The sequence below is a fragment of the Gymnogyps californianus genome, chromosome 1, assembly GCF_018139145.2.
Source record: "Gymnogyps californianus isolate 813 chromosome 1, ASM1813914v2, whole genome shotgun sequence".
NCBI lineage: Eukaryota > Metazoa > Chordata > Aves > Accipitriformes > Cathartidae > Gymnogyps > Gymnogyps californianus.
In genome coordinates, this window is record NC_059471.1 from 8,092,223 (window position 1) to 8,380,580 (window position 288,358).

Below are 288,358 nucleotides of genomic sequence, written 5' to 3' on the forward strand. Positions count from 1 at the left end.
TGCTGGCTCTCGTTGAATTCCGTGAGGTTCTTGTCTCCTTCTTTCAGCATGTCTGTCTGAACGGCCACCCTTCCTTGAATGTATCAACTCTTCCCTCCAACTGGGTGTCATCTGCAAGACTAAGAAATGCCAAAGAACTTGAAACCTGAGAACAACATAGTTTATTTCTTACTTCTGTTGTAGAAGAGATGCTTGGACTAGTCTCGAAAGCACTTGTTCTCTAAAGTATTTGCAGCATTGAAAGGATGACATCTTTCCTGACTACTTTCTTGCCATCTGCGTCCCTACATCAATTCTGCCATGGATTCTGCAGCTGAGATCTGACCAGCTGCCAGGACAAGGCAGGAAAGCCCCACGCCACTCTGACCTCAGAGCCCTGACGTACATCAGGGCTTTTAGATGTGCCTTGCTGCAATGCCTGATGTCATACGAATGATTCAGTCACCACAGCCTCCATGCTGCAATGAAAACAGAACCCAGTCACTTCTGCAAGGGACTGCGGAACAGGTTTAACAGTTAAGCACTGTCCAAACAACTGGGATGAGGAAGAAGAGTGGCCTGGGCTACCTCCTTCCAAACAGCAAGGAATTTCTTTTGGAGGGTGGTTCATATGGTCAAATGAGTCTGAGAGAACTATGCATTGGATCGCCATTGTTTTATCACAGGTATTATATCACCATTTCATAAGTGAGGAATTCGGACCAGAATAAGACCAGAGAGGTCTTGACTGTTTTTCTTCAGGATGAATTATAAACCTTTTAATGGGATATCACTGCCCAAATCTTGAGCGGTGCTCCAGGGCTGCTCGGCACTCCCAGGGAAGTTATCCAGTACATTTGGGTAGATGCTGGGGAGGTTTCAGGAGCGATGGCAGGCACGGTCCAGTGGGTCACTATGTCCAACACTGGGCTTCCCCGAGCACCCAGAGCTCTGCTTCCACACCTGCACGTGCATCAGTTTGATAGGAAGCAACCCAGCTTCTTGCTGTGTCTAACGCCTGTTGGTGTTCCTCCAAGCATCAACAGATCCACTGGCTGCCCTTAGCTTCTTGGCTGAGGCAGGCTCTGGCGATGTGGAGCCCCATTCCTTTGGTCCAAGGGGAGAACGGTGGGCCCCCCTCCATGAAATGTGTATATATCTGTGAGCGTGCATGGGGAAAAAATAGTGTTCCTCCTCCAGAAAGAAAGGGATTACCTTCTTCTCCCCCCTTGCAGCCTGCTGATGTGTCCAACCTGGCAAACTGGGCTCTCTGGCTGCCCCTTAACATTTCACCGTGTGCCAAAGAGGACAGGAGAGGAAGCGAAGGATGTTATTTCCTTGCAAAGACCAGTCCCCATTCTCAAATCACCACGAACGGGGCCAGGCCAGGCCCTGCCAGGTCACGCTGGAGGAGAGCGGAGGCTCCCACCTTTCCTTCCAACAGATGAAGTCAGTATTTGCTATGCAAACTAGACTAATAAATGTTGGGGCAGCGGGAGGTGAGTGCAATCAAGTGCGAGAGCCTGAGTTATAGCGGTAACCTGCTGAATTCCTGGGTCACAAAGTAATTTACAGAACAACCCTAATGTCATTCAATAATTATTCAGACAGCCTGGACCCCGGGGGGCACAGCCTCCCGCTGGGTGTATTATTAATACCATCAACAAGCAGCAGGATGTTGGTGTGAAGAAAAGAACCACAACACAAGCGTGTGAACCTAAGGAACAAATGGAAAATGGTATTAATAGGGTATTGTACCGGTCTCTAACGAGTGAAAAAATCTATCTGTCTATCTTGTCCTAGCAAGTCGTTCAGCGAAATATGAATGTGTCCCCTTCGACAGTGAAAATCACTCACGGCAATTTGCAGCAGAAGGGGAGGAAGATCGGTGTGTCAGTGGCTGCTCATTTATATCTCCCAGCCTCTGCGATAGTCCCCATGGAGACTGAAGGGGGGAGGTCGTTTCCAAGCGCCCCAGAATAATTTAAATTAATATCCAGTGAACAATGTAAACCTTCTCTTTGACGTGGCGTGGGAATAGGCAGTCACAGCGCTCGAACTGGGTCAGCTGAAAAGGAAGGTAATGCTACAGCCCGGGATTTGATCAGCGGAGTAAGCCAGGGGCTCGACCTCTGCTATCTCAGTCCCTCCCTTCTCCTCCCACCCCCCACCCTCCAATTCATATAGAAATGGCAGCAGAAACTTCTTTTTGCGAATGGAGACTTCCTGGATGAAGAGGACGTATATAAAACCTGAGAGCAGGTGTAGAGGGCAATGTCTTCTGCAATGTGTACGGACACACATGGGTGCCAGGAGATGCAAGTGTTGACAGGGTAGCGTTGCCACAGCTGCAATTTTAAACCATTTTACACTACCGCTTGGGGTTTTGTGACCCTTCCTCACCCAACTGAAGCTCTGTGACGCCTAAAGGTTGCTGCAAAGGTGCAATAAGGACTTACGTGGGCAAAGCCTGAAGTGAATCAAGCCTGAAGTAACCTGTGAGTTGTTTCGCAGCTGGGAAATAACAGCAGAGGGCTACTTACTACCTTGCTTTGATCTGGTACACACCGCTAACAAGCAGACAAGCAAAAGCTCCCTGGTTTTGACCCTTCCTCATGCAGAGGAGCACATAGTTTATTTAAACATGGGGGTAAATGTTTCTCAAGGGCATTTAAAGGATCAGAGAAGGCTTCCTGGCCATTATCTTGGGGATAAATAGCAGATGTTGGTTTATAGCAGAAAAGATTTTGCCTCAGAGCTGTTCTCGTAACACAGTAATAGAGCTGGGCTGTTGCCTCAGGCACTACCTGAGGTGGCAGACCCACGTCCTCATTTGATCCACCACATGTGTGGGAGATAGGTCACCACCAGTGACCGGGAAGGGACTGTTGTGCCTGGGGTGCCCTGCTCTGCATGGAGCCCTCCTGGAGCATCACTCTGGCCACAGGCTGAGGTTGTTAAAGGAGTAGTAGCATCAACACTTTGACTTGGGATATCAGATGGACTCAGTGGTTCTCCTTGGTCCTTAAAAGTGCAAAATGAGTAAAACTCCACAAAACTGTAGAGCAAAAAGAGGCTGGCCATGTGGAGCTGCCCAGTGGTAGCAATACCCTGGACCGGTGCACTGGTGGACCAGTTCATCCTCCACTGGGAGTGCCTGGCATGTCAGGAGTGAACATGGGTCTATCCGCAGAGCTGTCTGGGTCCACGATCCAGCAAAGCACTTACGGCTGTAATGAGACTCGCTGGCTCCATTGCTGAACAAATTATAACTGTGTTACTGGATCAGGGGCTGCCAGAGCACAGTCTGGAAGGCTGGCACCTCCCCAGTGGAGGCAGAGCGGAGCAGTGCCTGGGACTACTCTTCACGTTTCCTATCAGAAAATAAAGCACATAAGGTGGCTCCCCTTTTCCATCTGTCACAGCTTTGGCCAATTCACTGCTTTTTCATAGCTTAGGTAGAATTCAGATGGCTGTTTAACTAAATCAGAACTCAGCAGAGGTCCAGCAGCTGATAGATGTCCATCTGCCCAGAATTGCCCCTGAACCTGCAAAGCCACCAGACTGGAGTGCCCCAGAAGTCCGGCAGGAAGGCATTTAATGTATTTGGGCAATGCAGGGATAGACAGTCCTATAACTGGATGGATGCCCCATCATTGGAAGTGTTCAAGGTCAGGTTGGATGGGGCTTTGAGCAAACCGATCTAGAAAAAGATGCCCCTGTCCATGGCAGGGGGGTTGGACTCGATGATCTTTAAAGGTCCCTTCCAACCCAAACCATTCTATCTATGGAAACGCATGCAGACAGGATCTCTGGCTGATAACCGGGGGGATCCAGGATTGATGAGTGTGTCCTACACCCACGGTGAGCAGCCACAGCCTAAGGTTTGAGAAGAAGCTCAGCTGTACGACTTGTTTCACTGGCCACAAATGACTCCTCTTTCTGTGGCCTTTTTCAATGTTTGGCCAGTGCTCTTTTTCAATTTTCGGTTTTGCTTTGCTTTTACACTGCCCGTGCCCAGCAGGCAGACCGGAGGGCCACAGAACACCACGGGCATCGATGACAGGAGGTACGGACGGCTCTGATGTTAGTTTTAGACTCCGGGCCCTTCCTTTTGTTCACAGTTTAGCAATAAATTGCTAGTGATGTCCACCCCCCATCTAACTTCCCTCCTTCACTTCTCCCACACGCGCCGCTGCCAGAAGTGACTGTAATTTTGTGCCTGTGCTGGTTTTCTTGATGAGACCCAGGGAAAAGGGGTGAGAGATGCATTATTCTAATGTTATCACTGTTGCTGCCTAAGAACAGGATCACCAAAATACTTCTGTTTTCCCTTTTGTGCTTATGCGTGGATGTTGCTGCTGATATTCCCTGAATTCCCCTGAAAAATAAAGAGCGTTTTATCCGTATTCCCCAAGTGCCCAATACAAATGCAAATCAGCTCCAGGCGGTAAACGTTGGTTTGGGGTTTTTTTTCCTGGCTGCCCAGCATCGCTTGGCGGGACTTTTCTCACTTGTTTCTTTTCCTCCCTTTCCTTCAGCTGGTGTGTCCGAAGCGAGGTCCCCAGGAGGGTCAGAGACCTGCTCCATTCCCACACCTCTGCCCTCCTCTTCCTCCTCCTCCTCCTCCTGCTGCCCAACTTGTTTAAAGCCTGTTTGTTTATTAACCCCTTGAGCAGAAAGAGCTGAAGGGCTAAAAATAAACCAGGACTTGCTCAAATTCCCTAAAATAATGGCCCGGTGGGCCACACCAGTCCCAGATGAGAACATTTGGGCACTTTATGTTCCTCCTTTGCTGCCTCTCCGCAGGGTTCCTCTCTTGGACAAAATCGAGTAGGACATCACAGCTGCAGGGAGTCAAGATCAGAGGGAGGAAGGTGACTCTGAACTCTCCCATCACTTTAAATAGGTCAGTGCTTTTTAGGTAATAAAATACCTAAATGAGGGACTCCTAAATCCCCCATGAGTGAGATTTGAACAAGTGGGATTTTAACCAGTGAGGCTGATGAGAGTAACTGATGCTCTAAACCCTTAGGCCAAAGAAGTGTCTACTCACTTAGAAAATTCATGCACTATTTTTTAAAAAGGACAAATAGTCAGTAGACTAAGCTGCCGGGTTAAAGCCATGCCTGCCATTTCTTCTCCTGGAGTTGGCACATTTTCTGACGTGCCTGAATTTCAGACTGATGCAGACTCTCTGTGCCTTCAGGGTCTCTTGACTTTTTAAAAAGAAATTATTTTAAATTGTATTTAAAGCTACAGCTGAACAGATCTGCAAGTTATGTCAAATGCACACAGGATTACTGCAAGGAGAAGTTGAAAATGAGACATCAACATCAAAATTCAGCTCCAGCAATCCAGCAAAAGGCAGCCTGCAGGTCCTGCGAGCCAGAGCCGAGCATTGCTGCCAGGGGCAGCCGCTGGCTTGGTCAGGATCCATCTCTTCCTCCCATGGGTTTCAGATCAACCAAGCACTTAAATATACACCTCACTTCAAGTGCATGAGCAGCTCCCATTTACCAAAATGTTCTTGCAATGGGCTTTCAGGATGTCCTTAACATTTAGGACAATTTAAGGACATTTAGGATGTCCTTAAACCCAAGCTAAGGGCTGGTGAAGCCCACGTGGGGCTGAGGGATGCCGCTTCCTTCCCCGCTTGGGTCCACCAAGGGGCTCGAGGTCCCACGAATCTGCTGAGCCCGTGGGCCTGGCTGCGTGTCGCGGTGTTTGGGCCCACAAGGTGGTCAGAGCTGACTGCTGGGAGTGACCGAATTTGGATGGGAAACACATGGGGCCCAACCCGTCACCCGCACCGCTTCGTTGCCATCTCCCATCTGCCCGGCGCTGATACTGAGCAGCTTGTTCTGCCCTGAATGCTGCAGCTGAGCTGGTTCCTAAAAAAAGACCTCAGAGTTAAAAAATTCATTTGTGTGGGTTTCCTTCCCCCCCCCCCCCCCCTTTTCATCTTCTTTCCTGCTGCTATTCATTTAGCATGAAATAACCTTCCAAATCAATCCGGAAGAGATCATTTGAAACTGTTGCTGTTTTCCCATTGCTAATTGCTGGTTTGAAATCCCATTCGAATCGCCCTGAATACACAGTCTGATGTTCCTAAGCTAAGTGCCTACCAGGTATTTTCCCTGATGGGTTTTTATTTTCCTGCAAAAACCCCTCAGTCCTGGCTCGCTGGTTAGCTTTTAATAGGACAATAGCGTCTCCATAGTACGTCTTTTTTCTGAAGCAGAGCCGTGTTTTGGCAGGAACCGACTGCTGCTGAGTTTCACAGGGCTGGCGGCCCGGTTTGGTACTCGCGGACCCAGAAATGAAGCAGTTAATTGCCCTACTGGGAAGGAGGAAATTTCTTGTAAAAATCCAGAATCTGGTTGAACAATGTGGCCTTTTATTTTTCAGCCTTGGAATCAAGCCTGGCTGCCCTTGTAAACAAAGAAAGGAAAGAATCACTGAACCAACCCAACACATAAAAACTGACCATGTCTGTCTTTGAAGTTCCCTTTATGTTGTTTGGAAAACTTGGGATTATAGAGGTTTTTCTTCTTTTTTCTTTTTTTTTTAAGAAAAAGAGGGATGGGAGTTAAGGGAAACTTTTTCTTAAACAGAGCAGAAGTCATTAATTAAGTATCCCATTCATCCCCGAGGCACCGGCTCATCAATCAGATTTCTTATTAGCATTCTGATGACCCGCCTGACCCCCCGTCTCTGTACTGTCTGCATGACGACACGGAAAACCAGACCACACACCGAACGGAGGAGGATTATTTGACGCTTTTCCTTACTCTGGGGGGGACCAAGCCGGGAAGAGGAATGATGACTGACGTTGTTGTTTTGGGTTGAGGCAAGTCAATAAACGGCTCCTGGAGAAACAGCCCTGAGAGCTTGGGAGGGTGACATAAGTGATGTCCTGGTGGGTTTGCTGATGCATGCATGGGGCTGCTCCGGGGCTGGGACCTATGGCTTGATGCCATCGCAGGGTCTCTCTGCTCCCGGCGTGGTCACGGTAGGCTCAAATCCAGAGCGAAGAACAGGATTTGAGCGCAGTGACCACCGTGCTCTTACCCTTGGGTAACCCCAGTCGGGAAACGATTGGCTCCTGAAAATGTGCTGGCAGCTTCGGGCCCCCTAAGTAGGCTGTGTCCTTAAGGTGGGTAAGGATCCCACATTACCAGTCCTCCAGCCTTTCTCCTTCCAGGTTATTCCAGTTACAAGTAATTAGCTGATTCCATCTTTACACTACTGCTTTTGGGCAAGTTTTTGCATTGGAAAAAAAGAGGACAGTGACAGCAGCAAGTTACGAGGTGTGCACATCTTTTCTTGAGAGAAAGTCAAACTACAGCAGCCCCTTGCTTAGCATGGGAATTTGCACATGCACACACATGCACACGCATGTGCACATGCACACGCATGCACAGAGGACGCAGCCAAGGATGACCCTGACCGACGCCAGGGAAAGCGGTGGCCAGCGGAGGGAGGCAGCAGTGGGAGATCACAAGCTGCTCTCCGTCACGTTTGCAGCGATGTTATGTGGAGCCGCGTGTCAGGGAGGAAGAAAGGCAGCGTGAATGATGTGCCCGTGCGACTGCCGTGGTGATGGATGCAGGAATATGGCGCTGCTCTTAGGGCAGCTTGTTACCAAGAGCTGGCTGAGATTTCTAAATGAGATTGTTTTTACCAAGTATTCTCAAAATAAAACATTTTGACTTTTTTTTTAAGCTGGGGAGGCTGTTTTCCTGACAAGATAGAAAATTATTTGTTTTACTATTTCCTACTTCTTCTTCTTCATTATTCTCTCTTTTTCTCTCTCTTTTTCAAAATCAAAAGTATAGTAATGTGTGTGGTGGATGGAAAAAGGAAAACTGGAAAATGTGGATAAAATTGGAAAGTTTCTAAAATATTTGGGGACATGAATTTTTTTTTAATTTATTTCTTGTTGGTTTGCTTTAGTTGGAAGGGGTTGTACCTGACCAAGTGTGACATATTCTCCTTTAAGTCTCGCAGCCCTGGATAGTTACCATCGCAGCTCATCTCTGAATTTAGGCAATATTCGCTGAGTCGCACTAGAAAGTGGTAGGGATTAGGCACCTTTAGGGGTGTGAGCCTCAAGGTTTAGCCCAACAAGAAACGTCCCTCTGGGCAGGGAATTATATCTGATCTCCAGCTAAAACCCCAATGGATAAAACATCCTTGTCTTTGGGGCTCATCCTCAAGGCAGAGGGTTGCTGTCACAACTGAAGGGGACATCAGGGAACGTCCTGGGGACGCAAGGACATCCATCAGTCATTGCTGACAGAGGAGGAGATGGGGAGGATGGAAGTGAGATGGGGCAGCAGTTTGGTCTTTCATGTTAAATACCAAAGCAGCGCCGGGAGCCAATACCTGAACCCAGGGCTTCGCATCCCGTGCAGGTGCCTTTGGCACGAAGCTGCAGGAACACTTCTGCTCTCTGTCCCAATGGATCCTGAATTATTGGACATCAGTGTGAGGGGTGCAAGCAAACTTCTTCTGCACTTGTTCTTAAATTAGCATTTTATTTTCCTTCTGCTGTAGAGTGAATCTTGGGGCACTTCATAGCATCATCTGAGATCTTACTCCATGAATTCCCTGCTATTGTAGAAACCCAGACACCAACATTGCAGGTCTCCCCTCCTCTCTTCCTGAGGCACATTACAGTTCCTGATTTGGTCTTTTGCTGGCATTTATTTCCTATGGCCCAGGGTGCATAGTGGCAAGTGGAACGGATGCTCTATAGATCCTTCTGAACTATATGTCTGCTACAGCAGCTTCATGTCCTCTCCCTGACAGAGGCTGGAGGAGACCCTTGGGAAGAGCTATAAGAATGGGATGAGCACAGAGCAACACTCCCCCCAAACTGTCCCTCTCCTCCTCCAGTTTGTGGCTTGGGGACCTCTAACTGCATAGCTGTCTGGGCTTCATGACTCAGATGGTGTCTTCTGGTCCTGTATAAGCCTAAACACATACCACCCAGGCAGCCCCTGCGGCCCCAAGTGCCCAACTTTGACTAATGTCGTAAGGGCATAACCAACCCCTCTTGGCCAGTAACTATGGGCCGGAGCCAGCAGGATCTACTGGGGCAAGGATTAAGGCAACCCAGAATCAGACTATTAGTCAAAGTGGCTGGAAACCAGCTCCCTGGGCTACCAGCACAGATACATCCTCCATATGCTCAGCAAGGGATCTATGTATTCCAGGCACTTTAAAGAAGGTCATATTTTTGCTTGGTGATGGGAAGAGCTGGTGTGCTTAGACGGGCAGCCCTCAATGTCATGCTGATGGTGCCTGGCCCAGGGCATCCTCACAAAGTCACCTCTGGTCTCGGCTCCCTTCTACGCATAATCCAGAGGAGTCCTAAGGAAGCGTTACTCTGTTGGGTTATTGCTGGACCTGTCTACATAGCCCTTCATGTCACGGTGCAAATCATGGACTGTGGGCATCAGGCTGTGAGGCTCATCTCCACGCCTCCATCACAGCAGATTACTGGTGTGTATTTTGCAGCTGGGAAACATAGAAAGGAATGAGACCTATTGCGTACTGAAACGATAAAGGTGTGGTTTAGATATTGACAAGTCTAGTTTTCATGGTCCTTGCTAACCAAAGTAGTGCTTGATCTAGATCCTCCCTGAGGTATCTGCTATGGCCTGTGACTGTCAGTGGTCTTTGTGTGCTGTGCCATGCTATTCAATACTCAGTGTACTTCAGATTTAGATCAGCTGAAATGTCAGATGTTTCTCTGATGATGTCATTTTTTCCAACAGAGTAGCCTGGGAAGCAGCAAGTAAAAAAAAAACAGGGAGGGAAGAATGTGTATTGGGTAGGTCCTGTCACAAAAGAGATCAGATGGGGAGACTTGCTATGTGGAAGACCTAAAAAATGCACAAAGAGTTGTGAGACAGAAGGCTCAAACCCCTTCCATCTCTCTCCAGTGCAGCAAATGAGGAGGTGAGTTCAACTGGGTACAAGTTTGGCGACTGCTGATCTGGTGCTGGACCATCTGACACAGTGATCAGATGTTGTTTGCAAAGCCTGCATAAATTAAATTCCATGTACACAGAAAAAATTTAAACAGGATCTCTGGTGCCAGGAGCTCCTCTTATCACTTTGTAGCCTGTTCGCGTTTCCTGGCAGATAATCACCATGACTAACATTTATCTGACACAGCCAATTTTGCTACCAAAATCTGTTTTCCAGCCTTAACTGACTATTCACAGAAATGACAGCTCCCCCTCCAGTAGTATAAATGCTAACAAAGCTCTCCTGGGAAATAGATGAGTTTTGTGGACACTTTATAAAGTCAAGATAAGATGCAATGAGTTCTCCAGAGAGCTGGATGGAGGGGCTAAGTGCCTTTTATTTCTCCGTCTTAGTATTTGTGGTAGTTTCCTTCATCTGATTTATTTCTTTTGCTGTTGTGGTTGCATTTTCAAATATAGAAAGACTTTGTGCAGTTGGATGGCCACGCTGGAGAAAGAGCTGCCTGCCACACTCTTCATGCCGGCTTGACTTCCGCTCTTTCTTTCTCTGCTACTTTCTAATCTGTATTTTCAAGAGGTCTGTAAGGTAGGAAAAGCCAGTACAAGTGTTTGGCGATGCAGTGAAGGGCACTGGGGAACTGATCAGGGTTCTGATGAACCTGGCAAGATCGAAAATGGAGAGGTTTAACTTTGAGCAGCTCCTCACCATGGGGCTGCACATGATGCTGGCTCCAGACGGTGGTGGGAGCTGGGGCTGAGACTGGGGAAGAAGGAAGGACCAGGGCAGATGCATGCAGGTCTGCCTGTGGCTCGTTAGCAGATTTCTAATCTAACAGGGCTCTGCTGCCCAGACCAATTCCCTTTACTGACCCGTGTTTCCATAGATCTCCACTCAAGTCATGTGCACTATAAATCCCCAGTTTATCCTCTTGGGACACAGACTGGGCAGGAGGGCAAGGAGCACTTGCTGGCTAGATATAGGAACCTTTTATCTAGAATGAGTTTTTAAGCACTTGAGAGTTAACTTATCTTTCTCAAGAACTGAATTCTTCAAGTGGATCTGCCCATTCCTTCCAAAAGTCGATTGTATGTATTTTGAGTCCTTCTGCCCTCTTTCTCCTTCTGATTCTTCCTCCGTGAAGCCCATATTGTCCCATGAACCCATACCATGCTTCTAAGGAAAATTCACCTTTAAATAGTGCATCTAGGCCACGTGTTCACTCTGCAGTGGTCCTCACCTGAAGATCAGAGCTGAAGGCCGCAGACAGCGGAGGGATGGCTTAAAGATGGTCCCTTGCCAAAAAATCACCAGATTTCCTCTAAGCAGGACTAAATAAACTGCCTCTGGGCAAAATTGAGTGCACAATGTTTGTATTTCCATATCTTGCATGTCTGGCTGTTTGTGAGGGGTGCCAGGCTCAGAACTGGCAAAGTTCCAGTTGGCCAGAGTCACTGGCAAAAGTGCCCATCTGGCCTGTGCCTGAGGATGTAGTCTGAATCCTCTCATCCCTCAGGGTTTCCCAGTGGTTTCTTCCTCCTTATGCTGCCACCACAAGACTGAATTTTGCCTGTATTGGTGACTCTCCCCACCCAAGTTGAATGAGTTCTCCATATTCCTATTCAGATCCTTCTTAAAAGTCCCTTCAGTAGGCCCAAAAGAAATAATTCAAAGCCCTGCCCCAGAGAAGATATTGCCCTTCCTCACCTTCATTTTCCTAGAGCATCCAGCCATATGGACAAGGCTTACCACATCTGGCAACTATTTGTTGTAGCGTCTGTACATTCTTGACATGAGGCTAATTACAGATATTTTGAGATCTTATCAAGCTTGTTAAGCTTAAAAATGGGAGTAGAAGGGATTAGATGACTTGGATAATTTGGAGAGAGAGATGCTCTGCGTTTTTTCTCTTTCCAACTTTGTTCCCAGTCCAGTTTAAACCTGCAATGAACAGAAACAGTTACTGGCTGGGAGTTTCCCCCCTCAACAAGGAGCGTGGTGACCTCTGAGAGGCTAAAAAGCATTTTCAGGACATTCTGGGCAACTGTCCTGCACTGGTTTGACACCTGTAGCTCCAAAGGACGTTGGGCTGAGTTGGCAGGTGCCCTGAGTTTTTAAGATCTGGGTGGGATTAGTTTGATTAGCTTGATTATGGGGGCTCCCTTCAAGGTCAGTAGGCAAACAGGCAATCGCAAGGCAGGACCACTAAAATAGGGCAGAAAAGTTACTCTGGAGCTGCCCGTTTCTCTCCGCTAACAAGAATCATAGAATCATTTAGGTTGGAAAAGATGCTTAAGATCATCGAGCCCAACCGTTAACCTGACACTATCAAGTCCACCACTAAACTATGTCCCTAAGCGCCACATCCACAGAAGAGGAGCTGTGGGTGAGATGCTCATGTGGGGTCCTCTTCGACCGCCACAATCAGTGGCTTTTGGTTCTTTTTTAATTGTTTGTCAGTGTCTGTATTTGGCAATCTGGTGGGCAGCATCTTGTGGTCGTTATTGAGGTCCTTACTGAGGTGAATTATGGCTGTGGGGATGGCAGTGCCCGGGCGCAGGCTGCAATAGCCGGGCTCCTCCTGCAGCTCCCCACGGAGGGAGCACCGAGACCCTCGCACGGGTCACCCGAGGGAGGGTGTGCAGCGTACAAACCTCCGTCCTCCAGCTGGGAACCCCCTGGGAGCACCAAAAGGAAGACGAGAGCATTAGCACACAAAAAGGGCAAAGCTTGAATGTCTTGATCAAAATCCAAGCCCCTGAGAAGGGCGCTGCCAAAATCCACCTCGCGCGAACTCAGCAGCCCCTAACACGCGTGGCGGTTCGGACATGCTAAGCAGGAGCGGCCACGTTCCCACCGCCGGGCGCGCAGCGATATGACGGCGTGCCAAAGGATCTTGAGGGGCTGGGGGGGTGGAAATCCTGGCATAGAATTTAAAATGTGCTCTAACCTTTTCTGCAAACTGAAAGCAAGAAAAATGCTCATAAAACTACTCTTTGTGCACAGAAAGAAGTCCGTTTTTATACTGTTGCTAAGTTCCTTATTGTTTTCTGGCTGTTTTTTGTGTTTCTGTGGCAGCCTTTTCTGTGGGCCTCTTTCAGTGACTTAGCTATATTGGCCTGCAGATAATTAGATCAGTGCTATCATTTTCACTGTCCTTTTCCCTCTGGGGCTATTTGCATGATAATGGCAGTTTGTGCGACTCTCTCCCTCCGTCTCCCTCTCTCTTTTAACAAGGCACCATTTCTAAACATGAAATAATTCAGGGAACAATCTGCGAGTGGCTCTGTTAAGAAAAGACTGAAAACGTCTGGTTAAGAAAACATTTCTGGTAACCAAAAATCCAACATTTTTGTTAGCTATAGCTTGCAAAAAAATCCCATCTTTTTTTTTTTTTACAGTATTTTTAGTCTATATGTATTTGCTGTATGCAAAGCTCCTAACCACAGTATACTCCCACTCTGGGTATATATGTGTATATAATGATTTATTATGTGTTTATCTAGATAATTTATAGACAAGTAAGATATTAGGATTTAAACTCTAAATGAATCCTATGAACATTTAAAAGGTAGCTGTGCCCCACAGACTGGTTTTGACCCCCTCTTGCTGTGAACGAAGTCTTCCATTCAGCAAGATATGCCCAAACCTAAGCATGAGAGTAAACCCATTGAAATCCAGAGGCTGACTTGGGTGGCTGACGCTTGTGTTGTGCTGATTTAGGGTCTGTGGCTTTCCATGTGAGAACGTACCACGGCCAAGGGTGGGCCAAAGAAGCGCTTTGTGCAGGAGCAGGGACTCCTGCCGTCCCCGAGTCCTGCAGACTGGTGGCCATCTCAGCCTGCAGACTGTGCTGCACCACCGAGAAGGTTATTGCTGCTGTAAGAAAGGGGTCTTGGGACCAATTCCTGCTCCTGATGGGATTAAACTCTCTGCAGATATACCTCAGCAGGGGAGAAAATAAATGGTGAAAAAAATAAAAGGAGTTAGTAAAATTGGTGCTGGTATCAGGAGACCACGGAATTAATTTGAGATTTGGATTTCCCCATGGCAGCTCAGCAAGGGGCATCAGTTGTCCTACACCCAATGTTTTTTGACATGGATCTGTCAGATCTTCATGTCACCCTGGCAAAAACATATTCCTGGTCCAGCTCCAGGTCTCGGAGGCCTCCTCAGAGCAGCCCAGCGCTGCAGTGGATGGGTGGTGAGGCTGGGAATAGAAAATCATATTTGCCTGTTTAGTTAAGCTTATTAAAAACTGCTTGAACCTTTCTAATGGGCAATTTTCACTAGGCAAAACTCGTCACAGTTTTGATAGCATTTTCAATTAAAAATAAAGCAACTAAAAATTCCACAATTGTCCTTTTTTATGAAAAAAAAAAAAAATTCTTGGAAAGAAACAGGGTTTAACCATTTAAATACTGGGACATGGTGCTGACCAACATTTTTAAAGATGACCCCAGGCTGCAAATATCTCCTAACAATTGTAACACACCAGAAAAAAAAAAAAAATTCCTTTAGGTAAATACCTGTGAGGATTGGGCTCTGTTGTTGTCTGCCATGGGGTCACACAGCTCCCACCATTTCAGCACCTGAGCCCCAGCTGTCTCCCTGGCGTGGACACAGATGAGATGGTGCCAGAGCAGCTTCCACAGGCAGAGGCCACCTTGTTTCCAGTGTCATCACGTTACAGATCCATCAGCTGAGCTGTGCCAGGTTTGTTTAAGAGACATAAAGGAATAAGAAGAGTTATGATAGCATTGCTGTGGTCACAGGTACCTGAAGTCACCTCCAAGTCAGAGACTCTTCAGCATGGTTGAAGCACCATTTGAGAGCTACCCAGAGTGGGAGAGCGGGCTGAGCCCAGGCCATGGGAGAGCTGGAAGGACAAGCAGACTTCAGCTCATAGCTGCACAGAGGGAAGATGCCACATGTCGTATGAAGATTTTGGCACGGGGTTTCCTGGCTCAAGAAAATTGGTTATTCCCAAATGGAGGGCAAAGAGACAGGGACTGGCTCACCAGAGTCATGGGAGTCAACTCAGCAATTCTGAAAATCAGGTCCATTAATTGGGGTTATTCATCACTCAATGAAAGTCAGTGGAAATGGCTTCACTGGGAGTTGGACCAGGTCCTTACTTCAGAGCATAAATCATGAATGAGAAGACTTCTTTCTGAAACACTGGTGCCAAGCTGTGTATGACCACAGACCACACACCAAACAGCACCCAGCCCTCCTATGCTCTCCCATGTTGTGGATGGCGCATGGCCAGACCTCTGAGAAACACCTCAGTGCCTTTGGTTTCAGTGACCATTTTGAGATACATGAAGACTATTTTGCAGCATTTGCTAAATCCTCCCTGTTTGCATCAGGTAAGATTTGAGGAGCTCCTGTCCTCCCCAAAGCCACGCAGCACCTCCTGGCAAAGTCTGTTAGGAACCATGAGATCAAATAAACTGGTTCCTGCCAAGCAAACAGAGATTAGTGGAAGGATAGTGTGCAGCAAACAAGACAGTGCTTGACATTAGTTGCTATTTGTTTGCATTTCACATTTTATTTCCACCCAGCAAAGCTCTTCCAAGCAGCACCCTGCACGACTAGCGAAAATAAAGGAATGAGTTTCATCTCAAACCCCTAACATTTACCTGCAGAAATGTCTCTGAGTGAAGATAAAACCCTGCAAATTTCAAGGAATACACAAGGACTGAGGAAAAAAAAATATGAAAAAATATTTCTCAATAATATGAAAAGTAATTTCCTTTCTTATTCAAGTATCTGTAAATGTTTCCTCAATGCATATTTCTACCAGTAGCTAAGTGCCAGACTCTGAGCAGGACTTAATGAAATGAAATTACAATTTCAACCCCCAAAACTCTTTCCTGAAGAGGCAAGTGGTGGTTTTTGCACAGCTCTTGTAGTGGTGACCGAGAGCCACCAGCAATACACCCAAGTGCTGTGTTCAAGAAAGCAGCCCACAAAACTTACCAAATGCACTATTTTTGTGGCAAAGTTCATGTTTTCACAGCTTCTGTGGGATTTTCATCTATACCAGGTCATTTTTAATCAAGTCATAAATAATTGTGCAAAATTTAGGTGGAAGACTGATATATTACAGCTAATACTCTTCCTGAATGCTCATGTTTTCAGAGAGTATGAAAAAATATTTAACCCACTGAAGGCAACTTCAGTGAAGAGCTGAAAGCCTGCTGCCATCACCTTTAAAATTATATAGAAGATTTGAACAAAATTCACAATAGTATGATGAAGATGAGTGTTTCTCCAACCGGGAAGTTTATATAATGAAAAACCAGCTACAATCTGAAACAGTGAAAGCAACACAATTTTTTTTAAGCTGGTCCCGAGGTTTGTTTTCAGATGAGCTGCCCCAGGAATCAGATTTGGACATGGTCCCTTCCCCATTGCGTCCTTCTGATCTTGTTGTCCTTAAGCTTCCAGTCTACCTTCCTATGGATAAGATTTCCTTCACAATATATCATCTATAAAGTGCATAACACAGCTGTGGAACAGTATTTACAACTGTTCAGATGAAGGAGAATGAGATGGCTATGATGGAAGAGCTGATTCACCGCTAAGCAAGCCCAGTTTTATGCTGGAGTAACCTCACTGAAATAAGGAATTCCACTCTTCCAAAACCAAGAGTTGGGTCAGGCTCAGCTGAACGATGGACTTTTCTATTCATCCAGAAGATTAAATATAGTCCTCCCATGTGTGGTCCATGTTTCAGCTGAGTCCTGCACTCCTCACGGGGCGAAACAACCGTTGCCTTATGAGCAACATGATCCCAGAACAGGACACTGCAGGACTGGGCTGCGTAAATCCCCAAGATTCCAGAAAATACTGGCAAATGGGAAATAAAGTCTCTCCCTGATGAATTTATGAACTCTGTTCCAGTAGAAACTTTGGATATACGAAGTTGATTGGATGAGGGCTTGAAGTGACCCACTATGTCTTTTCCAGTTCTAAACCATCTATGGTTTTTTTCCTTGCTTGCTTAAAATAAGCATATAAAAAATCTCAAGTTAAATGTTTAATGTCCACCTCAGACACTTGTGTCTAGCTCAGCAATACTTTGCTGAAACCCAGAAGTTTCCAGTGGCATCTCAGAGCTCAGCCCAGCCTGGGCGAGGACCAGGAGAGCCTTTACGGGATCTCCTGATGGAGTGATGATCCCCTAAACACAGACAACACAGCTTTGTGCTTTATCCTTGTACAGCTCTTTCCAATGTGATGCAGTGCTTATAAACACGTCACCCACTCACCGGTGCCAGCAGAACTACCAAAACCTGCTTTGCCCTTTCTTCTGGAGGGAATGTATCCCAAGAGAACATGAAACACACACCAAGATTGAAAGAGGGGAAGGGAAACTGAGACAACAGCATCCAGAAGCTGCAAGAGGAAAACAGGGCTTCATTTGCAGGGTGCCAAGTCTGCAGTCCTGTGTCCACTAATAACTTCATCCGAATAAAATAGCATCTCTAAGAAGCCAAGACTGTAAAGGAAGGAACCGTGTATATGCACACGTATGAACGTGCATCATTTGAAGGGGTCTATAGTGATTTAAGGCGGGTGAGGACTGGATCTACATAAGCTACACAATCTTATATCTACACACATACACTAAATTTAGGTTAAGTGGCTTAGATTTGGCTTAAGCGGAATATGCCTTTCACCCCTCCTTCTCATTTTACTGAATATTTTATTGTCTTTTTTTTTTTTCTTTATTAGTGGGGAAGCAAACCAGTTTGTTTTAAAATTTCTCCCACTGTTGCGAGTATAAACTTCCTGAAGATTTTAGCCTGTTTGCAAGAGATTCAGTAAAATGAAGACTTTTTTTAGGTCAACATTTTCTTCTGGCAGACTGAGCCTGAAGTGCACTTTATTTCCCTTTAATTTAACAGCTCCAGCAGCTTTTCCAGTTAAATCGACTGTTCATTATTGAGCCCATTTATGAAGGGCTGTGCAGTGCAGTTTAATGAATCCCTGGCACAAAGCTCCCTTTCAGCGTAGGGAAAGAATAGCAGCCTATTTAGGTCCTGTAGGGCTGTATGTCAAAGGCTGCCTATAATACTTGTCAGGGAAGGGCAGAAATTCCCACTGATATAAGAATGTGCAAGAAATCAACTTTCACAACCAACTCGCCGATTAAGACACGATCAGGAAATGAGACTGTAGGTTGCGAGTGGCGACACTTGTTTGGGCAGCCAGATTTTCCCATAACTCGATAACCATACGGGCCATGCAACCAGGCAGGGAAAAAAAAGTCCTCCCTCCCCTGTCATAGAGATTTTCTTACTTTCACGCTGCCTTCCCGATGCTGTGGTGAAAGGAAAATGGGTGTTGTGAATTGTGAGGGCTGGGCTCAGTGCTGGATTTAGTTTTGCCTTCCCCAAGGGAAGGTTTTGCTAGTCATCATAGAATCGTGGAATGGTTTGGGTTGGAAGGGACCTTCAAAGGTCATTTAGTCCAACCCCCCTGCAATGAGCAGGGACATCTTCAACTAGATCAGGTTGCTCAGAGCCCCGTCCAACCTGACCTTGAATGTTTCCAGGGATGGGGCATCTACCACCGCTCTGGGCAACCTGTGCCAGTGCTTCACCACCCTCACTGTAAAAAATTTCTTCCTTGTATCAGCCTGAATCCACCCTCTTTTAGTGATGGGGCACAGCATGAGATGTTTCCTTCAGGCTGGATCCTAGCGGGATCCTGTCCCTGCGTTGCAGAGGATTTACCCCGGCGTTGGACACTGCAACGGGCGGTCCCACGAGCATCAGGAGGGCAAATTCAGCTTCTGCAACCGCCTCTGGTGAGGAGCTGCTCCACAAAAGTGCTGGCACCGTAACAGGGTCCTCGGCTGTGCAAGGCTTTCTTGTTTGTGTAAGCCACTCTCTCCTTTCTGGCCCGCTCGGTCCGTAAGGATAACAAATTGTTCTTCTTGCGAAGGGCTTGATCGTGTGGCTATGAGCTCAATTTGTGGCCTGTGCAAAGCATTAGTGAGCACGGCGTGTCCCTGCTCCCTTTGATTCACAGGGTGACCATGCTGCAGTTCCTTCCAAAAAAGCCAAGCTTGATGCCAAGGGCATTGTTCTGGAAAGCCTTGGTTTAATCCCCAGAGCCGGTTGAGATGCTGCTACCTAGAATGAGCAAGACAATAAACAAAACCAGATAAATTTACTAAACAAAAGTGAGCAAGAAAATAGCAGTAGAGCCCCTGGAGCCCCTTAGTGAGCACTGAAAGCTATCCTGTGGGATGGAGGTTTGGGGTGGGGGAAGCGCTTCAGCAGCCACTTCACTGACCTCAGTCTGATGGGGGGAGAGTCGAGGGACCAGGACATCTGGTCCAAACATTTGCCTGGGGTTGGGGTTATTTTATGGGTCTAATCCCAGCACTTCTCGGACATTAGAGCTTGCCAGCGAGCCGAGGTGGATCGCTGGTGGGGCGTGAGAGCCACCCTGCACAGGCTAAGCATCATCATCCTGAAAGAGCACAGGCAGAAGACAAGCATTGGCTCGTACAGCTGCTGGGAAAAGAGAGATGTTTTGCAGGAATAACCAAACCGCTATTTCCTTGGAAAAATTAAGTTTCTTTGCAAGTTGTTGACATCATGTGGCTTAGCAAATTTCCCCCTAGGCATTGCCCAACTTGGGGTAATCAGCTCTGCTTGAGAGAACACGGAGAATAAGCATGTTTAATGCAATTATGAAGGCTTTCTAAATCTCCAGATCTGGTTGAGAATATGTAAATTCGGCTGCTTAGCACAACTGAATGCAAACTTTCCTTTGCATGCCTGACAATTGTTTTAATACTCTCCAATTTTTAGGAGGTAATAAAGTCTCCCACTAAACCGTAGCTGAGCTCTCAAAGCTGTTTAATTGAATGAATTCAGCCTTACAGAAGAGAAGCCAGGGCTTTCAGCTTTTTTTTCTCTAAGCCACCGGATATTTAGCCACTCTGCATATAATACCACCCAGACTCATTAACAACCCCCTTCAGACAGGCTATGAAATATTGCCGCTATAAGCTGAAGGAGATACTAACTTGAGGACAACTTAGTTGCTGCTCTGTTAGAGTCGTTTCACATTGCTCAGATAAGAAATGGTCCCAAACTGGCTGCACATCCAGTGACAGACAGTGATCCCCATTTTCTAGACCCATGTGCAGTTTGAAGTGGCCTCAAAGTGGATGCAAAACTATCTAATGGAGCACACAGGGGATATATATGCTGTTCTTTACATCTCCCCATCAATAAAGGAGCTTGGAGCAGGCTGCAAAGCTTGACAGGGCTTGACAGGACCTGAGGGTAAAAGCTCGGGTAGCTAATCCGTGTCAGTTGTATTCGAGCTAAGTAGTTTAAATCCACCTTCTATGTAGACATACTCATTCTGATATGGAGAGATATATAGATTTCCCATAGCCCTCTGCCTACCAGGGTTTTTTGCTTCAATTACACAGTTGCACTCAGAGCAACTCCCCAAATAAGAGAGTCTGGGTGGCTCCAGCTGAGCAGGTTTTGCAAGGAGAGCCAGTCCAGATGTGCCGGCACCAGAGCCAAGGCTGTGCCTGGGACCGTGAGGCTTTGCTTGCCGCTGGGACCCCGCTGAGACCTGCTGAGATGCAGGTGAGAGACCTGCAAAAATCAGCATTTTTGTTTTGTAGAAGATTTTGAGCCTTTTTTCCCCTCTTATGAAGTATGTGCTTTCTCCTCTTTTCTCCTTGCAATATTTGCTTTGCATTCAACAAGTGTTTGAAATCACAGTGAGGTGAATTTGGCTGATTTTTCCGTTTGACCACTAAGCACAGTCATAGGGGCCTGTTTCCCTTTTCTTCTGCAGAGTTTTGCTTTCTGTTTTTTTCTTCCAACACAAAACTGCTGCATTTCTAGCGAATTGATGCAGACCAAGGAAACTCACTTTATTTCAGTCAAAATCAGATATGCGTCTTTATTCATATTGGGATGTATAAAATCACTGAAAATAAATCTGGAGCTCAAAGGGTTGAGGTTGTTCTGCATCGATGTAAAAGTTTTCTAAAGGAAAATCCATCAAATACCTTTCCCCCCCGAGAAAAGACAAGATAGTTCCTTCAGGAGCTGTTATCAGTACTTTCAGTAGCAACTTCACTAATTTTTCTACCTTCCATATGGAAGATTTATATTGCTGCCTCACTACCCGTGCAAGTAAAAATCTTCAGTTTTAACTGAATGCAGCCCAGCCATTTAAAATCTCTACTGGATCACAGTGTCGGATTTTCTCAGGACTTGACCTGACTAGGAAAATACAATATGCCGCGTAACGTGCATAGCAATGAGCTTGGAAAAAACCAACCCTTTGCAAATTAATTTAGGCTCGCGCATCCTGGCGGGTGTCAGAGCAAGAGCATGCCTGCGTGCCCTCGCACCTAGAGCTGTGCAGGTGATCCAGCACCTCCGGGTCTGACCTCGGGCAGAGGAATACATTTCGTGCCAGCCGAGCAGCTGCAGGAGCGGGGGGGGGACAGCGCTGGGGGTGGCTGCACGCTAGTGATGGGGATCACGCTGATCGGATCCGGGGGATGCTGTGTACCTGGGCCAGGGCGGCTGCGTGTATCCAGCCCCGGGGGATGTCTGTGCATCTGGCCCCGAGGGGGGGGCTGCGTACCCGTCCCGGGGGTGATGCTCGTCCCGCCCCTCCGCCACTGCCGCTGTCCCCGGCCGGGGGGGGGGGGTGGGTGCAGCCGGCTCGGCCCGGCCCCCGGGCGCCCGGCGGGGAGGCGGGGAGGGCCGGGGCCAGCCCCGCTCCTGAGCCCTCCTCCTCCCCCGCCCGCCGCCTTTTCCCCGCCGCCGCCGCCGCCCGCCCGCCCCGCGCAGCCCTGCGGAGCTCGGGGCGGCGGCGCCCCGCCGCCGGCCATGGCCGTGCCAGCCGCGCTGCTCAGCCCCCACCACCTCCTCTCCTTCTGCTTCCCCGCCGCCGGCGGCCTCCTGGGCTATGCCGACCTGGAGAAGGGCTACGAGGGCGGCGGGGGCGAGGCGGGGGACTATAAGGAAGCCACCAGGGACCTGCTGAGCTTCATCGACTCGGCCTCCAGCAACATCAAGCTGGCGCTGGACAAGCCGGTGAAGTCCAAGCGGAAGGTGAACCACAGGAAGTACCTGCAGAAGCAGATCAAGCGCTGCACCGGCATCATCGCCGCCGCCCCGCCGCCGCCGCCCGCTCCGCCGCCGCCCGCCGCCGCCGCCTCCTCCTCCCCGCCCGCCGCCTGCCCCGCCAAGCCCCCGCCGCGCCGGGAGGCCTCGCAGGCGGCCAGCAGCCTCCAGAGCAAGAGCCTAGCGGCCCTCTTCGGCTCCCTGCAGCAGGGCCGGGGGGCGGCGGGCGGCGGCGGAGAGGCGGCGGGCGGCGGGGCGACGGGCGGCGGTGGCGGGGCGGCGGGCGGCCCGCGGAAAGTGCCGCTGCGGGACCGCAACCTGCCGCCCTCCTTCTTCACGGAGCCGGCGCTGCCCGCCGCCGCCCGCGGGCCGCCGCCGGGCGCCAAGGAGCTGGAGAAGGGCGGCGCGGAGGCGACCGAGTTCTTCGAGCTGCTGGGCCCCGAGTACGGCGCGCTGCTGCCCGAGCACGCCGCTCCGCCGGACGCCTTCCCCGGCGGCGGCACCGCCGCCCGCCTGCCCGCCGAGCTGGGCCTGGAGCACGGCCTCTACGAAGCGCCGCTGCCGCTGCCCGCCGCCCACCACCCGCTGCTGGGCGGGCTGCTCTACCCGGAGCCGCCCTGGAGCCCCGCCGGGCCCTGCAGCCCCCACAAGAAGGCGCCGGCCGAGGCGCTGCGCCCGCTCTACCCCGGCGGCGGGGAGCCGGCCCCGGCGGCGGCGGCGGCAGCGAGGAGCCCGGCGGGCACATGTCGGCGGGGTTCGCCCCCTTCTTCCCCGAGTGCCCGCTGCCCCCGCCGCAGGTGCCCTACGACTACAGCGCCGGCTACCACCGCGCCGCTTACCCCGGCCTGTAGGGCAGCGCCGGAGGGCTCGGCCCCTCGCCCCGCTCCGCCTGGGACGACCACATGGCGGGGGGGGAAGAGGGGAGCGGGCGAGCCCACCCGCGGGGACCTGACGGACGCTCGGGGGAGAGCGGGGGCCTCCCGCTGCTCACGCGTGGGGCTGGGGGCTCCGCTCGCCCCGCCGCGGGTGTGTACCCCCCCCCCCCGCCGAAACCACGGCCACGGCTCCCGCAGGATTCACCCCTGTGCTCTGCGAGTCGCCTCCTCCTGCGGTTTGGGAGACGCTGAAAATAAAATGTGAAATGTTGGGTTCCTTCAGGTGTTTTTCTAGCGGCTGGTGACTACCTTTCCTTAGCCTTCCTTAGGGGTCAGGTTTTGTCTTACTGTAGGCAGACGCGGCTTGGTGTACCTGTCTTACGCGACGTTGCAACGGGGGCTGCTCTTCTTGAAGGCAGCCGTGACCACTTGTGAATGATTTCAGTCTAAAAGTAAAACTCAGTCGACTCTAGCGGTGCATTTAAAATATTTCCCTGGCTGGCGTGCATCGCAAGTGCTGGCGGATGTTCAGCTGAGGACACAAAGGCAAGAAAAAAATTTCAAGTGAAGCAAAATTAAAAATGCTGCTACCAAAAGTTAGTGTCCTGAAATTTAACAATGTCTTGCAGGATCTTGCAAACAGCAATTTACAGTGATGTGTAAGTTAATTGATGGCGTAAGTTCGGGACAAAAATGTACTGTAGCCACTGCGGCAATGTGATTCCTACAGACTGTTGGATTTCTTCCAGGAATGTGTCAAAGCTCGGAAAGCAATGTGGCTCGGTCTCATTGTGTACAGGAGATTATTTGATAATCATTTAAGTTATGTAAAAGAGTCTATGATAGGTCCTATAAAAATAAAGCTACACAATAGATCTAAGATCTGTGGTTGTTACTGCCGTTGAAATGCGGTGTTCAAGGGGCTTTCACCGCGCCTCCATCCTCTGTAATGGTTTCTTGGCAGGAGTTAAGACGGGCAGTGGTTTTTGTCTTTCCTAAATCTTTTGAAATGCCGTATTTTATCCACAGCGACCCGTGCTTGTTTTGCCTTCATTTGTACCGGCTGTTTCTTTAACTTAGTAGAAAGAGGGGAATGATAATACGCTACAAAGCCAAGGGATGAAAATTGTTACAGTTATGAAAACAGATCAAAATACTCGGAGATTTCCTATTGAGATGCGAGTCTTAAAAGGCAATCCTGCAGTCTGGCTCCCCGCCAGTCCCAAGTGGATTGTTTGTTTTTGAAACGGGATCCACATACGGATCAGCCTGAGGTTTTACCCTCAGTGGTGACAAATCCTTGTGCCTTCTGTCTTTTAAAAGATAATGTGAAAGGTAAAAAAGTTTTCTTCATTCATCAACCCAGATTTAACTTTTCAGAGACTTAGGGTCAAGATGTCGGGATGCATGGAGAGGTGAAGCAAGATCTTTTGGAAATAAACCATGGGATAATTTGTTTTGGAAATTGGCTTAATTTTACTTTTAAACAGCAAGAGCTGTAACTTAATGCTGCCTCTTTCCTCCCCAAAAGCTGCCCAAGGTCTCCACAAGCTGTATGGCAAGGAACCAGCATGGATGAATGTCCACAACACTCCAGTGTCTAATAGCTGAACGCTGTTAAGGAAATGCACTTTTCAAGTACAATTTTGCGGTAGTTTATTTAAGTAAGCTTCACGAGAGCGTGTATGAGGAACAATGGGCGGCTGGTCCAACCAAGGTAGCTACAAATTAGGTTAATCTTGCCCCGCTGCTGGTTTTGATGACGAGACAATGTCCTACTCTGTGAACTCAGTCCTGCCTTCTTCACGTTGGCAAACCTCCCAGTGAAGAGAGCGCGAGTTTGCATTCGCAAGCAGTGCTCTGCCACGTCCAAGCAGAGCTTGCGTGTAACTGTTTTAGATTATCTAGACAAGACCAACTGGGGGGTTATTTCAGTTGGAGAGGTGGGTTTTTTTTTTGTTTAGCAGCTGCTTCAAGCACGTGGATTTGTAGCACATGCTGGCAGCTGCTTGGAGTATTTTAGCTCGATGGTGCTGTGCTAATATATCTTATTGCCCAGGTGTCTCACCTGAGCCATGCGCCTGAGATCTGCGCTTTCAGCAGGCCAAGCAAATGAAGGGGAAGCTGATAATGCAGTGGTCTCTGCTAAGGAAAGAAAACACCTTTTTTCACTTAGGATTTCACTGAGCAATTTATTTACAAGCTCAATATGCAAATGTGTATTAACCAGGGATCTAATCCTGAAGACCTTACAGCCTATCTGTCAGCTGTCTCCCAGACTTCAGTGAGATTTTGCTCAAAAAAAGTCTAAAAGAGGTCTTCAGGAATAGATTCTGGGATACGCTATGTAGACATTGCAAACCTGAATGGTTTGGTTGCCCACAGGCCTCACCTTTTATTTCAAGTAGCCGTGAAGTGCCACAAACCCGACCTGCCGGTGGTTTTCACTCGTTTGGTGCTCCGCTGCCTTGTAGATGGTGACCTGTGGTGCTCAGATGAGCATCATCAGCCTTCTTGGGTGAGATCTTGTCTCAAACCAGTGGGAGAAGCGGCTCTGTGGGTGTCAGCAGAGCTGGGCTGGTATAAAACTGGTGTGGCAGCCCGCTCCAGATGCTCCCAGGTTGGGAGGGTTCTTCGTGGGCTTGCAAGAAGTTGGGGTAGGCTCCAGGAGTCAGCCTGACTAAGCACCAGCTGCAGATGTTGCTTCAGCTTAGCTTCTATTCTGCAGTAGTTCCTTAAAGGGGGATTTTCAGTTTATAGGAGGTTACACTGAAAAAACCCCCAAAATTTAGTATCAGTATTCTTCGAAGTATCGCTGCATTTCTGCCAGAGGATGTATGTGAGGAGTACCTGGTATGGGAAGTCTGATACGGCTGGAAAGGAGCTGACAATGGCTGGGTCGATCCCGGCAGCTTTCCCCACAGCAGAGGCCAGACAAAGGACTTCTGTGCAACTCCTGAGGAGCGCTGGAGCTCCTCTCCGTGCTGTGGAGGAGGCGAGGGCACCGCGACCAGACCAAGGGTTGCCATCTAGCGGAGCTGCATCTTTTATCTTCTTTGTGCATGTGTGGGCTCTTTTTGTTGCGGTTGTTTCCCCCAGCTTGAATAGTGCAGGCACTGAAAGTGTCACATAAGAGTCTCACTCAGAAACACCCTTGGGAAATTGTTTTCTCCACTGCAACACCGAAGAGCATCATCTTAAGCATCTGTAAGAATAAAACCTTTTGTAATCGAGCAAGATATTTTGGTTTATCTGGTGCACTTTTACAAGGAGTCTGTCCCTAAGAACTAAAGCTGATCCTTTTTAGCTTTTCTGCCTTAAAAGAAGTGTGTCCCTTTGAATGGATGCGGGTTCTGTTTGGTTGGATCAAGGTCAGACTATCAAACTATTTCATTTTACAAAGCCTGCACCGAGTTCCTCAGATATACTGAATTCCATTTTGTCGCTGGTGTATTTTACACATATTATCTGATTTTACTGGAGATTTTGGTGGAAAAGCACACACATCTTAATAATTTTTCATATGCAGTCAAAGATGATAAAGAGAATAACAAGAACCCTCTGTTCTCTTTTTAAATGAGGGACTCTTACCTTTCCTTAATGGTGATTTACTGATGAATAACAAAGGGTTCACCAGGAATAGTTATCACTGCGTCTCAGTATTTTGTGACTTAAACGATCTGGGTCTTTTCCAAAGCTGCTTCAAGAAAGCAGAAAGATTCCTTTATTTTCTTGGATGGGCTTTTGAAACAGGCTCACTAACTATTTAATGACCTGAGCTTGGGATTGCTCTAATACAGCCTGACCATCGATGATGAGTCATCTTTGATGAGCTTGCATAGTTGTTCAAACAATGTTAGTAAAAAAGATACAGAAGTTTATTGTAAACTCTTTTTGTTTTCTGACTTTTTGAATAAACTGCTTTTGGCAACAGTGCAAAAACTGAAGGTCATTCTGCAGTTATTGGCAACAGGAGGAAAAAGGTGGTGGAGCAATTCTGTAGTGATGCGCAAGCAATTAAGATGGAAATGTGAGAGTTCAAGCCTACAAACCTGACTATATGAAATGAGAGTTGGGAATGCTTTTAGGATAGCTTTAGGTCAACCGAAGAGACTGCAGCCTGCCTTCTCTGCAAGAAACTCATCTCTCATTTTTAAGATGGGTAAACAGTTGTTTAAAATCCAATGGTTTTTGTAACACATCTACATAAAAGAGTAAAAATAGAGTGTGTTATAGTGACCCCCTCTCCCAAAATCTGTGTGAGTAAAGATTGGCAGAGGATTGCTGAAAGGTGATGTTATGAAAGGGGAGGGGAGACTTCTGTTTTCTGTGTTTTATAATATTTTTCAATATCTCACTGTAACCTTGATTATCCTTGGTGACTCCCCTCCCTCACTGGCAGAGAACTACTTCACTAGACTGGAGGTTTTTAGCCTTTTACGCTTTTTGGACCCCCTCCATATCACATGTAAATGTACTGTTAAAGCCTTATTTTTTGTGGTTATTTTGGTTGTAGTCCACAGACCCACAGTTGTCCAGAGATCACAGACTCAACATCACTGCATTGCTGTCCATGGAAAACATTTTTAATTGCTTGAATTGGTCAGTGTAGGATTTGAGGAATATGCAGCATTTCTCAAATGATCCTTCATCTCTCCTTCTCTGAGATGGGGGAAATCACATCTTATTTATGAAATCCTTGTGACCCTCCCAGAGGCAGCTAAAACTGCACGCTTTACGCTGTGCTCCCTCCAGGTATTCCTCGACAATGTTGGGCATATAAGAAAATGTGGATTAGTCCGTAATAAGGGAGGATTCAAGCTTGTAGTAATGGGTTCTGGTGCTCCTGTTAGTGCATGTTTTGTGTGTTAGGATGTCTCCTGGTGGGCATTTTAGACTGCCTCAATCTTAGCAGCCAATTGTTATTCAGTCTGCGGGCTCTGCTGAACAAATTCTGGCAAATCCTGCTGTGCCAGATGGAGAGGTGACTGTCCCCATTTGCTGCCCTGCCTCTTTGCCATAGGTGCCATCCCTTATCTGTGTATACTGAAGGGAACTGTACCTGTGCCTCCGTTACTCCAGCCTGTGATCAGTGCCCGAGTCCACCTTCAAGGATGGTTTGAAGTGAACTGGGGGTCGTACCAGTTAGCCCAGGAATGGCTGGAGTTCAGCTCAGCCATTTCAGCCACAGCTCAGCTAAGCAAATCTGCTTGCAGACTGGGAGTGAGTTAAACCTGGATACTGGGTGACAACAATATTACTTTACTAGTAGCTGTAGACAGGGAATACAGACTGCTTTCTGTTTCTTGAGTAGAAGCTGGGCATAATTGTTACTGATTTTTTTTGTTCAGCCTTATAAAAGATACAGGCTCACTGCTTAAACCTCTGTGTGCCTCCACAGTGGTGAAAACTGAGTGAATGATTTTTAATTTGATGTTGCCAAGACACTCTTCAAATGTAAAGAATCCTGCCTGAGACAGGCTGCTGGACCAGGGATGGTGGCACAGGAGAGCCAGTGGCCCAGATTTTGTCTCTTCTCATTTTCTTAATTGCAGACTGTGATACAGGCTCGTCTATGCTACAAGGTAAAGAACGAGTTTATAGGGACTGATCCCCATGGCCCGTTTAAATGACATGTAGCAGACATGGCCCTTTCTGCAGGTAGTCATCCAAACCTCACAGTGAAGAAGCTCGAGCCTGTGCCAAGTATACTCAGGTCTCTACTGTGGGTTCAGGCTGAGCCAATGCTCCAGGGTGGCCTTGAGAGCTGTCCTGGACACTCCCTTAGTATGGCATACATAATATTTCCTTCTCCTCCCATGTCTCTTTGATGTGTTCAGCTCCTAAGCTAGCTGGAGTGCTTCTTTTGGTATTGAGGCCGGGCACCCTGAAAGGTGCTTTTCTTCCAACAGTTAAAAATGAGGTTCATAGTGAATTTGTGAGATCTCTGGACATCTCAGCGATTTTCCGAACCAATCTGCAGGAATTACAGATTAAAATACCATTTATTGTTCTGACTGCTGACTATACAAATACAGCCTGGGTGACTGTGAGTTGAGCTGGACTCTGACAGATCTCTTGTTTGAATAATATCAGCCAGTGTTACAATTCTGTGATCAAATCCCCTCCCAGTTCCAGCAGTCTCTTCCCTGTCAGTGGTTTGTCAGCTAGATTCGTTAGGTCTGGAATAAACAGCCCTGTTGTTCTCAATATACAGAAAGCAGAGATCAGATAAGTAAAATTGGGTGTGAATTCTAAATAACAGGGAAATTCCATCCTTCTACCACCATTTTTCATCAGCAGGTAATTAATAAGGAATCATTTTTTGCATAGTAACGCTTTACAGTAGAACTGAGCTTTAAAGAATAGCTATAATTGCTTCTGTGCACTCAAATAATTAAGTATAAATCAATTACCACCATTTTAGGTATTTGAACAGTCAAGCTCGCTCTATGAAAAAAAAACCTTTCTTTCCTGTTTAATAGCCAGACCTTTAGCTTCTTTGTTTATCCTCACATCTGGGACAAATGATTCAAACTCAGTCATTAATTAGTGATTTTATCAAGATTTTCCTTTCAGGACTGAAAGGTCAGCACACCCTTGAAGTGCTAGCGAAACAAATGTCTCCTATTTGCGCATGAAGTCAAGGCTTGTGAGGAAGAAGCTGCAGAAAATTACTTAAAGGGTAGAGATTTAATTCAGGGTGGCTGCTTGTGAGAACACGCCTAGTGTGCTAAGCACAAATGTGATGACCAGATAGCCTGAATTTTATCCAAAAGTCTGTGATTAATATTTTTTATGGATTAGATGACCCTTCAGGCCTAAAGCCAGCTGACAGAAACACCAGGCACAAGGGCTGAAGTAAAAATCAGGCAAGAGAAGCATGGCCCTGACTTCAATATAATTTATTTTTATTGTATTGTTCAGAGACCCTTCGGTTGTGAGAGCCACACGCTGGCTCCTGGATGCTGGGGATGAGCCAGTGCTGCAGCGTCTGGCAGAGTGCTCCGAGCAATGCGCCGGCTTGGCTGATGGGCCCTGCCAGGGAAGGAAGAACACGTGGGACAACACTATGGGACAAACGCTACCTGACTAATCCAGACCAGCTGGGATTATAAATAAGATGCAATTTTGTTAAGTAAGAGGAGAGACATGAGTGACTAGGCAAAGAGAAGTGAAGGGTTTTTCCTGGCAGAGGTAATTCAGGTATCAGTCAATTGCTAGGCTTAGCATCATGCTAGGATGCCATAGTGATCCTTTCTGGGCTTGAAATAGGTATTAATATTGCCACATTATTACCTGTATTGTTATCTTTTTCTCGTATTTATGCTATTTTTATCACTGGTTTCAAATCGCCTCATTTTTCAAAGGAAGAGAAAAGAACAACTTAGGAATAGAGGACTTGTTCTGCTGCTGAGAAAAACAGTGGGAGCAAATAGAGAAATCCAAACTGATCTGCTATAAATATCCTTGCTTTAAATTAGAAAACAAAACACAAACAGACAGCAGCTAAAAGTCCCAAAATATTCAACTTGTGTTTTTCCTACACTGATTTAATCTCTTTTATTAGTTAATGTGTCTTGTAGGGCAGCCACACAGCAATTTCTGATTTCAGTAAGGAGTCCCTCTACAGGAGATTTTTCTTGTACAAGACTGGACAAGGAAAAAATATTCATTGCCACTGCGTAAGTCCCTGGTAAAATGTGATGTACCACTGACAGGACCTTCTCAGCTAGGCAAAAGCTACGGATAGAAGTCCTCTACAGCCCTCCAGTGGTTCACATTGAATCCTACACGTTGGGAAAACATCGAGTGCACCCTCAGTAAGTTTGCAGGCGAATCCAAGTTGGGCAGGAGTGTTGATCTGCTTGAGGGTAGGAAGGCTCTACAGAGGGATTTGGACAGGCTGGATCGATGGGCCAAGGCCAATTGTATGAGGTTCAACAAGGCTCAGTGCTGGGTCCTGCACTTGGGTCACAACAACCCCATGCAACGCTGCAGGCTTGGGGAAGAGTGGCTGGAAAGCTGCCTGGCGGAAAAGGACCTGGGGGTGTTGGTCGACAGCCGGCTGAATATGAGCCGGCGGTGTGCCCAGGTGGCCAAGAAGGCCAACAGCATCCTGGCTTGTATCAGAAATAGTGTGGCCAGCAGGACGAGGGAAGTGATCGTCCCCCTGTACTCGGCACTGGTGAGGCCGCACTTCGAATACTGTGTTCCGTTTTGGGCCCCTCACTACAAGAAAGACATTGAGGTGCTGGAGTGTGTCCAAAGAAGGGCAACGAAGCTGGTGAAGGGTCAAGAGCACAAGTCTTATGAGGAGCAGCTGAGGGAACTGGGGTTGTTTAGCCTGGAGAAAAGGAGGCTCAGGGGAGACCTTATCGCTCTCTACAACTACCTGAAAGGATGCTGTAGCAAGGTGGGTGTTGGTCTCTTTTCCCAAGTAACAAGTGATAGGACAAGAGGAAACGGCCTCTTGTTGCACCAGGGGAGGTTTAGCTTGGATATTAGGAAAAATTTCTTTACCAAAAGGGTTATCAAGCACTGGAACAGGCTGCCCAGGGAAGTGGTTGAGTCACCATCCCTGGAGGTATTTAAAAGACATGTAGAGGTGGCTTGTAGGGACATGGTTTAGTGGTGGACTTGGCAGTGTTGGAAGTGCTGCTGAACTCAGGAAACACGTTTTTTCCTGTGAGAGTCTCCAAGCCCAAGGGCAGAGCAGTGGGTATGGTCTACCGAGACTTCAGCAAGGCCTTCGATACTGTCTCCCCTAAGATCCTCCTAGAGGAGCTGAGGAAGTATTGGCTGGATGAGCAGACAGACTGAAAACTGGGTGAACAGCTGGACCCAGAGGGTGGTGATCAGCCACACAAAGTCATGTTGGAGGCCAGTAACTAGCAGCGTACCCCAGGGCTCCAGCCCTGTTCAGCATCTTCATTAATGATCTGGATGATGATGCAGAGTGTACCCTCCGCAAGTTTGCTGATGACACAAATTTGGGAGGAGTGGCTGATAAACCAGAGAGCCAGGCTGCTATCCAGAGGGGCTCGACAGGCTGAAGAAATGCGTTGAGAGGAACCTCATGAAGTTCAACCAGGGCAAGTGCTGTTGAACCGAGGAAACACGTTTTTTCCTGTGAGGGTCACTGAGCACTGGAACAGGTTGCCCAGGGAGGTTGTGGAGTCTCCATCCTTGGAGATACTCAAAAGCTGCATGGACGTGGTCCTGGGCAGCCAGCTCTAGGTGACCCAGCTTGAGCAGGGGCAGTTGGACCAGATGACATTCGTGTCAGAGTGGTGGCCCCGAATGGGAGGCCAAGTGACTCCTTGGACTCCTCTCCAGTTGAGGCCCACTCCCTGGAATGCTGCAGGAGCTCCACCAACACGTGTGGTACGACGGCTCTCCTCCCAAAGCTGTGACAGCCAGAGCGAGCCCGCTCTACAGCAGCGCTCATCCAGACCCCAGGGTCTCTGGGGAGGTTCGGTCAGTCGAACCACGCCAACCCCAGCACAAGGGTGCACACCTTCACCAAGCGGAGGGAAGGGGCGGGCAGCCCGGCAGGCCCTGAGCGGCAGAGCGGAGGTGCAGCCCTGGGGGCAGCTGGGGATGGGGGGGGTGCTGGCCCCCTGCCCACCAACATGAACCCAGGCACACAGGAGGGAGCCCCGGCCACAACCTGTGGTCACCGGGGGACCCAAAATCGCCTCAGAAATGCTGAGGGGACCCCCCCCCCCCAGCCCTCAGTCAGTCCTTCATTCATTTAGCAACACTCAGTTTCATCAAATAAGGGTCCGTAGCCTGCAGAATCTGCAAGAATAGCCAATTGCAAGTGAAAGAAACTTACAGCAAGGATGACTGACTAAAGGTAGAAGTCTCTGAGAGCGTTAGGAAAAGAGAAAGCAAGCAAGCGTGTGAGAGAGGGTGAAATAGGCACAATAATGACACAGGTCCACAGAAAGTGCCTTTCCGGCTCTCTCATGTCCCTCTCAGACAAGGGTTCTGCGTCAGGGCTCTGGCTCGCGAAGCCGCTCGTGCTGCCCTTCTCTGTCCCAGAAGAAATCCTGAGCGCGCAGTGCAGACGGGCCCGGTGCTGTCTCCCGGTGGCAGGAGGATCTCAATCTCCTTTGGCCCTGCCAGGCCCCATTCTTGCATCCTTCCAGGAGCCCCTGTGTGGTTCCGGCATGGCTGAGCCATTCCTCGCTGGCCTCCAGGAACAGCCCAGGGTGCTGAACAAGCTCAGACAAATGCTGCGTGATCCCAAGAGCATGCGGACCTCTCCCCATCTCGTGAATTCGGCCCTCAACGCTGTTACCCTCCCACAAGACAGGCAGGCTCAATTAAATCACAAGAGAGGGAGGCAATGACCCTGACTTCTGCACTAATCCTTGACATGGAGTTACCAGGGGATGCTCCTCTGAACCCTTGGGCTGACTGCCCGTGACGCTCCCTGGTTACCTGTGGCTTGGATCACTCTCTGAACGCTTTTGCAGCCCTCACACGAGCCATAGCCAGCAAACACACCAACTGTCCTGTTTTCCAAGCTGCTCTCAGGGGACACGGGGGTGGTGGGAAGCCCAGCGTACCCAAGCTAGTGGCCAGGACCCTCCTGAGCCCAGCCATGGACGCCACACGCACACGCTGCATGCCACCCCTGTGTTTCCTGCTGGGCACTGCCAGGGGCTCTCTCTGGTGGTGTGCCCATGTCACAGAGCCCTGGGGAGGCCTCCCCTAGCCCCGAGCAATTGTCCCTGCCCCCCCAAAGAAGGCGCCAGCGGGATACCAGTGTCCTTGGCCAGGATGGGGAGAGTGAGCTGGACAGGGGCAAAAGCTCCACGACCTCTCTGGCCTTGGCCAAGAGGACAAACCGTGGGAGCAATGCCAAGCTACAGAGGTGGGTCAGTGAGCAGCTTCGGGAGAAGAGAGCCTGGTGAGCGCGGACAAAGAGCTGCTTGGGGCAGGACTGAGGGTCCACCTGGGCTTCCTTGCAACAAGGAGAGGCCGTTCAGGCAACCATTTATGCCGGGATACTTCGCACATTGGCTTCATCCTATACAACAGCCTGTGGGATGGCGTGGGGGATTGCTAACCCGTCTTCCTTTCCCAGTTCCTGCAAATAAATCCAGTGCAAAACCCTCCAGTTGGAAACAACTCTATTGTTCACTAAGCAGTGGGATTTCGTGCTGGCAAGTGCTCTCCCCTGCTTTGCTCACAGCTCGACAGCTGCAAGAGGGCAGCGCTGACTCCCCAGCCTCTCCTCCCAGCTGCGCGACCTGGAGCCCTGGGACCCTTCAGGCCGGTCCTGCCGGTCGATCTTCTCAGAGGCGCTGGGGAGGGAAAAAGAAAAGGTTCAAGGTCCAGGTCCAGCGAGGGAGGCCGAGAAACACTGCCTGCCCCCTTCAGCCCCGACACTCTTGGGCGTGTGCCTGGCCTGCGGGAGTCCTGATGGTCTCTGTGGCTCTGTGGAGGCCCCTCGTGTCCCAGCCAGTGGCGGGGAACCGACACAGCACCAGGCTGAAGCGCTGTGCCAGGCCGGGGCAGAGACCTTTGGCCGAGCAGCTGCAGAGGCGCAGGGCAAGGCGTCTGGCTGCAGATGCCGGGTGGGGGGAAGCAGGGGCTACGGGTTTTGAGGAGCTGGAGCCCAGCACCTGGTCCCCCTGGAGAATCCCTGAGTGTGGAGCCACCCGTGGGTGTTGGGTGCCAGCCGGAGCTCTCGCCTGGAGCACCCACCCACTTGCCCCAGAGCGGGAGAGATGTCTGGCTGAAGGCCGCAACCTCCAAAGCCTGCTGCTGCCCCTCGAGCGGGGAGAGCCCAGGGCCCTGCTTGCCCAAGGGGCTGCTGGTAGGGGGAAGGCGGCCGTTGCAGGAGAGGCTTAGCAGAGCCAGAGCTCCTCTGCAGTCTCCCTCGGCATTTCCACAGCTCTGCTCTTGCGCCTCTCTTCCTACAGGGCTTCCCTTCTCTTCTCCAGCAGCCTCCTCACCCGGACGCCCCGCACGGGAAGGCAGCTGCAGCCGCAGAGAACAACACTCTCGCTTGGGCTGTCAACCTGCCCGCCTCTGCCTGCCCCCAGCCCCAGGGGCAGGGAGCACAGCCCCCCTCCACTTGGTATCTGTGACCAGCAGCTCCGCGGGAGTTTTAGCCCACGGCCTTTGGGCTGCAGGGGGACAGCTGGAGTCAGGGCCTCTTCCCCGTCATTCCCTACCAGAAGCAGCCAGGGGATGGAGAACCAAGGACCCCAGTTAGACAGCCTGCATCCTTGATCCCTCAGATGGCCTGCTGCCGCTTCACTCATGCAGGCCTTTGGGGGAGCTGGCACACGTTTGTCACAAGTCAGTGACTTGTCCAGACCCTCTGCCTCTGTCTTCTTCTCCGGGGGTGTGGGATGAGAAGATGCTGCTGCTCCAACTCCACTGGTGCCACCTGAGCTCCAGGCCCACCACCCCGTACGGACAGCCGTCCTGCGGGCATGGTGTAGCTGCAGGTCCTGAGCACAGCCGTGTGCTCGGCAAAGCCGTCAGTGCCACCTCAGAGCGGGGCCAGGGTTCGGCCCACTCTCCCCTTGGCCCCTGCACCTCGCGCTCAGCTCCCGGCGGGCAGCACAAGGCAGGGAGGGGACCGTGCTGGGCACAGCAGGAGCTCCAAGTGCAAACACTATGCTGGTGTTGGGCAGGCCACATCAAAAGGTCCTGACCACCCAGCCTGCCCGTAGCTCGTAACCCACCATCCCTGCCCACTGCCCTGCTTGCTGCCCCTCCACGAGCAGGCCCCCCAGGAGCGTGTGTTTCACGCCATTTCACACCACAGCTCCCAGAGAGCAGGACAGCCCATTCCTGCCGCTCCGCTGCCTGTTCATGGCCTTTGGGAAAACAACGCCCCAGCCTTGGCAAGGAAGCTCCCAGGGCGGGCACTGTCTTCCCTCCCAGAAAAGGCGCCTACCGAACTTGCTGTGCCCTCGCCAGCCTTCCCCTTCCTTTCCAGCTCCGCAAGCCGCAGGGAGGATGCGCCGTCTTCCAGCAGCTTCAGCTTGTCAGCCTGCGTTTTCAGCTACGGGGCAAGTGAAAGCACAGAACTCTTTTTAGATGGAGGTGCGAAACCAGGAGCTGTCACTCGACAGCGTGGCAGGCCTCCCAGCGGGGTTTGCCCAAGCTCAGGACACTTTCCCCTGCAGCCTTCTGTCTCCAAGAAAGTCAGCAGGAAAGGCTTCAGCCCTCAGCCTCTGAAGCCAAGGGGAAGAAGGCTTTCCCTGCACTGGGCTTGGAAGGAGTCCTCGTCCTCAAGGGAGGAAGAAGAGGATACGAAAGTGCTCGTCTTTCTCCTGGAGGGAAGCTTACAGGTGAAGCTCAGAGAGGGGAAAAGTGTCTGCAAAGGCCCCCCGTGGGCAGAGAAAGGTGAAGTTTTGGGAGTGCTTGAAACTGCTTGGCATACCCAGGCCCTCTCTGCCTCATTCCTCTCCCTGCGAGCCTGGTACTCTGCCCACACGCGCTCTTCCTCCCTTTCTTTCTGGAGCCGCTCCTCAGCCAGCGATGCCCGGAGATTTCGTTCATCCCGCTGCATACACAGGTAGCATACTTCCTGCCAGGTATAAAGCAGGCAATGGCGAGAGAGACGCCAATTAAGGAATTATCCGGAATCAGCATCCATCTAACGACGCAGGCACGCTGTCCGCAGGGGGTACCTGTCCTGCTCTCCGGTGACCCTCACACACTGCGGGGAGAGTTTGGGGCCGGGCCGTAGCAGACCGCTTGCAGTTCCCTTCTTCTCCCTTCCTTGAAGAGCTCTCCTCGCGCACTGCCGGCAGTCTGCAAGCACACAAGAGGGGGAGTTTCTCGCACACTACGGCTTGTGCTACGGAGCATGAGAAGGCAACCGCGGCCGCCTGCTGTGAGCTTCTGCAGGCAGTTCCCAACAGGGCTGTACGCTGGCAGCAGGGGCAGGAGGAGAGCAACCCCTGCAAAAAGCTGCTTTCTGCTCACCGCCCGGCAAGGAGAGGGCCGTTTGCCAGGACACGTGTCACGATGGTTTTGGAGTTCACCAAGAGCCTCTGTCCAAAGACAGGCTCTCGCTGCCTCAAGGACCAGAGCCCTGGGGTTGCCACCTCCAGCTCCCCACCAGCCTCACCTGAGAGAAGGCTCTTTTGCCCTGGCAGCCTCGCCCAGCTCTCCTCCCACCGTCAGCCGAGGTAGTCTGGCCGGAGAGGGACGTTCGCGTGAGAGCAGCCGGCGCTGGTCAGTGAGAGGCCCTGTAAGGTGGCGACAGAAAGGCTCTTCAGAGCAGCCCCTGGGTGACCATGCGACCAGGCAGGGACCAAGCCTCCCTGCAGGCCGGTGGGGAAAGGGGCTAGCAGAGAGGGACAGGGACACTCTTGCACAGCAATCTGAGCTCGGGGCTTTCTCCCTCTGAACCTTGCCCAGATTTGCATTTCTGTGGCCTGACAGCGCTCCCACTGGTCTTCCTTTCTCCCTGCATTTCACAGGCGGGGAAGTGAGCCTTGGGTCTCTCTGCTGCCATCGTGGCCCCAGAGCGTCCTTTGGGGCCCATCCAGCCCAGAGAGGAGTTGTCAGTAGACAGGAGCTACGGGAGCCCAGTGCGGAAGGGGCCTAAGCAGTATCGAACGCAAGTGGAAGCGCTGGGCTGCCCTGCCGCTTGGGTCCCTCCCAAGGCCCTGCAGAGCTACCGTCACGGGGAATCAGAGTCACAGGAGGGGCCTCATCCTGTCCAAAGCACAGCCTTTCAGCCGTGGCTCTGAACCCCTTGCCCTTAGGAGAAGGTGCCAAAGGGAAGGGGAGAGAGGTCTCGCCGGAGCCATCACTCCCAGGAGCCAGCCCTCACCGTACCTGTTCTGCTAGGCTCTTCCTCCCTCCTCGCTTCTCCCTTCTTCTCCTCCTCCACCTGCCCCTTGGGAGTCTGAAGAGGCCCTTCCCCAGCAGCTCTTCCAGGTGCCACGTAGAGCCCGATCCTGGCAACAAGAAGACCACAGGATGCAGGCCTTGGCACTGTCTCCCTCCAGCTCCTTTCCAAGCAGTGGGCAAGCCCTGGCACTACCGGCTGACCCGAGAGAAGCTGAGAAGCTGCTGACGTGGTCAGCGGCCAAGGGCTGCAGAAGCAAACGTACTCACTTGGGAAACACGACAACATCGCCAGAAGCCGTCTGGGAAAGGGCGTTCGTTCTGCCTGATACGGCCGAACCCGTCGTCCCTGGCCTCTGCAGGAGAGACAGCCTCGGGTGAGACCCTTGCCGGGAAAGGATCCTCTTGCCAACCAAGGCGGCCAGCCTTTGGGCTGCTAAGGCAGAAAGCTGCCCTCTGGCAGAGCCCCTGTCCTCAGCGTTAACCCCTCCTTCTTAGAAGCAGGAGCTGCACAGCGAGCGCCTGCACCTGGGTAATACCACTGCCTGGCTTTGTGCAAGGGCAAGAGGCAGCCGTCTCAAGCAGGAGACGAGGCAGAGCCCCAAGGAGAAGTCCCTGCCAGGGGCCTTTCAGGGCATTTCCCAAGAGCCCATGGCAGTGCTGGCCGAGTGAGACACTCACGCTGCGGAGAGATTTCAGCAGGCGGCCGGTGCTATCCAGGGTGCAAAGAAAGTCTGCGGAAAACCGCATTTTGACTTTGTTCTCCCGGAAGCGCAGGCAGCCAATGTCCTTGAAGGTGAAGTCTACGTCCGGCTTCTTTGCCAGGGTGTAAGACAGAAAAAGCAGGGTCTCTTGAACGCAGCGCTGCACCGTGTCCCGAGGAATGCGGGTGTCCAAGGATACCGAGGCATAATTCAAGAGAACAATTGGAGGAGCACCTGGGGAAAACCACGAGAGGAGCAAAGTAACTTTGATGTTGCTGAAGCGGAGGACAGTCAAGTACGGGCAGCCGCGAAGCTGTGCTAGAGAGCCGTCTTGCAGACTCCTCTGGTGCAGCCCCAAAATGAGGTCTGCGTAGCCCCTTCCTGCCCCCAGCTCAAAGCACTCTCCAGGCTGAGAGGCAACACTGGAGAGAAGAGAACCCCTGAAAATGCAGAGCTCCAAGGCCATGGTCTCCCACACCGGCGGTGCATCGCTCGCGCCACACCACATCCTCCCTGCAGCTGTGCCAGCTGCCATGAGCAGAAATGACGGCCAGTGCGGCCATCAGGGCGCAAACAGTGCAGAGAGGGAGCTTTTCAGGAGCTGCGGCTTTGTGGGTGGCGGCAGGTGGGGGGCTGTCTTTGCTCGTGAGGCGCTCAGGCTGTTCTCAGCACCTTCTGAAGGAGCTCCAGGCTCCTCTCAGTCCCCTGGCAGCAGCAGCTGCGCGTGCACCCCACGGCCCCATAAGAGGAAGCCATCCTGTTCGTCTGCCTTCTTACCAGGAAGAGTTTCTTTCTCATATTGGAGCCCGTGAACCCATGCAAAGTCCTCCGACAGCTGGAAGACGGGCTTCAGCGTGTGGAGGAGATCAGAGCCCCCCATGGACAAATAGTGTTTAATAAGGCTGAAGGTGCCCAACCCAGGTATTCTGACACCCTGAAAAGACAGCAAAGGAGGAACAGGCCTCAGTATTTCTGAGGTGGCACATCGCTTCTGCGAGCAAGGCGATGGGCCGTTGTGCCTCGGCTCACGGGGCAGGGGCTGGACGGCGGCAGTCTGGAGAGCTCTGGAGGTGGCCTCGCCCTCTGGGCCTTTTCCACCTCCCTTTGGTTTGCTCTCTCAAGAACAGCTGCGGTAGGAAGAGCAGAGAAACACCCCCAGCTAGGGAGGACCCACCAAGGGCTTTCCAACAAGTGGGGAAAGCCCGGAGAAATGGCTCAGGCTGGATGCTGGGCTGCCCACGCTGGCAGTGGGCAATGAGCAAGCTGCAGGCAGCATGGATCAGTTCCTTCTGCTGCAGCTCGGCTCTTCTTTTTGTCCTGCGTGTGAGAGCAGCGGGGCCGGTGGCACGCCTGTAACCAGCAGGGTACCTCCGGGAGGTTTCTTCTGCTTTAGCAGGTGCTTTACAAGTTGAGGACTCGTGGAACGAGCAGGGTAGGAGGGGATGAGGAGACAGCAAAGGCCACCTTGTTCAGCGCAAGCTGCCGGAGGATGTACTGGGATACGCCATCCCAAATTCTCACGATCTCTGGAAAGCAAGAGAAAGGGAGGTCGTGCTCCATGTCAGCCCTAGGCACGGAGGTGGCAGGTGCCAGTGTCCTGGGATACAGCCTCCCCAGGACGAACGCTGGCACAACAGGTGAGCCCGCCCTACAGCAGCGCTCATCAGACACCTCCCGATGGCCTCACCATCATCCCGGAGGTTCATGAGGGTTGGAACCATGAGGCGGCCGCAACGCAGGATGGGAGCGCTCCTGGCCTCCCTCTGGCTCCGGCCCTCCTCCATCCTTCACCAAGCAGCCGTCCCACGCCGGTTCGCTGCCTCCGGTTGCCTTCTGCTCCTCACTGCAAGGCGTCTCCTCAAGAGCAAAGCGGCAGCCAGAGCAGCAGCCACCACCTCGCTCCTGAAGGCCTCGCAGCCAAGTGTGGGCTGGCGCAGGCAGCAGGCCTGGTCAATGGAAGGTGTCGCTAGGTCACAACTGGCCCCATTGTCAGCCCACCGCGCGTGTCACAAGTCGGGGGGCGCATCATGCACCGGCAGCTCGGCCCCTCCAGGGCACCTGGGTTCAAGTGACTGATTATCTCTCCCCTGGGGTCAACCCACCCCCAGGGCAGCCCCTGATTTCCAGGCTGCCAGAGTCCAAGAGAGGGAGGATCAAGCCAGGCCCTTGCCACAGAGGGGCCTCTTTTTAGCCTCTGGGTTTGTCTGAGATCTGTCATGCCCTGTAGGGACGAGGCCAGCCAGAGAGACAGCAGCCCCTGCCTGGCTCTCTGAGGACAACAATACCCCTGGCACCTGGGTACCTTCAGCCCCCAGCTGCCCTGGAGGAGGCAACGGCTGTTTTGGGAGATGTCCAAAAGTGCCTCCCATGCCTGGGCCCTCTCCCTCTAAAACTGTTCCGTGCGAGCCTGGAAATCAGCCCAGAGACACTTCTCTTCTGCTCTCTCCTGCTGCTCCTCACTGTTCCTGAAATATGAACCCTCATGACACAGACACGTAGCAGGGGCCTTTCTAGCTCCCTTATGTGCGTCAGACAAAGATCTCCATCTGGGCTCCGACTCTTGCTGTCCTTCATCTGGCGTCCCGCAGGAGCTGCCCTCCCATGCTGGCAGCAGTCTGCGCACACGCAACAGGAAGAGTCTCCTGCTCAGCTTGTGCTCACCACAAGGTTACCCCCGTGTGCAGCAGAAGGCATGGCTGCTGGAGAACGGTGCGTGGCACAGAGCGGTAGCCCCGAGCTGTGCTGCTCAGCTGTGGCCTCCTGCCCAGGGTGCTCAGATGCAGGCCTTCCCCTCGGGACAGAGACACCAATACTGACACTGCACAGGACAGGCGCCCGGGGGTGGCCACCCCTCCTCTCCTGCCACTTCCATGAGACACCTCTGGGTGGTCCAGAATGCTGGCGTAGGTTCCTAAGGGGGATTCTTGTCGGGAGAGAGGGCAAGAGAGAAAGCGATCTAGTGTGGGCAGCGGTCCTGCCATTGGTGCTTCTCTTGTGCCTGCCACAAAGGTGGCTTTTCCTCGGAAAAAAGAGCCTTCTCTTTCCCTGAAGCCCCAAGACCTCTCTGGCCTTGGCCAAGAGGACAAACGGGGGGAGCAATGCCAGGCCACAGGGAGCGGTCAATGAGTATTTTAGGAAGAAGAGTGCCTGGCGAGCCTGGACAGAAAGGTTCTTGGCGCAGGACAGAGTGGGGAAGGGGTAGAAACCTCCAAGCTCACTCTGTTGGGTTTCTGTGGCAAGGTTTTGGTAACAGTGGGGCTGCGGGGGTGGCTTCTATGAGAAGACGCCAGAAGCTGCCCCCATGTCAGACGGAGTCACTTCCAGCCGGCTCCGAGATGGACCTGCCAGTGGCCAAAACTGAGCCCATCAGCAACACTGGTAGCTCCTCTGTGATAACGTGTTTAAGAAGGAGTGAAAACTGCTGTGCAACAGCAGCTGGGAGAGAGGAGTGAGAATATGTGAGAGAAACAACTCTGCAGACACCAAGGTCAGGGAAGAAGGAGGGGGAGGAGGTGCTCCAGGCGCCAGAGCAGGGATTCCCCTGCAGCCCGTGCAGAAGACCGTGAAGTCCGCCTGCAGCCCATGGAGGGCCACGGTGGAGCAGATATCCACCCGCAGCCCATGGAGGACCCCACTCCGGAGCAGGCAGATGTGCCCTGAAGGAGGCTGTGACCCTGTGGAGAGCCCGCGCTGGAGCAGGCTCCTGGCAGGACCTGTGGACCCGTGGAGAGGAGCCCATGCGAGAGCACATTTTCTGTCAGGACCTGCAGCCCCCCAGGGGACCCACGCTGGAGCAGTCCGTTTCTGAAGGACGGCACCTGTGGAAAGGACCCATGCTGGAGCAGTTCTTGAAGAACTGCGGCCCGTGGGAAGGACCCACACTGGAGAAGTTTGTGCAGGACCGTCTCCCATCCAGCTTTAGATTTGTTCTTATCTCTCATTATCTTGCTCTCTTATTAATGAGTCTTAAGGCTCAGCAGTCTTGTGGAGTTAAGTTACCCTTTAATGCACTTGTCTCATTAGAATACTTAGAATCACACCCACAAACCTAGAAGCCCCTTCCTCGCAGAAGCCCCTTCCTCTCTGAGCACACGTGGTAGAAAAAGGCAACTCTGTACTTTTAAATGAAACCGGCGACTACCGGGACCAGTAAGAATCTTGAAAGGCTATAGGCCAACAGTATTGTCCTGATAACGAATGGTCAAATAGCATAAAACGTCCACCACCGTGTGTTAGCCGGCTGTGCTAGCTGTGTGGAATTACCACCTAGTGCCCCTCATTGCGCAAACATGAAAGAAGAATCTCGGCTCCGTGTGTGAGAGTGGATTATTGCACACCGGGTAGAAGAACCCCGATTCCGGGACAACACCGGCTCCCGGCGCCGCCTCCAGCCCGCTCCCTTCGGGCGGTGCGGGCACACGTGGCTCCTCGGCCTGGCGCTATTTATAACCCAGGCCCCGCCTCCGGTCTCCCTTCCTATGCTCCTTATCGCGCAGGCGCGGTCTGTTGTTCTGGTACCTTCTAGAAAGGGGGTTGGGGGGGGTGCCTGGTGATTGCGACCCCCCCTCCCCGCTGTCAGAAACGCCTGTGTAAAGCTGTCTCAAATTTCCTCTTCAGATAGCCAGCCGAGGAGATGCGAAAATGGGCGCAAGAGAAGTGCCACCCTGCCTCCGCAAGATTCCCTTTTCTAACCGCTCCTTATCTCCTTAATGGCTCGGCATTCCTTTTCGCCGAGTGTTTGAGACATTAACCCTTTCATTCCAGTCTCTCGCGGGGCGGGGAGGGGGGAGTGAGGGAGCGGCTGCGCGGTGCTTGGCTGCCGACTGGGGATAAACCACGGCAGGGACAGACTCCAGGCGCCCCATGCAGACCTTCACAGGATTGGTGCCGGTGCAGGCGTATATGAGGAATTGCCTCGTGATGCATCTTTCCAGACTCCTTGTAGAAATGCTTATGACAGTAGGACTCCGCCCAATGCGTTGTCCATGCTTTTTTTATTATTATTCTTTAAGCAAAAACGTGTGTTTAATTCATTACAAAGGGAGGAGAAAAAGACCCAGAGGGCGAGGCCATCTGCAAAGCTCTCCAGACTGCTGCCATCCAGCCCTTTCCCCATGAGCAGTGGCAAGGGTACAACGGCCCATCGCCTTGCTCACAGAAGCCATGTCCCATCACAGAAAGACTGAGCCCTGTTCCTCCTTTGCTGCCTTTTCAGGGTGTCACAATACCTGGGCTGGGCACCTTCAGCCTTCTTAAATGCTGTTTGTCCATGGGGGGGCCCTGATCTCCTCCACACACAGAAGCACATCTAACAACGGCAGATGAACAAGATGGCTTCCTCTTGCGAGACCTTTGGGGTACATGCTCAGCTGCTGAGCGGCAGAGCCGAGGTGCAGCCCTGGGGGCAGCCGGGGATGGGGGGACTGCTGGCCCCCTGCCCACCAACATGAACCCAGGCACACAGGAGGGAGCCCCGGCCACAACCTGTGGTCACCGGGGGACCCAAAATCGCCTCAGAAATGCTGAGGGGACCCCCCCCCCCAGCCCTCAGTCAGTCCTTCATTCATTTAGCAACACTCAGTTTCATCAAATAAGGGTCCGTAGCCTGCAGAATCTGCAAGAATAGCCAATTGCAAGTGAAAGAAACTTACAGCAAGGATGACTGACTAAAGGTAGAAGTCTCTGAGAGCGTTAGGAAAAGAGAAAGCAAGCAAGTGTGTGAGAGAGGGTGAAATAGGCACAATAATGACACAGGTCCACAGAAGGTGCCCTTCCGGCTCTCTCATGTCCCTCTCAGACAAGGGTTCTGCGTCGGGGCTCTGGCTCGGGAAGCCGCTTGTACTGCCCTTCTCTGTCCCAGAAGAAATCCCAAGCACGCAGTGCAGACAGGCCCGGTGCTGTCTCCCGGTGGCAGGAGGATCTCAATCTCCTTTGGCCCTGCCAGGCCCCATTCTTGCATCCTTCCAGGAGCCCCTGTGTGGTTCCGGCGTGGCTGAGCCATTCCTCGCTGGCCTCCAGGAACAGCCCAGGGTGTTGAACAAGCTCAGACAAATGCTGCGTGATCCCAAGAGCATGCAGACCTCTCCCCATCTTGTGAACTCGGCCCTCAACGCTGTTACCCTCCCACAAGACGGGCAGGCTCAATTAAATCACAAGAGAGGGAGGCAATGACCCTGACTTCTGCACTAATCCTTGACATGGAGTTACCAGGGGATGCTCCTCTGAACCCTTGGGCTGACTGCCCGTGACACTCCCTGGTTACCCGTGGCTTGGATCACTCTCTGAACGCTTTTGCAGCCCTCACACAAGCCATAGCCAGCAAACACACCAACTATCGTGTTTTCCAAGCTGCTCTCAGGGGACACGGGGGTGGTGGGAAGCCCAGCGTACCCAAGCTAGTGGCCAGGACCCTCCTGAGCCCAGCTATGGATGCCGCACGCACACGCTGCATGCCACCCCTGCGTTTCCTGCTGGGCACTGCCAGGGGCTCTCTCTGGTGGTGTGCCCATGTCACAGAGCCCTGGGGAGGCCTCCCCTAGCCCCGAGCAATTGTCCCTGCCCCCCCAAAGAAGGCACCAGCGGGATACCAGTGTCCTTGGCCGGGATGGGGAGAGTGAGCTGGACAGGGGCAAAAGCTCCGTGACCTCTGGCCTTGGCCAAGAGGACAAACCGTGGGAGCAATGCCAAGCTACAGAGGTGGGTCAGTGAGCAGCTTCGGGAGAAGAGAGCCTGGTGAGCGCGGACAAAGAGCTGCTTGGGGCAGGACTGAGGGACCACCTGGGCTTCCTTGCAACAAGGAGAGGCCATTCAGGCAACCATTTATGCCGGGATACTTCGCACATTGGCTTCACCCTATACAACAGCCTGTGGGATGGCGTGGGGGATTGCTAACCCATCTTCCTTTCCCAGTTCCTGCAAATAAATCCAGTGCAAAACCCTCCAGTTGGAAGCAACTCTCTTTATTGTTCACTAAGCAGTGGGATTTCACGCTGGCAAGTGCTCTCCCCTGCTTTGCTCACAGCTTGACAGCTGCAAGAGGGCAGCGCTGACTCCCCAGCCTCTCCTCCCAGCAAAGGCCCCCCGTGGGCAGAGAAAGGTGCAGTTTTGGAGTGCTTGAAACTGCTTGGCATACCCAGGCCCTCTCTGCCTCATTCCTCTCCCTGCGAGCCTGGTACTCTGCCCACACGCGCTCTTCCTCCCTTTCTTTCTGTCCCAAGGAGAAGCTGTAGCCCAAGCTGTGGCACCAGCCTCCTGAAGCAGAGTTCAGGTGCCCACGTGCAGACCCCATCCAGAGGAACCCTCTCCCTTGCCAGTCTATGGAGGTGGTTGCGTTGTGTATGGTGAGACAACGTTCTCCATCGGTGAGATTTAACATTCCACATACCCCTTGCTCTTTTAACATATGTAGAGCTAATCTGTTTTGCAAAGTGATTTTGGACACTTGCTGAATCTGTAAATTTGTTTCCCCGAAGGCATAACGGGTCCGATTGCTTAGGATGTGTACTTGCCCGGTCAGATTTTCTAAAATGAATCGGTGCCTTTTAAGGGTCACATATTGGGTAAATATCTTCTCCAACATCAGAGATGTTGTCATGCCCCAGGTATAATCATCAGGCACTTGAACTCCACGCACTGCCCACTCAGGTCGCGCCTGGGGTCCATCACTTTCCTGGTGCCTTCTGTGTTGATGGGGCACTGAGAAGTTGAACACTCTAGAAAGACACATTGTTGGAACGCCGATGGTACGGCGTAAACCTGCCATTTCATGTACATGCAGGTGTGAGTACATTTTCCCATTTGAACATGCCCAAAAGGTGCCCTGAGGGGATGGATATCTAGTAGTGGAGCACGTTAATGGGTCATAGGATTTAGTTATTCCAATTCCTCCTTTCCACACAAGGTTCCACTTGGTTTCGGGGGTAAGTGTGACTCCACATTTTAACAGTTTTCCGACTGGTAATGGGCCCTTTACACCTGGGGTGTCCAGGTTTAAATCCTGGTACCGGAAAACCCCAACAAGTACACATATCCTGAATGAAGGATTGCAATTCTGAAATATAACATGTTTCTGTAGAGTACCATATTAACAATTCACAACCAATGGTCCACGAACAGGTCATTAAGAGGGTGTTCTCATAGAGTAGGGTATCTATTTCCTGCGCATCAATTACATTGTCTGGATCAAGTAAAGCATGTTTAAGGGACCAAGCATATTCATAATGAGAATGATTCTGGTGGGCATAGCCACCCCATCTGTGAGGAATTTGAATACACCAGCCCGGGGGTAATGGAACAACATATTCGTGTTGTAGGGGTTCACCATGAGGGGGAGGGTCCCACCAACATACCAGATTACAAGGGATCTCCTCCTCTCAGGGACACCACTTTGAATTCAGTACAGACATGCAAGGGAGTTGCACTTCCTGGGAACATGCTGTCCAACCCTCTAGGGCTGCAAGGGCAGCACTCGTAGTTCCCATACAGAGCTGTTGCTTCCAGCATGTAGCCTTCCACATATCCCTCCAGGTCATGTTAACTGGAAATCTATAGGCTACTGGAGAGTATATGTAGTCAGCTTCCCACGCCAGAAGAGGTGTGTAGTCAATTCCCCACAAACATTGTCCCTCCCAGAGAATATTCCGAATACACTTTTGGTTTAACATTTCTGATTTTGAATTCAACACTCATGAGAGATTTAACCAAATAATGGCGAATTTGAGACCCACTAATGCGGACGTAGGGAGGTGCACACAAAACCCTTGGTCTATTCGATTCCAGATTTGGACAAAGCCGGTAATCAATTCCCATGCCAGGCTGGGTTGGTTATTCAAATTCCCTGTTGATTGAGACAAGATTATAGCTTCACAAAGTAAGAATATAAACTTACTCCACACCATCTTTTCCTAATAAAGAACAAGAACGGGCCTAACAGGATCAGACAATGCAAAGAATGACCCGCTCAACAACTGAAACCCCAAGTCCCATGATGGGCTTCTGTCAATACATACACACCAAAAAACGCAAGGATTAGAAAGATGGGATTATCCATCGAGTGTGAATGCAATGGTCTTTCCCGTGGGCATCAGTAGCTGCCCATGCATAAAGATTCAGTGGGGTTTTTAGAGTGAGGGGTACTTCCCCTATAGTTGGCAGATCAACTAAAACTGGCTGTCCCGGATAATGAAGGGTTTTTTCTGGGTCCTTATCTTCCCTTTTTCCCGGCAGCAAAGTGGGGGGTTTTGGACAGAAAGCAGCGAGTTTAGGACATCCGTTCTTTCCCCACCTGTTGTTAACCTTTGCTATGGCGTCCGGGAGCCGTGCGGGCCACCCAGCGCTGTGCAGCTTGAGGGCATGTTTTAATAGCCCATTTGTTCTTTCTACTATCCCATTAGCCTGGGGGTAGTAGGGGGTATGAAATGTCCATTGAATTCCTTCATCCTTTGCCCGTTCTTGGACCACCCCAGCAGTAAAGTGGCTACTATTGTCAGATCGGATAGATTTAGGTTTGGGTAAGTAACTGAACCATTGTTTTAACACTTTTACCATATTTCCTCCGGTAGCTCGTGCCACTGCTTTGGCTTGATCAAGACCTGAGACAACTTCTACCCCGACCAGAATATACTGTTTTCCCTCTGATTTTTTGAAAGGACCTATGTAATCTACTCGCCAAGTTTCCCAAAGGCCCTTTCCGTCCCGTAAGTGGAGAGGGGCTTCTTGCAAGGGATGCCTCTCTAATCGGGTATGGCACTGACTGCAAGCAGAAATGATAGTGCTATACAGTTCCCGAGTTACAGGCCAGCTTCTGCTACCAACTTCCCTGAAAAGGTCTTTAACTCCTGAATGACCGCGTCTCACGTGTAACCACTCTAGCAGGCGCTCCCACTCTTCTTCTTCAGCTTCCACTGCCATTGTAGCTAAATGGGTCAGTGAATCTACCTGATTATTCCAAATGTGGGCTGGGTGATCCCCCTTTTGGTGTGCAGCTACCCATCCCACCAAGAAAGTCCCCTGTTTAGCAACCTTTAGGATTTCCTCCCATTTTTCCCTCTGCCACATGGGTATGCAGTTAACCTCCCATTGATTTTGTTCCCAGAAGGGGAACCACTCAGTACATCCTTTGAATACAGCATATGAATCCATATAAATAAAGGTCGGTTCTTTGTTCTCAGCTTCTCTTTTTATCACACTCCAAACTGCCACCAACTCTCCCACCTGAGCACTTCCCTCCCCTTCCGTTATAATCTGCTCCCCCGAATCAACATGTAAGGCTACTGCCCGGTATCTCCATACCTTTCCCTCCCTTTTTGAGGATGCATCGGTAAACCACACATTTTTCAAATGAGGTTTGAATTGAGGAGCTGGTTTTATAAGGGAAGGAGGGGTATCCTGGTTGGATTGGTTATCATTGGGTGACTTGTAGTTGAAGTACCTTAGGTGCCCCTTCTACCCTTCGTGCATGACAATAGTGATCTAACTGTGCATACCATTTCCTGACTGTTTCTTGCTGTGCCACCCCTGCGGGGGGGTGGGGTCCCAGCCAATACTGGTTTCAGGACCTTAAAGGGCCCTCTCAAAATAGTTGGTTGGTGCTTTATGATTTTTCCGGCTTCCCATAGGGCTAGATTAACTACAAAAAGGCCCTTCTCCCAAATCGAATATCGTTTCTCGGCATCTTTGAAGCTTCGCGAGTAGAACCCGATGGGGCAAGTCGGGCCTTCAGGTCCGTGTTGCCACATGTGTATTGATAGCCCGTGAATGGTAAAGCCCCATTCGATATGGAGCGGATCAGTCGGGTGTATCGGCCCTAAAGCCTGATATACCCCAGCATCAAAGATCAACAGTTTTAAGGCTTCCTCATGGACAGGGGTCCACTCCCAAGAGGTCCTTTTTCTCGTCAGATCGTATAAAGGTCAAGCTATAATAGAAAAGTCCAGAATATGTTTTCTCCAGAATACCAGTAGGCCTAAGGTGTGTTGGAGCTCCCTTTTGTTACCAGGCACTTTCACTTGCTGGAGGGTAGTTAAGGTCTCTGAGGGCATGCACACTGTTCCTCCCCTCCACCAGATGCCTAGAAATTTCTCTTCAGGGGATGGGAGTTGTATTTTCCCTGTTGGAATCTGGAGTCCTAAATTTTCCAAATGGGTAATTATATCTCCTTGAGTCCGTCCTACCACGGAGACATCAGGACCACCGATTAGCACGTCATCAATATACTGATATATTTTGACTCCTTCCCCAGGGGTAATTTGGGCAAGTTCCTGTGCTAAGGCATAGTGGGCAATAGTCGGTGAATGACGATAGCCCTGGGGAAGGTGAGTGAATGTGTATTGTATACCTTCCCACGTGAAAGCAAAACGCTCTCCATCCAAGTCCCGCAGGGGAACCATAAAGAACGTATCTTTTACATCAATGGTTGCCAAAATCGGGTGCGCTTGTTCCTGGATGGTTGCGATCAGTTCTGCTATGTTCAGCACCACGGCGGTTAAGGGGCCTGTATTGGCGTTTAAGCGCCGATAATCAACTGTTAGCTGCCATCTGCCGTCTGGCTTGTGGACAGGCCAAACGGGAGAATTATAGGGGGAATGTGCAGGGATAATTATTCCCTCTTCTTTCAGGTCTGAAATCATAGGAGTAATCCCTTCTCTAGCTCCTAGAGGGAGAGGATAGGGTTTAACATTCACAACCTTAGAGGGGGGTAATTCCGGCGCGGATTGTAGCAGTCGCACCGTGACTGTCAGTAAACCAAACACCCATTCTTTTCCCTTCGAGTCCACCCAAGCACGCCCTCGGAGCAAATCAAGTCCCAAGATGTTCGTCGGCAACCTCCCCAATATCATCAAAACCTCTATTGGGGATTCGTCCCCAGGCAACGAACATTTTACTCAAGCAGTCAGTTGGGGTCTGGAATTTCCAAATGCATCAGTAACCCAAATTTGCTTTTTATCCGTGACTATTCCATAGCAGTTAGCCACATCCTCCCGGAGAGCTGACATCTGGGTTCCGGTATCTACTAGAAAGGTGACTGGAGTTCTAAAGGGGCCCAGGGGAAAGGTAATTAACAAATCCCCTTTGTCGTTTTCGGTGAGCCTTCTTAAATAGATCCACTGGCCATCCCCCAGCTCACTGATTGGGGACGGCGGAGGGGGTTTCCCGACTCGGGGACACTCAGATCGATCAACACAGTCTCCTGGGGGCGGACGGGATTATTGTTTCAGGTTCCCAGGATGGAAGGACGAAATCCTTGGGGTTCAAGGGAGATGGGGTTTCCTTTATTTTGTCCCAGCCTTTCACCAGACTCTCCAGGTTGGGGGTGGGTAACCCGTCCGTCACCTCCCTGGGAATCCCCTTTGAGATGCCTTCTGCCCATAACACATATCTTTTACTATCAGGGGGCTGCATTGGCCTCGCCGAAAGGGAGGGTCGACGGTTGCACAGGGGCACAGCTTTTATTCCCCCATTTCCTTCCACCCTCCTAAGGTCCGCCTTGGATTTTGTCTCTCCCTGGCCGGTAAATCCCATGCATCTCCCGTAATTAATCAATTCTTGTGCTAGTTCTCCCCATGTCATCTCTGGGGGACCTCCCCTCCTCCGGGGTCAGGGTGCCCTCAACCGATCTTGTCATATAACCGTCATATAATTTCAAAGCATCAGGTAATCCTCTTACAAGATGATGCAAGCTCTCAGGGTCTGCCACATATTGCATGGCAGAGGGCTGTTGCGGAACCAATAACCAGTCATGCATCAACTGGAGACATGCAGTTTTCTGTATGCTCTCTAAAATGTGCCCCACCGTAGGCGTTTTAATCAAGAAGGGGTCTCCCCTTTCCATGGGATCCAATCCACCCACCATGTATGCCACTCTTTGGGTCAGGGACCAGGGTTCTCTGTTGTCATTTGTAGTCAGAAAAAAACCCAGGTCCCCAATATCCTCTTGCCTCGTCCTCACTCAGCAAGATACGGTCACCGCTGGTAAGAGACACTCTCCACACATACTCAGTTTCAGTTTCTCAGGGGCCCGGGAATATTACTCCTGAATTTTAGCCAAATCAGTGGGACACTAGGGAATGATACGAGTGGTAACTTGTTGGGCCCCTCCTTGACCATCATCCACAGTCTCGGTTTTAATCAAAGGTCACATTACAGCTCCCTCCCCCTCAAAGGAAAATATTTCTCTTATGTAGTCCAAGTCTTTGTGGGGGTACAACAATTCTGGATTTTTCCCCTCGTCAGATTCTGCATCCGAATAGTCTACACCAATTGGGGAGCGGATTTCATCTAACTGTTCCCACAATATTTGCTCCCGCTCCAAAGCCTCTGTCAAAGCGATGTGTAGCTGTTGGTGAGTCACCCACTCGGCAGCCAGCTGATTGGAGAAATGTCTTGTCTCATTTTCTAATTGCTCCTGCAGAGCCTTCACGAGATCTTGAAGGGATTTTATTGCCTTCCTTTCTACGTGTTGGGCCATGTGTTTATCCTGTTGTGCTGCCACCAGAGCTGCTCCTAAAACCGCACAAACTACTGCCTTCCCCTTTCCTTGCTTCAGTTTTTGTTCATTAGCCAAAGTGGAAATTCGGTCGGCTACTGCTTGCGGATCATGCCAATTATTGTGGGCCCAAGTCATACCAGAGAGAGAAGGTCAGGCGTTATAGCCCTCTAACCTCTTCAGGAGAGGGGTGCAATCTACAATCGGTCCTCCCAGGGAGGCCATTATGAGTAAATAATTATAGGGATCAGATCTCATATTAGTCCTCAGAGGACTGTCTCCCCTGGTGTATGACTCCTCTCAGAGAGGGGCTTTGGTAAAAGCCTGGTCCCAATGATAGCTTTAGCACCAATGAGGGGATCCTGCCAACTTTGTCACGACCCAGACCGGACAGGCCAGATGGTCACAGAGGTTCTGGGATCCCCCCGGGCTGAATTAAGGTGAAACGACACCAAACGATCGCTTTGAATGCTTTATTTGAACAATCCAAACTCTGGAAGGCATAACGGTGGGCAGCATGGGTTCTAGCAAAACATTCACGAGAAGAGAGGAAAGAGAGACTAAAGAGGGGAAAAAGAAGAGAGTCACCACCCTTGGATCCCGCGGCGTCAACAGCGAGCGTGGCAATCCTCTGGAGATGGGTGTGCAATCTGGCTCTTTGCAATTGTGTCTTTTATAGTCTAATCTCCACCCTCAGTCACACCTCTTGAAGACTTATACGGGTTCATTCTAGACAGTTCTCAACATATATGGTGGTATTCCAGATGGTTCTTTACCTACTGAGCATGTGCGGCTTATTAGGGTGGTGGTCTTAGGGACTTCCCAAGGAGCTGCAAGCCCCTTCCTCAAATAAACTTTGTGTGAGCCCTGGCCCTGTTACCATGCAGGGTCTGCCAGAACACCGGACTGCGCACCCTCCGGCATGCCCCCTGTAACCATGCCAACCGAGTGAAGTCCCCAGTTGCTATGCAGACCGCACCTTGGTTTGCTACAATGTTTGAGATATTGACAGGCGTTAGCTCTTTTAGTCCCTCACAGCCCCAGCGCATCCTTTGGGGCCCATCCAGCCCAGAGAGGAGCTGTCAGTAGACAGGAGCTACGGGAGCCCAGTGCGGAAGGGGCCTAAGCAGTATCGAACGCAAGTGGAAGCGCTGGGCTGCCCTGCCGCTTGGGTCCCTCCCAAGGCCCTGCAGAGCTACCGTCACGGGGAATCAGAGTCACAGGAGGGGCCTCATCCTGTCCAAAGCACAGCCTTTCAGCCGTGGCTCTGAACCCCTTGCCCTTAGGAGAAGGTGCCAAAGGGAAGGGGAGAGAGGTCTCGCCGGAGCCATCACTCCCAGGAGCCAGCCCTCACCGTACCTGTTCTGCTAGGCTCTTCCTCCCTCCTCGCTTCTCCCTTCTTCTCCTCCTCCACCTGCCCCTTGGGAGTCTGAAGAGGCCCTTCCCCAGCAGCTCTTCCAGGTGCCACGTAGAGCCCGATCCTGGCAACAAGAAGACCACAGGATGCAGGCCTTGGCACTGTCTCCCTCCAGCTCCTTTCCAAGCAGTGGGCAAGCCCTGGCACTACCGGCTGACCCGAGAGAAGCTGAGAAGCTGCTGACGTGGTCAGCGGCCAAGGGCTGCAGAAGCAAACGTACTCACTTGGGAAACACGACAACATCGCCAGAAGCCGTCTGGGAAAGGGCGTTCGTTCTGCCTGATACGGCCGAACCCGTCGTCCCTGGCCTCTGCAGGAGAGACAGCCTCGGGTGAGACCCTTGCCGCGAAAGGATCCTCTTGCCAACCAAGGCGGCCAGCCTTTGGGCTGCTAAGGCAGAAAGCTGCCCTCTGGCAGAGCCCCCTGTCCTCAGCGTTAACCCCTCCTTCTTAGAAGCAGGAGCTGCACAGCGAGCGCCTGCGCCTGGGTAATACCACTGCCTGGCTTTGTGCAAGGGCAAGAGGCAGCCGTCTCAAGCAGGAGACGAGGCAGAGCCCCAAGGAGAAGTCCCTGCCGGGGGCCTTTCAGGGCATTTCGCAAGAGCCCATGGCAGTGCTGGCCGAGTGAGACACTCACGCTGCGGAGAGATTTCAGCAGGCGGCCGGTGCTATCCAGGGTGCAAAGAAAGTCTGCGGAAAACCGCATTTTGACTTTGTTCTCCCGGAAGCGCAGGCAGCCAATGTCCTTGAAGGTGAAGTCTACGTCCGGCTTCTTTGCCAGGGTGTAAGACAGAAAAAGCAGGGTCTCTTGAACGCAGCGCTGCACCGTGTCCCGAGGAATGCGGGTGTCCAAGGATACCGAGGCATAATTCAAGAGAACAATTGGAGGAGCACCTGGGGAAAACCACGAGAGGAGCAAAGTAACTTTGATGTTGCTGAAGCGGAGGACAGTCAAGTACGGGCAGCCGCGAAGCTGTGCTAGAGAGCCGTCTTGCAGACTCCTCTGGTGCAGCCCCAAAATGAGGTCTGCGTAGCCCCTTCCTGCCCCCAGCTCAAAGCACTCTCCGGGCTGAGAGGCAACACTGGAGAGAAGAGAACCCCTGAAAACCCAGAGCTCCAAGGCCATGGTCTCCCACACCGGCGGTGCATCGCTCGCGCCACACCACATCCTCCCTGCAGCTGTGCCAGCTGCCATGAGCAGAAATGACGGCCAGTGCGGCCATCAGGGCGCAAACAGTGCAGAGAGGGAGCTTTTCAGGAGCTGCGGCTTTGTGGGTGGCGGCAGGTGGGGGGCTGTCTTTGCTCGTGAGGCGCTCAGGCTGTTCTCAGCACCTTCTGAAGGAGCTCCAGGCTCCTCTCAGTCCCCTGGCAGCAGCAGCTGCGCGTGCACCCCAAAGGCCCCACAAGAGGAAGCCATCCTGTTCGTCTGCCTTCTTACCAGGAAGAGTTTCTTTCTCATATTGGAGCCCGTGAACCCATGCAAAGTTCTCCAACAGCTGGAAGACGGGCTTCAGCGTGTGGAGGAGATCAGAGCCCCCCATGGACAAATAGTGTTTAATAAGGCTGAAGGTGCCCAACCCAGGTATTGGCTTTGGCTTAAGCCAAAGTCCTTGGCTTAAGATAAGCACTACTTAGCAACAACTAAAACATCAGTGTGTTATCAACATTATTCTCACAGTAAATCCAAACCACAGCACTGTACCAGCTACTAAGGAGAGAGTTAACTCTGTCCCAGCTGAAACCAGGACAATCCCCCACCCCAGCTCTTCTGCTCAAAAGTGGCCTCTGAGCAGTGGCATTCCAGGATTGCTTCAAGACAATGCTATGGCTCTTTGCCTCTTTTGTATCTTATCACCAAGGGAAACTTCACTCCCTTATAGGGAGTCCTTCTGTCTCTGGCATTCCTGCTCCCAGCCAATTTCAGAGAATCATAGAATCATTTAGGTTGGAAAAGACTGTTGAGATCATCAAGTCCAACCATAAACCTAACACTGCCAAGTCCACCACTAAACCATGTTCCTACAAGCCACCTCTAAATATCTTTTAAATACCTCCAGGGATGGTGACTCAACCGCTTCCCTGGGCAGCCTGTTCCAATGCTTGATAACCCTTTTGGTGAAGAAATTTTTCCTAATATCCAATCTAAACCTCCCCTGGTGCACCAAGAGGCTGTTTCCTCTTGTCCTATTGCTTGTTTCTTGGGAAAAGAGACCGACGCCCACCTCGCTGCAACCTCCTTTCAGGTAGCTGTAGAGAGCGATAAGGTCTCCCCTCAGCCTCCTTTTCTCCAGGCTAAACAATCCAAGTTCCCCCAGCTGCTCCTCATAAGACTTGTGCTCTAGACCCTTCACCAGCTTCGTTGCCCTTCTTTGGACACACTCCAGCACCTCAATGTCTTTCTTGTAGTGAGGGGCCCAAAATGGAACACAGTATTCGAGGTGCGGCCTCACCAGTGCCGAGTACAGGGGGACGATCACTTCCCTCGTCCTGCTGGCCACACTACTTCTGATACAAGCCAGGATGCTGTTGGCCTTCTTGGCCACCTGGGCACACCGCCGGCTCATATTCAGCCGGCTGTCGACCAACACCCCCAGGTCCTTTTCCGCTGGGCAGCTTTCCAGCCACTCTTCCCCAAGCCTGCAGCATTGCATGGGGTTGTTGTGACCCAAGTGCAGGACCCGGCACTTAGCCTTGTTGAACCTCATACAGTTGGCCTCGGCCCATTGATCCAGGCTGTCCAAGATCCCTCTGTAGAGCCTTCCTTCCCTCAAGCAGATCAACACTCCCGCCCAACTTGGTGTCGTCTGCAAACTTACTGAGGGTGCACTCGATCCCCTCGTCCAGATCGTTGATAAAGATATTAAACAGAACTGGCCCCAATACTGAGCCCTGGGGATCACCACTTGTGACCGGCCACCAACTGGATTTAACTCCACTCACCACCACTCTTTGGGCCCAGCCATCCAGCCAGTTTTTACCCAGCGAAGAGTACGCCCATCCAAGCCATAAGCAGCCAGTTTCTCCAGGAGAATGCTGTGGGAAATGGTGTCAAAGGCTTTTCTAAAGTTCGGGTAAACAACATCCACAGCCTTTCTCTCATCCACTAAGTGGGTCAGCTTGGCATAGAAGGAGATCAGGTTAGTCAAGTAGTACCTGCCTTTCATAAATGCCTTCTGCAGTTGGGCCTTCTCGCCCTCCATGCCACATCATTCCTCGGTCACAGATTACCACTGCTGAGCAGTTACAATTTGTATTTCCCCTTCACTGAGCACGAGACCCCCTTTCCATGGCTTCTGGAAAAAAATGCCTGTGACAGTCACAAAAAAATCACTGAATGGTTGAGTTTGGAAGGGACCTCTGCAGGTCATCTGGTCCAATCTTCTGCTCAAGCAGGGCCACCTAGAGCTGGCTCCAATCTCTTTGCTGCAAAAGCTTGCCTACAAATGACACAGTGAATAAATTTCATGGGCCGTGCTATCTCTGTACCCTTACCCCTCAACCTGTCGGTTTTTTTTAATTCTATTCCAAGCAGCCTCTCCATCAGTGGTTACACATGCACAGTTTCTCCATGAAACATTCTTATTAAAGAAGTCATTTACTGTTGAGAATATAGCTTCTCTGGTACATCTTTCCTTTAGTATCTCACAAAAAAGTAGTGCTTTGTGTATTTCATTATTGAAACAGCGTCGAACAAATACCATAAGCTGAGACATGTCAGAAAGACCTGGACTTTCATCCAGCTGCACAGCAACCCTCCCACACTGCGTAAATTTGTCTAATACTTGTGTCTTCGTATCTTCAGCAGTGTGTTTGCTGCATCTTCCAACAGTATTTGCTGACAAGGGAATGCATAGTAGTTTGTTGCCATACTGTTTCCATGTATTATTTCGGCCATTTTTACCAGGGCAAGAAGAACAAATATTTCACCCAACGGTATGTGGCTTTTTGTTTTTTGCTGTTAAGTAAGAAACCTCAGAGGAGACTTCTCTACATTTATCATAAAGCTTAGTGAAATTTTGTAACTGGATTGAGTATCGCCTGAGTTTAAACCTCACTGAAAAAGTTGTAGAGGTTTGTCTTCATGCTCTGGATGCTTAATTATTAACTGTCATGCTAATGGTGATGGCTTCATCCTACCACTAGCTAATATCTCAAGTCACAATGTACGCTTAGGGCGAGGTTCATGGTTAACTGTAATGGATGTAAATGCTCATTTGAAAGAGGCAAATTGAGTGAGTGAACGAGGGAGGGCCTGCCGGGCTGCCCGCCCCTTCCCTCCGCTTGGTGAAGGTGTGCACCCTTGTGCCGGGGTTGGCGTGGTTCGACTGACCGAACCTCCCCAGAGACCCTGGGGTCTGGATGAGCGCTGCTGTAGAGCGGGCTCGCTCTGGCTGTCACAGCTTTGGGAGGAGAGCCGTCGTACCACACGTGTTGGTGGAGCTCCTGCAGCATTCCAGGGAGTGGGCCTCAACTGGAGAGGAGTCCAAGGAGTCACTTGGCCTCCCATTCGGGGCCACCACTCTGACACGAATGTCATCTGGTCCAACTGCCCCTGCTCAAGCTGGGTCACCTAGAGCTGGCTGCCCAGGACCACGTCCATGCAGCTTTTGAGTATCTCCAAGGATGGAGACTCCACAACCTCCCTGGGCAACCTGTTCCAGTGCTCAGTGACCCTCACAGGAAAAAACGTGTTTCCTCGGTTCAACAGCACTTGCCCTGGTTGAACTTCATGAGGTTCCTCTCAACGCATTTCTTCAGCCTGTCGAGCCCCTCTGGATAGCAGCCTGGCTCTCTGGTTTATCAGCCACTCCTCCCCAATTTGTGTCATCAGCAAACTTGCGGAGGGTACACTCTGCATCATCATCCAGATCATTAATGAAGATGCTGAACAGGGCTGGAGCCCTGGGGTACACTGCTAGTTACTGGCCTCCAACATGACTTTGTGTGGCTGATCACCACCCTCTGGGCCCAGCTGTTCACCCAGTTTTCAGCCTGTCTGCTCATCCAGCCAATACTTCCTCAACTTCTCTAGGAGGATCTTAGGGGAGACAGTGTCAAAGGCCTTGCTGAAGTCTCAGTAGACAATACCCACTGCTCTGCCCTTGGGCTTGGAGCCAGTGATCCTGGAATATTAACCAGCTTTCCTGGGCCCCTCTTCCCTCCAGGGCCTTATCCCATGCTACTCTTCCAAGCAGACCTTTGAAGCGGCCACGGTATGCTGTCCTGCAGTCCAGGGTTGTGAGCTTGCTCTTTGCAGTCCCCCACGCCATCCCACAGGTACTTGTATGGAATGAAGCCCATCATGGGAAACACCATGGTGTAAATATTTACCTGAATGGCCTCTCCTCATCTAAAGGAAGCCCAGGCGTAACAAGGTCTGGGGCTTCTTTTTGTGCGCAAGGACGGCACTGGGGGGGTCATTCCCACCCTGCCCCCGCCCAACACTCCTCTCGGCCAAGCTACACTGACAGGATCGATGGAAAAGCGGAGTGTGGTGCGTTAACCTTGGCTAGCTGCCAGGTGCCCACCGAGCCGCTCTATCAGTCCCCCTCCTCAACAGGACAGCGGGGAGCAAAATACGACGAAAGGCTTGTGAGTTAAGGACAGGGAGATCACTCGGCAATTACCATCATGGGCAAAAGAGACTCGACTTGGGGAAATTAATTTCATTTATTGACAATTAATAAGAGAGTAGGATCATGAGATACAAGAACAAATCTAAAACTGGATGGGAGGCAGTCCTGCACAAACTTCTCCAGTGTGGGTCCTTCCCACGGGCCGCAGTTCTTCAAGAACTGCTCCAGCATGGGTCCTTTCCACAGGTGCCGTCCTTCAGAAACGGACTGCTCCAGCGTGGGTCCCCTGGGGGGCTGCAGGTCCTGACAGAAAATGTGCTCTCGCATGGGCTCCTCTCCACGGGTCCACAGGTCCTGCCAGGAGCCTGCTCCAGCGCGGGCTCTCCACAGGGTCACAGCCTCCTTCAGGGCACATCTGCCTGCTCCGGAGTGGGGTCCTCCATGGGCTGCGGGTGGATATCTGCTCCACCGTGGACCTCCATGGGCTGCAGGGGGACAGCCTGCCTCACCATGGTCTTCCCCACGGGCTGCAGGGGAATCCCTGCTCTGGCGCCTGGAGCACCTCCTCCCCCTCCTTCTTCCCTGACCTTGGTGTCTGCAGAGTTGTTTCTCTCACATATTCTCACTCCTCTCTCCCAGCTGCTGTTGCACAGCAGTTTTCACTCCTTCTTAAACACGTTATCACAGAGGAGCTACCAGTGTTGCTGATGGGCTCAGTTTTGGCCACTGGCAGGTCCATCTTGGAGCCGGCTGGAAGTGACTCCATCTGACATGGGGGCAGCTTCTGGCAGCTTCTCATAGAAGCCACCCCCGCAGCCCCACTGTTACCAAAACCTTGCCACAGAAAGCCAACAGAGTGAGCTTGGAGGTTTCCACCTCTTCCCCACTCTGTCCAGAGCAGCACAGCTCGGGGCTACTGCTCTGTGCCACGCACCGTTCTCCAGCAGCCATGCCTTCTGCTGCACACGGGGGTAACCTTGTGGCGAGCACAAGCTGAGCAGGAGACTCTTCCTGTTGCGTGTGCGCAGACTGCTGCCAGCATGGGAGGGCAGCTCCTGCGGGACGCCAGAAGAAGGACAGCAAGAGTCGGAGCCCAGATGGAGACCTTTGTCTGACGCACATAAGGGAGCTAGAAAGGCCCCTGCTACGTGTCTGTGTCATTAGGGTTCATATTTCAGGAACAGTGAGGAGCAGCAGCAGAGAGCAGAAGAGAAGTGTCTCTGGGCTGATTTCCAGGCTCGCACGGAACAGTTTTAGAGGGAGAGGGCCCAGGCATGGGAGGCACTTTTGGACATCTCCCAAAACAGCCGTTGCCTCCTCCAGGGCAGCTGGGGGCTGAAGGTACCCAGGTGCCAGGGGTATTGTTGTCCTCAGAGAGCCAGGCAGGGGCTGCTGTCTCTCTGGCTGGCCTCGTCCCTACAGGGCATGACAGATCTCAGACAAACCCAGAGGCTAAAAAGAGGCCCCTCTGTGGCAAGGGCCTGGCTTGATCCTCCCTCTCTTGGACTCTGGCAGCCTGGAAATCAGGGGCTGCCCTGGGGTGGGTTGACCCCAGGGGAGAGATAATCAGTCACTTGAACCCAGGTGCCCTGGAGGGGCCGAGCTGCCGGTGCATGATGCGCCCCCCGACTTGTGACACGCGCGGTGGGCTGACAATGGGGCCAGTTGTGACCTAGCGACACCTTCCATTGACCAGGCCTGCTGCCCGCGCCAGCCCACACTTGGCTGCGAGGCCTTCAGGAGCGAGGTGGTGGCTGCTGCTCTGGCTGCCGCTTTGCTCTTGAGGAGACGCCTTGCAGTGAGGAGCAGAAGGCAACTGGAGGCAGCGAACCGGCGTGGGACGGCTGCTTGGTGAAGGATGGAGGAGGGCCGGAGCCAGAGGGAGGCCAGGAGCGCTCCCATCCTGCGTTGCGGCCGCCTCATGATTCCAACCCTCATGAACCTCTCGGATGATGGTGAGGCCATCGGGAGGTGTCTGATGAGTGCTGCTGTAGGGCGGGCTCACCTGTTGTGCCAGCGTTCGTCCTGGGGAGGCTGTATCCCAGGACACTGGCACCTGCCACCTCCGTGCCTAGGGCTGACATGGAGCACGACCTCCCTTTCTCTTGCTTTCCAGAGATCGTGAGAATTTGGGATGGCGTATCCCAGTACATCCTCCGGCAGCTTGCGCTGAACAAGGTGGCCTTTGCTGTCTCCTCATCCCCTCCTACCCTGCTCGTTCCACGAGTCCTCAACTTGTAAAGCGCCTGCTACAGCAGAAGAAACCTCCCGGAGGTACCCTGCTGGTTACAGGCATGCCACTGGCCCCGCTGCTCTCACACGCAGGACAAAAAGAAGAGCCGAGCTGCAGCAGAAGGAACTGATCCATGCTGCCTGCAGCTTGCTCATTGCCCACTGCCAGCGTGGGCAGCCCAGCACCCAGCCTGAGCCATTTCTCCGGGCTTTCCCCACTTGTTGGAAAGCCCTTGGTGGGTCCTCCCTAGCTGGGGGTGTTTCTCTGCTCTTCCTACGGCAGCTGTTCTTGAGAGAGCAAACCAAAGGGAGGTGGAAAAGGCCCAGAGGGCGAGGCCGTCTCCAGAGCTCTCCAGACTGCCGCCGTCCAGCCCCTGCCCCGTGAGCCGAGGCACAACGGCCCATCGCCTTGCTCGCAGAAGCGATGTGCCACCTCAGAAATACTGAGGCCTGTTCCTCCTTTGCTGTCTTTTCAGGGTGTCAGAATACCTGGGTTGGGCACCTTCAGCCTTATTAAACACTATTTGTCCATGGGGGCTCTGATCTCCTCCACACGCTGAAGCCCGTCTTCCAGCTGTCGGAGAACTTTGCATGGGTTCACGGGCTCCAATATGAGAAAGAAACTCTTCCTGGTAAGAAGGCAGACGAACAGGATGGCTTCCTCTTGTGGGGCCTTTGGGGTGCACGCGCAGCTGCTGCTGCCAGGGGACTGAGAGGAGCCTGGAGCTCCTTCAGAAGGTGCTGAGAACAGCCTGAGCGCCTCACGAGCAAAGACAGCCCCCCACCTGCCGCCACCCACAAAGCCGCAGCTCCTGAAAAGCTCCCTCTCTGCACTGTTTGCGCCCTGATGGCCGCACTGGCCGTCATTTCTGCTCATGGCAGCTGGCACAGCTGCAGGGAGGATGTGGTGTGGCGCGAGCGATGCACCGCCGGTGTGGGAGACCATGGCCTTGGAGCTCTGGGTTTTCAGGGGTTCTCTTCTCTCCAGTGTTGCCTCTCAGCCCGGAGAGTGCTTTGAGCTGGGGGCAGGAAGGGCTACGCAGACCTCATTTTGGGGCTGCACCAGAGGAGTCTGCAAGACGGCTCTCTAGCACAGCTTCGCGGCTGCCCGTACTTGACTGTCCTCTGCTTCAGCCACATCAAAGTTACTTTGCTCCTCTCGTGGTTTTCCCCAGGTGCTCCTCCAATTGTTCTCTTGAATTATGCCTCGGTATCCTTGGACACCCGCATTCCTCGGGACACGGTGCAGCGCTGCGTTCAAGAGACCCTGCTTTTTCTGTCTTACACCCTGGCAAAGAAGCCGGACGTAGACTTCACCTTCAAGGACATTGGCTGCCTGCGCTTCCGGGAGAACAAAGTCAAAATGCGGTTTTCCGCAGACTTTCTTTGCACCCTGGATAGCACCGGCCGCCTGCTGAAATCTCTCCGCAGCGTGAGTGTCTCACTCGGCCAGCACTGCCATGGGCTCTTGCGAAATGCCCTGAAAGGCCCCCGGCAGGGACTTCTCCTTGGGGCTCTGCCTCGTCTCCTGCTTGAGACGGCTGCCTCTTGCCCTTGCACAAAGCCAGGCCGTGGTATTACCCAGGCGCAGGCGCTCGCTGTGCAGCTCCTGCTTCTAAGAAGGAGGGGTTAACGCTGAGGACAGGGGGCTCTGCCAGAGGGCAGCTTTCTGCCTTAGCAGCCCAAAGGCTGGCCGCCTTGGTTGGCAAGAGGATCCTTTCCCGGCAAGGGTCTCACCCGAGGCTGTCTCTCCTGCAGAGGCCAGGGACGACGGGTTCGGCCGTATCAGGCAGAACGAACGCCCTTTCCCAGACGGCTTCTGGCGATGTTGTCGTGTTTCCCAAGTGAGTACGTTTGCTTCTGCAGCCCTTGGCCGCTGACCACGTCAGCAGCTTCTCAGCTTCTCTCGGGTCAGCCGGTAGTGCCAGGGCTTGCCCACTGCTTGGAAAGGAGCTGGAGGGAGACAGTGCCAAGGCCTGCATCCTGTGGTCTTCTTGTTGCCAGGATCGGGCTCTACGTGGCACCTGGAAGAGCTGCTGGGGAAGGGCCTCTTCAGACTCCCAAGGGCAGGTGGAGGAGGAGAAGAAGGGAGAAGCGAGGAGGGAGGAAGAGCCTAGCAGAACAGGTACGGTGAGGGCTGGCTCCTGGGAGTGATGGCTCCGGCGAGACCTCTCTCCCCTTCCCTTTGGCACCTTCTCCTAAGGGCAAGGGGTTCAGAGCCACGGCTGAAAGGCTGTGCTTTGGACAGGATGAGGCCCTCCTGTGACTCTGATTCCCCGTGACGGTAGCTCTGCAGGGCCTTGGGAGGGACCCAAGCGGCAGGGCAGCCCAGCGCTTCCACTTGCGTTCGATACTGCTTAGGCCCCTTCCGCACTGGGCTCCCGTAGCTCCTGTCTACTGACAACTCCTCTCTGGGCTGGATGGGCCCCAAAGGACGCTCTGGGGCCACGATGGCAGCAGAGAGACCCAAGGCTCACTTCCCCGCCTGTGAAATGCAGGGAGAAAGGAAGACCAGTGGGAGCGCTGTCAGGCCACAGAAATGCAAATCTGGGCAAGGTTCAGAGGGAGAAAGCCCCGAGCTCAGATTGCTGTGCAAGAGTGTCCCTGTCCCTCTCTGCTAGCCCCTTTCCCCACCGGCCTGCAGGGAGGCTTGGTCCCTGCCTGGTCGCATGGTCACCCAGGGGCTGCTCTGAAGAGCCTTTCTGTCGCCACCTTACAGGGCCTCTCACTGACCAGCGCCGGCTGCTCTCACGCGAACGTCCCTCTCCGGCCAGACTACCTCGGCTGACGGTGGGAGGAGAGCTGGGCGAGGCTGCCAGGGCAAAAGAGCCTTCTCTCAGGTGAGGCTGGTGGGGAGCTGGAGGTGGCAACCCCAGGGCTCTGGTCCTTGAGGCAGCGAGAGCCTGTCTTTGGACAGAGGCTCTTGGTGAACTCCAAAACCATCGTGACACGTGTCCTGGCAAACGGCCCTCTCCTTGCCGGGCGGTGAGCAGAAAGCAGCTTTTTGCAGGGGTTGCTCTCCTCCTGCCCCTGCTGCCAGCGTACAGCCCTGTTGGGAACTGCCTGCAGAAGCTCACAGCAGGCGGCCGCGGTTGCCTTCTCATGCTCCGTAGCCGCAAGGGAGCCTCCTCTTTTGGTCAGAGGAGGGCAGGGCTCAGGGATTGGCAAGGGAGAGGGTTCCTCTGGATGGGGTCTGCACGTGGGCACCTGACCTCTGCTTCGGGAGGCTGGTGCCACAGCTTGGGCTACAGCTTCTCCTTGGGACAGAGCACAGAGAAGAGACGAGGGACGGTTCGTGCAGAGAGCTGCCGTGTGCTGCCAAAGCAGCACCGGGCTGGTGGGCACAAGCCGTAGTGTGCGAGAAACTCCCCCTCTTGTGTGCTTGCAGACTGCCAGCAGTGCGCGAGGAGAGCTCTTCAAGGAAGGGAGAAGAAGGGAACTGCAAGCGGTCTGCTACGGCCCGGCCCCAAACTCTCCCCGCAGTGTGTGAGGGTCACCGGAGAGCAGGACAGGTACCCCCTGCGGACAGCGTGCCTGCGTCGTTAGATGGATGCTGATTCCGGATAATTCCTTAATTGGCGCCTCTCTCGCCATTGCCTGCTTTATACCCGGCAGGAAGTATGCTACCTGTGTATGCAGCGGGATGAACGAAATCTCCGGGCATCGCTGGCTGAGGAGCGGCTCCAGAAAGAAAGGGAGGAAGAGCGCGTGTGGGCAGAGTACCAGGCTCGCAGGGAGAGGAATGAGGCAGAGAGGGCCTGGGTATGCCAAGCAGTTTCAAGCACTCCCAAAACTTCACCTTTCTCTGCCCACGGGGGGCCTTTGCAGACACTTTTCCCCTCTCTGAGCTTCACCTGTAAGCTTCCCTCCAGGAGAAAGACGAGCACTTTCGTATCCTCTTCTTCCTCCCTTGAGGACGAGGACTCCTTCCAAGCCCAGTGCAGGGAAAGCCTTCTTCCCCTTGGCTTCAGAGGCTGAGGGCTGAAGCCTTTCCTGCTGACTTTCTTGGAGACAGAAGGCTGCAGGGGAAAGTGTCCTGAGCTTGGGCAAACCCCGCTGGGAGGCCTGCCACGCTGTCGAGTGACAGCTCCTGGTTTCGCACCTCCATCTAAAAAGAGTTCTGTGCTTTCACTTGCCCCGTAGCTGAAAACGCAGGCTGACAAGCTGAAGCTGCTGGAAGACGGCGCATCCTCCCTGCGGCTTGCGGAGCTGGAAAGGAAGGGGAAGGCTGGCGAGGGCACAGCAAGTTCGGTAGGCGCCTTTTCTGGGAGGGAAGACAGTGCCCGCCCTGGGAGCTTCCTTGCCAAGGCTGGGGCGTTGTTTTCCCAAAGGCCATGGACAGGCAGCGGAGCGGCAGGAACGGGCTGTCCTGCTCTCTGGGAGCTGTGGTGTGAAATGGCGTGAAACACACGCTCCTGGGGGGCCTGCTCGTGGAGGGGCAGCAAGCAGGGCAGTGGGCAGGGATGGTGGGTTACGAGCTACGGGCAGGCTGGGTGGTCAGGACCTTTTGATGTGGCCTGCCCAACACCAGCATAGCGTTTGCACTTGGAGCTCCTGCTGTGCCCAGCACGGTCCCCTCCCTGCCTTGTGCTGCCCGCCGGGAGCTGAGCGCGAGGTGCAGGGGCCAAGGGGAGAGTGGGCCGAACCCTGGCCCCGCTCTGAGGTGGCACTGACGGCTGTGCCGAGCACACAGCTGTGCTCAGGACCTGCAGGACCTACACCATGCCCGCAGGACGGCTGTCCGTACGGGGTGGTGGGCCTGGAGCTCAGGTGGCACCAGTGGAGTTGGAGCAGCAGCACCTTCTCATCCCACACCCCCCGGAGAAGAAGACAGAGGCAGAGGGTCTGGACAAGTCACTGACTTGTGACAAGCATGTGCCAGCTCCCCCAAAGGCCTGCATGAGTGAAGCGGCAGCAGGCCATCTGAGGGATCAAGGATGGTTCTCCATCCCCTGGCTGCTTCTGGTAGGGAATGACGGGGAAGAGGCCCTGATTCCAGCTGTCTCCCTGCAGCCCGAAGGCCATGGGCTAAAACTCCCGCGGAGCTGCTGGTCACAGATACCAAGTGGAGGGGGGCTGTGTTCCCTGCCCCTGGGGCTGGGGGCAGGCAGAGGCGGGCAGGTTGACAGCCCAAGCGAGAGTGTCGTTCTCTGCGGCTGCAGCTGCCTTCCCGTGCGGGGCGTCCGGGTGAGGAGGCTGCTGGAGAAGAGAAGGGAAGCCCTGTCGGAAGAGAGGCGCAAGAGCAGAGCTGTGGAAATGCCGAGGGAGACTGCAGAGGAGCTCTGGCTCTGCTAAGCCTCTCCTGCAACGGCCGCCTTCCCCCTACCAGCAGCCCCTTGGGCAAGCAGGGCCCTGGGCTCTCCCCGCTCGAGGGGCAGCAGCAGGCTTTGGAGGTTGCGGCCTTCAGCCAGACATCTCTCCCGCTCTGGGGCAAGTGGGTGGGTGCTCCAGGCGAGAGCTCCGGCTGGCACCCAACACCCACGGGTGGCTCCACACTCAGGGATTCTCCAGGGGGACCAGGTGCTGGGCTCCGGCTCCTCAAAACCCGTAGCCCCTGCTTCCCCCCACCCGGCATCTGCAGCCAGACGCCTTGCCCTGCGCCTCTGCAGCTGCTCGGCCAAAGGTCTCTGCCCCGGCCTGGCACAGCGCTTCAGCCTGGCACTGTGTCGGTTCCCCGCCACTGGCTGGGACACGAGGGGCCTCCACAGAGCCACAGAGACCATCAGGACTCCCGCAGGCCAGGCACATGCCCAAGAGTGTCGGGGCTGAAGGGGGCAGGCAGTGTTTCTCGGCCTCCCTCGCTGGACCTGGACCTTGAACCTTTTCTTTTTCCCTCCCCAGCGCCTCTGAGAAGATCGACCGGCAGGACCGGCCTGAAGGGTCCCAGGGCTCCAGGTCGCGCAGCTGGGAGGAGAGGCTGGGGAGTCAGCGCTGCCCTCTTGCAGCTGTCGAGCTGTGAGCAAAGCAGGGGAGAGCACTTGCCAGCACGAAATCCCACTGCTTAGTGAACAATAGAGTTGTTTCCAACTGGAGGGTTTTGCACTGGATTTATTTGCAGGAACTGGGAAAGGAAGATGGGTTAGCAATCCCCCACGCCATCCCACAGGCTGTTGTATAGGATGAAGCCAATGTGTGAAGTATCCCGGCATAAATGGTTGCCTGAACGGCCTCTCCTTGTTGCAAGGAAGCCCAGGTGGACCCTCAGTCCTGCCCCAAGCAGCTCTTTGTCCGCGCTCACCAGGCTCTCTTCTCCCGAAGCTGCTCACTGACCCACCTCTGTAGCTTGGCATTGCTCCCACGGTTTGTCCTCTTGGCCAAGGCCAGAGAGGTCGCGGAGCTTTTGCCCCTGTCCAGCTCACTCTCCCCATCCCGGCCAAGGACACTGGTATCCCGCTGGTGCCTTCTTTGGAGGGGCAGGGACAATTGCTCGGGGCTAGGGGAGGCCTCCCCAGGGCTCTGTGACATGGGCACACCACCAGAGAGAGCCCCTGGCAGTGCCCAGCAGGAAACACAGGGGTGGCATGCAGCGTGTGCGTGTGGCGTCCGTAGCTGGGCTCAGGAGGGTCCTGGCCACTAGCTTGGGTACGCTGGGCTTCCCACCGCCCCCGTGTCCCCTGAGAGCAGCTTGCAAAACACGATAGTTGGTGTGTTTGCTGGCTATGGCTCGTGTGAGGGCTGCAAAAGCGTTCAGAGAGTGATCCAAGCCACAGGTAACCAGGGAGCGTCACGGGCAGTCAGCCCAAGGGTTCAGAGGAGCATCCCCTGGTAACTCCATGTCAAGGATTAGTGCAGAAGTCGGGGTCATTGCCTCCCTCTCTTGTGATTTAATTGAGCCTGCCCGTCTTGTGGGAGGGTAACAGCGTTGAGGGCCGAGTTCACGAGATGGGGAGAGGTCCGCATGCTCTTGGGATCACGCAGCATTTGTCTGAGCTTGTTCAACACCCTGGGCTGTTCCTGGAGGCCAGCGAGGAATGGCTCAGCCACGCCGGAACCACACAGGGGCTCCTGGAAGGATGCAAGAATGGGGCCTGGCAGGGCCAAAGGAGATTGAGGTCCTCCTGCCACCGGGAGACAGCACCGGGCCCGTCTGCACTGCGTGCTTGGGATTTCTTCTGGGACAGAGAAGGGCAGTACAAGCGGCTTCCCGAGCCAGAGCCCCGACGCAGAACCCTTGTCTGAGAGGGACATGAGAGAGCCGGAAGGGCACCTTCTGTGGACCTGTGTCATTATTGTGCCTATTTCACCCTCTCTCACACACTTGCTTGCTTTCTCTTTTCCTAACGCTCTCAGAGACTTCTACCTTTAGTCAGTCATCCTTGCTGTAATTTTCTTTCACTTGCAATTGGCTATTCTTGCAGATTCTGCAGGCTACGGACCCTTATTTGATGAAACTGAGTGTTGCTAAATGAATGAAGGACTGACTGAGGGCTGGGGGGGGGTGTCCCCTCAGCATTTCTGAGGTGATTTTGGGTCCCCCGGTGACCACAGGTTGTGGCCGGGGCTCCCTCCTGTGTGCCTGGGTTCATGTTGGTGGGCAGGGGGCCAGCAGCCCCCCCCATCCCCGGCTGCCCCCAGGGCAGCACCTCGGCTCTGCCGCTCAGGGCCTGCCGGGCTGCCCGCCCCTTCCCTCCGCTTGGTGAAGGTGTGCACCTTTGTGCCGGGGTTGGCGTGGTTCGACTGACCCAGAGACCCTGGGGTCTGGATGAGCGCTGCTGTAGAGCGGGCTCGCTCTGGCTGTCACAGCCTTGGGAGGAGAGCCGTCGTACCACACGTGTTGGTGGAGCTCCTGCAGCATTCCAGGGAGTGGGCCTGGCCTCAGCTGGAGGGGTTTCCAGGGAGTCACTTTGCCTCCCGTTTGGACCACAACTCTGACCCGTGAGGCAGAGTGAGCCTCACAGGAGTTTAAGAGGCAGCTGAGCAGCCCTGTTGTGCCGGTTTACATCCTGGAGAGATGTAGGCACTAGGCACTGTTTTAAGGATGCCACATCATCTCCTAATGCAGAAGAAACACCCTGGAGATACCCTGCGGTCTACAGATGTGCCACGGGCCCTGTTGCTCTGACACTCGCAACAAAAAGAAGAGCCCGGCTGCAGCAGAAGGAACTGATCCATGCTGCCTGCAGCTTGTGCGTTGCCCATGGCCAGAGTGTGCAGCATTCAGCCTGAGCCATTTCTCCAGGTTTTCCCCACTTACTGGAAAGTCCTTGGGGGGTCTCCCTAGCTGACGGCGTTTGCTCTGCTCTGGAGCATCTCTGGAGGGAGGTGAAAAGGGTTGAGAGGGCATGTCCATCTCCAAAGCTCACCGGACTGCTGCCATCTGGCCCCTTCCCAATGAGCAGCGGCTGTGGCGCAGCAGCCTTGCTCGGAGAAGCTATGACACATTTCAGAAAGACTGAGGCCTGTTCCTCCTTTTCTCTCTCTTTTCAGGGTGTCAGAATACCTGTGCTGGGAACCTTCTGCCTTATTAAACACTATTTGTCCATGGGGGGCCATGAGTTCCTCCATGCGCGGAAGCCTGTCTTCCAGCTGTCGGAGAACTTTGCATATGGGTTCACGAGAAAGAAACTCTTCCTGGTAAGGCGGCAGATGAACAGGATGGCTGCCGCCTGTGGGGGCCCTGGGGTGCATGCTGAACGGCTGCTGCCAGGGGACTGAGAGGAATCTAGAGCTCCTTCAGAAGGTGCTGAGAACAGCCTGAGCGCCTCACGAGCAAAGACAGCCCCCCACCTGCCGCCACCCACAAAGCCGCAGCTCCTGAAAAGCTCCCTCTCTGCACTGTTTGCGCCCTGATGGCCGCACTGGCCGTCATTTCTGCTCATGGCAGCGGGGAGGATGTGCTGAGGCTCCAGCAATGCACCATGGGTGTGGGGCATCAGGCCCTCAGAGCCTGTTTTCAGGGACTGTCTTCTTTCCACTGTCGATCCTCTTTGCTCTAGCAGTCAAGGATATTGCCCCCAGGGGCCGGACTCGGGCCCCGAAAGCCATGACACTTGGGGACAACTTCCCTGGGAAAGGGAATGGCTGCGTGTGGTGGGAAGGCAGAAGATTCCTCGTGGGGGCAACCCAGGCCTGGTGTTATGAAGAAATCCTTGCTGTCCCCTGGGCACCTCAGCCTGGAGAGTGCTTTGAGCTGAGGGCAGGAAGGGGCTACACAGTCCTCATTTCTGAGCTGCACCAGAGGAGTCTGCAAGATGGCTCTCTAGCAGAGCTTTGCCTGTGGGCTCAGCAGCTGCCCAAACTTGACTGTCCTCCACTTCACACTGTCTAACTTAATTTGCTCCCTGCTTGTTCTTCCCCAGGTGGTTCTATGATTGTTCTCTTGAATTATGCCTCGGTATCTATGGTCACCCGCGTTCCTCGGGACACGGTGCAGCGCTGCATGTTCCTGTGTTCCTTAGAACAATGTACTGCACTGTGCTCAAAAGACCCTGCTTTTTCTCTTTTACACCCTGGCAAAGAAGCGGACGTAGACTTCACCTTCAAGGACATTGGCTGCCTGCGCTTCCGGGAGAACAAAGTCAAAATGCGGTTTTCTGCAGACTTTCTTTGCACCCTGGATAGCACCGGCCGCCTGCTGAAATCTCTCCGCAGCGTGAGTGTCTCACTCGGCCAGCACTGCCATGGGCTCTTGGGAAATGCCCTGAAAGGCCCCGGCAGGGACTTCTCCTTGGGGCTCTGCCTCGTCTCCTGCTTGAGACGGCTGCCTCTTGCCCTTGCACAAAGCCAGGCCGTGGTATTACCCAGGCGCAGGCGCTCGCTGTGCAGCTCCTGCTTCTAAGAAGGAGGGTTTAACGCTGAGGACAGGGGGCTCTGCCAGAGGGCAGCTTTCTGCCTTAGCAGCCCAAAGGCTGGCCGCCTTGGTTGGCAAGAGGATCCTTTCCCGGCAAGGGTCTCACCCGAGGCTGTCTCTCCTGCAGAGGCCAGGGACGACGGGTTCGGCCGTATCAGGCAGAACGAACGCCCTTTCCCAGACGGCTTCTGGCGATGTCGTCGTGTTTCCCAAGTGAGTACGTTTGCTTCTGCAGCCCTTGGCCGCTGACCACGTCAGCAGCTTCTCAGCTTCTCTCGGGTCAGCCGGTAGTGCCAGGGCTTGCCCACTGCTTGGAAAGGAGCTGGAGGGAGACAGTGCCAAGGCCTGCATCCTGTGGTCTTCTTGTTGCCAGGATTGGGCTCTACGTGGCACCTGGAAGAGCTGCTGGGGAAGGGCCTCTTCAGACTCCCAAGGGGCAGGTGGAGGAGAAGGGAGAAGCGAGGAGGGAGGAAGAGCCTAGCAGAACAAGCAGTGTGGGAGCTGGGTCCTGTGAGTGCCTGTGTGTGCAGGTGTTGCTTTACCTATCAGTCTGTCTTTTATCGCAGCCTGGAGGTATTCTTACTTTTACCCTTCTGATTCTCTTCCCCATACCACTGCCAGGGAGTGAGCAAGCTGTTTTACGGTACTGAGCTGCCTACAGTCGTTAACCAACAACAGATGGCAACAGTGATCAGGGCTGAGTTCATGATATGGAGAGAGGGCCACATGCTCTTGGGATCACTCCATTTGTGTCTGAGCTTGTTCCTGGAGTCCGATGAGAAATGGCTCAGACACTTAGAGGGAGAAGGGTCCAGGTATGGAAGGCATTTTCAGACTTCCCCCAAAACAACCGTTGCCTCCTCCAGGGGAGCTGAGGGTTGAAGGTACCCATGTCCCAGGGGTATCATTGCCTCCAAAAAGCCAGGCAGGGGCTGCTGTCTCTCTGGCTGGCCTTGTCCCTACAAGGCATGACAGATAACAGACAAATCCAGAGGATAAAAAGAGGCCCCTGCTGTGGCAAGGGCATGGCTTGATCCTCTCTTCTTGGACTTGCTATTTGCCTGGCCAAGACAAGCTGGACCAGAACCAGTATTCTGAAGAATAAACCGTGCTTCTGGAAGTCTCATTTTCAGAATAGTGAAGAATTAAGGCTTTCAAGCTGTCTGTCAAAAAGTGTCTTGTCTTCGGCTTCATTGGCGGAGGCATGAAGCCTTTCTTCCTGGCAGTGCTTGAAGGGGAAGACTGTCAGGTGACTGTCATGAGACTGGCTGAGCACTCCTTTATGCTCCCAGGCTGTTCAGGAAAATTTCCTCTCTTCGTGGCTCCACCTATAAGGCATTCTCTCTCCTTTTTTTTCTTTTTTTTTTTTTTCATTCTTGCCTAATATTTGAGAAGTCAGGCGCAGAAGCTGAACACACAGAAAGGGCAAGACTTTAATTCAGCAGTGGGGAGGTGCACGGGGAGAAGAAGAGGGAAGAAACTAAGAGAAGCTGTGTAGGCATCTTTCTGAAGCAAAAAGGTAATTGCCACCCTGCTACCTCCCTTCTCAAAAGCAGAGTGTTTTCCAGAAGCCATGAAAAAGGCAAGGAAGCCTCAGTTTCAAGGTCTCTTCTCAGGAAATGTGAGTATTTCTCAGTGTCTCTCCCTGAACCTGAAACTTGACAGCTTTCTCTTTCCTTCCTTAGCCTAGGTGAGAAGACCTACCTATGCAAGAAGCATGAAAGGTGCTGGCATTACAAGCACACGGACACTGGAGAGACCATGGCTCATCAGCAAAGGGACGAGATGCTTTTCCTGGTGCTAAAAGCCACTTAAAGATACTCAATAATGACTGTGGTAACCAGCCGCAGCCTTGCTGTGTGTGAGCAGTGAGAACCAGGAAGGGAAGAGCTGCCAGCCAGTGAGCCCCTCTGTTCTTTCCCAGTTACGGTCAGGAACACCGTCATCCCATTGGGATAGTATTTGGCAGGGTGTGACAATTTTGCAGGGCTAGGGGAGGCCTCCCTGGGACTCTGTGACACGGAGAGGTCTGGCTGGTGGCAGTGCTTCCTTAGCAGTGCCCAGCAGAAGATGCAGTGGGGCGGCCGTGTGTGGGTTTGGGGGTGGCCCTGGTCTCCAGCTCGGCTCCCCCCTGTGTATCCCTTGGCTCCTGTTCCCTTGGAGAGCAGCCTGGACTGCAGAGGGGAGGGAGTCAGGTTTTGGGGTTTGTTCCCAAGGGGGTGGGGGACAGGACAGTGCCAGGCTGTGTGGCCCATGCACCAGCTTGGGTTGGATGAGACTCCCCAACCACTGGGGACTTTCAAAGCAGGAAAGGGTAGCGCTGCCCAAGCGTGCACCTCTCCCAGAGCAATGCACACACTTCCCATCACATCCAGAGAGCCACGGGCAAAGCGTGGCTGTCGTGTGCGAGGGATGATCACGCATACAGCTGCCACCATGGAAGTGCGGCTCTGAGCTTCCTGCGGGCGCTTCCACTAGGAATGGGACTCTTTGCTTCTGAGGTGGCCCAGGTAGCTTCTCCCGAGGCAGCTGAGCTGACAGCCAGGCAGTATGTTAAACAGGCAGCAATATGCAGTGCTGATGGACTGGGATGGGCTGCAGCCATAGGCTGTCTCTCTCCTTGGAGTACTGACTGCCCAGCTTGGACTCTGTTTTATTCCCTACTGATACACTCCCACAGAGAAAAAACAGCAGCAAGTAAAAAACTATTTGGATTAATTTACTTTTATCATTCTGCAAGCCTGGGGGTGCGTTTATGTCGGCAATGATACGAACCACGGGAACTGATGGTAAAAATGAGAAAACAGTTCTCACAAAAACTTATACATCTTGTGTTTGCATGGCTGCGGGGGGCCACCTGTAATCATCAATAACAAACGAATCGTAATCAGGACTGTAAACGAGCCGTTTCACAAAGGCTTCCTTATCTGCTGGCTCAGGGTACCAAGAAGCAAGACCATGCTTGTAGGCCCAGTCAACAATCTGCAAAAAGATAAGCAAAATGAGCTGATGAAACAATGTTGGTACGTTATGAAGTTGAAATCAACTGCTGTTTGGCCCTGGCTGTATTTTCCCTCTTTCCTCCCCTCAAAATTGTGTCCTTTTTTGCTTTTTTCTCTTTGTGCAATTCCCTGAGTCAGCTGCACTTCAGGCCTTGGGTGAGGGAATGCAAGCCACCTGCAATTACTGGCTGCTTAGAAATATATGCCCTGGCAAAATGGTTGGAGTGTGCAATTAAAGAAGGAGAGCAGCTCTTTAACCACCTCCGCTCACACCCTTAAGCTCCTCAGCTACATCGTGCATCCATCAGTAACTCCTAGCAGACCAATGTGATTCTCAGTGGGTGTCCCCTGAACGGGAATTACAAATTTGATGTATACAGGGCACCAATCCCACAATTAGACAACAAGCCCAGATCTGGAATAGTATTTAGGTACTCAGGCCCCTATCAAATACAGGAGGAGAGGTTCCAAAATAGCAATTTGGAACCTAAAATCTTGTGGCAACTTGTGTCATGTTTGAATTTGACCCTAAACCTGATTTTTTGAACTGCTGAGCACTCACAGCTCCAAGCAATAAAGCAGAGCTTTGTGAGCTGTCAGGCACCCAGAATCAGAAGGTATATTTCACATTTGGGCTTTAATGATGGGAGAAATCAAAGCAGCAATTCTGGCTGGAAGGATTCCTGAGAATCATTGCTTTAGGCTGCAGAATAAGTTGAATTAAAAAAACACCAAAGCAAAAATGATGCCAGGGCAACTCCTGCCCTCCCTACCACAGACAGTGGAAAAAAAAGTGGAAATACTCACTTTCACAGCGATTTTGAGAGACACCTCTCTGATGCTGTCCAAGGGAGGATAGAGTCTTCCTTCTGCAAGATTCTGCTCTGTCACCTCGGCAGCTATAGACTAGAAAGAAGAGAGAGGTAGTTTACAGAGGTGGTCTCAAGCACGTACCACATTCACTAGCATTACACGATATGTGGCTGAAACCTCACCAGCGGCAGAGCTGGGACTAGTTCTCAATGGGAACTGCTGAACTATTCAAAATACATGTGTGTATACATTTCATTACAGACTTAAAACTGGAGCCAGAATGGTGGAAGTGCTGTGCCAGGGCAGCAGTTGTGGAGAATGAGGAGAACCCTGTCATGGCTACTGCACCTCTGTAGGTGCAATGGAAGTGTGAGCTGTCCCTGAGACTGGGAAAGGCTGCAGCTTTTTGCTGAGGCTGTGCCATTTCCACTCAACGCATTGCCCCAGGCCAGGTTCTTGAAAACACCTGAAGTAGGTGCATGTGCCTCTTATCATCTTTTTAAAAATATTAGTTGGAAACCTCTGCTGTGATGAGGAAGATATCGTCAGAGATGTGCCGGACGCCGCAGGCAATGACTCCCAGTGCCACTCCTGGGAAGACGTAGGCGTTGTTTCCTTGGCCAGGGAAGAAGGTCTGTCCGTTGGGCAGGGTTACCTTTGAGAATGGACTCCCACTTGCAAATATTCCCCGGCCCTGATCAAAGACGGAGAAAGAGGCATCCAAATTCAGGAGAGAAGTCTTACATTTCTGCTGCTCGCCATGATCTGTGCTCAGGGGACCCTGGTGACCAAGTGGACAAATCTCCAGCCAGTCAGCGAGAAGCATCTCCACTAGAGCCATCTCCAGTTGACACTTCTGGAGGGCCTAGTCCCCAGAGCCATGAACAGATCCATGGACAGGGCCACTGAGCACTGAGTGGGTGTTTGCACTGCCCAACTGCAAGTGCTCTGAACTTGGTGAGAAGGAGTCTCTCCTCCTTTCTATCAACCACCTATGGAGTGTGAAGAGAGACTTGTGGGATAAAGATCTGTGGGCTGTGTGATTGCTCTAGCCAGCAGCAGGTGGTGGGGAGGGCAAAGGGGCGAGTGAGACAAGGCCTCCTCTCTCACGCCAAGTCAATCCACATGACAATGATTCTTCAGAGACATTGGGTCCAAGTCGGGTGATGAAACCATTACATAAACAACTAGGTTGGCAAAACACAGGGGACAGTAACCTGGGAGGATGGGACATCTCAGACAGCTATGGGTGAGGGAGGCAAACGCTTTCTTTAGAGGATCACAAAGTAATTCAGGCTGGTAGGGACCCAAACTCCTGCCCACAGCAAGGTCAGCTATGAAATCAGACCAGGTTGCTCAGGGCTTTATCCAGCCTGGTCTTGAAAACTTGCAAGGACAGAGACTGCACGAGCAATCTGGGCCCCTGTTCCACCTCCTGACTCGCCTCACAGTGTGAAAGTTTTTCTTTATGACCAGCTTGAACCTCTCTTATTTCAACTTATACCCGCTGTCACTCGTCCGCCCATCATGCACCACTGTGGTTTCCTTGGTACAGTCATGGCCTCAGCGTACCCAGAGCACCCAGCTTCCCTACGCTGAGCTCCAGTACCTCGGTGAGGCTGTAGCACTGCTCCGCTGTGCACTCCGCTTTACTTGTGGGGTTGCTCAGGGCAAACACGATGGGCCTCTCATTGAAGGCTGCCATGTCCTTCAAAACCTTCTCAGTGAAAGCTCCTGCAACAGCTGCGACACCTAAAACAACAACAGCAGAGTGAGTCAGTGCTTTCCGACTGTCTGACTTCAGTGCATTGGGCTGATCCCTCTTTAATGCCTCTATTGGTAAATGAACTGTGGGAGGGAACAGGCTCCATCTCTGGAGATGCAGGTGGGAATGTTTCTTTCTCATATTATGGCAAGATTAAAAGCCTGTCTCAAAATAAAGCCCTCCGCTCCTCTGGGCAGAGCGGGGATCAGTGTTTAGGCCAGTCTGGCTGCAGCACTTTGCCTCCCAAAGACCTGCCCGAGCTGCCTGTTGTCATCCTCGTCCTGCCCAGCCTGCCAGGGCCATTTTTGCTGCCCAGAGCCCCAGATCCTGCCTCCCCCAGCACCTCCCTCTACAGCCCTGTCTGGGAGGGCTCCTGCAGCTCCAAAAGAGAGGAAGCCTGTGCCCCACAGGCGAAGGGGAAAGGATGTGGAGAACTCAACTGACAAAACGGGGGTAAAAAAAGCTCATTTCGTTTTGACTGGGAGAACAAAAAGAGACCCTGGAAGAAAGACAGAAACTCTCCTAAGAACTGAATTGACGTGAAAAGGTCGTGCTAAGGGAACTCCACCTATAATTGCTGTAGGCTTCACTTTCTGCACAACCTCTTCCAGCGTGTTCACACTGGGGTGGTCCTGGGCAAACATTTCTTTCTCATGGTTCAGGTGGCTCCTGCCCTGTGAGGAAAAAGGAGTCGTCAAACTTTGGTCTGTTGGCAAAAGGTGGAAACATAACCTAGTAACAGTTCATTTCATCTCTTGGCCCTCTACCTAAACCAGATGCCACAGAGCAGGACCTCAGCATCAGCCAGTCAGGCACTGAGCTGTTGGTGTAATGTCACATGGGGCTGGACTCTGCTCCTCTCACCCTCCAAAATACATGGATTGTGTGGAGGAAGGATCTGGCTGCGAGGGCAGAGAAGTTGTACACGTAGCACAAGTCTCCTCAAGTTTGAGGGGGGACAAGGGCAGAGGCCCTGAGGACCCAGGGAGCGCAGAGTAGAGCTGGGCCAGGCTGGATCACTAAGCAGGGCACAATGTTGCTGTTGTGATACCCGATATGACATGCAAGACTTCCAGCACTGCTTGAGACCATGGCCAGCAGTGTATCCTACCACTTTAGAGCCCCAGCCCAAAGCGTTGCCTTCAGGGCAGCCAGTGCTGCTGGTACACTGTTGTCACCATGAGACCTAGGCCTCTGAAAGCAGGAACAGCTCTGCTGACACCAATAAAACTGCAGCCCTTACTCCAGGGCTGAGCAGGGGTCCAAGGTATCTGCCCGCTCTGGCCTCTCTCTAGCTTGCAGAAGGTGGCAGAGGAGCGGAGCTCAGCTCTGGAGACAAATTTACCTTCACAATCAGTCCCTTGGAGTCCACCATCCAAATTTTTTTGATGGCATCCTCTCGTGAAATTCCTTCCTTTTCCATGGCCATGAGGATGAGATGAGCTATGCCCATTGCAGCCTGGAACACAGTATATAAACACTTCATTGGGGTATCATCATCTTTTGCGGGGGAAGATTTTAAATGAGAGGTGTGTTGGGTCATCCCCCAGCACCGCACAAAGCAGGGAGGCTTTCTGCTCCATGGTTGTACAGTGCCGTGGCATGGGGCTGATTTTAGCATTGTAGTGCTGCCATAAATAAGAAAAACCCCAATCATCCAGCAGAGCAGGCTGCCTGTGAGGCTGGAGCAGCGGAGGTGGTACCTTGACAGGTAGAGGCTGTCTCCATCATTTAAACCAGCTGCTGCAGGGGAGGAAAAGGGGCAGACACTGAACAAACATTGGTGACACCAGTACAGAAGAACTCAAAGCAAAGTGGGATTGCTGCATCTGAAGTACTGCCAAGAGGAAAGTCCTCTTCTCCAATTCCTGCCTGAGGAAGCAGCCCTGGACATGCTGTGTGTGTTAGTGGTCCTACAGCTATGCCTGGCCCCCCTGCCCAGATGGAGACTAACAAGGCAGGAGGGTCTCTGTGCCACTGAGACGGTGACCAGCACAGACATGTCTGCCAGGAGGGGTGGAGAAAGAGACCAAACAATCTGTGTTTCACAGAGGGATAGACAAACAGTGAGTAACAGACCTTCCCAAAGTCCCACAGGTGGGCGAGAGCTGAGCCAGGACCTGGACCAACGCCTTTAGTCCACAGTCCAGGCTTTAGAGACTTTTTTCTCCCCCTCTCTCTTTGAGCAAGGCGCCATACAGACTACCTGACTTCTGCCATGGGGGCAATACGACTGACTCCAAAAAGTGAGCTTATGTTCTTACAGTTCTTTGAGTCTGAGTCCTTTTGACTCTATTGCTAAAGAGGCTCTGGTTTACCCTAAATACCAACCCTGAGGACTCAAACCAGCCTCCTTAATGTCCCTGCAGCACCATGCCTCCTAAGGGACTTCCCTCAAGGTACTTAAAGCCCCACTGACACATGGGCAGCCTCGTAGCATCCAGGAAGTCTGCCCAGGTCTCACGGGCCAAGAGGTCGCTGAAAGATTGTTGGCAAGTTCTGCGCAGCAGCCAGATCCACCTGTGGGGCCCGCTCCTGCCCAGTGACAAGGAACCTACTTCTGTGCTTTGTTTTCATGAAGCCAAGCCTTGCAGGAAGTTTCATGGTTGACTTTTCTCTCTCTAAATTTGAATTTGGATCATATTTAGGAACAAACTCAAGAACATTCCTACCTCTCCAGCTCCCTGGAAAACAAACTTATGGTCAGAGAGCTTGTTCTTTGTGATCCTTAAGGCTGCAAAGATGCCAGCAACTGCAACAGACGCAGTGCCTGAAAAGAGAGAAACACCATGAGATGGACATCCTGGCAAATGGATTGTCTACCCTACTGATATGCTGTTAGAAACCTCGTGGTAGGAACCATTCTCTTAGATCCTGTCACTACAGGATCAGAGTGCCTTCCCTGCTCTGAAATATTAATCCTCAGAAGACCCCTGCAAGGCAGGAGAACACCAATTTCCCCTCTATATAGAGTCAAAGGGACACTGAATCCTAGAATGCCAGAAGTTACTACTTAACTCCCAAGGGTTTAAGATGCGTGTGACTTGTCTAAGGTCACATAAGACATCTGTAGCAGAGTGGTGGTCTGAACTTGGGCACCCTTGTCACAAAATCCTCTGTGATCATGGAATTACCATCCTCTTCTCATTTACCTTCACAGCCCCGCACCACCTTCTCTTTACTTCCCTGATACTCTGATATGCTGACTCAGAGCCATCATGCCTTACTGCCAAGCATTAAGGAGTCATTGAGAACATGAGCTGGTCCCAGATTAGTGAGCAAGAATCCAGTATATGGAGAGCAGAGTCCTGCTGTTACAGCCATTGCGATATGTACAGCTTTCCATCCATCAAGGGACGCAGACATCTAGACTGAATAAACCTGCCTTCACCCCACATCAATCATATATAGTATTCATCTAATGTCCTATCCCAGGTGAAGGAACATGGTGGGAAGAAATCAAGTAAGGCATAGACTAATGAGGATTCAGGCACTGGTGGTATCTCAGGTCACCTGGGCAAGCTGGATACAAGTGTTAAAGGTGAGCTAGGAATGAAGGAGGCAGTTTTATCACAGAATATCTCAAATTGGAAGGGACCCATAAGGGTCATCGAGTCCATTAGTTTTATTCCTCCGCATTTTAAAGGATACCGGTTTGGATGTGCCCCGGCTCTGATGCTGTCCCCAGCTCTAATGCTGGTCTCCCCATTCTTATCTTCAGAAGCTTTGTGAGAAATCAGGGAGTCTACAAGTAACAAGTCTTGTGTGGGTGGTCATGGGTGGGGCGGACAATGAACCCTTTTAGGCTAATAAACCCAATTTCACCAGATTTTCAGAATTTCCTATTTTCCTGCCCATTTAATCAGCCAGTGCATCAGGGTTTCAATCAGCCAGTGCTTCATGAGACCCTGTGCAGGGTCCTTAGGGCCTGGGGTGCTGCCAAGCATCAGTGAACAGCCCGGTTGGGAAACTGAGCAGCTCATGAGCAAAGCATGACCAGGAGCAGTGAAACCAGCAGATGGTGCTGCCTCATCTGTCAAGGACCGAGAAAATAAATTCAGCTTTACGTGCTCCTTTTCTTTAGTGCAAAAGCCACAGCTAAACTAGAAATCTACTGGTATATCATGGCATTAGAGAATGATTTACTCTCTCATTATTTCCATGCAAGCAGAAAGCCTAGTGGGAGCACAGTTACTCTGGCAGAGAAGTAACTTTTATTGACATGGCTTATTTTGCTTTGGGAACCTATATAAGCTACTCTGACAAAGAAAATCTTTATTGGCCAGACCAGAAGTGTTTATCAGTATCATTAGCTCACCAACATTTTGCGTTTATAACTCAGATGAGTTTAGTTCTCCAAAAATTAATAATTAGTGCCACTTAAGAGTGATTCCGGTTTAGCAGAGGTGGCAGCGGCCACATTCCTGCAGCAAATGTTAGCACCGTGGTGTCCATGCACAGGCACACTGGTACAGACTGGCAGCAGCATCATTTCTTACTCATGAGGGCATTGCAAGCATCCATGTCTTAAACACAAAATGGACTAGACCAATAGTTGGTGGCTTCGTAAGCTTCTTTCTTGCAATGAATCACTTCCCACTTGCTTCAGCACCAAGGATGAATTCCCTTCGTTAGCTCAGAAAACAGTTTGTATCATTTTATTTCCAGACCCAGACCATCTGAGTTCAGTCAGTTTAAAAGGGAGTTGATGGGGAGGGAACCAGCCACTGAGTGCTCTGCTGCTTCAGTATTAACATGTCAACTCAGACAACTGAAGGATGTATATGAAGGATTTCCTCTTGCTTCTCCTGCACCAAATCTCTGCCTTTTTAAGCTGTATTTAGAATAATGTATTTACCTGGCAAAATGCCATGCCATCGGACTAGAAAAATTACAGAGGAAGATAATGAAATCTACGGAATCTAAAGGAACACCAGATAATTGCCTAGTTTTTAGATTTTGCTTTTTATGGGTGTCACATAGCTAGCCCATGCTCACTCTCTGTATTTCGGTAAGTCTATAATCAGCAGGACTGTTTGGCTTGCTGCCATGCCAGATGCTAAGGATGGGACTCCTCTAAACAATCCTGCTTATGCTAAAGCAGACACCTGAACTGGGTCAAATGAAATGCACCCTAAAAGTGTCACCACCACCACAGTTTTTTAAGAAGAGAGACAAGATAACTGGGATACATGTAGACACTTCTATTGCAGACATCTAAACTGTGGAGGAAGGGATCCCACCCTGGCAGTTTGAACTGCAAAGAAGTAGGGAGGGACCAAGGTCCCACAGTTGTCAGCGATGCCAAGCTTGTGACATGCAGAAGAATATGAACACCTACGCATACGCTCACACATGCTCACACGCTATCATCTCCCAGGCTTACTGTGCACAGAAATCCCCAGGCTTACTTTGCACAGAAATCCCCAAATCCCCGTGTGGGTGGGAGTGGGGAATGGATCAGAGGAAAAAGTCCAAAAGTGGAACAATTACAGTGCGATAGTGTAAGTGTCAGGTCACAGCATAGATGCCTGGAAAGTATTTAAAAGAAAGAAATGTAACTGGAGAAATATCTTGTTTCTCTTGGTCCTGACCCAGGCAAAATGGCTTTATACCCTATGATTGTCAAGAAGACTGATGGGACAAATGCTGCTATCTGCAAACCCATTTAAATGGAAAATGCTCGTGGGACATGCAGCAGAGGGACTCGAGGTCTTTTTAAAGATGTTACTAGCAGGAATTTGAGAAGTGGGGTGTACGGAAAGAAAGGGTGCACGGCTTCAGTCTGCAGAGCAGCGTGCATTTTGCAGAGTGGAGACCTGTGGGACTGGGTGTGCCGTTACTCATTGCCCTGCACTTGCACTGCAGCTCTGACTAACAGCAGGACTCTTCAGCTCTGCCATTCCTAATCCTCCTCCTCTCTCTTCAATGTGTTTCTAATCCCTCCATGTCTCCCAAACTGCATCTCCCCCCATTACTCAAGTAACAAAGTTACTGTACCTTGGCCTCAGCTCAATATTTTTCTTTGATAATTACAATTTCTGAGCATGGAACAACAGAGCATCTCTGTGGAGGAGAGTTCACAGCTGGTTCATGTAAGGAACTGGCTAATCATTGTGCTTCAATTCTGAAAAGACCACAAAATGAGATGGGGAGGGGAGAACCCCTCACCATGAGTTGTGGCAAGAAAAAAACCAAACTACCCTTCAACATGTTGGTCTATCTGTTTTCCAGAGAGATTGAATGCTGCTATTGCAGATAACTACTTCCTTAAGTAATTAGCAAGAGCCAGCTTGGCTGGTCTGTATCTGAGGTGAGATATGGAGGGGCACAGAGAGAAGAAAGGAAAATGCTCGCAAATCATCCCGTCTGTCCAAGACTCAAAGTAAACGCTCAACATAATATCACAAAATAGCAAGCAGACCTCAGGAGTCTCTCTGGGGAGTCCAGAGCAACAAGACCAGCAAAGAAAAGAGGCATTTAAAAGTAAGGTACACTCAGGAAAATGGCCATCCTTGTAGGAATTAATCTCTGACACTCAGGCACATTCAGAATATTGTAAAACATTAAGGAAAACCCCTCTGAGGTTGATGTTCCACTTGCACTAGTGTAAGTAAGAACAAGCCCCAGTAGATGTCAGTGGAGCTACACTGGAGCAAGACCCGGGGGAAAGGATCTGCTCCACAGCCTCAAGATGCTGCACAGATGGAAAAGGCTGCAGCCGAGAGGCACCCATGCCTGGAGACCTTATCCGTCCTTCAGAGTGGGGAGAGCGGACAGAGGGGCGAGCAGCTTCGCACATGGAGTTACGGGCAGCGCTGGCAGGAGTACAACAGGGAAGGTGCTGCCTAGTGCCAATGTCAAGGCTGTACCGCGTGTGGCAGCACCCAGTGGCTAAGCAGAGGACATGGGGGGAAGCGGGGACCCTGTGGATGCTTTCGGGCAGGAGTCCACCCATGCTGAGGGCTGGCACTGCCCTGTCACCTGGCCCGGGCGCTGGCTGAGCGGAGCAGAGCATCACCACCATGCCGAATCCTTCTGATAGCAGCAGCGATGGGAGCACGCAGCCACACCACTGCCTGTTTTTTCATACAACACCTGTGTGGGTGATTCCCCCTTCTCCACAGCACACTGGTGGAAGAGATGGCCAAATTCAGCCTGATCTTTTATTTTTTACCCTTGCCCCGCCTGCTTACACTTCACCCCGTCAAAACCATGCCGAGATGAGGGCCCAGGGAACAGCAAACACCAGTTTAACAGCTCCAGCAAAGGGCAGCCAAGAAAATATATCTAAATTTGTGGATGCAGAGGAAGCATAGGGCTTTTCCAAATCCTGGTTCGTATTAACTCGCTGCAGCAGTTCCGCCTGTTACTGGAAAGCAGAGTGGAGCCTGTCCAGATCCACTCCAAATACACAATCAAAAGTCAAACACAACAAAGCTGAAGCAAAAAGCTGCCGAAGTGTTTGCAGCTCAAGGTCTTCACCTCCATGGCTGCGGGCTAGTGTCAGTCTTCCCCCAAAGGGCCTCTGTAAGACATTAAGAAAATAAACCTAGAAATGGTGTGGAGCAAGTCAATGAGAACAGCAGTAAAACGCAAAGCATTGATGCTCAGGGAAGGAACTTGCTTTCTCCACTAGCAGATTTAGGGATACTGGTGGCCCAGAAGAGGCGGTGGTATGGTGAAGAGCTGTCTGACAATGGAGATGCAGAGCTCATCTTAAAGTAGATGCCTAATATAGGTCATCTCTAGGTGCCTGTTTTTAATCCTTCCACTCTAAAGTGCTTGGACTATACAGTGCAGCACCTTAAAAATACGTCGCAGCACTGCCCTCACTCCCGCCTGCACAGAGTGCCAGCCAGCACGCAGGCTGTGCCAACGGGCAGACCGAACCCCCTCGTCCACGAAGGCAGAGGCTACCAGGCAGCTGCCAGCACTCTGCAAGAAAGCATCCCCGTCCCCATTGCAGCAGTGGAAACCCTGTGGATGCTGTTTTATACCAACAAGCTAAACCAGGTCAGAGCACAGCCCTGTTCTTCTGTTCATTTTGCCTCCTTAGCCTGGACTTAAAGATCACAGACAGCTTAACACAGAGGTGACGTATACTGTTCTTTACTGCAAAGGAGGAGTTTGCAATGGCATCCAGTGAACAAGAAAAACAGCGAACAAGAAAAGCAGGAGAGGAAAGGGGACCAAACGTTGCAATCCCCAAAATGACAGAAGACACAGGCCCGATCTTTAGGGCCCTGCACCACTAAGTCCAAGACACTGAGGCCCATTTACACCCAGGAGTTCATACTGTTCTGATCTGGCTTGTTTAGCAGTCAATGTGTGATTTAGACACAAGTCTAGGAGCTGGCCCTTAAATAGTTAATGTAGTAGCATCAAGGGAAAATGCAGGAGCCTCTTCTGCTGCAGGGCACAGCAGGTCTGAGAGGGCCTGGTAATGGTGAGCCCCTACGGGACTGAGAACATCTCCACATCTATCTTCAGGCCGGGTAAATCCCCACAGGGAAAGCGTGCTGCTCAGGAGCTGCCTGGCAGGACACAGCCTGCTTTGTTCTGCAGCAGGGTATTGTCCCGCACTCCCTTCCTATTGTGCTTCCCCCCCTCCTTAGTTTCCTGTGATAATTACTGATGCATTTTCCACGCCAGCTGAAACAACAAAGTAAGATACTGTACCATTTTAATCTGCTGAAATTAGTTAACGCCGAGCCAAAAACTAGCTTCGCTTGCTTCTCACAGCACATGGAAACGTGCCTGCAAAATAGGCCATGTTTGCACGTGACTGATTTCTAACTTGCCCAAATGTTTGAAGCCGCTCAGATTTGCAGCACTGGAGTCAGCCTGTTCCCAACCTCAGCTGAGGTCTGGGAGCAGTGTTCCTCCAGGCTGAGACACTGTTTCCTGAAGTGTCCTGGAAAGGTTATGGAAAGGTTATCTGCTAGGATAATGAGAAAAGGTGGTTGGTGGGTCAAGAGATATTTTGAGGCTCATCAGCACTCACACATCCAACAACAAAGGGGAATCATTGCTCTAAGGACTGGGAAAAGACTCGGAGAGGTTCTGCGAAAGTAATGACCCCGTGCATTGCCTGTAGACTACTTTAGTTGTGGAGGGACTATGGAAATACAAAAGGCTGAGTGTTTTTAATGTGGCTAGTGATTTGGGGTTTCCCATCTTGAAGTGCCTTGAAGAAGTCTCATTTGCACGGTGTAGGTGTTCAGCCTATTTTAGAAATCCTGTCCGTTTACAGCGTCTCAAACTGGATACGGATATATCTGTAACACTCAGACTGGTGGTTCTTTGAGAAGCTATCAATGTTATATCAGGTCTAGTTTTAAAAGACTGCTAAAGATGCCCAGAGCCAGGAGATAGTAGGCTTTATGCTTCTGTGCACTATTGTCTCTGCCCTGCCCATATGTGCGAAAGGCTTCTGAATGACATGATCATACAATTAATTAAATAACGTGTTAGAGATTTCTTCATTTTTCTGCAACTCTGACTAAACTTGCAGAACAACTTCTGCTGTTCAGTACGGAGTAAGCAATCTACACCTGAAGAATTCATGTTTGATATGTGAATATGGAGGGTAACACACTGATCAACCAGCAGAATGAACTTTTCATAGAAAAAATAAGGTTGGAAGAGATGCCTGGAGGTCATCTAGTCCAGTATCTGCTTAAAGCAGGGCTAGCTTCAAAATTAGATTGCTTAGGGCCTTCTCAAAGGATAAAAGTCCCAAAGCTTTTCTGCACAACTTGTCCTGGTGTTCAACCACTCTCATAGTGAATAACATTTTTGTTATGTCTGATCAGATAACTGAACCATGATACTAAAGGATCTCTGTTGCAGCATAAAGATTTCAGCTCAGCAAGCCGAGTCAACCAATTCCAGTCACAGGCTCATGCATCTGATGCCACTTCTGCTTAGCCCAGGGACAAACTCCTCCTGATTCTTTGGTTACTCAGTGGATATCTTTGAAGGTTGCGTTGGAATTAGACACACTCTTTACCACAAGACAGTGACGCATGTGCACACAGAGCCCTAGTCCCATGCTGAGAACCTTAGGGGTGCAAATTTACAGGACTCCTGCCTATTTAGCAGGGATTATTCAACAGATGAAGTCCATGAGACCTGATGAGATACAGCTAAGGATGCTGAGGTACGTGGCCAATGGCATTACAGAGTCATTCTCTGAAAGGTTTTGGTAATTGGGGAGATTCTTAATTCCTGAAAAAGGACAAATGTCACACCCATCCTCAAGAAGGGCCAGAAGAAGGATCCAGGGAATTTTAGCTCAGTCAGCCTAACCTCAGTACCTGGGGATTACAAAGCAAATCTTCTGGAAGGTACGTCTAGGAAGATGAAGGTGACTGAGAACAGTATGGATCTCCCAAGGCAAGTCATGCCTGACCAACTCAGCTGCCTTCTACGAGACAACTGGCTATGTGGACAAGGAGAGGGCAGCAGGTGTTGCTTTCCTTGACCTGCATGAGGCCTTTGAAATAATCTCCCAAAGCATCCTTGTAGCCAAACTGGAGAGATACAGACTGAAGAAGTGGACTATCAAGTGGGTGAAAAAGTGGCTGGGCTGCTAGGCTCAAAGTCTTGTGGTCAGTGGTACAAAGAGGCCAATACTATTTAAGTTCTATTAACAGTCTGGATGATAAGACAGAGTGCACCCCCAGCAAATTCATGGATGATTACTGTCCTGGTTTCAGCTGGGATAGAGTTAATTTTCTTCCTAGTAGCTGGTATAGTGCTGTGTTTTGGATTTAGTAGGAGAATAATGTTGATACCACACTGATGTTTTCAGTTGTTGCTAAGTAGTGTTTATACTACGTCAAGGATTTTTCAGCTTCTCATGCCCAGCCAGCAAGAAGGCTGGAGGGGCACAAGAAGTTGGGAGAGGACACAGCCAGGACAGCTGACCCAAACTGGCCGAAGGAATATTCCATACCATATGACGTCATGCCCAGTATATAAACTGGGGGGAGTTGGCTGCGGGGGGCAGATTGCTGCTCGGGAACTAACTGGGCATCGGTCAACAAGTGGTGAGCAATTGCATTGTGCATCACTTGCTTTGTATAGTCTAATTCTTTTAGTATCATTATTGTCATATTATTATTATTATTATCATCATTGTTTTTCATTCCTTTCTGTCCTATTAAACTGTCTTTATCTCAACCCACGAGGTTTTTTTTTTCGATTCTCTCCCCCATCCCACTGGGTGGGGGGAGTGAGCGAGCAGCTGCGTGGTGCTTAGTTGCCGGCTGGGGTTAAACCACGACAATTACAAATTGGGGATAGTGACCGATAAACTGGTGGGCATGACTGTCATTCACAGGGGTCTCAGCAGGCTGGAAAAATGGGCTCAGGGAAACCTCATGAAGGTCAGCAAAGGCAAATGCAAAGTCCTGCAGCTTTGCAGAAGAACACTTGGGGGTAATGGTGGACAACAAGTTGAAGATGAGCCAGCAATGCGCCCTGGTGGCACAGAAGGCCAACAGCCTGCTAGACTGCATCAACAGAAGTCTAGGCAGCAGGTCAAGGAAAGTGATCATTTCTTTCTATTTCAGCACTTTTGAGGTCATCTCTAGACTAGCATCTCCAGTTCGGGGCTCTCAGCACAAGGAATATATTGACAAACTGGAGCAAGTCCAGAGGAGGGCTGTAAATATGACCAGGGTGTACAGAGGACTGAGGGACCTGGGTTTCAATAGGCTGGAGGAGACTAAAAGGGCATCTAATTTCTCTCTACAACTACTTACTGAGTGTTTGTAAAGAAGCCAGATTTTTCTCAGAGGGTCACAGCAATGAACACAATGTTGCATCTAGGGAAATTCCAATTAGATATTAGGGAAAAAAAATGCACAAGGAAGATGAAAACTTTGGAACAGGTAGCACAAAGAGATTGCGAATATCCATCCTTGTACCTATTGAAAATTACTTGGCTGGACAAGGCTCTGAGGAACCTGATCTAATGCCAAAGTTGGATCTAAGTTTGAAATCACCTTTTATTTGAGTGAGGGTTGGGTGATGTCCAGAGGTCCCTTCCAAACTAACCTCTTCAGTGATTTCATATATTTGCTTGTATGAAGCAGGAAGCCAGAGATGCCTGTCTCAGGGATTCACAAGACTTGACACCTTTGTAAGACTTTTCAGTTGTCTACTTTCGGTTTCTCAGTGTGCACAATGAAGTGGAGCAAAGTTACAGTAGGAAGAGAAAGAGCAGGATCTAAAGCATTCTCATGTCCCTCCAATTTCATATGTGCTTCACTGCCTGCCCTGGTACTTTACTGGGAAAAAGGAAGAAGTGACAATCAATTTTCTCCCGTAGAGCTGAAATTGAAGCTGTTGCCCCTTGCATGAACCCAGACAGAGCTGGGAAAGGACTGATGTCATCACCCCCACAGAGGAAGGAGAAGCACTCCCTTAATGGGGAGCTCCCATGCGTGGGCACTGCGAGCCAGCTCCTGCTAGCTCCCAGGCTAATGGCTTTCAGAATAAGAGCAATCACCTCGTCCCGGTTTGTGGTACCTGGCAGGCGTCCCACTCAGCATCAGCAGGCTGGCTCCAACTGGAAGGGGTCTGAGTCACTTCAATTCTCTGGGGTTAGGATGGATTTGGCAATACAGTAATTTGTGTGACAAAAAAAAAAGTAGGCGTTAATATTTTAAACTGCCTTCTGCTCGTGTAGGCCCTGGGGCAGCAAGAGGGAGGCCTAAGGGAGATTAAGTGGAGCAATTTATACTTTCTTCCCACATCTTGTCAGTGTGTGTGTGTAGGCACATTGCATTCAGAGTCCCACTAATCAATGGGCAATAGGTTTAAATTAGTATAGCTCAGGCCTGATCTAACTTGCACTGTTTGTGCCTAAGATGTGTTTTTAAATCAATATACTTAAAACAATGCCAGCTCAGAAGCTGGGATAATTCAGGCTTCAGGAGGTCTGTTCCTGCCTGACTTGAGTAAAATGAATTAGGCCTGCTTAAAGAAGGCTTCGTATAATTCTCATTAATCATTTAAAACACAATTTGCATTGAACTCTCCCACTTTTCTAAGTAAGCAAGTCATGAAACACAGCATGTTAGAAAAGAGAGAGCCTGAGGCAAAACCAAAGAACAGGAGGGTGTAAGTGAGAAAATGGCACTTCCTACCTTCCTCATATCATCTAGGGATACAGAGTGGTATATTAGGGTGGGTAAATCAGACTACTCATCCCAGGTTCAACTCCGTTAATCTCTGACATGACTCCAAGACAGAGTTAACTGAGCAGATCCAAGTTACTTCAGCTTCCCAAAGGTCCTCAAAATGCATTCCTGACTACAACCCTGGCTTGGAATCCCATTTTCTTTCTGACAGCTACATAAAAAAGCCTGAAACAGTGGCTTGCTTCCCTTGACTCATCGCTTGTCTGTGCAAAAGATCAGCAGGATTTCTTTCCTTATCTACTACTGTGAAACCAGTGCCAGCCAGATGCTTTATTTGAGAATATGAGGGAGTTTTACTAGTAAGAGGTAAAATCCTCTTATATGAATATATGAATATGAGGGAGGTTTTAACAGGTGGGACTCCAGAGAATTTTCAGGGGACTTGACATCTCCCATGCACCATGACAGACATCTAACTGGGGAGAAGCAGACAAGGTCCATTTTATGGCAATGCTGTTTTACAGCATCCTCCTGGATGTGGTTTGCCTCTCCGGGGGAGTAATTTCCAGGAACTGTCTGAGACATTCAGCTATGACCTATGGCCAAAAAGAAACTAAAAAATACAGTCTCCTGCTTCCCACTCAGAATCTTCTGTTTTGCTTTAATATGCTCTTTTTCTTCTCTCTGTCAATCGAAGAAACCATTCCAATTCACCAAGAAACCTTTCCCATTCACTCTAGTTCCCCCAAGAAAACCTACGTCCAGGCCCACAGATCTGCCACGTTGCCTGGCCTCTTTTCCTTTTGACTGCCGAGTCCCCTTCCACTTGTAGAGAGAGCAACTAATCCAAAATAAATCTTTACATCATTGGCTTCTTATTATGGGCTTCATCTGTCCATCTCCAGAAAAGTTTGAGTTCTTGGTTCCTCCATTCAAGACTTCAATTAAAAAATGTATCTATCTATCTCCTGTGTTCTCTTTTTCTGTGCTCCTCTCTCCACTGAAAGCTTTTGTAGGTGGCAAGAACACCTAATGAGTCTTCTTGTACAGGAGTATCTATCTCACCTTCTCTGAAATGCCTCTTCTGCCTCTAAACCCTCTTCATGAAAGTGTCTTTGAGCAGGACCATGCATCTCATTACACCAACCATATTCCCACAAGCCAGGGTCTTACTCCTTCTTGTGTCATGACAGATATGAACAACCTGCTACACACACTGCCAAATATTGCTAGATGGGCAGCAGATGCAGAAATAGTGCTGGAAAGTCTGCTCACAAAAGAACCAGCATTGTGTGAAAAATGACACTGGCATTTCTTTCAGTCTCTTTCAAGTACAAGTGAGGATAAGCCCAACCGACTGCAAATAATTAAATCAACAAACCTTGGAAATTTCTGCATGTTGCAAGCAGGACTAGACAAAAGAAGAAAAGATGAAGGGACTCACAGGAGAAGAACTGGTTATTTGTAATCACTTGGGAAGATCCTGTCCCTGTTGGGTGGGCAAACAGCCCTTCCAATGGTTTAAAGCAAGGTCAGCACCGGGCCAGGATGCCACCAATATGCAGCTTGCATCCCTCTGCGCATTTGAGCAATTCTGCTGACTGCTGAGCCTCACAGGGCCTGGGAAACATGCTGGTTATAGCCCCAGCTTTGCTGCTGTCATTTCTGTTTGGTGCTGGAAGAGTTATGTTAACCACTCTAGGGGAGAACATATCATTTCTCAGATTACCGTGGAGTTAGCATCCATGGAGAGGAAAGAAGCTGGTTTACCTTTTCATTTGCGCATGTAATAAGGAGGATAACAATAGAGGGACAATGCCAGGATCAGCTAATGTCCACCTGGCTCATGGAAACTGAAAGCCCTGGGTAACTGTTAAAACGCCATCATTGTTTTAGCTAAATTATAGAAAATTAATGGAAGTCTCTAAATTACCTTAATAATCTAAAGCACATGATCCATTTTCTCCTTTGAACAACATTTCTGCAGTGAACAGCTAAATTCCTAAAAACAATGGAGACTCACTTTTCAACTTAGACTTCTGTGCTTTTGTTTATATTTTTAAATGCTTATGTATAAACTCTAAAATTTATCACACATCTGAGTATTGTATAATAAACAGTCTTGCGATCTTAATCACCTTTCCTCATGACAAGGTGAAGGTTAAATTTGCATTTTCCTAACAGTACTTACCCTGAATATCATCATTGAATGTACAGTATCTGTTGCGGTATTTATTGAGGAGACGAAAAGCGTTAGCATTGGCAAAATCTTCAAACTGGATCAGACAATTCATGCCGTACCTGCAAGTTAAAGGGTAATTAAAAATAGATAAAAGTATTTCCACAACATAGGACGATATATACATCTTTTACCAGGACAATGTAGCTAGAGACTCAAGTGCAGAGATAAAAGTATCATAAGAGAAATGTATCACAGTAACAGCAAACAGGATTACACCCTTCCCAAGGTCCATACACTCAGAAATGTGCAGTCACCAAGAATAAATTGTATTCATAATTCAAAGGTCTTCTTAATATGTATACCTATATACCTACCTACCTACATATATATATATATATATATATATATGCATCTTTGGACTACTGGTATGACAAATTTTCAGTGGTGTATTTACTGAGGAGCTTCTCAAAGTGAAGGAGATGCTCTTTTGCAATGGTTATTGCAACTGCCATGTTGCACTACAGCAAATCTGACTGCAAAGGGAACCTCAATGGGACACCACCAAGTGCCCTCTTCAACTGTAGGTGACCAAGAGATGAGAAAAAACCTGCTTGTAGGATCCCATGGACTCAGTGATTTCATAGGCACATTTTTGTGCTTTGGAAATGTTTCTCTCCACTGAGTTGCTTTGCAGGAAACCAGCACGCAATGACAGCTAGTGACCTGTAAAGTCAAAAGGCAGGAAATAATTGCAAACTTTCCATAATTGTCCAGTAATATCAGGGCAAGTGTGCAGTTTCTAAAAGTTGGCTAATATTCAGTCTGCTCCACATCTATACACTTTCAGCACTTTGTATGACTCTGGGCTGCATTAAAGCTTTGCGAATAAAATCTAAAAGGGCCATAACTACTCTTTTCTCTCACATAAATGTGATAGGGCAGTGGGAGAAGCTCAGGGAATGAGTAATGCAACTATTAGCAACCTCTGGGCTGCGGGCAGGTGAAAGGGCTCTAAATAGCTGCACTGTGTTAGAAACCTGAGCCTCTCTGGGACTGTAAGCACTGCAGAGGCAGCGTCACCTTACATACCTCCCATTCAGACTTTCCTCCTTTGCCACTGAAATCTGAGGTAGGGGACACCCCTGCTTTAAACTAGAAATTGATACTGGATAAAACATGCTCCATTTGAGAACCGTGGCTTCCGTCATATAAAGCTCTTTTCATGGCACTCGCAGTGCGGGCCGTCAGGCTGTCCTGGGAGGGCCTTGAATTTTTTATTATTATTATTTTCCGTTTCAAGTATGTCTGTCAGCAAGGAGACAATGATAAGCACATGCATTGTGCTCCTTTATTTGTCCGTCGTGAGAAACTCTCACTTCATAAACCCTCTGGTCTCAAAAAGGGAAAAGGGTTGGCTCTTACACTTGCTTCGCATTCTCTGTGCTTGCCTTTAGAAAAGGACCACAATGGGGACAGACTTTTTGGTAGGGCCTATAGCAACAGGACAAGGGGTAATGGTTTTAAACTAAAAGAGGGGAGATTCAGACTAGATATAAGGAAGAAATTTTTTACGATGAGTGCGGTGAAACACTAGAACAGGTTGCCCAGAGAGGTGGTAGATGCCCCGTCCCTGGAAACATTCAAGGTCAGGCTGAATGGGGCTCTGAGCAACCTGATCTAGTTGAAGATGTTCTTCCTCATTGCAGGGGGGTTGGACTAGATGACCTTCAAAGGTCCGTTCCAACCCGAACTATTCCATGATTCTATGATTCTATGAATGGTTTTAGAGCTGTGTACGACTCTTTTAGATACAAAGAGCTCAGATTCAACTCAATGCCTCCCTCCAGTTAAGTCTCTGTGCTGGTTTTGGCTGGAATAGAGTTAATTTTCTTCACAGTAGCTAGTATGGGGCTACGTTGTCGATTTGTGCTGAAAACAGCATGGATAATACAGAGATGTTTTCGTTACTGCTGAGCAGTGCTTACACTGCGTCAAGGCCTTTTCTGCTTCTCACCCCACCCCACCAGCGAGGAGGCTGGGGGTGCACAAGAAGTTGGGAGGGGACACAGCCGGGACAGCTGACCCCAACTGACCAAAGGGATGTTCTATACCATATGATGTCATGCTCAGCATATAAAGCTGGGGGAAGAAGGAAGGGGGGGATGTTTGGAGTGATGGCATCTGTCTTCCCAAGTAACTGTTACGTGTGATGGAGCCCTGCTTTCCTGGAGATGGCTGAACACCTGCCTGTGGAGGGGAAGTAGCAAATGAATTCCTTGTTTTGTTGGGGTTAAACCACGACAGTCTCCCAATATCCTACTAAGCTTAATATTTGCAAAATAATATTAATATTTGCAAAAATTTCAATGAAGAATGAGGTGCTTGGAGTCTTTGTTGAATCAGGGACACAGAAGCTGTGAAAACTTTTCTATGGGGTTTGCAATGCAGTGTCATCCCCAGAGGGAAGTGTCGCTGCTCCTGTCCCCAAAGAGCAGCAGAACGGTGCACGTTCACCTTAGAGAGCCATGTATGCAGAGACCCCTGACTGCGTACAGCACAGCTCCGTGCCAGAACATGGTGCTGTTTCCTTTCTCCTGGGCACCTTTCGGCTCTCTTCAGCTTCTCCTTTGGTGACGCTGGGAATGGATGTGGCACACCTACAAGGGAGGACATGCCGCAGCGGGTGGTTTTCTTCCTGGCTAATGTGGAATCCAGCGACTGAGGGCATCTTCAATTTATCTCATGTGCAGTCTGGGTACCTTCCTACTACCTGGGTACCATACAAGATGGACTACCATGCCCAGTCCCCACCGTATATGGCCCCCCCATCTCTCCTGAAAGAGAATACAGTGCCAAGGGGTTAAAAATTGCTTTCAACATTAGTCTATATTTATTGTGTGCCATCCGATAGATCCTACTTTATGAAGTATACTTACTCCCCACTCTGCAATGTCAGAGTCCAGTGAGCCCTTTCTAGGTAGGCAGAGGCAAGCATGACTAGTCATACTGGCCAGAAATGCAGCAACTTCTTGTCTTGTTTACTGTGCTGAAAGGAGCAACAAAAGAGCCCTGTGCAATATCCCTGTTGTAGCTGCACCACAACTCTCACCCTGGGTATGGAGGTTTAGGCATGGATTTTCCAGGGGACCAAAACACTTTGAAATTCAGCAGGATCTAGATGCTCAGGTGGGGAAATTCCAGCTTGCCATACTTCGAGGGGAAAAAAGCCCCAGAAAAGGGACTGGACGACTGCTCCCATTGGTTTTGTGACTTTGAACAGGACAAATTCTTTCCTGTACGACAGGCCACGTTACACAGCCTAACAGCAACTGGAGTCTATTGAAATTTTGCATTTCTTTTTGTAAGATGCTCTTAAATTGTCCTCAGTGTCCTGCTAACTACAAGTTACACTGAGCATTTGAGGGCCAGACTGCCTATGCGCTTTAAGCCTCCCCACTGCACATTCTGGCAGCTATCACGGAGACATCCAGTATCAAAATTTCTTCTGAAATGCTGAGCAATACTCTGAAAAGCAATAGATGAAGATTCCCAAGTCTCTTTCTCTCTGTAAGGTCTTGGAAGTCAAAATGAACACTGTGGATATCCAAGGAATTTGTGCAAATAAACAATACAAAAAGTGCCTGTGAAAATCAGTTTCCAATGGACAATCCTCTTACCCATTGTTTGAATGTGTAAGGAAAATAGGCTAAGAGGGAGATGACACACCATCCAGAACATCTGCTAACATCTCACAGCAAAGAATTAGCAAATCTTTAAGCAACTTCAGTTGCTATAGAAACTATTTCTCTAACACCAGTCTTATTATTTATTTGTATCACTGAGGAAGTAACATTACTGACTTGCTTAATAAAATCAATGATCTCAGCCAGCATTAATGTATGTGTGACCAGCTCTCCAAAGAGCGTAAGGGTAGGTGGGTGGGTTTCCCTGACTACAGACTCAAATTTGCAAGAGTATTAACCTGAACATTTTTTTTTTTTTTCTCTTTTGAGCACAGAATTCTTTCCTCACTTCACATTCGTGGTCTGCAGCATGAGACAGTGTGCAGTTACTTCAATCTATTTTTGTCTTTGATCATTTTTTATTAAGCAGAGCACAAGGAAAGTACAGTGGCCCATAAATACTTCATTTCTCTTCCTGCCCCTCAGTATGACGGGACAGTGCTGGAATGCAAACTCTTTTCACTGAGCTATTTTTTTGAAGATTGTTTTCTTTTTCTCTGCAATATGTCCACTGAGCTTTTCAAAGTATAAACCACATTTTTGAGCCTACGTGAGCCTTTGCATAATGTGAGAACTAAAGTTTTCATTAATAAAGACCACAAATTGGTCACGGCAAGACCCTAAGACTGGATACTTTAAATGAAAGAACCAAATATTTCAGACCCACAGTTAAAGATGGCAATCTCGGGATGATGATCCTAGTCCTCAAGGACTACCCACCTTACTGGGGTTTTGCGAGGACTTTAAAGAACTTGTGCTGCTTGAAGTCACTGAAATTAAACATTAATTAGGCACCTGACTTACTGAGCCATCTTAGAAATCCACCAGTTAATGCTTACTGCTCTTTCCTAACGGTACTTTGGTGGCTGTGTGCAATACTCCATCTTAGGACGACCTGAGCAGCCTAAGGATAAACTTAGCAAGGAGTATGAACAGAACAGCTGCTGGGGCCATTTGCAATAACGTTCTTGTGAGTATCAACATGATGAGTCAGTTCTACTGTCCTTCCTCCACAGCACAGTAACTCAAGATTTGTGTAACCTGTTTCATCCCAAAGGAATTCAGAGCGCTTTACAAAGAGTATTTGGGTAGCATCCAAAAGTAAAACGTAACCAACTTGGGACTGGAGCACAGAAGTGCTTTAATATGCAACAAGGCTAAAAAAAAATCCAGCTCAGGAGAGAAGGTGGAGAATACTTGTTACTGCAAAGGGAAAGGGTGGCCAGAGAGCTGCTACTTGTACTGGAATTCAGCCAACAAAATGCAGCGCAGACTGGGATTTCTTCCACTACCTTTACATATCTAAAAGTTGGCTGTATAATGCCCAGCTAGACAACTCTGGCTGCCTTCTCAGATGATGGAGAGAAAGAGGCATGTCCAATAGCAATTTCTTTGAACTAGTCTAAGTGGAAAATGGAAGTAGATTACATCTCTGGAGATGCCTCTTTCTCCACTGTGAAGACAGACTAAGATGATCAACTTAAATTTAGATGTCTAACTTTAGACACCTAAATTAGGAGAGATAATTTAATGTTATCTAATTATCACAGCTGGTTAGGAAGATCTTAAATATATGTCATGCGCCCTAGGTCACTGGCTTATCACCCTTTCAACTTCAATGCTTTGCTGTCCTTCAAAGCCTGTGATTTCTTTGTTGATCTTCTCTATAGAAATTGCCCGGCTTCATCTCTTGTGTATGGTATCCAAGTGGTCCCCTATCACAGTATGCAGAAATATTTGAGGATGGAATGAATTATACTGGCCAGTCTCCCTCCATAATAATGTTTTTTAAATGAAAACTGGATTTTGACAGAATTGATTTTGCAAAATTGTTGTGCTTCATTGGAAACATTGTAGTTCCCATTAAGAAACCAAAATTAATTATTTCTTTTTGGAGGAATCATTTTTAGTGAGGTATGACTTTTGTCTAACCAGCTAAGAAATTTTGCTCTGTTTAACTCGTGACATCTGATATGAATGCAGTCCCAGGTAGTACACACATGCTTGCTGTCTATAGGTGCAGGATGCCTCTTTTTAGAAAAAGTGATTGTAAAGTGAGTATTTGAACAAGGATTTCTGAAGATCCCCTCTGCCACATTTAAATATCCTTAAATTTGTGGCTAGAATGGAGGGTGGCCCTGCAGAGAGATCTTGCGAACTGCCGTGGTAGGAAGAGGTTCCTGAGGTCAGCCTGTTTGGCTTGTTGCCAGTTCTCATAGATTCTTCCATGCTTCTACTGATCCATGTGACTCATCTCCCGAAGGAGAGTTTGAAGCCAAGAGCAGCAGATCACATCAAGACTGAATGTTTGCCAGTCCAGGAAAGGCATGGCCAGCTAAGGTTGGCTCCCTCCAGTAATCTCATCCTGTCAATGACAGCTTCTCTAGAGCGTTCTATCATCTTCTTGGCATCTGGGACATTAGTAGTTCAACACCCAGGATCTAATTGCCTTTATCTAAAAGGAAAGCTCAAATGTAGACCATCAGGATTTCAGACTGACAAGGTACACTGAAACAGAGCAAGTGCCAATCTCCAGTTTGGTTTCTTCCATTCCCTGGTTCTTTCCCTGCCCCTTTCAAAAAAGGAAGGTTTTGGTTTTTGACCTTCTGATTTTGGATTCAAAGCTGTTCCCATTCTTCTTGGGCATACTAAGCGTGCATTTCTTGGGGTCTCTGCAGTCCTATGTCTCCTTGTGGAACTGGAGCTTTCCCCTTAGCATGAGTAATTCTTATATTTGCAGGCTGTGGAAAAAGATGCTTGGACAGTTCATTTCTGTACCTCTCTGACAGAGGTGGTTTTGAAAGAATTCAGATACTCTGGATAGAAAAGGGGAGAGACTATAACAACAAAGTCTTTTATGGTCACTAAATATTATCCTGATTAATGTCTTAACACCTACCCCTCAACCACTACAACACATTCACACTTTTCAGCAAAAATGAGACCTTTTGGAGTTACAAGCCAAACTCTGCTGTACTGGTTTGTTGTATGGCAGGTTAATGTCAGGTGCAAACTCTGATATCCTTTGCTGAAGGTTCTGTGTGTTTCTTTCAGATAAAACATTGAAAATAATTTCTCTCTAAAAACAGTTCCTCACTTCTGTCCTGTAACTGGTGACACTACAAGAGTCATTATTTAATACCGTCACCATGTCTCCTGGTTCACTGTTGGCTGCCAGACCACCGTCTGGGGACCCTGTTCTCTACCATCTCTGGAATTAATTTAGCCATTTTATAGAATTGGAAACAAAAAGATGTACTTTGTCAGTTCTTCCTCATCAAAAAAATCACTAGTCTTTCATGGTAAAGATTATCTTGCTGGCTCATTAGCTTGCATATTTGGGGGTTTTGTGCCATAAATAATTATGCCCCAAATTTTGGCTTTCTCTCCCATACCTTGCAAAAACCTTCCTGTAAAAATAGCCTCACTGGGAAATGCTTTATAGAACGGTCCCACACACTCATTTTAGTCCGATCTCCAGACCTTGCCTAGCAAATTTTGCACAAACAGGATTTTTAATGAAATAATATACTATTGATCAAAATAATAGTATAAGACTGTCACCCTAATGAAGGACGACTCTAGGAGCTATACACATACAATACTACAAGTCTGTTGTAAAAACTGCCACCTGAAAAGCTTTATTAAGAAATGATTCCATTTCCTGGAAAACAAACAAGCATAGGATTCACGCTTTGTTTATCACTGTACTGCTGTTCCGGTACTGTTACTATCAAACTAGAGCTACACTAAATCTCTGAGCTGTGCTAACAGGAAGATGCTGTTAGTAAAGTCTGTATCCCCTGTAGAGGATGATACACATCTCTCTTGGATGAGCACAAAGTGTGGAGCAACAGAGCGTGAATCCCAGAAGAGGAAGGCAGATGTTTTCCTGATGACATTGCTTTTAGCTTCTTTATTTAAGAGATTTGTCAATTGCCTGAACAATCTCATTATGCAACTCGGTTCTTTCATCCTCATTTGTAAGTACCTCTTTGAGTTCATCCAGCCTCATTATAAGCCACGAGGTCAGAGAGGAAAAAATTCATGAGGCAGCAGTTACCATTTGAGAAGCATCTGACCAAAACTGCACAAGTCAGAACTTCAAGGGTGGCCTGAGGGCCTGTGCAGCGCCTTTGCTGACTAGTATCAAAAGGGCATTTTTTTTCACCATGAGCAGGGAGTATAAAACGTTCCTACATGCATGAAAAAAATTGTATTTGCAAGAAGGTCCAGTTCCTTTATGGAAAGAATCACAAGAAGGAGGTTCCAATCCTTGTCTGAATTTACATTTTATAGCACTGCTTTCAGTCATTCACGATGTAAGGTATATCTGCTTTGATGCACTGCAACTCCTACTCATAGTCTTAGATAAAACCAGGCAAAGAAGAACCAAATTGTCCTTGCCCTTGTCCTTGAGATCTTCTTACTGCTGCAAGCAGTAAGCAAATACACCAGCAAGCAAAGTTCTGATTTCCAAGAAAAATGAAATTTTCCTTAAAGGAGCCCATCATCAGGAAAAAACCATGCTTGGCAAGTGATCAGCATTTAGGATTGGAAAAACAAAGTCCACTCTAGCAAGTTAAACAACACTAGCACCTGAGTCTGGCCAGTGTCCCGAGGCCATTCTTATTGTTAAATTGTTAGCATGATCCTTGGCAGGCTTCTGGTCAGACCAGCAGTCCTCTGCCATACAATTCCTGGCCATAGTTGAGGGGTCAGTTTGGTCACCTCCTCAAGAGGCCAGCTGAGAGCAGCTCTGCGGAGAAGGACTTGGGGGTATTCGTGGATGAAAAACTGAATATGAGCCGGCAATGTGCGCTAGCAGCCCAGAAAGCCAATCGCATCCTCGGCTGCAGGTTGAGGGAGGTGATTCTCCTCCTCTACTCCGCTCTCATAAGACCCCACCTGGAGTACTGCGTCCAGCTCTGGGGTCCCCAACATAAGAAAGACATGAACCTGCTCGAGGGGGTCCAGAGGAGGGCCACGAAGATGATCAGAGGGCTGGAGCACCCCTCCTATGAAGACAGGCTGAGAGAGTTGGGGTTGTTCAGCCTGGAGAAGACAAGGCTCTGGGGAGACCTTATAGCAGCCTTCCAGTACCTAACGGGGGCCTACAGGAAAGATGGGGAGGGACTCTTTATCAGGGTGTGTAGTGATAGGACGAGGGGTAACAGTTTTAAACTGAAAGAGGGTAGATTTAGATGAGATATTAGGAAGAAATTCTTAACTGTGAGGGTGGTGAGACACTGGAACAGGTTACCCAGAGAAGTTGTGGATGCCCCATCCCTGGAAGTGTTCAAGGCCAGGTTGGACGAAGCTTTGAGCAACCTGATCTAGTGGAACTAGATGATCTTTACGGTCCCTTTCAACCCAAACCATTCTATGATTCTACGATTCAGAGAGAGAAAAGGGAAGTTGTTCCCACAAGGTCTTTGCAAACTGAGTTTTCACAAACAAGAGTGGAAGAAAACCAGACTGTTGTCTCATCTGACACCAAGGTTGACTCAAGGCACAGAACAAGATTACACTTTCATCTACATTAGAAATAGAGACAGAACCAGCAATCTTAAATAAGCAAACACTGGTGCCAAGCTAAGAAGAGGCTTAAAGGGGAAAAAGTACCTTTGTTCATCCCACGGAAAAAGGGTGCAAGGCCCAGGCTCATTCTTACTATTGGAGATCCAGTTCCTTCCCACCTCTGAGTCTGCTGATAGCCCACGTGGCAGTTCTGGTGTAGTTGTTGGGCTCTTTGCAATAGGCAGGGTTACACAAAAGCATAAGCATGTCCCAGAAGGCTAAGGCTTTTCTACTGTCATTCACGTCTGGGAAATCTCATGTCAGGATTGCACTGTTTGCATATTTGTATGTGTTTCTGGCCAAGAAGAGGAAACCCAGATAAGTAAAGGGACAACAGCAAGACAAGTTTACTACTACTTGGAGGCATGGGGCAGACAAATGCACTATTGTTTACAGGGAGAGCTTACAACATTTGTATGCTTACAGGCTGCAGACAGATGTTACACTTCACATCAGAAAAAGCCTTTCATTTTTAAGACTTCCACACAGCTAAGAGGAAGGCAAGTTTTCCCTTAAAAAACTGACAAGGAAAACAAAAATTTTGGTAAGTTAAAATAAAAGTTGACCTTCTGGTTCTGAATCCACTGAAAAAAAAACCTTCAAACCCTCACTCAGTACCATGATGTGATTTAAAAGCACTATTTATATCACTCATTAAATAGTTCTAATAGTGTTAAAAGGAGAGATGAAGAGGTAAGTTAGAAAACATGATCATATCTTACTTTGTTTTGAAATGGAAATGTAATGAGTAAGGTTCATTGATTGTCAGGTTAATCATAGCATGTTGAAACTTGGACCCAAGGATCCACATTAGAGGTCATGACTGTTACAGCAGATGTAGCAGTTATGATGGTCATCATGACTGAGACAAAAATGCAATTGCTTTTATGCTAAAATGTGGGTTTTGAGCCAACAGATGGGAGATTTGAAAGAACTTGTAGCCTTTTGTATTGTAACCAATACAAAATTTAGAACTCTAGGTCCCGGGTTTAGAAATCTCATGCCAGGGAGCTGCATCATGAACCCAACAGGACCTGCTGCCTGCCTCACCATCATCTTGGGCTGCAGACGATTTCTAATGTTGGGTAGGAGTCTCACTAGGTTTCTGCCAACATAAACACAGCCACCATGCTGAGGCATAGAGCCTGCTGTGGATTCAGTGAGTGCTAAATCAATGAAAGTGACCCTTGAAGCACAAAGATAGCAGAAAATCCCTGAATCTTGCATTACTGGAAGCTGGGGGGTATGCCAAGGATTGCATGCTGCTGTTCTTAGTCATATGCCAGGGCATCTGCTATGAGCTACTGTTAGAGACAGGATATGGGGCAAGATCAAGCCAAGATCAATTACAAAGTTCTTGGAAAAAAAATCTTGAAAAATCATAGTCAACCTTCATTATAGTCTTTACAGCAGAAAGAAAAAAAAACAAACCCAACTCTTTTATGCTGCATATCTCATGACTTCCAAGCACTAAGACCAGCACTAATGGCTGCTACAGCCATTCTTGTGTTTTTATGCAAAATGACGTCATCTTCCTTGCAGTGGGTCTGAGAACAGACTGCAGCTGGAGGTACAAGGCTTCTTAGGAGCAGGGCATAAGCAGGAGATGGAACCATACTAGTGCTGACCCTCAGATGTAGCCTTGAGCTACCCTCTGACAGACAACAAGGAATGGAGCCTCACCACCTGCCTTCCACACAAACAGAACCTCTCCAGCTACATCTTTCTGAACCAGCTGTGGTACATCTGGCTTAGGTAGAAAAGCACAGACAGAAAGCCTAGAACAGAGGGCTTTTTGACATCTGTAACTGCGTTATCCCAAAGGATTTGAAGGCAAGGTAATAAAAGTCCGTTACCACAGTGATCCCGTAGCAGCACATCTAGAGCTCAATCATTCCTCAGTAGCAGAAAATCAAGCTAATAAAACCTAAATATTGTTCTTTGACTTTAAATATCACCCAATGGCTAAAAGCAGATCACAGGAGCTGGCTGATGAGCTCATCCCACATCAAGCCAGGATAATAGACAGCTGGGGTGGCTCTTCCCATTACCATCCCTTCTCCCTTCTGGATGGTGTCAGAGTCCTTCTGGCCATGGTAACTGGGGTAGATGGGCAAGGAGAATATCCACCTTGTATTCCCATGAAGGCTGGAGTCAGTCTATACCATAAGCCCTGCCAGGGCACTGGTGATGGTGTGCAGGTCTCCTAACAGACACATAGATGCTGAGGAGGGACTTTAGGTGTTAGCAGTATTACACGAGGGCTTTGTGGAGGCCAGTGGTGCCTAGAGACTTAAGTCTAGTCTTTCAGGATCAATTAGCCAAGTTAACTAGAGCATCTGAAGAAATAACATGGGGGCACCGGTACTGGTGATTTTGTTTCTGAAAGGTGCTGGTGAATTTGTGATCGATGGCCCTGGAGAACTGCTGAAACAGAGGTGGCTTCTTTTCGAGCAGGCTCTGGTTGTTGGAGAGCACACGGGACCTGACTTGGTATGTTTGTGGGTAAAAGTACTGGGAAGGGAATAGGCAAAGAGAAATCAGGTATAAAACAAGCACAAGAGAAAACAAACTCAGCAGAGCTACTTTCCTTCTCCCATTTTGAGAAACTGAGTGTTTGATCTCCTGATGTCTTCTGTGCTCTGCCATATGGCACAGGCTGATAGAAAGCTTCTGTTGCCCTGGTCACCCTGTTAATAAGCACTGATGGGAAAGGAAAGGGGAGTGAAGTTATGACAGCTTAATGAGGCTTCTGCGACGCGGTTTGCTGGCGTGGGGAACTGCATCTCACAGAGTCTCAGGCTGCATGCTCAGCATCTGCTGGCAAGTGATTGAGGCCAGCATTCGAAACAGAGGCTGGAGCTCGGGGACAGGCCATCCATCAACACCTCTGGCCACTTGGAGCCACCAAGCTGCACTGTTACTGTATGATGAAACTACAGGAGGAGCGAATGGCATAGGACAGATAAGGAACTAGTCTCCAGTTTCTATACCGGTTTAGGAGAAAAGGAGAACGAGGGAAAAAATTTCCAGTGGTAGTTTGCTTTGAAAGAGAGTCTGAGGATTGATGCATATTGTTACTGTGGATGCTGGGCTGAAGCCCTTCAGAGCCCAGAGAACATGTCCCAGCACAACACATCTCCCATGGCTTTTTGATTTCAACTTTAACTTGCTCATATAAGCAAGCCCCAGAAATTCTGTGGGTTACTCTGATTATGATCCTTGGACACTTTAGGTGAATATTTATTCCAGCCTACAAAAATGTACCAGTCCAAGAATAAGAGTGACTTACCCTTTGCCATGGTAACTGAGGAGAGGGAAAAGTGAACCAGTGTATTTTCCCATACAAAGCACATTACTCATTGTGAGAAAACAGCAATTTGTCAGGCTGCTTCATTCAGTCATAGGTTAGGCTCAACGGGCCAAATTTGGCACGTAGTTGCCTCCCAAGAGGAGCAAAATGCATAGCTTGGAGCTCTTGTTAAAGAGCTCAGTCATTTCATGTGTTTTAGGTGAAAGAGTAATGAATGGAGGTTTAGGCAGCAGGAAAATGCAGAAATTTATCCAGCTGTTTCAGAAAGGGTTTTTCTTTCTAAAATTGCCCATAAGTCACACTTTATTTCAAAATACTTTAAGTGCTAACTCTGAAGCCTCTGACACACTCCTCGTTTCATTACTAGGTGGCTATTATGAGACCAGGAGCCCTTCCTGCTGACTGTAGGGGTCTCCAGCTATAGAAATTTGACATCTGTTTGATATTATTATTCCATTAGAAGAGTAAATCTTTACTCCCCTGGCTTTCTTGTGGGCTCTGACACATTCCACTTCAGTGACAAATGTCCCTTGAGCCAGCAGTGATTTGACAGGGTGGGAGGTACTCCTGCAGAGGAACTGACAAATGGTTTCCATGAGAAGTTGAAGTATCCTCAGGAAGTAGACAGAATTTCTGCATGAACATCAAGCTGAAAAGGAAACCCCCAAATTGCAAGAGATTTGTGGCAACCCAAAAGGTTCGTCCCCAAATAACTGAATTTGCAGGTGACATTATAGACTTGCGTAAGAAACCACAGCAGACTGAAGATCACAGCAGTTCGTACTCACAGGTTTCCTCACACGTGGAAGCAGGCTACGATAAAGCAGCATGTTCTTGACCTTCTGAACAATTTCTGCTTCCTTTTGTAACATAAGCGAGAGCTCCTACTGGGTTGCATCCAGTCATTCCAGTGGAAATTTGAGACCAAATGAATCTGTTTCATATAAGTTTGCCAAACCCAGGCTGATAGCAGGATTATTCACCAGCCCAGAGCTCACAGAGGAGCTCCAACAACGCTTTAAAGTATGCTGGTGGTCAGGACGATAATATAGGGTAATAGCTCCTTTCACTCAAGGATCTCCAAATACTTTACAGATGTGAATGGAGAAGTGCAAACTGGAATTTCCCAGACCCACTTTGCAGAGAACTTTTTGGGGGCTTACCATGTTCAAGCAATTCATCCTGGCTAAGAGAAATAGAAAAGCTGGAACAGGGGCCCCTGGAACTTGATTCCCAGTACTTGGATGAAAGCATTAGACATGACATCACCTCTTCACAAGATAAGAGTTCATTGTTTCATGGCTGAGTGTCTTCTCCCTTCAATGCGGAGATTAGCTCATGTAAACTAAACGCAGGAAAATAACAGCCAATCCTTCCTCTCTAGCAGCAAGCACAGAAAAGGCAAATTGTCTTTCTGGCCCTGTCACTGACACCACAGGAGTAGGGGGTGCAATGAGCTTTGCATTTAACACCACAAGCATAAATCTGAGAGCCAAATTTATGATGGCTGAGACCATCATCTGGTTTCTCATTCTATTGTTCCCATTCTATCTTCAACACCAACACTGCAATACCCCGTAGTCTCCTGGCCAGAAGGGAGTGGGATCGTTTCCTTGAAGGATTCATTAGTGACTACAATTAAAACAAACAAAAACCCCACAAATCAACCCTGACAACTCTTAAATCTTTTCTACTTGTAGAGCCTCTTGTGATTTCCTAGTTGTGTTTTACCAGTTTTCTAGCCTCCAAGAATTTCTTCCCCCTAGATAACCCCCAACTGTCTAATATAATACTACACTGTAATCAACTGACATTTCAGTCAAGCTTTCTTAACAAATATAAAGAAGGACAAATGTCCTGGTTTCGGCTAGGACAGAGTTAATTTTCTTTCTAGTAGCTGGTATAGTGCTGTGTTTTGGATTTAGTAGGAGAATAATGTTGATAACACACTGATGTTTTCAGTTGTTGCTAAGTAGTGTTTATACTAAGTCAAGGATTTTTCAGCTCCTCATACCCAGCCAGCAAGAAGGCTGGAGGGGCACAAGAAGTTGGGAGGGGACACAGCCAGGACAGCTGACCCAAACTGGCCAAAGAGCTATTCCATACCATATGACATCATGCCCAGTATATAAACTGGGGGGAGTTAACTGGGAGGGGGGATCGCGGCTCGGGAACTAACTGGGCATCGGTCAACGAGTGGTGAGCAATTGCATTGTGCACCACTTGCTTTGTATATTTTAATTCTTTTAGTATTGCTATTGTCACATTATTATTATCATTATCATTGTTTTTCATTCCTTTCTGTCCTATTAAACTGTCTTTATCTCAACTCACGGGTTTTTTTTTTCCTGATTCTCTCCCCCATCCCAGGGGTGGGGGGCAGTGAGCGAGTGGCTGCGTGGTGCTTAGCTGCCGGCTGGGGTTAAACCACGACAACAAACCAGAGCACAAACACAAAATTCTCTTCTCTGCAGCCACCCTTAGGTATTTTTAATCTAACAGGCAAGGCAGTGTTATTGTGCTCATATTCACAGACATAGGGGCTATAGCACTGGCTGATAGCAAGTATCTTTACACAGTAAGTGGGAAATTGCAGCTGGGCGGGTTGATGTACTGGTCGGCCGTCATACGGGACATGTCTACACCATGCTGCTGAACAGCAAAGGAGAGACTCCTGCCCTAACAGCAGCATTGCATGTGCACAGGGTGCAGCACAACGCTGCCCAGAGCTACCACATCAGCAGATGCTGAAATTCTCCATGACGCATTCATCCCTCTCAAAACTTGGTTCGTCAGCTGTGACTGAATGGTCCTCAGCATTTCAGCCCCTATTTCCTACTTCCCTCCACCCACAGCCAGCTGGGCAGTCAGACCGTATGTAAAGATACGCTTCTTAGTGGACGGGTAGGTGTTGTCGTTAGACACTGGACATGATGCCTCCTATCTCAAGGGAGACAGGATGAACTGTGAGCTGATGACACACATACCACCCACTCCCTTCCATTTATGCAGGAACACACACACACATACAGCCGGCTGGAGGCACAGAAAGAGGGAAGATCAAACATAGCTCCTTCAGCTGTGAAGAAAAGACCTTACAACATACAGACAGGCAGCAGCCTATTAATCAGGCACAGACTGCAGCTCTCTGCCACTCCTTATCAATATCATCTGCTGCTTTAGGAAAGGCAGAAAAAGCTGCTTAGGAGCTTGGGGCTTTCCAAATATTATTTTTTTCCTTAACAGTTGTTCTCACTTTCCTTCTTATGGTAACCTCTCCAGATAGTCATCGATATTTTAATATATTTTCTTTTTTTCAGAAAGAGGAACTTAATGCAGTGCACGAGGTGCACATACAGCGCCGAGGTTGTGGTTCTGCTCTTCCCATATCAAACTCCCTGGTACATGACAATCAGAGACCCTCTATCCCAGATAGTAAGTAAGAATGGAAATATGCTCTTGGTCTGTCCCACTGTTAAAACGACAATGCTTACAATCCTGGCCTTCTCACTCCGCAGACTTAAATGCCAGCAGGGAAGCTCCTATTTTTAACAAAGCGATAGACAGGCAGTCTGCAGGCTCACACAGACATCACCATGTGGTGTAACACGCCATTTCCGTTTAGATGATTTCCTTCACAATGGTGAAAGCTAGAAACTTCCTTTACAAAATGTAAACAAACCAAAGTTCAGATTCTGCCTATGCTGAATGAGGCTCGTAAACGCATGATGGAGGCCAGATACAGCCCACAGGGCATATGTTTGACACCTATGGCCGCCTATAAGGACAGGAAATGGTTATAAATAGTCAGTCCCATTTCAGTTCTCTGGAGACAAATATTTTTGACACAGAGCGCTCAAGCACAAAGAGTCATTTGTAGACCACCCAGGAGACTTGCATTTAAATGACCTTTCTTTGCTTGGATGATCAATTATACTAATGTTTATTTCACTAGTTGCAACATTTGTTCTTAAATGGAAGCAGCCCAGAGGAGCCATGTATGTAATCCCACTTACTTGTTGGTAACTGCCTGCATAAACTCATCAATCAGTTCGTCGTACTGTTTCCCACGAACCCTCTTGTGTTTCAGTCCAATATAGAGTGGATCACTCAGGAGAGCCTAGGACACAAAGCAATTCTGTTGACATCTTCTCTTCCATGGATGGACGGAGATTTATGTCCCAGCCTACCCAAAAGTTTGTCTGTTGTGGTCATATTAATTTTACTTACTATGCAGTGAAGGCCAGCTCACACAGCTCTTCCCAAGCAGAAAGTGTTTCCATAAGAAGCTATGGACTATCTTTTTGTGTAAATAAAGTCAGAGGGATGTAATGGTTTTTGACTGCTGTAGGAAATGGAGCTCTGCATCACCAGAACAGCTCTACCAAAGGCTCCCTGCCAAGGTGCCTCACTCCTAGTGAATAAAACTGACCTTGTGTGTGCGGTATTTACTGCTCATTCAGTTCTTAATTTTGCACTGAGGTTACCAGGAAAGCTGTTGACCATAAACAGTGCTTTGAGCAATGAAGATCGCCTAAAGTAACTTGAAATGACACATGTCATTTAGGCCTTTAAGTGACAGCCCAGAGTTGACCAGAACCAGTGATCAGATGCCAAAATGTTCCCAAGCCCCGCACCTACCTAGCACTCACCTCGGTTATCAGCGGGTGTCAAGGCAAGGCATTTTCATACAACGGATTAGTTTATTTTTTGGCTCCTGCTAGGAATATAAAAACAGGCCATTCCTCCAACCAGTCCAGCAGGTGTTAAGTTAGGACTCCTAAGCCACCTAAAAAGGACTGGGTCAGCATGGAAATAGCATGTATTTTGGGGAAAATTACAAGACAAACAGTGGCAGGAGACAGGTGGGCCAACACCTCCGTGAGTCACTGCAAAGCAACTCTACTTCCCTGCCAATTTCAGGAACTGAATCATCCACATGAGAAGGAGACGAGCCATCACAAACCTATTGTCCTGCAGCCATATGGGCCCTAAATATTGGCAGGTATGCTAAAATTAGATCTGTTTTTACAGCCACAGCTGCTTTCCCTTAGAAGGAAAGATGAAAGAGGTTTTCCTCTGAGTTTGACAGATTAACTCTTCAGGGCCATGAAACAGAAAGCAGACCCATTTGCATTACTTCACTGATTGCTCCTATAGTTCCATGTGCTCTGGGGCTGGTTCATGGAGTATAAAATTCTCCCATAGGCAAGCTGAGAAATGCCAAGCTCTGAAAAAAGACTGATTTGCTGAAAGAGTATACAAAGTATTATGAACTGTCAGAAAGACAAGCTGGGAATTGATGCTAAAAATATATTTACTCCATTCTACCTGAGGTGCCTGCATTAGCAACATAGTCAGCCTAGGCACAACATATATTCATAGGCAGAGATGAACAGGACGAATGCCTACAGGAGGTGTCTTATTTCTGCATTGATAAGAGTTTAGTCGTGGGGCAGGATGCTTGTAGGACGTGCTTAGGGTTGGGTTAAGCTGGGTTTATGCACATGAGAAAGCCATTAAATAAATAAATGAATTATTTATATTGTGAGGAAATATATTGCTTATATTGCTGGAAAAGAGCAAGTTCTATATCTTAATCCCAGCTGTGGAAATTGGCTTCACGGAGTTGTTCCTGGACACGTAAGCTACACTTGATCTTGGTCAGAACAAAAGTCCCCAAGACTGACTCTGGGAGTCCCTTTTTCTGACACCATCTGACCCTTGGAGATGCCTAAAAATCATTGGTGCCACTTTGGATTTTAGTGTTCCCCTGGATGCTGAGATAGAAGCAGGTGGTCACGCACGGTCAGAAGCTTCCCGTGGGAAGGGAAGCACTTTCACCCTGGTTCCTCTGGAGGGGAGCTCCAGCTGGGGGGCTCAGAGCATGCCAGCACTCGGTGGTGTGCAGACCAGCATGGAGGAGAAGGAAGAGATGAAGGAGCCAAAGTCAATTACAATGCTCTATTGACTGGAAACTCCAAGAATTGAGAGACTGACACTTAATTGCTGCTTTACCCTCAGAGGGTCTGAACTCAGAGATTCCACTTTTCAGGAATGACTGTGGATCAGGCTGAGATGAGCACACCCTATATTCCACGAGTCCATGACAGGCCACTATGCTACAGGGATAAAATAATCCTGGGACCAGAGACCAAAGAGGTAATTGGGAATCTCATCCCAGATGTCATCTGTGGCCGCTGATTTTGCTTTCTTTCATTCTTTTCAAGTGTCCAGTGTGAGACACTTGGGTCTGCAGTGAAAGAGGTACAGAAAATCTAGCCTTCCAGTGAGCATAGGCATGTCTGAAAATGTCGGCACTCATTTGTCTTCATACACAAACTCAAAGCTCTTATACTCCAGATCTGTTATTTCTCTCAAGAAACATGTGTTTGGTTTACTTGGGGTCAAATGAGGCACAAGTACATTTTACAAAAATGGACAAACGCGGGCCATCACAAGTAACTATAGGATATTCGTTTTCAAAAAGACATCCTCACAGATGTCCATTCTGGCATTGCTAAAATGTTGCACTTCGGCCTTTCTGAGCCAGAGTCATAAGGCAAAAATCTGCAAACAGATGGAGTCCTCTTGTCTGGTTGTCATGCGCAGTAAAGTGTGCAATCTGACAAAACACTGAAATTAATCATTCCCAAACCACCCACCAGGGATTCTCCATTTTCCGGAATACAGTCACCTCTACACAGACATGAGTATCTGCCTGTTTTCTCACAATTACCAGAGGAAGAATAAATCTGGGACTTCCTCTACAAAATCTTTCAACTCACCTTGCCATGCTGAAAGGTGGAGCTGACCCTTCAGCTCCAACTGGCAACACTCTGAGTCTTCTCACCAGGGGACCATGAGGCTATTCAGTGGTTATTTCAGTTCCCCATAAGAGCAAAAGTTTCTTGAGCATCAAACAGGAAAGAAACCTGCCCACTTCCCTGCAGTGCTGGTCTAGCCATCATCTCATCTTGGATGTCTCTGGCTTTGTCTCCACATTTAGGGAACTGGCCTCAGTTAAGCATTAATCTCAGTTCTTTCTCCCCCATCAGATTTATGAAAAACTGTCTTACCTCGTTGTCTGTGCCAACATCCAGCAGGACAGGGAGACACTGTTGTGGGTGAACTCCACCACAAGCTGTGTACAAAGCAAGCTTCCCAACTGGGATACCCATGCCATAACTTCCTAGGTCTCCTAAACCGAGAATCCTCTCTCCATCTGTCACCACGATAGCCTAGGAAGATCAAAAGAGACTGTTGTATGGTGTTGCCAAGGCTGTAGAAGCAAAACCAGCTCCACTGTCTTCACACTGATGCCATTTTGCAGTTGCATTGTGCAATGGATATTTGCTCCTTCTACATGACACCATGTTAATTAGTGGTTAGTGATAGAGGGCTGTTCATTTTTGGAGGCAGAGATAATGTGGTTGATGGGTAGCTGCTTGTGGTGAGGCAGAGGAGCAGCTCTGCTTGCCAACACTTCAATTCACTTGTAGAAGAGCTAACCACCATGGCGCTCTGTGCATCCTCAGCTGTATAACCAGAAGCTGCACAAAAGAGATCTGGCCTTAATTTTTCCTTTCTTTTTTTCTGGAAAAAGAGCCCTGTACAAAAGCGCTCGTGCTATGAACTGCATCTCTGGAAGTAACAAGCTCATGCGTTCACACTGTTGTGGAGCAGCTTTGGAGTAGCCAACATCAGATAATCAAAACACAACTCATTATAACTAGGTCCCTTTGCCTCTGGTCCCTCCGACTGCAAGGCAGGTAGACAGACGCCATCAGCACGGGCAGCAGCACGGACTGCGGAGGGGCTCCCACTCTATGTGTTTAATATTAGACTTTTTTCCCCACCCAGCTGGGAGTTAAACAATTGCCATTTAACTCTTTGTGTAATTGGCCTTTTGCATTTCAGCAATACCGTAATGTGTCACCTCACTGAAATCTCTGATCCCTAATTTTCGGTTTTTCTCATTACTGTATCATTTCTTTGTGACAAGAAGGGAAATAAAAGCCTGCTTAATGATGTCCAAATTAGAAGCCTAAAGCTGAGCTGTTCAACCCGGACTGTGCATCACTGAGACCTTAGGAGGCAAATGACCAAGCAGGTCTGACTAAACTTCCCCATTTCTAGGTTAACAACTACTCTGTTTGTCGATTTTGTCCCCAGGGTCCGGCACTCTTTGGGGCAGTTCTGAAATCCAGTGAGAACAGGAGTATACTGGTGTCCGGTCCCACTGTGGGAGACAAGCTGTAAACACAATAACAAACTTCAACTTTCAACACTGTCCCAGCAATTCAGAGAACAGAGCGCTCACATCAAATGGTTTATCAGACTGCGGGGGACTCAAGTGCACAGTCTAACTTGGATTTCAAAGGCGAAGACTGCAGAGTAGTTCTTTACTTGCTGATCTGCAAAGTTAAGGCTAAACTTAGGACATACACACGTGTATGCTTTAGTGAGAAATAAGAGAAAGGGGGATTAGACGCTGTCTCAATAGATATAATTCCTTGGGGGGGTATAATAAAGACGCATTGGTTTATTGCTGCGATGGAGAAGCATTTTGTTGTTTAGGAATGTAATAAACCTCTTGCTGCACTTTCCTATTTCAGGAAGAATCGTACTCATTTGTTTCAGTGTCCTTTCCCTGCATATTTCAGATGATTAAAGGGAGAAGCCATGGAAGGACTTAAACTTTCGCACTATGGCTTCAGAATGAACGACGGAATGCTCTTATTCAACATAAACTATATACACATCCCAAGGCTATTTTCTCCCTCAGCATAAACCACTGTTTGTAACGGCAGAATGGAATTATATTACATTACATTGTTTAGGAATAAGCCTGAGGAGAAACTACAGATACAGAGGACACATGCATCTATTCTGGTTTTTACATCTATTTTGCCCTCCAGCAAAAAAAAGCCCTCTGGTAGTTTCTGGCATAATACATTCCAGGGTTGAAATGTACATAGTAATAGTGACAACCAATATATAATAGAGATTATTTTGAAATGGTCCTGCTATATGTAGAATATTTGTTTTTGTGCTGTTGCCAGTTCCTTGTCAGTAGGAGTTAGAATTCCTGAAAGTGAACCTTCAGTGAAAAACCTATTAAAACTAAAAGGACTATACACCTATCCTTAGGCTAGAGGTTGAAGAAGCCCTGCCACGGGAAATTCACAATCATGGCAGCGATACACTTATCCACCTCCATCTTCAAACATTTTCCTATTTGTTTTTCCTTCTGAGTCAATGTGAAGTGTTAGTGATGGGAAAGTCTCTTTTTGGGTGGGCTCCATCTGTTTCTGGGTGTGTGCTCACTTCTTTACCACACCCAGAGAATGCAACTGGGACTGGAAGGCAGTAATGGGAATAGGGAAAGCAGCAAGCATATGCACTGCTACAGGTTTATCCTGAAACTGATGCAAATTAAATGAAAAGGAGTCAAAATCCTAACCATGCAGGGAATACCTTTTTTTTAAAAAGAATTAATTTCTAATGAACCAAAATATTTCTCTGAAGCACAGATCCCCTTTCATCCAAATAAATAAGTGTTCTCAGGCAAGCCTAAAAACTTCTCGATAGCACTTATATACCCATCAGAGAGAGAAAATTTCTTCAGTCTTAGATGTGCTGCACTCTATAGGTACCAAAGCTCCCCAAGGTAACACTGAAAAATACAGGACAACATAAAATACAGCAGGGGAGACTAACTGCTGTCTGTATCAGAGAGGGGAAACTGGATTCACATTTATTAGTGGCTCTTTGGATGTAAAAAACAAAAACAAAAGCACAAAGTTTCAGTGGGTACCTGATATACAAGCATATTAATGTTGTTAATGGCTCACGTTCATGTGATCGAAACTCAACAAACAGGCCATTAATCTCTGGCTGAGCAGGACAGACCCTTCTAACTGAACCACTGGTTTAACAATTAGGAACCTGTTTTCTGCTTCCAGCTGTGCTACAAATTTTCTTGATGACTCCAGTCAAGTCTTCGGCTAAAGGTTAGGCGTCCAGTTTAAGCCAATCATCTAACCGGTTTCTAAGCTTCTTTGATAGCTGATGGGGAGAGACAGAAACCTCCAGAGTGCATCTCCTCCCTCCAGCAGCTGTTCTGGGAAGGGATGAAAGGGGTATTTCTCTTTGAAGATGCTCATCTCCCTCTTCATTGATCACTGCAGAAGTACTCACAAACTGAGATTACGCACTGAGTCTTCAGGCAGCTGATGTTAACTGAGATTACTCTGCACTATAGGCTGTATGTAGCTAGCCCAGTTTTGCAATGCCTAAGTAGGAGACATCTGGCCCGGCAGAGTGATCCAGAGCACTACGCTGATCTCCACGCTGCCGAGGTAATGCAGAGAGGCAAGTGCCACTGTAGGCGTTCCCAGTTCTCTGTATTGATTGCACGAGGTCAGCCTTTGCAGGATGAAACAATACTCTGTCTTGAGTGCACCAACAGAAACCGCTACATGGAAGGATGAGTCTGAACAGCCTGTAGAGCAGTAATCCTGACAGGGATTCAAGATGCTGAGTTCACTTCTAGGGTGAGCATCCTATGGAAGGAGGAAGGGAGGGAAGGAAGGTAGGAAGGCCAGTCCAGTAGCTTGCAGCTTGGCAGCACACTTGTCTAGGAATACGAGATATGGTTTCTAGATTATCCTCACTTTGAGCTGGTTTGAACTCATAGCTGCCAGGATGACACTCTACCACAACACTATCCTGTATGATTCTCTGCATTCCTCCTGCTCTAGTTGGGCCATCATGCAGAAAAGAGTACAAGATTAAGGAACCAGAGAGAAAATTAGCAAGGGGAGGCACTGATGAGGGCTATCGACATTTTATCCAATGTTTCTTCATGGCAGGATTCATTAGCAATCCTGGAAGAGACACAAAAACCCCAGACTCCCACATGAATGTGCTCAGAAATGGCTTCTTCTCACTCATTCTGCTTCCAGCACTCTGATTCTTTCAGAGCAGCCCAGCTTCAACAGGAGGGGTGGAGGTGGGGCACATTGGAGCTTGGCTAAGGCTTTGCTTTGCTTTGCTAAGCAGAGCACCCTTCCAGCCCTTCCAGGCAGAGGACACAGGCCTACGACCCAGATTTCCCATTTCCACAGTAAAAGCTGTTGCCACGAAGCTCTAAGGAGCCACAAAGCAAAAGGTGGGGCAGCATCTCCAGGTATTTCTTCACTGTCTTTAATGGGACTTACTGTTGTTGGTGTTCAGTGTGGTCCAAGCCTTTTCAAAAAACCGGGTCCCTCCAGGGACTTAGGTGCAGTCCAGGTGCCTCTCTACTTATCTCAAAATCTCATCTGTTTCAGTGCCTATCAGTTCAGGCATGGAGAAGTCTGTGTACAAACACACAGGGAAGCCTGCGGTCCAAACCAGCGATACTGATGAAATTAGCTGCCTTTGTAGTCTGGCAAACCTGGAAAGTAGATAGTCTGAATCTCTTCCATGGACCACTGCCCTTCCTATGGTCTGTTTTGGGTGCCAGAGGGGGCTGCTTCAACAACAGTCTCTAATCTTTCTGTGCCAGTTTCCCCATCTGCAAAAACATCTCTGTTAGCCATAATGAGTTCTGCTCACAGTCCTGAGTCAGAAACAAATGGAAATACTGAGATCTTTGGACAGAGCAAGGACAAAATATCTAGTTTGCATCTGTTCTCCATGGTTCCAAAGACAAGGTTATAGGAATATGATTACTTTTTCTGGAAACATGTTAAATTCCTTTTTTTTTTTCCCTTAGAAATGGAAAATGCTTGCAAGATTTTCTCAGCTGCCAAACCTTTGTTCCTGGAAGAAACAGCTAACTGATAGGGGACTGAAGCTCTGTCAATAGCCAGGAAAATTCCCAGGCACATGTATTTTCAGACTGATGGAAGGAGGTGACTGGCAAGACCTGTCTTAAGTGTTGACTTTATTTCATGCCAGGGACTTGCCCAGCCCCGAGCTCTAGTGAAAAACACTTCACAAGATCACTTTTTGGGTGGAGTGTCAGTAATATTTTCAGCTGCTGGATATCAAACATCATTATTTGCAGAGTTGCCAGTGTTCTGGATGCTGGATGACTCATTGGATTTGGGAAAGAGTCCTACGAGCAAGTCAGTTACAGAGATATCTTAAAGAGCTTTGGTACATCAAACAAGTTGCGAGTTAGCCACAGAATTCTTCAACACACATATATTACTTCTTCGCTAGGGCCTCTATTCTGTACAAATTTATTACCATGCACGCTCTTTTTATTGCCCAAGGTCCTGGTACCTTTGATAAAGATGTTCTTGGCCACATACACACATGACAGAGTCTCTGAAGTCCAACCACTAGCCTGGAAACTCTCTGAGGAGGGGAATACTTCTTAGCTTGTCCTTTTAAATAGGCAATTCTGTAAATAATGCCAGCAGTTCCCATTCCCATACAGGCATTCAATATCCCATTTTCCACCCAACTCCCTGTAATTTCCCAGTCCACAGATGCCATGCCACATACCTTAATATTTTCTTCAGGCCAAGAGTTTAGCATTGTTGCAATATGGCCTTTGTCATGGATGGTGATAAACAACCCCCTAAGAATAGGGAAAAAAAGAAGAAAAGGAGGCCTTGTCATAAAATTAATAACTCCAAGATAAAATAAAACAGGTGAAACTTGAAAATGCAGGGAAATGCGCTACTGAGCAGGCTATTCACTGGCATGGAAATGAGATTTCAAGGGACTGCTAATAACAAGTTTAGTTCTCATTTCAAAACCCCAAGGCTCAAGATCTTTAATGGTGACTTCAGTCAACAGCCACTGGTGTTGCACATTCCACTCTTGTGAAACATCTTTGCTTCGGGGAGCAAACTCTGCTTTAGTGCAGAAGAGCTTTCTAGTTAAAATAATTCTGATAAATGCAGGGGAAGCTGATGGTTTTACCTTAAACCTTGTTAGACATTCTTTCCCAGGGAGCTTATTGCTGGCAGTTCAAACAGTGAAAGCATGATCCTTCTCACCCAGTTACCAATGTCAATGATGTGGATGGCTATTGCAGAACTAGATATTTTGGGTCCCCTCTCTAGTCAACAGAGCTCCGATTGGATCTGATTGGATCAATATTTGCCATGGCATTTGCTTTGACCAAGCCAAACCTGCCCTTGCAACACCATTTTTTTCCCTGAATATCTGACCCCAGTTTTTGACACTTGCATTCCCCAAATGAAAATCACCAAAAATTATGAGAAGTGAAACAGAAAATTAAATGTTTGGAGGAAACCTCAGAATGAAGTATTTATGTGGACAATAGCATACCTGATTGCACTAAGGCTAATCACTTCTCCACACAAAGGTCTTCAAGGATTCAACAAAAATGCCTTCTTTTTAATAAAATTAGGAACTGGAAGACAACATTCCTGAAACATGTTTCAGACTTGTGGCTTATTTTTCTCCTCTTTGCTGTTATTACCAAAAATAGTATCTGTAGCAGGGATTCTTCCAATACCCAGGATAGTATTACTCACATTGACTGATCTCTGCTGAGATATTTTGGGATTTTTTGAAGCTCCTTTTAGGTAGTGCTAACCCCAAAGAAGCAACCTCCTCCATATCTGTCTCAGGGGAAATTGCTTCTACTGCTCACAGTGCTCTCTAATCAGCACAAACCAAGGGCTCTAACTCGAGGACTCTTGGCAGGAGGAGGCACCCATTTTCCTTGCCTTGTTATCTGCTCACAAAAGCAGGAGTTGTACCGGTGATTAGTATCAGCTGGAACAAGGGAGAAATACATTTTTGCTGCTTACATCTCTCTACTATTGCTCAGCCCCAGTAAGTTCAGATCCGGTCACGGTTTGGGGTTCTAATGTGAAATATTAGGTAGAAAAAGCTTGAAAACAACCTCCATTGTAAGTCCATATGAGTGATGAATAATCAAACATAATTGGGCTACTCTCTCTGGCAAGGACTTCTCTCACATGACTCTTGCAGGGGGCAGATATCTTCCCACAGTCAACTGTGGGATTCCTAATGAAAAAGCCCTTTGCTTTGAAAAGAAGAAAAATAAAAGTGCTGACTTCAACACTGATCAAGTCGCAATCACACAGAAAGATCAGAAATGAATAAAAAAACGGAAACTAATGGTTCATTTATTCAGCATAATTCTTTAAAACTGTGCCCAGTAACCAACGAACTAATCACATACACATGGCCTATCTCAAAGGCAGTGTTCACAGATATTAATCTTCATAAAAAAGGGGTACTTGTACTGCTGCCATCTATGTTTAGAAAATAGCTATTAATCAGGAATTAAAAGCACCAATTAGTAACATCATTGCAGATACTTCAAGTTATGACATGCTTTTAAAAAGAATGCTATTGTTTTAACGTAACATTTTCCATACATAATAAAGACACCTATTACTTAAGTGTCTAGCTGCATGTCTCATACATTCACATCTCTTCAGTGCTGAAGGGAGTCCACCAGCTATTTAACCTTTGAAAGACATCCAGTGCTCGCAGGAGAAGGTGAAATTCAACTGTCTACCCACCACCGGCCCTGCAGCTTGATGAATTGCTAGCAGTTTCACACAAAGTGGAGAGGGCAGATACCCACTGCCTCTGAAGAGCTCCTGACTCTGACCATTGTCTTGGGAGGGCAGTGGGCTGGTTTCCAATCCCTGCTCTGGATCTGGCAGAAGAGAGAGTTCAGCCTGGGTCTTCCAAAATCTGATGACTGCTCTCACTATGTTGCTTGGGAGAAGGGCTCTCATGGCTATCACCATGGTATGTGTTGCCTGAGGAAGGACTGGCTTGGCTTAGATAGCCAGGTTGGTGGCTGAGAACCAAGCATGGAGAGGCACCCCTCTCAGAATTTGTATTCCTTACCTTAATATTATGTTTATTCGATGTTATAAGCAGGCCCTCCCATTGAGTACGCTGACTTCCATGGATCCTCTTCTGAAAACAAAATGGCTATGACACACATCCACTCTCCCTTCAGGCCATGCCATGGACCAGGTCCCTAGTCCTAGCTGCTTATCTTTGCTGTCACATGCATGGAGCAATTCAGGTGAACAAGTGCTCCTTACTTTACTCCAGGCAAAATCAGATGGCTTAATTTAGATTAACAATTAACACACTAATGGCACTACCAGCTTTGGAAGGGAAACCTTCAGGAGCAGAAATGGTGATCCGTCTGGGGAAAGTGACCTCTCTCACTGACATAACCACATCGGGAAGTGGGCACATATCTGAGCAAGCCTCATATTTCCCTAACACTGAATCCGAGAGCCAAGGACCCAGTTTCAAGAAAACACAGAAGTTTCCAATGCCTTTAGGCACCCAGCTGGAGCACGTTCCTGAACCTGGTCCAGGCACTATGGACTCCATCAGGTGTTCTAGCAATCAGAAGATGATCCTGGTAGTGGTGAGCTGGAAGTCCCTTTGTAGACCGAGTATGCAATGACCAACTCATTGGTTGTTCAGCGAATTCACTGTGTTTTTAAGAAGATGCAAAGGGAAACAAACACGTCAGACTTTAGACTCGGGGGTCACAAGTAAGTCCTCATTTTGAATGGTCCCCAGGAGAGTTGTGCTCTCTCCCCTGATGATAATGGTTACCCACAGAGATGAGCTGGCCAACTTACCTGTTGAAATAAGACGCCTAAAATTGGCAGAGGGTTAATCTTTCCCAAAATCCCTTCTGCATGGCAGGCAGGAAGAACAGACAAGCTCCACAAACTGAACTCAGCAAAAGGTTTGCTGATGACTGAACAGGGAAGAGTAGCAGCCAGGTTTCTCTCGAGGGTACACAGCTTATAGGAGAGGTAACAGGAGCAAAAGCTTATTTGTGCCTTTGAGGACAACAAGGTAGAGCTGAGTACTGAAAGAGATAGGTTGGTCTATGTGGACCAGTAGTAAATAAGAAATATCCAAGCAGCAATAAAATGAATTAACTTGATTTTTCTGAGGAAAAGATGCAGCCTAAGCATTCTGAAGAGGGAATGCAACAGATGCTGCCTTTATCATCATGCCTTCTCCATCTCTCTTGGGATTACATTTGATAAGTTGCTTCAGAGAAACAGAAAGACAATGAGGCAGTTCTACTTTAATCCCCTTGGGACTCAATAAAAATGATTCAATTAAAATAAAACGCTAAAAAGAGAAGTCATTTTGATCAAGTCACGTTACATGGGCACTGTGTGGGGCAAACACACATCCTGGTTTACCGGACCAGAAGACTCACCTGTGCCCACGATCCTGCCATTCTACATGGGCTTAGCCATTGTATATCTTTATCCCCCCAGAGAAGAAGCTATGCACACAGTTAGCTGGAAGCCAAACCCACGTGCATGGGGTAAAAATGCAAGAAATAGAGCTTAGTAAAAATTAACTGCCTCAGCAATGTCAAGCCAGAATGTACACATTGTACCACTATTTCTGGCTAAACAGTAACCTTCAGAGACCTGTTACCTTGTGGGGGTAATTCAGAGTGGGGAGTGCTCCAACCTGCATTCATTAGGGTTTCAGAGCTCCAGTCTCCTATTCAGTCCATTAACATCACAGATTTCACTACAGCTGCCTTTAGTTAAGGTGGAAGTCAGACTAGATTTTATTGTGCCACTGAGCATGTCTGTAAGGTTCCAGGAAACTTCGAGGAGTGTTACAACTTCTTAATCTGTCACTGAGACAGTAATTCTATCTGGATTTCAGCAAGTCAAGTCAAGCTGCCCGAACTGGACTGCAGGATCCAGCAGACTGCAGATCATCATTGCAGAATCTGTCAAAGGGGTTGGATATGTTCACCTACACCACACAAGACCTTTTACTCATCCCTAAGCCAGGGACATTTTGTTTTCCTTTCTGGTTTTGTTCTGGCTGAGTTCATGGAAGTGCTCCAGGAATTATAAAGCTACACAGCTTACCATGTGAGCCATGGGAAGGATCCTGCTGTGGTGCTCAGTACTGGTTAGATCTTGGCCATCCTGATGACATTTTGAAAGACCACAATCAAGACAATCCCAGAATTGCAAGGCTCATTTTAGAAAGAGTTCAGGGACAAGGGAGACAGGACACATCTGATGCCCAGAGGAAGCAATGCCAGACACTGCTGATGGCTTTTTAGAATAACATTCATTTCTTTTAGACATTTGGGAAGGAACAAGTTTTAACATGTCTCGGGTATTAGGAAGCCAAAATATTCTTTAATGCTTTAATTCAATGCGCGGTTACTTCTTAAAAAAAAGGCAAAGTTCCCCTTTCTGATCTTTGTGGTTAGCAACGCTGCCTTGTGAGCTATTTCCCCTTAGAAGAAACAGTGTACGACGGAGCCAGGAGTGCTATCTCTAAAGCACTATTGTTTTTTTACAGAGAATGTACAAAGCTTCATCTCCCAAAACTCAGAGGGGAGTGAAAAAGCTTATGCAACTTCTTTCCTCACAGCTCCAAATCTCTCCTCACTTCCCTTCTACCCAAAAGTCTCCCTCCCTCCTAATAGCTTTTCCTTGGCAATTACCAGTGCATCTGTGGCTGTGTTTGCAACTCTCCTGGTGTTGTCTCGCCCCGCTTTTCTAGCCTAGTGCTGCTGCTGACATCCAATCAAGCAGAAATCCAATGCAATCAATGCCTTTGCTTTATCAGGCTCCATGGCGAGTGCTGTGCTCCTCTTACAGTCTTATCCTGTGCTGTGGTTTCGGGTAGCACTGCTACAACTTCAGTTACCTGTTTACATCTATACAATTAATGGCCTCTTTACACTTATCATATATGAATAACAATCAGCAATTATATCCACTGACTTTACCATCCTGGTCAAAAGCCACAGAAGAGCAGAACAGACGATGGCGCTGGATCGCTGACTTGTATACTAGTGTGAAGTAAAAGGACCCTACTCTTTGCTTCATGTGAATTTTCCTTACTAGCTGAGATAGGACCATATTTGTATATTTGTGAACCTGTGGAGGAAAACAGACACCACTAGAAGGATCTCAAAAGCTTCTAAGTTGACGGGAGTTGAAAAACACAAAAAAACCCACTCAACCAATGCAGCTTCATCCTTCTTTTTCTCCCTCACTCCTCTAAAAGAACTACTCTCTGAAGAAAAAGATACTTGCTTAGTAGGAGAGGTATGTATTTGAACAGCAGTTTCCAATATTTACAGATACTGCAATGGTCAGGCTTGCCCAGGGTTTGGTATGTAGCATGAAGAACACAAAAAACTCAACTGCAAGTTACACGTGCTTTCTGCACAGCAATCAGTCCATCAATCTTGTTTATTGGATCTCAGAAAAGAAACATCAGAGATGTCTTCTTTAATGGGCTACCAGTCTTTGCCTTATATAATTACTTGTTCCTGAGAAGAGGGACTGACGAGGGATAGCAGATGAAAATGGTAGCTAAGGTCCCTCATTCTCCAGATACTTACACACTGCTTGCTGCCCAACATGAGAGGGGTGCTTGAAAGGAGTCTGGCTCCTTGTGTGTGTGCTGCCGTGCCAGCGTGCAATGAATTGCAAGACTAAACCATGAATATGGCAACAAAACTCAGGCTTTTGTTTCATTTTCTTTCCACTTACTAAGTTCTAGTCTGGGTGCTATGAGGGGAACTTGCTCCACAAGCGAGGAGAGGATAAAGACTACTGGGTGGGTTAGCATTAGAAAATGAACCTACTCACAATACTTGTATCAGACAGGCAGGCATGATGATCCAAGGTTTTCATCCGGATAGGAAAGGCTCATTCTCAGAACAAAAATGCTCAGGACAAAGGTTAAGCGTCTCCACTTACAACCTGAAGTTGATGATGAAATCCTGCCCACATAAAAGTCCTTGAGTGTTTTGACTTCGTAGGGCCTGGACTTCCCTCAGAACGGGTAGGAAGTCCATGGGAAGCCATTGCTTAAAAAAGCAACAAACAAAAGAGATGAGTCAGATCTTTGCCAACATCCGAGCCTGCACCAGGCTGCTGTTGAACAGCCATGAAAAAGCTGTGAGACAGCGGTCAGAAACCTACACTGAGATACGAGGTTGCACAGGAAAGGGCTCTGACAGGCACAGCACAAGCTGACCTTCTGCAGTGATCACAGCCATTGCCTAACATAAAGACACGATGCCCTTGGAAAGCTTTGAGCAAGACTGTCTCAGAGTAATGTTGAAGTTCACCTGGCAAAATTATCTTCACACTCAGGAAAGAAAAAGACAAGTTGGCTTGTCGCTATGGAAGGATGCTGACTGCTGCTGCACGCTGCTCTGTGCTCTTTGGAGTTCGGTTGAATTATGCCCCAAGCCCGGATGACTGGTAGGTATTTTGGCTGTCCAAGGCTGCAAAGGGGACACACGCGAGTGAGGGATCAGCTGCTGGCCCTGGCTTTCGTTGCATGCTAACCACAGAAAACTGTCACTGCTGTGCCAGAAGAACAGGCTGGAGGACCCACTCTGGATTAAAGGCCAGTGTGTGCTAAAGATGCAGTAAAATGTGGTTACAGTAAAGCCCCACATTTGGTTTTATTTATTTACACTTTCAAGACTCATACACAAAATTGACAGGTTGAGCAATATGAGCCTCTAGAGACACTTCCACCAGCTGCACTCCTATTGTTGACTTTTTTGGTTCAGGTCTCTGCCAGAACAGGACAAAAGGCTTCAGAATAACAAAATAAACTTTGAAATTGCTTGGCGCTTTTAGGGAGCTTGAGATTATAAATGCCTGTGGGCTACAGGCTTTGGAGAGAAAGTATGTGCTAGCATGCACTGATTTGTCTAAATACAGTACAATTAATTATCAAATCGGACAAAATCTCTGTGGTGATTCATCAGCTATTTTTGCAGATTCGTTTATAATAAAAGCCAAGAACTTTTTGTTGTTTAGATAATTTTCTTTGTAAATTGTAGGATGCTGAACAGTACCCTCAGGTACTGATGAAAAAATAATAGAAACCAAGCACAATCAACTATTAATGAAATCTATACAGAGATTTATAAGGCAATATCCTATAATTTAAGTACGCTAAGAGATTTAATTTCAAATAATCTGCAAGGTGAATGATTGCATTAATATTATAAATGTCCTTAAAGTTGTCATCATATATTTTAGGCAGGAAAAGCATAATTCAGTGCGGGACCAAGAAGATGCAGGCTCCAAGGTACAATAATGAAAGATTCACTATCCACACCAACCCCTCAAACCCACGCAGGGAAATCTCCATGATCCTAAGGGACAGCAAGCAGCTAAATTGTAGGAAACTGCCAAAGATCAGGAACAGAGAGATCTGAATGAGCCCATATGAGTGACTGCTCTCAAATGCAGAGAGCAGTGCACACAGGCTTCAGTGCAAGCTGCAGCCCTCCCAGTTCTTTGGCACAGTCCAACCCCTGCCACAGCAGGAAGGTCCAGATCAGAGCCTAAAGCAAAGCTTTTGGATCCATCTCCTAGTTTGCCAAGTTATTAACACCCAGCACTATTTTTAGCGGGGTTTTTTTTCCCAGGAAAAGGGAGCTTTTACAATCACTCTGTGTCCTCTCTTACCTGCTAGCTCATTTCAAGCAAATCTATCAGAAGGAAAAAGGTCTCAAAGATGTTTGTTCCTACACCCTTTTATTGAAATCACTGTTGAGATAAAGGGAAAAGATAATGGGGTTCATGTCCCCACCACTCTGGGGAGGGGAACATAGACCTTCCTCTGACAATTATTCTGACAGTTGGCCAAAAAGATAGCTTGCAGCTAGACATAACATGTGCTGCTTCACACCTAGTTCCTACTGAGCCCTCACTAGCCCAGCCCTAGCAAAACCTTAGAGCCTTCCTGGGCTGCAGGACTAAGCAGAAGGCAGAGAAAAGGAGGAAAAAGCTGACTGTAGAGGAAACCAAATGAAAAAAGGGAATGGTTATAGGGCAGGATCAAAAACACACAGATAGGAAACCAGAGGGGACAGCAAGCAGAGCACTCAAAGCTGTGCCCGCTGCTCCCTAAAGAAGAGGTGAGAGAAGGGGAGAAGCACAAGTTGGTGTGGGTGGCTATGGTGGAGCACAGGTGGATATGGAGAAAGGATGAAAGGGATGTGGAAAGGAACAGAAGGTATCACAAATGTGAAGTGTTAGGGCACAGTGGACAGAAACCAGGAGGAATCCTGGATTCATTGGTTCTGCTAGTCAGGAAACAGCCTAAAGAATAAATAGTCCTTTCTTCCTCTCCACGGGGGAGTTGATGGAGAAAGACCAGCTCAGTAACTACTGTTATTGGTCATTATGCAGCAATGTGAAAATGCAGAGGGCTGGCATCAGGTCCTCAATGAATCTCTGCTATCCACAGTCTAGGATTAAGGGAGGAGGCAAACAGACCCACGTTGCTCTTGGCTTGTCATGAGCTGCTTGTCCCTACTGGATTCTCAGGACTGGATTCTCTGGTTTAACCAGAGTACTGTCATGTCATAGCATAATCCAGTGGTTAAATCCTGCTTGAATTTGAAAACTTCAGAAACCAATTTTTTCCAGTGTCCTTTTCAGCAGTGGTGTTTCAATAGTGGTGTTTAAGAGGACCTCTGAGAAGGTGTCCTGGTTTCGGCTAGGACAGAGTTAATTTTCTTCCTAGTAGCTGGTATAGTGCTGTGTTTTGGATTTAGTAGGAAAAGAATGTTGATAACACACCGATGTTTTTAGTTGTTGCTAAGTAGTGTTTATACTAAGTCAAGGATTTTTCAGCTTCTCGTGCCCAGCCAGCAAGAAGGCTGGAGGGGCACAAGAAGCTGGGAGGGGACACCATCAGGACAGCTGACCCAAACTGGCCAAAGAGCTATTCCATACCATATGACATCATGCCCAGTATATAAACTGGGGGGAGTTAACTGGGAGGGGGATCGCGGCTTGGGAACTAACTGGGCATCGGTCAACGAGTGGTGAGCAATTGCATTGTGCACCACTTACTTTGTATAGTTTAATTCTTTTAGTATTGCTATTGTCATATTATTATTATTATCATTATCATTGTTTTTCATTCCTTTCTGTCCTATTAAACTGTCTTTATCTCAACTCACGAGTTTTTTTTTCCTGATTCTCTCCCCATCCAGGGGTGGGGGTCAGTGAGCGAGCGGCTGCGTGGTGCTTAGCTGCCGGCTGGGTTAAACCACGACAGAAGGTCTACGTAAGGCCTGAGCCCCTGGAGCCAAGGGCTGGGTAAGAGCCAAGCACGTCTGCAGCACGGGGTCTGACTCTTGCTTACCCTCAGCACCCAGAGCTCCCTTCTTGCTGATGTGCAGGAGGGAGAGGGAGAAACCAGGCTGTTCATAACCACTCTGCCACCCATGCGTAAATTTACAGATGCACATGGGTAAAGACCAGGCTTTGAGGTGAGACATGAGATCTCACCACCCAGGGATTCCTCCGACCAGGAAGTGTGGGCATTTCCCAAATTCAGTATCCTTTGCTGCTTTTAAGCTCATCATGCTCAAGGGGCTTGAAGCCCACCGTTCAAAAACAACTTTAAGTGTAGGAAGATCTGACTCAGCCCTGATTTTTCTCTGCCTTTTTGGAGGCTCAGTCCTAAACCTGCCTGTGTGTTGGATCCTGGCAGTATGTCAGTAATTGGAAGATTACAGGGTTGCAAAGACAAATGTGTTGAGATGGGCAATCACTGCTGTTGCTCAGTGATGTTGACCAAGGAGCCCTTATCTGTTTTCACTGCTAAGCACATAATGTATTCTGTTTTACTTGATAGTACAGAGGTTAAGGTGGGATCAAAAATCCCTGGGAAGTTAAATTAAGTCCTACCCTGATTATATTTCCTTCCTGCGCTGTGCTAATTCTTCCAAGACCCACACCTTCACTTTTAAAGTGCACTGCAGGGAGCCCCAAGAATGAACACAGAATTAGGACAAAGTTCGACAAAGAAAAGAAATATTATTTTGACAATACCAGAGCAATCAGCTTTCAGATAAATTAAATCTAACCTGGCATGCTCTGTCTTAGTGAATCCACCTAATAAAAATTTTTAACTTTGGCCATAAATTGCAGCAAATACAGAAAATACCAGCAGCTTTTACAGCAGGTCTTCCATAATCATGTACTGAAGATGTGTGTGGCTTGCCTTGTCAAAATGTTTGAACGGTGTATCTGCACGCAGAGTTCTCCAGAAACAAAACCCAAACCACAGCAAAACGCAAGGAAGGTGAGAATTACAGTATCAAAGCACAGAAGCCCTCACTCTGTGCAGACCTGTTGGGGAAGTCTTTGGCAAAAGCAAACCAGCTCTTTATGCTGCCTATTGATTTGTCTTCTCTTTCAAAAATGGATGCCCTGTTACTAGAGGATAAGGGTGCTAGCTTGCTAGCTCTGACACAGCCGTTATACAGCAACATGAGACTGCATCTCACAGTTACCTTGCAGTGACATATAAAAGTCAATATAAATTATATAATAAAATGTATCATTTATTAATATAAATATTCCATAAACTAAACAGTTAAAAAAGAGGATTGCTCCTCATAAAAAATGTCCCCAGGTCATGATGCATAGTCCATGGGAGGCTGTCCCACAGCCCAATGGATATTGCTGTCCGAGGTTTTCATGATCGCCGGTGTTATTTCCCCTCCAATTTACATCCTGGTATTCATTATTCTAAATAATCCTCCTCCCTCCTCCCTGTCTTTGGCATTTTTTGTTTAAGGTGGGGTTGTTCCTTGTGGCAGCAGCATAGATTTATGCCAGATTAAAGGCGAACACATCCTCTTGAATTTCCTTCACCAGGTCAACCTCTTTCTTTTGGCCAACTCCACCTCTTCCTTTGAGCTTCTCCTGGTAAATCAGGGAATTTCAACAGACTTCAATCTACATCACCTCTGACAGCAGGGGAAAGCCTGACCTTCATAAATTAATATGAGACTTTGCTGTTAACTTCAGAGGGCCTGAGATTTTACCTCATGCCCATGGAAGTTTCTCTTGGTTGTTAGAGCCACTGCACATACATTTTGCTCAGGACAAGTAAGGGGGAGAGAGAGAGAAGCCTGGAGATATGGAAGGAGGAGCACTGATTGTTTTTCTAATGAAAAAATGGATCTAAGTCCTCTTTCACTCCCATCGCAATGTAACAACTGTGCTACATCCTCACAACACCAATAGTGTCCATCCTATTCCCCCAGTCTTCATGGTACCTCAGATCACGGGTGATATACCAGCTCTTCTCTCCGTACGCCCAGAAGCCAATCTGTGCTCCTCTCCTCATTTTGAGAACCACTTAACTGAAGGGGGAACCGAGAAGGGACAAGTATGGAGGTACAGTATGGAGCATTATGGTGCTGAAAAGACTTGCCTGCAAAAAGGGGATCAGCACAGAGGGAGCAGTGGGAACCCTTGAACTACTTTGCCGCCTTTCAGCAGAGGTTTCCAGGCAGGCTGAGCCACTCTCAGCAGCCCTGGGCTCCCTCTGTGCTAACTGCTTCCTCTTCACCTACTCCAACCATGGTCTTCTCCTCATTCCATAACCTAGTCCCATACCAAGGACCGTCTCCCACCTATATCTCCTGCCAACCTCTTCAGGGCTTCCTGACTACACACTGTCTCCATGATACTTTCCACAGATCCCACCCTTCAGTCTGTTACAAGACCAGTCTGCTTGTGGTGATGTTATCTAAATGCAGATCATTAAACACATTCATCTTCTCTCACACTGACTTCGGCTGCTTCTGGAAGAAGGCTGAACCAGGCTGGTGGCAACAAGAGAAGTTATGACAACCAGTGTTTTTACAAGAAGTAGAGATTGCCTAAAGGGGTTTCAAAGCACAATTTTCAGGACAATAATCCAAAACCCAGTCTTCCCACTCACTTTCGGTCTCCACTGTTTTATAGAAGAGGGAGTGCAGACAATTCTGTGGTTAGGGACAAGTCTATGGGATTTACACCTTTGTTCTAATTTCCATTTGGTTTGGGTTTAAAGTGTCTAGAAATGGCAAGTAACTTTCCTTCCTGCTGCTCAGACTGCGCAACACCATTAAAAAAAAGCGCCTCAGCAGAGCCAGATCTCTTGACAAGACAATTCTGTAGATTGACTGATGTTTCACTTGCTCATTTTTCATCAGAGACACAGATCATTATTCTGTCAAACTTAATTTTCGCACCATCTGCATCCTGTTAGCTTTCATTCTCCAGGTTCAGTTTCACCCCAACATGTTTCGCATTGTTCTGCAATCAGTCCTCAAGGATATTTATGTCACCAGAAAAGAAGAGTGAACTTACGCAGGTTTTTTCTGTCCCCATAGCTTTCCTCCAACGGTGATGCACCAACCTGTTCCAGTCCTGCTCTCAGGGGATGCCAAAAGCTTTTGCGGAGCAGCCGACAACTTTATACTTTCAAATACCAGTATGCTCATGAATTACCCAGTGTCTCGAGAGGCTGTGGTCTTATGCCATTGTAATAAACTATCCCTCACTATCACAGAAGAAATAAAATCCTGATTCCATGCCCTGAGATAAGTTCTCTCTCTGCTTTCTCTTTGTGAAAAAGTATAAAGTCTCCTTCCAAAGATACTGTTACAATTAAAAGAGATCCTCCAGCTTAAAAAGTACCTTTTAAATAGCATTGCACATGTTCAGTCCTGTGCTGCATAAGGACCCCCATGATACTCATTAAGTACATTTTACATTGGGAAAAAAAAAGAAAAAGCAAAAAAAGGAAAAAAGATCACAATACTACTATGCACTTTTCTGCGTAGAGGACTTTGTATCTGCACGCTAAGGCAAAAAGGACTCTCAGTCACAGTCTGAAAGCTTTTAGGGCTGGTAGAAGCATTTCCTAAGATAACTGTGACTCTTTCTGTTAATGGGATTAAAGAACAAAGATTCCTCCTTCCTTCCTTCTTTTAGTGTCTCAGAAAGTTGCAAGCCCTGCTCTGTTGCATTTCATTCCTTCTTCCTACCAAATTTCTGATGAGGATAAAGGATCCTTGGGCTTTGAAAAGCAAACACTTCCAAGGCCCATGTTCCTTAGTACCTAGGGTAACCTGTCCTTTGCTTGAAGCTACGATTATGTTACCACTGCTGTTGAACATAAGCAAACCTGCTCTCCCCGTGCCTTGAGCAGCTTGCTCCTGCTTCTGCACAACCCTTTCATCACATCAGCAGAACTCCTGTTGCAGCTGGCAGTGAACTGGCTATCATCTGGATTACCGCTAGTCTGGCCCAAAAAAGGCTTGGATCTACCCAGGTTTATTCCTGAACCAGATCTTTGCACAGCTGCATGGACATCTGTGGAGGGGCAGGGGTGGTGGGAGGGAGGAGTGAATAACCAGGGATGGATTGCAGGAGACAGACTGCAAAGCTGCGTATGTGCAGCCATAGGATCTAAAGCTGTACAACTCTGCAAGAAATTTCCCTTAAGTCTGGGTCACCCTTGATCGTCTGGAATCACACCTATACGTGAAACAAGTGTTGTCACCTTGGGACACTATTTCCAGCCATATCCTTTGGCCTTGACAATGTGCATACATCTGGGTCCCCTCACAACCATTCCAGAACTTGTGCCAAACACAGCAGCAGATTTTTGTAACAAAACTGCAACCACAAGACCCTGAGACACAAAATGAGGGGGAGCATAACCTGAGAAGCCCACAAGAAGTGAGCATATTTGCCTACCCTAGTCTTATATTCCTCCTGTTGCTGGCCACTGCTGCAGACAGGATCCATGGCTAGGAAGACTTCTCTTTGGACATGGTTGCTCTTCTCTTGTGCTTATTTCACGAGGTCTGATCACAGAAGGGAGATTTTGACAGGGTCCTTAATCATAAGTGTGACAGAGGTGCTATTGCTTGGTACTTCAACCTGTACTTACAAATTACACAATAATTTATATTTTTTATTTTAAAAATTCAAAATATAAAATGATACCGTACTTTGGCCTGAAGATTTTAAGGCTTATTGCATGCCTTTGAATAAATGAATATTGGTAAATCAGCAGGGAGCTGCCTGGAAAACAAGATAGGAAAAATGTGATTCAACATAGACACCTTCCAGCAAAAACTTCAGAGCTCTTAGGGGACAGTGCCAGAATGTCATTTTTAATAATTTGATGGTTCCACCTCTCTTCCAGCCATTCTAAACCCCTGAGTCTTCATCACATAGGAAAAAGTCCGAGGCCACAGGAAAAAAAAAAAAAAAGCCTGCTCGGAGAATTTAAAGCAACTCCTGAAGAGAAAGGCAGTAGGAGTTTGAGGAAGGCAGAGACAGGAACCTGCTGGGGCAGCAGGAGCTCTGCCGGGCCCACCAGAAGAAGTGGGGAGACTATGGGCATCATAGATAAGCATGCCAAGAGTTGGATGTTTGCAAGTGGTTTTTTCCTAGTAGCTCTTTTCTACTGGTAAACAGCGAAAGCCTGTGTTTTTAGACTGCTGGCTGGGTAGCTTTTCGAAAGGAAAGAACAGCAGGTGTCTGACCCCATTTGGAGTAGATAAATCTGCTGGCAGAGAGGATGCCGGAGCCCTGACCTGGAAGGAGAACTCCGGACACCAGCCCCATAAAAGTGCAGGTAAAAGGTTCACCCTTAAGACTTTGTATATAGAGACCAGGAAACGTAAAAGAGGCATTGAGCCCTGCAATTGTGACAGTAGTATCTGGCAAACAACATCGGCAGCCATGTGAACACTGATAAATGTATTCTGAGGAGAGAAGCCCTGCTGGACCTCATAGGACTATTTTCAGGTGCTCTTGTACAAGAGTTGCTTTGTAAGCAAGTTACTTGCGCTTTAATCGTCCCGGGCTCAACCTTCATATATAAAGCCAAGCACTAACGGGGCTGAGAAAGATCTCAACAGAGAGAAGAAGTTTATCGTGTCCACAGGTCACTAATTGCTGCTGCTGTGGCCGCAGAAAGACTGCATAATATTCTGTAGACTTCCCTCCTCACTATAAGCTGTGCTATATGTGCACGTCCATCCATGTTGGAGCACCATATGGTGTTTTAAAACTGAGATATCTCATCTCTCCTGCCTGATCAACAGCATTAAATGTGACAGTTTGGACAAAAAGGTAATTGCTGCAGCAAACATTCAAACCAGCTCCCTGTTGCCCAAAGAGTCAGGCTGGGAGGCACGGCACTCTGGAGGAGAGGTTTGGAAAGACTTTGATTCACTGGAGAGATGATCCAAACCCAATAGGACAGAGTTCACAGCAGGACATGTAGTGAGGAGAAATGCTAAGCACAATTATAGAGTGGCACATATCTGGTCGGGTAATTGTGTTAAAGAAAACATTCACAGGGAGAAGATGACAAAATGAATTACAATGACCAGACCACTCAGATAATGCCAAAAAAGGTGAAAGCACACTGGGACGTGCTAGCAAAAGCTAAAATCTAACTGCTCCAGTCTCCTCAACACTGCCAGTCCTCTGTGGAGAAGCGGTGCTCACTCTTCTGTGGTGCATTTCAGGAGAAATGTAGCCAAACAGGAGACTCCAGAGTGGGACAACCTGGGCAGAACAGCACGAACTACAGGCAGGACAACCACCAGGCTGAACGTGATCCCAGTCTTCTACCATGAAAAGGCTACTGCAGAGAGGATGACATTGGCAAAGAACATTTAGGTTATATACTAGGGGAAAAACACTTTCTACTTATATAAGAGTTAAGTACTGGAATGGGCTATTTAGGGCAGCTTTATTGCAGATTTAAAATAAAACATAATCGGTTAATGAACAGGATTATATGATAAGGCTTCCTGTGACAGCAGAGCGAAACTGAATGGCTTGGACATCCTCTCCAGTTCTAGGTGCTATGTTCTCCCTAAAACATCAGGGAAATATATTTACATGGGTGTCATTTTGTTTTAAAAACCTTCTTATACAAATAAAATGAGGTTAGAAGAATCAGCTTTTCAGACTGCCAGTGCAGCTTAGGATAACAAACATGGGAAGAGCTAGAAATTCAAACTTAGATCTTAATTCCTGAGCTCCCCAAATCTGCAGGTCCCAATGATTTTAGCAGAAAGTGCTGGCATCCTACCCTGAACTAAGTGTCTTGCAGGCCAGCTCCTGATGTACATAATATGCTCCAGGAGAGAAAATATGTACTGCAAGACAATAAGAGTCAGATTGACAAAAAAAGCACATATGAATGCTTCTCATTTTAATCTCATCACTTTACATGGTATAATAGCTCTTTTCTTTTTGCAATAAAAACACCCTTTTGCTAAAACAACCTTGATTAAAACCAAACCTGAGGCTAGGCTGAAATTCACTCTACGTCTTCAGGGAAACAAACTCCCCGCCATAGGAAATTCAGTGTACTAAGGGCATGATAGTTTGCCCTTTCCTGCGGGAGCCACGGGCTGGAATCCAGAACAGCTCCAAGCCCAAGTTCAGCAGCAAAACTGTGAGACTACAAGAACAGATGTTCTTACCACATTGGTAAAATACTGTGGGTTTAAAACGTGAGAAAGGAGTGAGTTCAGGAAGGGGAATTCTCCAACAGCAACAACTGCAGAAAGAGTCCTGTATATGGAAAGACACCCCTGCTTTCCTGAGGATAACATCAGGGATGGAAAATAAAAGAAGCAAAGCTCCCAAATATTGTTTTAACTTCTTGCAAGGTAAAGGCAGATTGAGGGCAAAGACGCAGTGGCTGTACAGCAGGAATTGCTGCTGTGAATTTTGATTAGCTGAGAACCAGCGGTGTGCTCTTCCCTGCCTGACAGTGCTCACAGCTCAACACCTGGCAACAGAGTCTGGGCTCTCTTATCTCTGCTACCTTTTACTCCTGCCCAGAAGAAGTGTGTGTCCTCCCCCTGTACAAAGAGCAATTCCTTCTCTGGTTTCCTCACACACACTGAGGAGAAGGAGGGGATATGATCAAGGCTTGATTAGATGAATGACTTCACCACAGCCCACCAGATCCATAAGCTGGGTATCAGGGAACAGAACACAATTACCTGGGATAGACACAAGCCAAAAAGCAATCCTGAGGAGCAGCTCATGTGAAGGAATACAGTGGCTGTACTAGAAATTTTGACGACAAGCAGGATGCAAGCATGTTTGCCAAGATAATCTTATCCATAATATGTTATTCATTATCTGTCTACACAGCCTTACATCTTCGAGGTCTGCCTCAGGGTACCCTTGTGACCTTGAGTCAGTTAGTAGAACTTGCCTCAGTTTCCCCACCTACCACACTACTCTCAGCTGAAACTGCAGCAAAACCTCATGCTTGTGAAATGCTTTTAAAATGGTATTATTTCATTCCTTTACTTTGCATATTTCTATAGCAAAAGCTAAAATGTTTATCTGCCTACTGGTACATTTCAAGGACAAAAAAATAAAAAGCTTGCAAAGAAAACTGAACCTTACCATTGAATTTTCAGGCTAGAACTAAAATGTATTTCAGTATGCTAATGAGGGCTTTATCTAAACATTAATCATTAAAAAGAATTATGCAGAACAGGGCCTTCCAACACGGTACAGAGTGTTTAATGTTGCATGAATTTACACAGTAACTGTTCTGAGCAGCAAGGAAGGCACTGATGCAGAGCACCATCTCCTATGAAAATGATTCTTGTGGGGTGGTTTGTAGAAGTGCATACAAAAGTTCAAAATCAGCACAATGTATCCAAAATCCAACAATTACTCAAACACCAGCACTGCAGAAGGCACTCAGTGCTCCTAAGACAGCAGATGGGGAGGGGTGTAGCCATAAGTTCAGAGAACTGTTTGGAGCTAAGCTGCACAGACTGTACAGTACTGTTTGAGAACAAAACCACTCTGTTCGCTGTTTATAGGAAGAAGGCAGAGCTATTCTCGACTCCCCAGCTCATCATCAAATGTACACACATGAAGCTGCTTGCTGGTCCATCTTTTGATGAGGGATCGAGTTTTAGATGTTTTGGGCCACCCACATAAAGATGGACTGTCAATACAAAAGAAACATTCACATGACATTAAAAAAAGGGGCAAGAACAGTCTCTTCACTCACCGTGGTCTCCTGAAAGCCAAACCATACTGCTGACAAGCCAGGCCAACCGTTGGGGTGTAAACGATGGGCATGAATCTCTCGATGTCGGAGGTCAGCACTCGGTAAAAAAGCTTCTCATTCCTGTCTTGTAATGTCATAAGAACAATATACCTTAAAAGTAAAATAAAATAGATATATATCAGTATTCACGGTTGTTGGCACTTTCATAAAAAGCAGTCGTCGGCTCACTCAGTATGTACTCAGTTCTCCCAAGCCGTGACACTCCTCAGTGCTACATCATGAGCAGATACTTGGAGCAAAATTTCCCAGAGGACCTGACCCGCTCCACCATCCTCACCGACAGCTCACAAAGGCTCAGGAGGGCTGGAAGTCAGACCCATGCATAATCTCAGAATTTCGGAATTTGCATTAAAAACAAATGCAATGGAAAAGGTCAGAAGTAGACTTCAGGGCTACCTGGGACAGAGCGGGACATCATCTTTATTATCAAAATTTATTATGCAATCTAGAAGATGAAATATGCATATATGCAAATGTTAATATGCATATTTCAAAGCACTGTCTTTCCTAAAATATTTCCAAAAAAACCTCTCTCTCCATTATCCTGCATTCTCAATTACTTAATCACTAAAACCAGAAGGATAGCTAGACTCCGTCTTTGAAAAAAAAGACAAAACCATTAACTTAGAAAATGAAAATGTTAAATCAACTTGGTATTCTTAGTGTTGTCCAGACTTACACGTGCATCACCGGCTTTGTATGACCACTTAGTGACTTAGAATACGTTACATTTCTCCAAAGATTTTTCTTTCTTGAAAATGCTTCACTGACTGAGGTTGAATTTGTCAAATTGAAGCCAGAAAAATGAAAACCTCAGAAAAATAGAGATTGCAAATGATTTTCTGTCTGAGAAATTTGTATGAACATAATGACAAACTCCCTTTTGTGTTCAGCACCCAATCTTGCGGCGTGGCTTCAAAAAGGCATCACACACTGCCAACAATATATAATTTACAAGCTCGACACAGGCATTTGTGACACAGAAAAACCAATGCAATTGCTCTACAGGGGAAGAGTCCTGCTGCCTCAGTCCCCAGATCAATGGCAGCTGAGACAGATGGAGATGCAAATCCTACCGTCCATCACAACAGGAGTCAAACACCATCCTCCATCAATAAACCTGATGAACAATATGGATGCAATGGAAGCGCAGAAACAGAAAGATTAGTCAATACACATCATTGTTTCTGTTTTTTTATTTTTTTCCTACCAGTTGGCAGGTTCTTTCTGTTCTTCCATCCGGTATTCTAGTGAATGTATTGATGAGCATACAGATAGGTACAGCAGTACATGTGTTCACTCTTACCTCCAGTGCTCTGGGGCAGGGACTGCCTTTTTGTTGCACACTTGTACCCAAAGTATAGTGAATTGCTAGGCTAATACCAGAACTCTCCAGCAATGTGGTGGTAGAAAAAAAGCAGTACCAGTGCTATTTTGGGACTGGGATGGCATGTAACTGAGGTGAAGGCAGACAGGCCAGAATAAACACTCCTGGTGCTGGAGAGTATGGACAGCTGGAAAAAAGTGACTCTGAGGGAAGCCTGCGTGCCTTGAAGCAGGATCCTCAAGTCTTCCTGGGGGCTTTAAAGAACTGAAAATTAAAGGGGGAGGGAGGACGAAATAAGATGTTTTTGACATACTTGTCTAGATCGTTAGATTTGTTCTCGTAGTTTTTCATCACACGGAGGACTTGAACGTCTTGGCTCAAGAAGCAAGGAGGAAGGAGGCCATGAATTCCCAGCTGCAGCCTCTCTTCAAGTGTAAAAGCCATTCCCTGGGAAGAAAAGAGGAAGGCACGTTCAAATGGCACGATATGCACTACCAGATAGGATATCCAAGAGGAAAGCAAGCAACAGCATGCAGCCCCCAAGGGCCTGGAGACAGCCCTCCCCTGCAGGAACCGTCAGGCTCAGACCACCCAGACCCTACAGCTTCTGGATTAGCCGTCCCAGTGCCAGCAGGGCTTTGATGATTCACACTCTTTTGCCGTTTGAATTCGGTTGATCTCTTTAGTGTATACAACTCTATAGGGTATATATTCTTAGGGTTTCTTTCACTTAACGCTCTTCTTCTTATATTACTTGATTAGCTCATGCCTACTAGTTTCAATGGCCTTCCTGAAAGCCCAGCTCTCACAATCCTTTACAAATCACATAACAGGTTTAGAATCATAGAATCATAGAATCATTTAGGTTGGAAAAGAGTCTTAAGATCATCAAGTCCAACCATAAACCTAACACTGCCAAGTCCACCACTAAACCATGTCCCTAAGTGCCACATCTACAAGTCTTTCAAATACCTCCAGGGATGGTGACTCAACCACTTCCCTGGGCAGCCTGTTCCAATGCTTGATAACCCTTTCGGTGAGGAAATTTTTCCTAATATCCGATCTAAACCTCCCCTGGTGCACCAAGAGGCCGTTTCCTCTTGTCCTGTCACTTGTTACTTGGGAAAAGAGACTGACGCCCACCTCACTGCAACCTCCTTTCAGGTAGCTGTAGAGAGTGATAAGGTCTCCCTTCAGCCTCCTTTTCTCCAGGCTAAACAACCCCAGTTCCCTCAGCCGCTCCTGATAAGACTTGTGCTCTAGACCCTTCACCAGCTTCATTGCCCTTCTTTGGACATGCTCCAGCACCTCAATGTCTTTCTTGTAGTGAGGGGCCCAAAATGGAACACAGGATTTGAGGTGTGGTCTCACCAGTGCCAAGTACAGGGGGACGATCTGTTCCCTCGTCCTGCTGGCCACACTGTTTCTGATACAAGCCAGGATGCTATTGGCCTTCTTGGCCACCTGGGCACACCGCTGGCTCATATTCAGCCGGCTGTCGACCAACACCCCCAGGTCCTTTTCCGCCGGGCAGCTTTCCAGCCACTCTTCCCCAAGCCTGCAGCGTTGCATGGGGTTGTTGTGACCCAAGTGCAGGACCCGGCACTGAGCCTTGTTGAACCTCAGACAATTGGCCTCGGCCCATCGATCCAGCCTGTCCAGATCCCTCTGTAGAACCTTCCTTCCCTCAAGCAGATCAACACTCCCGCCCAACTTGGAGTCACCTGCAAACTTACTGAGGGTGCACTCGATCCCCTCGTCCAGATCGTTGATAAAGATATTAAACAGAACTGGCCCCAGTACTGAGCCCTGGGGAACACCACTTGTGACCGGCCACCAACTGGATTTAACTCCACTCACCACCACTCTTTGGGCCCGGCCATCCAGCCAGTTTTTTACCCAGCGAAGAGTACGCCCATCCAAGCCATGAGCAGCCAGTTTCTCCAGGAGAATGCTGTGGGCAACGGTGTCAAAGGCTTTACTAAAGTCAGGTAGACAACATCCACAGCCTTTCCCTCATCCACTAAGTGGGTCACCTTGTCATAGAAGGAGATCACGTTAGTCAAGCAGGACCTGCCTTTCATAAACCTATGATGACTGCAACTGATCACCTGGTTGTCCTGTACGTGCCGTGTGATGGCACTCAGGATGATCTGCTCCATAACCTTCCCTGGCACCCAGGTCAGGCTGACAGGCCTGTAGTTCCCCAGATCCTCCTTACGGCCCTTCTTGTAGACGGGTGTCACATTTGCTAACCTCCAGTTAGCAAAGATTTAGATTTGGTTACTGAATACTATACCCAACTCATGAACTTACCATAGTATACCCAACTCATCAACTTCAGTTACCTTCTAGTTTTTCACCAGATGCAACGTGTATTAATGGCATATTAGCAGTGCAGAAGACAGACTTGACATGTAGGATGCTTTCTCAGTGCTAACCCTTTCTTTTTATTCAAGGAGCACATAGAGTGCCACAAGTCTTACTAAGCTGACCCTGGCCCACAGCTGAAGCTCAAATGCTAGATTGCGTGGGATAACCCTGCTCTTACAGGACAATTTAATCCTTCCCAGGCAGAAGCCTGAGCGTGTCCTGCTCCTGTGCATGCAGGGGCTGATGCTCCAGATGACCAGCAGCGCCCTGTGCTGGACTCAGCCCGATGAACAGCAACAGTAAATGCATTCTGCAGTCTGGGAAGAAGATTATAAAAGGTCTTAGTCCTTAATTAATGGGATTTCTGCTATGCTGATAGCAGATTAGACAGCAGGATAGAAGGAAACATTTTCAGAAGTGTCTAAGGAGCTTAAATCCTAACGAAAACTTCACCCATAACTAACCAACTGATTCGTATCTTGATGAACAGCTGGCAGTAAAATATTCAAAATCAGTAATTATTGAGCTATGTCTACTCAAGCACACAGACAAATGCTTAAAAAATCTTAATGAACAGCTTTATGACTCTATAGCTGTTAAACTGCTATTTTCTTCCATGGATTTAGTGTTCCTCTAGGACAAACAGCTGTTATTGTTGCACAAGAAAAACTGAGGACATATCTCGATGAACTTGGTTTTGGCAGCCCTCCCTCACCTCCTGTTGCTTGTTCCTGTCCCCGTGCCATCCCAATCGTTGTGCCAGCACAAGCATGTGTGCAGTCACATGGTTAATCAGCGAGAGGAAGTACCTGGATTAAAAATAACCAGGTCATTTGAGCTCAGAGCAGCACCCCTGGCTGATGATACACCACAGATGGCTCTACAGACATTGGCAAAGCTGGGCACAGCCACTGGGGACATACAGCCGTGGGAACGGACCGCTGGAAGAGCCGCTCACTTGTAAGTGGTGCAGATGCTGGCAAAATTGTTTGTCAAACTATCAGCAATGCCAAGTAACCTGTGACAGGATAGAGGAAAGGACTGAAGCTGAATCTCCTGTTTGCCAGATCCATGCTTTGTACATAGTGTGACACTTCTTTTATTAGTAAATTGTGCACTAGCGCGAATTAAAAAAAAAAAAAAGTCTTCATATATTTCAGAAAAGATACTCAGCCTCCAGGACATCTGAGAAGAAAGCAGTCTTTATTCCACAAGCATTTTCATAGTTTTTTCCTGCTCTGTATCAAGATAGAGCCAAGTATTTTCGAAATCTTTTGATCTAACATCACGTCAGAGAGAAATCTTTCCTCTTTCAGCCAGCAGACGAGGAGTCAGCAGTTGCCCAGGAGGCAGGAGGTCAAGATTTTGCTGTCAAACCCAGAAACAGCATCAAGGTCTCTGCGGTCGTCATTCAATGTTGTACCCAGGACACGGCTGGTTCTGCTGAAGTGCCTGACATTTCTAACCCAAATTTCCTTCCTGGACCTAAGAAGCCTTCCCCCAAATGAGTTTCATAGCAGAACTGCTACATTCCCACAAGATAAAATTTGAGTTTTTGTGAGTCATCATTTCTGAATTAAAAAAAAACCCCAACACATTCTCATCAGAAAACTTGCAACCATTCGTATTCTCCAGACTGGAGACTCCTGAAATACTAGACTAAGATCAACACTGGACATCAGCTCTACATCAGTATTTGGCTTTATACTGACAATAATGTATCACAGCAGGGAAAATACAGCTACTGCGAATGTCAAAGGTTATCTGCAATGAATGGGAAAAAAAAAGATACAATTTCAAACCATTTACTTCCTGCGACCTTTGAACATGGACGATAGATAATGGGAGACAGAAATATTTGGCAGTAAATACTCCACTTGCTTGTCTAGAGAGAGTCACATCACAGGTTGGCTGATCAGGGTCATAGACCTGACCCCTGCTCATCCCCTGGAACAGAAATGAAGCTCAGCAAAAAAGTAAACGAGTGGCAGTTACTCTTCTAAAAGAGGTAGAAAAGGCAGAAACACAGTATCCTAGGCATTGCTGCCCCCAACCACCAAAAGTCTTCTTGTGGTATTTGTTCAATAAGAAAAAAAGGCCTTTCAGTTATTTTCCACGCACTAAAATAGTGAAAAGTTTCAATATTTCATCAAATGATCACACACCCAATACAAGAAAAAAATTCTGTATTTCAGCTCATTTCTATTCAAAATAATACCATGACACCTTACAGAAACAGCAGTCTGCATGGCCACTAGTAACCTCCTTTTTTTTTTTTTCCAATGGGTTGGGCTCTGCCTGGATGACATCTCCAACAACCCAGCGTGGTCAGGAGCATCCAGCTTCCCTTTACCCAGGGGCAGTGTGAGAGCTGTGATGGAATTACAGCTGCCATCAAGGTGAAGCACTTGTATCTGGGCACTTGCCCTTCAGTCCCCCTAGGTTTTTTTTTTTCCTTTTAGGAGGAACTCACCAGGCTGAAAAGTGTTCATCAGTGCGCTGGGAAACCTCTTGAAGTGGTATTGGGAATTAATGTAGTAAGATTGAATAGGGTCAAAAGGGAGCGTGGGGTTGTAGAGCGGTTTGTCTGTGTAACTTGGGCTGGGAGGGACATTTGTGCACACCTTGGGCACAACTCCGCTTGGCGCTTAATTTCTGGCTAGTTTTTAGGTCTGCGTAGTGCCAGGAGTCCGGTCTCCAGTGTGAACTCTCTATTTCAAGACACATCAAATGCAAGACTCTGAACTCGAATTTTAAGCAATTTAGAGATCTATGCGCATGAATGCATGTTTTTGGATTCCGAGAGCAGATCAAACTGTTTAAACACACTCACAGTTGTGCCGTTAACAGTCCAAGGGTAAGCATGGTCATACTAATATACAACACCTCTAGCTCACTGCACTTTTGCATTTATTGCATCTGAATGAGCTATACCAGGATAAGCATCTTCATACTGGAGCAATTGCCACCACGTGTGATGAGGAAGTCGCTGCCTTCACAACCAGTTAAATCTCCAAAACACTTTTAAGTACAGAGCTGGTCCATCATACAGTGGCTCTGTGGCAGGGTCGGGAGCAGAGCAGAAATCGCCTGCCCTAACTTTGAAGGCTGCTTTCTGAAGTTTCTCGGAAGGTCTAGGAGTAGGACCCCTGGGTGAAGTGGTTATATTCACTGAAACAGCACAGCGTGAAATGAATTTGGAAACACATTCTGCCCCAGATCAAAAGCTGGAATTCACTGAGGTATTGCTATGTTTAAGATTAAAGCTTTTAGGGTTGGATTTTTTTTTAAGACTGCCTGAAAGCCATATTGTACCACTCTTTTTCTGGTCTTCAAAGGTCTAATGATTAGATGGTGAGCCACAGCCCTGCAGAGCTAAAGCCAGGTGCTCCAATTCATTTTTAAATGTATGGGAAATGAGTTGTCATGGAGAGGGCAGATGCTATGTCACTACCCAAAAACAAAGGCAAAAACATCAGCTGCCCACAAGGCTTCACACTACATAGGGGCTAAGCGAGGGGTTTTGTGCTGAAAAAGGCTTGCTGCAAAAGAACCCCAAATGCTTCTGTTTTCTTACTGCTGACAGCACCAAGTCTGTTATGTGGCAGCTCCCTCTTTGCAGCTCAAGCCCGTAAAAGCCACTTATTTTAGAAACTGAAGGGTGAAGCCAATTCACAGATAACAATTGGTTTTATCACTGCCTGCACTCTCCAGCAGTGAGAACGAGTGTTTCACTCAGGGATGAATATAAGCAGGAGGGATGCAAGCATGGCTTAGCCTTATAATTTACACATTATAGATCATACTTCTGTAGGTGGGAACAAAGACACAAAATGGTAGTTCCCAGGGTATCAGAAAACTGTTGTTAAGGCAATGGGGGCTTAATCAAGGGTTAAATTAGACCTTACCTAGTGCAGAACATGCAGAGTCCACTGTGGCTCAGACCATCTCCAGCTGCTCAGCATCTTTTGGAGCAAAGTCTTGGCTTACTGCATCTTTCCATATCCCTGTGCTCTAGAGTGCAACTAGCAGCCACAGGACAGGGAGGGCTGTGGGGTGGCTTGCATGGCCAGAGCAAGGGGTTTATGCAGTTTTTACAGTCCCAGGCCGCTGCCTCCGTGATACTGGGACTCAAGCTGTGGTTCTCAGCCTGCCTTCTGGGACCACAGTCCTTAAGCCACGCAATTGAAAGCTGGCCTGGCAGTCTCTGAGCTGAGTAAACAAGGATCAGTGAACATCTCCCAACTCTTTGGAAACAATCCCTGGAACAGGGAACTTCCTAGTCTGATAAGAGCAGAGTGCTGGAAAGGGACATGGGGGAAATACAGACACTCAGGGATCACCACTGCAGGCTGCAGGAGCAGGCACAGCTAATCTGCTTCTCCTTTATAATTAGTATGTTAACAGCCATGCTAGGGAAGTCCTAATAGTCAGGGAACTTAATAAGCTTATTCCGTACAGATTTTTTCCATAATGTGTTTTCCATAGATATTTGCACCTGTCCAGTTTTACAGCCGGGATGTACTTTGACTATCTGCAAGCAAAAGTTCCTCCTGTAAGGGGTCAGCACCAGAAGCTAAACTAATCCCCACTGAGACTGCACGCAGGGCCTGGGGAGCAGAGAGCAACAGCAGAAAACATCAGTTTTTTACACTGTGAAAGATTTTTCTACAAAGGTGAGATCCTACTGTGGCCTCCTCGGCTCCAGCTGACTTGATAACCCTCTTCACAGTGCTCCTTCTCAGCTACTCAAGCTTCTCTTGCTGGTGTGGATGGACTGCCACAGGCCCTGTCCTGCACTGCATCCCACCCTGGAAAAGCTGTATTGAAAATATTATTTGCATTAAAAGAGGGAAGGAGGCACATTGGAGGGGTAATCCTTTACGTTCTCATTTTAAATGTCTTGTAGCTTCTTATTACCTTTAATTTGTATGTGTTTGTGCTCTTAAGCTTGGAAAAAGCCCAAACCCATGATGCTTTGGGTGATGGGGAAGACATCATTCAGCGTGTCTTCTCTGAAACCTGGAAAGATTCCCCACTGTGCCTTCTCAGAAGTTATTGCTGGGCAAACCTTTTTTTTGACTGTGATTTACAAACTCTTCTCACAGTGTCTATGCCTCTTTCTGGGTTCAAAGTCACTAGTTGAAAAATCCCACACTCTTGGCCATCCCCTTTATTACGAAGTGATATAATCGTGGATTTCTAATCCTTTCCTATCGTTGTTCCTTGCTCTCCCACAGAGCCTGGGAACGCTAAAAAAACCTCCAAGACAAAGATAATTAAGCAACTCAACTTCATGTTTGTTTCCGTTCCTGGGGAACCATCATTAATGAGGTTCACTAATTCAATTACAACGTAAGTTGTCCCTACTATTAATGAGGTTTTACCAGTAACTGTTTTGTTTTGTGCAAGTAACTTCCTTTCACTGGATTAGAGGGACATATTTCCATTATTCTTCTCATTTTTACCTTGTCTTACAACAGTGACTTTTGATTTACACCAACATAAGAGTGAGGAGAACTGGAACATGACAAAGTCCCTGTGCCAGAATACTTACTGACCAGGGACCTGATCCTGCACAGTTTATCTCACAGAAGGAAACACTTTCCTGATGAGGACATCCCTGATGGGCATGTGCCAGGCGAGATGTGACAGGGTCACAGGCAAGAACAAGCAAAGCCATGCTGTTCCCATATGTTACAGGAGGTTTACCTAAATAAATAAAACTCTTAAGACAAATGTCTTCAGGGTTTTATTCATTAATCCATAGGAAGAACTTCAGTGCTAAGCTCCTCAAGCCCTGCACTGTGATTTCAGACTGCAGGCGTACAGCTCTACATCGAATTCAGCAGAGAACTCATTACTATTTCCCACAGTTTGCCAGCCTTCAGGGCAGCAAGTTTTCCTTCACAGAAAAAAAAAAAAAAAGATATCCATATGCTAGAAATTGTATGTGTTTTGTCTGCAAACAAGATTCTGTTGCATCGAGAAGAACAGATTTTTAAAGCTGAACTAGATAAACTTCCCCAAAGAACATCTGGTTTGGCAGACTGATTTTGTGAAGGATCTATGAACTTCGCAGATGGTTAAAAACAGCATCATTGCTCTATTGATAGGAAAGGTGGAGATAGACAATTAATGCCAAGCAAGGGGTGACAAGATACAGCTTTTTTTTTAAGAAACTCAAATTTTGGGCCAAATTCAATGCCTTCCTTCTTCCCACAAAAGCAGTATTAAGATCCTCACGGAGTTCGAGCCAAGCTAACAGGAATACTTCTTTGGCTTTAGTGAGAAATAGGTTAGGTTGCCATTTGTTTTGATTTTGACTAGATTCACAAATGTCTTTACATGCATGAAGTGTCTAAATACAAGCTTCAGTGTCTTTCAGTAAAGGAGAAGAGTAAAATCACTACATGGAGAATAGGACTGCCATGCTACAGAAAAACTTGGTGTAATGGGGAAAAAACCAGAGAAATCCTGAGAAATTATTAGGAGCAATAGAGCAGTACAGAGTCCCAAACGGTGTGGGACACATGGTGCATGCATACACGCATACAGCAGAGTAAAAGACTGCCTGGATGAGCTTAAAACACGAAGCATTCACTGGTTGTCTCTTCACGTATAGGAAAATACTTGGCAGAGAAGGGAAGCCTGATGGAGCAAGCAGTAATGAGGACATCAGGTTTTGTGCTACAGCCAAGCACATGGGCAGATTCCTGAGGCAAACCCCAAATTCTCAGACCCCTATCAAAAATATCCCATGTGATCTTGGCACAGACCCCAGTGGATTGGCCCTCCTGACTCCCCAAAAAATGAAGACACCCTGGTGTCTCCTCTACATGATTCCCAGCCTCCCTGTGTAATTCCACATCTGTTTTATACCTACCACTGTCACACCTTTTTATGCCAATTAGAAACGAGCTAGTCCAGGATAGAAATGAGAAGCTCGCAGTCCACATGGCTATCTATCTCAGCTGTGGGGGATGCTATTCTTTCACCTTGTGGGGAGAGGGAGCAGGTTAAAATCAGTTTCTGCAAGAGGTTTGCCAAGTACAAAAACCAGTATTTCTGTCAGAGTATGGCAGTTTCTGTGATGCTGCAGACACATATTTCTCCCTAATATGATGTTTTTCCTAGACAAGAAGAATTCAGCATAAATTATAATGCTTGCATTCCTAAGTCTATGAAAACCAGCCCTCATCCTCAATTCGGACAAGCAAATATGTCTGAGAAGAAAGATCAAGGCAATTTTAAGGTTCAAATGTGATCCAAAACATTAAGAGAATACAGTTTTAAAAGCCAGTTTTACAATGTCTGGAAACTTCTCCCATTGTACAGGCAGCTGGTCATGTGAGTCGTGGTTGCATATAATTTGGGTTCGGTGCTATAGAGAGCACTAACTGCCTTTTGAGGTTCCAGCAAATTACATAAAATGAGGCTTGCGTGCTTACTGCTCGCACGTAAACTGCATCGTGCTGTGGGTTTGGAGGATGGGAGTCTCTCCGCAATTTGTATCTCATTTGCTATTGCCACTCCAGCAAATGAGGTTGCTCCAAATGTAGGTTGGAGCTGGATTACAGTTCATGGATGATTGCTGATGGCAGTATTTGGTTGAACACCACGGAAAAACACTGCCTAAGCCATACAACTAGCTGTTTCACAAGAAGGTCGCTTTGATGGAAGCTTAATCTGAATGAAACCAAGAGTAGTTTTGCTACTGACTTTACCAGAGACTATTTCTCCACTCTACCATTCATATGTCCTTGTATGCTTCTTCTACCAAAGCTCTGTAGGAAGGAACCGTCAGCAGCAGCTTCTTAAGCAGTACCAGATGCTCTCTGCTCATTCCCATCTAATCCAGGACAAGCAGACTTGGCTTCTGAACCACGATTTTGATAGCTGTTTAATGAGATGTAACATATGCCTGCTTCAGAGCACTACGGGCCATTTGAGATGCTTACAAACCATTCAGATACCCCCTCAGATAAAAGATTCTAGAGAAAGGCAATGTTTTCCTTTAAAAATTAGGAATATGAGAAATAAAGAAGGCTCTAAATAAGAAATCTGTCATCTCAGTAAAACAAACTCACTAGAAAAAACACCACTAAGCTCTCCTCCAATTATACAACCACCACTTGAAGACAACTAAACAGGCAGGTAAACACAGAGCATCCTGCAGGAAATCTGTGTGAGCCTCCATTTCCCGTTTGAGTAATTCACACTGCTTTTGTTTTTCCCTCACTCTTTCTGCAGTCCATCCGCACTGTGACGTCGTTGATGGACATCAACCCAGGCAGCTTATGCTGGGGCTCAACAGAGAAACCGTAGCCATCGTGATGTGCACGGGGCCAAGGTATAGTCACCCATTGCAGCGCCCATCGGCATTGCAACACACCAGCTGAGAGATGTACAGCACTCTCGAGAGTGTCCAGCTTCCCTTGGGAAGGCAAGAGCAGATCTTCGTGCCGTCCTCATTTGGCAGCTCACCTTAGAGTTCAGCTGTGCTTTGCACCGTGATGATATTTTTCTTCCCACTTCTCAGCCTTCCACAGACTCAGCCCTCCGATGGTCTTTTATTCTGTCCCTCAAGGCATTAAGCATCTTGCATCCCTCTCTTCACTCCAGCATTTCTACAACTGTATTTCACAAAACCCCTTTTTAACACTGACAGGTAGCTAAAGCTGTATGTATACACACATATATATATGTAACACAAATGCATGTCCTTTTCCAATCCAGCCTCCAGCCAGCCCTAAGATGATCTCCGTGCTGACCTCACGGGCTGTTGTTTTGCCAAGCACATGTTTTGCTTCAATGCTGAGATCAGTCATCCAACTGTCCAAACTACTTTTGGCATCACGAGGAGAGTAGCTAGCCTACCGCGACTACCCTCTGAACCGGCCCCTCGTCCTCCTCCTTGTCTGAATATTTTACTTCAAACTTTTTCTTCCTTTTTAATGCAGAAAGGAAGAAGGAAGATGCATGAAGTGCTCACATACGTGCGATCTGACCTTTCGTGTCTACAGCTCTCATCACCTTTGCGTGCACTCTCCCTGCTATCTTGGTCTATTGTCAACTTGATTTGAGCTGTCTCTAAATTATATGCAGTTGAATGCACAGCACTCCGCATGCTTGGCCCCGATACCGGAGCATCTGGACTGCAATTTGTACAATAACACAAATACAAAATGATACATCCTTTCTATCAAACTTCCCCCGCAGGACCTCTAAATATTCTTCCAATGATATAGCCCTTTTATTTTCCACTTTCTTTGCTCCTCAAAATTTCAGCTCTATTTTTTCCATATGGTGTGAGTAGAACTACGTCCAAATATTCCAGGTGACAAAATACCACTAATTTCATAGAAGTGCTTTAATTTTTATCACTTTCTCAAGATTGAGCTTAACCATTTCCAGTTTCAAAAGCACCCGCTGCACTAGAAAGATATTTACACTAGACTATAAATCAAATAACTAATAAAGTTCCTGAGATTTTTCAAAAAAAAGTTCAAAAATGAAAACTCCCATTCTCCTCTTCCAACTGCTTTTAATCAAAGGCAGTATGAAACAAGTTATCCAAGTTCAGAATGGCAAAAAAAAAAAGTACAATTACTCTGAGATGAAATTTAAAGATTAGAACCCTTTTGATTCCCTGAGCTGTTTGACAAACATTTCTATGGAACAGGAACTGCAGCAAGATGTTATAAAATATTTATGTCAGTCTGCAACATGCGTGACCACATGTTGGTCAAGACAGCTGAACTGTTCATTATTACTAGGAAGCTGTAAATCGCCCCTTTGGCAAACCTTCAAATGAGTTTAGAAAAAAACTGGTTCTGTTCTTGATTCCATTAGATGCTATAACTTAAAATGCAAATAATATTGTTCTTGGCATGGCTGCTGCCTGTTCACCTCGGCACAATTACTCCAGCCTCTCCTAGCTTAGACGAGTATCGTCCGAGGCCAACGCAGCAGCTTCCTTCCTCCAACAGAACATCTATTCTTCTGTAAGTGAAACAATTTGGCTAAATGACACAAAGGTGAAGCGTGACTGCAGTAAGGGTAACAAACACAGTCCAGGCTCCTTGAATACACAAGCATTATCCCAAAATAATGTGCTATATGGATGATCAGCAAAGGCAATGGCTAAAGCATTGATTTCACTCATGCACCTCTGTTTATTAGGAGACACCAGCTGACGCATCAAACCTTCAAACCTGCCATTCGAACTTGGGTTTCAACTTAATAATACCTGCCTTGCTGAAAGAGCATGGTGCAGTGTGGGGAGCACTGGAGGCAAAGCCAGCCGAGTCTGCAAAGACTGGGAAGGTTGAAGTGACTTTCACTTATGACCTGCTGTGAACGACTTGCATGCAGGACAACAGGATGGCCACTGATTTTGTTTTATTCAAAACCAGCTGATAACACTGGGCACATCTTTGGGAACAGACCCCTCAAACTCAGGTTTCAGTCCAGGGTTTTGATTCTCCTCTGCCTGGCACCACAGTCATGCAGCGACATCAGAATAAAGCAAATTTAAAATGATTTTGAACTTGTTCAGTGTTTGAAATAACTGAAGCCCTGGCTATTCAGAGCTGAAAAGCTAGATGGAGACCTTACTGCGACCTTCCAAAATATAAAGGGTGCTTATAAGAAAGATGGGGACAGACTTTTTAGTAGGGCCTGTTGCAATAGGACAAGGGGTAACGGTTTTACATTGAAAGAGGGTAGGTTTAGATTGGACATAAGGAAGACATTTTTTAAGATGAGGGTGATGAGACACTAGAAGAGGTTGCCCAGAGAAGTTGTGGATGCCCCATCATTGGAAGTGTTCAAGGTCAGGTTGGATGGCACTCTGTGCAACCTGATCTAGTGGAAGATGTCCCTCCCCATGGCTGGGGGTTTGGACTAGATGATCTTTAAAGGTCCCTTCCAACCCAAACCATTCCATGAGTCTACATTCTGGGGAAAACAAGGCTACACTTCAGCGTCAGTATGATTTTGTCAGTTCTCAGTGGCTATATGACATTTTAGCAGACACAACCACCTTCCTCCTGGGGCTGAAACTCACATATAAGAAGTTATCACAATATCCATAAAATCTGAGTGAGGGAGCACTCACTCCTGAAGTTATTGGTTTACCATTATGTTTGGTATTGAACAAAACCTAAAAAGTCACACTCTGCTTTATTATCCTTTACAGTAAAAGCATGGTTGTCAGAGTACGTGTGTGCTGGTTTTGGCTGGGGTAGAGTCATTTTCTTCTTCGTAGCTAGTATGAGGCTATGTTTTGGATTTGTGCTGAAAACAGCGTGGATAATACAGAGGTGTTTTCATTACTGCTGAGCAGTGCTTACACAGAGTCAAGGCCTTTTCTGCTTCTCACCCCACCCCACCAGCGAGGAGGCTGGGAGTGCACAAGAAGCTGGGAGGGGAAACAGCCAGGACAGCTGACCCCAGCTGACCAAAGGGGTATTCCATGATGTCATACCATATGACATCGTGCTCAGCATATAAAGCTGGGGGAAGAAGAAGGAAGGGGGGGATGTTTGGAGTGATGGCATCTGTCTTCCCAAGTAACTGTTACGTGTGATGGAGCCCTGCTTTCCTGGAGATGGCTGAATACCTGCCTGCCGATGGGAAGTGGTGAATGAATTCCTTGTTTTGCTTTGCTTGTGTGCGCAGCTTTTGCTTTACCTATTAAACTGTCTTTATCTGAACCCACGAGTTTTCTCATTTTTACTCTTCTGATTCTTTCCCCCATCCCACCAGGAGGGAGTGAGCGAGCAGCTGTGTGGGGCTTAGCTGCTGGCTGGGGTTAAACCACGACAATGTGTCCGTATGGCATGTCTTTTGTGTGTTTAAAAAAGCTTTGTCTTCTGTTCCATCAGTATGTAGAAGTGCTGACTTTGCCAGGTCAGTCGTTAACCAACATCATTTACTTTCTGGCTGTGTGTCTGCCTTGCTGCCACACGACAGCATCCTTTCCCAACCCAGGAGAAAAGGTCATCAGTTTTGACTGACTGATCTATTATTGATGTTGATGAACTAAAGGATGCTCTCAGAGGGAAGGCGTGAAGCTGAACGGCGCCCCAGGGAGTTATTTAACAGTTATTTAAGGCTGTGCACACAACTGCATCAACAGCCTCTTCAGTAAAAACCATGCTCTGGACAAAGGTCCAGGATGCCTAAAGATGGGATCCCAGTCATGATACCTGTGTAAGCAAACTGACAGCTTTTTTTGTTGGTTGAAAGAACCTAACAGCAATTTAAGAACAGCAGCATAGTGTTTTGCTTGTGCCTTCATACCTCTGTAATTGTTTCAGTAGTATGTGCGTGATACTATATCCTTGTGTCTGAAAACTTGCCTAAGAGCCAACAGAGTGGCTGGCAAAGCCCAGGTGATCTCTACCCACGGAAGGGGCAACCTCTACATGAGGGTGCTAGTCCAGTCCCTCTGGACCCAGAACTCAGTGCAAGATATCAGTGAGAGGCAGCAGGCTTTTCCTTGACTGAGCTGCAGAGATTGGTTTGCAAGGTGATAACATTGGGGTCTGTTTGAGGAAAATGTTTTCTGCTGGGAAGCCCTAATCAGGACAGCAAGAGGAGTACCTGAGTGCAAGGTACTCTTGCAGTTGTTAATGCCACCATGTCTTACACTCAGTAATTCAAGAGGATCATCTCCTGCAGCTCTGAAAGGCTGTAATGACAACAGAAGTATCATACTAATCGAGTGTCAAGTGAGTCCAGCCAGCTGGTTAAGAAACTAGCTTGACACACTTCCTAGACCTTTCTGTCAAAAACAATGTGGCCAAAAAAAAGTAGAATGGGATGGGCAAGGGGAAAATGAGCAGCTAATGGGTTACAAACTGTGCAGCTCTCTAGTACCATGCAATGGTCAGGAGGAAGCCCGTGGGTTACTTCAGCCCCCACAGCAGGGTCATGCACTGCCCCAGGAGCTGACTCTGTTCCTCCAGGGCCCAAGGGGAGCTCCCAGAGAAAATCACTTGGGCACCGGCATTTCCAAGCTGGACTGCATTTCCATTCCTAAAGCAGTTTCTACTGCTTTATTACAACACAGATGTAACTTGCTCATTCACTCCCACATCTCTCTCTCTTCTGATTTTCTTTCACAGAAAATGCAAAGAAGTTAAGTGGCAGAGCTGATAATTAATGCCAGACTATCTTGTGGAAGTTGCTATTTCCAGGATGTATCATTCTGAGCTTCCAAGAATGTCAGTGAACATTGTGTTTGGGCTGCAGTAGTCACACACTGTCATCGTATTTCCTCTGACAACTTCCTGAAGCAAGGTTTTTGTTTTTTTCTAGCTGGTATTAGATGCGTGTGTGTCAGAAACTATGGAAACAAACACTGTTAGTGCCAAATCTGCAGGGTGAACATTACTGCTACTTCACCACACAATAAAGAAAACTTGCCACTAAAATTTGGTTATTTTCACAGTTATTAGTAACTCAGGTTACTTTCATGAAAATGTTCTGTGTACGAATAATGTCAGTGATAAATACAGAGGATCCTTCAGACAGTTCCCATGCATTTGTTGCTCTAGGCTGTTAGGCAACTTGGTGCACACCAATTTGAAGATCACAAAATAACTCCGGTTGGCACACAGTGGCTATCTATCTGCTCTATTTGGGACAGCGGCTGTTGTAAGTCCATCAGCCTTATATTCAAGTGTATACACTGGTTTCCAGACAGCAATGTTGGGTCTTGCTTTTTTAAAGAAATCAGTGGACTAAGCCCTTGGTGACACAGATTGAATTCTGATATAGAGCTTGATGTCTGAACCACCGCAGCGTCTGGTCTTCTGAGACAGGGCAGATACGACGTCTCAGGGCAAGTTGTGTGCAAGCTGTGTACATGCTGTCAAGGATATCTAGCTCTGGAAGCTTTCAGGGAAAGTCAAGTAGATCCCAGGTGTGACTTTCTGGAAACTACCAAAAGCCTTTCCCTTCAGCAACTATACCCCTCACAATTCAAAACAACCTTTTATGCCTAAAGCCCTGTCAACTCAACCCTTCAAAAACACAAAGCACAAGGAAGGAGAGCCTAACCACAAGCAGAGTCTGGAGGCCCTGAAGGAAGGAGGGCAACATCTCCGTGGCTGAGTCCCAGAATGACAGTCAGTGATATGAAGTGATATGAGCAACTAGGAGGATCTAAAGACAAAAGCGCTGAGTTAATCCTTTTGTTAGAATAAATTTCAAAAATGAAAACTTTAAAGCCAATTTCAGAAGTTTGTCTGAAAGCCATCTCTTCTGCCCAAGGCTTGCAGTTTTGTTCTGAGCTTAACGCAGGCTTTTGTTCAGCAGCAGGCTAGGGTGGAAATTATGAAGCTGGCATTTAGGCCATGCAAAATCATACCCTGTATGTACTGAAAGGGAAAGCAAAGTGGACTAAGCTTTCTTTGTTCCTTAGCTGGAGGGTTTGGCTTAGCACTCAGCCTAGCCCTTCTTTCCAGCTTAAGACAAAACTGGATTCCAGTGGTAAAACCCTGGCTCCAGCGAATTACACAGCAAAACTCATGTTGAATCCAGAGCAGATCAGATATAAGTCCTTGTGATTTGTTTGCTAGACAAAAACATAAATGTAAATAATGACAATTATTCCATTATTATTCAAAAATAAAACCTCCTTTAAGTGACAGTTGAAGCGATGGCAAGACATACCAAGGTTTAATCATATTTAACCTGCGAGGTCCTGTGAGAAGCAGGGAGTTGGACTCGATGATCCTTATGGGTCCCTTCCAACTTGTGATATTCTATGATTCTATGATATTATAGCCTTAAAGTTTTTAAAATAAATACAACTTCTGTAACAAAATAAATGTTACATTATTAAGCTACATTTCTTGGAAGGAAAACTCACGCTTTTTAATTAACATAGAATCAACAGAGTCAAAGTCCAGTATCAGGTGCCGTATGTAACAAATGCCAATGAAGTACACTCTTCCAAACATAAATCCTTTCATTTCTGCTACTCTGAAATGTCTCACCTTAACGTCTTTGGATTTGAGTTTAGCTAGCAGGTACAGCATTTCTTCTCCATTTCAGCTAGCCACAAAGTTGGAAAACCAACTCATATTTGATAAAGGAAAGAGAACATGTCTTCCTTCTCCATTCTTTTACCAAAACAGAATCAAGAATCAAATCTATTTAGTCAAAATGAAAATGAAATTTTCATTTACTTAATGAAAACAGAGCCATATTTTCCAGGGGTATTTAGGTACTTGTAGATGCAGAAAAATATCTACTGGGATTATCAAAGATACATTAATAGGATAGGTCTCTAATTTGCACTGTGTTCAGATTCCAGAGATTTAATATAGAACTACCTAAATACCTCCACAACTCTGATTGGAAAGGTAACAAAAAACTACAGATTCTCTAGTGGCTGTTAGTATTTTATTTATTTTATACATTTGCTTTTCTCAGTAAAATAAAATTATCCTAAGAGGGGCTGGCTACACAAAAAAAAAAGCCGTTAAAAATTGCTTTCAAAGAGAGCTCTAACTTCTAGCCAAACAGCCCTATTATAAAATCAAAATAAAAGCATCTGGAAAAGGAAAAAAGAAGAACACGTATGAATGGATCTAGACAAGCTACCTGACTGCTTAAGTAAAAACAAAGTTTTGGGGCTGCCTTCTGATAACAAGAACTTGCTTACAGACAAACACATGCATAAGCATTGCCAGCCAAGGAGAAAGAACACTTAGGAAAACAAAGAAAAAATACAAAATCAGGTTTCCTGCTTGTTATAGGTCAGCCCATCTCACCTCAGTGAGCCAGCACTTCCCTCCAGATCATTTACTCCAGCTGGATGCTGTTTCTGCACCACGGCGTTGTAACCAGTGAGTTGCTTCCACTACAGGATTTCACTTCATTCAGAGGGCTACATGAGTTGTCTAGATGTACAGTTTGTTGGACAACCAAGTTCCTCACCTTCTGATTTTGAGACCTCCTCTGCAATTTCCAAGGCTCAAAGCATTCCAGCATATTAAGAGGATGCCCATGTGCTTGGCATTTATTGTTTTGTTGAGAGAGTCCAGAATCACTAATCAGGAGGTTAGTGTCCCTAGCAGAAATGCTTAAGATAAAATGGCATTTCGGGAAAGCCTCTGCCAGTTGATTTCTTCTATTTAACCATGAACAAACAAACAAACAAACAAAAAATAATTAAAAATAAATACATAACACATTTTTCACATGGAGCCATGTAAATGTATTTTTTCTGTCGATTTTTTTTTTTGGTTTAGAGAAAGAGAAAATAATGATGCGCAGGTATTAAACTGTACCGCGGAGACAGACACATTCTGATAGCGTGGTTTTGTCAGCAACCTTTTGGTTACTTGGAGCTTTCTTTAGAGCCTGGAGCAGAGCCAGGTGGTGCCTATTGATGGCACTGAAAGCAGAGAAACGCGGTGGAGGTCAGCCACCAGAAGAGACCTTTCTGCTTCCGCTTTGCCAAGTTGCTTGACGAGGTGGCTGATGGAAACAGCTTCTTTTCATCGGTTACAATGGGATTCTTTCAGGCTCTTTCTCATCTCAGCCTTATTGTCAGCACCATACACAGGCCAGTGCTGAGTTCTGCAATGAAGTCACCATAGAAATGACATGGCGAGCATTTACTGACCTCCCAACTGTATTTCCTTGTCCTGAAATAAATTTGAGCTCAGTTATTATGGCGCCTCTGATTTAATAATTGGCTTTTGGGAGACACTCAAATGTTTCAAATGGCATCTTTTCTTAGGGTCAAATCCTGTCCCTATTGTAGCCTATGGGAATTTTGCCATCGGACTTTAATGAGACAACAATTTGGCCATTAATCCATGAAAATTTGCTACTGTAGTTCACATGGCACTCCCATTTAGGACCCTGTTGTTCAATTCACTCTGAACTAGCTTGTTTTCACTTTCAAGAGAATTGCACAGACTAGAGAGTAATTCAAACAACAAATTCAGCAATAGCAGGCATTAGCTGCATTAACTATATGAGTGCTGGGTGGACACTGCCAAAACTAGCTGCAGAATCTTCCCAAACCTGCTAACAGTCACTAAGTCAACGAAAACATTGAAGAAGCGTCTTCCCCCTCATTTCAACAAAAAGACAACAAAAGCCCCATCAACAAGGAGTTTCTATGGTGCACAGCCTGGGACCATTAATGCCTTTCACTTCCAAGAGCAGGAGCTGATTCTTTAGGTCAGGGAACACCAAGGATCAAATTCTGCTCCAGATGTACGTCAGGGCTCACATTAATGGGAGTGTACCTTAGGGCAGGCCTTCCAAATTGCCACTTGCACATCCTGGCTGACTTCTATAAGCTTCTACCTATCATAACATATTGCATTTTTGTAGTCTCGTTTGAGTTGTAGGTCACTGAAAATCTTCCAGTGAGATGCAAATGTTCTTTTAGAAATGTCCGTACATCGTTTGCTGTTTAGCAGATGAGCACTTGTGTTCCTAACCACCCTTCACAGACATGCTTAGAAGCAATTCACAGACTCCTGGAGTTCACAGGTTAAACACCTGTACAGAAAATACAGAAAATACAGCAGATTTTATAGAAAAATACAGATTGTATAGAAAATACAGCAGATTTTCAGAGGTGACCAAGGTCAGAGTAACTTTTACTAATTTTAAGTCTGTTAGCTGACTTCTCCTACCTTGGCAATTGCTCATTGCTCTCGTTCACAGCTAATTCTAAGTTAGACTCCTGGACTTCATTCCTACAACACTTTGCAGCACCTGGAGAAATACCTTTATAAATACAATGGCAGATTTCTCTCTGTGGAAGGGGGTTAAATAAGATAATATCCAGTTTTCTGTGTCTCTGGTTAATAAAACATAAAATTTCTCTCCTGTTGCCTCTCATCGACCCTGTTTAAGTGATCTGGCACACTCTGAAAATGCACAAGGGCTCTATTATGTACACGCACTAGGTACAGCAGGTTTCACTGGACTGTAACTGATTTGTTTCAGATGAAGGGATGCTGTTAACCACCACTGTGAATATAATTGTTTAGCTGATTTCCACATTCTTGTCATTGTTGGCCTGGCTACTGCAAGAACAAGCTGGTGAGGAATTCCCTAATGCTGGTTAAAAAAAGGACAAAAAAAAGGAAGTCTTCAGGTCAAACCAGGAGTTCATCCAGACATGCCCGCACCAGAGACAATACGAATACCCACTTTCACCACTTCACTGCTTGTTCTTTGCTCCTTCTTTAGACCAGAACCAACTCCAGGAGGAGAAAGCCTCCAAGTGAAGAGGGAAAGAGACGTTCGCAGATGGTCAAAATACCGAGGTGCCACCTCCAAGCGAGCTCCGGGATGCACAATATCCGATTCCTTTTGTCACACGTGGCAGGGGGCTCAGAAGGCTTTAGCAGACTTTCACTACAGGCTGTCGCTCGCAGCCCGTCCTTGCACAAAGCACGGCTCTGCTCCTGACGTGTTGCCTCTGTAGCATGTCCTGTGCTATTAAGTTTGCGGGAAAGCCCCCAAATTCCAGCTGAGATCAGAGCTGGGTGCTCCCACCACAGTGGAAAGAAAAGCCACAGTTAATTCATCAGATGGGGACTTGCCAGTTCTGGATTCGGTTCCCTCCCCTCTCACAGGCTCAGAGCAGAGTGTTCCCACCTTGGAGTCTGGTGGCACCTGCAGCCTCCAACAAAGACTGATGCCCACCCATGCCAGACACTGTATATACACAGGGTACATATATTCTGGTTTAAAGCTTGTTGAGCAGCATAGCACTAAGAGTGGGAACGTTATGGGGAAGGTCTTTGCAAAGGCATAACTGGAAAAGTCTGGTAGTCCATGGGGATGGGCTATCCAGGTGACCTTAATGTCTCTCTACTGCCATTTCACACTACATTTCTAACTCAGATTCTTTGGGGTCTTTTACTTGAGTGAGGAGAAAGGGTTTTTTCATTGTGTTCATCACTGCAGGTTTGAATCTTCTCCTTATGGTCATTTTGTCTCTCTTACGGAAAACTCCCCTGCACATCCTTCCTCCTCTGACTTTATTCTTTTCCAAACACCAGAAATGAAGGCCTCCTGATTTTACAAAGGCTTTTGGACATGCTTTTTTTCTTCATTTGACATGTAATGTCAAGTGTACACATAATTCTTTAGAGAACGGGAGCCCTCGGCTTTCTTCCTTACCTTTTATCTCCTTTGTCATTATTATCTAAATCTAGGGTGTACTGTATTATTCATTTCTCAGTAAAACTCCTTTGAAAATAAGGAGGCAACAGTATCATTTATAGCATCTTGAACATTTTACTTGTTTTATGTAATTAATCAACATAAATTCTCCTTATGAAAAAAAACAGTGGTGTGACATAGCCCTTTATAGAAACAGCCTGGCAGCATTTAGTATAGATGACTACACTTAAGAGCATCACTTAACAGCAGCACAGACAAATAAGCTCAATGCACTCCAGGTACTAGGAGAGGACTGTGAGTTGCAGACAGATTGAAAGAATGGGAGCATATTTCTTTTCAATATATGCTAAAGTTTTGTTCTGGACTATGAACAAACCCTCAAAAACATTCATATTAGAATCGCTCTTGTCATGCATCACAGCCTTAGGGTCCAAAGCACACTGTAAAATAAGAAAAAGGAGATCAAAACAAAGCAATGGAAAAAAGATAGGCTCTGTCCCAAAGAGACAACTGGTAAAGAGAGGCAGGAGACAACAGAGGAGCAATACTGATTAGCACGACGAGCTTCGTCCTCAGCACAAGTCTCGCAGTACTCTCAGCACACCCGCAGCCAAGGCAGTAAGTCAGCTCAAAAATATGTTATGTTAAAGTAATCCTTCTGTGCAAGTTGTTTTGCTCTAGGATGACATTCATCTCAGAGGTAAAACACAGAGGATCTTTGGCTGAATTCTTATTGTGAGTGACACGGAGAAAAAACCCTCACCATAGGACACCGATTTATTGCCTATGGCTCCATTGAAATGTCTGCATAGAAAATCAGGCTACTCCCAACAAGCTGCATGACACCCAGCTGAGCACACTGTGCGAATGAGGAGCTCACAGTGCCAGCTTTGGCAATAACCGGGCCTGTTGGGGAAAGATGTGGCTAAGCAGGAAAAACATGCTATAGCATAACAGACAGCCAAGGAATGCTTCCTCAGAGGGACTATATATCTATTGAACAGACACTATGGATCTATACAGTAGAGCAGAAAAGAGAGCACGTTGTTCTTTGTAAGAGCAAGAAACACCGAGCAAGAGACGCTCCAAATTTCTGCTTTGCTTCATGTAATTGGGATGCATTACCAGCCACAGGAGGTACGTAATCAGTATAAATTACTTGATCATTAGCTACCTAATATGCAACAGTTGCCCTCAGAATTAATTGGGTGAACCAGGAAGGGCAGAATAAAAGTAGACAATAACACCGTATGAGATTTCTCCTGCTAATGCCACTCAGTAGCAGCAGTAGACCAGCCTTAACTGCTTCTCCCAAAATTTTAACCAAAATTTTCCTAGGAACGTCAAAAGGTAAAAGGCTAGGAAAGCATAACCGTGTGATGCTGTGGCGGTGTGCTTCCCCCCCTGCTTTTGTGCTTAAGCAATAGCCACCAGTGGTGGTCGTGATGGCTGCATCCAGCTTAAGTTGGACTCTGGGAAGACAGACAACAACACAACAGCTAAGGGCTATGAATCTTGCTCCACAGCTGAGAGCTAGTTGAGCATGCGCCAAGTGAAATATGGCTGGTATGCAAATATGACTGTAAGTCAATCATCTTACTCCATAACTAGTGGACAGCCCAGGGCCCACTGAGCTCTCCTGCATGGCAGCGGGCTGCATGCCAGCATCTCCCCTTGAGTAGGGACACCTCTCAAGGTTACTCCTTGAGGTTGAGAGAATCCTTATCGCATCAGATAGTTGGTAAGTGAATTGGGAATAAGAGCACTGAAACTTTGAAATCTTAGCTAAGTGATATAAAGGATTGACTGCGCATATATAATCCTTTAGACATAAACCATTGACCAAGTCTGGGATTAGGCATGGATCCAGCTGCACCTAGACTCCTCTCTGAGAAAGAGTTTAGAAAGCAAGGGGGTCCTTTCTGAACCTCATGACTCAACGGGAGGGTCTCCCTGACAGTTTTGTCTGACTCTGTCCTCTGTGCAGTAAATAATCAAGTGTACCTTGCCATCGAATCTTGTTAAACCACTGTCGCATCTACCATTGAACTTCGTTAACTCACTGTCTTATATCAATAAAATATATTGTTGCTTTTCTCGTGAGTGAAGTGCATGACTCCATCCGCAACAGATGCCCATAACGATACGATGCCCATAACGATGTGATGCCAATGATTCCCCACACTAAGAACCCCAAAAGTAGAATTACACAATTGGTGTAAACTGGGCAAGACCCTAAGGGGGAAGCTGCGGGGCTAGAAAGAGCTTGTGTTTCTTTGGTGGCAAAATGATCATGTGCCTGGAAAGTAATTTCATGGCGTTTACCTGGAACAGGCATATTTCCACAGAACATTGCTGTATGTGTTTTTGCTGACCAGACTTAGCTAGTTATAGCACTACGTATGTTATAGATCATCTATCTATTTATACTAGTGAGCAACAAAAATAAAGACAAATACTAATAACCAACAATCTAAATAAATGTTAAAAGATAGTTAATGTTCCAAGTAGAGTATATTTGAATGCTCAGAAATCTGGTATTTGAGTCCCTAAAGACATTACTTCTATCACTCATTCATTTCTAAAGTAAAAAAAAAAAAAAGAAAGTAACGTGGATTGTTATATGGTGACTCTTCTTAGGAGATCTCAAAGAAACCCAAACTCCTCCTGTCTTGTCTAATTTGTGTAAAGTTTTATATATAAAAAAAGACACTTTCCATAAGAGAGAGTCCTTCCCCATGTTCTCTTGCCTGGTGGCTCGGGCTCAGCCTGGATTAATGCCACCCACCCCTCACACCAGGAATGCCTCATCAGTGTTAATGCTGGTGGTCTCCTGTCTCACCAGAGAGCTCCTAGCAGGGCACAGGCATGTAAGCAAAGCTAAGGTTTGGGTAAAGCAACACCATTTCTCACAGCTGAAAAAAAAAGCCTAACACAGAGGTGATACCGCTGTATCTCATCTGCAGGCAGATTTCTCAGCTCGGGCGATAGTACCCTACAGGTGCTTATTTCTTCCCACTGGTTATAAGGGAAGACCAGGCAACTACCTCTGGTGTAGACATCTACACCCTGTGTGTGTCAAAAGCAGACTGAGGAGAACGTGGGTCAGGAGGCTGTAAGGAGAAGCTGTGGGATGGCACTACACCAAAGGATATAGATGGCTCCTAGCAATATTCCATCACCAGGGATGTTGTACTTCAGTCCTATTACATTCTTTTACAAATTTTGTGAATACATCATTGATCCTACGAATCTGACATGTAGTAAATAATAAGTTAAATATGATCTCAATTCCCCCAATAGCTCACTTTCCATATACATTTTACTGCGAACACAAAGACACTTCAGCTTTCCAACACCGCTGCCACGCAAAGTTCACAAGTTGAATTTCGTGGTCTGCGGCTGAAACGTGCAAAATGAGTTTTCAGTTTTACTGCACCAAAGGGAAGTTTTTCCAGACTGCAGAAGAACTGCGGCCAAACATGGATGTTTAGTTTCAGCCTTGCAGGAAGGGCTGAGAAGCACACGCAAAGCACGCTCCTGCCAGCACAGCCCTTCAGGGAGGTCACAGGCTAAAGGTTTACAGCACTTTCCCTAAAATGAGAAAGGAATTAATTCATTGTTTCCATACTGGACAAAAGGTTAAAGAAAGACTCTCAAAGGCCAGGGCTCAGAGGTAAGCAGATGGAGCCCACCAAATATTCTGCAAACTTCCTTCTCTTCTTGAATTACCATGGAACCGTAGGGTGGTTTTCAGCTAGTGAGACCCAGAGCGATTGTTCTGGAGGTCGTACTAACAGAGCAAAAACCTGCCCCAAATAGATTATAAAGCACAGGAAGGTCCAGCTGGTACAGGCACGCAGCAGAGCACAAATATGTACCTGCAAGATAAGCAATGATTTTGATGTCTCAGTGGCTTAACTTGGTAAGGTAGTTGTTTTTTTGAGAAGTTGGTAAGCGTAGCAGCTTTGGTGGTACTTAAAGGAAGTTCTTTCTAATGTGGGGGAAAATGAGAGAAAATATAACAAGGGAATGATGGAGGCTCATGTTGCAGGCTGCTTTGAATTGGGAGTCAACATCTTGACAATAAATAAAAGAAGCCATGCAACGAGAATCACCTGTGAGCTGCTCTTACTGCAAAGACTGGTTTGATTCACTACAGAAAAGTGGAGAAAGAATAGCAGCACACAGAAAGGCTAGGAACAAAGCAAAAATGCTTCAGGTCAATTCAGATACAGAATTCTAAAAGCTTGGATGAAATTATAGCTGTGTGACATTTTAGAATAAGAAAGACCATACATTAGAGATGTTATGCAAAAAGCAGTTGATAACATGCAGACATACTAAGTACAACCTTTAGAGAGACACAGGATACGGGTTAAGCATCAGGATGGAGGCTGCTGCTGCTTACAGTGATCGAAAAAGAAGGTAGGGAATGAAGTATCAAGTTCTCCATCCTAGGTACACAGATGCGAGCTAATAGCTAGATACCCCTTAAGAAAGGTCAGATAAGATTGTATCCAAATTAGGCTAAAACTGTAGCTCAGAGAGAAAGGACTGTAGTTTGGAAAGAGATTTGCATGCGGAGAAATATAACCATAAGATAAACACGTAGTGATAGTAGTTGCATTTGTAGTTCTGGTTAAGGTCTCTCAAAGATCAAGGGAAGAGAAGGGGACAAATGGCAGAAGATCTTCCCCCAAGAAGTTCACCAGTGAAAAGAAAAGAAAAATGTGATGAGAGATTTATGAGTAGAGGCAATTAGCCACAGATGGCACAGGATGTCAGGACTTCAAGAAGAGAGATGTCATGGACTTTGTTGAAGGTGGCGGCAGTGGGATAGAAGTAAGGGTGTAAAATACCATCTTTGAGTTTTTCCTAAGACAAGGTCACTAGAAATGTTTCTCCCAGCACGAATATGCAGCGTGTATCACACAGTTATTTAGAGCACGGAGAAATGCTGTATTTGAACTTTTATTAAAGGAGAAACTCCCATATCACCAGGATCGGTCCACTAACTTCCAATTCCTGGTGTCACAGCGGTTCCCTCTGCAAAAAAAAAAAAATTGTGATGCAGAGGATTTATGACTTTCTTAAGGCACAGCTCAGCTGCAAATAGGAAAAAGGGAGAAACATGTGGATGAAAAACACAGCAAAACCTCAGAAAGGGTGAAGTAGAGCCAATGGAATGACAATAATCCGGGAGCACACAACTCCTGTCCCATGGAAACAGGTTGAACATTTTGATGTGAAAAGCTTGTATCAGCCTTAAAACAGCCATAAGGTATGAAGTCTTGCACTCCTTAAAAATAAATTCCTAGCCTTCAAAAAACCCTTCTGAGGAATCTGCCTTGTCCAAAAGCTCCAGGTCTCTGCATCAGCCTCTACATGGAGCCTACAAATGAGGCAACGCCACTACCAGCAGCAGAACTGGGCTACCCCGGTAGGATCTGGAGCAAGGTCTTAAGCTGAGCCAGCAACCTCCTGCAGCTGGCATCACAGCAGAAGGCAGCTGTCAGGAGAGGAGATTCCCCGCAGTTCAGGGTCCCTCTCTCTTTTTTTCTCTTTTGATTCCTTCTGAATCCTGAACAGCTCATCAGTGCGATACTTACATCCAGGGCCAAAAGAATTTGAACGCTCATAACGTGCAAGTTATTGAACACTTCCCCCAATAGCATGCATCTTTGTTTATAGTCCCCTTGACTAATGTAGGCCCTTCCCAATTCAGAACTTATAGGACTGAATATTTTAACAGGGTATTCATCCTGTATTAAAAAAGCATCCCTTAACTGTAGCCAGATGTCCACTGAACTCTGCAAAAAGCTTCTTCTACCAGTGCCACTTGGTTTACATCTGTTGTGTAGCTCAGGAATTAGTAGAATGTAAAACGTTTTATGAATTCCCTCCACTCTCATTCAGTGTTAACACATTCAACATGTTTTTCTAAAACCACATGCAGGCACACACATGCACGCTTTTTCCCATTTCTTTTAATTTATTTGCATAACTTAACTCCCAAAGCTAACCTGGAAAATTCACAGAAATTGGAGACAAACCCCATCCACCTATATAAAAGCTCAGCCTATTTCTAGTTTTAGGGAGGATCATTTCCAAAGGGTGAAATCAGACCTTTCTGAAGTTAGTGGCAAAACTTTGAGGGGCTTCATTAAAAGCAAGTTTGGCTCAAAACTACCCCCAGGACTCTTCCCTCATCCCTTTTATTTATGGTTAAGGCACACTATCCACTTTATACGAACATGTTTGAATTAGTATTCAGGAGTTTAAAGCTCCTTGGACTGTGCTTAAGTGTATACACACCACAATGGGATCACGTTGGAATTATTAGCATCGTGGTTGTTTTTTTCCTAGACATTTCTTTTTTGTCTGAGCCTGAACTTTCCAACTTGCTTTCTCCCCTTCAATCCCAGGAAGCACGCACAGGTGTCCAATCTGCCAAATAAATCCCCAATCATCTCAGTCTTTTATTTTTTGGAAATGAGTGAGGGAAAAATGACAAACTGTAATTACCATCTTATTCCCTACTGTGCAAAGCCCAAATTGCTTCATATTCTGCATAAATAGTAATTTTGTTCGCTAAAGTAAATTCTGACCTGATTCCAATTTTCTCCTTGGTTAAAAAGGTGGTTGGTTGTTGCATGGAAGGAGGGAGAAAGCAAGTACTCAGAGTTGCTTATGCGGTACAGACTTAACAAGAAGGGTTATGAAAATCAATGAACAGGAATTTGCTGTTCTGGATGCTGCATTTCCATCACTCTGATCTCAGATTGTGCTCGCAGTGCCAACATAAATCCACAGATAGCAGCATCCTCTGCAAATCTTGTACTTCCAACTGAATTGCTACTTTAATGAAAGTAAATTCCCTTTGCACACTGTTACCCCAGCTGAATGCTTCAAGGGGATAATCTAGCTCCTCTCTCCTTGCCACTGCCCTGCACGTGTAGCCCACACAATGTCACTGCATGTTGGCACAGGGTAAGAAATACATCTGGAAGGAGATCTATGCACAATTTTGCAGCCATGAGCCAAATTTTTTTGCCTAACGCTGCTTGCCCCTATTAGTTCTCCTGGGGTGGAGAGAGGGAGACACACGATTATTGATCTACCTGAAGAGATTACGTTCCCCATCAAGTGGCCTTGGGAGAGGATTCATCTCCTTCCCACTCAGTCAAGCCTCCATGGAAATATCCCACAGCCAACATACCCTTTGAGTCTAAGGGCTGCTCAGCTGCAAAGTTACCGTCCTTTGGTCCCAGAATCAGAGAAAAAAGGCGGTTGGAAGGGCACGAGAGGGTCATCTAGCTCATTTTTCCACCATAAGTCAAGCTACACATACGTCTCTCTGGACAGACCTTTGCTTTAGTCCTAACAATCTCCCACATTACAAGTTCCACATTGCCCATTCAGTTCACTCCAGAAAGACCTCCCTGTCATCCAACCCTCACTGCAATGAAGCTCGCTACTTCCCATCATATCTCCCACAGCTACAAAAGACAATTTATCCCTCTGTGTTACTGCTCCACTTTATATATTTGAAGACCACTGTCATGTCACCCTCACTCCTTTATCGAATGGCCATCCTCTGGCCAAGTGGGCCACATTTTTTTGGAAACACAGTGCCCCAGATGGGGCACAGCACCCACCTCAACGTGTTTATTAAACACGTCTTGCAAAGGACACTCCAGTCTATACATCCTAGTATGAAGACTGCTTTTTTTAACAGCAGTATGACATTGTTGTCTTGTGTTTGGTGTGAGATCCACCACAATCCCCCATGATCCTTTCCTGCAGAACTGCTCTCTGGCTGGGTTTCTCCCCTCATCTTGTGTTTGCACTGATGATTATTGCAAATCAACCCCCCATGTATGCTTTTTCACATCATTTCTGCAGTTTGTGCAAATCATTTTGAATTCTAGTTCTGCCCTCGGATTTGCTTGCAGGCTTGATGATTGTTGTCATCAGTAAATGTAATGAGCAAATACAATAATTGCATTGTGTTGCTTAAATTTCCTTCAAAATCACTAACTCAGAGCCTACAACATTCAGAAAGCAGTAAAAAGCACAGAAAAAGAGAGACCTCTTTTATATCACTGCTGGCATTTGAATTTCTAACAGTCAGCTTAGAGGAGCGATTTCTCAATTTCTGTCTTCTGCCACGGCAAAGCACATGGGAGCACGATGGGAGGTTCTTCTGGTTTCAGTAAACTCAGGAAGGGGGAACCATTGGTCTCAGTGCCAACAGCATTCACATGATCTCAAGCAGCAGCAACTGTCAGCATCTGATAAACCCAGATTGCTTAAACCTCCCCAGTCCATGAGGACTTAGAGGGAGAAGTGAATAGAGTGAATGGGGAGGTACCATACCAATTAAGTCATTTTACTGTATTGTTTCTACGTATCGCATCCAAAACATGCAAAGCACAAGCTGGAAATGCAGGACTGTAAAAGGCAAGATGGAACAAGCGATTTGTTTAATTTGTGACCCATGGTTGTTATAAAAGTATAAAAATTAGGTGGAAAAATGTCTCTGAAAGCATGAAACAAATAGAAGATGGGTTAAGGAAATGCAGTCTATGTACATCTTTCTCTGTCTTGTATATCTTCTCTGACTTCTTGATGCTTCTTCTCTCCCTCACATTTCTTTAAGCTTAGGCATAGGTGTTACTATACTGTAGTAATGAGCACTCTTGAATTATCATTTCTTCACATTACCATGGTCTACGTCACAGCCTTGCGTAGAGCATCCAGGCAGTTCACTGCTGTCAGGCATTACCCTCCATCTCTAGACACATCTCTCAGCTGTAGCTGCAATCAGCCAGGACAGCTCAGGGCTGCAGGCAGAAGTGGCTGCCAGCTCACATTTGGAGCCAGCTGACGGCTGCTTCAGTCAGCTAAAGGACTTGTTTCTCATTGCAAAGTCCCAGCAATGCCACCCGTAGTCCGTGACTTTTACAGTTCCCCTGCAAATCCCCTGCACTGAAATGGAAAGGGAAAGAGATGCACAGGGCTTGGGTACCAGCTCCTCTCCCCACTAAGAAAAACCTTTTATATCAGCTTTACTTGCCTGGTTTGCAGGCCTTTTATGACCCTGCACCAGCCAAACTACAAACCACATGTTAAGCACAGTATCGTTGCATTCATGATTGCGTTGGGGGAGTGAAAACAAAAATTTCCCCATTCCCTGACCTACAACCAGGGAAGATAAACACCATAATTCATGCTTCAGAAGGTCTCCTCTTCTGGACTTGGACAATAACCTAGCGGTAGACAAGGAAAAATAGCAATAACCAAGAAGGCATCTCCTGCCTCCCTCTGAGACCTGAGTAAGTAACAATGCTAAGCTATGTTTTGCCATTTCTCCTAGCCTCTCCAAAGGCCAAATGGAAAAGGGAATAGGAAGCAGACAACTTGCAGAAGTGATCCTGCTGCATTACATCTGTCCATGCCACAGGCTACTTTTTACAAGCTTCAGTCAGCAAGCTATGGAGGTAGGAGCACGTTGGCTTGAAAGGCCTTTACCCACAGGGAAGGGTGCAGAAGCAGCAGCAGCAGAGCCCCTTGGCGAGCTCCCCTCCACCCCCCAGCACCTTCAAGGGCAGCGAGCGTGCTGCGGTAGCAAAGCTGGGTGTCTGTGTTTCTGAAGAGGTGGGAATCGCGGTGCAGGAGCAGACGGGATGTCTCCTACTAGAGCTGGAGAAAAGGCAGGAGGTGCAGGCAGGACGCAGAGCAGCCACAGCCAGGTAGGTGCAGCGGCACAGCCAGAACAGCAATGGTGTCAGACCGATGACCCACGCAACCTGCTGTCCTGGCTCAGACAACGGCCAGCACCAACTGTTTGAAAAAGCGGGAAATGATCTGCAAGGATGGCAAATGGGCATTCGCTTTGCAGCCAGCGGATTTCCTTTTGAAGGTCTGGGATTTATGCCTGAACAGTCTGTCTGCACCTATGCACGTACCAGCTGAGGCTTTCATGCACTCAGCTTAAGGCCTTTGGAAGTAGAAAATAAGGACCTGTATTTTTATTGTGATTCAGCAATGCTCCGAACCTTCAAGGTCATTCAGTAAATAACAGGAAAATGCAGGGAACTACCCCAGGTCTTTTAAATCCCAACCTTTCTGTAAACCAAATCTCACCTGAGAAAATGGATGATATTCCTCACTTCACTGCTTCTTTCCACCTCTCCCTCTGTCTCAGGGCTGCTACTGCCGCCTCCTCAGCATCCCTGAGCACAGCACAGAGCCATCAGCGCTGATCTTACTGCCCCAGCTCTGTCCCTCAAACATGCGAGCAAAGCTCTGCACTAGGCTATGACTCAAGCAGAGCATTGTACTTCTTCCTGGAGTCAAGGTTTGCAACCCAGTACCTTTCCTATCTTATCTCAGGTAATTGTAAATACTGGCTTTAATAATTGTATTAAATGTTAGCTTCAACAATGTGCAGAGTTTCATGGGTTTTACAAGCAAATTTCTTTTTTGTAGCTACACTTCTGAAACTGGGGCATGCTGGAAAAAATAAAAAAGAAAGGGCAGCAACAAAAATGTTTAAAAATCTCATATTATGATGAGGCACAAAATGATTTTTATTTCACCAAAGCAAGGGATATGGGCTAAAATATTTGAATACTTCAGGCTTCTGTACACAGTAGAGTAGGAAGAAATTAGCAAACAACTCAGGTACCTTACTAAACAAAGGACAGAAATGGGTCAGGGCAGGTCAAATAGCTAAACCCAGCTTTTCAGGCCAAACTGATCTGAATTCAAACCAATGATGTCCAATTCTGTAATTTACAACTTAGTAGCATCTCCCTCTGGAAAGTCAAAATAGCAACTCAATGCATAGTGCAGTGCTTTCGCATTTCCCTAATGGAGCTATTCACATGCTGAACAAAGCCTGAAAGGAGCCAGGCTAGGGGGAAAAAAAGTGTGAATCTCACTAAATATTCAGTATTTAAAATGCAGGTCAGAGAACACAATTGAGTTTAATTAGAAAACTATAATGGGATCCTGCATGTTAATGCACTTGCTCACTGCTTGGGTTCATTTCAAAGTGTTCCCTTTGATTGTCCTTGGAGACATTTGTGTTTGTATCTAAGAAAGGAGATAAAAAATCACAGGAAATGTTTGTTCTGGGTGTATCTGTGTAAATCCGCTTGCAGCAAAGATGTTACTGCAGGCTGCCACTACAGCACTGAGTTCATGAGACAGGAATGGTTGGACACGCAGTGCTGCGCGAACCCTCTTCCCTGGAAAAGCCCTTACTAACCTGCATCCGCAGCAAAATGTAGTTTCCAGTGCACTGGCTTTTGACTTTTACAACTTCGGAAAATTGTGGCAAGAATTAGAGCAGTGATATAGATCTGTGTCACAGCCTGCCTGGAAATGATCTGGTTTTCAGTGCCTGGTGGCCAATCCCAGCTGTAGTGCACAGGGATGCTGCTGAAATGCACAGCTGCAATGACGGTCGATTTAAAAAATAAAACTTTACATGCTTTTTTATGGTTATAAATAATACTGCTTCTTGAAATCACTCAGTGTAATATTGAAGGTAGAAAACCCCAAGTGTGTGAAGCACAGTCCCCACTGAAGCTCATCAGCTACTCCTGTTGATGCTACTCGAATATGATTATAGTGAAACAAGTTGGATAGCATCTATAAATAAATTTTTCAAACCCTCTAGAGCTCTTCATTATCCGTTTTTAAAAAGTTATCACATAATATAAACCAGCAATTTTTATAGCTGGGTTTAATAAATTTTATGTAATCAAAAATAAGGATGTGTTGTGCTTATGTTTCCTTTTGTTTATGGCTTTTGTGGAAAAAAACAAACATAGGGCACAAACCACAGTGGAATTAAACACTACAAAATGTATTCAAGAAACAATTTAGGCTACTTCAGGCCAGGACTGACCTGAAGGGAAGATACTAGGGCGTTATTCCTAGTATCTGTATGAAAGACTGCCCTCCTTCCTCGACCTTCCTCGACCACAAAGACATTATATAAAGTACATATATGAGTACAAGGAAAAAGAAAATTAAATACTGACTGGAGGCACACAATATCTGTCTGTGTTTGCAATGGAGCTGAAAAAATAGCCCAACAGGAACAGTCAAAAAAGTCTGAGGGTTTTCAGACTACTCCTATTTTCCTGTTGCGTGTGCAGTTCAAGTTTCAATGCTAAACTAGTGCACTGGTTCTCCAATTTTCCACACAGAGATCTCCTTTCCTTCCTGGAGACCTCCCCTGGCTAGAAGATACCTCTTCTGTTTGCATGGCACAGGAAGGGATGGAGGGCTGGAGTCCCAGTGCTCGGGCACGCAAGGAATTGAACTGGAATCAAAACAGATTATGAACAGAAGATTGACCTGTGTAGATGCTTGTTATTTCAGCTGAGTGAAATGCAACTATAGCAAGTGGCAGCAAACATACACACACATGAAAAATAAGCTCATTAACACCAAATGTAAGATGCAAATCATACTTCTGAAGAAACATTCAAACCCATTTTAGAGCATTATCCACAGATATAGACATAAACAAACAAATCACAGTAATATAATGTGGTGAAGATCAGGAGGAACCTCCTCTTCTGTTCTTCGTGACTATCTCAGCCTCAAGAGCAAAGGCAAGTCTGGCGCGTGGATGTGGGATTGTCCTGTTCTGGGTAACAGCCACTTGTGAGATGGCCAGTGCACGGACCATGAAAGTCTTATTTAGTGTTGCTTCAGCCTGGAAAATGCTTAAGTGGTTGCTTATTGCAATAACTGAATCCCCAGTTCAATGCACTTGGTCAACAGTGGTGGGTGGCTCATCCCCCTCAGTGTGACCCAGATCCATGGGATAGTCCCAAGGAGTCCATCCACAGTCCATTGCTCACCAGTGTCCTTCCCATGTGGAACCAGCCACAGGGACCTTTCTGAGTTTTAATCTCAGAGGACAGCTTGTCCTAGACAAGGTCTGTTGCAGCTAAAGGCTGTCCCATGAGGGGCATTCCCTCCCCACACAGACTGAGCGCACTCAAGACCAGTCTCAATATAACGCCCACCTCCAGCAGCTGGAGGTGGGACTTGACGAAGGCACAACTCTCCTTCCCATCTTCTTCCCCTCATTCTCTCTTGTGGTCATCAACAAATCCCATGCCCATTTGAGGAGCCAGCTGGGACACTAAAAGGGAAATCCCAAGCAGATTGGCCTAGCTTCTTCCTCAGAGGGACTCGCAGAGCTGCGGCATCTCTCCAGTCACCCTCATCTGAAGAGCACACACTGCTCTTCAGAAAAGCAGACCGAAACCTGGGAGAAATGTTAACCACTTCATTTGAGTCAAACCTTATCCAAAGGTACTGGCCCAAATAAAACCAGAACTTGCTTTTAAATACCTCACCTCTTCATTTATGACTGAGGATATTCTTTGGCTTGCAGATGCCTGTGTGCTTGTATCCTGTCTAGATGAGAGACATTCCCCTGCCTGCCCTCAGTGATGTACCGTGGCAGTCCACGACAGATTTCACTCACTGGCAGCGCAACAGGAATTTGAAGGCTGCAGTTTTCTTTCCCGAACAGGAGACAAAAGCTACCAAGCATTTCTGCTCCTTTGAACCTTGCAAACAAACTGACAAAAAAAATCTCATTACTTGGGACATATTTTACCTCCTGCAAAGGGTGAAACAGGCCAAGTGCAGAGATAGTTAAAAAAACCAAACCCAGCCACTGCCCCGCTCCATCCCTGCAAACTCACTCAAGCCTAAAGCATTACCAGAGATCTCCCACTGTGGGGAGCTACAGACCACAGTGCCCTCGACTCACCCAGAGAGAAATAAAATTAAGGGGCTTTAATACAGCAGGTAGGAACTGGATGTCAGGGTTTCCTCCTGGAGGATGTGTAACAAATGCTGCGGTGAACAGAGAGTCAAAGAGATGGGCATCCACATGCCAGAACAAAGCTGGTCCCCTGAGCAAAGGGCTGGCAGGTCCCTTGTTGCACGTCCCCCTCGAAGCTGCAGGTAGCTGATGCCCTGGAGGAATGTGAGCTTTTCCCTCTTTCAGAAATGCTCCTGGCTCTTTGTGTGCTGCTCCTGATAGAGGAATTCCCTTCCCGACCCCCAGCAGGAGATCGGTTGAGGCATGTGCACAGACGGACAGCCTGCTATGCCAGCCAAAACAGGCTTTCTTAAATCCTTCACGTTGACATCAGGTCGTGAGCTGATGTCTAAGAAAAAAATCTGTTTGTTTTAAACTACTGCCTTAGTGGAAAAGCTCGTTGCTGTAAACAGATTACTCTGTTTCACCTAGTAGAGAGCAATGGGAAAAATTAAATAACTGTTAGATGAACACTTGAATGAAGTGAGGCAAAGTACTACCAGGACTTCAACATGAGCTGAACGCAGAACTGAGAGCTGAAATCAGACACGAGCTTTTGGGTCCCAACAAAAAGCCTTCACAGAAACGAGTGACGGTGCAACACAGAAAGCCATGGAGGAGTGGCAGCAAGTCAGCCATAAGTAGACGAGAAGACGTTGCTGCTTAAGATAGCTCCAGGGCTGACTTGTATTTGAAGATTTAGCTCCAATACCCACTCACCTACAAGACTCTAGGGTGCACGAAGACACTGACCTCTCAAAAGGTCAAATTCTTAATAAGCAGCAGAGTGAAGAAAGCACAAGAAACAGCCTGTTTCTCAAATTCCAGGCGGGACAAATCCACCCCATCAGCAGTGGAGCAGTGTCCAATGGCGCCAAATTCAGGCCTGCTCGGGGTTGGACTTCTGCTGCTGGGCTGGATCTGATCCAAAGATGGTTGTTTCGGTTCTTCCCCCTCACACCCCCAAATTGCTACTGTTTTTCCACCTTTTAGTCTATTCATAAAAAAATAAAGACCTGTTACAAAAAGCATAGGCCAGACAAACGAAAGTTGCTCCATCTGAAATTGCTAACAAGAGAGGCCTTCCTTTCTGGCAGGGAGGTTGAATTGGGTTCACTCACAGGGCTGTTTAAGTTGGTTTGTTTGGATTCAGAGTAGAGGCCACGAAGTATACAAAAAGCATTCACAGATACAGCAGTGAAGGCATTATGATCCCCATAGCTTACCAGGTTGAATAACAAAGTACTTTTCCGCAGCAGGTTATATAAGTATAAAATCCTTCTTTCCTGTATTTTCACTGTATCTGCTGTATTTTCACACACATAACCAGTGGGTAATTTGCTAAAAATGCAAGACCAATGATTCAGCAGAAGCATTGGTGATACGCAACATACACAAAATGAGGCTAAATTTGTATCAGTTCCTTCCTTCCATCGGCCCTACAGCCTCTTGTGTCTATCACCTACTCCCTCTGCTTCAAATCCTCTCCTCTCCCTCTCTCTCTGCATGTGATTTTGGTAGATTATCTGGAGGCATCAACTTGTTGTACTTTTAGGAGGTTCAGTTTATACAAACAAGAGAAAAATGACCAAACAACAAAGCTACATTTAAATGTTTTCTCATTACTTCAGAGAGGGTGAGCACCCTCAAGCAAAGAGGTTTCTTTTAAATACCTGCAGAGTTTGGTGGACCACAGCACTGCAGCATCACAACACCAGCTCAAAGCCTCTCTCACCCACTGTGGGAACGGCTTAGAGCTTTATAGAGTACATATAGCCTAAAATAGGATAACTGCATTCCTGGCAATAGCTGAGGAGCTCTTAAGTAAACAGTCTTAGGGAAAAGTTGATGAAAGGAGACAACAAGCACACATTTTAAATCTCTGGGCACTGCTGTCCGTGTTTATGACATGCTGCAGCAATTCCTTTTTTGCTCTCTTCCTATTACTTCTTCCACTGCTCTGTGTTGAGTTTCCCTGGCTATATTAGGATCACAGAAGATGCAATAGGTATTTATCTGTAGGGTGGCCCCAAAGTCAGAAAATGTTTGTGTGGAAGCCTGCACTAACTTCCCATTAACTTCAGCAGAATTTAAATCATGCTGACATGAGGCCACAGTTTACATCTCGCTCTGGTTCTAACTGGTGCAAGTAGTTTTTCTTCCATAATTGTATACAGGCACATGCACAGCTGCTGAAGTGGATGTAGGTAGGAAATGCATTAACTGTGAAACTCTTTAAGAGTTAGAAAAAATGGTTGGCTAATAGCCATTTTTCTCTCAATGGCAATAGACATTTTAGCAAGATGTCTAGGCTTTTTAGCAAGATTTAGGCTTTAAATGAAAACCAGAATCAGAAGACAATAAAGATAAACCACCTTTAGATCTTTTGTTGTTAAAGGAGTTAAACTTTCTGTGTCCTATACATTAGAAAACCCCTATATTTTCATATCAAATGTACATGGCCAGAGTGGATGAAACATACAGTGACAACAAATCACAGGCAAGATACAGTACAGGCAGTAGAGTGACACTGCGAATCTTCTACACTTTAGGGTCCCTGCGGGAACTCCCTTTCTGGAGATTTTGAATGCAACTCTAATATAAATGTAACATTCGCATGTCAAGCATCTCTATTTTCATCTTCAAAAGGAAACAAACTGTGGAACTGGCAGAACATAATCTTATGCCTTAAGGAGAGCACACTCAGATGCAACAAAGCAATCCACGGATGCTGTAATAGCAAAATCCTCCAACTAACACAAAGCGATGGTGGGCAGGTGCAGGGAATAATTTAGGACAGGACTCAGTGTCAAATCCGGCATATACATTACTGTAGTGTGTGTGAAGTACGAAATGCTTGCAGCAAGCTCCACATGGCAAATCCAATGAGATATGTGTGCATTTAAACATCCTGGGTTTTCTGAAGGCTGCAAACAGGAAAAATCAGCTTAAAGCCAGAAAAGATATGGTTGACTGAGGAGCACAGGGTAGCGTAAGTTACACAAGGTCAGGAAAGCAGAGAGAGGTTCAGTCTAGAAGCAGCATGGAGGATCAGTGTCCTCCCAGAGCCCAGATGCAAAGGGAGGAAAAGATAGACATTTTCAACAGATATTTCACGCAAGTTCTAAAGCAGAATTCCTATTGAGAAGCCCAAAACAATAAGCCTAAAAGGACAGAGAAAGGAGGAAACTTCATCCCATCTATAGAAGGCCAAGTCTCACCCCGAGCGACCACAGGGTAGCACAAAGAAGAGAGTCAGCTCTTTGGCAAGCCAGCCTTGGGTGGCTGGAAGAGAAGTCAGCTGCAGTGAGCCAAGACACTGCCACTGAAAAGGAAGGATATTTGCTAAATACTCCCTAGAAGTACATTTTCTTATGATTTTCTTTTGTAGATGTTCAAGTAGTACAAACATAACTTACAATTATCTTTATTCTATGAAGATAATGGCCAAACCTCTTACCTTAATTTTGCCTGGTAATAGAACAATTTCCCAGTAATCTGACAGTTGCGGGGAACCTTTGGGAGTCGCAATTCATTAAACAGCACAAAGTGATAAATACTCTCAGATATAAGCTAACCAGTTCTCTAAAGTTGGAGATATGCTTTACATCCTCCTGAAAGCAGCTGATTTAGGAACTGGTGGGACAACAGACCAACTTCTTCAGGTCTCTTTAGTGGGTGAGAAACCATTGCCTGAAGGCAAAGAGCAGGAGTGTGAAATCAGCTGCTGACCCTGAAAACACTGTCTCATTCCATCATTCAGAAATTAATATGGTTAAACTAAATGTCCTGCGAAGAAATAAGTCATTTGAAGGACATAGTATAAAAAGGATAGTTTGGGCATTCAGGACTTTGGGTTGTTTTTTTAAATTATTTGCTGGGCATCTTGCAAAATATCTATTTCTGTGACTGCACATGCACCAGAAGTAGTGTATTATTGAGTCTAAAAGTTGGCATGTGCTGCAGAGACCTAAGTCTACTTAATAGTCTTTACTTGCATCTTAATTACAAACGCACTGCCCCGGACAAGACAAACATTTTATTGCCAAATGCAACCAACCTCCGCAATCTGATGATTGCAAAATTTCAATTTTTAGCAATTTTCATGGTCTTGAAACACAAGCATTTGTAATTATTGTATTATCTAGATCAACTCTTTAATACATAAATTAAAATTAATTAGTTAAGCTCAGGATCTTGCCTAGCAGCATTTCCTGTTCAGTGATTCGGATCAGCGTGGGCTGATCCTTATTGGAATGCCTGAAACCTTTAATTGTATCGCACGTGAACACAACAGGATTTTATGTTCATGGCAGTGATTTAATGTCCGCTCCCCTTTAATGAAGTAAGTCTTTTAAGTGATCCACAGAGAAAAAGTTAACAGCTTTAATACTTTAGCCCATATGGCTTATTGATCCTTGTATTGAGTCCCTGTATTGATCCCATAAACCCCAATACTTCTGCAACAACTCTTACAGCAAATAAACGTCAGTAACAGTTGGGCTGGTTTGGAAACGAGCGCTGCTCTCCTGGCAACAGTTAAAGGAACCGTTTTCCCTTGAAATAATAAGCCTAGTTCTCATTAAAAGTCTGATTTTGATATCACTTATCAGCAAACCTGGAGCAACTCCACTGATGTAACATAACAATGGGGTAAAATCAGGCTAAGTGAAAATAAGGACTCGGGACCACAGGCAATACAAGTTTTGTGTCTATTTATATCAGATCCAAGCTTGGCCTGGCTGATCTAACTCTCACGTGTATTCATGAAAAACAAGTATGTACGATGCAGGAGAAGTACCAAGTAAACTTGAAAGAGTGCCCACTGAAATATTTTTGGCTGCTTCTAATCTCATCATCCTTGATTTACCCAGTGAATGCAAATTGCTTTAAGTGGTATTTTTCCCCCTAATGCAGATAAACTTGAAAATGCCTTTCCTCTCTTCCTCCTATTCTGGCACGTCTGTAACATCCTTTTGAAGACTACAAACAATCTGGGGGCTATACTGTACACCTACATGAATTCCAATCTAAATGAACCCAAAGCTGCTCCACTCTGGAAACAAAGCAGCAGGCCACTTCATCAGTGACTAACGTAGCCACAGGTTTCTGAAGTGGAGCTATGTAATTTCTGGCCAGTTTTCTAGCAGAAGCAAGTAAACTCAACTCTCTCTAGACCCATTTGCTTAGATACAATGTGTGTCTTACCAAAAAACCCAAGCAATACTCAGGAATTTGAAAATTGTCACTAATTTTGAGCTCTTGTGTTGAAGCACTTTGTGTCTGACTTTTAGATACCAGGAGAAGATACGACTTCATCAAGCTCTGGAGATGGCCAGGACTTCAGAAAGAAAATGAAAACAGAAAGACCAAAACCAATCAAATTAAACTCACATCTCAATTTAGGGTCTGAAAAGTTCAGGAAAGTACTAAGAAATTCAGAAGTAACCTGTGACATTTTCATCTCCCTGTTTTAATTCCTGGGTATTTTATTCCAAGAGAGATTCTGGAATGGTATTCTACATTTCATACATGCTGAGAAAACTAAAGTCGTCTTTGCCCATCCTTTCCATGCCACTCACAATTTTGGAAACCAAACAGTCCCAATCTGTTCAATTGTTCCTTATATGGAAGTCCTTCTATATCTCTGATCAACCCTGCTGCCCTTCTGTGAACCTTTGCCAGGACATCTCTTTTTGCAGGGCATTTATGAATAAGCTCAGCAGGACAGATCTCAGCACAGATTCCTCCAGGACTTCACTGGTAACTTCCCTCCATTCACCCCAAGCCTCTGTTTCTTATCTTTTAATTACTGATATAACCATGCCAGGATCTTCCCTCCTCTATCACAATTGCTTTCCCTCCTAAAAAGCCTTTGGCAAGGGCTGCGTCAAAAACCTATCAAAATCCATATAGACAATATCAACCAAACCACACTACCTACATATTTGTTGATCCATTTGGAGATTTACAAACCAAGAGGTTTATGGAAGCCTTTAGAGAAGCCATATGGATTCTTCCTCAGCAGATTTTATTTGTCCAAGCATCTACTCATTCTATCCTTTACTAGAGAGTCTCTGCTGATTTGCTGATGTTGCAGGCCTGTAGCTCCCCACATTTTCTTAGAATCTTTTTCAGGTGGACATCCATCGTCCACCTTGTAGTCTTCAGATACGGAAAAAGTTTTAAGCGATGACACATTTTACTGTAAGCAACGCAGCTACTTAATGTTTGAGTTCCCCTAGAGCTCTTAGGTGAACATCATCATGTTTGTAGTATCTACTGTATCATAACTTCTTCCACAGTAGCCTCAATATTGGATATACTCTCTCCTGAGTTTACCCCAAAATGCTCTATGGCTGTCTCACCTGTTTCTTTCATACTGAATAACAATGCAAATAATTAATTTGGCTTCTCTGCCATGGGGTGTCCATCATCTCCAGCTGCTCCTTTTTAAACAGTGATCATAAAGTGACCGTACAGACTCTCTGGTCAGCTTTTCGCTCTTGGTATGTTTGAAGAATTTAGTACTAGTTTTGAGTCCTTTAGCTAGTTGTTCTTTCTTTTTGCTTTATATTTTTATATCTCCTCTGCCAGACATTAGGAACCTTTCAATTTTCATCCTTTGGATATGTTTTCGGCTTTTCAAAGACTGCATTACCATCATTTCATAACCTAATTTACTTTGCTGTTTAGTCCATACCTGCTCCCTTTGACCATTTTCTAAGCCATTATTAAAAGGTGATACATACTAATGATTCTGGTGTGGTATTGTTCAGCATCTCCATACCTCCTTTAAGTGTTTAATTCTCTTAAAAGCCCTTTTTAACATCCTTTTATCAATCTTCCTCATACACACACACTTAATCTTATAGAAGCTGAGCACAACTGTGGTGGATGTTTGGCCTTTTTATCTCCGTAGGGACACTGAATCTAAAATACCTTGTAGTCACTGGTATGAGCAGCACTTAAAACTGCAAAATTTTCAGCCAGATCTGGCACCTTACTTAATGCCAAATCAAGGGTGGTATTTTCTTTGTGGCACACCTTGGTCAGCTGCTGCAGGAAAGAATGGCTGACAGTGTCTCCCCATTTCACCTCTGGGCAAATATTAGACAAGACATGAAGCAACAAATATGGTGGTAACTGGATTTTCCACATACAATAGTATTTTCTGCCCCTGTGATCTCTGTATATGCAGATAGAGTCACGGTCCTGGTAGAAGAGCCAATAGTAAGGATCCAATGTTATATTCTTCCTATTTAGACATGAAATTTCAATCCAGGTTTAACAGAATCCCTGACAACTCCTGCTACCTAACCTGACCTTTAAACTATTGTGTGGGGTTTTTCTGAGTGAGCTCAAGCATTACAAATTCATGTCCAGACTTGCACCTTACTGTGAATTAAGCCTTTCCAGATGGCAGGCGATATCTAAATGTTGGAAGTACAGTTGTTCTGCTCTCTCTTATCTCTAAAATAAGCCACTGACAGGTCTTCTTGATGGCCTTCAAAGAAACAAAGAAATCACCTATGTACAAATCTTTTCAAAATAATAATAAAAAAAAAAGTCTGAAAAATTGTTGCAAAATATGGATTCATTTTTGTGTGGAACTGTGTGCTGGTTTTGGCTGGGATAGAGTTAATTTTCTTCTTAGTAGCTAGTATGGGGCTACGTTTTGGATTTGTGCTGAAAACAGTGTGGATAATACAGAGATGTCTTCGTTACTGCTGAGCAGTGCTTACACAGAGTCAAGGCCTTTGCTGCTCCTCAGCCCACCCCACCAGCGAGCAGACTGGGGGTGCACAAGGAGTTGGGAGGGGACACAGCCGGGACAGCTGACCCCAACTGACCAAAGGGATATTCCATACCATATGGCGTCATACTCAGCATATAGAGCCAGGGGAAGAAGAAGGAAGTGGGGGACATTCGGAGCAATGCCGTTTGTCTTCCCAAGTAACCATTACGCATGATGGAGCCCTGCTTTCTTGGAGGTGGCTGAACACCTGCCTGCCGATGGGAAGTGGTGAATGAATTCCTTGTTTTGCTTTGCTTGTGCGCATGGCTTTTGCTTTACCTATTAAACTGTCTTTATCTGAACCCACGAGTTTTCTCACTTTTACTCTTCCAATTCTCTCCCCCATCCCACTGGGGGGGAATGAGTGAGTGGCTGTGTGGTGCTCGCAGCTGGGGTTAAACTGTGACAGTCCTTTTTGGTGCCCAACGTGGGGCTCGAAGGGTTTGAGATAATGACAGGTTTGACTGGAATGTGCTAGATCGAATTTATAGCTGTTACTGCTATTTAGCTGTTAATTGGCAGGCTCCTGTGCTTGCCATGGGGCTTGCTTGCCTTACTGTATGTTGGAGTCTAGGGCTCGTTAGTGGCTGCTTTTTCCTTTCACTGCTTGCTGTACTGCTTAGCGTCTTACTCTGCGGTGCCTGGGAACGTTCTGATAACAGCAATGGCCATGCACCTGGGCTGGCAGATGGCCAGGGCATCGCTGCTGTTTCTGTGCTGCTGTACTAGACAGACTGGAACTCCAGTGTGAACTTGAGTCGAAGGGACTGTGACCTGTGGATGAGTCCACATGGGAGCAGGACACCCCGAAGCATATGTGGCCGTGAATAAGTCCATGCCAGAGCAGGTACATCTCGAAGTGTCTGTGGCCATGGTTATGTCTGTGCCGCAGCAGGTATACCTCTGAAGGGACTGTCGCCCAAAGATAAGTCCACACTGGAGAAGGTATATCTCGAAGCATCAGTGGCTGTGCATGAGGTCATGCCGGAGCACCTCAAAGCATATGGCCATGGATACGCCCACGACAGAGCAGGTACACCCCTGGAGGGACTGCAGCCATGGGTAAGGCCACGTTGGAGCAGGTTTACTTCTGAAGGGACTATGGCTGTGGGTAAGGCCATGCTGGAGCAGGTATATCTCTGAAGGCATTGTGGCCCATGGAGAAGGCCACGCTGGAGCAGGTGCACCTCAAAGTGACTGTGGCTGTGGATAAGTCTATGCCACAGCAGGTACACTCCTGAAGAGACTGTGGCTCACAGACAAGGCTCCACTTGGAGCAGGGACAACCCTAAGGAACTGCAGTCTGTGGATAAGTCCAAGCCGGAGTAGGGGTAAGGGAGGAGTTCATTGCAATGTCAAACCCTATGGTCTGGTCCAAAGGGACCAGGGGTGGAGATTGTAATGGAAATACCTTTAAATTGTTGTAACCTGGGATGTGAGTGGCATGTTATGGGAATTACTATAGCAGGAACCACCTGAACCAATGGAGGACAAGTCTTAACAAGAAGCAGTGCAAGTACAGCAGCGACCTGACCCGAGCTGGCTTTGGTGCCCAGTCACTCCATGCAACGCACCACCTCTCCTGTCCTGAGGGACCACCATAACAGATGGAGCCTGAAGTCATGGACTAAATGAACTCAATGGACATTTTGTGGACATTTCTGGACATTTTACGGGCTTTTAATGGACATTTTACAGAGGTGGTCCATAGACTAGGGGAATGATACCTGTGTATTATATCAGAGGATGGGAAGGGTGGTGGTGGTAAATGAGGTTGTATTGCATAGCGTGGGACCTCAGCATGACATAAATGGTATGGAATAAGGGGCGGAGAACGTGCTGGTTTTGGCTGGGATAGAGTTCATTTTCTTCTTAGTAGCTAGTATGGGGCTACATTTTGGATTTGTGCTGAAAACAGTGTGGATAATACAGAGATGTTTTCGTTACTGCTGAGCAGTGCTTACACAGAGTCAAGACCTTTTCTGCTTCTCACACCACCCCACCAGCGAGGAGGCTGGGGGTGCACAAGAAGCTGGAGGGGACAGAGCCGGGACAGCTGACCCCAACTGACCAAAGGGATATTCCATACCATATGACATCATGCTTAGCGTATAAAGCTGGGGGAAGAAGAAGGAAGGGGGGGACGTTCAGAGTGATGCCGTTTGTCTTCCCAAGTAACCATTACGCATGATGGAGCCCTGCTTTCCTGGAGATGGCTGAACACCTGCCTGCCGATGGGAAGTGGTGAATGAATTCCTTGTTTTGCTTTGCTTGTGTGCATGGCTTTTGCTTTACCTACTAAACTGTCTTTATCTGAACCCACGAGTTTTCTCACTTTGACTCTTCTGATTCTCTCCGTTATGCCACTGGGGCGGAGTGAGCGAGCAGCTGTGACGTGCTTAGTTGCCGACTGGGGTTAAACCATGACAAACTGCTATTTGTAAGGATTTTAACTCAGTGACTGTGAGAGATGAGATAGCAGCAGCTATCTGTCTGCCTGGCTTTCACATAAACAAAGCATTGTCAGGAGATGCTGTTCTCAGAATTAATTTTTCACATCCCTATAGTGCTATACCAAGCACACGGACTCTAGTCTTGAGCGATGGCCCAACTATTTCTACTGAAAACAGGTCAAGCCCTGGCTTCAAGCTTTAAATGAAGCAGAGACTTTTGTGCACAAAAACAAGTTGTCAAAGTACTTCTTGACATCCAAGAGTGGGTTTAAGTTGTATGTGAAGATCTAGCTAGAAAGAACAACGTCCTTGTTACTCACTGCTTCAGAGATGCTGTATGGATGTGCAGGTTTTTTAATTTTGAGAGCTCTGTGCTAAGGAATAGGGAAGGAGAAATGAAACAACAGTTCTCTTTGGCACAGATTTAAAAAAACCACGCCTTCTGCCAAAAGTTGTAGTTTAATTTTGGTCTCACTTTAAAAATAAACGTTACAGAACATTAAAATCCTACATTTTATATCCCTTAAGCAGCAACAAAGTATCAATTAATGTCAAGCTAAATAAAAAGAAACAAACCAAATTTTTTTTTAATAGCTAGAAATTAATAGCTGGAAATGAGAGTTGTCAATCCCTTAAGCTCCTGGCTTCAACCACAAGGACAGAGCTGCTCTTCTAGCTGTCCAGGGCAGCAGTGGAAGCAAAACCCCAAATACTGTAATACAATTCACTGAAGTAGAATATCCCTCAGTTACATGAGTACGTCACACAGTCTGTATTGGGTTTGCGTGGCAACGTTTTGGTAGCGGGGGGGCTACAGGGGTGGCTTCTGTGAGAAGCTGCCAGAAGCTTCCCCTATGTTCGATGGAGCCAATGCCAGCCGGCTCCAAGTCGGACCTGCCGCTGGCCAAGGCCGAGCCCATCAGCGATGGGATATCCCAGTGCCTCTGGGATATCATATTTAAGAAGGAGAAAAATCTGCTGCGCTACAGCAGCCAGAAAAGAGGAGTGAGAATATGTGAGAGGAACAACTCTGCAGACACCAAGGTCAGTGAAGAAGGAGGGGGAGGAGGTGCTCCAGGCACCGGAGCAGAGATTCCCCTGCAGCCTGTGGTGAAGACCATGGTGAGGCAGGCTGTCCCCCTGCAGCCCATGGAGGTCCACGGTGGAGCAGATATCCACCTGCAGCCCGTGGAGGACCCCACGCCGGAGCAGCTGGATGCCCAAAGGAGACTGTGACCCCATGGGAAGCCCGCGCTGGAGCAGGCTCCTGGCAGGACCTGTGGACCTGTGGAGAGAGGAGCTCACGCTGGAGCAGGTTTGGTGGCAGGACTTGTGACCCCGCGGGGGACCCACGCTGGAGCAGTCTGTTCCTGAACGACTGCAACCCGTGGAAGGGACCCATGCTGGAGCAGTTCGTGAAGAACTGTAGCCCATGGGAGAAGTTCATGGAGCACTGTCTCCCGTGGGAGGGACCCCACGCTGGAGCAGGGGAAGAGTGTGAGGAGTCCTCCCCCTGAGGAGGAAGGAGCGGCAGAAATAACGTGGGATGAACTGACCACAGCCCCCATTCCCCGTCCCACTGCGCTGCTTGGGGGGAGGAGGTAGAGAAAATCAGGAGTAAAGTTAAGCCTGGGAAGAAGGGAGGGGTGGGGGGAAGGTGTTTTTAAGATTTGGTTTTATTTCTCATTATCCTACTCTGATTTGACTGGTAATAAATTAACCTTTTTTTCCCAAGTCGAGTCTGTTTTGCCCGTGATGGTAATTGGTGAGTGATCTCCCTGTCCTTTTCTTGACCCATGAGCCTTTCGTTACATTTTCTCTCCCCTGTCCAGTTGAGGAGGGAAGTGACAGAGCGGCTTTGGTGGGCACCTGGCATCCAGCCAGGGTCAACCCACCACACAGTCACAGATTAATTTAGGTAGAAAGGGACCTCCAGAGGTCATCTAGTCCTACCCCTGCTCAGAGCAAGTCAGCTTGCTCAGGATCACACTTTCTTAGTAGTTTGCAAAAAACAGGTGGGTTTGACAGAGCAAAGAGAATAATATGGCTGGAGCACAACACTGATCTCATCATTTAGACTCACTTTTCAGAATAAAAAGGATGAAAACAGTAGAAGAAACCCTGAAGGGCTGTTTCTAGCTGTTCCTGTTCACAAAGACATTGGGTTGACCACTTGTCCAGCACTACCAGCCCTACTCGAAAAGCTGACTAATAATTTTCAGCTGATTCCCAACTTCTAAGTAGGCTTCAGCACAAAACAGCTCACTTCCTTGCACTCTACCACAAAACAACAGAGACCCGCAAAAAGAATTCCAGGTCAAATTCCCTGGATGGAAGTGAGGTGAATTATGACAACCATAACACAGGCTCCAATTACAGTCTGAAAGAAAAAAAAAAAACCAAAACACCCAAAACAGAAAAGCCAACCACGGTGAAGACAAACAGCCAAGACAGATGAAACTGCACAGACCCATAGGGCTTCCTGCAGAAGAAGCTTGGAAGCACATGCCAGGAGGGCTGCTTAGGCACCTGGGGTGCAAAAGTTGACAGATTGAAGTTACAAATGATTCAGTCAAGAAAGAAATGTATTTTAGAGCCAAAGCTGAAAAACGCTTTACCAGAGCTGCACCTCTCCGACAGCAGATGAGCACTACTGGTCATACTGGTCCTCACAGGCCTCTTTATGGGCACACTAAGGACAATATTGAAGGCTAAGTCCACAGTTGCCCTGACTCCCCTCCTGCCCTCAGGTCATCCTCACGTGTCATCTCCAGCATTGTAGTGGCAGAAACTTCCCCACAATTTTGAATGAAGGGACAGGGCTTTCTGTCTCCATATTTCCCCAATCAGCAAAATTTTTTCCTTGGTTCTAGGTTTCAATTTTGTTTTCTTTCACATTTTCTGCAGAACCGAAGCCCGGTGTGAGATACTCAGCCCAGCTCAGAGATACTCCGCAGTGAAGCAGATGAGTGCCCAGTAAGATAAAGTAGATGGACTGGGAGCATAAACGAGCTTTTGGGTCTGCTCCTGCAGCTCCACAGGACATCCTAGGGAGTTTCTGCTGAGGCTGCGAGGATGAACCTGCTGGTTTTGCATTCATTCCCTTACCAGCTAATAACGAATCCTCAGAGCCTGCTGTGCAGCGGATGACTTCAAAATATGTGGAATCTTCAAGCCCAGCCTGTGGCATCACAGATATTTATTTATTTTAAATTAAAGCCAGGCTTTATTTATTTATTTTAAATTAAAGCCAGGCTCAGAGTAGATTATTACATAAAATAGACAAGGACTGTCTCCTTAAGAAAAAATGTATTTTACACAGCTTTTCTTTTTTGTTTAAAATCCAACATATAAAAACTGCTTTAAAGACTCTTAAGGCTTATCTCTACGGCTTTACCACCACAATGTTGTTTACTCTTTCACAGAGCTATTTGTATTGAAATTCTATTGTATCAATTTATTAAATATGTTTTGAGGCTGTGGAATATGTGCTTATGTGATGCACTTGAAGTTACAGTTTCAGTTTATGGAAGTAATTTCCATTGCAGAGCTGTATTCTAGACATTGCTTTAGAATTCTTATTCTCTTATGAAATGAGAAAATTGACTTCATATAACTGCACATTTCAAATTCATTTTCTAGCTCTACTCCATCACACTAGGGCTTTTCACTACCAAGTCTCCATTCTATTTTCAAATTTTCCAGTCATTTCCCATAAGAATTTCAGCAACTGGCTGAGAACCAATTACTTTTTAAAAATTCATCCATTTTAGATGTGCTAATATTTGGTGATCATCTTGTGTGGGGTTGGGGGGTGTACTTTTTGTTTGTCTGTTTGTTGGTTTTTAACCTTGGTGTGACTCAAAACTAATCTGCTTCAAAGGGAATCCACATTTCCTGACTCTTAGTATTATTCTCTTCCCCACACACACTGGAAAAAATGGTGTTGAGATTCAGGAGGTCATGAACATCAGAGCGTTACTAATGTATTACATAAAGCAGAAAACTTGATAATAAAGAAGAGATACCCACCCTAACTAGTTAACGCTAGTCATTGGTCCCTAAATCTGAGAAATTGAATTAGGCTAGTACATGTTGTCCTACTGCAGAGCCTTCATCCCATCACCACAAGGCCTTCATCAATAACACCTTCATCCCATCACCACCTCAGGCACTGAGGTTCTCTAGAAGTCTCTCTTAGAAGTTGCTGGAAATCATATTTCTCTTGGAGGGACAGAGAAATCTGTGGTTATTCACAGTCTCTTCTAACAGAAGAGCAAGAAGGCATCAAACAATACCACCAAACTGCAGGTTCAAAATAAAATGAGATATTTCTTTATACAGCACTCAGTCACCTTAAAGAACTCCTTGCCTTGTATGTTACTTCTTTGAATATGGTGCTTAAAAGCATTTAACAAACAGGGGGAAAAAGATATTTTGAAGGCTAGTAAATGCAATGATTTAAGCTAGTAGGTCCCTGAGCCGCAAACTGCTGGCAGCAGGAAGCACTGTCGCTGCTTACTTGCCTACCCCCATTTTTCCCTAAGCATCTGCTGTTGGCCACTGTGAGAACAGGATACAAGAATAAATGGTCTGGTCTAATTAAAGCCACGTAGACATATCCAAGCACTAAAATTATCAAGCTACCTGAGACACAAGAGAAGGTAGGATACGAAAATCCATTTAGTTGGCAGAATACAAAGAAACCTCAAATTAGTTCAAGTTTCTCATGTTTTTTCATACTGTTTCTTGCTGTGGGGTTCTCCACAGGCATCTTTAGCATTGATGCTCCGAGGCCAATTCATCACAGAGCCGAGGCGTGTGCCAGGGGATCTTACCACACAGTTTGTGCAGAAACCAAAATTCTGCAACTACCAAGTAGTGGCTTGTAACAAGATCCCCTAAAAAGGCAAAAGTATGCTCTAATAGTTTGTAAAGCACTGAAACAGCATCAGGAACGACTCAAGTAGCTGCACATCATGGAACTGATTCTTAACACCAACACAAGATTGCACTTTCTCTACAGTAAGCTTCGCACTGAGGTGGCTATTATTCATGGGGGAACTGGATTTCCTAACGGCAGAGGACTCAGAATGAAGTAGTGGAATCTCTGAGATTTCTTCACTTTCAGATTTTTTTCCTTTCCAAGCTGTGGAACAGGGGAAAACAAATCAGAGGGTGGGTGGAGGGAAGACAGAATAGAGTCAGCTTGACCAGCCAAACCCTGCAGACAGAGCCAAATAACATCCAGCATCACTTATTGGCCAAAAAGCCCTACACTGACTCGAGTGTGTTCTGTAATTGAGATACATGTTGTTCCAGCCACAACAGCTAGGCAAAAATGCTGAAATAAGCTCAAACATGGTATAGGTAGTGCTACGGAAACAGCACCCCTAACGCAGTGAAACATGTATGAATGGCTTTAGATGAACAGGCTGTAAAGTAATAGATGAAAGAGTGCTTTTGCAATTTGAAACTGTTTGGATGTAACACCACTGTTAATGCAAGGCTACCCAGAAGGAAATTTTACTCTATAGAAAGCAAGATTAAAAAGCAGCTACATCATCCAGAGGTTTTTTCCTACATGTACACACACAGATGTATATCCTAAATATATCAGGATGTCTCTCAAACTTCTGCTTGTGGGGGAACTCTCTGGCCATGAAAGGTCTTTACAGAAAAGAGGCTATGTGAACTGTCACTGAAAAGACTGGCAAGGCACAAACATCCTTTGGAACAACAGCATAAAACCCATCACACACTACTACTGACATGTTTACATGTAGCCAGCTAACAGCACTTACAGGATTTATGCATGTTTCCCTCAGATAAACAGTCAAGACAAAACTGATGTCTCGCAAGTTTATGAAGCTAGAAACTAAGATGCAGTGCTTCTTGAAAGATGCTTAATACATTTAAGAACTGAATGCCTTTCTGAAGTGCTGAAGCATAGCACAGAAAAAGCATGCATTATTCAGTTAGATCCCCATCCCCATGCCAGATCTGTCTGAAACCCCACGCTAACACTTGACAATGCTTCTGAACCGAATCTTGCTAAGTGTAAGGACAGCAGGCTTTTCTTGTTGTTTAATGAATGTGAGATCTGTCTGCAAAAAATTATCCAAAACATCGTTTCCCTTTTTATACAGAAACACATCCTTTATTTGTAGAAAGGAGACTTGACAACACTACAAATCAGCGGAGCCCCTTCAGGGCTCACAGATGCAGCAAACCTTTTCAAAATCCAAACACCCACACAGAAGGGGTTGTCCCACAACACAGATGAGGGTCCTTTGAAGGTCTGTGAACCGCTATGGTGGTAAAGCTTTATGTTCAAACATGAACATTTGCTTTAGGGTAGAATGTGTCACAAGGCCCTGAAGATAATTGCTGCAACAGTCAAAGATCTCACAGTGTCTGACGGTCCAATTTGATTGTCCAGCCTTGCTGAAGTTGATTGCCTCTGTATTAAGGTGAGCAAGAGTCTACCGTGTTCACATAAAGCATGAAGCAATGAGCTTAAACCACTAATGAAGCGACAACTGTGAAGCAAGATAGACCTAACTTTCCAAACTCTCTCTGAACTTGGCTCTTTAACCCCAGAACACCAATTACCTGATTACTGAACACCATCCAAGATACTTCCCTTGACAAGCATCTTTTTTGGAAGGATGATGAACTACTATTTGAAGCGTAAGTCATCACTTATTCTGGGGTTGATGAAGTACTACTTTTTGGAGGTCCATCAGACTACTTGTCTCGTATCTGGGACCTACTCCACCCAGATATCTCTATGGAAACCTTTTGTATGTACCTTCCAATCACACAAACCTTATAGGTGTTGCAGGTAGCAGGGCATTTCCATCAACTGGCCAAAAAAACCCCAAGACTACTGGCGATCACCAGAAGCCGTGGAGTTCTAAGGAACCCTGCTCCAGAAAACAGACCTCATAAATGGGCTCTAGTTCTTCGTTCCTCTCTGAAAGAGCTGCCCACTTCAGATGAGAAGCAGCAAGCAACATACTGTAAACTATAACTAGTTAGTGCAAACCAACTAAGAACCCAAGATTTAAAAGACATTATTACGGAATTAAATATTTTAAATAATAAAGTTTGAAAACAAAAAAGATCAATGTAATTGTATAAAGTTATCTGCAATTACTTTCTCAGCTTTCATACTAATAATCATTGTGAAAGACTAGTCCATGAGAAAACTACTGCCCTGGGGCAATGAACAACTGTCCACTTGGAAATGCTCAGCAAATGCATTAACCATTTCTGGATTAACCATATGCGTTGCCATTCTCAGCATCAGAATTATGAGCTCCTGGCATATGTCAATCATTCCCATTGAGCTTGGCTATGCCAATCAATACAGTCAGGGGAAAAATAAAATGGACAAGCTTTCAGGGTTACAAATTCTTCTTCAAATACTGGAAATTTTTGTTTACTCTAGACCACTTAGCCAAGCTACAATTTGTGGGTTTAGTGCCGCATGATTCACCAACGTTTAGGTAGCCCACAAGAAATATAATTTCCAAAGAATTCCTTAAAAATGTGGGTGGGAAATCCCTGTTTGTTGTACAAGAGGTCTTCAACTCTTTGACTCTGCTGTGGACTAGTGTAAAAACCAGCAAGCAGCTGTCATACAGACCACACTGGATTTACACTGAAAAGGCGCAGGCACAGAGGTCTGGGGAAGCGGAATTGTACTGACGCTCAAAGGGGTCAGTGTACTTTTCCATATTCTAAGCTTTTAGCTACTACTTTGTAAGTCTCACTAAAGCAAGATGCTGTCACACACACACAAAAAAAGAAAAGAGTAATTCATAATTTGCACATCCTATTCCAAAGCGACAGAAACAGACATAACAGCACAACTGAGGTACATCATCAAGAACAGTAAGGCAATGTGTAGTGCATTTGCATATTTTGTATTTTAAGAATAGAATTAGATATAGATTCTGCTCCAAAAAGAAATTCTACTTCTATCCAGAAGTAGTTTGTATGGGGATTCACACACCAGTCTCTAAGTAGAAAGCGTGTAACAAAAGAAATGAGACCCTGGGGTCATCACTGATGAGAAACAAACAAACAAACGAACCAACCAACCAAACACACACAACACACCCCCCCAAAAAACCTCAGTATGAATGAAAAGTCCCCCTAGCTGAAAAAATGGAAATAGTAAGGTGAAATGAAAGACTATAGGCAAGCTGTAAATCAGTTGCAGAACTAAAACCCTAGTCTGTATTTTGAGATTTAAAGAAAACTTTACAAAAACTAAATTGTACTTTTGTTAATATAGAAAGTAAAACTGCAGTTTCAAAACAAATTCTATTAAAAACAAGTGTAGGGGAATAATTAAATAAATACATAACAGCTGCTGATTACCAAAAGCTGTAATTACCAATACTGTATTTTAACTGAAAACCCATGATGTCTCCCAATAACAGTTAGATTCAAAACTTCTCCAGCAGTCAGTCCTGTTTACAGGACTGGTGATTCCTGGATTGGCCATTTGGGAGTTACGATGGGTCACAGACCATACCCAGTAAGCAGACCCACTGTTTCGAAGGGTAAGAGTTTAGTAGTGTGCATGCAGACCTTGCAGCTGGCCTCACTGGCAAAGAATGGTCTTGGGTATGTTTAATTTGTTAGTACAGATACCGCCTACGTCTGATGTATGTCATTTGGGGTTTCTTGAGTTTTTACAGCAGCAGGAATCCAGTACAACACAACATTCAAAGTAGCCCCATTCACACAAAGTATTGACTGAAGTGTTCCCGTGAGACAGGAATGAACTCAAGCTATAAAGCCTGTATTAAGAGATCGTAACCAGATTATGAATGTGAACATTTAATTATGTCATTGAGACTAGCTCACATGGCAAAGCAGCCCACCAGCTGTGGTTTTAAACGAGTGTCAGGATGTACTTGTCAATTAAGAGTCCAAGGAAGGCCGCTAGTGATTATAAAACAGTCGAGATCCGGCAGATTACCTGGATGTTGAGATGGGTAATACATCATATTTGATTTTTATTGTAGAGGTGTGTGGGATTTGTGTGGTGGGGTTTTGGTAGCGGGGGACGGGCTACAGGGGTGGCTTCTGTGAGGAGCTGCTAAAAGCTTCGCCGGCTCCAAGCTGGACCGACTGCTGGCCAAGGCTGAGCCCATCAGCGACGGTGGTAGCGCCTCTGTGATAGTGTATTTAAGAAAGGGAAAAAGACTGCTGAAAAAAAGACCTGCAGCAGAGAGAGGAGTGCGATGCGAGAGAAACAGCCGTGCAGACACCAAGGTCAGTGAAGATGGAGGAGAGGGAGGAGGTGCGCCGGAGCAGAGACTCCCCTGCAGCCCGTGGTGAGACGGCAGGCTGTCCCCCTGCAGCCCATAGAGGTTAATGGCGGAGCAGAGATTCCCCTGCAGCCCGTGGAGGACCCCACGCTGGAGCAGGTGGCTGGGCCCGGAGAAGGCCGTGACTCCGTAGGAAAGCCCACGCTGGAGCAGTTCGTGGAGGACTGCAGCCCGTGGAAAGGACTCACGCTGGAGAAGTTCATGGAGGGCTGACCCCCTGGGAGGGACCCCACGCTGGAGCAGGGGAAGAGTGTGAGTCCTCCTCCCCCTGAGGAGGAAGGAGCAGCAGAGACAATGTGTGATGAACTGACCGCAACCCCCAGTCCCTGTCCCTCTGTGCCGCTGCGGGCAGAGGAGGTAGAGGAATCGGGAGCAAAGCTGAGCCTGGGAAGAAGGGAGGGGTGGGTGGAAGGTGTGCTTTTAAGATATGGTTCTATTTCTCATCATCCTACTCTGATTTGATTGGTAACAAATTAAATGGATTTCCTTTTTTTTCCCCAAGTCGAGTCTGTTTTTTGCCTGTGACCGTAATTGGTGAGTGATCCCTCCCCGTCCTTGTCTTGACTCACGAGCTTTTTCGTTATATTTTCTCCTCCCCATCCCGCCGGGGGGGAGGAGTGAGCGAGCGGCTGCGTGGTGCTTTGTTGCCGGCTGGGCCTAAACCACGACAAGAGGCCAAGCTACAACCTTCCTGGACATCACACACACAGAAACCTCTAACCAGTTTTAAAAAGCTTATGGCCACCATTTCCCCAAAAGCGTATATGTTATTATCTACAATACCTACCCTTTAAAATTGTTAAAGGGTTACAAACACTCTTTTAACACCATCACACCACCAAAACCTGATGTCTGATGAAGCACAGTGAAGACAAACAGGTATTTCTAACGGAAAATCCTCAATTCAAATCAGATATTTTCCTAAAGTGTTTCTAGATGTATCGGAAAGCTCAGTAAACTGTGGGCAATTAAAGTAGTTATACGCTCACATCCAATGAATGAATTTATTTGTGGCAAAAAGCATCTGGATTAAAAAATGGTTTCTCTCTTCTTCCCTTGGTAGCTGAATAGGTTGCCAGATGAATAGAAAATCTCACGGATCTTAAACTTGACTGTAAATTCTCACCACTTAAGTCCTCAAGGGGCAAGAGAGGCATATATATTCATTCTACCTTTGCTTTCCTGAGACGTATCAGTAAAGTTTAAAAGAATGATCCTCTCCTTAACTTCAGGGTGGCACAAGATACCTGCATCTGTACTAATGAGCTGCAAACTCAAAGAGCTACTGGCACAGAATGGAGAGGCAAAGTACACTGCACTGCAGCTATAGGGTATTTTATACCTGTAAACTGCATTATGCAGACTTCACTCCCTTCCTCACTGTACAGGATCAGTTTTTCTTTTATTCATTTTGAGAGGTTTATTTTTGCTTAAAGATGTAGAACAGTAAACTAACTGGAAACAAAAATATTTTATACAAGATTTCAGAAACAGAAATACCACCTGCTTCTACAATGTCTTTTAAAAAGCCAGGTTCAAGGCCTGTTTCACTGCTTGCCCACCCTGTTCACCCTCAAAAGCCCTCTAGGGAGCATTACCAGGATGATCAGGCCGCTATGACTAAGGAAAGGTCTGAAGTACAGTCTGTGCTTTACAGTACATTCAAGCCTATGCCTATCTGCTGTGGGGCAGCAGATCACTGGGAGGTTCAGATGCCTCTGTCTCTCATCTTTTTTTCAGTGACCTGATGCCAACAGACAAGACCACACACGTTTCTTCCTGAAACGGTCTGCACAAGGGTCTTTCAATTTCACAAACAAGCTGAAGTTGGGCTGCTTACCCCCAGATAAATGGACAGACAGAACCAGGACCTGGGTTCCTCCAAGCCAGCCCAAGTACAGTATAGACACAGGCAACACACCAAATCGCTTTTGCTATCACTCTTCATTTTATTATAGGACAGAGATTTTGCTTCTCATCTCCTTACCTTGTACACCTGATGGTAAAAAAAACCCCTCCCACTGTTCTATTAAAATCACTTTTTGACATGTATGTTATATTCAAAATAAGGTTATATTAATAGCATGGAATGTTTCACACTTTCCTCAAAAGTGTTACAGATTATCCACAGCAAGCAGCTTTAGGCTTGAAGCTACGAATGCATTTCCCAAGCATTTCCATTCATGATCTACATCCAATATTCATAATAGGAAAGCTCTAAAAGAGATGGCTTGTGCAAATACATCCAGAACGTTCTATTCAAAGCTCGGCACTTGAAGGCTGTTATTGCTTCACAGAAATGTTAATTGTAAAATACAGAAGTGCACAAAAATAATGGATTAATACAAAGTAGATAAAAATATCATTTTTCCATCACCAGAATACAAGAACTGAAGCATGGATTATATGTTTCTGACAAGAAACATAAGTTAACTGATGCCCACCTTAACAAATTGCTTACATGACAAGACACATTCAGTCTCTTAACTTCAGTGTTTAACAGAACATAAGGATATGCCTTTGAACATTCTTGAAGTGTCATCATATGCTGAGAGGTCAGAGAAATTTTAGCATGATGTAGAAGATGTTGATGTTTTGCAGATGGCAGTAGCAATGCCTCTTCTGCAGGAGAATCAGGTTTTCATTTCAGAGAACAGCAGGGGTGAATTAGGACTCAGAATAAAGAGGCCAGATTCTGCCAAAAATCATGGTCTAGGCACATGCACGTGCTTGCTTATGGAAAAAAAAAAAAGTTGTTTCAGACAAATTTCATGTAAAGTTCTACTTTGATGAGTATCCAAATTCTGCTAAAGTTGCTCAAGTCCTATACTGTTGGGGATGTATATTTTGTACCTATCAAAATCTTACTTCAGACTAAAACGTTGTGATAAGTGCAGAGGGGTGTCCCTGCAGTTGCACATTTTAAATTAGCTTCCTATTACATATAAGTTTATAGACTCAGGTACCTCCCTATAGCATTATGCTGGCCTCAGTGAAAATTTCTGCATAAAAGTTGCCCTGATGCTTCCCCAAGCCTTTTTCTCCCCAGCCAAAAGAAAGCAGTTCTGCAAAGCTTGAGGTTATCTGAATAACTTAAAGACATAAAAAAAAAAAAAAAATTAGTTTTTTCCAAAAGCCAACAACTTCTAAACTACGTTTATGTTGGAACAGCATTGCTAAGACTCAGCATGAAGCAAACATTCTGGGTTTATTTTTGTCCTCACTGAAAATCCATGCCTTGGAGTGTTTTTTACACAGATCTGGTCACCCACATTCATATTATTCACAAATCTTTCTACCACTGAATTTTCCCACCAGATCTCAGAATTTGTGCATCATCCTGAACCTGCTATCAGATATAAGTCTTTCTCTACAGATCAAGGAGATGGGATTCCACTTCCTGACTGTAAGCACTGCATCTAAGGACCTGTAGGATCAAAACCCAAACATTTACACAATGTTGCTGATCTCAGTTTTCTTTTCAAGAAATACACAGACTTTTTGCTTGCAAATGTGCCTGGTATGTAGAAGAGAGACCAAGTTTGCCATGGCTGTGGGGTTTTACTCCTTTTGTCATACCTTACAGGCAATCGTCACTATGCTCTTTGGTACTGCTACGCTTTGCTTGTTTTCCCTAACTTCCCAAACCTAGGAACGAGGGAGTTGCGACAAGGGAACTGTGAACCAGAACAGCAAATGTATCAGAATATGTACTTCTGCACCAAGACAAAGTGAACCAAAATTTAACATCTAACTATTTGGGGAGGAGAAAAGGTTTGCTCTCCATGGCTTGGAGGCAGACCCCGGCTCCAAACACCCTTAATGTGCCTATTTAATCAATCATACTTTAATCAAACTGCTCATTTACTGCATAGTACATGGGAAGGACAGGTCAAACTCCTATACCAGCATTAAAGAATGTAGGATCTAAACCCACTACTAACATAAGGGTCTGTCATACTGCTTCAGGACTTTTCTTTCCTTTCATCCACTACTCTTCTGCTCCTCCTTTTTCAAATTAAAGGAAGAAAGTGATTCAATGAAAAAATTCCATGTGACCTCAGCAGTGCAAAGCTGAGAGCAAATTTATACATTCAAAAGTTTTAACACCTGAAGTGACTGTGTCACTTCATGGGGTATTTCTTTCTTTTTTTTCTCTTCTCATTTATTTAATAAAGCAAATGCCAAGTGGAGACATTATAAGCTGTCTGAACCTCATCCTGCAAGTTCATTTCATTTTTGCAGTTAATTTTCTTCTGTCTGGTACTCAATAATACAGACGTATTATTGTTTTTTAATTTTGCTTCTCTTCCCTCTGAATGCAGAGCAGAAGTGCATCGCCATTTGTTTACAACCCAGCTGTGCTCCTATAAAGCCACTCCTCAGATAGGCTTTGGCCAGAAGACACTCATAGTCTTACAGCAGTGGGATACTAAATCAAAAACCTATGCCCTAGTTCAGCAAAGCACTTTCTTAAACAATATGAAGCCAAGAAGGCTGTAACGCTGAATACTTTACTGCAAAGGGCTGTAATTACTCATTTGTTTCCCATCAAATTCAATCTGCTTTGGATCTAGTCCTAGACATTTGCTGAAAGGTGTCATTAAATAAAACAAGAGGAAAGTCAGGCCAATAATCTCTCGATGTCTAAGAAATCACGGGTTGTAGCATCTGTCCCATCAGATGCTTAAGCAGCAGCCACAAGGCGACCACACATCGCACCCAGACCTCTGGCCCACGCATAAGTATTTACCCTATTTTGGTTCTCTTTGAATTATTACTTTAATAATGTAGACAAGGTAATTACCTCAAGTTTACAGGTATTGGCATCTGTAACTTATACACAGTGTGACCAGAAGTTTTGAACTGTTACATAATAAAAACAAAAGTTTTAAGTGATTAACTAAGCATATTAATGGAAAAAATGAAGCGAGCTCTGGTAAACAGAATAAAAAAAAACTTCCTAGAATAGCTGCTTATTAGGGCTTGCTTCCTTTGCACACAGCTTTTGGGAAATATTTCACAAAATGCTTTGCATTTTATGAAAGAATGCATATTTGATGGCATGTATGGGATACAGCAGTTGATATATCACATGTGTTTCTAACAGGCTGTGGTTGAGATCATTGTTGGTACAGATAAAAGATGCTATGATGAGACAACTGAGCAAACAGGTATGCTGGCTAAATGGTTAGGGAATTAATTTGGAGAGACTCATGTTCACTTACTTGGTCTGCCACAAATGTCCCGTATTACCTTTGGCAAGCTAAATTCAGTTCCCCACTGAAGCAGGAATAACTCTATTTCCCCGTCTCAGAAGAGTGTTCCAAAACTAAACGTGAAATATAATACACCAACATGATGCCCATGACTGCCCAATCCTTTCTTGAATGCATATCAGTGATTCAGAAACTGCCCTCCATAACTATTTGATAAGAAACACAACAAACCTCAAAACTGTTAGATGTAATGCAGCAAGCGTGTTAGGACTCCAATAGCTCGAACTTCAATGCCTGAATGAATCTCATTAAAGAAAAGCAGAAGCTGAATGATACATGCCTTGGAAGTCATATTATGTGCTGAATGCCTCCAAGAATTAGGAATAAGAAATAACAAACCACAAGTATTTCTCCCAGTCACGTTGTTTTCTTTTCTTTTTTTCCAAGTCTCAATGTTCAAACTCAATAGTTCTTGTATTTTGCCACAATCTGGCAGCCACAGCCAGGGATGATGTGTCTAGCCACAATCTCACTGGACTGAAAAAGTAATCTGCGTCTCCACTTCAGGCTCAAGTTGGAGAAAATTCTAAACCTAAGTGGTGCATTCTAGATAATGAAGATGTCTCTTAATTTGTAGAGCAATAAATAAGTAGCTTTATAACTTCCAGTATCTTTTTCCTTCACCCCATATTTGTCAGGTGAATTACCAAACATGTATATAGATGTTCTCTCTAAAGAATTTAGAGCTTTGAGATCTACTCTCTCACATACCGGTATCTCAAGGTATATGCTCTGTTTCCACCTAGATCTTTTATTGGGGAAAAATGTAAGGACTTTGGCCATTGCCCCAGGATTTCTGAAAGTCCAGAAGCTGGCTCAGAGCTACAGTCTTACATGCAGAGTTAATCTGCAAGTGGACAGTAAATCCAATGCATCCAAAAGACGATCAGCCTCTGCATATGTAGAGACTATATGCAAAGCAGATACTGGATGCCTGGAAGTCCTAGATGTATGGCCCATCTCATCCAGAATGGAGATGAGGAATATCTGCAATGCACAAAGTAACATGTGTCCAGATGGTCCCACCACCTTGCTCACTGCAGATCTGGAAGCTCTCACATACTAGAGGCTCCTGAGCCCAAGTGCCTCACATCTCCTAGGAGCATTCTTCTGCCTAGATAGGAAAAAGCAATGCTGCCTCAAATTTAAGGTTGAAGCCTCTTTTTAAGAGACATAAAGCATTTCCCATAGTATGAAATTACTACGAACCTGAAATTACTACGAACCTGAAAGGGAAGAGGCTCACAGGACTTCAAGCAAATTTGGTTTGGGCCCCAAATCAGGGTTCATTGCAAACAGCTCAGAGTTTGAGAAAAATTTTGCAACACTAGGAAAATTAAAACCAGTGGTGAACTGACGAAGTGACTGTTTTATCAACAAGACTGAAGTTTATGCCTCCTAAAAGCACACCTGATACAGTACTACAGTTCACTTGATACAGTACTGCAGTTCAGAGACTATATTATGATGATGCCAAGCAAAGACATTGAGAAAGACCTGAGAACGGTTTCAGCTGTTCATTGCTTCCTAGTAGATCTGTAACCACGTTCACCATTTCTTCCCTACTCTAACACTTTAAGGTCCTGTGAGCTGCTTTATTTATTCTCTGACAGAAACCAAAAAGCTAAAAGCATCCATTTTCCTGAATTTGCTATTCCTCAGGAAATAGTAATTGAAAACTTCTTGCTCTGTGTTACAAATTGCAGTGCAAATATTATGATTCTGTAAGTCAAACAAGATTAATATCCCTCTTTCCCTGCAGGAAATCATAATAAATGCTACAAGGGTTTCCAGCTTTGCAGGAAGTGAAACTGCTGGACTCTCATACACTTTTATATTTGGCTTCAGTGGGAAACTCATTTTGCAACTCCACCAAATACCAGTTACATTCCTACAAGCAAAGCAGTCCAGCTGCCAGTCAATAGGACATTTGACCTTGCAGAGAAACCTGAAAGGCACTTGTACAAAACAACAAGATCTGGTTACAGTTGCACTCTCACTGCCAAATCCATTAAAGCTTATCTTTACAATGCAATTAACTTTTAAAAAGTGGCCAACACCAAACCTATTTTCCAGCAGCAGCCAGAGTCTTGCTGCTGCTTTCCAGCACCTTTGCATCACTTCTTTTCTATTTATATGAGAAATTACTTTGTTATCTTATAACTTCAAATACAGTTAACATGTTAAATCCAAAACAATTACTTGCCTTTAGGGAGAGTGGTCCAGCTTCAGCAAGCATCAGTCATGCATTCATTCTGGTTTCATAATACCAGTTACCCTTGACCAGTGGACATTTGGAAGGTCACAATTCAAAGGCACTTTTGTAAGTTTTATTAAGCTACAAGAACTCTCCAGGGCAGCTTCAAGCTCTCCAAGGTATCTCGCTTAGTGCCCTCGTTTTTCCTCCAGCAGCTCTTGTGAAGAAGTGCAGCTCTTCTTGCCTGCATGCCAGAGGACAGCTTTTGGCATTGGAAAGGCATCACTGCGTTGGTTGCTCCAAAGCTCATAAGGAAGATGAACGAGCTTGGACATATAATGCTAAAATAAAGAGTACCAAGAAGCACTTTTGATTTTTGGGACACATAACTATGAAAGCAGCTGGAGCCTTCATGCAATTCTCTATCAGTAGAAATTGATAACATTTGCAAATTCCATTTTTGCTTTGAGACTTTGGCGTAAACAATTAATAAGCACAATTTTTCGCGTATGCTTTCATTTTAATTACTATCTAAGAACAGAGCAAGATGGTGAAATTTCACACTATACTACCTTTAATCTTATCCTTTTGTGATAAATGATCTTACATCATGAATGGTGCAGTTGCTTCTTCCTAAATTCAAAAAAGGCTCGATGCAAAGTTGACTGAAATCAGCAGAAAGCCTCCCAATGGCTTAAGCCTATGCTGCCTCTTGGAAACCAAAGAGCAATGCTCAGGGAGACCTCTGTGCTGTTGCAAGCATTTTTTTTTCCCTAGACATAAGCCAGTAAAAGCTGTTGGCATCAGCACATGGAGTGAAAGGCATGTCACACATGTCTCCTTCTAATAAATACTGCTGCACATCACAACCTGGGCAATTTACCAAACCTAAGAGGAATCTGTTGCGTGTGTGCAATGAGAAACAAGTCCCAGTGGTACGTGCCCTGAAAATCCTCCAAACTTGAGAGGGAAAAAAATTATTTTATTACCTTTGAGCAACTAACTTTGTGTTTGAATGTGATTTACTTGACAAACTTGTAAGGCACCAACGTAAGTAAATTCACTAGCAAGTATAAAGTAGCAGACACCGCAGAATGCAAGCCGTTCTGCATTACGATCAGCATTACCTTATGCTTGGAAAGTTTTCTGTAGACGCACCTACCTGGAGCACATGGTCACATTTATCATTGCTTTCCATCACTTTGACCCATCAAGCCAAGCCATCTGCTGGGCACTGGGGGAAGAAGGAAGTTTTCAATTCTTCTTCCCAGCATCCTCATCACTTCAAATACTTCGAGATTCTCTTAGGCAAACTGCGTCTCTCACCCAGAAACCACCTGAACTTCTAAACTATTCTAGTACAAGTGTCTTTCATGCTCCTGCAACCATTGCACAACTCTCTTCTCTTCCCTACATGAGTGTCTGCTGAATTCAGACTTTGTGCACATCACACTAGCGCAAATGGTTTGCTCTCCCAGCGATTTTTTGTTTTTAAAGATGGTCTGTTTAAAAAAAAAAAAACCCAAATCAATGGGAGACACATTTTTAGATTATATTTAGTTTTTTCCACAGTATTCAGACTTAGCACTTCAGCAAGTAATTTTTGTTATTTAGCTCATTTGACGGCTAGATTTAGAAACCTTTATAGCATATTAGGGAGAGAAGGGCCTTGTCCCTCCAATAATTGTGATCAAGGGATCTGATTTACAGACGCAGTTGTTTTATCCCAGCAATTAGCTACAGACACAAACATGAAGACATCTAATTCCCTGTGAGGTAGAAAACGGCTAACGGGGAGAGGTTTTAGGTGTTTTTTTTATTGTTTATTGGACCAACTGATCTAGTTGGGGACAAAAAAAATTGAGTTGCTAGAAGAAGGGCTACGATCATGCATATCCCTGGCTTTACTTCTTTTTTTTGCCCCCACCTAAATCAGTTGACCTAATAAAACACATTATCCCTCCCTCCAGCCCCTGCCCTGCTTACATGCTTAGACCATCCTGACAACAGAAATTCTTAATAATCTGGACACTTCCAGAAATGATAGGATTTGGCATATAATCCATTTTCTCATTTGCAAATAATCATAGCTAAAATTACCTGCAGGTTTAACATCAAACCCTTCAAATGAAGATTAAACAGAGTTTAATAGTTTCCATAATGAATTTAACTACTAGGCAAAGTGACAAATCCATTAGCCAAGCCAAAGAGTTAAAGTTCAAGATGTCTTGTCCAGGAGAACATAGCACTGCTGTATTTGAAATAACTAATTCCTTCCTATGTTGAGAAACACAGTAAAGCCTTAACTACATGTTTTATGAGACTGAACAGAGCTAATCCATATGGACATAGTACAAAACAGACATCACTTTATGAGCTAGACACACAGAAAAAAACTGCTCTGAGATGTGGAGCTAATCTTTTTTTATATACAATACAGAAATTTACTGAAAAATCTGTTTCAGTTCCATGGTTCCACGTGTTGAAAAAGGATACGTGTGCAACAGAGAGCTGCAAAGCGAAGCGAAGCAGAAAATGTTGATATGCAGAAAACTTTTGCGTTGGCATTATTTTCTTAGTCAGAACCACAGTCTGCTCAGTTTATGTCTGAGTTTTGTGTTTGGCAGCTGCAGAACTATAAAAATCTTTGCCATTTAAAACATTTTTAAAAGAAAGATATTGTATTAGGCTTACAATACGTAAGTCATTTATCAAAATGTCATGTTGTTTGGGGAGACAGATAGCAAGTGTCACCCCTGGGCCTCAAAGAGGAGGTTAAAAATTAAAAACATGCTCGTCATCTCTACTAAAGCACATTATAAGCTGAAAAGTAGTCAAGTTTGCTGTTGTGCTAAGCCTTCTATTGAAAGAGAGGGAATTACAGCACAGTGTTTATTCTCCCCCAAGCATCAAGGCCTGTCTGACCTCCTCACAACAGCTCTAAAGCTAAGTCTGTCCCAAAAGAATTTATTTGGGTGAAAGCTACAATAGGCTGTTCAAGGTTTGGTAGCAGGTCTGGTAAGTCAGTGAGAAAAAGACAGAAAAATAAGTAACAGTCAGAGGAAAAGCAAGAGACAAAGCAAAAACTTTGTTTTTTCAACCTGACTTGTCTCCTAGGTTTTGCCAGTGTAAAATGGATCCAGAACCCCCAGGGTAATTAAAATAACCGTTTGCCTCTTAGCTCCCTGCTCCCTTGGTAAAAAAAAAAAACAACCAACCAACCAAACAGGACAACCTATACTCCTGCATGGCATTTAATCAGAGACAGGTACAGGCAAGGCTTCTCCCATGCAGGGCAGCTTTCAGCTACAGCAGGCACGTGCATTGGCAGCTCCAACATCAAACTCTAGGCCCTAACTCTGCAAGGGGCTCGGTGCGAGAAATGCCTGGGTACTGTCTGCACGGGGGCACGTGCTGGCAGTGGTACTCTTTGAAATGAAGAATGAGTAAAACACTGAAGCCACAGGAGAGCTGCCAAAAGCAGATGTTTGCACAGTACCTCCCATCAGCCAGGCAAGTTGGGGGGGCAGGAAGGTAAATCAGCATCACTTATAGCAAGTCAGACAAAGAAAACTATCCCAAAGCCCTGGAGGAGCCTAAATATTATAAACAATCATAACTTCCCCCTTCAGCAAGGGGTATCAATAGAGTGCAGTTATTCATTAAAGACCCACCTTTCCTTTCTCAGCTCTGAATGAGTGCCAGTAACAGCAGCTAGAGTGTTCTTCTGGAGGTGGCTGCTATAGAAACTAAAGAGGAATTCAATTTACATTCTGTTTATCCAAAATCAAGTCAAATGGAATTTGCTCTAAGTCCAGTTTTGTTCAGCGAGTGCCAGATTTGACAGACCAAAACCAAAAATTCATGGATCAAACTCTGCCACACAGCACTACAAAGCTGCCAGACCGATCTCTAGTAGGTACCTTACTGCACGGCAAATCCATCTAAAATCAAAACCAAGCCACAAACTATCGCTCTTCACTTCATCTTGTGAATTAGCACTGTCTTTCAGCAGCTTCAGTTAAATCATCACTAATTCTGATGAGCACCAATGACTCATCTCAACATACAGCAGCACGCAGTTTCTATCATCAATGACATTATACGTCATGCTACTTATGCAGGGCAAGGCTTGAAGCCTGCCAAGGTCAGTGGAGTGAAGACTGTTTACAGAACCAGCCCCACATATAACATGCTCAGCCTTCCCGCTAGTATCTACAGTGCTTCCAAAGTAATCAACTGGTGGTTTGCCACACATTTCACTAGATGCATTGAATAGGAATGCTGAACAAGCTGTAATATTCAGCGCTAGATCCATTCTAACTGCAACAATATCAATTTTCATATTATTTATCAAACAGTTTGTGTTACCTAAGTGCAATTCTTATTCAAGTGCCAAAAAACTTAGTCCACCCTATGAAACAAGAGCTGCATTCAGTCTTGGCTCTGCCCTACCAAAACAGGCCTGGTGTAAGGATTAAGGCTTCTCCAAAAGAAAGGGCATGATAAAAAGAAAGCAACATAGGCAGCTGCCAAACTGATGAATTTCCACAACTTAAAGGCAATTTTAAAGGTATTTTTATAACATAAACTGCTCAGAAACCAGAAACCAGTATTCTGGTCCAAAACCAATTTATTTTTATTAATATCTTATAGCAACTGTAAGCATAAACTCAGCACTTATAAAAGCTGCCCAACCAATACCTCCAAGACCTCTCAATGTATTTACAAGGGCTAAAGGCAACACAAGGACCAACGTATTACAGGGTTAGTGCAACACAGACAGAGGCAGGGTCTGCATCAGCATCCCTCTCACCTTGGCAGCAACAGATTTCCTCTGCACTTCCAAGCTTTTCCACAAGAGCTCTACTCCCAAAGCATTAATGCTATCCCAAACAGGAGAGTGACAGCGCTGGCAAGAGATTATGCAGACAGACAGGAAGGAAGATGGCCTCCTGGTTTGGCTATGATAAGGGAGAGGGACTGGAATCCAAGCTGGGGAAGCAAAGGGACTTTTGCAGGCTGCTGCTAATACCAGAAGCACCGACAGATTTAGTTTGGGCTCAGTTTGCTGACCACGCCATAACTCCAATGACAAGTTCTTTGGTACGAAAACATTAGGAAATGCCATTGCCAAAAGATACTTTGGACTCAAAAAAAGATATGTTTGACATTAACACCAAACAAACACAAATGAAACTCCACACACCAAGATGAAGGCCAAAACAAATCTAACTGAGCAATCATATTTCCAGAACACCACCACATTTGCCAAAATACTGGGCCAAAGCTCATCTCCTCAGAGTTTGCTTCCCCTGAAGTCAATGGCGATACATGTAGGCTTGACTGATGAAATAAAGAACAAGTAAAAACATGAAAACAGCCTCTCTGCTCTGGACACCATCGAAGGCTCATCACACTGCACAGTGCTCCAGCTCACTCACATTTCAACTCTAGAAGAATTAGAGCATGATTTGATAACGAGCTCTCTCTCAGCTATGGTTTGGCTTGGGTCTGAAGTGGCCCGTGTGCTGCAGGGTTTGCCCATGAAAGTATCTTGTTTGATATCCCTAGAAACGTGAGAGTCCTCTCAGATCAGTCCATCTACATGAGCACCCTGTCTCCAGCAGCAGCCATAAAACTTAAGAAGAGTAAATAACACAGGTAAATAGGACACTCTTCCCCTGCACACTCCCATCCTTTCATCATTTTCAGTTTGGGGACTTTCTAAGCCAGCTGTGGCTTTAGTGTATTTAGTAACCCTCAGTGGATATTTTTTTTAATTTTTTTTTTAAATGAACTTGTCCAGTCTAAAACTTGTCCCCTAAAACTTGCTTGAATAGCTATGGGCTCCTGAAAAATAAGAGGGGAACCTCCAAACTCTGCCCACCTCATACCCTTACTTTGCAAAACATGCACAGATGGTAAGTTAACAAATGCTGAGAGTCACACAGCCACTTACAGCCCTGTGCCCACCTCAGTGCTTAAATGTCTATCGAGACCTAAAGCTAGCCAACTGGAAACTCTAGTTGTAAGAACAAAACCTTGTGGATCTAGATAAGAGATTTACTAATTTGAAAACAGAATCCTGCCTCGATTTGATTGTGCCAACTGCCATTTCAGACACACTGTTCTTGTGCTCATTACTAATTTTGTTTAAATGCAATCATTTTACAAATCCAGCTAATTTTAGGCGTGTTTCGTCACAGTTGCCGAGTACAGCCATGTGCAAGACCGTATTTTTTTTTCTCAGCTGCAGTGGCAAATACTGACACTATATTCAAAGAACCCTCAGTTAGCTCAATTCTGATCCCCTCAAAGCTGAACGACAAACAAACTTTCTGCATTTTAGTGACGGGTACAGCAGTACATTCCAAAAACGCTGCAGAAACCTACAGCAATTCTTTAAAGTTTCATTCTTACAGATCCAGACTGGTAATTTTGTTTTGTTGGGGTTTTTTTTGTAATTCGACACATTCCATGAAAATCAATGGAGAGCATGCACGCACATCAAAAGAGTACAGGGTATTATCCAGATGTACACAGAAGACCCCACGTTCTGATCTCCGCACTGCAACTTGCAGAAAAGTTTAGTGTATTATCTCAACCCTTCAAATACGGCAATATCCTGCCACTCTGAAAACAAACTGTGACCTCCAGTTCTGCATCTGTTTGTGATGGCAGATCTCCAAGGAGGCATGATTTATCTGAAAATTAGGACTTCCAGCAAAATGTGCATGAAGTGCCGTCAACCTTCCAACTGAACAGTGCAGTCAGATGTCATGAACAAAATTACAGTCGATTTTGGACTAGACAAGATTTTTGAGTCCCTACAGGTGTGTGGTCAAACTGGGAATTGTCCAGCTCAGTCTGTGTGTGTTAGAACACAAAGAGGGCACATGGATTTGACGGAGTCCCTGGAAGAACTGGGGAATCATGAACAGCACATCTGAGATGAGCAGAATTGCACAAATCTTAAGAACTGACAGCAATGTCAGAGGGAGGACACAACAGGGCCTTAACCACACCAAACACAAGGCAACTTTGATAAATAAGGTAGTGGGTAAGAGGTGCCCCATCTTTCCTCCCAGGATATGAGTGCTGAATTAGCTTTTCACAAGGCTGAGGCCCCACAGTAAAACAGACTTGTCTCTCAGCAAGTCCAGCACTGCTGCTGCCCTGTCAGCAAGTCACTTACTTACACATGGCCAAAGCTTCTAACAAATCCTCCTGGAATCCAGCTTGCACTTGGATCGCCACAGAATGCTCTTACCGGTTCTCTGTGTTTATCTGACATTGTTAACATTCTTAGGTTTTCCAATTTTGCAGCATTCAAAGGCAGGAAAAGAAGAACTACTTCGTGAGGCACTTCATGAAAACATGCAACAAGCTCTTCCTCATCCTCCTATTCTTTCTGAGACTGTTTGTCAACTGAGAACAACTGCTATTGCCTTTTAAGACCTCAAGTACCCCTTGGAAGAATGCTGACATTTCCCAAGCCCTGCCCTTAGATCTGACAGGGGCTGTAATACTTGCAAACAGAAGGAAGAACCGTATCTGAATAGTACAGAAAAAATACAGGGCACTTAAAGTCTCATCAGCTTAGATGAAGCATAACCGGTTCTGTCTTCAAAGTTCCTCCTACCATCCAAGGATTTAAGCTACAAGATTTCCTTGCACGTGACTGCACACAGTCACACTGTCACACAGAAAGTCTGAGACATAATCAAATCCAGTCTCAGAGATGGATCACAGTCTTGCCTTAACTGGAAGACAGCTTTTTCCTCTAAATTTTCCCCAAAATGCCTAGTCAAGCAAGCTCTTATACACAATGCATAGACTGGCCAAATAATTTAAGGACTGGAGATAACTCATTTACAATCCATGCTTAATACAGTGTTGGCACCCTTGATCAATATTTAGGAATTCAATTCCTTTACCTCAGAAAAACTAGCCAACTTCACATAGTAAACAATGACCAAAGGAAAGAAACAACTGCAAATTTCTTACATCCATCACCGGTTTTTCTATTTCTTTTTTTCTTCTCAGGCAGATTTGGAAAACAGAGGAGCTTCTCAGAGGATAGCCTGCTTTTACTGACATTTAGGGTATTACAGAGGACCCAGCAGCAATGACTTCCGAGTCTGCTTCGTCTTCAAAGCACCTTCAACCTAGTAAGCAAGCAAAGACTTGGATCGATAACCTCAGACTGTAAATCTGTCTGTGATTCTGCTGGAGGGACATAGTCCTCTTCATTGAATAAACACCACACACTTCACAGCTTTAGACTGACACTTGAAACTTCACCCAAAAGCTATAAAACAGCCAGGGCATTGAATACAGCAGCAAAACACTTGCTGCCCAAAGCCTCACTTCTGAAAAACTTTTTCAGAGGTTCTTGGAGAGATGTAAGGACTATCCCCTGCAGAGCAGCCTTCAATCAGATGAAAGCTTAGGTTAAAGTAAGATCCACTGCAGAAAAACAGCAATGACCCCATGCCCGCATTTAGCTACCAAAGGGGTAAACAGTAATTGCTATGTGATGAGAGTACAACAGCTGAAAACCTATCAAGATCCCTAATTTTGACCTACACCACTGCAGCATAGCAGACCAAAGGGCCATCGATCACACGTTGACAACATATGAACTGTCTAAATATCCCACTTCAGTTGAACGCAGTTAATTCCTTAGGTACTACAACAAACTGTTAAGAGCAACAGAGAAATAGAAGCCTGTTTAGAAAAGTTTGGAAAGAGGGCCTGAGCGTTTACTAATGACTAGTTACTAGTTACCTAGGTACATAAACAGGCAGTCCTTATCTCTTATCAGAGATGTCGGCCATCCCTGTCCTCACTTGGATGTTCTGTAGATGACTATATCAACGCATGTAAGGTCTGTACTGACAGAGGAACATAACAACATAAACAGCAAACATCCAGGCTGGAGACCAGCTGGGAGATTTCTCATGGCCAATTCAACATGGCACACTAGAACACATTTTACGTCTAACAGAAGCAGTTTTCTTCCCTTCTCTCCACATGGACCAAAATTCCACTTAAAGAAAAATATTTTATTTCACTGGAAGGGGGGAAAACACTTCAGAAAAGCCTCAGTTCTGAAAATTATCAAATAGGACATTCAAAATCTACTTCTGCGGCAGCCAGATCAATTTAAAACGTGATAGATTCAACTGTTTGTGTGTTATTATTGCATTACACTGAGCAAAAGTCGAAGCATTAATTTTTCAGTTCAAACTGATATATATAAGACTACTAGAAACATTACCTGTGTTGCTCTTTATAGCTGTCACTGAACACCAAAGAGAACAAGCCAGATGTTGAAGAAAAACCCATCAAAACCACTTAACGCTGATGAATTACTGTTGCTTATGAGATAGCTGGCAATTCCTCTTCTCTTCAGTCTTACAGACATGCACTGTACAATGATTCAAACCAGACTGCCTACAAAGTTGTTGCATATCCAGTAACATCCTGCGTCATCGCGTGCCTTGGTCCTTAGGGGTGCACCTCTATGGATGCTGAAACGGTACCAGAAGATGCAAGTCCAGCGCACGGTGTACTACACAAAGTAAAAGTTGTCATCCGAAGAGTCTCCTGTGCAGAAGACGACACAGGAGGCTCATATACCTGATAACTACATACCAAGCAGATGAAAAATAGTCGCAGACCCATCAACTATCAATGCCATGTTTAATATTTGCTTATTTTTAACGTAATTAATGTGTTTGTAGTTATTGTAGTTATTTCCAGCAATATTAATACAAGAAACTGGAACCCAACATTCTTGAATCTGACCTACTTGATGCCAAAATTTGCATCCAGATTATTTTTTTTTCCCCTTAAAATTATGGAAAGGGATGGAAAAGTAGTGTGGGGCTAAATTACAGGGTCTCATTTTACACACCTTGCAGACTTTGTTGAAAACCTTTCTCCTAAAGCTTTTTTTGTTTTTTTTAAATAATGTTGAGGTTTCCGCAGTACTGAGAACGAATACATCTTCATCCCAGCAAAACACGCTGCTTTGGTAGCGGAACACACATCGCTATGGATATGCTATGAAAGGAAAATTTAAAACATGAACAACCACACATGCTTGTTTTAACATGAAGGTGTAAACGATCAGTTCCACTGCTACATGTGTAATACAACGTACATGAAAATACCCCAGGTTTTGGTATTGGATTTTTAGAAGCCATGCTTTCTCCTTCCCAATTTTTCATGATTTCGGGCAAATGGCTTCAGGTCCTAGCCAAAGGCACTTCTGCCCTACACAGGCTCTTCCAGTGCCACCGCCGCAGCAGCCGCAGCGGACCGAGGGAAGCCAGATGACCGGCTCCGAAGAAGCCCACCGATGCTGAACCAGCAGGTGAACACCTATAAAACTCACCCCATGCTCTGCTCAGATCAATCCACAACCGCTCCCCCCACCACTTCACCCCCTTTTGGAGCGGGGCTGCACGCTGGGCACGGACACGGGCAACGCTGCCAAAATACTCACAAACCAGGACACCTGCGATCCACGTCAAGCACCTTCCCCCACCTCCCATCCACCCCACCAGCTGCCACCGAGCCCCTCTCCCCTCCCTCTCACCCAGGCCGCTCACGCCCCTGGAAAACAAATGCCCAGCGGCACCGACCTTGTTGAGGTGGGGGTTCCTGGTGATGTCGTAGCCTCGCTTTTTGACGGCCAGGGCCCTGCCGTGGCTGGCCGGGTTCCCCCCCGCCTGGCAGCTGCGGCCCCGGGTGACGCTGAGGAGAAGCGGCCTCCGACCGGCCCCCGCCATCCGCAGCAGGCGGCCGCCCGCCCCGCCGCACACCGGCACCATCGCCCTGCCGCGGCTCCTGCGGGCGAGGGCGGAGACGGCGTTAGCGGACACGGGCGCCCGGCGGGGCGGGAAGGGCGCGGCGAGAGGGCGGGCCCGGCCCAGCCTAGCCCAGCCTAGCCTAGCCCAGCCTAGCCTAGCCCAGCCTAGCCCAGGCCAGCCCAGCCCAGGTGCGCCCGACCCCTCACGGCGCGGCGGTCTCCGCCGAAGCGAAAGGAAACCCAGGAAGCAGATCCCGCCTCGACCCCGCGGCGGTCGCGCCTCCTCCCTTACCTGTTAAGGCTCAGCCGGCGGCTCAGGGGAAGGGGGTGCCCGCCGCGGCCCCGCCTCCGCCGGGGATAGCCGGCCCGCCCGCCCCGCCGCCGCCCGGGGCCACAGCGGCGGCACCTCCGCGGCACGGCCGGCTCCGGCGGCCGGGGGGGGGGGGGCGGTTTGCCCGGCTGGGGCTTCGTCTTCCCGCCATCGCGGGGCCTGAGGGAGCCCCTCGCCCCGCCGCGGCGTTGCGGTCCTCTCTCCTTTTGTATTTGTATTTTCTCCATTAGCCTTAATAAAGGGCATCGTGAGAGAAAAGCCTGGGCCCGTGCTGCGGAGAGCGGGGGGCAACGTCGGCCCTGACGTTGGGGTAGGTGCTCAGTGCCTGGCACTCTCCTACATACAGCGAGGCGTGGAGGGGGAGTAAAGCTGCTCGGAGGAGTTGTTAGTCCTTAGGAAGCACTTTGAAAGGACTTTTCAGTCTTCCTTTTTCTGGAGTGTGAGCAGCCGTGGGTAGTTAGGCATTTCAATCTACCTATAATCTACACGTTCTATATATAAAATCTATATACACAGTATACTGTGTATATAATATATATACTATGTATGTAGTATATATTATGTCTATAATATATACTATGTGTGTAGTATCTGTTATGTATATTACATATATTTTTTTATATGTTGTAATCTATGTATGCTATTCACTGAAGAAGGCAGGTCCCTGCATCCATTTTTCCAAAGAAATGAGCTCTTTTATCCTTTAAAATGGTGACATCATCATCACTACTACCACTTCTCTTAAAAACCCAGTGGCCGGATTGCTCCCCAAAAGAGTGGAAGATTCAGGTTCAATTCCGTCTTCAGATCAATACTGCTCCCATACCTGCGCCCCCATGACGAAGCTCAGGTCTGCTTTGGGTGAGGGACACTCTCCAGCTTCTTCCATTTGTGTTGCTGTATGCAGACCTATTTTTTAATATGCTTTAATATTTTGGGGGATAAATGATGCAGTTCGTGCAGAAAAGAATGGACTGCAGAGTGAAAGATGTTGATTAGATGGATATGGTTGTCCTTTCTTGCCTTGGCATTCTATAGGCACTCCATAGAATAGAATAGACTATTTCAGTTCGATTCCATGACCTTATGATTTCTCCTTAAAGAGCATATGGTTTCATGCATTGCCCTCAGTGTGCCCAGGATATTTACACCTCTGCTGTAAGACAACGATTATATTCAAACCTCATACTTGAGGACTGTGGCCGCTTAATAATTACTAGGACCATGGGGAAAAAAAACTCCCCCCCCAGTCAGATACATTCTGAGAGTGAAGTTGTTTGTCTGGTCTTCGTTTTTTTCTCCCTTTCCTTTCAAATACCAGAAATTGGCCATAAATGGAGACGCACTACTGGGGAGACCCAGACAGCGGAGATAAGGCATATGTGCATTACTGAGGCCAGATTATAATCAGTGAGATTCTTAGTGCATGGATGACGCAAGAAGGAATTTGCCACTATTATGGCTTTTTTGTGTAGCTATAAATTGGAAAAATCTTGAGACTTTGATCTTGTGAGGATCAATTTGCATAAAAACAAAGTCAATATCTTGCCAGCTTGTCAAAATATTCCTACTCCCACCAGCCAGCACAACATTGGTCTCAGCCGGCCTAAATTTGAGTGAGCTGTTCTCCATCCCACTACAGACTCACTGTAAATTTTGCAATATCTTTGTGGTGGTTGTGTCCATGTGCATAGCAAACAGGACATTTGACACTGCTGTTTGTAGGAGAGTCCATAACACTAAATCTCTGGATTCTTGAGCCACTCCTAGTAAGCAAAGATAAAAAAGAGGAGAAACTTCCCTGACTGCTTTGCAAAAGTGTACCATTAAGTTGTTTGAGGAGATTTTAACTGGTGCTGTTTAACATCTTTGTCGGCAACATGGACAGTGGGATTGAGTGCACCCTCAGCAAGTTTGCCGATGACACCAAGCTGTGTGGTGCGGTCGACACGCTGGAGGGAAGGGATGCCATCCAGAGGGACCTTGACAGGCTCGAGAGGTGGGCCTGTGTGAACCTCATGAAGTTCAGCAAGGCCAAGGGCAAGGTCCTGCACATGGGTCGGGGCAATCCCAAGCACAAATACAGGCTGGGCGATGAGTGGATTGAGAGCAGCCCTGTGGAGAAGGACTTGGGGGTGTTGGTTGATGAGAAGCTCAACATGACCCAGCAATGTGCGCTTGCAGCCCAGAAAGCCAATTGTATCCTGGGCTGCATCAAAAGAAGCGTGACCAGCAGGTCAAAGGAGGTGATTCTCCACCTCTACTGGGCTCTCGTGAAGACCCCACCTGGAGTACTGTGTTCAGCTCTGGGGCCCTCAACATAAGAAGGACATGGACCTGCTGGAATGAGTCCAGAGGAGGGCCACGAAGATGATCAGAGGGCTGGAGCACCTCTCCTATGAGGACAGGCTGAGAGAGTTGGGGTTGTTCAGCCTGGAGAAGAGAAGGCTCCAGGGAGACCTTATAGCAGCTTTCCTGTACCTAAAGGGGGCCTACAGGGAAGCTGGAGAGGGACTTTTTACAAGGGCATGCAGTGATAGGACAAGGCATAATGGCTTTAAACTGAACGAGGGTAGATTTCGATTAGATGTAAGGAAGAAGTTCTTTACTGTGAGGGTGGTGAGGCACTGGAACAGGTTGCCCAGGGAAGTTGTGGATGCCCCATCCCTGGAAGTGTTCAAGGCCAGGTTGGATGGGACTTTGAGCAAGCTGGTCTAGTGGAAGGTGTCCCTGCCAATGGCAGGGGGGTTGGAACTAGATGATCTTTAAGGTCCCTTCCAACCCAAACCATTCTGTGATTCTATGATTCTATGATTTATGTGATAAGAGGAAGAAGTGCCAAGCTGAGAGCCTGCACAATGGGGTTGCTTTGCACAGCTGAGAAGTGTCTCGGGCAGTAGCATTAGCTCTCCTAGCTAGTGTCCACCCTCAGGCTCAGAGCAAATGCATTTACTGTGCCTTGGAGAATCTAGACAAGCTCTTCCTACCTGCAGGACCTAATTCCACCATCTAATGCTTTCTAGGGGAAAGATTCACCACTTACAAAACTCAAAATAAATCAGTTCACTTTGCCTGTTTTGTAAAATACTGCGTGCCTCTTCTTGGAAAAAGCAGCCTGCAATTTCGTGTTGAAAATGCTCTAAGAGAAGGACAGAACTCAACTTCAGTATAATTTGACTGTGTACGTCTAAGAGTTAACTTAAACTCTTTTAGACTACATACAGAGGGTCTCTTTGGGTTCCTCGTGCTTGTCATCTCTGCTATGAACAGCAGAAAGAGTGCCAGTTAGTTTTGTTTGAACTGGTTCACTAGTAGCTTTAGCATCTTGAATTGTGAGGAGACAAAATCATCATGCATTATGGCGTTATGAACATACCTGGGAGGTGATGCATGGGCTTCATCGCTGCCTCTTTCCTAAAGGAAAAACTCCATTCTGAATGATACAGAGACAGTATTTCCAAAAAATCTACACTGCAACCTGAAACGTATTCAATGCAAATTTTTCACAAAGTATTTTGGCATTTTTAACTCAATATCTGCAGACAGAAAAGGTTTCCTTGCATGTTGAATATTATATCTTGTATGCCTAGTAACAGCTGGCCACATACACAAGCCCCACAAGAATGGAGAGAGAACGGAGAGAGAATTTCAGGGCTGGATAAAATTCCTTGTTATGTCACTGTAAGGTGAAACAGATAATTTGGGAGGATTTCAGACCTGCAATGGACTAAATTTCCAACTTTTTGGAAATACAGAAAGGCCTATAAAAGTGTAAAATATTAAGTATGAATATGATCTAGTGAAAACAACTTTTTTTTTACAGTAATGATGTTTTACTGATGAAAATGGGTGTTATCACAGAATATTTTCATTTCTACAGAAGTGTTCGAGTTTTTCAGTAAAGCTAAATCCCTAGCTAGTCTCTATTTTGAATTAAAAACTCCATTATAAGAAAATAATTTACTGAGAACAGATTTTTTAAGGATTTTTTACTGTGTGAATTTACTTTTGAGTTTGATTTACTAAATATAATGCATGTAACAACAAAAGTTCCAAAATTTCATCTGAAATAGATTTGAATCTTGAGATCAACCCAAGCAAGAATACCTTTTATTGGGTCTTTTGCAGAACTGATTGCTTAAATTTACTCATCTGTAGCAAATACTGAAGATCTAATACTTCCCTGTCTGAGAAAAGGGCAGGACATTGCTGGCTTCTGTATCTACAAACTGTGTAGCCTGCAGCCTCCTAATCCTCTAAACCTTCTGGTAGACCTTACTGAATTTTGCATCAGAGGAGAAGTAGATGACTAAGTGCTATTAAAGACAAGATGCAAAAGTACAGACATCAGCCCAGCTACCATGGAAGGCAGACACCAATAATGAAAAACAAATTTATGGTCCATGCTTGCTTGATAAAGGACAGAGAAGCTGTGGGAAGAGGAAATAGGACATTAAAAGGCCTTTCCCACACCAGGGGACTGCTGGCCAGGCTGACAGCTTTGGTCTGTTCCTGAATGGTGCGGGGAATTGTTATTTCTTGACATTGGCCCTGGGTGAGTGAAGGTAAATGTGACACCTCTTCGGACTGGGCTCCAATTTTCTAAACACTACGGGAATTTTATTCTGCTTTTTAACGTTCTTCGAGGTGCCTTCTCAGAACTCGTGAATCATGGCCTCTTTTTGTACGCACATGAGCAGAACAACTTTTTTTAACTGTGAATGCCCATAAACTAACACACAGTGAGCTAACTGAATTAACTCATTATCATCAAAAGGATTTCACACAGTTTTCTCAAAAGTAAATCAGCTTCTCCTGCCTAATACTGTTCCAAAGCACAACAAAATAAAGGAGCTTCATAGCTTGCTTTGGAGGTTGTCAGACAACGTTCTCCCAAAGCAGCAATCTGAAATTGAGAAAGCTCCCCAAATAGTTGGTTCAGCCTCTGGCTGGGGGCACAACTTCCACTATATCCCTGGGACAGAGTTGCCATATAGATCTTGACTGTGTACATCTATCTTCTACCCATCAGTGCTGGATCGAGGGTCATGACAAAACCATAAAGCTGTGTGTGAACCGTCAGGAGAGAAGTCTGTTTTCTTTTCCTGGCCCTGAATTGATAGAATTATTATCTTGGTTTCAAGAGTGCCTGGAAATATGTCAGGGACCTTGCACAGTACCCCCTCAGAAATTTATGGTCTATATATGCAAGGGGGACAAATGTAGGCAGGGAAATGGAGACATCGCTTGCCTGGGGCTACACAACAGGTCAAATGGCAACGGTGGGAACTCCTGCACACCCCTTCCACAACGGACTGGCAAAAAGGGCAAGATGGGGAGTGAGGGGAGTGCTATATCTGTAGTATCTCATTTCTAAATGGGCTGCAGAAATGGCTGCATGTAAGATCTCCCACTATTGACTGCTGAGGATATAGGACAAGATTATAAGAAGGGTTATTTTTAACAAGGTCACAGCATTTTGAGCATTTTTGGCTCATGCACACACTGCCACAGGAAGATAGATATATATATACACACACACATATATACACTTTTGACTTTATTGTTACTGTATGGACTCTTTCACATACTTTATTTCCTTCATTTTAAAATTCTGGCTTATATGCTTCTCAGAGCAGGGATGTATTGTATATTTATAAAAGTAAAAGTAAGGTTTTCTCTGCAGCCATGAATTGTCTCCCTACTGTTGTGCAGACACTGAATAGTGCCTTGCCAGGGAGCTTCTCATCTTTTATCTCCTATTGGCTGACAATAGCCATCAAACTGATTTTTTGCAACTTAGTGAGAAACAAATTACAAATGCTGGGTTTCTAAAATTTACCTGGCACTGCAAAATAAAGCTTGAATCTGATTTAGAGTCTTTATCTCCAAGATGCAGAGTATTTGCTGTCAGATGCACATGAATGCACTTTGTCTAACGCACAAGCCTCTCTTGAATACAAATTTGATTGAAGCACCGGTTAAATTCTTGATTAAAACACTAGAAAGAGTGTTACAAAAAAAGCTATAAAAGCAATGAAATGCACACGTATATTCAGCATTGAGCTCTTAGGATTTTATTTAAGCTATTTTTCAGCAGCAGGAAGGAAACAATGGTTTGTGGAGTGGGATTCTATATACACTTGGGGATTTGCGGGTTGCTACAGAATGCAATTGAAGTTTCAAACCGTGTTATAAGAGCTAATTTATTCCTCCAGTAATTTAAGAAACCTCTTTGTGCTGTGCCCTTGCATTTAACAGCTTGGCATCTAAGAGAATGCCAGTGAAATACTTTATAAACTTACTAGAGAATGAATCTCTGACATATAAAGAGGGACCTTATAGTGGCTATTCTTCTACGGCATTATCTTTCCTCTCAGGAAATGAATTGAGCTGCAGTTATAAACTTACATTGGTGTGGTTTTCAAACCACATACCTTGAGAATTCTTGGCATTGTGCAGCTGTGTGTCTCCTGGTTTATTAGATTTTGCAGGGAGTATATACTATCCATTCATGCAGCCTGTTAATTTAAGTTCAGCATGACACAAGAAGCCTAACACAACAGGGGCCGTGAGTTTTGATCAGGACCCCTCTGTACCACAAACAGTGGCAAGAAAAACTGTAAGTGCTATAGAAGAGTCTAGAGCCAGCTGGATCACCGATAGCTATGGTGAGCTCCCCATATAGAGGGTGATACAACATTTTCCTCTGCTGTAGCATTTAGACTGCTGCTCTTGGTCATATTGCTCTATAGAATGTATATAGATGCATACGTATATGGAGAGAGAATATCTGTAGAGTAATGTATATATAGTAAAATATATACATTATAGATAAAGGTATGCTTTAGCTCAGTTAGAAGTTATGGGCTCAATTTATATGACATATACAGGGTATCAGACTGGGTCAGACCATGGGATTTGAAGGCACCACAGGGATCATCAGGCCAGCCTTTTGCAACTGCAAGCAATTATATACTTAATGTTTAATCCACAAGGATTCACAAAAGCCTGCTCCAGATGCAGCAGTCCCAGAACCCTTCTGCTCACCTCTAACAAATACAAGACCTAAGGTTACAGACAAAACACCACAGATGATCGCATGCCACCATAAAATAGCAGATCCCTGCAATGGGATAACAATCCTCTCTGGTCTTAAAAATCTTTATTACTGCAGCCTGTCCCATGCAGCAAAGTTCAAAGTTTGTTGGTTTTTTTTTTTTTTTTAATATAGGAATGGTTAATGCCACTGTGCTAACTCTGTATTTTCTCACACACGTTACAGATGGAAGGACATGCAGAGGGTTCCTGTTCATGGTCACATACTCAGACAGTGATGGAACTGGGAACAGGATCCATACATCCTGGCTGTCAGTCCCTTGCTTACTTTGTCATCTATCACTAGGCTCCCTTTGTCACACTTTACTTCCTTGACATATGCTCTCACGATGTTATTCTTCAGCAGGGAGAGACTTCACTGTTGTCCAGACAAAAACCATCTGCAGTTGTGCAATTAAGGCCTTAATCAGACCTTTGGACCTCTTTCCTGGCTTTGGCTAGTTTTAAGTGATAATGATGATGGTTTATACTTACACCTCTTAAAATGAAAAATGAGCATGGAGATAAACACACTTCAGTCAATAAATTCTCCTGTTCTCTCTAATGTAAATGTTGGCTTTTTTTCCTGCCATCTTGCTACAGATGTCCTAAGCAGTACATTAACCCTGTAGTGCACGTGCATGATCCTCAATGTCCTAATTCTTGAAGAGAAATGGGCAGAACGGCAAAGACAATGCACTATGTAACGTCTTAATTTCTACTGAACAGAATCAGTTTATAGTGAAACACAGGCATATAATTTTGATTTATTTTACAACTGAATCTTTTTTTCATAGGCATGGGCTTTGAGCTTCCTCCCATAGAAGGTGGCATAGGTTTTACAGTTGGCTTCAATAGGATTTGAATACTGCTATAGTCCAGCTATAAATTTTAGTCATATTTTAAATTCAAAAATAGTTCTCTATACAGTGCAAGAGTACATTTTTACATCTAGCATGATGATACTATTTTTGAGTAACATCATACACGTCTAAACAGAAGGTTTTGGAAGACAAAAAGGAGGTGGATAATCTTCTTCCTTAGAAGTCAGTTTGTTATTTGAAGGAGCACAACTGACCTTCCAACTAGTAATGATGTGCCACAAGTCTGACCTGGACCGTTATTTTTGCTAGAAAACCTTGTACAATTGAAAGACTGCATTAACAATATGAATTCATTAAAATGATGCCGAGTGAGAATTTGCAGCTTGCAAAAACAGATAAGATGTCCTGATAATGCCTTGTGATATAAAAGAAGTCAAGGAGGTGATCAAAGCCTCAGACACATGAACAAGAGCTGTTATACAAGTTACGGAGGGGTAGAATTACTATGTCAGCTGATCCACCCGTGCGCATCCTCACTCACTGCTGCTGTGAAGGCAGTTTGAGGTGGGTTAATTACAAGTGCAAGTACACTACAGTGATCTGTATTACCTTCAGCGTGACTGGGGTAAGCATACAGACGGTTGGGCTAACCTGTTTCTGAATAGCTCACATTTGTCATGGCATGGGAACACGTACACGTACAGTTGATATGCAGCAAGTTTAACAATTCATGGTAACCGAAGTTTTAACAGTCTTCTCTGGCTTTAAAACAATAAAACATTTATCATCATACCAGAGTTTGGTCAAATGAGGTTTAAATAATGACTTGCTGCCACAAAAGTAAGTATAACATGTTTATGAACAATCTTTTCCAATTGTGCAAAATTGCAATTAGCACTTGACTTTATCAGTTCAATAGTTTCAGACTAGATATAAGGAAGAATTTTTTTACGATGAGGGTGGTGAAACACTGGCACAGGTTGCCCAGAGAGGTGGTAGATGCCCCATCCCTGGAAACATTCAAGGTCAGGCTGGACGGGGCTCTGAGCAACCTGATCTAGTTGAAGATGTCCTTCCTCATTGCAGGGGGGTTGGACCAGATGACCTTTAAAGGTCCCTTCCAGCCCAAACTATTCTGTGATTCTAATTATTTTAGGTCATGTTCTGACATTCCTAAGTCTTCTAGGGCAGTATGAGTCTATATGATGAAAGGACAAAACAGTGTGAGAAGCTTTTAATGAGATGATAATTTATACTTCATAAACTTTGTATTCATTGGCTTCTTTGCCAATGTGATTTTTAAATGTTTTACTTATATGTGTGAAAAGGTGAGGTTTAAAACCAGCTATTTTTGAATATTGCAAAATGAGAAAATAATACCAGGTTGTACATAAGTGAACGTTATGAAAATGCCTGCAGAGCCAAGTAAACCCGGATATCATGAAAGAGAAAATATGAAGAAACCTGCATGCCTGCATGCAAAGCATTTCTTCACTCTTCTCTCTACAACCAGGCAGTTGTCATCCCTTCATTTTTTGAATCTCATTCCTAGAAGACAAGCCTTTTTAATGTTAGCTGGAGCATTTTCCAAGTGCTATATTTATGTATTATCTTTATACTCACCCCTATCCCAAAGGATATATCCCTCAGCGGGCAAGACTCCAATATGAACTGTAGTAAGAGTAAGGACTGGAAGAATTCATCTGTTGAAGATTTCTCAGGCTCTTAGAGAAACTGGTGCCAGTACGGTACGAGGCCCTTTTAGAAATCCACTTTAACTCAACTGGCCTCTGTATAATTATATTAGCTCTGCAATTAACAATCAGTAGCTATCAAGTGAAATTGCAACCATGGCCTCCTAGTAAAATCATCTCGTTAGTGCTGCATCCAAAAGCCTGCTTTCTTTAAACTCTTTGGCAAGGGTGAAACACCGGCTCGGAATTTCTGAGCGATAACCGGTTCACAGAGGGCAGCAGCTTCCTACTGAACTTTGCTGTGCATCCAGTCACGCATGACAGAGCTCTTCAGAGGTGTATTGATGAGATACAGGACTGATAAGGAAAGTAAACAACTGAAAGTGAGAAGTAGCTTGAAAGGTCAGCTGCACCGCTGAATAGGTACGGATGTACTCAGCCGCTGGCACCCTCTCGTACCTGGAGCAGAGCTCTCAATCTCGCTGCCATTTTAAAAACCTGTGTGTAAAGTCAGCATAAACATTTTGCAGAGTCCTACGCAATGATAAAAGAAAAAAAAGTAACAGGCTTCTTAAATCATGTAGCGTAAAAGCATGCTGTTTACATAAGTAAAGCGGAAATGTTTGCTGGTTTTCTCAGTAAGCGCTCTTTTTTGGCAATACAAAGGTTTGCAAAAGTTTTATCTGTTCATCAAGTCTTCAATCAATTCTATAACCTCCAAAATGCCTTTGAGTCTGATTTTAGGAGACTGTGAGTCTCTTATGCCTCTTAAAATAAATCAGGACAAACATTTTTGAAGTCAATGGGCCTATATTTTTGACGGATACAAATCATTGTAGCTTTTTTTGACATCAGTATTCCTCTTATTTACACTAGCAGAAGTTTAGCAGACTTGTATCACTGACTTGATCACTTCATTCCAAACACACTGCATTTTTCCTGAGTGCTTGTAGTTATAAATACGTATTTATTACAGAGACAAGAAAACCAGAAAATAGGAAATTAACACTTTAAAAGGCCATTTCATAGAAGTGCAGGAAAGCTTGCTCTGCTAAAAGTCAATTAATCTAGATAGTCTGCTGAGAAATCTCTCTCAGATACTCTGCTGAGAAGATCTAACACAGTTTAGGTAATATACTTTATGTCATGGAGTCTGGCATGCATGAGCCAACTGTAGAAAGGAATTTTAATCAATGTGTTCATTTTCTAATCAGAACTGCTGCCCATCGTTAAAAATCGTGGCCTGCCAAGCTCCAGCTGAAGCTAGACTTTGCACTGAAGCTGCTGGGGACTGGGCAGATCTTTGCTTCTGCTGACTCTGCTCTGAGAAACTAACTTCTGGCAAAGGGGGTGGACAGCTGGCTCTGCTGATGTTGTCAACTGCTGCAGCACAAGTTGCCAGACCTATGTGTCAGAGAGATATTTTTTTAAAGGAGAGAGAGAAAACAGCAATCATAACACTGTACCAGGCAGAAATGAATTTGGGTTGGTTGTTTTTTTGCAAATAGACATTCTTTAGGTCACAGTGGGGAATTTTGACATTGCGAAGGGGATGAATGGCTTAGTAGGCAAAATAAGAACAGCCTCTACTTGTAGCTGTAATGTGCAAAGGCTGCCAGACATCCATACAGGCTATCGGGTCCATGCAGAAGTCCAGGAGGCTTCCAAAAGCCTTTTTAACCCATGGAAAATGCTGCATGTGAAAGTGAATGCTTTATGAATTGCCATCTACTACTTGGGGAAAACATAGATCATTGTAACGGTGAACTGTGCAAAGTGGCTAATTTATGCCATAATGAATCTTAAACGATGAACTAATTTGTGTTACTTCTAGAATAGGAGGGAAGGATACAGCAAGCCAAAGTTCCATCCCGAGAGAGCTCAGACTGACAGCATTAACACCTATTGGCATGTGCAATGCTGCTGAATAAGCTCATTCTCCAGGGCTGAGCGGAGGCAATTCATCACCGATACAGAGAAATCTGCAAGCAGCAAAGATTGCAGTGAGCCATCCCTAAATGAGGAGACACTCCCCTAGAATCATAAAAAGCAACTTGATATCAAAATAACTTCATGTCCGAAACTCATATCAAGATCGATGTAAAACTGACAACATCACTACGGCCAGCAAGGGAAGGAATAGGAGGGGAGAAAGGTAGAGACACATGCCAAGTTCAAAGTGCACACACAAATTATAGATCATCTCTAAAATCTGAAGACCTGCTGAGATCAAAATATTTCCACAGGATAAATCACGCATCTAGCAGCAGTATGTGGGTGGAGTATTGGTTCGAATGATGCAGTAGTGGATATTTCACTAAAACACAGCTGTGAATGTCAACACGGCCATGAACAACTAAGTACCCTCCTCTCCTTTGACATTTGATTAGCAGAATATATAAGGGTTCAGTGAGCAAACGAGTGTTATTGGAACAAATTTTCAAACCCAAACTGCCAGGACAAAAAAGAGGAAAGTGATACCATGTCGTTATCATAAGACAAGCTATCACTTGCTCAAGTGTCAAATTGCCAATGTGGTGTAATAAAACTTTGTCTAACAGAAGAAAGTGAATGAAGGACCTTTTGAAGCCCAAAACCATATAAAATGCTCCTAAGACATCAGATGCTGCTAAACCACTGAAACCGGGATGGCTAATCTAAGCTAGGTGAACAGTCTAATCTTGAATCTAATCTTGAGCGAAGAGAGAAAGATGTCTCCAGAGGGCACTTTCTCCCATCCTAAGCAAAGAGTTTAAGGGGCAGTGAATCACCAGCTGGGAATTGCCTGACTCCTCTCATCCTAAAGCATGGAGGCTTATCTTTGAGCTGCTGTCTAATATTTAAACAGGCAAAATTGATTAGGATTAATCCTTAGAGACCACTTGTGACAAGCCTGGTTTGCATGCCTTGTTCATTACAGTTTAGAAACTGAGCTACGGCAAAGATTATTTTCCTCTCGCTGAAGCTAGCTGCCTCCTTCACTGCGTATTCACATCAGTATTCATTGGGAAAAGCTAAGCTTTTCCTGCAGCCAGAGACAGGTTTCAGCTGACAGCTAACTCCTGGTTAGATGTTGTATCTCTAGAAGTGAATTCTTGGTAACTGAAGGATTAAATCTGAAAAAGAGTGAGGTCTACGTGTATGTGCTGGAAGGAGGGTGGAAGAGAAGACAAAATACAGAATTAAAATTCCTTTGGAGTACTGAATGTGCTGGGAACCTCTGGTATGATAGCCTGCCTACCAACAGCTGTAACTAAAGTGCACAAGTACCCTCACAGCGTGCCAGGCTTCTCCTCCGTTCCAATACAGGCAGCTACAAGAGATCTTCCCCTTCCCACTCACATTTTCTAAAACCTGGATGCTTACTGACACCCGCTTAGCTGCATTTCAGAGCCTCTGTGAGTCACTGAGCTAGGGTTTATTACTCACTGCTGAGCAATAGCTAAGGAATTAGGAGCTCTGGGGCTCATGTGTCGGTGGTCGCTACATACACAATGTTAAATACGGCAGGTTTGCCTGGGAACCCTCCGAGTCATCCCTCTTTTTCTTTTATTTTATTTATTTAGTTTTCAACAGGGTTCAGGGACAGGGTGTTCCTGCTTTCTGGGTTATTTTGTTACCCTTGGGTGAACAAGCAGACAAACTGTGCATGAAAACGGATTTTATTCATTGTGGGAAAGTGAGTGTATACGGGGGAAAAAAATGTGTTCCACATTCTCTCCACATGATGAATTTAAGATTCATGTGGAGATAAACCAAAAATACCCATGAAAGGGCTTTGGTTTTTGCATCTCATTTCCACAGGAGATTCCCAGAGTTGTTTGTTTGAAATAAACAACATAAAAGGAGACCCTCTGCCCACTCTCTGATGTGAAGTAATTAATGCCTGGATCAGCATTTCCACTCTTAATTCTGCTTTTCATATGGTTTGATTTAAAAATTTGCTCCAGACATGAACTTAACATGTAATAATACTTTGCCTTTAGAAAAGTCTTTCATCTGAGCAGCACAAAGTGCTTTGAAAATATTAGTCAATTAAGATTCACAACATCATGAGAGATACAGGCTTTTTTTCAAAGAGAAACTGAGGCATTCAGGGTCAGACACCCTGGTGACATTTTGCCTAGTAATATGACAGAGTATCAGAAACTCAGATTTCTGTTCATTAGTTTTGATAATCATTTGAACCCATCGCTGTTTCCATGTCCTACTTAAAGATGGCTTTTTTATTTTTCATACCGTGAAGAAATTTGAAACAATTATTTCACTAAAAATTTTCTATGTAGCTAGATGCAGCTTTATGATATAATAATAAATAATAGATAATAATAAAGATCTCGTGGTGTGTATAATCATCCTGAATTATTGTAACAGACCTCATTAATGAAACGGTGGGAGTCACCCACTGCTGATCTGCAGCCATCTTATGGGTATCGAGCATCAAATATTAACAGCACGCTACATCTGCACTGCAGCAGAGTTTAAAACAGAGAATGTAGATGGGAGGAGGAACTGTAAATTGTACTTAACCTGGGGCAGAATTGGCCCTCAGTATCGTGATTATTGAGAGTCTGGATGGGGTTTAGTCTGGGTAATTTAGGCAACTAACACCCTAAATTTCCCAAACCTAGTATAACAATTCTTGTCTATTATAGGGTGGGTTTTCTGTAGTCACTGGAGAGCTAGGTGCTGTTGAAAGCTGCCAGCAGGAAAGCTTGTCTAAGTTTAGGCACCCAATTTAGGTGGAAACCTGCCTCTGGAGGTTTCCAGAGGCACTTACCTCTTTCCATTGACCGCACAGACCATGTGGGTTCTGACTTTTAAAAGATTGCTTCTTAGATGGATACAATTCAGGGTACCGCTGAGGTGCTTCCATTAGACAGATTGGATGCATGTCTCCTTCTGATGTTCTGCAAAAATTGCAGTGGAGTCTGCAATGCCCAAGTGTCCCCCCCCTGTCCCCAGCATCATTTCAGCTCTTGCTGCAGCATTTAGGTCTTGCTCAAGGATCTCTCAGCCCAGTATTCGGAGCTGGCCTTCTCCATGAGAACGTGTAAGTTCACAACACAATACAGCCAAACCGCAGGTGAAAATCTTATTTTTACAGCACAAAGAAGTAAGTGTAAAAGTCTCAATATTTTTTGTTCTTTCTCATTTTGCTCAGGTAGGAGAGCTGCTAGGATGCTTTGCACTGTGGCAGGGAAGATTACCCAACCCTACTCTGCATGGTGGGACATCCATCCTAAGCCTGTGGGTGCTCTGTGTATTATGGCAATGACCTATAAAGAACCAAGTCAGACATGATCCTTGTCCCCTTCCAACCTTGCTACCTGATTTATGGAAGATTGCAGAAGGCGGCTGTAACAAGCAATCAGAAGGAACTGAAGAAAGAAAAGAGATTTTATAGGAAACCACAGGATTACATAGCTCTAATGAATGCACAATCAAGCAGTTTCAAGTCAAGTAATTACAAAAGAGTAAATCATACGAAGTAGGCATAAAATCAATGAAAGAGAGATGAGATGCCCCTCCTGACCACCTGCCCAGCTGCAAGCAGTTGGTATTTCACTGTAAGCATCATGGAACAGCATGGCACAAAAAGAAGTGGCAGGTGTGGGAAAAGCTAACAACAGGCACACTGGAGGAGCTGAAGCTGGGCTATTAAGGTCCTAATCATCTCGTGAGTCCCAGAATTCAAAAATTAAGCCAATGTGGACAGCAGTGCTCTGATATCCTACTTGATTTGTGACATTCAGTTTGCCACCAATATCCCATTTTGGAACAAGACAATCCAATACCTTAGTTGAGAAACAAGAGCCCTGGGAAGAAGACCACAGTAGGCTCCATTTGTGGTACTGCGGAGAGAAATGTGGAGGGAGGGGGTTAGTCCTCATTAGTCCTGTTCATCTCTGTTTCTCTTTCTGAACATGTTTTTTTCCAGCAATTACAATGATCAATCAAATTTCAGTAGTCAAGGACCACCATATCTGCTCCTTTCATGGTCTGATCTCCAATGCAGAGATTAATTACCAGTGTTTTACACTTAATGACATAACTAAGACCAAAAAGTATTAGTATTTCAGTAAGTTTGCCTCCAAACAAATATATTTAAACTTTGTATTACATCCTGTTCAAATCCCCCAAAGACCACAATGTCAAAGTTTGCATATAAGCCAGTTCCCTGACCTTTATCAGGAGAAAATGTATTTCAGCTTTAACTCTGGAGAGGCAAGAGTAAGGAATATACGTGATTGCTAATAAGCTACGCAGCACATGACATGCTGGAAAGACTGCAGAGTCATGCATTACTCTAATGACTTTGAGGGGGAGTGACAGTCCTGCTTTACAATATATTGATCACCAAAGCAGCTGCCAAAAAACCCAGCAGTGAAATATTAAATGTACATTGAACTTGGCCCTTTTTCACAGTATCTCTTTCCAGGATTTGTAATTGAACAACCTGAGGCATGAAACGGTCCTGTTTGCACTAGCTATGTATTCCTCCCGAGGAGCCCTCTGTAACTATGGTGTCAAAACACTTCCCATCTTCAACCTGGTAATTCTTGCTCCAGTCTCCTGTGATTCCCATTTTTCAGTAGGGAACCTGCCCCATAACTAAACAGTGACTTTTTTAGGGTCACATGGGAAGTATGTGTCAAAACAGAGGAGTTTCACCTGTCCAGCCTAGTGCCCTAAGACCAAGGCCATCTTTCCCATTCGGATTTTCAATAGGTTCTTGGGTGTAATCGTCTTTTCCGTTGAACTGTTACAACGCCGAGTGCCATAGGTCTTCTGATTGCAAGTGCAGTAGATACGAATAGAAATAATCCTCGTGGCACTGTACAAAGGAGGTGACTCTAAACCGGTGTATAGCACAGAAAGCCATGGCAGCAAAGGGACTGATGTAGGGATTGTAGCAAGAACGTACGGTCCTGCTGCGTACAGAGTTTAGACTTTGGTTTGTGTGGAAGCTTGTGATGTTGCATTTTCTTTTTTTTGTTTGGATTAATCTAGGGCCATTGTTGGTGGTATAAAATCCTTTTAACAGATTGCTTAGGGCATGGCCCTCTGTGATCAAGGGCAGCACATTCAGTCCCTGTTATTAAATAGTGCTGCCTTTAATCCCCGGAGGTGAATGACGTTCTGTATTTTACAATGTGGCAAATGCATCTGGCAATGTTCAGATACGGGTTATGAGAAAGCGTTTTTTACAGGCAGGCATGCAAACATATAAAGCTGTTCTGAGCAAGGTCAGAATAATTCACAATACATATTTTGGCTCAGCTTGAAGATCATCTGCAAAACCTACATACAGAAAATTGCAGGCAAGACTAATAAAAGGTTTAATGAGCCTTGACCAGCAAGAACAGTTTATTATGATTTGGTTTAATAGTCCTTTCAGCTACTCTTTCCTCATGACAATAAATATCGGCCATTACCTGCCCATGAACCTTTTTTTAGCTCACCATGAATCACACCTCAGAAAAGACACTATATGGGAAGTGTGTTTGTGCAGACACTCAATGGGTTGGAAGGATGAAAGCCAGATCTGGTATTTTACTTCTACACCCAGAACAATTACATCGGAGTCACTTCTCTGTGTCAAAAGTTAGTTTCAAAATACAGCCTTGTTTATAATGAACTATTCCTTTTTAAGGCTAATGCCAGAAGATTAGATGCCTTTGGATTGTTTTACCTATTATTTGAGGTTATTTTGTTTGTCTGATGAAAGTCCTACTTGAGTATTTGAGATTTATGCTGGGGAGCACAATAACAGGATACGGTCACATCAACAGCTGACTGGGAGGTTCACTAGCGGTGAACTTCTAACGCTTCAGCTATTTTGTGGTAACAGCCCTTTGCTTGCTTCATCCCCAGTCGCCGGGGAACAAGCTCCCTGCAATCAGGCCACGTTTCCCATGGAGTATGCTCCAGCAGTTACCAGGATGTGACCGATCCTCTGTGAACCCACGTCCCAACTAACCCCTCAACAACGTGTCCATGGGCCTAAGCCCAAGACGTTTACAGCTGCAACAGACAATAACAGGGACCCTTTAGCATCAGATAGAGAATGCTTTTGTCATGCGAAAGATTTTGGATGTTAACAGAGGGTGGGAGCAACAGCTTTGCCAGTGAGCGGGTTTTGAGATGAGCTTTGAAGGAAGAGAAGGGAGGATTTTTGGAGTGCAGAAAGCCTGAAGTGCTAGATTTTTTTCCCCTCTAAATAACAAACGAAGCTGTGACCACAGGGTCTGCCCATCCTAAGTCCCTGGGATACTGGAGGGAGACGAGGAGTGATTAGAAACAGCTGAAATATTGCTTTAAATCTCCATTAATTAATCCTGTAGCAATTCCACTGTCTTCATAACTTCCTTTAACAGGAAATTTTCCTTCCGCTGTCTGAATGCTGAGGACAATTTTTTTCTTATTATTATATGTCAAAAACTTGTTTTGAAATGAGTTTGTCAGATTGCCCTGAGTGATGCTGCACCTACCAAATTAACCTGCCAATGCGAAGAGCCACCACAAAGCATTAAACAAATCATTCTGTCTATAGGAAGCAGTTTGTAGTGCATAAGCATCCCCTTGGGCATGATCACATCTGCGTTCCCAGTGCCAGGTATCCAACTTGGCAGGACACCATCGCTCAGCTTCTGAAAACAAACCTGCGACCGCAGCAGGAGGGTGTCACAGGCTCTCTCCCATGACCAGCTTTAGCAGTCTTCCGAAGCTGGAGCTGGGAAGCAGCCTTTGAAGAGGTGCCAACAAGGAGAATTGTCCTAACCATCCTAAAGGGCAAGTCTGCACCTCTGAATGTACGTGTATGGATCCTATCAGTACTAATGCACAGGTAAGAGTGTATAGGACACCTAGGAATCTGTGTGCTGAAAACCCCAACAATTCAAAACCCTCATCTGCAAGATAAGGAGACAGGAACACACATGAAATAGGTGTTAATCGTGTTGTTCTTGCTCTGCACGCCACTGACTCATTCCTTCCATTTTGACAGGCTATATCCGGAAAAACAATGCTGGATGGTGGCTGTGTGTTGCCTACAATCCTGGCAGAGATACAGCAAGATAGATCACACGTCTTTTTATAGATGTAAAAAGGCCAACGATGAGAAACAATCAAGATGGAAGAACAAAGCTGTTTGAGAAGTAGGTATGTACTGTCCTGTCCTCTCCACCCTTTTGTCTGGGTTAATTGGTCACTGGGACAGGTTATCTCACCCACCTGGAGGTAAAAATGTGGGGTCGGTGTAGGTAACCTGGCCTTGCATCTGGGAGCTCAGCTTGCACTGAGCTTGCTTTGCTCCTGAGTTAGTTTGTTAGATGTGTGTGCGTCATCTGGGAGAGCGGAGGATTTATTTGAGACTGGCACAAAATTCACATGGGAATAATTCCTTAAAGCAGAGCCACATCCTCTTAATGGAGGTCTACACAGGGCGGGGAGGAGTGCTGGGAAGGTTTAGAAGAAGTGCTGTGGATCAGGAGCAGTAACTGAAGGATGTGGCTGCTGACAGGAGAAGGGAGGAAGGTCCCAAGTAGCTTGAAAGAGTAACCTCAGCTACCAAAAGGTCTTGCTGCTGTCCGGTTTTGAGGATAACCCAGCTCAAATGCCTGAGATAAGACTGGCACTTAAGCTTGGTGCTGTAAAAATATGCTGCAAGGTCCTCTGAAAGCTTATGGGGTATAAAGTGAGACAGGCAGAGTGTGGGAGAAGGATGCTGTTCCTTCCCATTACACAGTGATTCACCCATGACCACGTAGGAAGCTCTGGCAGAGCTGGACTTTGCACATGGGTCTCTGGAGCCCCAACACCTCTCTAACCCCCAGCCAACCTTGTTTGCTGATTGCAGATGATACGCTTTTCTCGTTAACTGGACAAAGCCTGAATGCCACAGATGTCTGAAAGGCAGGTGTGAGGGACTGAAAGAGCTAACGCTCTTTGTCAATGTCTCAAACATTGTGGCAAACCAAGGTGTGGTCTGCGTGGCAACCAGGGACTTCAGTGAGGAGTCGGTTGGCACGGTCACAGGGGGCATGCCGGAGGGTGCGCAGTCCGGTGTTCTGGCAGACCCTGCACGGCAACGTGGCCAGGGCTCACGCAAAGTTTATTTGAGGAAGGGGCTTGCAGCTCCTGGCAAGTCCCTAAGACCACCACCCCAATAAGCCGCACATGCTCAGTAGATAGAGAACCATCTGGAACACTACCATATATGTTGAGAACTGTCTAGAATGAACCCGTATAAGTCTTCAAGAGGTGTGACTGAGGGTGGAGATTTGACTATAAAAGGCACAATTGCAAAGATCCAGATTGCGTGCGCCCATCACCGGAGGACTACCGCGCTCGTCGACGCCGCGGGATCCAAGGGTGGTGACTGTCTCTTTTCTTTTCCCCCCTCTTTTTCCTCTTTCCTCTCTTCTCGTGAACGTTTTGCTGGAACCCACGCTGCCCACCGTTATGCCTTCCAGAGTTTGGATTGTTCAAATAAAGCATTCAAAGTGATCGTTTGGTGTCACTTCACCTTAATTTAGCCTGGGGGGATCCCAGAACCTCTACGACCCCCTGGTCTGTCCGGTCTGGGTCATAACAGCAGGTACGCTAAACTAGCAGTATCTCACATAATGAAACAAAAAGAAGCACAAGCGTCTCTCATACAAATCCACAGGATTATGAACATTTATAAGAAAATAAAACTAACCCAAAAACCTGAACACACTCAGTCCCAGCTCCCTCTGGAGTGTGCTGCACTGTGTTTGCCTTTACCCGCAGGGAAGGGATGGGAGAACAAATACCAAATGCCAGATGTTGTATATATATTGCATAATGTATTATTGGAAAATAGTATAGGGATGAATGAATAGATTAATGGTGAACAATACAAAATAAATAATAATAAAATGCACAAATACAAAACAGAACAAACAGCTCTCAAGCAAGAAGCACTACTAGGCTGAGAAACTGTTACCTATAGGAACCAGAGGAAACTCCATCCCTTGTCAGAGTTTCAGCTAGACTGGACAGAGCACTAATATACAGCCATCAGGAATACTCCTAGGAGACTGATGAATCATATTATCTGGATCACTTTCCCATCTCTAGATAAATATCAGACTATAGAAAATTCTGTTATTATACATTCAATTCCCATACAATGGGCTGGTTTTTGACTTGGTGAGATAACTTGTCAGAAGCAGACTTCCTTATTTATTCCCTTGAAGATTTTCCTAATGTTAGATAAGAATTAAGAAAAGATCTTTTTTATCTCACTGAAGAAAAAAATCTGTAATAGTGATTGCTCCACTGCTTCCAAACACTGGAACTTCTTGTAAGACAGGCCTACGATTAATCTCTTGGTGTATATCTACACACATTTGCCCGGGCCACCAGCTCCTACCAGATGGAACCTGAACTCTGAGTCACACAGTCCCATGATGCCAACAGCTATCAGCAACTCTCCTTTAGTTCAGTGTCTGCTTTCTCTGGGGTAGAGCTCCGAGCCACATGTTCATTCATGCGGTGAAATTTTAAGTAACTATAGCTTGAAGGCAACATCTGTTCTAAGAGGTGAACTTCTAAGAGACTTCAGGATACAGGAAGCAGCAGGTACTGAGATCACATTTTAACAGATGGTTTCCAGGGTTAGTATGCCACTTACTTAGAAGGAGCAAGGTCCATTGCATACTTTAAACCCGAAGGTGTGATTTACGCAGAGGCAAACAGCTTGGTGCAGCATAGACTATGTTTTGGCAGAATCATTGAAAGTCATCGGTTGTTTTCCTCGCCTCTACTTTTCTCCATGCCTTGCTCCTTCCTACTGTTTCCTAGCTCCAACATGACTATCTGAATACACCATGAGACAACAAGCACACCGAGTCTGAGCCTACTTCCTAGAGAAATCCTTGTGATGATACCTATTGAGAAAGGGTACAGCAACAAGAGGTCGGTGACAGATGCAGGAAGAAGCATGGAGAGGAAAGGAGAAAGGTAAAGGTACAGAAAGTAAGTTTCTATACATTGTCCTGATGGATCCAATAGAAACACCTAAAAGAGGAGTAGGGCATGGAAAGTGCTGATATAGAGAGCAGTGTAAGCAAGCGCACAAAGACCAATCAATTGAGGTACAAGTAGCTTCATCCTGATGCTAGGGAAGAGCAGGGAAAGGGAAGGATAGGTGAAGATAGTGGTATTACTAAGGGCTCTGTCATATGGACATCCTTGCACAGAGGCCAAAGTACGTGGCTTCATGTTGTAGAACAGAACTGAGGCTTTGAGCTTTGAGGCTCGGGGGGGAACACAGGGACTGCCATTTCAGGCATGTGACTGAGAGTGCAGGAATGCAACAAATGGGGTCCGCTACTACAGCTTAATGAATCACTGCCCGTCAGCTGAGCTGCTGTACACAGCAACATAAAACAACTTTACCTGTCATATCTGCAAAACAAAATGTGTTAACTGACCCTAACATGAAGGTGGATCCTTTCCAAGGCACTATGAGTTTCAGCTAATGCGTGTTGATTAGCTATTCAGACAGGCTTAAAACAAACCTGAGGTGCATCTTAGCTGACAGACGGCAAAGTCACAGTAACCAAATTGCTTTTATTCAGATAGTCATGTAAACGACCATGGTTTTGGTTTTGGCACTGATAGTCTGTGGTCAGTTACCTCCCCATATATTCCATGGGCTTTCCTTATAACACACACTGAGCAACTTCCCAAAGTCATTTTTCCTTCCTTCTTCTTTGGACCCTGTATTAATAAGAAATATGAATATTATAAAACTGTCTTGGGAACAAGAGAGAGGACTGAGTTTCATACCTATAGCTACACTTTTACTTGTTTAATCCAAGCCCAGATCACAAGGTATCCCTTGTGTATTATAAAACATGCCATGTAAATAAATCATAAGCCCCTTAAGTGGAGGAGGAGTTAGGGATTGTAAACCTTTCCCTTTATAGTCTGTGCTCTAAGTAGTTTAGAAACCTCACCTTTTTTTGTGCTCCAGGCAGATATTTGAGTTCAGCTAAGCCATTCCAGCAGATGTTTGCTAGCATTCATGTACCCTGTGTGATACTCTCCATGCCAGCATAACCAAGCGAGCAGTCATTGGCATTGCTGGTGTACTGCAAGATCACCCACCCACTCTGTTAGGAAGGGACTAGTAAAAGTGTGTCGGACCCTGCTGAGCCAGGAACATCCTTTATGAGATTATCTTTATATTACCTGTGACTGTATGAGGTTGTCCAAAACGCACCCCTTGGTTTTTTTAGCTAGCGAGGGAGATATGACCATGAGCACAGGTCTCAAGCCTTTGCAACACTCTCTTGGAAAAACTATTAGACTCCGAGGCCCACCCTGGTTTAAGCAAACTACCTTCTATTCCCTGTGATAATTTGCTGCCATATTCCCCCATTGCTCTAGCATTTGAGAATCATAGAGCCTGTTTTCAACACCAGCTGAAATTGTCCAGAGGTCACACATGTTTTATAAAACCATTTCAACACCAAGTCTTTCCCATAAAAAGCAGCTAGTGTCACTAGGCCTTTTTTTAACATGTTCCTTCAGATTATGATGCAGAGGTAATTTTAAAAATAATTGTTGCATTGTCCCTGAATTTAGGGAAGCACCAAAGGTGCAGGATACCCAGTCGCCCAGTACTCATCCTTCTCATGGCTGAATCGAGCCTTGTGTTTACACAGCATCATCTGGTGTGAAAAAGGCTCTATCATTCTGTTTTCTGTTTTTAAGAAGTTTGATCCTTACCTATTCAAAAACCACTGGGGCCCAGTTCAAACTGAGCTGTTGGATACAAAAGTAAATGTATCCAAATCCAATAGAAGACATGTAAACTTTACACACACAAACATACACACAGATGTTTGGCATACATACATGTAAATAGTGCATCTGAGGCATATGTGTGCTTAAACAGTGGTTTTGTGTGCCCTGAATACTCTACCCTTGAACGAACTTTCCCTCAGAGCAAAAGTGTAGGTTTTTTTATTTGTACTCATAATTTTTTTCCCATAAAAATATTTTAATGATTTAAGTCCCATAAGCCCAAGAGCTCCAGATGCATATTTTAGTTGTTTGTCATAAGAACTATCCAACATAAAAAATGACCATCCTTTCAGCCAGAATGAGTTTGCACAATGCTTAATGTTAAAGTGAAGTAGAAGAGTTTTTCATTATAGTGAAATAAGTCCCTATAAAAGTGCCATTTGTGAAGCTTTAAAACCAGCGGTGGTAAATTAAGATTTTTGCCATCTGAAATGCTTTAAAAGGACCTAGGTCTCTAGAAGGTGAACTCCAGTTCCTATCAAAGGCAGCAATAATCTTTCAATTGATTTCAGTGGTGCTTAGATTTTACACAGAGATACAGCTTTTAGCTTTTTCACCTTTTGACTTTCTGGAGTCTTGAATTACTACCAGCCTACCAGTAACTCTTTTGGGAAGAACGATGTACCTGCCATACATTAACCAAACTCTCCTGCAAGGGTAAGTTAATAAAACAGTCAGACATGTTTTTCTTAAGTTGTCCTAATAGATTAATGAAAGTAAGCACTGATTTTTCCAGAGGGCCACACAGGATATTGCTCACCTGTCTGTGATGTTGCTAGATCAAGGCAAGACATGGACCTACCTGTCTGGCTTCATAGTTCTTCTACTGGGAGCATTCAGGTACTTTGTCAGGGCCTGGATGTGAACAGAACAGAGGAACCCAATGGAATTGCATGTATGTATGGAAATATATGCATGTGCTTCAGAACAAACTCGAATTGCACTGATTTCAGGAGGCAAAATTCACTGTAATCTCTCTAGGAATAGGATTCAGATGCATCTCTTATGGCCCTTTCTTCCAAACATACCTATCTCTACCTCTTTGTGGAGAGTGCTTGCAGAGTGATCTGCCAGAGGAAGCAGACTATTTCAAGTCAGACATGGTTAACAGAACATCTACTTCTCATCTCTATATAAGACAGTGTGTCATCAATTATCCAATCCTTTTTCAAACTGCTTATCTTTCACTCTTTGTTAATGATTTTCCCATAAGCAACACTGTCTGCTTCTAGAATTACTCAGGTGATGCCCACTTAATTTGTCTTTTGTCCTTTTCACCTTGGGATGAACTCAGATAGGAAGAGTGATTTACCTAAGAGGGAAAGTTCTTGCTGTCTTCAGTTAAATATTTACTTATGCCTTTTTTGGTTGGCCTTGTGCTTGGTATTCCCAAGCCCTTTGAGACATCAATATCAATTCCCACTGACTCTATAGACACTTCTCTCCTCAAGCAGGGTTACTCAATACTGTTTTGGACACATTTTCTACTACTTAACTTGACTGCAAATATTTTCATATTTGTGTTACAAAGGCCAACAGAGACCTTGTGGACAATTTCCTCCTGTTCTTAGAAAAGTACGTGCAAGAGTGGTTAGGATGCAGACATTTCAAACTGGGTTCAGACTGGACTGCAGGACCAGGCTGGAGTATTAACCTATATAACTCAGAGTGATTAAGAAATTACTGAACGAAGGACCTAGGTCACCCTTCCCTCATCAAAGCACATTTACTGAATATCAGTAAATGAAGACCAGTGCTGAGGTGCCTTGAAACCTCTTGGCTTCTCATAAGAGGAAGCAACAGAGAGGGAAGGGAAACTAGGGGAACACCATGGGCCTGAAATACAAGAAAAGTGAGATCAGATTCAAAATAATATATGCATGTGGCTCAGCATTGAAGAAGCTACCCCTCATACTCTCTGTAGCAGCACGTTAGTTACCTAGACTGTCCATTTTCTGAACAGGGAGCATTTTGAGGCTGTGAAAAGGAAGAAGGTAGTATGCTGAATGGGGAATTTCCACAGCCTTGCAGTTAGGGGACTCCCTTGACACCCACGATGTCTCTACTCAAAGGCCTTCTCACAGCAGGGACTTGCTCTCCAGCTGCTGTTACCTTCAGTGACTGCTCCAAGCACCATCTTATTTGTTATTATGAAACTGATCTTTCTTCAGCTCTCTTACTTCCCACATTATTTAAATAAATAAATATTTTTAAGGTCAGACAGAATTGTTTGAGCCAGCTTTGAGTACAAAGTGGCAGTAGTTACAAAAGGCTGGCGTGACTGAAGGCAGGCCCTGGTGAGGACACCACTCACCTGGAATGTGGATGAATTCAGACAGAGAAAGAGTTTAAACAGGCGCTTCCCTCCTGTCCTAGCTGAGTGATGCTAAGGTGTTACATGTAAGGGGCAGCACGTGAAACAGAGGCACTTCCCAGATGTCCTGTCCTGGCTGGTTTTAGTACCAGACCAAGCAGGTAGATACGCTCTGAGCCCTGGGAAGAAGAGAGGAATGCCCATTCTGAGGGTCCCACCAGAACTTTGTCTTTAATAAAGACTCCTAGCAATGAGGTGGTGGCAGGATGTAGGAGGCTTTATTCGTACACCAAAAAATTTCTTCTTAAGCATTAATGAGGACTTTTCCTGCAGTGTTATGCAGCAGCTGACATGTCTCCAAAGTTGCCAGTGGCACTCCAGTATTGGACTTCTGTACCTAAATAATTATTTTGGTGTTTGAAGTCCATTAGGAACATAGTCTTCAATGTCTGCAGTCCAGAAAACCAGTTTTTGTATACTCCTAGCCTGTACATGTAGCTGAACAGAGAAGCTTTTCTGTGTTTCCCTCTGTTTCCCAACAAGGATCCCTCCCTCTCCATTCAGTTGTAGCTAGACACTCAGGATCTCCGCTTGAGCTGGAATTCAGTAGGAACTGATGGCTCAGTCAGCTCTCTGCCAGAGTCTTCACCTCCCCAAGTGATTTAGCATTACCAGAATTGCTCATGGTGAAAGGTAACACCCATGCTTTCTGGAATGCAATGTGTATCATTTCTGCTTGTCCCTTGTCTAGAACTGACATTTATATGGCAAACATACAATACTGAAACAAAACAGAAATATTACAGAATTGTCTCTAAGACGTTTATGAACTTCCTCCTGTGTATTAAGTATAACATTTCTAGCAAACTCAGCCATGCATGTTTTTATCTCAATATGTGATTTTACAAACCATAGTGATGCTGGTTTGCCTTTTTGCCTTTTACTGACTGACCAATCAATCCACTGACCCTTAGGTATCCTTCTGCCCAGTCTGTACCCACAGGTTTCTGGGTTCAGTGGCCTTCAACAGCTGAAACAAGAGGGAATAAAGAACGTTCACAAGAAGAAGAGTCCTCAAGTCAATCCTTTCCAGCATCCAAATTCTTTACACAAGTGGCACAAAGGAGCAAAGAAGTATTCTTGGCCTCTGTGAAAATATCAGTGTACTGTCAATCTAAAGACCTATTTAGGGTGGTGGCTGGCCTAGGCGGTCCAAACCCTCCCATTTGGTTACTCATGTAAAAGCACCTCAGGTTAGAAGTTAGTTGTGTTTACCTTGAAGATAACTGATCAGATTCAAGCCAAGCCGTCTTGAACAAGCCTTGAACATGCCCACAGGCACAGAAAGGTATTTGGGAGGGACAGTGCTAAGCCTTATTTGTGTACATTTAATCTTGGGTTGCTGATAAAGTTTGGGAAGCGTGGCGAAAACCTCATGGCAGAGTCTGTGCTTTGACACAGCACCAAGCCCTTTGTGGAAATGTGTTCTTCCCCTGAAGGGGATCAGGCTACTATCTACATATTATGGGCTTTCTTCAAAAGGTACCCGGTGATGCTTTTCACAGTTTGCTTAATTGAGTCATGGAGCTTGTTATTAAAATGTCCCACTGGCTACAGCTGTAATACTAAATGCAACAGACCAGTGACTGTTGCCTGGCATGAAGCCAAAGGGCATGTTATGATTCATATCCACATGACTAAACTCTTTTCCCCCTAAAAACAGGGTGGCCACACCCAGCCTGCTTATTGGGAATGGTCCCAAGAATGTGCTGTTCTCTACACTGTGCTCAGGTATTGTCTGCTAGCTGATGCTAATCCATGTCAAGGGACCATGAAACAATATAGACAAGCGTGTGCCAGTATTAGAGCTAGTGTCGTGGCCCTGTTTAATTTACTAGTCTAGACATAGCCATTAATATCCAGAGTTTAGCAGAATTCTTGAAAGGACCAATGCATTTATATGGCTAATAAGAATATCCAGAGGAACAGGAAAAATATTTCAAAAGCAAAATCCAAAACCAGATCAGGTGTTTTGGCAGTGATAAAGCGCTAAGTTCCTCTGGGAACAGAATACACGGAACTGCTTCTTACAGGGTTTCTTGTATCCTCCCCAGCAACATCTGGTGCTGCGGGTTCCTGGGAAGAGGATGCTGAACATGATGGCCCTCTGCCCACTCAGCTATGGCATTCCTGGTGCTAACTGCCATGCAATGTTACACTTTTGGTAAAAGGTATGGAAAGACTGTGAAAATACCTCTCAGGGCCTCTGATTTCCTTGACTTGCTCCCTGATCCGAACAGGGCAAAGCTTGGAGTTGGAAGCTGACAGCTGGCTTTTGCCCAGTGCCGCATCCAGGTTAGCGGGTCTGAGTGCTGCATGAAGCTGTACTGCTTCACACCTGGGCTGGTACATTGGCACAAACATGGATTTGGTTTGTAAAAGGCAGTTTTACTGCCTGGTATCTTTATACTTGTGGGAAGTATACTGCTAAGTTGTGTCTGTCATTATTTTGAACTGAATTCTTCAACTGATCCCCAGCTTAAGCTTTTTCTTATGTCTTCTTATTTAAATCTAAATAAACAAAGATATTTAGTCTCTCCCATGCACACATACCATAGCTTGCCTCCTGGGTCCCTTCTCTTACCTCCAGGATGCAACTCAGGGTCTTGTTCCAAACATGCCTGTGGTATGATGAGTTGGAGAGTTTTAACAACTTCCACTTGAGCTTCCTTTTGTGAAAGTCCATGAGAAGCAGCAGCCGAAGAAGAAAGGGCCGAAGCAGCTGCGTAGAAATGGCACCACGGGCAGACCCAGCCAGCAGAAGCACTCATTCCTATAGCAGCCAACCCACATGATTGCTCTGGCTGGAAATATCAATAGATTACAGGAAGTTCAGAATAGCCACAAACAACATCTGCACCCTCTTTCCTGAGGGCAGAATCTAGGATACAAATGTAGCCATTTTATGAAAAAATACAGGGATGCCTGAGTGAAGAACCCATCTTAGCAACCCATGTGGAGTCCCACATGGAATCTGCAGCACGATCCCAGGGGACCGCATGCATAGGTCTGTTTGCATCATTAGGCCCCCAGCTTGCGTACAGACGCAATGCCTCTTAGTGTGGGAATGAAGACACGGATTGAGAAATCCTGTTGGAGACCCTGAGCCAAAATGACTCACGTCACGCCGTTTCCTTTGGATGAGTGGCACTACCTTTGATCGGTCGTAATTGGTCTGCAGATATTTTATGTGCAGTGTCCATTTACATCGAAGAAATATTATCATGGCAGGTTTCAGGTTTGAAGTGAAATGTGAAGCCACATCCTGTATCTCATGCTGACTCCAAATTCCCACCAAAAAAGGGCTGTGGAAATACAAAATCAGGCACAGGCGAAATCCAAATGCAGTTTGTCCCTGTTCTTTCTTGTAGGTGATATTCAATCCGTTACTGAGGCTTAGCACAAAGCCTAGCCAGCACTTAAGCCCCTCAGCAGGACGTTTAAGTGGTGTCTAGGCTTTGTGCTGGGTTTCTGCACTAGCGTGAATTTTTACCAGTGGGGAGAAGGGTTGCTTTGTCCATATTGAAAAGTACACAGCCAGCCTTCTCTGTAGAATGTCTCTTAATTTAGTCTTGATTTAATCCTTTGTATTGAGGCGATGCTGGTTGCCCTAAAGGAATAAAAGCCAACACTCAGAGGCATGTGCCTTTTACTATCTGTGCAATCCGAACAGTTACGTTCAAATCAAATCAAAGCACTTCAAGAGCCAAATCTAGAGCAGTTTTTCTTAACTGGCATGTAAAGTTTTAGTTCCTTTTGTTAATATTTTAAGGCAAGTTAAAAGCAGTATTTTAAATGCTGAAGATTAAGCACAGTAGGCTCAGACATGTGAATACTCCCACACCTCTTACTTCATATGCTCTACCTGAGCTCTGACTAATTGTAACCACAAGCCTTTGAAGACAGCACCTAATCCTTAGAGGCTGCAATAGCTGTATGAGGTATGGTTCATCATAGAAATATTAATATATGTAAATAAATGTCCACTTACAATGCTAAAGGTACCTTCACTTTGCGCTGTATACACAGATTTCCCTTCATTTCTATTCTGCTGCCACTAGCAGCTGCCTTTTGGATGCTAGGACATCAGATGCTGGCCATGTTGCCTTTGCATAGTGGGTTTCTAGTGAAAGACTCAAGGATTTGGGCTATAAAATGGCTGTCATGTAAAAAGAGGTGCTGAAAAACTCTGAAAAATTGTCAGCTGGAATATAAAAACAAAGTTTTGGTTCAGTGGCTTGGTAAATATTCCAGGAACTACTCTTCTCTCTATGGCATTGGGGGGGCAATCCTGCCTCATTTTCCCTCTCTCCCTGTGGAGGTGGATGTATCTGGTACTCATTAGGGGGTGGTTATAGCAGTGGGATCAGAAGGGCTCCGATTACAGCGGTGAGGCACTGTGGTCTCCTGGTTCAGGCAGGGGGCTGCGACTCAAGACATCCTGACCTGCATTCCCGGGTTTGTCACGCTGACTCACAGTCAGGCTAAGGACAAGTCCTGGGTGCCCAGATTCCTTTTACCTGTATATCCGATATACACAGCGCTCTCCAGCTGTGCGCAGAGGCTGGGAGATGCTTCGGTGAGAAGCACTATAAATGCAAAGACGCTGGCATATGGGTGATGAGGGAGAAGTATTTTACTGAGCGGACCTACAGATATCATGATCGGGAAGGGGACGGTGGAAACAACAGTCAGTAGCTGGCAACACTGGACAGGAGAGCGTGATGACCGGTGACCCAGGTGACCAGTAACAGCTGAGAACATGATCCCTTGCTTGGCTCTGGAACGTCCCAAGTACAGGGCTGCGAGCACAGCATGGGCTTATTCACTGAGCTTAAATCCATAAACAAACAGCTGCTTTCCAAGAGCACTGAGCACCAAAATGAGGTTCTCTTGGGTTCCTTTGAAGTATTTAGCTTATGTAGAATTACCTTGTCAACTTAGATGTTGGGCTGTCCCTCCTTTCTGATGAGTAGGATTGTCACATGGCTACAGGATGGAAAGAGTTAACCCTGTCCCTCACATAGCTGTGTTGTCCTAGCACATCTCAGCTAACTTCAGCCACTTATCTCACACATCTAAGGCTATGCCTCCACTAATAAATTGAACAAGCCAAGGAATGTTACAGGGCACGGGACTTGAACTGCTGCTATACTGTCAGAATGGCCCCTGACATCGGTGTAGTGAGGGTACTAGCCCTGTTCCAACAGTCCCTGGTCATGACCTGGGAGCCCACCAGGCTGGGACCGCTCCCAGCTGGTGGTCCCCACAGAGACACCTTGATTAGGAGAGCAGGAAAATTTACTTGCCTGGATGGTGGCTGCATGGTGCCAACTGGCCTCAGGGCTAGAGCTTGGACACGTTTAACTTACTAATACAGACTAAGTCTAAGATCTGGAAAGATAAAGACACTTCCAGAGTCTGAGTTAGCCCACCCAGGATCTGAATCACTTCTGAAGGTGTCTGTCTGTCTCCCTGCACTGGGAGACTTAGGTGTTATCTTCCTAGGCAGCTGCCTCAGCTGTAGGTGTACAGTCAGGGCAGAGGAATCTGGGCAAGTAAGGGTAGCCAAGGTGTATGGGATTAGACCGGAGGAATGTATTTTCCCTTGTACTCTGCTGGATGATAAATTAATTAAATGATTGATATTGTTTTTAATACTCCTATCCTGGTTCTCCAATCACTGTAATAATAATATTTAGTGCTTTGAAAGCTAATCTGGATGTTTTTGGAATAAGAATTTAATACTTTGCATCCACCCAGGGTCACAGAATGCTTTATAAATTGTAATTCATTTCCATAATGCTCTCAAGAGGACTCTGAGTAGTAGTGTCCCTGCTTGATGAATGTGTAAACTGAGGTACAGAGAGCTGAAAGGACTTTTTGTCCTTTTTTTTCCATATAGCTAGTCAGAGATGAAGCTGGAAGTGCAACCCCTGAGGCTCGGTTCTTACTCTTCCAAACCTGCCAGCCGAGAAAGTGTCTCACTTTGTTTTAATGAAGTTCTGTTTGCCATTTCATTTTACAGACTGTTAGCCCAGAATAATGGGAAGTGGGTACCCTGATGGATAACAGGAAGCCTTTCTAATTTGTCAAAGTACAATTAATAGCTGGCAAGCTCGAGACCAGCTCTCTGTCAGTAAACACAGTTTGGGCCAGAGTCACTTAAAGGTTTCTGTCCTTGTGCCTCCAGTTGGCAGGGTCAGCTGCAGCTCAGTCTGGAATTTGAATCCCCAAGTGCAGAAGCAACCCTGATCCTGCAGAGCCTTCTTAGAAAAGATATCCCAAGCCTCCAAGACCACGAGTATTTTACATCTGGTCAGAATAAAGGCAGAGAGACAGTCAGCAAAGGGTGAGGTCTGCTTTGTGTTTTTTAGTGGAGTTTTGTTGTCCTCAAGCTCTTCTCTGAGGTGAATTTTCTTGCCAGACATTATCAGCTTCAGTGGTTTGGCTCAGATTTTTGCTCCAGATTCTTTTGTCCTCTTGACTTTTGGATCAGCTCTGTACTGGCTCTGTTTTGAAAGTTGCTTTACACATATTAATGTTTAACTTAAACAAATATTAAATCATAAGTCTAACATGGAAATGTTTTAGTCTCTGGACAGTTCCTTTCCTTGCTGCTTTCAAGCTGTACATGAGTACAGCTTCACTTGGCAGGATTTCTTCTGTGGTGCTGGTCTCACGACACTCTGTTATTACTGCTGCTTTAATGCAGTGGAAAACAAACAAACAAAAAAACCCCACTATGGTATTGTAGGCAATACTGTGGGCTCCTGTGAGTCAAAGTGGCCCAAGGTGGGGGGACAGAAACCTGAAACGCATTTATTTCACACTATATCCATCCAGTCTCCATGGAGAGTGTTTTGGGGCTAGGAACTTTGTGGTGGATCTAGAGGCTCTATGAGGAAGGAAAATGTCTCTTACTGTTGTCATATATCTCTTTACAACTCATCAGTCGTGGTCTGGGCATTAGATGCCAATTCCAGTAGGAAGGGGAGAGAAAAACAGATACTAGGTGTATCAGGACAGTTATCACCATGAAGAGTAACTTAACTTTCCATGTTGGTATCTACTTTGTGCAGATTTTCCAGGGAACATGCTGATAGAGTTGCTGCTGTTCCCACTGCCCTGAGTTGCCTTCAAGATCTCAAAGAGGGGCTTCTAAAGGCTTGATACCCTGAATAGCATGAGCCTACCACTTTCCTTTTCTGATGCTACTTTGTCCCATATCCTCCCTTTGTCTGTGCCACCCTCTGCAGAAGATTAATATATAGTGGAGTTAAAAGGCATCTTGTCAAGGTCCTGGGTGGCTCTCCCTAATGATAGAATCATAGAATATCTCAAGTTGGAAGGGACCCATAATCAGTGAGAATAGAAACAGTTACAGTTATCAGACAACAGACATTGATTAAAAATTCTGCCAGCCTCAATGGCAGCAGAGCTTGGACCCACACAGAGTTGTGACTGTCCCCTCCATACCTCTGAAAGATTCAGAGTGCTGTTTTTCCACATGGTACAACCTCTGCATGGTCTCTCTGGTCCCAGTTTGTAGAGGTTGTTTGTGAGCACCTTACAGACCATGCTCGCTGTACTTGAACTCACAGTCTCCACCATGCATGTTAGTAGCCCAGCTGCATGGGCTTTGGTCTTCTCCTTGTCTCCTGCTCCTTAGGCAGTTGTAGAGCCATGGCAGGACAGTGGAAATAGGAGCTAAGGTCTCTCCAAATGGCTACAGACCTCATTCCATCCGTATTAGCCTGTGGAAAAGTCTTTTAGAGAAAGAATGACTTTTACTTAATCTTTATTTCCAGCACAACCATCAACAAACAACCCTTGATTTGGGGCAAATGACATCTAATGATGATGGTTGTCTTCTGCCTGGTAGTTTTAGGTTCCCTGCCTTTGCTCCTGCAGGTGAGGGTGCCATCAACTTGCATTGCTTCAACTCATTCTGCTGCTGTGTCTCCACTGGGACACATTTTGAAGGAAATGCTGTCGTTGTGCTCAGCGAGGGAAAGGCAAAGCAGCCTGGGAGCGAGGAGAGGAGCTCCACACATTAATCTCAGGGTATTATCTTGCTTTTCTATCTCCCTCTACAGACCCAGCAGAAAGCTCTGCCTTTGTAGAAAGCCATCCTTCCTAGCATCTGAGTGAGCTCTCTAGACCTTTCTACTTGGCCCTGTACCACATGCCCTACCTGCCCATTCACATCTATGGCGGAGTCTTAGATACTGCACATAAAGCACATCAAGCCCTTTAAGCCATAGGTAACTGAGGCTGCTGGCCACCTTCTGGGGCAGAAACACAGCATACATGCCTAATGGCTGCCTTGTTCAGATGAACTGGGGGACAATCAAAGGGCCCAGAGCTGTGTTTCCCCTCTTAGCACTCTCCAGAGCAGTGAGCATGCTGCTCGTGGTCTGATGATGCTGAGGCTATCCGAGTACACCAAGCCCTCTTCCTCACCATTCAGGTTCTGGGTGGATATGCTCATGGTTTTCAGTAAGCTTGCAATTTGTAGTGTGACATTCTCAAGGCATTTTATAAATCTAATACTTAAAGCACACTCTGCTTAGCACTGAAATACTCTCATCTAGGTTGGTGCTCAGCAGAGCAACTACTCAAACAGCACTGGTAGAGCTGTTAAGGTCAGAGAGTGACAGATAAGCATCCAACTGCTACTATCAAAGCAGTGCAGATAAGTACATTGTACTTAGATTGGAATTTGTCTAAGACTCAGAACTGACCAGCTTTGTCTTTCTTACAAAAAGATTTCAAGGTCTTCAGGGAGCATGGGTGGTTTGGTCTTCAGATTTATATCCCCTGCTCTTCTGGCAGCACATGTGCCATAATATGCAGTGGGATGTTTGCCTGCTGTTTAGTCAAATAAAAGTCACTTTCTACGATGACTGGGAAGCTCTTTTGGAGCCTGTCTACTCCCTCCTGACTTCTGCTGCTGCTGCTTACAGGAGAGATCTCAGCCCAAGGGTAACTCTGGCATCTCTGCCCGATTTCATAAAATGGAGTCAGAAGGCAGCAGTATGAGTAAGGCAGGATCCCATGTGACTGTGTAACCACTGCTTTCCATGGGAAGATATTTCTCACATTAGAAAGTCCAGCGAGTGGGAGGGGGGAAATCTATAGCAGTGGTTTGGCTTGGGACTGTGGAAAAGATATGTGATGCAAGCTAAACTACTGGCCTCTCTCACCTTTACTTGGCATGGGAAAACTGTCTTCTTTCCAGCTCACAACTGGCAAAGACTGTGCAAATGGTTATCTACTAAAAGGTGCTGTAGTTCTGGGTTCCTCATTGTGATTTGTATTTTATTAGATGCAAAAACTCAAAACCTTTGGCTGTGTCATGGCTACAAATGAAAAGACTGGGCAGAATCATTCCTCCAACACAGCCCCCCAGAAAATGAGGAGGAAGTTCACTCCGTGAAGCAAAGGGGTGGTAAGTGGAGCTGTGCACATCGTTCCTGGCTCCATCCAGCTTACTGAGATAGCTTGCCAACCTCGCTTGTCAATGATAATGTATTCCATTTTCCACCCCATGGCATGTGAAGTTTAAATTAATCGGAGCAGCAAACAGAGACAGAATCTCTATTGACTGATTTTGGCTGGAAGTACAACCAAATTTTTCACAGAGGTTAAGACTGTTTTATGACACAACCATGTCTCCCTGCTTTTATGAGAATACAGCTGGATTCTACAAAACAGGTGTGAGTCCCTGCTCTTAAAGTTTTAGTCTATATTAAAATAATAAAGGGAATAGATATAAGGGAAACTTTTCTCCCTTTCTGTGAAACAGATGCTATTAGATCGAGCTGAAACCTCAAGTTTCCATTCCACAAGAAATGCCAACATTTTAATGCCAGTTCTATTATGGTAAGAACAAAGAATGCTATTCTGACTTTAGCTTTTTGGAGTATTAATATAATGTAATATAGAACAAAATATGTTTGGAGACAACAAGTTGTTGTGAAATGAAAAATTAGTCAAAGAAGCCAACCCAAAATATCATCAAAGTCAGCACTGTTATAGAGGAAGTTTTATATGTAGATGAAACAGGAAAAATATGCTCTCAGAATATTTTCAGGCAGCCATAGATGCTTTAATTATAGTTGCATTATCATATAGGTAGACAAAGATGAAATAAATGTATGGCTCTCTTTCTGGTGAAATCCAGATACGAAGTCAAAATGTCTTTTGGTTTCCTCTTATACAGTGTCAACACAGCCTAGTGAGAGATGCAGCTAACCTATACATATATATATATGTGCTTGGTACAATCCAGCAAATAGATGGATAAAAACTTTCCACAGTGATACGGTTCTAGGAACAGTGCAAGAAAACTTCCAGTAAGAAAGTCTCCAGCTTTGAGGAGAAGATATCAGCATTAATATCTGTGATGGAGGAATAAGCTGCCTTTTGGCAGTGAGGATTTACCTAGGGGTGACTGTAGAGGCACCTGCTCCCCTCATTAGCACTGCCCACAGCTCGTCCTCATCTCTGGATGAGACAAGCTGTGTATCTGTTTCCCCACTTGCTATTAGTCCCGCAGATACCTCCACCCTTGCCTTGTATTGTAGCGGGTTCACAAGGGTGTATGTACATAGGGCATAGAACCAGCTGAGCTGCCAGGTTTTGAATCACCTGTTTTCACCAGAGGGATATTTTCGGCTGCCTGACCCAGAGAAGATAATGTATCCCTGAGCCATGGAGCAAGAGAAATGCTGACATTTCGGAACGGTTGGCACGAACGCCTGCCTGGCCCCTGGCTCCTTGTCCTTGAGACATTCAAGTTCACCTGTGATTTTGATTTGATTGCTGTATCCCAGCAACTCCTTTTTGCCTCCCAGAGCGCCGGCTGCTCTCTGCGCTGCACCCTATGGACTCTGTCAAATTGCATCTCTCAGCTGCAGGTAACTTGGTCCTAACTCCCTTATGGCAGCATTGTGCATCCTTCCTAGTTTGTGTGGCCTCTTTTCTCCATACAAAGATCTGGATGGGAAGGCCAGAGATGGCAGAAATAAAGTATCAGCAGTTACCTATACATATCTCGTTTAATCATTTGCGTGTTGCCATTCCCTTTGTTCTGCTGGCAGACAGGAGCAGTGCCCGATTCTGTAACTCCATAGAGCATTTGAAGGTGACTGCATTCAGCTTCTTCGAAAAATCTCTTCTGCAAAAATTCTCTTCTGGCCACAGAGGGACCCCTAAGTGAAAAAGACTTTGCCAGTCTGCAGTCATTCCCAGTTAAACGCCAAAGGACCTCTTCCTTGGAAATCACTGGAAAACACAACTGCAGAATTAAGGTGGCAACTACCTCCCACCCCAGTCTTTTGCTTCAACTTCCAGAAGGCTACTTCTGACAGGGTCTAGCAGGACTGGCATCCAAATAATGAGGAGGCTGTAGGAACTACCCAAAGCGGTTAAGCATGGAACTATGTACTTCCTATCCATTGCATTTAAACCACAGTCTAATAAAACAAGTAGCTACTTCTACCACTGGACATTAGTTTTCACCTGCTGTAGATTAATATAATTGAACAGGCAAAGTGATTGGTCAGAATGATTTCTGACAGATTTTAAGAAAAAGCTTAAATATAAGCTTTCAAAATTTCACTCGGCTTTTCTTTACGTTGTGGCTCTGCTAGTAGTATCCCTTCAAATAATGGTTTGCAAAGCAGCTTTCACACTCAATTTTTCTTCCAGGTTACTATTTGCTGTAACAATGGAGAATGATAATGCCTGCAGCTGGGCATGGAAATGATTAAAGGCTTCTGCGCAGCATAGGCAAAAGCTCCCTCTTCTGATGGCTCCAGGGCTGGGAGGGGAAGGCCAGAGGGAGACATGGAGGATTGGGAAGACAAAATGTCATCAGGCATTTCAAGGAAAGTCCAGTTAAGGGTAAAGTGACTTGGAGATGTCAGTGCAGGTGTAACTCCCTCTGTTTAGCCCACCTCTCTGTCTTAGCACCTTCCATCCCAGCCCATCCCTTCATGAGACCCACAGCTTTAATTTTTTGCTGTGACTGCCCCTTAACAGGCTTTTGGGCTTCTAATACTTCACAGCAGTAAAATGCCTATTTCTAGTGCAGATAACCTGTCCTGCTTCTACTCTTATCATTTCACCAATCGCAGTTTCTTAGGTTGCCCTGTTTTTCTCTATAAATGCAATGCTTGCAAGAAGCAACTGAATGTGAGTTTACCAAAATGAGAACTAAATACGGACTGATATTCCCAGACACAAGTGATTTTTCAGCAGAGGATGTCAGGAATTTATCTTCTTGGCAGTGTCTCTGTAATTCCAGTTTTATCACTAATTTCAGCAAGTGACCAGGAAGGAAAAAAGTTTTCTAGCAGAATGCAGGGGGAATAAACTGTGACAAGGGAAAATGGACAATGTAGGCTGGCCTCCTGATGAGAGATCTGTGAGGCTGAAGAATAATCCTCCAAGGAAACTGCATCATGGAGAATTGTAGAGAAATTTACTTTGTAAAGGACCTCTGGAGCTATCTAGACATCCTGCACGTTGGAGCTCTCCTTGGCACTGAGCACAGCCTTCTTCCCATCTTCTCTGTATTTCCTAAAGAATGGGTGTGCATGTATTACAGCTCCGTCTGAGTGCATCTATGCACTCCAGCCATGCAAACATCCCGCATCTCTGTAACTGCAGTGATGGCGTAGCTCTGCAGCTGCACAGACCTCCAGTTCCTCCTATTTGTTTCCCGGACAGTGTGTTAGTGTGCAGGAGCTCCCCAGGATGTCCTCTACCTCCGGAGAGTGTAAGGGCCTCCCCCAGTGCCCTGTCTCCTCTCCAATTTTGTCTCCATCCACAGAAGAACCTACTTTAAAGTCTTCCTCTGTGCATTAGAAAAGACAGCCAGAGGAGCCAGGGCCAGACAATGACACATGGAGCTTTTCCCTTTTGTCAGGCATTCAAATCAGGTCCCAGCCAGCAGCAACCAGAGTTACTGTCAGCTGGCAGTTTGGAGACACGGGCTTGTAATCTAAATCCAGCCTTCCAACAGCACCACTTTTTGACATATTTATCAGTTGTCTCAGCAGAAAGGCCAGAGACCGAGTGAGTGAGGAAGACCAGAGGGTCCCCTTGCCCCAGCACGGAGACTGCCGCACGCTAAAGGAGCAGGTTGCCGGTGCACGAGAGGTCCCTCTGATGCTACAGCACACCACCGATCCCAGAGGGAAATCACAGAGGTTGTTACCTAAACTGAGAGTCTCTTTTTAATTCCCACACTGATGATCTCTGTCAAACTATGAAATCAATTAACCACCATGAGGTAACAAACAGCTCCTCAGATAACTTCCTGAAAGAGAATCAGTTTAACCTCAAAAGCTGCTGTTTTCCAGCTCCACATTTGCGTTCTGTCCCTCAAACATTTCCCAAAAGAAAGAAAATCAGCTCCACAAATTTATTTCTATCTCCTCAAGCACATTAGAGAAAACTTAAAAGTTCTGTCCTTCACTGAATGTCACATGGGGTTGTATTATGGGATCTCTGTCAGTCTCCTGAAACTACTATTGGGAATATGAAATATTAAAGAATATGAAGTTCAAAGGTGAATTAAGTACTAAGGTTAGGGATGTAGCTGAGAAACCTAATTAAATTAGAGTAATATTGCCTATTGGACAGGGGTTCAGGGGACATCATTGCCTTTATTCCAGGTTGTGCCAGTAACACAGTGTACAAACATAGGCAGATAGACTGGTTTTTCTGTCTTGATTGCAAAATAGGGCAAGAAAGTACCTTTTATTTTTCTTTTTTATATTGTATAGCACAGTGCCACTCCAAACTGAGTTAGGACTTGTGGATTCTGGAGAAATACAAATAATATATGTAGCAATATAATACAACACTGTTCCTAATCAGACAGAGCTCCCATTTATTTCAATGAGAATACTGCCTGCAGGATCAGGTCTTCAGGTCCTAATTAGGGCTCAGTCAGCTGTCAGCTTTCCCTGCCGAATTCAGTACAGGGGATTCAGCTACATCTCACCCTCCTTCTGCTACTCGCCTACCCTCACAACAGAAACTCCATATTCACATTCAGAACAAGAGCATTCACGACACACTGATTTAATTCTGACCGGGCCTGGCATTCCCCTGGCTTTGTTAACGTCTGCGCTTGCTTCGGTGCCGTCCTTTATTGTAAGCCTAATAAGTACATAAAGGCTGAGGAATGGGGATCCGGGCAGGCTCACAGCAAAGAGTTTCGAGGAGCTTGTTTGCCCGGGCAGACAGACTGGGTAAACAATTAGCTCCAGCTCAAATGTTCAAGTCCTGTAGAAGAACTGGATGCTTGGCACTGGCCACTCTCCATAACATTCAAAATCCGGCTTTTCTCCAATCAAATATTTAAACATTTGTTATCGTTTGTCCAGCCCCACAGGCTCAGTTAGGAATTTCTGCTCCATTCTATTTTTGTAAATGGAGATACGGCGATTATTTACTATGAACTTTGAAAAAAATGTGCTTAGCTTCACAGCAAGGGTAGAAGAGAGTTTGTTTGAAAGTCATATAATGGAACAGGTCAGCAGCTACCAGCATAATACTATAAGCAATGTACACTTAGACAAAGTATAACTTGGAGCGTTGCTGTCACAGACCCTTTTGTGTTCATTTCTGGTAGCAAACAGCTGGCTTTTAATGAAACATAATAGAGAATCTGTTATTTTAAAACTGCTGTTCCATTTATAATCATGCCTGTTGCAGTACAATGGAGAATTGTATCCTTATTCCTTCGTGCTGGCAATGCAGGAAATATTTAACAAGTGCTTGTTAAGTATTTATTTTAAAATATGTTAATGGTGTGTCTCCAAATCAGTAAAGTTAGTATACTTTGAGTCATGCATACATGTTGTACCTTCTGTATCAGGACATCATGTTTATTATAATCGATGCGGTTCATAGTTTCAGATTGATACAGTAAAAGATGCACAGTATTATCTAAGTTGATCTCCTGTATATCACAAACTCTTACGTTTCACCCTATTTCACTTTATCCAACCCATCTTTTCAGTTAGAGTAAGGAACTTGAGTAAGTTCTCAGGAAATTAACCTGCCGTATGCCACAGATCTGCCAACTCAGCTTCAACACAGTAAATAAATAAATAAAATCTGGTAAACAACATATGAAAAACTGCAGGAAAATATTTTTTGTAAGAAGACATTTGAAGAAAATGAGAAAAAAAACGTTGCTTGTTTTCATTGTTTTTCACTTGTCTTTTCGAGAACAGAATCAAGCCACTCTTGCACATAACCACTAAACTTGCTATTAATTGTTTTCTTCAGCCATATGCGCACAAGACGTTTAGAAAAGAACAGAGGATATGGGGTAGATCACCGTGGAAGTCTCAACCTGTGAGGCTGTACACGTTCCCGCAAAGAACCTGCAACCTGTTCAAAGGCAGTGGATGGTCCTTGATGGATATTCTGCAAGAGAGGGGCTTTATTGTACTTAAGAGGTGAATCTAAGGCTCAGCTTTGGACTTGGTCCTGCTTTCAGCAGGAGTTGGACTAGAAGACTGCCAGAGACAACCTAAATTATTCTGTGGTTCTCTAAATAGATTTAATGACTACTGATGGTCTAAATGAATACTAATGACAAGTCATCCGATTGACTACTGAGAGTAGAGATCTCAGCAGGGAGCCGCTAAGAAGAACGTTCAACTGATCTGGAAGAACTGGTAAATGCTAGGCAGAAGCTAGGTAAGAGCGAGGTAAATAGTTCAAGTTAAAGCTTTGAGAAATGTTGGCCTACTTTTCCTAGGGAAATGGGACAGTTCAGATGGCCTCCAAATCAAGAGAAAGGCATATAGACTTCTCTGGGATCAGGCTGGGGCATTAAGCTGATTGATTGATAGAAAAAGAGCAGAGTGAAAAGGTAGAACAAAAGCACACTCATTAGCACAAATTTAAAACATCATGAAAGAAATCAGCAAAGTAACCAAGAGACTTGCAAAGAAGAAAATATCTAATTTTCCTTAAGCTAATACTCAGTCTGGAAAATAAGCAAGAGGAATTTGCCTGCTCATTAACAAACATCAATTTGACCTAACTGATATTACTGAATTTAGTGGCAGGGTTTCTGTGATCAGACAGTTTAAAGCACTTGTTATAACTAAGCCAGCAAGTAGTGATCTTAAAATAGCAGAAACTGTATGTCAAAAATGGCATCACCTCTTTCTGTCACTAATAAGGGAAACCATTGATCTCAAATGTTTTTAAACCACAGGATAAATATCTACCTAAAACATCTCTCTGCAATGTATAGAGAAAGTGACTTAGTCTGAATGATGTATTCTGGATTTCCCACAGTGACAGTGGGACTTTCTAAAAATTACATACAACAGTTTCCTAGACCGAAAATCAACACAGAGAATATATATTAGCCTTGCCAGCTAACAGAGGTATCATTCCAAGAGTTAAATATTATTGATTCCAGCTGTTACTAAAATTAGACATTTTAAAATCAGGAGTTTTCAAAAACTTGTCAAGAAGCTCTCTTGACCATTACTGTCAATTTTCAGTTAGTCCTAAAGAGAAGGAAAACTGTAAAGGTCTAGAAGAAAGTGAAGATGATATGAATATTTGAATAGGATATATGGAATTACTCAGGTAACTGTGGGCTTTTCTAGTTGATTCCAATCTCAGATCACATAATCAGATTGATGATATATTTCACAAAGGATTAAAGTACTATAATTAAGATTTATGGAAACAGATTTTGTCAAAGAATAATACTGCTTTTGATGAAATTGCAAGTTTTAGAATAACAGTAATTGTACTGATACAGTATACTTAGACTTTTAAGGCCTTTGACCATAACATATCTTGATAAACAGCTGAAGTATAAATAGAAATAACTAGACAATGATGAACCAAAGGCTGTAATGTAGGTACCTACACTGTGATAATTTTTAGCTCAAGACTGACTGTTCTTTAAGATGTCTTTCTAGCTCAAACAAGACTCGTGACCAGGGGCAGAGAAGTCCACTGGGTAGTGCAGGATGTCAGGCTAGATCACAGTGCTTCCTTCCAGCTATAAAACCCCCTTCGTCTGGGTAACTCGACTATCAAGTGAAGACAGACCAAAGTGTTTTGCAGCACCTAAGGTACAGCAAAAGCTGGTACTTCTGGCTGGGGTCTTTCCTCATGGCCCAGGTCCACTACTCCAATCAGTAGTTATATGGGATCCACCTCCTAATACACTAGGATGAGGGCAGTGTCAGGACCTTTACTTCTCCTGAGTGTGGCTGAACTACCATTCAGGGAGTATCTGTGTGGATGTCTGGGGTGGGTGCACTGCTCACTCCTTTCCCGTCCCAGGAAGTCGCCTGCCAAGGTGGCAATGGAATGATGCCAACCGATGACATAACTCCAGTATGGGATGCCTCTCAGACTTACTGTCTTAGGCTGTTGCTAAATGTAGGCAGATACCTATGCCCTGCTTGTCTTAGTTCATATTTTCAATGAGGATGAGGATGAGAAAGTTATGTTAAATTCTAAATTATATTTACAGGTTTGATGCATCACGCAGCTCCTGGTGCGGACCTGGTCCTACACTCAGGTCCGTAGTATGTATATCTTTATCTGATTTGTGAGCCTCGTGTGAGGCTGTATACATGTCATTAAAAATTAATTTTTTCTGCTTAAATGTCTCTCCTTGGTACAGAAGGGAACCCAACTTAACTGAAAGAGTGTAGACTGAGTGCATAAATTTGACATTTCGGAAATAGGCTTTTTCACTGAGTACATTTGAGAGAGTAAATATTTACAGACCACCAGTAAGTACCTGGTACATAGTATGGAGCAGCACAGGGCTATTTTTAGACATTCTTCTGTGAGTTTTGAAATGCACTCAAAGGCACACTGTGTCAGAAATAAGTTATAAGAAATCCAGACTTGCTATAAATATTCCTTATGGGATGCGTCTCTGCAAGACATACAATCAAATGGTTTTCTTATCTTCTAGGCTTTGAACTGTAGATTGTAGTAATTAGTGCTGGGAAAGACCTATTGGATTACCTAAACTGCTACATGATATTCAGGATTGTTCCCTTTCCTAATGTTTTGCCTCACACAGTTTATATATCCTTGGGAGAGAAAAAAATCCCCTGAGATACTATTTCACAACCAGTTCGCACAGTCAGAAATTTTTCTGGTGACATTTAGCCCAAATATGTCTTTTCTTATCTCATCGTGTTACACTCTTGTCATTAGACTCTTTAGTGCCATGTGAAATAATTCCTCCTTAGGGTCCTATATACTCTACACTGCAAGTGTAGACTGTTAGATTCATCCTATGATAAACTATACAAGTTTTCTTTATTTACCTTTCATCATTTTTTGTTTATTTTTTTTCTTAATCACCTCCAATTTGTCTATGTCTCACATGGAACTAGGTAGCCAGAACTAAATACAGTACTGCAGCTGCAGTCACAGCTGAGAAGCATAAAATTGCAATTATTACCTTGCAAATGAAAGATGTCATCTGCCACAAGGGAAGGAAAAGGATCATAGGTTAGTGAAACAGGTTGCCTATTTGGGAGAAAAATCATCACTGTTTTCATAGCTGGATACACTAGATTTGGAAAACAAGCCAAGCTCATCTTGACAAGATGTGAACAAGAGCTGCCCAAGAGCAATTCTCTGATGAGGAGCACTTAGCTCTGAATGGTGTATTGCCATCTAACTTTAAAAGCTAAATGTCCTCTCCACATAAGCTGTCTAGACTGCCTCCCTTGACGGCCAAGAGAAAATAATTCCAGACTACAGTTCATTCCGTAATAACTGCAGCATCTAACATGGGTGGGATGGATTGCCCTCTGGAGATGCCTCCTCTCCTCTGACTTAAAGATAGCCTTCCTTAGGCTACTGGCTTAATTTTTAGGTGGCTAAAATTAGCCGAGGTTAATCTTGTTTACTTGCTCCCAAGCTAATCATAACTGACCTCTCCTGGTTCTAATACGACTCCTCTTCATGTTTCAGACCAGAGGGCCCTATCAGACAGTCCCATGTGCTGGCTGTGATGGCTAAACAGCCCTCCTGTGCGCCCTGGACCCCTGTGTTCATTCCCCTTAGGAGCACTGATTCACAGGTGTTACATGGACTCACAGAAATTATTTGACCGAGAAATTAAGGCAGAACCACTCATTAAAATAGTCCCAATCCCTGCCTCATTTTCCTTTTTCTTTGTCTCCCTAAGCTGGGGAGATACACCTGCTTTAGGTGTCCCCACACAGCCTACATCCATTGCAGGATGATCTTGCCAAGAACACCGCCTTCAACCCTTCCTCTCCCTGAGGGAAGTTTTAACTGTATAGGCTCTCTCGGCGCTGCCAGACGGACCGTAGCTAGAACATAGTCTGAAATATGATGTGGTCCCTCATTTACGAGTCACACTGCTAACTCCAGGGTGTCTTCATGCTGGGTACAACATGACCAGGCATCAAACTAAGTCTGAGCTCAATCATCTTATCAGAAATCCTACCAATTCTTGCTGTACAACAGGACTAGGAAAGGCCCTTCCGAGCATTAGCCAAGCAACATCATTGCAAAGGCTGACAGGCAGATGGTGAAAGGTTTGACCAGCCACTGTGCCCAGCTCATCTGCTCTGCAGGCGTGGGCTCTCGCTGCGGGGAGAACCTTCTCCTTTGCTGTGTGCATCGAACACGGACTTCTCTTTAAACAAGCTGGGCACGAGACGAGTATGATCTCCAACGGGAGCTGAAAAGCAGTCTATTAATACCCTCAATGACCTTCTAACTATACAGTAACTTCATGGTCACATACAGCACTTATAAAATGTTATAGCTCACTATTCTTAGATGAGTACATGGTGGATTCAAAACCACGAGACGGAGCAGTGAAACCTACAGCAGACTGTAAACCCAGCAGATATACACAGGCTAGCATGAAAACAAAAACAGTAGTGATGAATGTGATCCAGTTTTGCATAACACTGAAGATTCCCTTTTTCAGGAAATTCCTGAAGTTCTCAGGGAGTGCAGTTGCAGTGGATGTTTTATGTTTAAGGTGTTATTTTGGGATTACTTCACTGTATTGATATGCTGTTTATCCAAATGGTGAAGATGCAGTGTCTTACAAGAATCTCAGTCTTGTTGGAGCAAATCCAGGTGCCTGGTTTATTTCAACAAGTTTTCACTATCATGAAATTAAAGGGGCACTGTTAGTTTAAATATCACTTGTCAGAAATGTTTTCAGTAATATGAATAGCAGTAATTCCCAAGATCTGTATAGCTAAGAGCACATATAATATATATATAGCTGTGAATTTTGAACCAAGCTGAATTCAGAATGTTCTTCCTCATTTTCTTCTTTCTATGCATCTCATAGTTTGATCAAAACTTTCTACACAATATACTCTATTTCAAGCAGATATTTAGAGGACCTCATGCCCTGTCTGACAGATATAGAAAACCCCAATAAGCCTTTCAGTTGAGAATTCTGGGCAGAAAAAAAACCCTCTACAAAATTATTCCTAAACGTACTGCATTTTCAGTCCAATGTTACCTCTTGTGTTTCCCATATCATAGTAATTACTTTTCCAATAATTTTAGAAACTTTCTGTAAAGCTTGAGTTGTCTCAGGCAAAGCTCTTTATTTGCAGCTATGTCTGCAGGTGGAACTGCGCAGTAGAAACCTTCCCCTGTTAGGATGAATTGCAACTAGATGCTCAAATATCCCTGTTCACTCAGGAAGAAGGTGGACACACTGAGTGGGATTCATTTCATGTAACTGTAGGCATCAAAAAGTTAGATTTAACCTCTCCTAATGGACAATGGAAGGAAATGAGTGCTTTTAAGGAATGATTGTCTGGCCTATCTTATATTCTATTTTAGGATGTAATAAATCGCCCTCTGAGGTAGACCCTAAAGGCCTGCAGAAGGAACCTATAGTGGTCATGCCTAGCTTTTAGTTGTCTTTATTTGGGCAGAGGAATCCTCTCCAAGGCTAGAGTCCTCCACCCTGCTCCACTGCATCACACTCGCTGACGACAAGACTTTTACCAGCACCGGAAGGACATTGTATACATTCAGCTGTCAGTTTTCCCAATTGGCAATCTTTTTCATAAACCAAACAACTCAAATTCTCAGTCCTCACATGCTTCCTTTAAGAGCTGACAGTAAAAGCATCTCGCTTCTGGGAACTAAGAATCAGCGCCGCCCCCACCACCCTTGCATCCAGTCTTGGAAAACCTGAGAAAAAGAGTTCATTCTCTCTGGGTGGTATCTTATGGTGCAACATATCTGAGGCAAATGTCTCGCTTTCCCCTTCCCATCATCACAGCACCCAGTCATGGCACAATTGCCACTGTATTTATCATCATAACACTGCACTGAGATAGAACATGCTCTCACACTCATTGCACAGATTGGGAACTGAGGCAGCAGAGCCTTCCTGAAGTCCTGCAATTGAAGTAGGGGCAGAGATGAAGCTAGGACTTGCTTCTCCCAAGTCCCCGTCTGCATCATCCTTGCCTTCAAAATAGACTGTTTTCAAAGGGATGGAGAGTGTCTTCACCTTTAACTTCTTCCTCCCGCAGTTAGAAAGAGCTTTGGGAAACAGGGCATCTGTGAGCAGGGGTCTCTGTCCCAGGGAAGGAAAAGGGAGCCTGCTGGATAGCTGCCATTGCAGTGGGGAACTCCAAGGCCTTTTCTGCTGCATTACATCAGCACTGAGCAACGGGAGGACTCATTTGAGCCAATTGTGGGTTGTCATTCTTTCTTCCAGACTCGGTGGCCTCTGAAATAACTCCATTGTCTGCGGCGGAATCTGGCACAGGCCCATAATGCCAGGTTACTTCACTTCCCTGCAGAATAAAAGATTTCTTCAACCATGAGAAATTATCTCCTGACAGTGCCGTTCATTAGGGCTCCCACCTGTAGACTGTTTCATTTTCAGCTTACTCGCAAGGTGCTGAAAAGCCAGCGTGTGTGTTATCACTTGACAATATAGTACAGCTAATACCTCTTCACCCTTACGTATGTTGTCACTTACTGCTCTTTGCCTCAACAATGGCTCACAGTAACACTCAGATCTTGGACTTCACTCTCTTTTTAAAAAAGCTTGTGCAGCCCAATTTCACCAGAGCTCTTGTTTCTTAAGAATTATACACATGGGGGAAAAAAAATCTAGAATTGGTATTTTTTTCCTCTTGTGAATTAGAAAGTTAAAACATTAGATTTTGTCTGTAGCTGCTGTAGAGAACTGGCCAGGGGTTCATTTTTTCTTAAGGCAGGCATTAAGACAGGCCAGGCGAACTGTCTTTTCTGAGCTTATGGTTCAATGTATGCCCTAGAAACAGAATCTAGAAATTTTTGTGGCAACCAATTGTCTCATAACTCAATTTCAAACTAAACGTTCTTCTCTACAGCTTTTGGCATGAAAGAAGTTTTGCCCTACCCTTTCTTTAAGGTTTCATTCTCAGGAGGAGTCCTGTAGACTCCTTGTGGCTCGTATACATCTATCTGTGTTGTGCATAGAAGTACATAACGTCTTATAATCTGTATAACTGAAATACCATGGGCTGGTAGCTATGGACCAGCTCCCCATGGTGGCAGGTGCTGTACAAACATAACACAAAATGAAGATGATCCTTTCCCCTAGTCAGAAGTAGAGACAGCAGTCAGTCACAGGAAGACAGAGACACACCAGGGAACCACGAGAAGCGTGGTGGGATGTCTCTAACTAATATAGGTCAGACAACTTAAACCCTGACAATGCCTCTTTCTCTTCGTTGGCGATTACGGTGCACAGACTGAACACCTCACATGTAGACCTCTAGATGCAAATGTTTATGGTTTGAATGAGGTTTCTAGTCTCATTTGAGATGCCTTAGGGCATCCCACCTGACTTTCAGCTGCTGCTCCAGATGGGGAAGGTCTGTAGTCCTGCATTGTATCACGGATAGCCCAGAGCATCCCAAACTCCTACAGTTAAGTGAGGTGAATCCCACCATATGTATCTTGGCAGTGTCTTGTATCTCTGACCCCCTGTCTGCTGTAAACATTTCTACAGTGTCATATCTTCTAGGATTGTGTCTATTTGAATTTGTGTCTGGAGCTCAAACAGTCCTTCTTTAGTCGGTCAGAATTTATTCACAGTCACTGTAAATAAAATATTGGGGGAACACACAAAGAAGGAAACAATTATGCTAATATTTATTCTTCCTTTCCACTGAGACTCTTGAAAACAGCAGTGCGATACAGGAAGGCTGACACATTTGAGATAAAGCAGGAAAGGGACATGTAGAGAGTTGTTCAGTGGAGCGTTTGCGGTCATCTAGCAGTGACTGCTGGGCAATCTGTACTTTGTCAGAAGAGTAAAAGTGATCAAGAGGCCTCGTTTGGTGTGGTGACCTACTACAGTCAGGAAGACCTGTGAGAGGAAAGCTGGGAAGGCCCTGGAGCACGCATGGCGGTTGTGACAGAAGAGACTGTATGCCCATGGAAAGCAAGAGCCCACCTGGACCACTGCTGCAGCCCTGACTCCCACTATGTAACCAAACCTCACAAGGCTTTCACCCCCTACAAGACACGGACCACCTCCTCCATCCATGCAAAGCAGCAGAGGTGTACAGGGCAAAGCTTCCTGAGCAGTGGGACTGTGTATCTAATCGGGAGGCGAGTCGATGTGAAGTCCAGATAAGGAAGGGATCTGTGATGAGTATGGTATTGCTGATGGAGTCTTACTTGTTAGCTGCCTACTGATACTCCAGGTACCTTCCTCGCTGTTGCACGATCATTTCCTGGTGGCCCAAGAGCAGCCGAACTGGTGTCACCAGCCCTAGCTTCCCCCTGACACCAGTTGTATTCTCTAGCTGTGTTTCTGCTGGAGGTGTTTGCCTTCTACCCCTGGGGACCTCTCCCTCACATTGTAATTCTCCTCTAATCATTCATAGTTGAGAAAGACTTGTCTGAGTAGTTATGATTTTTGTAGCACTTGCTTTTTCCAACCATCTGTTAAAACCTTTCCACAGACCCAAATGGGGTTGGTGCTAGGCCCAAGTAAATGCAAATTAGAAAAATCACGTCTAAGAATGTAAGATCCTGTAGTATCTCAGCTCCTCACGCAGGGTCTGTGCGTAAGGCAGAGCTTTTGCCATGCTTCAAGCTCTCCTGGTCCTTTGTAAGGGTAGCAGCGGGGTGAAGAGGTCAGTAGAAAGCAGCAAAAAAATTGATTCCTGTGAAATTGATATTTTCATTCTGGGGTAATGGTGATCAGCTGGGAATTTTGGCAAAACCTTTTGTGGATTTTTCTCGCAGAGTTAAAACACATTGCAGGATTTTTGCCTTCTTGGCTCCGGTTTCCTCTTTCCTTGCCAGATATCAGTATAAGGATTCAAGAAGGATGAGTAATTAAAACCCATGCAAAGAATGAGTGTGACAATGAAATTCAAATATTTGCCTGATGAGGCAACATAGGTGACAGACCGCCGAGCTCCTGGAGCTTATGCCCTGTGATGGCAGGAGGGAGCCTGTGGGTTCATGCCACGCCTGGGGACCCTCCGAGAAGGGACCTGCCATGTTGGGGACCTAGACGCTGGGGACAAAGAGCCTGGTGCCCTCGGGGCCGCGGAGGTTCCACCACTGCACCCTGAAACCTCCCACCCCAGCCCTGGGGTGGCCTGGCCATCCCTGTGGTGAGGGGATGGTGGCCCCTGAGCTGCCCACAGTGCCGGGACACCGCGAATAAAAACGAGGATGAGGAAAAAACCACAGTTTTCCTCAGGAAATAAATGAAAATAGCAGTAAAAGAGAAAAAAAATGGGGGTGACGCCCCACAGGGTGCACTGGGGCGGCGACCCGCGCGGGGAGGCCTGCGCGAAGGGACGGCCTCGGCCTCGGCCCCGGCCTCGCCCGGCGCGGGGCGGCGCGGTCCCCCGCGGCCGCGGGCGGACGGTGGGACGGGCAGAGGGCGCCGGCGCCGCCGGGAGCGCTACGGAGCGGAGCGGAGCGGGACTCGGCGGCGGCGGCGGCGGCGGCGGGAGCCACCTGCGGGAGGCGCCGCTCCGCCCCGCGCCGCTCCGCCCCGCTCGGAGCGCGCCTCTGAGGGAAGGCGCCCGGCGGGAGGGAGGGGGGAGGCGCCCCCGAGCCCCGCGGAGGCGGCGGGAGGGATGGGACCGGCCCCGCCACCTGCCTGAGCGGCTGCCGGAGACGCCGCCGCCGCGGGGAGCTGGTAGGTAGCGGGTCCCGCCGGCCGGGAGGGTGCCGCGGGGTGCGGGTCAACGCGGGGGACAAAGGGGCGGCGGGGAGGATGGCGAGGGCCGTTCTCGTCCCTCGGTGCCCCGGGGCCAGCGCCTCACCTGCCGGCGGGCGCGGAGCCGAGGGCAGCCCGGCGCTGCGGGGCACCGGCCGTCCCCGCCGGGCGCTGCCGCCGGCGGAGCTGCGGGAGCCGCTGTCCCGGCTCGGGGCGAGCCCTCCGCGCAGAGCTTAATTTTTAACCCCGCTCGCATCAACGGGAGCGCACCCGGCGCCGCCTCTCCGGCGGCGGGCAAACAAAAGGGATAACGCGGCTGCTCCCCGCCGGTCCCCGCTTCGGGTCCCCGCCGCTGGGGCGGCCGGGGCGGCAAGCGCCGCTGCTCGCTGGTGTCAGTGACTAACTTTGAAGGGGCGCCTGGTGAGGAAACAGCTGATAAAAAATTCGCCTTTGCTGCGTTTCACACTTGGGAGGCGTCAGAAGTAGCTCTCCGGTTGAGCCGCTGCGGTCCTATACTTTGATTCATCACCGTGACTGGGAACATCAGTATTTTGGGTTTTTTTAAGAAATACGTGACACGATCTCTTCAGTGAAGCGGTTGCTGGAGCCTGCGGCAGATGTTCGCCTCCTGCCCCGAGCGAGGTCCGAGGGGTCGGTAAGGTCCCGCCGGAGACCCCGCTTGCGCAGCTGCCCCATCACTCGGGTGGTTTGATAGCCCTGAGGTTGCATGTCCTTGCTTACAGCTTACTGTTTTATTCAAGTTGATCATCACTGTCCGCCTGTAACACAGTTTGCTCTTGTACAGTGAAACCGAAGCTGCTTTGCATGCAGGGAGAGAGAAAGAGGAAAGAAAGCAGGGCGAAAAGAGGCAGTAAAATTGTTCTATAGGAACTGGGCTAAGTGGTGAACACATGATATGATCCCTTTCCTCTGTGTGTGCGTGTGTCACTGACACATGTGTCAAAACACGCACTGTGCCCGTTGTATACGTTAACAGACACCCTTGGCCTGCCAGTATTGAAGTTCATTTCAGGTTTTCCAAGACATCTCTTCTTACAGCCCTCAGTCTAGAGGGTAAGGCAGTGTAACTCTCACACCACCCTCAGCATCACAGGCAGGCTGATAGAGATGTTAGATTTTAATGGTAGTAAGGCTTCTGTAATTCTGAAAGCGCGACTCAATTATTTTTGCTGTGTTTTAACAAGTTCTGTGACTAAGAAAAGCAGCAGAGGTATTTTGGCACGGCAGTGACAGTGATTTACTTCACCTTTATAATTTGGTTTGAGGCAGGTTTTTCTCTCTTACTCTCTTGGTTTTCTTTCTTCATTTTTTTTGCCGTGTTAATCATTCTGGCTTCTAGCACTGTGGAAAAACTTTCTTCATTTCAAAATGTAATGGAGACTGTTCGGTTCACGGGCTTTCATACTGGATGGTCCAAGATTTATTGTTATTTAACCGTTCTATTACAAGAACCACCCCTGAAGTAGTGAACTCTTCCAGAAAAATTACTTGCTTATTAGAAAATGATTCATGTCTGTCCTGAACAAGGCAGTTCTCTTTCACCAGCATCTATCTCAAGGCATGAATGCCTATAGCAGGCAGGAAAATGTGTCTGTAAAGTGTTTTAGTGGCGTGGGGAGCCCCAGGGTAGCTGTCACTGTTTCCATTCTCTAAACAATTTTAATGCCATTAGCAAGGGTGATTATGTACAAACCGCTTTCTAGGGGGTTCCTAGGCTGGATATCAGAGCAGGGCTTTGTACTGAGTCAAAGGGTGGATTGAGTTTATGACACAGTTTAAATAGAAACAGAAGAGCAGTACTACAGTAGAGCAGCACATCGTAATTCATTCAGTATCGTTTTGTGGTAGCTGTTCAGGGAAGTACTCGCTTCTTACCAGTTTGTTCAGTTTGAGAACATCTTTCAGGGTCACCCACGAGTAAGTAGCTGAACATAGAGAGTGTTAACACTGGGTTTTGCAGGTTTTTGGTTTTGTTTTAAACAAAAAGGAAAAGAGAAAGGAAAAGGAAAGAAGAGGCTAACTGCTAGGTCTCTTTAAATTTAGACTATTTTTTAAATGCCTTAATTTTTCTGCTTAACCATTTATTTTTTAAGGAGGAAGGATCTACACAGAAGAGGTACTATGCACTAATTTGGCATTGTGTTATAAACAAGACATATTTATTCTATTTATGGCAGCCCAGAGCTGATTTAGTACCAGTTATGTCTCCAGATAAGACATAATTATGAAGACTTCAGTAAATGCCTTGGTTTGTGAGCACTGTTCAGCTTCTGTGATTAGGTATAAACTCACAACTGTATTTTATGGTTAGGTTTTAATAACATTTTAAATAATACAAAAGTTCTGTAACAGATGAAAAGGCTTTTTTATCCCATATATCTGCAATGTGATCATAGCACAGAAGGAGCAGAGGAGGGGTGTGGGTAGGCTTGCTCAGAGACATAAAGTGGAGTAAGTACCACTTTACAGAGCACAGCACAGACACAGATACCACCTTCTGAAGCCTTTTTTGGGGACCAACTCGAGTCCCAGCTCCTGTCTTGTTCTCTTCATAGGGCGGCTGCCCTCTACTGTCTAAAACTGCCTTTCCAGTGTTGGCGTTGCTGTAGTGATGATGCTAGGGAGATAAGGGAGGGCAGGTTGCAGGGAGGGGTACTTTCTCTTCTCAGCCCAGATGATGCTCTCAGAGGAAGCAGAGAAGCTGTTGGGCACACAGTCCCTGTGCTGACAGGCATGAGGGAATCTTGCTGCTTGTGCAAAGAACAACTGACAAGACACTTCTAATTTTCCCCTGCCAGCTAAATAAACCAGCCAAAGGCCAGCATTGACTCAGCATGAATGATTTTTAGATCCAAGAAGTGGCATGAGTGGTGCAATTTAGACAGATTCCATCTATCAGGAAAACTTCAAATGTAATTTGTGGGAATAACTTTGGTGTGAAGAAGATGAGAGCAGACTGCTTATAAATACGTGCTCTTAATGATGGGATCTGCTACCTGATGCACAGTGTAACTGTGTTTTAGTCTGTTCTCAGCTTCTAACTGGGAGACCAGTAAACATTTCTGTGTACAGTCCTCACTGCCACAAGTAGGACAGTTAACAGTTGATTTATACTAGTGTACATATTGTCTTTGTGGGGTTGGAGTGGTATCATTTGTCCCTGTTACCTTCTTTTTCTATGTTTTCCTAGTCGCTGTTATACAATGAGTATATCTGATATGCAACAAGTGTTCCCTGGGCCATCCTTATTCCAATATGAGACTATCTCATTTCATAGCTTGCAAAACCCAGCCACATCCAATATTAATCTCTGCCGTGGAAGGAGCCAGACAAGCTGATGGTTTTCCTTAAACACATAAGCAAGTATTTTCCAATTTTGGGACATCCAAAATTATGCAATTCTGCTTCATGTTTAAAATGGCCTGTATTTTCCAGCATGGCTTGCCTGTTAGGTATAAAGCAACACATTGTATAGAGCTTAACCCTTCTAGGAAAAAATACGTCCCTTTAAAGATCTCCTGTTTGTTAATGAAAAAATTACCAACAGAATGTCTGGTCACTTCTGGAAGAGTCAGTACCTGCCTCTGTGGCATCAGTTGTATCAGCTCTGTTCATCTATGTCTGTTTTTTTGAATGGAAATGTTTTGATACCCTGCATAAGTCAATTGATATTTTGAACATTGTGTGCTTTAATTATAACCCCCACTCCCAAAGAGGATGCTACCAGCAGTGGAAGAATCCAGGCCCAATGTTTGAGTTGGACACTTTTGGACTTCATCAGTCTGTAGCTTCCAAAGTCTTTTTTAGTGCAGCTTAGGGATGGAGTATTCCTACAAAAAGCATTGCAGAGAAGGATTTTTCTTTTTTATTCTTAGGTAGCTGTGGTCATCTCCTGCGTGATTTGCTTTGGTTTACTCATTTGAGGTATTTCAGGAATGACGCTGCAGTTGTGATCAGCGTAACCTCAGCAGGGTTTTAAATATGTGTAAGCTCAACATAATTGTGAAGTTTTGTTTGAATAATCTTTGTATGAGGGAGATCCTGCCTGCCTTCCTGCCCGGGGCGCAATGCCTCCTGCAGCGATTCAGCTGTATGGCTAATTTTCAAATAAACTGAAGTTACACATTTTCTTGACACAGTACTAGTGCACGCTGTTCTCTGCAGTCTGAGGCACTCTGCCTGTGGTTCATAAACACATTTACAGTCCCTTTTGCCTCCCTGTGCTCAGAGGGGGTTGGTTTGCATTTCTAATTAATTGAGTTTATAAAGGAATAACCCAGTATGTTAACTGAAAATTCCCTCAAGAATTGTAAACTTACTTCATTAGCTCCCTCATCTAATCATATCACCCTTTTTCATGTAAGCCTAGGGGAGAGCGAATGCTATGTGGAGCAGAAACCTTCCTCTGGTATGAGTTGCAAGGGGAAGCAAGTCTCCTGTGCGGTCATGTTCTGCAACCCAGCTCCTGTTCAGGTTACCTTCTTTGTCCACCCGCCTGTTCCTACCATCAGCTTGATGTCTCTGGCTAAGACAGCAAATGGTGTGAGGTGATTTAAGGACCTCTCTCAGTGGAGTCAGAGAGTAGGTGGGAGCTTTCAGAGAATACTGTAATCTAGCTGAAGACAGACAGATTTACTCTTTGCAGGAGCTACAGTTTCTGAATGCAGGAATTTACACAGAGTCTGAATTTTCTTTACACCGTGCGAAGACAAATACTATAACTTCCCACTGATGTCAACTGGGAGTTGGTGGCTCAGCACACCTAAGGGTTAAATGTCCTGTGTTTCAGTGTTAACCTGGGACGCTTTTTTCAAGATACAGGTTAAAAGGCATTAGTTTAGCACTGAGAAATGTGAACTACTTAATGATAGTTGACTCCATTCAAATCACTTGACCCTTATTATACTTGGTTAGCAAGCCATTACTTAGCAAGGTAGATTAATCTTGCAACATGTTTGGGTGAGTAACTGGACTTCCTTTTGCTTTCCACAGACCGGCATTCAGAATGGCAGGCTTGTCCACTTTAATCCTCCTTTTGTGTGCTGCTAAAGATGTGATGCCCTCCAGTTCTCACTGGAAGCCAACTTGGCCATCTTACAGAGTTCCAGTTATCTTGCCACAGTCGACTCTTAACTTGGACAAACCGCAGTTTGATGCTGAAGCCAGACTGGAAGTGGTATCTCCCTGTGGCCCAGCGTGCCACAAAAGCTCTCCGCTGCCAACTTATGAAGAAGTGAAGAACTACCTGTCCTATGAAACTTTGTACGCTAATGGTAGCCTCACTGAAACTGAAGTGGGCATATATATTCTGAGCAACAGCGGTGATGGGTCTCAAGGCAAATCTCGAACTAAGAGGCAGATCTATGGCTATGACAGCAGGTTTAGCATTTTTGGGAAAGACTTCTTGTTGAATTACCCATTCTCCACATCGGTGAAGCTATCTACAGGTTGCACGGGGACACTGGTGGCTGAAAAGCATGTTCTTACTGCCGCTCATTGCATCCATGATGGCAAGAGTTATGTCAAAGGAGCTCAGAAACTGCGGGTGGGGTTCCTAAAGCCCAAACTGAAAGATGGCAGCAAAGGGGCCAATATCACCAACTCAGCAATGCCTGAGAAAATGAAATTCCAGTGGATCCGAGTGAAACGGACACATGTCCCGAAAGGATGGATCAAAGGGAATGCCAATGACATAGGCATGGATTATGACTATGCCTTGCTGGAGCTGAAGAAGCCTCATAAAAGAAAGTTTATGAAGATAGGTGTGAGCCCACCAGCAAGACACTTGCCTGGCGGCAGGATTCACTTCTCCGGCTACGACAACGATCGTCCGGGAAACCTGGTTTACCGTTTCTGTGATGTCAAAGATGAAACGTACGACCTGTTGTACCAGCAATGCGATGCCCAGCCGGGTGCAAGTGGATCTGGGGTGTACGTGAGGATGTGGAAGAGGCAGAATCACAAATGGGAGCGTAAAATTATTGGAATATTTTCAGGCCATCAGTGGGTGGACATGAATGGCACCCCACAGGATTTCAATGTAGCTGTTCGCATCACACCCCTCAAATATGCACAAATCTGTTACTGGATCAAAGGCAACTACCTTGACTGCAGGGAAGGATAAAGACAATGAAACTCCTTGAAAGCACTTAATGACTGGTTTTAATTACTTATCTGAGGAAAGGCTAGACTTCTGCTGCAAATGTGTGTGATATGATCTTGTAACATCGGGATGTGATATATAGCTTTCCAAGCAAGCCACCTTGTTCTTAGGACAGGGGCTGTGTGGTGCTGTCATTACAGCTTGAAACTGGGGAGAAAGGAACGTCTGCTGGGTGGGGAAGGAGCAGGTGGACTTGCTGAATTTGCAGCTGAGCAACTGAAGATTAATTAGGGGCGGATCAGTAAACAGTACAAAATCAGAACCGTCTCCAAAGAATCTTATAAAAGGGACGCTGTTGACTATCTCATGCCTACAATGTTTGTTTTAATAAATCCTAGGATTAGTAGAAATGCTTTGATCTGAACTTTTAAAAGAAAATATTTCTATGCTGTTGGGGGCTGAAGAGGGGCATTTAATGGTGTTTGCAACCCAAACATTACAGCTTTGTGTTCCTGCATGAGAAAGGGAGTGTGAAAAGGGCAAGGCATGCGCTGTGGGAGATGAATGCCACAGAAATAGCGTGAAGGGTAAATAACTGCATAACACTTCTAACTTTCTTTCATCCTGAGTCATTTGAGACTTTATTAGTAACATAGTTAAGAAAAATGCTTTTTCAGCAAACAGACCTTGATGTTGCAAGGACTTGACTGTGAAGATGATGTTGGTCATACAAGCAGTGCCATTGCATCGTGCTTTGGGAAACACAAATCATACATGGGATTAAATCTTTATAGCAGCTGGGGCAAATCCTTACACCTAGCAGGATCCCTATGAATATACTATTACAGAAAGCGTATTGGGACAGAGGCTTGTTTTCTGTTATGACCTACTTAGATCTTTTAAGGAAAATCTCATGTCAGCAACTCAGATTTTCAGAGGGGAAGCCTGTCTTTGGTCTTGCTGGCCATCTGAACTGCTGCCTGCAAAGCAGGTAAAGGGGAGAGCAGGACAAGGGTTCTACTGAATTTTCCCCCTTTTTGTTGAAGTTCCATGCTGTTCTACTTAAAAATACACCAGGTAGAGGGACCCTAGATTTATAAGTGTGTCTCTCTCGTATCCCTTTGACAGTGTAATTTGTACGGCATCTTGACTTATGTTTCTTGTGTTGTTTGCGGTCGGGATCCTCCTCCCCATCAAATTGTTGAGTTACAAATAATTCTTGGCAAATGCACAGTTCAGTAATTCTGCAGCTGGAATAGAGCCACATTATAGGGTGCATTCTGAGTTTGCTATGCAGCGATGCTCTGCTGTCTCTTATAGATAACAGTGGCTTACATTTTTACTATAGCAGAATTGGAGTTTAAAACAAGAACTGTCTTTTATAGGTAGTATCAGTGCAGCCAAATACTTGTAGCTCAGCAGGCAGCATTGGGAAGTCAATGGGATCTGTACAACCAGTGTTTCTCAGGTGGATTGTGCCACTGTATTGCAGTAACATGGTTAAGTACATGCTGGCATGCCAATATTTTTTTTTTAAATAGGAGGATAGACGCTGGCTCCAGTTCCAGTTTCTCTTCCATCCATCTCTCACTGTCTCCTGAAGCTTACTGAGTTGCCCGTGGCACTTGGTGTTGTGGGACAAATGCAAGTCACTGGTGTGAAATGGCAGAGCTGGGAGGGAATGAATCTAAGCAGAGCTTCCCTGTGCTATACAAATACAAGGAAAATGTTAATTCAGCTAAGCCTTTCTTACACTCTACTAATTACTATGGCATTTGTAAACATATGCCTGATGGTGCTTTATCTTTGTGATGGTGTTGGCTCTAGTTCTGAAAAACGTTTTTTGCTAGAGCTGCCTATGATTATTATTTTTATAGGTGCAGCGTACAAAAACATGGACCCTCATGTGGGCTTTTGGTGCACTCAGATACAAACAGTTACTAATGCTTTGAAATATGAATAATCACCATATGTATCTGATGGTCTTTTTCTGCCTTTTTATTTTAATTTCCTTTACTCTATGGCTGTTATCTGGAGCACTTTTGTTTGAATGTATCACAGTGAATAAAGAGAAGTTATGGAATTTCAATGCAGGCATTCTTGTATTTGTACTATACTTGGGTTGCACTTCCAATCTCATTTCAGTTACTTATTTGTAAAGACATTCAGGTACAGAACAGATTTATTAATATCCTCAATGCTGTTTATTTTCCTCCAGTTTTCTTTTGTCCCCACCTGTTAGAAGTTTTTGGGGTTTTTATTTCAGTAAGCTTAATTACTCTATGTCTTTGGGCAGTAATAATCAATCTTAGCTTTTGTATGATTGTTGCAGTTCCAAAGCCAGTCATGAGCTCAGATTAGTTAAAACTGAAAATAACCTATTAGATTAAAGAGTCACATTTTTTAAATTAACTTTAGGGTTGATGATAAACTATGGCAGAATTTGAACCAGTCAGTATAAGGTCATAAATCAGGTCCATCTTCTTTTTCTTTTAGTTGATGCAGTAAGAAAAAAGTTCCTCTGAAGCCAACAGTGAGACCCACAGTTTTTTGAGGAACACTGGAGTGCAGAAATGTTCTACTTTTTGATTTGGGAATTGCTACCCATACACCTTTCCTGATTTCTGGATGTGCACACTACGACACGTGGGCTTGAGAACATCAGTCCTGGCTTATGGGACATATTTCCCATTCACTGGTCCTGTTCTCAACTGCTTCGTTGGATGGTAGACTGAGATCTTTTTTCCTCTCGAGATGACTGGCAGAGTGGAGTTGTGCAGAAGGCAAATGAGCTTGAATAATGTGAGCAAGTTTTAAAAAAAAAAAATATATGCAGCAAGTTTAGTGTAATCAGGGGTAGGAGAGTCTCTTTCTACTGTACACCCTATGCAAACATTCCAGATTGTTTTTGGAAAGAAAAGGCAATCTCAGATAAAGTGAACAGAATTGTTGTGCTACAGCTCAACGTCGTTTCACCTGGGCCCACCTGAGTTGATGGTAATTTTGCCAGCATATTCATTCAGAGTGGGGTTGGGCCATTGCTAGGCAGGTTTGGAAGTTGCGTTCTGAGTATAACCGCTTTGATGCTGTAAGCAGGGCTCTTTTAAAACCAGACCTTTAAACCATGAGAAAGATAGCCATGCAGCCAACATAGTTCATCAAGGAAACACAAGTAACTAAACTGTATACAGGCACGACACTAGAAATTTTATTGTCCAGCTGATCATGACTGCCGATAACCTGCAGAACTGAATCAAGTGCCTCATTATTCTTGTATCTTAACGCAGGACAGCAGATGGGTATAGAGGGGCTGTTTTGGTTGTGAGCGGAAAGGATTACAGTCTTCTGCTCCTGCATCTTTAAGAGCCTGACATATGAAAAATTCTAGTCAATGTGATATAAATCCCTCGGAGAACAGTGCTGGAGAGGGAAACTGGGGTCTCGAGAAAGCACAGACCATGCCGAGCTCTTCCAGAGCACACAGTGAACTTAGCCTACTGAAGACTGCAGAATATCATCAAGTTTCTTTCTCAGAGGAAAAGTATTTTCCTTGCATCTGTAATTGTTTTGCAACTGAATTCCCAGGCCTGCCTGTTTAGAGGGCAGCCCTCGCCTTAAAGTTGCACGCTGAACTCCAAGCAAGTATAATACATGCTTGAAATTCTTTTCCGTGTTTCCACTTAATCTGCCATTTGTTAGCGGGTTTTGGTAGCGTGCCAACGCAATATGCAGAGGCCTTGAGAAGAGAAGCTTTCAAAGAGTGGATAAAGTATGATGGGTGGGTAAAAACTTCTTTGCTTTCCTGCAGTAAAAAGGAAGCATGGACAGAGAAGAGCAGCAGAGAAGAGTGAAAGGGCAAAGTGATACGTATCGCAAGAGCAAGATTCCTAGTGAATCGGTTGCTGTGTATACATGCACATGTATGGATATGCATATCTGTAGTGTTTTTATGAATAATACTGTTCATTTCCATTCCCTCTTCCACTAGGTATAGAAGAAAAACTTATGAGCTGAAGTACATTAAGCTTCTTAAAATCAGTGCGTAAATGCTAAATCTGAGGCCAGTGCGCGGCACCCATATATGAGAAGTTTAGACTGTGACTTGTCTATAGGTACACAAGAAAAGCGTATCCGTGATGTTAGAATTAGGAACCTTATCTTTTCCACCCAGAAGATGTTTTTTCCTGTCTTACATGGTGACTATTAGGTTGCACATGCTTTGTGCCTGCTGTTAAAGGGAGTGTGGGCTTTTATAGGTAAACAATTAAACAAGAGAAGAGAAACATCTTAGCATGCCCCAAACACTATTATCAACACTGATTATTCCCAGGATAAAATTATCAGTGATGCTTTGGGTGTGGATTGATTTTGAACTAAATGGGAATAGGTTCAGTCATGAAGCAGGCTCCTACTGTTTTTTAATCTAAAGATCTCTAACAATAATTAAGTGATTGTGGTTCAAGGGGAGACAATGAATGTTCATCTGCAAACATTTTATGGACAATGTTTATTTTTTTCACAACAAATTCCATTTAAAAGATAAGTATGCATCAGCAGAGATCTACAAGAAGTTAAACACTTCTATTCACTAAGCAAATAATCATGATATAAAATACTCCATTTAAATAGCACATATAATGAAAATATCTGATACGTGTTAACTGACATTTGCTCATTTGCAATTGTTTCAGTTTTGGAAATCACTGTTCATGCTGATTTGGTGAGGAGAGAGTATTTTTCTGGCAAGCCTGGCCAACTCCAATACAGAGAGCGTGTTCATGAAATACTGACATGTGGTGGGAGTACGAAGGTTGTTAGCTCTTACTGGAGTGACAGCAGTAATAAGGTATAATAAGTTTTTCCAGCTTATCCTAAACAATTTCCTATGACTATTTTATGCCACATTATCGTAGATTTGGTGATTTTCCACAGGTTGCATACATGAAGAAATTAATTTAATGATGATTTAGATTATTTTTTTTGCATCCCCTTACCTGTGCAGCCAGATGTATTCACTGCTATGGGCAACTCAGGAGAGGACAAAAATGTTCACATTTGCAAAAGTTCATTGAAGGCTTGTCTAACATAAAGTCCCACTTCTGAGCTGAAGTTGAACTATATTTGCCATCGTGCAGAAAGGCTTAGGTTTAAATGGGGTAGTTTAGATGAGTTTAAACCTGAGCTAGCTAGAAAACAGTTCCTTTTTGGTATTTTCCCACTGTCTTCATCCTTCTTTTTCTGTTCCTGCCCATCCTTGGAAAAGAAAACTTCCCGTGATGAAAAAGAATGGAGATCCTTAAAAATTAGGGGATAAGGTGCACTTCAGAAAACCTATTCAACTGGTATGTTTATGCTTTCCTGCTGCAAAGAGGGTGCCTACCCAGTGGCTTGGCTGTTCTGATCGTTCTGGGACAGGCAGGTGGTACTCGCTCTGGTTTTGACTGAAAATTTCCATCTGGGTCAAAGAAACCTTTCTGATAAAAACTTGTTTGAAATCAGGATGTTTCAACAAAGCTTTGGTTTCTGTGAATTGCTATAAAAGGCTATTTTTCTAATGAATTCCCAATCAGACCTCGCTTCAGTTAACTTTTCCTGTGGTGGTGTTCTGGTCCCCATGGGAAGGAGAATGCTGTCCCTGCTTGGAAGATGATATTATGGCTTATCAACAGCATTCAAGAAAATTCTCTTGTCCAAAAGTCATGTTTTACCTGAATCTATTGCAGTCTTGTTCATTCTGAATGGAGCACACAGGGGCTTGTTTCATTGTTGGTAGGGAAAGGAGTACGTGAGGAGGTATGCACCACTGCAGCACAGGGTCAACCGACCGTGGGACCAGCGGCTACAGAAACAGGTGGAACGACAGGGGTTTTCTGGCCTCCGCCATCTCACAAAAGCTTCACTCAGCAAAGAAGCGTGGGGTGGAAGAAAATGTCACACTGGGCTTCATCCCGCACCCACCAAAGTCTGCTATTGTGTTGGCTGGGAGCAGGATCCGTGCGCAAAGGGATCTGCCACATGGCTTAAATGTCACCAGTCGTGTGGGAGCACTTCTCTCCAGCCAGCCCTTCTGAGGGATCATTGTGGGCAATGAAAGGGCAGGAGAGACTTTTCCAGAGCGTGTGGGTGGGGTAAAAGCAACCCTTCATACTGGGAACGCATCAGATGTGCGGATAACTCTGAAACATCTTTTCCCTGAAATAAAGGGTTAGGCTGAGTGAGCTCTGCAGGTGGAAGCAGAGCAGCTTTGCTCAGCAGGACTCTTCCCCATGCCCAGAGATGTCTCTGGCTACAGCCAGGCAGGCAGGGGATTGCCACACTCTCACCTTTATGGATGAACCACTCAATACCTGCCACCTGCCTCCTGTGGGAACTAATTATTTAACAGGAAGAATAATAAAAAATGAGAGACTAATCATCTGAAACAAGCTGTGAGATGTGTTCTGTTCACAGTACCAATGAAATAACTGTTTACAAATGGGCACCCAGAAATACTCCTATTTTTTCTAAGTACATGTGGCCACTGCTGTTGTTGCCGGTGCTAAGAACCTTAACTGCCTGGGCTGGACTCAAGCTTGTAGGTACTGTGGAGACATCCGCATTAGAAATTCACATTTCCCAGGCTTCACCATAAAAACAGACTTTCTGTCTCCTTGTTTCCACCAGACCTCATGCAGGAAACACAATCCCCTTTTAAGTACATGATCTTGAGCTTTGCATAATGAAATATCTTTAGGGTATTTCTCAGTAATCGGCTCCCTGAGTTCTTCCTGTGAGATATTCTGCTGCTCTTCCCAGCTTTGTGTCATCAGCAAATTTCATTAATGTGCTCCTTCTTCTTGTGCAAATGTTGCTGGTGAATATATTTCGTTAAGACTGGCTAAGAGTGATGCTTGAGGAACTGCGCTTGTAAGCTCTCTCTACCCTGACAGTTCCCCTTTCAGCACCTTTTGTCTCTGCTTCAGCCAGACCCTTTTGCTAATAATTCCCTTTACGGCACTGTTTCAGTTGCTTTGCTGAAATCCAGTTAGATGAGGTCCACCAAAACCAATTACTATAAATTAAATTGTTGCTTGAGCAACGCTAAGAATCTGCAATAAATTATGTGCAAAATAGATAGCCTATTTCATCACGCTCACTTTAATCTTTATTTTAATGCTCACCAGAAAGAAATACTTCAATTAAGATTACAGTTTTGGGGCATAGCTTTTAGTGTAATATTATCAAAAAAATTGAGGGTCTTATGGGACAAAATCTCAAAATTATCTAGGTTTCAAGCTTAGGAAAAAGTTGTATACATTCATTTTTATTAAGCTCTAATCCGGAACATAAACACTGTATTGGTTCTCTTTCTTCATATAGCTGATTGTTTAGAAGCTGATAAACCACAGATAAAGCCTAAGTACACAGCTGCGATTTTTTTATTCTCTATAGCTGCCTTATTTGCATTGTTACTAATCTGAGCAGACACAAGATCTTTAGCATCATCATGATGATAAAACAGCTCATTCTTTTGATGTCAGATAAAACACAATTTTGATGTGATTCTGAAGCCAAGAATCATAAGATCTGCTGTCATAATATCTTCCTCTACACTTGAGAGGGCTGTGAGACATCTGGAAATAGAAGAATCTTTTCTTTTGCCCCATAAAAAATAGTGTTGCCCTCTTTTTCCTCCCAGTTTTGACTCTTGCGATCTGGAAAGATTACAAAAACAGTCTGAATGCAGTTTATGGAAGGCTTTAGTAGCAATCCTCTGTTTGGGGTATGAAATATTTTGCATATTTGAATGGAAGAGTTAAATCAGGAATCAAAGTTACGAGTATCGTCGGCACTAGGTCACACTATCCCCCACTATTTTGGAGCTGATGCTGATGAGAGGGGCACGGTTCCCTGCATCACCACCTTGCCTCTGCTACAGCCTCGGAGGGATCTCCAGCACGCAGGGGTGACCTGGCATGAGCTGGGGGATGCCAGGACCCCTGTTTCCCCCACTGCAGGGCAGCGGGAGCAGCCTGAGTAGTCCTGGCTGCTTGGCACCGAGCTGGGATTTGTGGTTTCCAGCACCATCACAGTGCAACCGCTAGAGTCATGTACCCATCTGACCTGAGAAAATCCTGTTTGATCACTCTTAGGTTTGACTGAGGTACTTCCCTAGCTCCTTTTTGGGTTATTTGGATTTGGGTTTTGTTTTTGTTTTGCTCATCTCTGTTGTTAGCTGCTCCCAAATTTCCATAACAATGTCTTCCCTTGTGATACAGGGAGAATTGCAGCCTCTGGGCTGATGTGCAGGGAGACTGTCCTGGTTTCAGCTGGGACAGAGTTAACTCTCTTCTTAGTAGCTGGTACAGTGCTGTGTTTTGGATTTAGTGTGAGGATAATGTTGATAACACGCTGATGTTTTAGTTGTTGCTAAGTGGCGCTTATCTTAAGTTAAGGACTTTTCAGTGTCCCATGCTCTGCCAGCAAGCAGGTGTGCAAGGAGCTGGGAGGGAGCAGAGCCGGGGCAGCTGACCTGAACTAGCCACAGGGATATTCCATACCATGTATATAAACTGGGGGAGTTGGCCGGGAGGGGCGGATTGCTGCTGGGGCATCGGTCAGCGGGTGGTGAGCGGTTGCATTCTGCATCACTGTTGTTTTCTTGGGTTTTATTTCTTTTTCTTTTTCCCTTTTTGTTTTGTCGTATTTCTTTTCATTACAATTATTATTATTATAATACTTCTATTATTGTTGTTGTTATGATATTTTATTTTACTTTAGTTATTAAACTGTTCTTATCTTGACCCACGAATTTTACTTTTTTTGATTCTCCTCCCCACTTCACTGGAGGGGGGAGGAATGAGCAAGCGGCTGCATTGTGCTTAGTTGCTGGCTGGGGTTAAACCATGACAGAGACTTTTTGTTACGTTTGTACCAATCACTGGCACCTGCACTGTAGTCTCTTGCTTTCAAGTGCATTGTTTTTCCAGAAATCCTGTTGCTGAAGGGACAAGCCATAGGAAACCATATGCCCAGCAATGCACGCTTGCTTTTGTGAAAGATCTGTAGGATGAAGGTGAAATGGGAACAAGCTGCAGGATTTAATGAACTATTTCACATGATCCCTCTGAATTTAATACATATGGTGGCTTCAGGTCTCACAACACTTCACAGGACTCCAAGCACCATTGCTACTATATTCTTTAATGAACACAGAAATCAAAGTCTGCAACTTCTGAGTTCTGCACATATTTTTGCTGCTTATTGCATGATATGTGCCTGCTAATGTTCTTACCAAGGCAGAACATGGTATATTAAAAGGCATGTAAAAGAGAAAGCATGGCTTGCTTTGATCTTGGGGGTTCTTGTGCTACTTGCCACTGAAGGTTTACATTTGCTCTCCATACGCTATATGCAATTTGTTTGGCTTTCAATAAAAATGACAGACAGAGTTAATAACAGCCCTGATATCTCATCAGGAGATGCATTCCAAAAATATCTGTCTATCTACACAACGAATATATGAAAGCCTATATAGGATCCTTGTGAATAAAATTCTTCTTCTTCACTCAAAGAGAGACTTTTCATTAGCTTGGGAAAATGCTTTCCTCATTACAATGGCTCACTTTCATGCATCCAGAAAGATATTGAAGGTAACTGATCATTTCTAAAGAATAAACCTTTCACACTACTACTGCCTAAGTTTGCCTTTGGTTTATTTAAAAAAAAAAAAAATCATAGAATGTTCTTTGTGGAAAAGGATGAGGCTATATTGTAATGCTCTGGGACACACTGGCGAAAGCACATGCTACTGTTTAATTAACGAGTTTTATCAATGTATATCAACTTTGAATTAAAACTGCGTGGGCCAAGAGGATGCTCACATTTCTGAACTTTGGAACAGTTTGGAGATTGCAAACCTAAACTGTTCTACAGGGATCCATCTGTTACCCACACTGGTCAGCAGCACACATGGACCATGGTCTTTCTTACACCACAGACCCTCCATCATTTGAGCTAAATCAGAAACTGCATCACTAGATAGTTGGGTTTTTTGAGGGTCGGCCAGCTATGTAGCCAGGGATGGGAGTTATCTTTGTCCTTATACTTCTCAGATGCTTTCTGACAACAAAGGAATGGTTAAACTTAGGACTCTCAGATTCCAATCTCTGCCCTAATAAACAGAAATTCCTCCGTATATTTTCCTGCCAAGTTTTATCTTGTCTGCTGCACTCCTCTTTCTTCCTCATCACTACCATCTGGTGCTGGACACATTCCACTTTGTGTTGTCTAAACTGGTTATCAGAGAGTTAATGAGTACCTGGGTAATACGGGATGGAGACGTGCTCCATCCTTCCTGCACGTCCTGTTTAGTCAGTGGGATTTCCCCCTCTCCTCAGCTTTATTTGTGATGTAGTAAAAATAGATCAGCAGAGTTCCATGCAGTATTGTGAGCAGAGTTTACTTTTAATCAAACTATGTGGTCTTTTTACAAAATCAGTGACAAAGCTGCTATTAGATACCTTTGAAGTTCTTCATAGCCTCCAACCTCAAATGCTCTAACAAAACAGATCCATTAAAGCTTTTAGCTAAGAGATAAAGAAGGTGATTAATAGGAGCTTGGAAACAAAGCTGGCTCTGTTTCCTTTGGAGTGTTGAACAACTCTTCAAATACCAATGGGCATAAGCAAGCCCAGCCTAGGAAAGGAAAGAAGATAAGAACATGTTTGGATGCAATCCATTCTCAAGAAGACGCAAATGATGAGGGAGCAACCTTCTCACAAACAAAATCATAGTTTTGTGTCAAACACAGTGTCAAGCCCAAGGACTGTCTTTATGTCAAAAATGGAAATATCCACCAGCTGCTGTGTGGTCTGGGTACCAGCAAGTTGAAGACAAGACCCTGGTCTTTTAAACTGCATGGGATTTATGTCTTGCGGGATCCAGCTGCTAGACCATGTCTATCCACAAGGTGATCGGTGACATTCAGCCCTTTCTCTTGACTGATGACTGTCCAAACACCAAGAGCTTTTTCTAGTAAGGTCAAAGTCAAGAGGTGTCTATAAAAGTGCTAGACCAGGAGGCTGGTAAGAGTGGGCCTCTGCCTGGAGACAGCCTGTCTACCATAGGGAGGAGCTGATCTATAAATCAGTAAAAAGCCCACCCAGCCAGAAAAAAGAAAGCATTTGAGATTAAAATCATGAGGTCACAGTACACAGATTTGCTATGAATGTGCCAAACCGGAACGCTTCTCCACCCCTGCACTATTTCAGTGGGAAATATTCCTCCCCTGCCTATGTGAAACATTAACCAAAGCTGCAAGTTCCTTGGAGAAGGCAGTGAATGCAAAACCTTCTTTCTCCCAGGCTCACTTACCAGGCTTCTCTGTCCAGTCCCCATCTCCTTCCACAGCCAGTTACCTCTTTACTGGCTTTTCTTCCTCTTTTTAAGCTCATCCCTTCACCTGGGCTGATTCTTATCACCAGTGGTCTGAGCTGGCTCCTTATCTCCCCATAGAGATAGGAGAGGAGGATATCCTGGCCATGCATTCCCTTCTTCAGCCTGTATGTCACCTCTGCATTGACTCCAAATCTGCATCTTTGACTACCTGTCCCGAACCAGATTCCCCAAGTCACAGTCTCACATGAAAATTTAGATCCTTCTCAACTTCTCTGTCACTTCTTCTTCTCTGTCACTTCTTCTTCCTAATCCCAAATTTCCAGCTACCCGCTAATCCTTTCCCTTTTCCTACTCCTATTTTAAACATTTCCATGTTAAATTAAAGTGCTTCTTTCTTGGTGCTCCTGGGAGTCTGGGTCACCCAGAGCAGATACCAAGTCCCAGCCCTCGGTTCCAGCACCAGCCACAGCTCTTCATCATTGGGAGAGTCAATGTTTGTTCCCGCTGTCTTCAACTGGAGCAGTTGTAGAGGTCTGGTGGATTCGGTGCCTTTGCAGTCAGGTTAGCACCAGGCCCTGGTTAGCACCATACTCTCATGAGTGTAAATGGTTTGAGCACATGGGAAAAAAATGAAAGGTTTGAGCATGCACAGTAAGGACAGAGTCTTCAAAGACGGTAGCTGTTTGCACAGAAGAAGCTTCTGTACAGCAAATACATTTTTTTTTTCTGAGAGCTTAGAGATTGGTCAGATTTGGGCAGACTTTTAGAAAACAAGAAGACAAATACAACTGCTGCAAAGACCTGGTCTGCTAAAATATAAGCTCCTCTTCCAAATCCAGCAGCACTACAATAGCCTTTTTTTACCCAAAATGTTGCCTTTTTGTTTTTTTTTTAACCTGTGCAACAACGTCTTTCATCTCCTTGTCTCAACCCAGGAATGAGTGAAGTTTCCAAGCATATGTCAGTAGAAAGCTGAACATCAGGAACATCACTACCTTACAGCTTGAGTTTGCCAAGAGCTTTAATCAGGATCTTACAAAGGAAAGTAGCAGGGCACCTCAATAACAGGCAGAATCAGTGAGCTCAGAGACTTGTAGGTGAGGGCTGACAGGAGTTAGGGAGCAGAGGATCTGAGACAGGAGAGGTCAGGAGCTCTAGAGCCACTCAAAGTGTTTTGAAGGCAGTGCCAGGAAGAGCTGCATATGGAGTTGGATGACTGGAGAAGAAGGAGTGTTAAGGCAGCAAAAAGGATGTGAAAGATGGCCTGGACATCTGTTTCTTCATTATGGGAATTGTGGTTCAGTTACAGGTAGAAGTGGGTGGAAGCCCCTTTCCACCTCCCCAGTGAAGGAGAAAAGCTCTAATAGAAGAGGGGAGAAAATCGGCATGGAGGAAAACAGGCATACATGAAGGGAAGAGAAAGGCAATATGATTGTTTTCCCTGGGAAATACAGTGTTTTAGTTGAGTTAGAAGAGAAAGTTGCTGCAAACTTTAATAACTGAATGATATCACTACAAAGAAATCCTATAAACCATTTTCACCCTATTGTACAACTTCATCTAACCTACGGCAGAGGATGACAACTCAAACAGCTGTAGAGCTTTCTGACAAGATTAAAATGTAAATATCTGAAGCAAAATAATCTGGACAGATGTGATTTTAGACAGATTTGGTGTGGTGTAAATTTGAGACAATTAGAGTTAGGATTAAGTTTTAAATGATCAGACAATTTAATTCTGAGCAAGAATTCTAACATGGAGGAAATACTGAGATTTAACCTTCTGGGGATTTTTATGCTCTGTTGAACAGAAGAACTCAAACCATATCGGCCTGTTTGCAGAATTTAGTTGTAACTGAAAGAGAAGCTAAAACCAAACCATTTCTCATTTTATACCAGACCCAGAAGGAAGATAATTCAGTGATCAGAGGTTAGCCTGGAATTCAGACCTGGATTTACTTCCCCTGTCTGGGTAACCATGCACAGATTTGGAAGACATTTAAATGTCAAACTCCAGTGAAATAAAGAGAATTAGTCTGGGCTTTAGCTTCTCTGGATGCAATTTGGGCTGAGTAAATGCAGATGTGTATGATGTGATAAATACTTTTTCACAGTCAATGGAGAGGAGAAGCCATTTTGTAGGTCATGATTCAAGTTTCCCTAAAGTTGATGTTTAAAATAGGTCAGATGAATCACTGAATAATATTGTTTCTCTTTATTGTCTCTAAAAGGAGCTGAGGGCTCTTAGCTCAGTTACAGGAGAGCAGAACTTTCCTGTTTTGGAAAGGTAGCTGACAGCTAAAACTGTTAAATTTGGAAGGTGCTCAGACACTGGTCTAGCAACATCAAAGTACTATAGATAGATTTGAAAGGTCAGCCTGGAACACACTTTGTTTCCTCTTAAAATTCAAAGGGATTTGAGTCAGATGTGAGCTCCACAGCATATCTTTAGGGCTTCTGCCCATCTCTGAGAATTGTTCTGATTTTCTGGGATCCAGTGAAAGCCATTGATGTGAGAGAGGATTGGGAAGTCCTCAAAGGAAAATGCAAGCCCTAATCACCAGGCAGACCTGGGATGGGCCCCAGCACAGTCACTCCTTTCCTTTTGCCACTTGACTTACTCTGCCACAGGCCAAATAAATTAAGGAAACTATAACTAAATGCAGTACTCAAAAAAAATTAAAATTGAAATTGTCCCTGATTGGCCATGCCTAGCTCTGCACATTTACAGGGCTTTGCGTCTTTTCATTGTATTTTATAAGGTCACTTTTCATTCCTACTTTCAATACCTTCCTTCTCCCCCTCCTCTCTTTGCGAGGAGTGTTTGTTTTATGCTGGCGACATCACTCTGGACACGTGGCCCGGTATCACATCACCTGCTCTGGAAAGCACCTTGAGGTCAGGAAACCTGCGCTTTGTATCTCATTCCACTTTTGATGTTGTTCTGATCCTCTGACCACATCAAATGCAAGCAGAAACCACCACATTTACCAAAAGGCATGCCTACTTCCACCAGATCCCTTCTGTATTGCTTCAGGAACAGGAAAATTGCTTCGACCTTCAAAGAGATTTTCCTGTTTTTGTGGCACCATGTGTAGGTGCCCTCCTCTGTCCCAAATCCCTGGGACCTTTACAAGAAAGCCCTCTGTCCCTTCCTGTCTGCTTGTTTCCTCTCAGATGCTTTCTGCAGCATTTAGCTACTAACCGTTTTCTCCCTTTATGTGTGACCTTTCCAAAGCCATGCGAGGTATTATAGCACACATCTCAAAGCCACGGTATGTTCTGCTTTGGCTGGGCAGCTCACAGCGCTAACTTTTCTCTCCATTGCTTCTTATCTTCTCCTTCACCTTACAAAGTTCATGTGCGTGTTGTCATACAGGCTTCTCCAGAGCTGATGCCATGTGCTGTTTTAATATGCTGTGAAGCCCCCACATTAAAGGTGTGTTTCAGGGTAGTGCTGTAGTACTGAGCAAGATTTGATGCTGTGTTTGTGGGTGGACAAATTTCCCCACCACCACCTTCAAAAAACCCAAATCACATGAAAGGTTGTTCATGGTTGTTCTTCGCAGTGTTGCAAGACTATTTAGAGGAAATACAGAGTCAGGTTTTTTGCAACTCTCAACATGCTTGAGGATCCTCATGTGCAGAAAACCTACGATATCTGGGTGACTCTTATTCCAGGAATTTGGGCAATAGGATCCTACTCACTTCCACAGACACCACCTTCCCATCTAAGACTCTCAGAAGTCACTTATCTGTTTTTCACTGCTTTCTATGGGTTTGCACCTTGAGCTCTGAGCACAGCTCCATTCCCTCTCTTCTGCTGTTTTCTCCACATGCTTCCACATCTCCCTTTGCCATAACTTTCTTCCCTGAGAATTTCCTTCTCACTTATTGTACACTGTTGCCTGTAATTCACGTTTTCTTATCTGTGAAAAACCAAGACTTATCCCATCTTTTTGATTACCTCGCCTATCATAAGGAAGGATGACACCAAGATGCTCTGGTGCATCCTGAATGGGGATCCTAAAGGAGCCAGAGAGAGAGCATAGGGCTTCAGAGCAGTCCCAAACTGCTTTCCTATAATAAGCTCACCAAAATGGTCCAAAAGGTCTTTTGAGTGCAAGTTTCATTAGAGCACGAACACCAGGCAATGAAAAAAGGCTCCTACATCTCTGCTGGCCCTCGTGGCATGTCTGGAAGCAAGGTGTCAGCTCACTCAGGGACTTTCTGAGCTGCAGCAAAGAGTCCTTGGTCATGCTTTCCTTTTCCTTCCTGCTCCTGCCCCTCTCGCTTCCCTCACAGTTTCTCTGTGGAGCTGCAGGACCCCAGCTCGGAGCTGGGACACTCTCCTTGCCCCCGCCTCCTCCCCTTGCCATCTGGAGACACTCAGTTGCCTTCAGGCAATGGATAATTTTCCATTCACCTGCTCTGGTCACTGAAAATATGACATGAACTGGAGCAAGCAGACTAGAGGTGTCCTGTCCTTCACAATCACGTTGGGTGATTTTGTCCTCTAGGCAGGAGATTTGTCTTCCACCTTCTCAGTTGGTCCTGGTTCCTACCTTGACGTTCTCCCTGATAGCAGCTGCCGAGCCTTTTCCCTCTTTGCAGACTCACTTGGCTGTTCTGTCCTTTTTCTAGTGGTTTTGGAGAATTCTAAAAATTCATAGAATTGCTATATTCCCCGAACTGCACAGTCTGCCAACAGGCCTGGCAGTGCCTTTGGCTTTTACAGCTGCTGGGTTTTTTGCTTTTTTTTTCTCGCAAGTCTTACAAGAGTCTTAAAAGTCTCTCCTGCTATCATGTCCTTAGTAGCACTCTAATAACTTTAGAATCACAGACAGTAATGGCAAAAAAGATTTATTTTATCATCTAGTTCATCCCTCTGCTTTTGCACAATTATTCCCTGGGGAGCACTTCAGGCTCCTGTCCAAGAAGTTTTTATGTTTAGCTTCAATCTCAAAAGCAGCTCTGTAAGCATGATAGTGCAAGGCTCATTGTCTGCCTTTCAGCCATTTCAAAAATTAATTTGCCCAAAGTACAAATAAAAGGTTATTTTTTTTCCCCTTCCAACAGTCAGGCCCGTAAACTGTTTAAAACATCAAAGCCAAACTGCATTTCTTCTGACTCTAACTTCATTAGCCAGAAAGCATCTGCAACTGGAAATGAATCTGCAGCTGTGTTGATGGTTTGCAATCCAGAGTTAAAAAGCACTTCACTTTCTCATAGCTCTGTTAGCACTTTATAGCAAGCAGGAGGGGAAGAGAAAGAAATCGCATTGTAATTAATATGGGTAATAATTTTAGAAGAGTGATCTTTATTGAGTAACATTTGTATGTATCAGTATTTCAAGGAACTCAGCTTTTAAAAGGCTGCTTAACTCTGACAGTCACTTTAGGTAAGCTATGAATCATAATTCATTCAGATCAAGTTTGATTAGACACACTGACTTCATTAGTGGTAAGAGGGAGCAGGGACAGGTGATTAACAAAGCTCTGTAAGGCAGGAGACAGATTTCTTCGCTTGAGCTACATGGGAGAAACTTCTTGTCTGTGGCTCTGTGACCCTTCTCGGGAAATACCATTTACTGATTCGTGTCTTTTCCCTTATAAATGGCGCAGGTGATATGAGGGAGCCACAGGGGCATAGGTAGCCCCCAAATCCTCGTTTCGTTGAATATGCAGAAAATGCACAATACAGGCATCCACCCTGTCCTTGGAGTATGAGCCATTTTATGGGATATTCACCCACACTCACTCACTGGGCTAGTGTGAGGATTAGTTCATGCTTATTGAATGTATTTTCAAGAGCTCCAGACACGTGTAGTGACAAAGCTCACGCGGCCAGAAATAGTAAAAATTACTGCAGATGCAATGTGTTTTTCAGACCCTTAAGCCAGATTAACCTAGAGATAACTGAATGCCATGCGGAGCCTTTCCCATTGCTTTGATCAAAGACCAGGTTTTTTTATTGCTTAATTAAAACCCATAGGTCTGTTATTCCCATCATCCACCCATCATCACACACAGTTCAGCCAAAAAGGCACTCAGCCTGGAAGGTCACCAGATTTCCCACTTTCCCTCTTTCCGTCACTTGCACCCAGAGGTTGTCGCTATGCGGTTAGCTTTGCTCAGAGGGTTTTAAGCTGGGAAAGTCCCTTGTAAAGGCCTAGCTTTTGGAGCATGGCTGGCATGATGAAGAACGGCGGGGCTGGGCATTTGTAGCAAGGTTGGAAGCATTAGCTTGGTCACAGCCCCGTGGTGGGGTTGCACAGAGAGGTTCACAATCCCGTGGTCCTTTTTGCCATTAGAGGCATGATGTGGCCAGTTTGGGAGGCCTGTCTGCATCCTTGGGATACCTATGCTGAATTTGCTGGTGATGGTTCAGGTTTTGCAGTGTGGCAGAGGGAGAAGAGGACTCGGATGCGGTCTGGGACGGCTCCGTTGAGGGCGATGCTCGAGCTGTGGGCTGCAGGCGGCTCCTGCCTGGCTGCAAGCAGCTCTCAGTGCTGCTCAGGTCCTGATGATGCAGAAGACGGGAACCTGAGACTTAAAAAACAATTCCATTTTAACACAGTCTGTGCCCCTTGGAATGTACTCTCTCCTTCTGGGCTGAGCATTTGCAAAATGTTACTTAATAGAGACATAATGTAAAATCCCAGCTCCAGACGCACTTGGCTCTTGGTCCAAAAATAATCAAAATATGAGGCTGGAACCACATGCCAGTTTTGCAACTGGCTCCGTGACAGCAGTTGAACTATAACCACAGAATCAATCAGCCCAGCTCTTTGGGAGGTTGAAATCCAGGCCAGATTTTGAAATCTGGGTCCTCTTTTCAGTAATTTACAACATACAAAAAGAAATTCAATAATAAGCCTGGTTTAGCTTCCCTAAAACCTTTGGGTCGACAAAGAAGCACTTCCACATGTTCAGATCTATTGGGTTCCTCTGCTCTCTTTACAGTGAAATCGTTGCACAGCATGAAGTGAGACAAGTTAGTATTTTGAAAACTTTTTGCATGGATTTTAAGCTAATTCCCCTTCGTCTCTCTAAGGAGGGATGGGTTCAAAGGAAGGGGGCTTTGCTGAGCAAGGAGGCAGCTCTAAGCACGGACCGCATGTGACAGTGGAGCAAATGACATTTCTTTGCTGATCTCGTCGATGAGCTGTTTAGTTCTGGGTTTGTTTTTGCAGCAGTGGATCTCTCCCCTCGCCTGGGACTTCTGGGACCTTTGTCCTGCAAATATTTCAGAACCGTAAAAAGCTTGAAAAACAAGAGTGACTGCAGGATATTAAATGCTTGTTGCTTTTAAATGAGCAGATGGTACTTTTATCAAATGCTATCATTTTGGCCGTATTTTTCTTCTGCTGTCATTTTTTGACAGGTTATTTTTACTGTAGAAAAGGTCTGTGAAGCAGCTGCCAGCAGAGTGATGGTAACTGGATAGCGTCTGTACATTTGAAAATCTTCTTAAATGATATGCAAGGGAAGTCTATTAAAACATGTTTGTCTGGAGTTCAGAAGGTATTTCATGCAGGGAATTGTTCCGCTGCAGCCTACAGCTGCCTTTTTTTTAAAAACACAAAATTAAATTATTGTTAAAAAGAGTACTTAAAATGTTATTGGAACAAATTATCACCAGATATCCTGAGTGATGTGGTAGTTGTACAGTAAGGCACAGACCTGCCTGTGCCGCACATCTCAGCTTGTAAAGAACGGGCTGCTTTGAAGCTGCATCTCAGCGTATACGCTAATGAAATGAAGTAGCGATGAACACTTATATCTGCATGGGATAAAAGTGATAACAAGGACTAGCTTTTAGAGGTCAAAAGAGGCTGCGCGTGGAAACACAAAGGATGCCATGTGGAGTATTTCATTTCAGATATTCTTAGCAACTACCACTTTTCAGCGCAATGTGTTTCATTGTCTGGAGGTAAGAGCTAGGAAGTCCCTCTGCAGCTCCTATGAGAGGTTGTAAGTCTTCCTGTTGGAAAAAACAGCTACTAAGAGTTTCCCACCCATCTTTTTATTGCCACTAGCCCTTTCTCAAATTTTTTCAGCCTTGTCAAAACGCAAGTTATCATTAATAATGCTTTGCTATTCAGATACGCTTTTCAGGTGATGATCTACCTGCATGTCATACCAAGTGAGTATCAATCTGTGTTGTACACGTATTTTGTAAACAGTAATGTGCTAAGACTGAGAGCAATTCTTAGAAATGGGCCATTACAATCTTACCTTATTGCTGGATAAATTAGGCTATAAATGGCGTATCCAAAGTTCCCAAATCTGAATTTGAGACTGAATGATAAGAATGCCCAGGTCCTTTCATCTGAGCTGAGCTAGGAGAAACCATGAAAGTGTATGGATGTGTCTACATGAAGCTGTTTTTTTGTGGGGTTTTTTTTTTTTTTAGTTTTTATACAACATACAATTTACCATGACATAACACTCTATTTTTAACCTGATTCTGTCTATATGTAAACCCAAGCTTTCACTTGACCCCTTTCTTCAGAACTTAAAATTGGATGGAGTATTGAGTTGGCTGGCCTGGAAACTGAATCCCTCTTCGTCTGGAGAACATCCATATGTCTTCAAGGTGCTCTTGAAGGTCAGCTGTCTTGGTTTGACTTGCAGTGAGGAGACCTGTGCCCGGCTGCCTTGCTCATATGAAAGCTGCACACTTGCCAAAGCTGGGAAGGTCAGTGAAGCAGAGTACGGAAAGCACTTTGGGATGCCTGCACGAGCTGTCGTTAGCTACTCATGGGGTCCTTGTGTGGGCTAGGTATATGATATTTAAGTGCCTGCTCAGGAGTGGTTAGAGTGGGGCTGCTCCACCAGGGAGGACAAGCTGGAAGCTGAGGGTGATCCCAGCACAGGCAGTGCCATCCTCGACAGGGTGCAGTCACAGGTGGGCTAAGAGCAGTGACCAGCTCTGTTGACCATCCAGTGGCCATCAGACAAGGCAAGGTCTGAGGTCCATCCAGGCAGCCTGGTCAGGAGCGGGTGGAGATGGGGCCGGAGACAGGACTGGAGACAAGGCTACTTACAGCATGGGTGCAAGGAGGACAGGTTGGTCAGGTCAATTAATTAAGGTCTATGATCAGTCTCGGGGTCCTGACACTGCTTAGCAAAAGCTCACTCATTAGCAAGACAGTGTGGTGGTAGGCAGACCCTGCTCTGCAGGGCGGCTGTG

The 288,358-nt window shown here is 45.8% G+C and overlaps 3 protein-coding genes across 3 annotated transcripts; 2 read left to right on the forward strand and 1 right to left on the reverse strand.

Annotated features, from left to right (window-relative positions):
• Window positions 1-21,884: 21,884 nt before the first annotated feature.
• Window positions 21,885-23,026, forward strand: FAM181B (family with sequence similarity 181 member B). Its single transcript, XM_050914973.1, has 2 exons — window positions 21,885-22,840; window positions 22,876-23,026. Exons 1-2 carry the CDS (start codon window positions 21,885-21,887, stop codon window positions 22,970-22,972), a joined length of 1,053 nt encoding a protein of 350 aa, XP_050770930.1. The 3' UTR covers window positions 22,973-23,026.
• A 50,731-nt stretch (window positions 23,027-73,757) lies between these two features.
• ME3 (malic enzyme 3) lies at window positions 73,758-210,307 on the reverse strand. The gene is made up of 14 exons (XM_050898636.1): window positions 210,071-210,307; window positions 137,215-137,348; window positions 135,515-135,664; window positions 117,098-117,173; window positions 111,673-111,834; window positions 108,610-108,713; window positions 91,967-92,076; window positions 79,291-79,388; window positions 77,964-78,077; window positions 77,187-77,292; window positions 76,463-76,605; window positions 75,374-75,547; window positions 74,848-74,946; window positions 73,758-74,020 (listed from the first exon to the last, which is right to left on the reverse strand). Exons 1-14 carry the CDS (start codon window positions 210,257-210,259, stop codon window positions 73,859-73,861), a joined length of 1,821 nt encoding a protein of 606 aa, XP_050754593.1. The 5' UTR covers window positions 210,260-210,307; the 3' UTR covers window positions 73,758-73,858.
• Window positions 210,308-261,603: 51,296 nt separating this feature from the next.
• Window positions 261,604-269,871, forward strand: PRSS23 (serine protease 23). The gene is made up of 2 exons (XM_050896589.1): window positions 261,604-261,637; window positions 266,672-269,871. Exon 2 carries the CDS (start codon window positions 266,685-266,687, stop codon window positions 267,801-267,803), a length of 1,119 nt encoding a protein of 372 aa, XP_050752546.1. The 5' UTR covers window positions 261,604-261,637; window positions 266,672-266,684; the 3' UTR covers window positions 267,804-269,871.
• The last annotated feature ends 18,487 nt before the right edge of the window (window positions 269,872-288,358 follow it).

What these genes read in the sequence shown, in the direction of transcription:
- PRSS23 (XM_050896589.1), top strand. Translation starts at nt 266,685, where the DNA reads ATGGCAGGCTTGTCCACTTTAATCCTCCTTTTGTGTGCTGCTAAAGAT.
- ME3 (XM_050898636.1), bottom strand. Translation starts at nt 210,259, where the DNA reads ATGGTGCCGGTGTGCGGCGGGGCGGGCGGCCGCCTGCTGCGGATGGCG. An exon ending in AGTGCTACAGCCTCACCGAG is followed by an intron (nt 75,548 to 76,462) that starts GTACTGGAGCTC and finishes GTCTTTGATCAG; the next exon opens with GGCCGGGGAATATTTGCAAG. An exon ending in CTCTCAAAATCGCTGTGAAA is followed by an intron (nt 74,021 to 74,847) that starts GTGAGTATTTCC and finishes ATCTTTTTGCAG; the next exon opens with ATTGTTGACTGGGCCTACAA.
- FAM181B (XM_050914973.1), top strand. Translation starts at nt 21,885, where the DNA reads ATGGCCGTGCCAGCCGCGCTGCTCAGCCCCCACCACCTCCTCTCCTTC. An exon ending in CCGGCCCCGGCGGCGGCGGC is followed by an intron (nt 22,841 to 22,875) that starts GGCAGCGAGGAG and finishes CATGTCGGCGGG; the next exon opens with GTTCGCCCCCTTCTTCCCCG.